The 288,358-nt window shown below is 39.7% G+C and overlaps 1 long non-coding RNA gene across 1 annotated transcript; it reads right to left on the reverse strand.

The window, feature by feature from the left end:
- Positions 1–13,221: 13,221 nt before the first annotated feature.
- LOC116965069 lies at positions 13,222–195,195 on the reverse strand. The gene is made up of 5 exons (XR_004409121.2): positions 195,102–195,195; positions 174,649–174,715; positions 82,012–82,106; positions 28,269–28,333; positions 13,222–13,233 (listed from the first exon to the last, which is right to left on the reverse strand). It is a non-coding gene; the product is annotated as an uncharacterized LOC116965069 (long non-coding RNA).
- Between the last annotated feature and the right edge of the window lie 93,163 nt (positions 195,196–288,358).

Consider the following 288,358-nt stretch of genomic DNA (forward strand, 5'->3'; position numbering starts at 1 on the left):
CTAGTCCATTTTCCTCCCTGCCTGCCTCTAATGAAATCGTGTTACTGGAGAATTGACTGGGGTGAATTGAGATTTTAATCCCATTGACGCTTCTCTATGGAAAGGCACACTGGTGGGAACTTTTAATGGAAGGTCTGTAATCAGAAGACACTTGTATTCAGTCCCCCACTATAATGACTCTCATCAAATGTTAAAGCCCAGGCAGTGTGCAGAAGGCTAGAATTTCAAGGTTTTTGACCAACCCCATTTGAGGCATTCCTCTGGGAGTGTGTGATTACTCAAGTTTAGCAGTTTATTGCCTCATCTTTCAATATCCAGTGAAGCACAAAATTCTCATCTAGGTTGCTCTTTTTACTTAAAGAACAGGCCAAAATAGACTGCAGAGCTACTAGCACTGTCATTGAGGTTAATTCTTGCTTCTCAGTTAACAGGAGATCAATGGAAAAGCTTTAAAATATTAGAACACAAATGCTGTTTAGTCTCTAAAAATGTTCAGCAGCCTTTGTAAAAATTCTGGTTCACACCACACTTTTCCAATACATGCAGGCTCACATTTATTTATTTATTACCAACTGCTTCTTTAAGTCTAAGAGTAACATTAATTGAGAGGTGGTGCTGTTCCGCAAAGAAGGATGTAAACATGTATTAAAATCCAGCAGAGCGAACAGTTTTCCTATTCCCCAAACTTTGCAGTCAAGAAAAGTACAGTCATTAAAAGAGAGGTGGTCAAAAAGCAAGCTGAATTGGGAGTTAATGGGACTCATTATGTCGGCTGCATGTTAGTAATGTCTCCTTCTCTACCAGAAAAACAAGCAGAAATAGACACAGAAAAGCAAAACCCACTTAAACAAATGCCTGTTAAAATCCCTGTGAGAAGAATGCATTTGCTCTGAGCAGACACAAACACATCAATTAATACAGTGGAAGCCACTTAAACAAATACATGTTAAAGAAATAAACTGAAAAAATGAAGGAACTTCTGACAAAAGATGTCAAATGCTGTTAAAAGGAAAAAATCTATTTAAAAGACATCATATTTTTCAAATGCAGCAAGTCAAAATAGAAGGAATAATAAGAATAATGTCTCTGAAGAATTAATGTTAAATAAAAAAGTCTTTCCCTTCCTTCTCCTTTTCCCTCCTCCCTAAAAAAGGAATCAAGATGAGGGTTTCTTTAATAAGCATTTCTCTGGCAACTTAATGAATACGTTTGAATGACTTTCCTTATTCCCTGTTCCTTTCTTATTGAATTGGTCAGACAAAGGTCTAATTTGGGAGTGTTTTTACTTAAAGGAGCTCTTTCTTTCTGACACTTCTTTTGGGCCAGCATGGGTTCAGGATTTTCCGCTCCTTATGCAATTCACTCTGCTCCCTTTCTTATTTCACTTATTTAAAAAAATGTTAGGATCCACTTGCTACTAGAGATTCCTTTTTTATGGCTTCCAATCTGAATAGGTACCTACATTCTCTGCAGAATTCATTGCAGTCATTGCATATGTACTATAATTCATCCAGGAAGGATTACAATGTAGCTTTTCATTGGATTATGTTTGTGTGCACTTTTCAGAGTGTATTTAATGTGGATATATGTGTATAGAATTTACTGTGTGCCTGAGTGATTTTCAGAAGGTCTTCCTTTAGACTCTTCCTATTCAACTTTGGTGGGATTATGTGAGAGCTCCATGTGTCCACATTTGAAGGGAACATCCAACCTTCAGATTTCTTTATATTTTCTGCAACAGGTCATGAATGCCTTTTGTTATAACAGCCCTAATTTCTCCAGGTTCTTTCCCGCTTCCTTTTACCAGCCTCTTACCCACTTCTTGGAGAGTTTTCTCACTCTCCAACCTAGCAAGTCAACCTCTGTTGCCAACAAGCTTTCTGCTGGTGTCTCTCAGAAGTACTGATCCGTACATCAATGATCTGCATGCTTCACAGACATCCATTAATTTATTTCCTCAGCACCTATATTAGGCATGTAATATTACATCAGTCTGGCAGAGAGAGAGCCGAAACAGAGACAAGCAACTGAGTCACCCAAGGGCACTCGGAAAATCTGCTCTAGAGACAGAAAGCTCATCCAGACTCCAACTTCCTAAACCCAGATATTATTGAATAAATTTAATGTGGTCCTAATCCAGCAAAAAGAGAACAATACTAAGTCAGACACTCTGAAATTGTGTCTATCCACATAATATGAACATCTTACTATGTGAGCTATCTTTTCTAGTTATCCGGAAGTGAACAGCTTAGCAACTAATAAATAAGGCCATTAAAAGCTGATTAAATTTAAGCAAATGTGATAGATTCCTTCTGTAAAGGGCAAGCAGGCTCCTGAGCACAGACTAGCATTCCACTGACTCTATATTCACCTTTCTGATTGATGTTGACCTAGTTATGAACTCTCCATTTTGAAGAGGACACACCAAAGAAAACATGGAGGCTGTTGTGAGATAAGAGTTGGTCAAAGGGAAAAGAAAATGATGCATCAACACAACAAAATAATTGTCTGGGCTGTAGCATTGCTGGAAAGGACCGAAAGGAGCCCTAGACCATGAATGGATCAAGGCAGAGAATCCTAGAATGGTTTGGGTTGGAAGGGACCTTAAAGATCACCTAGTCCCATCCCCCCCTGCCCCGGGCAGGGCCCCCTTCCCCCAGCCCAGGGTGCTCCCAGCCCCGTCCAACCTGGGCTTGAACCCTTCCAGGGAGGGGGCAGCCACAGCTGCTCTGGGCACCCTGGGCCAGCGCCTCACCAACCTCACAGGGAAGAATTTCTTTCTTATATCTAATCTAAATCTACCCTCTTTCAGTTTAAAACCATTAGCACTCATCCTACCACTACCCTCCTTGATAAAGAGTCCCTCCCCACCTTTCCTGTAGCCCCCTTTAAGTACTGGAAGGGGCTAAGGTCTCCCTGGAGCCTTCTCTTCTTCAGACTGAACATCACCAACTCTCTCAGCCTGCCCTCACAGAGGAGGTGCTTCTGCCCCCGGATCATCTTCGTGGCCTCCACTGGACCCACTCAAGTAGGTCCATGTCCTTCTTATGCTGGGGGCCTCAGAGCTAGACACAGTAAAGACAGAGTAGTTTGTAATGTGTAATAGAATTGTCATGGAAGAAAGGAAGGGGAGAAAGAAAATATATTCCAGTAAAAAACCCAGGGACGGAAAGTATACCCGATCTTTCACACCTTCCAGCACCATCTTTCTAGAATGCTTATTGCACCTTTTTGCCCTTGGGTATTCAAATAGCCATGTGTTCATTAGGGGCATTCTGTATCACCAGACTAAAACTACAGAAAGAGTAAAGAACTGTTTTCTGATTAGAATACAATTATAGGCATCTGCTGATTCCAGTATTTCTGTAGTGCCTTCTAAATAAGTCAGTCACAGATTAAACTGACCCTGTACTTACTCTAAAAGATCAAAAGCTATAGATCCAAATAATGAGTTTTGAAAATAAGACAAGCTCGTATTTTTGTTTTGATTTATTTAGGTTTCTTTGCTCTGTTTTCTTCAGATGGTTCTTCTTTGAAAATGTGGAGTGTGGTAGATTTCCCCTGCAGTAAAGACAGCAAAACTCCAAACATGGTGGAGACAGAAGATATAAAGAAGTACTCGTATGACAAAAATGTGTCTGTCTTTAAAGCTGGTTCTTCTGACTGCTACTAAGGCATAACTGCCCATGTGCTATTTGAGCTGTGAAATATGGCAAAGAGGGTCATAAGAATAGCAAGACACTCTACTTCTAACAAAAATAATGCTGTTTATAGGAGGGAAGCCCTCTTAAATACATTTGCACAGCACTTAGCACAACAAGCCCTGGTCTTCAGTGATACAACAAGTAATAACTGTCAATAATGCTGTTTATGGACATTTTCTTTTTTTTTTTTCCCAACAACATAAGGGTGCTTTTCTAATCCACAAAGGCTATAAATGTGAACTATTGCACTATTTCTAAGGGCAGAAGTGAGACCAGAGATCAGGCAGATGAAGCGTGTCTTTTGTGATTTATGTGCTCACTGCCACCACCTACTTTCTGCAATGAACATAAGAAGGTGATGATCAGTGCTTAACTCAAATGTAAATAAGTATAACATCTTCTGGAGGCCAAAGCAATAATCCCATTCAGACAGACATAAAAATTAATATGACTGGAAAGTATAGGCCACATACACTTCCTGTATAAGGCAGCTACAAGGTAATTTAACAGGAAAGGTACAACCTTTGTTCTGTGAAAAATCAACATAAGATAGACTAGACAAGAACACAGACATCTACTGTAGGAAATCCCATGAGTCCCAGGGGGGCAGACTAGCCAGCCTAATATGGCATAGGTCTTTCCCTTCCCCAGATTAGAGCTAGGTAGTCCATGGCATTCATTAATTCCTTGGCCTCTTAATTTCTAATAGTTTAACACACCATATGATTTTTCCTCAGCACAGACTGCCTTCCACAACATGGTCCTAAGAAGGAAAAAGAAAAAAATCTAAGCTTAGTACTGCCAGAGAGAAAAGTCAGAAAAAGAGATGTTGTCATTGAAATTTTGTTGTGTTGAATCACTTCAATGAGATCATAAGGTACTATAATATATTGGGTTTTTTTGCATTTCCTGGGAAGATGCCATTTGAAGGAGACAAGGTGCTTTATATTTGCTTTTAGGCATTATTTAACACCAAGTTTTACTCTTCAATGTAAAGATTCAGTTGTGTGCCAGTAACTTGATGAACATAATTTTGTCATATCCACAGGGGTATAACATGGTCATACAACTCAGAGCTCCATAATATGCAGCAAGTTCTCTTATAAATTCGTGTGACCTACAAAAACCACTTTTATATGTGAGTATCTTCAATAGATTGATCTAGCTTCCCTTAATATTTTATGACCATACATGTTTAACAGGGAAGATTCTTATAGTGACAGTATTTTATATCCTTTAATTATGTGGTAAATATTCAAAATGCAATTCCATGGTTTCTTACAGGAAATATTAATAGCAGTAGTAGTTACAAAAGTGAATGAAGCAAGAAATAGGTTATTCATGCCCTGCACAGAGCAGAAGACAGAGCACAGAAAGAAACTGTTGTCTTTGAACTTTCTATTAATAAAGATCTCCATGCAAGTCAAACACATAGCCTAGCAAGTTTCTACTATTCAGCCTATATCGGACTCTTTCCCAGGAGTTACAGTACCATGAATATCCCTTTTCTGCAATAGCATTAGTACAGACCTTCATGGTTTGGTTTGCTTTCAGCAAAGGGTAGTCATTTACCTGAGCAAGCCAGCCAAAAGAGGATGAAATGCATGTGTTGTCATTTTCCACATGAATCATTGATGTGGTGACTTAATTTTCAAAGAGGATGGAGAAACAACACTACAGGATTGATGTAAATCTAGCAAGATGAACAAAGGAATATGAATTTGCAAAGATTTGATGTAGGAAATATCTGGTGGCTAATGTTTTGGACCAAATGATCTACAATCATGAATTCACAATATGACGTTCTTTGGAGATTTTTGCAGCACTCAGCAGATTATAGGACAGATAACTTGCAGAAAGGTGTATTTGTCCCACAAATACTCAGTACTCCAAATTACATTAAATTTCTTGTTGCTTTTGGAAAAAGTAACTGAAATAGAGTGTTTATTTTGAAAGTTTCAGCCAAACTGTAAGCAGAACTAACTGTCTCAAAGATAAATGTAATGTAAGTAATAGAAAATGAAAAAAAAATTAAAAATACCCTGCACTTGTTAAAGCAAAGGTAATATATCGCATTTACTAAAAAAAAAAAAAAAAAAAAAAAAAAGTAGATATAAATTATGTAGCATGGACCAAATCACCACCTAGTGCAAAGAAGCCCCCTGTTTTTGAGGTACCTGGACTGATACCAGTGTCAGCTGGGGACTGATGCAGTTGCCAGAAGATTCTTCTGGGTTTCAGCCCCACAGCGCGGTGGCTGCTACAGCGGGACCCACTTGCAGGGTGACTGTGGCAGTGACCAGTAGGAAACCTGTGCCAGTGTCTCTGTAAATGCTCTCTGTGCCTCCCACAGCTGCCCAGCTGCTGCGCCGGGGGACTCTGAGCTGACAGACCAGAAGCACCAGCCTGCAGTTTCCATAGGAAGCTGGTTTTTGTGCCCAGAATGTTTCTGCTGAGCTCAGCCCTCTTGTAGCCTCCTCCAGCAGGCAATCAGCTAACGAAGCCAGCTGCTGGGAGAGGGACTAAGTGCAGACCCCTCTCTTAAAAGGGGAAGAAGCCACAGCACAAACAACTCCCAGCAAACACCCAAGAGTCACTGAATTTGCGTGCTATGAGCACACAGACTAAAGCATGTGCCTAGAAACAGGGCCATAACTGTGGTTCAGGAACCACGCTACTGTTACATGTTTACACTGAATAGAAAGTGGATCCACAAAGCAGTGCATATGTTTGTCTGATAGTCATTAAATAGGGATTTGACTGCAGATCTTCTGGGAAAAATCTAGCAGGAAAGAGCTGAGTATCTGCTTCAGTCTTGGCATGCAATAGTGCAGCTCCATTACCATTAGGGAATTGGCATATGTCTGGAATTAGGCACACTAGCAATCAAGCCACTTCTTTACAAATAACTAAAAAAAAGTGAACAAACTGTTTGTTATCAAATTGATTCAGGCATCTGGGACACAGTGGGTGAATACTATTGATTATTTTCATTCAGGTTTTAAAGTGAATTTACTTTGGCCGACTGCTCTCCTTTCATATTTACTTGCCTTGAACATTCGAGTGATCAAGTTTTACTAACACAGATGTGACCTTGACCAAGTCCCTTTACCCTTTTGTGCTTCCATTTCCTCCTTCTCTCTTATCTGTCTCAGATGCAAACTCAAATAGATTGCATCTATTAAGGTCTATACCTTAATTAAGTATACTGGGCCCTGTCTTCTCTGGGATCTCTCCACACCACTCCAACACAAATCAGAATAACAATAAATTGTGTAAAATGCATTTCAAAGTCTCATATATGGTGGGTGTTAGTGGGAAAGGAATTTGAAATTCAGAGGTGACATCTGAGCCAGATGCACTTGCTTTCCTGTTCATCCAAACACGTAACCCATCTGCCCAACTGCAGTGAGGCCATGCAACTGAAATCGTGAATACTGAGTGGGGGCTACTTGCATCAAATTGCTTCCCTGTGGGGTTGAAAAAAATAGGAAAACAACTTTTAAAAGGTTGTTGAACAAAAAGCTAACATAGAACCAAACTCTCATCTGCTCAGAGAAATTTCAAGAGCAGAAAGAAGTGACTACTTTTGTGATATATTACTTGCAAATTACATGTTCTGTTGCACCCTGGTGCTTTTTCAAAGCCCAGTAACCTGCTTGAGTTGCCTGGTAAGCAGACAGTTTATAAAAAGAAGCAAAAATTATAATAAAAAGGGTTTTTTCATTTCTCAAGGACCAGACATGTATGTTGCCTCTAGCTTCCTCAGCTATAGAGTTGTTGCTCAAACAACAAAACTCAGGTAAACACTGCATTCCTACAAACTTCTGTCATAGGTCTCTAATGTGTACCACTACGTTAACCCAAGCTCTTTTCCCTGGCCTCTGTAGTCCCAGAACACTCCAGCTATTCCCAGATACTCTCACTACTTTTTGTGGCTAGAGAGAAGACAGCACAATTGGTAGCTGGTTTAGTTATCTACCTGCTTACCTACCCATGCTGAACAGGCCATTATCAAGCAGAAGGAATAATGGTCCTGTTCCAAGTCTCAGTGTGTGAGCATATATCCAAATTTTGCCTCCTTTTTCCTTTGGCTCCATGTTTTTCCACACAACTGCAGGAGATCAGTAACTTTGAGACCTCTCTCTCATCCAATTGTGTTGAGGCTATATAACCGGTTCAAGAACGAGTAGAGAGTAACAGAGAGGGCAGAGCTGTATAATCCTTACCTCCATAGGAGCTCCGGCTCCGGCCTTGCAGAAGCTGTTTTGCCAAGGGTGCAGAGGCAGCACTGGCACCAAGCACAGGTCTGTTCCCATAGGTTTGGGATGTCAAGCCCAGAGAACATTTCATATAGCAAAGCCACCATCTGCAACATCTCTTCCTTACCCCAGGACAAGTAAGGGGCGGGCAGGGGCAGAAGAGAGGGGGACAGGTTAGAGAAAGACAATACCTTATACCTCTTATGGAATAACACCAAAAATATGCTTTTGGGTAGCCCAAAGGGTGGAAGACCTTCTCAGCTATAGCTGCTTAGCAGAGAAGTCCCTGAGCACTCACTCCTTGCAAATTACAATTTCTGATGGTCAGCCATTTCAGCCTTCCAGACCCCTAATCTCAGTTGCTGAGATAGAACACCGTCCTGAAGGCCAGCTGATCCTGTATTATTTAAATCCTTTACTAATGAGGGCCAGATTTTCAGCTGCTGTGAACTGAGACAATTTCACTAAACTCACTCAAACCAGGTAAACTTAAACCAGCTGATGGTCTGGTTTAACCAATATAACTTCTGAGTGCATTTACTGAATAATGAAAAAGAAAGAAGAGGTACTTTGTTCCTGGGGATATTTGGTTTGTATTTCTGGGTTTTGTGTTGGCTTTTTCTTGGGGTATTTTTCTTTTTTTTTTTTTGGAAAGGAGGAGTGAGGTGAGAGGAATTGTTTTTTTGGCCTGTTCAGGAGTTGCAGAGCTGAAGCTGGGAAGCAATGCAAAAGAACACTTTAATAAGTAGAGAGTGCCAAATGAAACACTGGCTTTTCTTCTGTGGATGGAGAAAGCTAAATACAATATTCATGTTACCTCAGTTTCTTCCATCGCTCCAGAAAAAAACATTGCCAAGACAAAATAACCCCCTCTGCTATTGCATAAACTCTTCATGTGCAGTTATTTGTACTAGCCAAACAGAAAGAAATTAATCCCATTTTGAGCACTGAATGTGTGGCCAAGGATTTCATTATATTGTTACCATTTGGGGCAAATATGCAGGAAGAAAATAAAACTGTGCCAGGATTTCAGACTGAAATGTACATTTAAAACTTAGCTTGTGACTTCCTAGTGCCATTGTGAGGGTTTTTTTTCTGATGTTTCACCCTGGAGGTATCATGTTGTGAGTTCAGCAGGCAAGATGTTGCCATGATATATACCTCATCAGATCAAAGGCATTGCACGGAGTGCCAGGGACGGATATGATTCTTTGGACTAATTTTATTATTGTAACTCCAATGTCTTCAGGGTGTTACACCAATGATGAATTTGGCTCATCATACACCAAATGAAGCTTAACATCTTTTGTTCCAAGCCTTCCTTTCTATCTACCTCCTCTGCTACCACCTGCTATTACTCTTTGGGTATGTTTACACCACATATTGCAAACAGCCATGAGCAAGCTCTGCCCACGCTCCAATCTGACAGAAGCCATGTGATTGCATTGGCACCAAGCCTGAGCTAATAATCCCTCCTGAGAAGGATTTTTTCAGTGAATAGCATGGGCAGGATGAGTGTACATCTACCCATACGGTATCAACATGCCCAAAGAGTAATCTATGCTGGGAATCTCTCTACAGGTCTGGAATCTTCTCCTTTCTTCTTGATTTTCACACGCAGACTTTTTCCCATGCCCTGTAAAGAGAGCTTGTACCTGCATTGATAATCCCCACAGTCAGCAAAATGCTCCTGAGTGGTACAGAGAATTGCTGTTTTCATAACAATCATTTGTTGGTACAGAGCGCTTCAGAAGTGTTCAATCCTAGATACCCAGCTTTCTTCTCTACCAGTTCAAACAAGTTTTTCACCCAAAGAGTAGACAAAACTATCCTATAATTCAAATCATGCCACACCTTCCCGCTCTTTCTTTCTACTGTTCCACTACTTTCCTTTGTCTTCTGCATCAACATCACTATGGTTTGTTGACGGTACCATTCCTGCATGTGGCTCATCACCTTTCTTTGCAGTAATACCGATTATATTCCCTGGGTTCTTACTTGGAAGCTTCATCTTTTGCTTTCGAAGACCTAACAGAGCATTCTCACGGGGTCTTGCTGTTCCACCATATCCTTGACCTGCACCAGGGTGAAGACAAACCTATAAATATTGCCGTGACTGCAATGGTAAATAAACTGGGCCTCCACACCAGGAAGGGAACAGTGAGATCCAAGGCCTTGTGGTGTCTGTGAGGAAGTATCACATATTTTTCACCTCTTGACATGTATTTTCTCTCATGTAGGGAGACGCTGGGGCTTTAATATCATATTTTCAAACAATTTAAAGCTACCTAAACTTAGTGGTTTTTACTTTACTTTTGTTACCAGTTTAAATAAATGACCACACACCAAGATAAGCCACGTAGCTATCCACTCCATGATGGTTTTCTACAAAATTTTCAGTCACGCGCTCTTCTACTCAGACACTTTGGGTGGCTCAGCAGGTACACAGAGGCAGAATCAGGGCATGCTTGTGGTTTCAGTACACTCAGTTATAAACTCAGGCTGTGGCTGAGCATTTACATTCCTATTTCTCTGCATGTGCTCAGTGAGGATGGAGGCCCCTTGCTCAGTAATATGAAGCTCCCTCCTCCACCCCAAATACAGGGTAGAACCAGGAACAGTCTCAGAGCAAGAGGTACTAACTTTAACATCAATTATTTGCATACCTACACAATATTTTTGTGTTAATGGAAGCTGAACAAGAAGCCATCACTGTTTTTCCAGACGCTTTACTAAAAGCTTTGCAAAAATTTAACCCATAAAGAAAAGATCCCCAGTTAAACATAAGAAGCAAAGGAACGTGGCTGAAGAAAGAAGAGACAAGTAAACAGTATGGAAGCACATCAAGAAGATAAAAATAAGGTAAACACCTTACCTTCCTCAAAATCAGCAATGAAAATACTCTGAAAATTAACATTATGTGTGTGCGTCCTCATGGCCACATTTACTATCCTTGTCAACACCTTCCACAACACTAAAAGGTTTTAAGTTCAGAAGATACAGTATCACTTCATCTTTCTTCAAAACTGAGGCTGCTAATGAAAGACCTTGTAAAAGTTATGCGGAGTTTGTATTGGCAAAGGATTATAGAGATACTTTTCCAGAGCTTAGCAGTAGCTCATGAATTGTCCATTGATGCAGGGAAAGGGAGACAGGGAATCCAAATATCACTATACACTCTGCAACTTCTTTTTTTTTTTTTTTTTTTTTTTTCCAGGGGCTGCTGTTTCAAGTGAACAGCTCTACTTCACAGTGATAAAGGAAAATGATTTAAAAGCCACTTGATCTGCGTTGTCTCCATTCAAAAAGAATCTAACCTGATTTATTGTTCCTCAAATGGCTGAAACACTACTCTGCTTAATGTCATTAAAAACCTGATATCGGCACCCAGCCCTAATAAAAGTATTGGGAACATGGTAGTAACCTACCCATAGAGGGAAAATGAAGCTGTCATTTTTCAATATAATTAAACCCGGTTTCAAAAATCCAAAGGTCTGTAATATGAATTACACTAATTACTTCTTGTGGTTTAAACATTGATTTCAATGTTAAATTTAATGGACTTAATGGATGTTGCTTTTCCCATCAGACTGGTGGCCGATGTTTTGTCTTGTTTCTTGACCACTTATAGATTTCTGTTGACCCTTTAAACATATTACAATCGGCAGCCTGCTCATTCTTCGTGCATGAGAGTACTACTATTACTTTCCATGGATAATCCCAGCTTCCGTGTAACCTGTCTCTTGGAGTTATTTTTGGCAGCCAAAAGCATATGTAGTCCAGGAAATAGAAAAGGAGATCATTGGACTAAATTTTCAGAAATGTGCAGGCAATTAATTTTGCCTGGGCAGTATGTGAAATCCAAACAAACATTAGGAAATAGAAAAACGTGCAAAAATTCACAAGCCAACAGTGCTGCTGTTTGCTGCACACCAGTCTCTTTCCTGCATTTATTCATTGCTGCGCAGGGTCAAAACACAGAAGCAAGGATGCTGAGCCTAGTTCTGAACTCCAACTGGTGTAAATCAGAAGCTGTTGGAATTACACCAATGAAAAAAACTTTGGGGACTGGAATCAGGTTCCATCTTGAACTTTCTGCTTATCTGGAAAAAACCAAAAGCAGTGCTCAGGTTGAACAAATAAATGCATTACAAACAATGAACTGTGGGCTTACTGTTGACTTAATGACAGAACCCCCATGGATTTCAAGGAGAGTCAGATGAGATACACTTCATGTGTGATTTATGGGAGAAAAGGTCCATCTCTGCATTTGGACTCACACCGAAAAGGCACCCTCTGAGGGTAATGGCTGATAATGCTTTGATTCTCTTCAGGAGTTAAAATCAGTCGATGCTGTGTCCAGGCTAGACAATGTGACTTGTTCCACTGTTAAGAACACAAAGAAAGCCCATGTTCTTCAGATCACAGAGTGTGCCTCCATATCAGTTTGCAAAGAACTACTTGGGAGAAGACGTCTAATCCCAAAGGTCCAGGTGAAAACAGTGAGGAATGCTGTTTGCTTCATATTCTGGGAAAAAAAGGCCATTTACAAATAAGTACATGCATAAAGAACTTAGGAGAGGATTTGTAAAGTACCTTGTGTAGAAAATCCTGTTCTCCTAATATATCACAGTTGCTGAAGGCATCCTAGGCTAAGGCTAAAACAACAGCAGAATGCCTGTTTTCCCACCAGACTGTTTTTACATTTGTTGTCCAGAGACAAGGGAACATTGATACCAAAAAAGAATCAATACCTTGAGGTATCTGTACCATTTATTTTTTTGCAGCAGAAATGCTAGATGCTAGATAAAAGACAGTTGGTAAGAATGGAAGAGAAGCCTACAGATATTTATTAATCCAGTCTATGAGGAAGCCTACAACTGCAGCTAAGTCAAGTGGAAGAGTTTGCTATGACCACAGAATTGCCAGTTGTGGCTCAGGACAACAGAATTATTATATATTTATCCATGGCAGGATTGTTACAGTGGCGATGCCAAGGAGGAATTATCATTCAGCAAAGTAGTTTTCCTCTTTTTCTCTGTTTGTGGTATGTTCCCGAACAAAGTTGCACTGCTGTATTTGTCACTGGCTGTGCCTGAAACCGTAACTGGTATGACTTTTGAAAGAATAACATTATCACAGAGGAATTCTGCCAGCACCCAAATGACTGTTTCTGTCCAGGGACTAAAACATCTGTGCATAAGTAAAATACATATATATTATCCAAATGTGGATTGAAAGATTTAACAGAGTCAAAACACACAGATCTGGGAAAATCTTGTTATGTTTAGGGCCAAGTAATCAGCATGTATAAACTAGAATAATTTCAGTGACACCAGTGAAGCTCTGTTGATTCACATCAGCTCAGGAGCCTCATCTCATTAGTGTGTTTTTCTTTCAGTATGGGAGTTCGCTTTGCCTGGAATTAAAGGGTATATCATAATCCTCAAAGAAAAGGGAGAAGGTTTTGGAAAGGTGATTTAAATCTTTCAATTTAGGAATTCAAGCCAAATTAGAACACACTGTGGATTTCTGAACTGGATCCTACTCAATAGGGAAAACTTTTCGAGAAATTTAGGGAAGTTTAGAAAAACTTAAAGGCCTTTGGACTGAACTGCCAGTACTGGCCTCCCTAGCCAGTGTCTAATGAGAGGTGAGAGAGCATGACCCATTAGGTCTCAGATTTTGACCAAATGGAGAGTTTTGGTGCATGCGTACTGGCATGTTCAGCTCCTGTGTAAACTTGGAAGTTTTATGATCACATAAAGCCTTTTTATAGCTAGAAGATATTTGAGTTCATAACGTGTGCCTTTCCAGACTAGGCAATAATGGCATTCTTGATTATTTTATATCTTAAGATCAAGCTGCAGAGGTGACAGATTAATAAATACTTCTCCCTCCAAAGGTAACTTTGTAAGAAAAATAATTAAGCAATGGAAGAAGTTGCACAAAATGGCTCTCCAGTCACCATTAATGGTCACAGTTCAAAGTCAAACATATCTAGGCATCAAAACTCACATCTGTTTTGACACTGGATGATGAAGATATGCTGGTCTCATTACTCACTCAACTTTCCTCCTTTCTAGCAAATACTGACTACAGACACCATATTACTTTTTAGAACTATTCAGCTATTTTTTCTAAGCAGACTTTATCCTTTCTCTACCTCACCTCTGAGCTATACATTTTAACCAGCCCATGGACTTGCCTCGGGCCTTGTCTGTGGGAAGATGGCAGCCCCTCGTTCCTGCAGGGTCTCACTGCTCAGGGCAGCAGTGCAGATGCTCATCACCATCTCTCCATGGGCGTATGCAATTTCCATATTACTTCTTCCCCACATTGAATACTACACTAAAGTGGAGACAGGTGCCGCAGGGAGAGATGTTCAAGCATTTACTTTAACCTGCCACTGAAGTAAAATACATCCTATGGAATGCTACTGGCTCTGAGAGTGCTTTGGACGACAGAAATTTTGTGTGCTTGTAACTAAGGAGTACAGTGCAAGCAGCTGAGCTGGGGACCAGGAGCTCTGGAATGCTGCAGCAGGACTCCTAGTCCTGTCATTAACCCAGGAACTACTTGGAGTCAGAGCTGTGCCACTTTCTCACTTTCGCCTTACTAAAATGAAGTAACTAATACCATGTTTTCTCATCTCCTTGGGCATGAGGGAGGACAGATTCTTTAAAATAATGATTTTAATTCACAGTACTTAAAAATAGGCTCTTAACTCTATATGCTGGCATCTAAATAAAAGCAGCCTGACTTTGAGAGGTGCTAAGCATTTGCACCTCCTAGCAATGTGTACACGAGCTGTTTTAAAGATCTCCAAAGATACAGATTTTCTTCCCTGCCAATACCATTTCTCTCTCCTTCAATATAATTTTACAGGCCATCCATTTTGACATTACATCAAATTAACACTAAAAACACACCTACCACTTTGGATAGAGATTTTAAGAACCCACTCCTCACAAAGCACAAGGCAGGGTGCCTATTTTGTGTTACAGACAAGTTCACATTTAACTTCGAACATGTGCATAAGTCATGGAGAATTCATTTTGACTTCTGTGTTGTCCTGAACAATGACATTTTCCTGAATCAGGGACAAAGAAAGTCATTGGAAAAGCAGTGACAGCAGAATAGATCATGTAATATGCAGCTTAGCAGGGGCATCTGTTTCTCTAAATGAGAGACCCCAACAGAAAAATAATAACCAAGAAGAAAATTTGTTCAGTAAGATTTGAAAAAAAAACAAACAGAAAAATTTCCCCCAGCTCCTCTGGAAGAATTAGCCTATGGAGTCAGAAATGCTCAAGAAAAGGGAGAGTGCATTGCTCTGAACTTATCTGAGCTTTTATATCTCTTCCATTAGGTAATTTTCAAGTAATGTTGATTTAGCAGTTTCACTTTCATTCAGAGGAGGCTAAACAATGTTCGATGTTAAAGTCTTCCTTTCAGGTTTGCTTTACAATTCACTATTGCTCTTTCTACTCCTAAGCCTGTGCTCCAATATATAGCCAGTTATATATTCCTTATTAAAAATGTACAATGTTTCAGAAAATTGAAATAGTTTTCAAAATTGTCCCCCACTGGTAATTCTGCATTTGATTGTCAAAAATGTTAATCTTTTCTCAGGCCTGAAATTATGAGCCAGCTTTATTGGTCAAAGGCCATAATAATTTGAGCTCTTATTTTATAAACTCATTTCTGCCGAGTGATATCCTGATAGGAGCAAGAATAATAAATCACAAACATGTCCCCCAAGATTGCATTGTAAATGTCAAACTAGACAGGAAATTGTAATTAAAGAAAGGAAATTGCTACAAAGAAGCACTTGATTTTAAAATGAGCTAAGCACAGAATTTTCTAAGCATTTAATTATAGACCAATTTCAACTGACTGCTTTGCTTTTGCAGTCATATTTCTTATTATAACTCTTCTACATAATAACCAAATCTCCGCGCTTACACTGGTCAGGAGTATTACTACATAACACTGCATGAGCATGAGGATTACTAACTTTACAGAAACTATTATCACATTTTAGTATGATGGACAGCAATATCAAAATTTCAAATCAGTGACAATCTGATTTTAACTCAGCAACCAAGTGGATATCTTTTCGTAACGGCAACTGCACCTCTTGGCACCTCACTCTTAAACAAGCAGCAGGACCAGTTCTGAAACACCTGGACTGACAAACGCCTGGATGAGTGAATAATGTGGTCAGGGACAGACACTCTGCCATCACAAAAAATCCCTGTTACCCATGAAGGCTGCTGCAGTTCCTATCAATCCAGACAAAGCCTTTCAGTGCCATAGAAAAGAGTGCTATTCACTTCCTCTCCAACACACGTAAGTCAGAAAAGAAAGGATTTAGGGAAGAAAACAATATGTTCTAGTAACACCAGACTAGCAAACCACTTAAATATACGGGTTGTTGTGTGTTAAGCAACTCAGGACAGCCTTTTGGAGCCCTAAAGTCTTTGGTTTTTACTGATCTGGTTCAAGAAAATTAGCAGGCCTTCAAAACCCCTCTTCCCATCTTCTCAGCCAGATTCGGGAGTAAGTCCTCAGTTGCCCAACCATCTTTTTTTACTTCTTGTCAATACCACAGTGGTGTACGTGGTAAGACTGGAGTGCACAGTTCTCTTTTTCTTTAGCATAGCCTAAAACTTTACTGGAAGTAAAACATACCGTATACTACCACACTGTATCTTTTTTGATTTGAAAAGACAGATATGCAGAAAAACTTTTCTACAAGACTGAAGCTGGAGAAAATCCTGTTACACTGAATCCTCATTAGGACCTAGCAAAATTCACTGAATACTTGACACTGCATATTTCCAACTAGTAAGGAATAAATCAAGATGCAGATGTGATCATTTGCACCCATAAGCTGACTGCAATGGAAATATTATGCTGCTCCAGGCGCAAGATGGAATTGGATAAAGCCTAGTCAACTGGCAGATACTTACCAACCAAGGAATTTACTTGTTGCCTTGTGAATCAATATAGTGACCTAAAATTTAACTACTCAAACATTTAGGACAACAAGGTTAATAGAAGCATTATGATCTTTTACTTTCCTAGGGAAGAAAAACCATTATAGTGGATGAAAACAGTGTCACAACAGAAGAGGCATTTTCTTCAAAGTGCAGATATGTAATTGTAATGTAATGTAGTCACTATTTGGCACAGTGTCTAAAGACCTCTTAAGCAGAATGGGGTTACATTTTTAAGTATAACATGCAAAGGAACACAATCTAATATGTGCATCTGATAACAGATGTCCTGTAGTCCAGCACAGTTTACTTGCAGATTCCTTCAGTAACCAGAGTTCAGGTGAAATGCGTGGACACAGAGAAATTGGTAATCTCAAGGGCAAAAAATGCACTAATTTGATTGGAAAGAGGTGTGATTGGAAAGCACGTGTGAATAGGTAAGTGCTAAAAGAACAGGAAAAAAGTAAGAGGAACAGGGAAATGAAGAGTAAGTCACTTGTGGGAATTCTACGTGGACAGGGATATAGATGGAGACCACCAGAGTCCCATAAGGAAGCAGAACCTTTGAAGAAAGGATTTCACCAAGAGATGGAAAACCAGGCACGGAGCCCAAAAGGAAGAACGAAGCAGTGGATGTAAGGAAAGAAAAAAGATAACAGGTCATGTTCTTTGGTAAGGTCTGTAGCAAAAAGGCCGTATTTGCCACTGTGGCAGCCAGCAGAGCACATGGCTGGGTCAGCATGAATGACAGATTTGTGACTGAACAAAACCACTATTTGCTGGAGTTGGTACACTGCTTGTTTGCTGAATCTGAATTTTGGTATAACACATTGAACAAGAACAAATCGATACAGATGACATAAAACTTACTTTTTGGGTCATAAATATGCATCTATTTCTATTGAGCATGATGTGAAATAACAGCGACTGCAGAGGAGCTGAGGAAAAGGAGGATGGAGATGATGCTGTGATGGAATAAACAGCACAGAAAATAATCATGTCTAATAAAACATGCTCTTACCAGTGCACCTGGAGAATTCGCCTGCTTTACACAGCATTTTCCTCATTATTTCCTATTTCTGTTTTCCTTCATGGTTATGGCTTTGCCACAGAAGTGGCATTACTAATACTCAGCTTAAATTCTCTCAAGTTAGTTTCAAACCCAGAAGAGAGTGGCAATTTTTGCAAAATCATAAATTAAGCTTCTCAGAATGACTGAATTACCTTGTAGAGCATTTTATTACTAGCAGAGAAGCTGCTCGGGCCAAGCTGTAGCCCATGTCCAACAAGGTTGAGTCGCGCTATGGGGATGATACCAGCATTAGGGTAAGGGTGTTGATGAGATTAGGGCCAATGCTTGGATGTTGCTTCAGATAAGGCTTCCTTCAGCCAAACCTGGCATTTTTGTCACTTCATCTAATTGTTATTACTTTATTTCTTGTGCATTTTTCATTTCCCCTCTATTTGCATTTCTTTTTTATTTCTTCCTGTAGAGAATTCAACCGAAGTCTGCTTTATATTATTTTTTTTCAGACAGATCATTAGCTGTGCTTAATGCAAGCAATGCTGTGAATACAACCACTTCCCCGCTTACCAGCAGTGACAGCATGGCTTAAACCAGGCGCGAGAGCAGCGCTGGGCAGGCAGGCGGGCGAGTTTTGGCCGGTGCTGGGGGGTGATGGCACCGGGGGTTCGCGGTGCCCTCCCAGGGGCCCTGCGCAGGGCAGGAGCTGCCGCCTGCCCACCCTCTCCTCTCGTACTCCGTCCCCAGCACCAGCCGCCCCACGCAGACATGCAGCACTGCCACCTGATAAGCATCTTGTCTCTTTGGAAAGCAATATTTCCTGATTACCGGTGAGCTTCTAGTGGCACGGACATATTTATTTTGGGAAAAAGAAATACAGTCTGGCATCCCACTCTTGAAAGGCTACTCACCTCACGCAAGGTTTCCATAACAGTAAGGTCAGGGAAGTAACACACCTCTTTGACAGGAAGATAGCACAATACATTTTCTGGCTCTATTACACCGTCTCCATGCAATCTGGACATGGCATTTCATGACTCGTTTGCCTCAGTTTCTCATTTGTAAAAATGAAGATAGAAATCCTTCTCATCTGTTTGGGCTCTAGGCTCCTGGGTATAGGCACGGTCTCAAATGAGGTTTTACAGCACACAGCCTAGCAGGAGCTATGTCTTACTAAGGGCCTTGTTTCCTTTTAATACAAACTTGAAACCTGTGTTACTGAAATGCTATTTACATTTGTCATAGTATTCATTAAGTTGTTAGAAATATCAGGTAAAACTACGGGTTACAGAATTTGCAACCAGCACCTTAATAATAATGTATATCACAAGGGGGAGATATTTAAAATGTTGTCTCTCAAGCACTTCAGAAGGAATGCTGTTCCCACCGCCTTCGTGTAGCGCTCTCACTCCCCCCGATTGTCAGCATATCAGAATATGCTGGGACCACCGCACAAACACATATTTATATTTCAGCTTAATAAACCAGCTTTTTTTATAACCTGCAGTCTTAGGTACTTGCCATCAGGTATGCGTGCTCACAGGGGAAGGATCCTGAATTACTTGGCAGGTATCGCTAACACAGCACAGGGAGTCATTAGTAGCAGCAGATTGTTGTGAATGTGCAGAATCAAGTCAGAGACACAGTTACATATAAAATGTATATGTACACACACACACAGAGAACGAGTGCATTTAAAAAGCCAATGCTACGGTAAAGCTTCTTCCAGTGCACAGGAAAGGGAATTTCTTTGTTTATTGCCATCAATGCTCCTGTGAATCACAACCCGTATCATTGGAGCAGATCAAAGGCCACAGCTTTAATTCCTCAGGAAAGTCCCACATCAGAACAGTCAAAATTTCAGGCGAAGCAAAAATTCCAACAAATGAAAATATCTATCTATATCAAAGCAACTCTTTAGGATATAGTCCCAGTGCTTCCTTTCAATCAAATTCTCTATAACCCATGAAAGCACTTCAACCTTATAAAAATGAAACATAATAATAATTTTTCAAACATCTCGATCAAAATCTGCTTGTTCCCACAAATTTTTTGAGACTGGAAAATTTCTATTTTCCATCATGAAGGCTGTAGTGCTCTGTCACTTGTCAAATGCTGCGTCACACAAATATTTTAAAACAAAAAACATGTTCTCTTTTCTGCACTCCTTTTCTTCCCTAATCAGTAACAGAAATAATCAAATTGGTGAGCAAGGCCTGGCCTTGTGTAATAGCTCCATTATGTCCATACCAGGGCTAAAAGAAATCAAGGTAAAAGTTTGTGTTAAAGCATCAGTTCAAACTGCAGAGAGGTAAGACCCAGGATAGACACTTGGGATAGACAGATCCATAGATTTTGTAGACTAAATGCTGAAATCACGCTGAACAAAATTCTGTCCTATGAGAGGCTTGTAGGATTTATCCAGGATCCCTGAGAAGGTAGTGAAGCTGGTAGAGAACCAGTAGGGTCATTAGTGCCAGCCTATATTACTCAATAGCCCTTGCCGGGGCGCTTTTCTGCTATTTTTTCCCAGTATGTGGCTTTATTCTGTGAGTTAAAGTCTCCAGATTCACAGGTTGGGAAGTCACATCACCGTGGTCATAGGGGCATGGGCATAATTATTATCTGGGCCATCAGTGGTGGGAGAGGTGTCTTGTGTGTCCGTTTGCTTAGGTGGGGGCTGGTTTTAGTTTTTCTGCTGTCCTATTTGAACATGAAATGACAAGAAATCCAGAGGATCCCAAGACTGTATGGGAAATTAACAGTCAGAATTAGGGTACAGGAAAGCTAGTTCAGGTCTTGCAAGTTCCTTTTCACAAAGCTACTGAGCTCAACTAGACATGAAAAAATATCTTGGAGATGATGCTGCCTACATATGCCATAAACAGATGTAGAGTTGGATTTTGTCCACATAGCATGAACATTTAAAACTCAGTACAGGCAGGATATGCAAACAAAGAGGGAAACTTTGTGTATTCACTCATACATTGACTTATAAAACTCAAGCTGATGGGTCATAAAAATATTTTAAGATATTTACATGAAAATTTCACTTTGCTTGAAGCAGTAGCTGTTCAAGCAGCTCTATTCTCCCAATAGACTGTATATATTAAGGCAACCTTATTTCACTACAAATTGAAGAATGATATTGCCTGGTTCTAGAAGATCTAGGCCAGTTATACAGTGTGTCGTGCGAGAAGGCTTCACACTTATTTCTCATTGGAGCTTTCTGCAAAGAGTAAAGAAGAACTTGGTACACTCTCCTGCCATGGAACTAAATAGGATGACCAAGACAAAGCTTCCCAGTGACATGACTACACCGCTGTGACAACCAAGCAGAAGATTAAGAATCCTTGCTACTGGTACAACCCTGCTTTCCTTCCAGTTCCCACCTTACGGACACCCAGTGCTACTCAACACAGCTGCACTCCACTTCATCTAAAAAAGTCAGTATTAGAAGGCAGCCATGCCACTGTCAGCCTCCTTGGCCATACCTGACAAGGCACAATGCTGTGTCCTGCAGAAATGCTCACACTAGCCTGCAAGGACTGCCCTGCAGTGACAGGGTATGGGCAGACAGTTGCTGTGACACTTACAGACAAGTGACACCATCACTCCTCAGCACACATAGGGATGCCCACGCCTGACTTACACAGTGGGAGGTGGTGCCCTGTGCTGAACTTCTCGTGGGTGCTGCCGTGCCACTGCATGGTGCAGAAATGTGCACCTTTGTGGCCGGTGTAAGTTCTGTACTACGTTGCTTTGCATCAGGACAAGGCTTTGGGTCCACATGAGGAAACCGTCGCAAGAGTGAGGCCTGGTGTGCTGGTGAGGTGTACAGCCTGGCTTTGGGGTTGCAGACAGAAGCAATGGGGACCCCACAGTTCAAACAGAGCCCATGGCGACCTCAGAAGTTACTGCAAAGGTACTTCAGTTTCTCAAAGATGACAAAAGTTGTTCATGAATCAAAATGACCATTTTGAGAACAATCTCAAATTCTCATTTTTTAATTCATTCCAAACATGAATGAAGAGTCAGACATGTAAATTTTCCTTAGGATGGGAATTTTGAGAAAATTTACCTTTGGAGAACCCCATGGGGAGCGTGTCACACATCAGCACATACACGTGAGCATGTGGAGATCATGGCAGAGACCCCTGCCCTCGTGTGGGCTAGGAAACCAAGGCAGCTCATAGCCCACCAGCCGGGCAGCTGGAGAGCTTGGCGAGCCCAAGGATACGTGCAGCTCCACAGCTCCAGCAGCAGGAAGGCAAAGTGCCAGCTGCTCAGGTAGCCTGGGGAGGTCAGCCAGCCTCCAGGCAGCCTTGTCAGTGATCCAGGGGCTTGCCAGGGGCAGCCCGCGAGGTCAGGCCTGGGCGAAGTGGAGGGGGGGGGGCATGTTTTCAATCCAGGGATTTTGTTTCCCAGAACCAGCCTTTCCTAAACAAACCCCCCCTCTCCATTAGCAAGAAAGCCTTCTCTGAGACCCCAGGGCCTGGAAACGCTCTGCTTGCAATCATCATTTTCTGACCATTCTGCATCAACTCCTGGCCTCTCCCTCGTGCTTGAAACGGGAGCTTTTCAGAGGGGCTGGGTGAGGGGACAGGCGTGTGCCGCACCAGCCGCGGCGCAGAGGCAGCACCTCTGGCCGCGCGCTGCCGGGGCTCCCGGCAGCACCGGGTGCTGGGCCCTCGCCTGCGCCCCGGCCTGCGCCACCGCCGCGCCGCGCGGGCCTCGTACCGCCCTGGGCGGTCCGGGCCTCACAGCCTGGCCCTCACCACACGGCACTACTTTCTGTCAGTTTAGCAACCTCCAGGAAATGCAAGCATTTCCCCAAACGCACCTCTGATTTACATATAAAAATCTAAAATGAAACCTCTACAGCACCAGTGCCAGCAGCATCCATATCACTAGATACAATCCAGACAATTCCTACAATTAATGAACTGGGAAAATTACAGGTAAAAGAAAAATGACTGTGTGAAAAAGACCTTGAAAGGCATGAAACAGACAATGATTTTTTTCTACTTTTTATTTCTCTTTCCCTCCCTTCCCTCACTACAGTTTTATGCATAATTGTTTGGTCAGTTTGTTCTTCCCTGAAACTTTTACTGAAATGGATTAAGTAAACCATGCTCTGAAACAGATTGAAAATGGAAAATATGTAAATATATAGCATATAACTTATAAAATTGTATATATATGTGTGTGGGTGGGTGCTGGAATAAAAAAGCTACTGTTACTTGCTGGTAGAACAACATATCAACAACTGTTGGAGCTGACTTGAAGGTTAAATATTAGGAAGGAATCCAATTTCTCTTGTCTATTCAGCTCAGCGGTGTGTTAGATTGCGGTTGGAGTGTGCTTATGGAGTGTGGGATATGAAGTAGGCTAATCAATCCCTGCTGCTTCATTCTCAGGTTCTTCTTATATCAGGTCCCTGCCCTCAGGCAGCCTTCAGCTTTCCAAAAGCCAATTCCATACAAATAAAAATTGCGACCTGCAGCTAGAGGGTGAAGCTGAGTTTTCCCCTCGTGATTAATCTCTTCTTGGGTGGCTTTCAGGAAAAAAAAAAAAAAAAAAAAAGAAAAGCAAAAAAAAAAAAAAAAAAAAAAGGAAAGCTAAAAAAAAAGGAAAGAGAAAAACCATGCTGCAGCCCTGTGAAAGAGTTTTCCTATTGAATGAGCCCAGTGCTCTGGAGCCAGCTTATCAAATGAAAGAATTCGTTTTTTTTAACAGTGCCTTGTGTTGACATTGAGAAAATGAGCTATCAAACACTATGATTAAACTTCAGCTGCCATAATTGTCGTCCGAACAACTGCATGGTGGAACTGAAAAGCATTTTTTTTTTAACCAGCTCTATATGGTTCACCAGTAATACTCAGTTTAAAAGGTTGTTGCTGCTAGCAAGAGAAACAAGGCTTGAAATTAACTTTTTCCAATCCATAGACAAAATTAAACATAGGTATTTGAGTCACACAAACAACAGGTAAATCAGATGTGCTTTAACTTTCATTTTAGTCATTTTATCTGCCAAGGGGTAGCTCCAGGGTATTAAAATATCTGAGCACTTTCTTGTTTCACTGCATTTGACTGGATGGGTCCTGCCTTTTATTTTGAGAGAGAGACAAGACAGACAAAAAGAAATGCAAGGAAAGGTGGCTTAAATACTCAATGTGGTGTGAGTGGGGGTAGACTGAGGGGAATCTAGGGATTTGTGGAGTATTTTCCCTGCAACTAAAATTAAAGATTTGATATGAGCAGGGGACAATCTAAAATACAATTGCCACACTTCATGAAATTATTGCTTAGTCTCATTTCAGGCCCGGACTACTGCATTCATTCAGTTGAGGCTTACAGGGATACTAAGTATTTTATATTACTAAGTATTTTATATTAATTCTCAGCAACCTTTTTACATACATCCTCAAGAGACTGTGGCTCATCAAGGAGGCTGGAGAAGTCCTTCAGGGAGGATGGTTAGAGGCATGATAGCTCAGGAAGGTGACACCCCTAGTGACAGCAGCCCTCCAGCCAAATGTAATACTTTGGGAAATGAGCTGTTGCACAATTAAATCTCTGCTTAAGATTGTTAAAAAAAAATTCAAATACTACAGGACAGATGACAGTGCAGTGAACATGAAGGAAATAATGATGGGGAATAACTGAGGACCAGATTAGGAGAATATAAACAGTTTAAATTGGAATATTTCCTTGCCACTTTCCTGAGCTTACCAGAAATGAGCGTCTGCTCTCCTTCCTGAAGGAGGGCTCCATAAGATGGGCTGTGTGTGCTGCAGCCAGGTCACAGGGCTGTAAATCAGGATGGGGATGAGGCTGTGCACATTCACCTCGGCTGAGGATCTGGCCTTTGCCTGGAAGGAAGCGCTTTCCCCAGAAGGAAGCGCTTTCCCCAGTGAGTCCTCAAACCTCTGTAACCAGCACTGCCCAGCACTAGGTGTCTGCCCCCCCAGTAGCCCACAGCACTGCACTGTCCGTCCAAACATCTCCCTTCAGAAGCTCTCATGGCTTTTGACAGTCCTTCCATCAAATTAACGGTGCATTATTTTTTGAACCTAAACGCTTTTTTTTTTTTTTTTTCCTGTTTCCACCCTACTCTACCTACTCAAGCAGGTGTTTTTGCAAAGTCAATTACATAACCTGATCATCGTTCTGTTTCCTGAACATATGGGAATAACATTTTGAAATAACAACAACATTTTAATCATTTTTAGAGTCTTTCACACTCTGAGCTTTACTTTACCCCTTTCCAAGAGTAAATCTGATAATGTGTAGGGCTTGTTCAGGATACACAGGGGTTGAGGCTATTGCTTGCAAACAGATTTCATGATTTGAGACGAGCAGCTGGAGAAGCAGTGAGGTGCAAGATGACTTAGGCATGGGTAAGAATTAGGAGCTGAGCTGGAGAGATAGGGACAGCTTCCAGAAAAACAAGTTTAGCAACAGATTGGATGCTGTTGATGAAAAATAACACAGGTCTGCAAATCTAGGGAATGGTATCTATTCAATAAAAAAAATAATAATTTGCACATGTAAAACTAAGAAAACTCTAAGTCACTCAGATCTGTTACTTCCATGACACTCTCAACAGCTTATTTAGCAATCTAGTTTTAGGATTGTTCCCACCTGCTGGACTGCACACACTAAGTTATTATTATAGGGTTGCTTATGCATGCTGAGCTGCATTCCCATGTTTGCTATTTGTAGGGTCACTCAGACATGCTGGCTGGATCATGACTATTTTCAAGCATCCTGAGCTGCTGGAAATTATTCATTTATCAGAAGCAACAGCAAATATATTTGTGTGAGAAACAAAGATATGAAAAAAGTACTCTTAAGCCAAATTTGGGGCCAAGCTGCAGAGACTCTGGGCAACATATTATTCATTCATCATAAGCTTTGCAATATGAGGATGGCAAAGTTATAATCGATTAAGAAAACACAGTCTGACATTGCAATACTCTTAGCTTAAGGAAACCAAATAAAATATCACAGCTTGTTCAAAAAGCTTATTTTGAAATCTCAGTATAAATAAGAGGTATAAACACACATTCTTCCTGCTAGCTTTTGGGTGAACTGTCTGATATATTTGCTGCTGTGCAGAAAGCTAAATTGGCTTTTAAGATGAGTCTTTCATAAAAGGCCTTGGAATTATCTCTTATTCCTCATCTCCTACATTTGAAATGTTTTGATTTAAAGAATCCAGTCTATTGTTCCTGTAATAAACTTAACATTTATGAAGAGATGAGCCTAATATGGTCACCTTTAGAGAAGGACACAATTTTGATTTTATCCTCAGGAAATCTTATGGAGCACCATTGCAAATGAATTCCAGGCAGTATTGGAGATGTGGGAAAGCACTGAGATGATACACCTGCAGGTTGCTTTGGCTTTAGGTTGTTCTTTGGCTAGAAAGAAAATGTAAAGTTTGGACTAGCTGGTAAGGAGAAAGGGAACTCCTGGCCTCTCTGCACTTGGAAACTGTTCCTGAGGACATCAGCCTGCCAGGCTTTTCTCTGGGTGACAGAAGTGCTGGGCTTTAACTTGCACACATTGTGCTAAAGCAGCAATAAAACTGTGACAAACTGACAAAAGCAGGTCAATTCACAGCTCAGGCTGACACCACTTTTTCAGCTCATATTGGTCGATTACCAGTCAAATTTCAGGTACAGGAGAGAGAGTGGAAGAAAACCGCAGCACTGAGACACATCAAGATACGGCAATCACGGCTCACTTAGGGACCCAAGCAGTTCCACCTCTTCTGCTCTGTTTTTCAGCAGCCCTCACCACTGCAGGTATGCCTCTGATAGCTTGTGGGAGAAGCCCCTGGAGACACCCACGAACCTGGCAACTTACTAACCTCCCAAACCAGACATAAGCAGGAGCCTGCAGAGGAGATGCCAGGCAGATCATGTGTGACTGGGACTCCCAGGACCAGGTTTCTGAGACAACTGGGCTGTGGAGGGCCCTCTACTCACAGCCCCCCACTGGCACTGGTTAGACTAAAGGCTAGTAACATATTCCCATGTATGTCAGTGCCTGAGGACCTCTTGCATGTGGGGTTTCTTTTCTTTTCCATCCTTTCTCCACAATCCCAAAGGCAGGCAACTGTTCATACAACACAGTATCTCTGCTTTTAAGCTGGCATGTTCATCCACTGATGCTTTGTTTCTCACTGTGTTCAAACTTTGGTTAAATTAATACTTTACAGTAAAAAACAGAGCTAATCTTATCACTGCTGCATGAGAATAGCTCTGACTGACAACCTTTCTAAAAACACAAGCCCATGACTCAGTGCACACAACACAATTTGTGAGGGGCAAAATGAAAACTGCCTGGAAAATAACTTCAAAGTAGAAGAGGAAAAATAATACATAGGATAACAGTATAACAGACAGGCAAAAAACTTGCTAAAACCCCAAATATCATTTACTTTCCTGCTACAGGTCATTCAGAGGAAAGAAGGATCCTGCATCCTCACATTCAGATTTAACTATATTCCTACCTATATTTTTACTTTTTTATGCAAATTTCTTTGCCCCACTTTTCCCAAGCTGCCTACAAAGAAATTACTTGTATTCATAAAGTAATTTTTCTCCTTTTGCATTATCAGAATTGACTGCCTGTCCCAGCCTTATGAGCTCCTCTTTCTCAAAACTGTAGGAGGGAGAGCTGGACTTTGGTGTTCAGGACCAGCCTTGGATCTTTCAGTCCACCCTGGGTATTGCAGGCTTAATGTCACATAATCCCTTTCATAAATTTACTTTTTGATTGGGAAACATCTCACACACTATGGCTGCTCCTATTAAAGTAATAGCAAGTAAATCCAAGGAGTCTCTTGCCTTTTTAAGGAAAAAAATATAACAAAAGTTAAACTCCCCTCAATTAAACAATGACTAAAACACATGGTAGCTTCCTTCAGACAAGCACAAGACAAAGTTCAGAAAAGTAGCTTGCTTCATCCAAGGGACAAGAAATACTTTCTCCTTCCCTGACTCATGCCATTAACAAAATTATCAAACCTCCTTCTTTCACAATGAACAGGAGTTCAGGAACGGTTATGGGAAATATACCTTTGTATTTTTTAACCTGATTTCTATACCAGATATCTGCACTAGGAGCAACAATACTAAGAGAAAGGGTTAACCCGCTTACCACCAAGCTTTCAGTGGTGTTTATGCTGATGTTTCTACCACAATACCAAGCAATATTCATCTCATCATTACAAAGAAAAGAGATAATCAGCACTTACATTGTCTTCTATTGCTTTCAGGAAAGCTGAAGCAGATCGGAGAGACCACGGTATCTTGGAAGCACCTGAAATAAAATAGATGGAAAGTTCTCACGAAGGCCATTCAGACTGCTTGCTGCCATCAGGGACTTCTGGAGCTCCAGAGGCTGGGCAGGGAGTGGATAACCAACGGGTGCCTCCTTTGAGAAAAAGTCCAGTGGTGGAGACATCAAGAGCTGGATGTACAATTGATTCAGTGATATTTACTCTCTGAGTTCTGGGGATGAACTGTGATTACAAATAGTCTTTTCAATCCTATTCAGCAGATACAAACGTGAGGTGAGTCAGTTTTTATCTTACAGCTGAACAAATAGCTGAAACAGAGAAAAATACTAAAGACACAAGTCCAAGTGCTCTGATGGTATATGTAATTGCAGCTATACTGGTTTTAACAGAATTCCACCTTTTTACATGAGCTGTTGTGAGTAGCTGTGCTTGTCCGAGTGGTTTTCCATGGTCAGGAGCCTATTAGGCATTCATAATAATTGCAGTTGGTAGCACTGCCAACTCTTAATGCTGCTTGACACTTCCTGGTGATTCCAGTTGCTCTTAATTTTGCCAGCTATTACTAATTCAGGCTGGAATTTGTATGCTGGCTATGTACCGCTTTGTTGAAATTGTCACCAAAACCAGATGCCCCTTCCAAAGATTAAATTATATAAAAATACACTATTTTGCCACTGTTCAATACATATATACACTTCCCCCACCACCACCCCCCCGTATATGTTTCTGTTCGGTTTCTACCATCTAATTGCAGTATTACACTATTTCCACTACAGAAATTTTGCAATTTAGCAGAAGGAGAAAAGGAGGGCATGTCCCACTGTTAATACTGCTGACTACTGAAGAGGATCATGTATCGATCTGCTCCTTATCAATTCTCCTCACACTGGAAGTAGTCTGTGTCTTATCTTTCCAGTTGGGCTGGGTTCCCTCTCATTTGATCACTGGAGAAAAACCTAAACTTGGCTAAGGGTTGGACAATAACATCTGGTGCAGGTTTGTTGAAGAGTGTGTAGTAAGGCACATCTCAACAGGAACAGGGTGTCAGGTTATGGCCCTTAGTAAATTATTCACCAATGACTCACTAAGCTGTGTTAATTAACATGAATGACAATATATATGTAAAAAGATCCTTGTGTTTGGTTATGTTATTATGTAGGAGCATTCCCGCAGCTTTATGAAAATGTTCTATAGTTTCTATATGTTTGACTTCGTATTCAAGAGGAGAAGGTAAAAATAGACAGTCTGCTAAAACAGATTTTATTGTAACTTATTATTCTATAAAGTAATTGGAGACATTATTAGAGATGATGATTACTTTGTGATTCTATCTAGAGAAACTGTACTCAAGGCCTGGCAGCCTGTTTGATGGGACTGCACTTATTCCCCTTTTTGGGAACCACCCATTATAGTGGCTGTTTTAAGTCCAGAGGAAGGTAATCAGACATGTACCCCACTAGCCACAAAAATAAGCTGTCCACCTTTTTATTTTGGACCTGATTGTCAATGGTATAAACTGACATAGCACCACTGATGCACAGTTTCAGGCAGATTTGAGAAAGTGCCAGTTCCTGCCCCTTCATTCCAGTGGGGCTGTGCTTACACCCACTGAAGACGTGGCAATTTTCTTTTAAACATGCATGAGGCATTAATTCCCGGAAACAGGTCCCTTTGAGTTTGGGCCTTTCAAAAAACATATCTAAAACCCTCAAAAGGTAAAAGAAAACAGAAGGGTTGAAGAAAAATTACTTAATTCAGTGACATTAGAGATAGATGTAGTGATAAAAGAAAACTTCAAAAAGGCTTGAGTGGAATTTAAGATAAATACATTAATTAAGATATAGTTAACACAGTAATCTAAAATTTCCTGGAGACTTAATGAGTTTGGAGCCACTAAAGCTGCACTAAGCACAGGAGACGTAATCAGAATCAGAACTGACACATAGCTCAAAATCATTTCAATTATCTCTTTCATTTACATTAGCCAGAAAAACAGTAAACAGTCAATGGGATATAAGAAGCATAGTCAGGCAACATCAGTGGGCAACAGACAAAGGCTAGGTCATACAGTATACTGAGAAGAGAGCTTGACCTTTGGAATTTAAATATAGGCATTTTAAGCTCCAGTGGAATGTATCAGAATGGCCTTTTTCAACTTAAATGCATAGAAGGTCAAGGGGAGGTCATATTTGGCTTTGGGTTCATCAGCACAGAGCATATCCCAGACCTTTCTTTATTCATTCTCATTTAAAAAAGGGTTTTCAAACCTCTCTGGCATGGCATGGCATAAATATTAACTCTCCAGGGCCAGATTTTCAGTTGGTGTAAAACAGGATAACTGCACTGAAATAAAGAATCTTTGCCAATGTATACGATCTCAGATTCCGGCCATCCTGTTCACATTCTTCTAAGATACAGAAATGGCAATTTTGAAACTTTTCCTGGAGTAAATACTCCCAACAATAATGATGCATGCTGAAATTTGAGACTTTAACATTTAAATTGTCTGAAGTTTTCTCTGAAAGGCATGGCAGGAGGTATCCTCCAGAAGAGCCAAGGGGAGAGTAAATACTGCAACAATCTAGTTTAATGCTTCTCTATGTGTTCACCCTTCAATAGTAGTTTTACGTCTTTTTCAATACTCCCACAATTCTTTTTAGACAGGAAAGAACTTCTCCGTTCCCTTATAAATTGCTCTGAAAATGGAGAAAGACAAAAATAAAAGGGCCACTCACAAATGACATCACTGCCACATTAACAGAGCAAGGAGAGACCCAGTAGCCTGCAACAGGACTAAGCGTCCATAACAGGGTGCCATTTTGCGTCTATACTGAATCAATTAATTACACAGAAACTGGATGAATGTGGGGTGATCATCCGCAGTCAAATGGCTAGCCACTCTAATGAAACAAGTATCCACAGTTACTTAATTTGCGTATCAGTTAGTCTCCTCTCTGAGAGAAAGGATGAAATCAAGTTTGTCACTGTTCAGTGACTATTTCCAAAGGATCGCAAATGTGCCTTACTGCCTGAACCCAGGTATTTCATATTCTACTTCCTTAGTGCACAAAGGTAATTTCTAAGATATTGGTAAAGAAATCTCTTTTTTACGATAGAGAGTCCATTTGAAGAAATAAAATAATATCAAACTTCTGCTGCCCTGGATAAATATTTTTATCCTAAAATGGATAATAAATAGGAGCTTTTCTTTCTTTTTCTTTCTGGAGAGTTTCAGATGACACTATTCAACAATTTTTAGAGCCTCTTGGGAAGAAGACAGCTCACCCCAGGTGGCATTCGTTTTCATGTGGCATTTCTTAGTCTTTATCCAATTTCAGTTCTGTCCCTCAGCATGCAGGACAATCAACACAAAACAGTCAATATTTCTCCATATTGAGAGTCAATTCCAAAGAATAGAATCTCATTTTATTTTTTATTTTATTTGTCTGTAATATGCTTATCCTTAAATGAACATTTTAGCCACAGATTCCAAATTATGCATTCATTGGAAAGATTAACTCTGATTAACAAATTCATGCTAAACAACTGTGTTTAATTGGATTTTTGTAAGTAGCTAAATGTGAATGCTTCTCAGTTCTTCTATGTAGAAAACAAAGCAAAAAGTAATTTTAAAATATTTAACAAGGAACAAACTCTGTGCTGCTGACCTATCTTCACTGGTGATATACCCTTCTTCCTTGCATTCCCCTGCATGCAAAGTTCTCCTAATCTAGTCCTAATAATGGTTAAAGTTATCTGTCTAATCAAACTAATTAGCACTGGTGAACGGAGACATAATCATAATAGAAAGCAAATGCCAGTTTTACAAAATGAAAACGCCATATGTGCAGTAATTAGCGAACCACAGGCACTTTTTATAAATCATATTTATTAGTTCGTAAACAAATCAAATCCTAAATGAAATGAAAGTTACCATTAACAAACACCAGTGAATAAACAGATACAATGAGTAGCCCTGCTGAGTGCATCACACAAGGAGTTGTGCAAGGGTACCCCCCTCTCCTGAAAGTTCCCTTAGATGTGTTCAAGGCTTTTTACAGAGTACTTCAGTGTCATCTTCTTTAAGTCACAGCATGGATGTATAGCTGATCTAGGGAAGCTGCAGTTTGATCATATGGGCTGCTCTTGTCTGGAGACCAGATGGTCATAAATTAGGATATTCAGGTTACATCCATGATGAAAAATGTAGTACTAATAAGTACCCTAATAGTGTTCTACAGCAGACCAGGTTTCACCAGAAATTTAATGTGGATTTTGTCACCTCACATAAATGATGATGTAGTATGAAATATATTTAACAGCAATCCCCACCACTCCACCCCCAAAAATGCCAAAATACATGAACCTCTGCTTGGCTTTAAAACCCAAATCTTCTTCCTTTTACTGATGGTGTTCAGGTCACTCCTTAAAGGCGATTATAAGAAAAGACAAGGATTTGTAATGAGAACATTTTTGCAGGCTATAAATTCTCCTAAAAACTCAGCTTAAAGGAGTTTCAATTACACATTGATCACTTCTTTCTCACTAAGAAGCTCAGTATCTGGCTGATAAAACCTAGCCAGCAGAGGCACACTTTCAGCTGGCTTTAGCCTGAACATACAAAGGGCTATTTTACACCTCAGACACGCAGCTTAAACATATAGTATTGGAGAGACACACAGCCCAGATATATAGTATTGGAGGCTCAGACTTAAAAACCTGACTCAATACTCACAGGAAGACTTAGTTAAAATTAAGAAGGTTTGTAATAAATAGCACATATCATTACATATCTGATCAAAATTTTCACAGCGTTCCTCTCCCACAGGAAATACTGGCAGCAGAAAAATGATGACTAGAGATATTTTTGGAGGTACAAAAACTATTTAATTCCTCTAGCTGTTAAAATAGTCCATAGGCTGAGACCTCATCTTTACATTAAGCACTGTTGGATTTAATTTATCCCGCCTATTTCCATGCTTTGGGCAGGGACCAGCCTTCCTTTCTACAATTTTGCTTAAAACACTGCAGAACTTGGTCTTTTGGGTTCTTCAACCCTTTTGCTCTTGACAAAATGAAGCCTTCGACTTCTGCAGCTTCTGCAGACCAGATCAGATCAGGAATTTTCCTCAGTCTGCAGATACTCAGATCTGAGTCTTAGCTTAGTCGCATCCTTCTTTCCAAGCTGATGGTATAATCTGCTGAAGCAGTGTTTAGGAACGGGCTGCACACATTTGTACTCTGAGGTCATGGCAGGATATGTGCTCAAATCCCCACCTTTTGAGGTGAGAACACAGCATGAACTCGGGAAGCAGAAGTATAAACCAACTTTTCTGTAAGTTATAAGTCATACTATTCCCCTTGGTGCTTATTTTGAAAACATTAATTAGAGTGGGTATTTAATGTGACTCTCCTGTAGTATGTACATGAATAGCTCAAACTAATCTCACCCTGCCCCAGCAATTCCAATGTATGCTGTAACAATGCCTGAAACATTAACAGTGAATTAATTATAATTGTGCAGTGGCGCCTGGCCACTTTTCTTTCTGTCTAGTTTATCTTTATTTTAGACTAAAAACAACAATAAAAGAACAAACACGCAATAAAATCTGTTGAAGAGATAGAAAGCAGAGTATCCCCATTTTGGTTCCCCTCTTGGCTATACCCCCCCATCTGAGTGGGAAGCATGTTTTTTACATTTAAAAGTGCAACACAAAGAAAACAGACCCAAAGCTGCAAGCATGCTGTGCATTTAAATTTGATCCCTTTTTTGTTTGTTTATTTTCCTGTACTTCTTTGGATTGGACAGGAAGCTTAAGCATTGCAATACAGAAACAAAGGCCATTTTCATTGTATATTTGGCCTGGCCAAGACTAAAAGGTAATACCAATATTGTGAAAAAGCCTGAGCAGGCAGGTTTTTTTCCCAAAATAGCTGAAATGGATCCACACAATTATCTGAATACTTGTGGATTTTCCAAAATGGAGCATTACCAACCACAGATGGTTCAAAATAGCCACTCAAGATTCCATAAAAAACATGAAATTGCCTTTGAAATTATTATATTTTAAAATAACAATAGCTTAACTGATTTCTTCCTTTATTTTTCTGTCTTCTGAGCTCCTTGGACACTTTTATCTATTTGCACATTCAAGCAAAGGCTTTCATGAAATCTCTTCTTTCCAAGACTTGGAGCTGTAGGACCCTTCCCAAGTCTCCTTTGCAGGCCCTGGGATAAAGTCGCAAAAGGCTGACCACTGCCAAGTGCACCAAAGCTTCCCAGCTCAGATGGACTCCTGTGGTTGGCAGAAGAGCCATGTGAGACAGCCCAAAGGGCCTCACGTGTTTTAACAATGCAGGGTGGGATTTTTACACTCACTCATACCAGCAGGAGCTAAGGTTAATCCTAGCTGTGTCACAAGAACACACTTTAAAAACCCTTGTTCTCTCTTAAACAGGTGAGCTGAATCTGTTTGCCATGGAGCAGAGAGGTAAGAGGAGGGAGAGGGAGGAAGACCTATGATATGACAGAGAAAAGGAAATGTGAGGAACCTTTGTGGAGAAAGCAGAAACAAAGGATAAGTCCCTCATACAAATAACCATGGCTTCCAACCAGTCAAGGCCCTCCACAGCACTCAGATGCTATCAGTCCTCTATTTTACTGTTTCTGGAGCATAGTTTTAGCCTCATCTCCATGCATAAGGTATAAAGCAACCTGAACTCCCACTGGAAGTGCAGTTTCAGAAAAAAATGACAGGATACCCACCCAGTTCTGCAATGCTTCAGGAGGACTAGCCCACTTCCTCCCAAAGACCAAGGGGCATTTGTTAGTGACTAATGGGAGCTGGAACAGGGGAGATACCCGACTCTGCAATAGCCTGATGAGTGACTACGAGAGGCAGTGAAAAGAGCCCTGTTGATTTAGATATCCATTAACTGTTTAACTAACTAAATGGGGTTTACGGCTGCTTCGCATTAAAGCTGTAGATATCAGTGATCTGACCCCAGCGTTGTAAACAGCAAGATAGAGCTTTAATTTGCTTATTCTTTGAAGACTGGCCTTTTAGCATTCTAATAAAGCAGGAGCCTAATCTACACAGGATGAACTACAGATTGTTTTAAATAATTATACTACATGGTTAAACAGTCATTACTATAGGAGGACAAAGACCAAAAAGATCAGTTCATACTAAATATTTCTCTTAAGCGATGTTGTTTTCCCCTCCTAATTTGGTTTCCTTACAACAAACTTTGCCTTCACAATTATTCCCTTGATTACTGTAAGAGTGCCAACATAATTTAGTATTTGGGGCTGGTACACAGAGCCTGGCAAAAACCTGACTCAAGCAAGTTTTGCTGCAGATTGGAGATTCGGCTTACTGCACAGAAAGCAGTTTTCTATATGAAAACTATTAAAGTATATGAAGAGTAATTAAAAGCATCAATTAAGAATGTGAAATACAAATAATTTTATATTAGCCAGAAAACTTATTCTGACACACTAAAACGGGTGCTTAAAAGAAACTGCAATGTGGGCCGCCACTTATTCAGAACTCTAAAATACTGCCAAGTGGTGTCTAAATGTATCATTTGGTATGGTATTTATAGGAAAATAATTTATTCTAACAATTTAAATTAGCATAATACACTGTCACTATGTTCATCTGTATGAAGATACCCAGAAGTGCCACTGCTATGCTGACAGTTAAACTTAATTCTGCAAACAAACTTGTCTTTTTATGTGTATAGAAAAGACACAATTTGACATACTCTACACTCCAGCTTTCCTGTGCCACAAAAAAAGAGCAACAGTGCTTTCAGTTGTCCCCATGCTTTGTCACATTTTCCTGAAATAATTAATTTTTACTGTGAAATAGTAACCATTTCACTGATAATTTCATCTTAAAGTCAATCTGTGAGAATTATTAATATATTTAATGGCTCTGTGGCAGGCATTTCCTGTTTTACACGCGGTTGTGTAGCTTTTCCTATGGAGAGTCACTGCAGCAGGTTGAACTCCTTGGTTCTGCAGTTACATTCAAAGAACAGCAGAGACGCTTTGCACAGGTCTTTGGCTGAATGCAACAAAGAAGACAAGTTACCCACCATCTCACATGCAATTGCTCAAAAAGGTTATGAATGAGATTTTTATGAAAACCGAGAGTTAGAACAAACTTCAGTCAAACTGCCCTTGCTATTGTTTGGGAAGTTGCTGCTATTAGTCTCTAAAACTTCATGTTGCATATCAAAATGTTATCTACTTTTCCCATTGCTGGCACCAGTACCCAATCCTGGGGTGGAGGATGCACAAAAGAAAATTCTGGATCACTTCATGCCAAAACAAGAATAACCTCCTCTAGCATGTGTGCACACACACACCTGCAGCATTGAGAGACAAAGAGAGATGCTGTTGGAAAAAGCAGGACACCAATCACCATCTGGCACTCACCTGTTGCTAAGGTTCTGCTCAACTAATTAAGTACTTTTCTGCTTGTCTTCAAAAACAAAGAATTCATGAAACCAAATAATTCTTTATGAAAATGAAGTAGAATTTTTTTTTTTTTTTTGTAACACCCTCCATCTGTACTAAAAGACAAAATGGCAGTAGACTGATATACACACCAAAAGGGGAAGGTTACGATACAAAAAATGGATGCACTGGAGGATTGGTCCTGCAATGTATGGCATCACATCCATGGAATCGTTTAAGGATTTATTATTGATCCATACATAAAAAGGACAGTGATGCTTTCCCAAAAGTTGTTAACAGATGATGTTTCCCAGGGTGAGCTTCCTGGGGCCTCATGAATTACGAAATTATTCAAGGAGGAAATACATACAAAATATTTCCTCATATTGATGTGGGAGAACAAACTTTTGGGACTGTGTACCTCATCTATGGATGCTTAATAGTATAGAAGAAAGGCAAAAGAAATATCATCTTGGTTTTTTAAGATAAATGTACAATTTTTCAAGAACAAGATGACATGTAGCCCTGAGGTCTGATCTAGTAACTGCATGATGACATCTTGTCCCAGGAAGACCTTGGGAACAGACTGAGCTTCAAAAGGCAAATTACTCTTCAGATCTTTTCAGGGAGACATCAACACATACAACCCCTTGCCATTTGCCTACATCCAGTCAACTCAGAAGCTCAGGCCACTGCAGGGGCTCTTACCTGGGAGTGCAACTTCTCAGATGCCAGATAAAACACAATAAGGAGGAGGAAACAGCTGGTATGTACTCATTGGTGTCACGTGCATCCAAGCAGGGGCATGAAAAGAGGAATCAGGGATAAGAATGGCCTGAGAAAATGACTGTCTTCAGCAACTCCAGCAGATCTGAGGAGTATGGCTGACTCAGAATATTATACTTTGAGCACCAATAGGTTTTGGGTCTTCACCAATCAAAATAAATATTCCATTACATTCAAACAGATGGACAATTTCAGGTGAGTTACAGCAAACACATCCTGCAAAGCCAGTTGGATAGTTTCAATTCCAATATACTGTAACATGCTCCTTTATAGTTCACTTTCCCTCTGCACCTACCTGTGCAGGTAGGCACCTACCTGTTCCTCAATTTTGACTATATGATCATGCTCACCTTGAAAAGCCTTTTTCTCAGCTATTGAATTTAACCGTTTACAACTCCTGCTGTAGCTATGTCACAAGATGATCTTGGAAGAAAACAGAGCTATATAAAGGGATGGTTTATCCCTCTGTCAGCTCATCAAGGGAATGATCCAAATTGTGAACCCAAGTCCTAACCTACCCTTACTCAAAGCATCGTAGCAGTGGGCAAAGTCCTCATCTACTTCCATTGCAAATCACAGTCAATTGTATTAAAACGATTTAGAAACACATATGCTGGATCACCTGAAGAACAGCAGTCTCATCTCATATTTTCAAGCAAGATATGATGGTAAATCTTCCATCCAGAAGAGTAATGTGTTAACCCACTATGCCATCTAATCCCTAAGAGTCTCATTTTGATTGTATGAAAATAATTTAGGGACCTAACAGTTTAAAACTGTCTTTTCTGGTGCCTAAGTGCTTCATTTTAATAGATATTAGATGTTAAAGATACTCATTTTAACAATGACATTTACAGCTTTAACCAGTCTATCATCGAGCACAAGTGCATCACTTAGCAGGATAGTACTGTTTAAAAAATAATCTACCTGCTCTAATGCATACTGGAGTGTATTAGTTGATATCGAATTAGGTCATTTTAACCCTTCAGCTTTTTCAGGAGCATGAATACATCTCAGACCCTTTTATTTCAACACTGAACTAAAAGATTCTTCCACACAATCATAATATTCACTTACATCTCCCCTTCTATTTAAATGCCCTTCCATTAATTCCATTCAATTAATTAAGCCACATAACATCACTACAAAGAGTTTAAGAGCTACCATTCCCCAATTTGGGGTTGCAGGCCTAATCCATTTGATCTGGACAGAATAACTCCCACTGTTTTGAAGTAGACCAAAGAACTACACTTTTTTCATATCACAGAAAAGACTCCCATCAGTTTACAAGGGAACTGGGTCAAGACACAGGTAACTGAACCAAAGCCACACACCACCACATGGCATCATAAACCTTCTGAGAGATCCCAGATGTATGGATTCCTGCGTATTTGTAAGCACAGCCTTACCCTTCTTTTGAAACAAAATCATGATACAGCGGAAGATGAAGAAAATGTCAATGGGCTGTATAAATATGCACTGGAAATCTAAGAAGCTGATTGTTGCTAAAGGCAGAAGTACTGCCATGCTAGATCAAACAGCAAATCCAGTTAACACAGTATCTCCTCTCTTACAGTGGCCAGCTCTTAGGAAAGAATACGAGAATTATGCTACTGCATCTCAGCTTCTCAAAACCAAAAATCTAAACACCTTCCCGAGACAGATCTTGTATCCAGACCAAGTACCTTTAAACAAGCCTGCAGCTTTTTCTGCTCTATCTCTACTACTACTTAAAATGGATGGTTAGGAAATGAAATGAGGGTATGGCTCCCTGAGTGAGATGGAGCCCTGGCCCTACACAGGAGTACTGTCTATCAGCTGACCAGAGGTCATCTGCTGGCTCTATAGAATCCATAGGGATTGACGCTATCTGTCTGGGAGCAACTGCTGGAAGGTATTGCACTTCTGTGAGGGGCAGTGCCTCTCCATTTCCCACTGAATTCTTGCAAGCAGGGGAAGAAGCAGCAGAGGTCCATCCCAGTGGGAGACTCTGTGGAAGCTGGAAGGCTGTCCTCACACAAAAGCCCAACGCCACCTACACACTAAGGTAGGTGTCTGTTGAGCTGCTGACCTGAGACATCTCACATGACTTCAAAGCAGCGGAGCTCATGGCTATTTGCAGACACTGCCAGGCAGCCGTTTGCCAATAATGTGTCCATATGGGCCTGTCTGAAATAAAGAAGAGGCAGCATGCAGGGCCGCACGCGCTCCACTGACTTCTGCTTGCATCCCTTTGAGATGGGCAATGAAAACTACAGAGGGCTCCTAAAACACGAGTATGCCACCAATTTATGCAGTGGAATAAATATTTTCTCTTCTGTTTTCTACTCTTTGCTTAATAATTCGTAAAATTCTCCCTGCTTTCCCAGCTGCTGCTGAGCAATAAGTAGCTATTTTTAGAGAGCTAATCACTCTGACTCCACAATATTTCTTCTGAGTTGTAAAACCTCATTTGCCCTTGCTTAATCTTACACAGTTTCATGTGTAGATATTTGTCAGGCCTCTTATTTTCCAGTGGGCATTACTTTGACCATATTGCCATTGAATTTCTCTGCTGTTTTAGTTATCCAGAAATAGGAATGCTGTAGTCATTAGATAATGGGCCATCCTTCCGCAGCTTCTTGTAGGCTATTTTATATTTGACTCTCTTTCTATATGATCATGTCCTAAAGATTTGAATGGCTGTGGTGTTCAGATTCCACTGCATTGCTTAGGACCTGGGAGAAAGACAGCTTTCTGGATGGGAGGTATTCTTTGTAGATATAAATTTTGATAAAGATTTCCATATTTTTTTAATATCGCATGTCATGTCTGAACTACCTTATGAGGAATGCAGCATAAGCAGATTTAAATACAGGTGTCTGAAAACTATTAGATTAATAGTTAAACTCAGTCTTCTATCGGTCTGTCTAGCACATTGAGTTTCTTCAGGGGTTATCATGCTTTTGCAGAAGAGCAACAGGAAGTAAGCAGGACCACAGAGCACATCAGATATATTATTGCTTAGTAACTAGAGGTTAATAAAGCCATTTTCCAGATACAGAATTAAAAAGAGATTAAAAAGTCATCTTCTTATCCTGAAAATGATGTAAAACTGTGTGCAAAATTCAAGGTTTGACACAAGGGTACAACAACAGATGAAAAGATAATTTGTCAGGCCCAGTTCAAGACAGAGTTTCTTGTTATAGGAGTACATGCTTCATTTTACCACTTACTAAAGCATCTCTGCTTTACTGAATAGCAATAGATTTAAGTGTCTGATGTAGTCTCCTAAATAGGCAGTTCTAATGCCAATTAAGTTCAATTCATTGGGTGTAAGGCTACTTACCTGAAACAAGATACCAATACATTTGCACACAATAAATGATAGCTTGAGCATCTGTAGAGTAAAATGCTGGCCTGCTGATAGGATGCAACTAAGACAAAAAGAACTTGGAGATGCTTCTTTCTTTCAGCAGATCATGCAAAACTAAACAGGAAATAGGCTCAGATTTCCCCCAGAAGGCTGAGGACAGCACCAGCTATCATAGCCATTAGTATTCACAGGGTTTGAGCAAGCTGAGAGTTCTCCGTAAGAGCTGCTGGGCAGCCGTGGGCGGAGCTGGGTAATAGAGGTAGTGTCCTCCTATGGAGCACTGAAGAGTTGCTCATAGGAGCCATCGTTCTCTTTGTGAACTGGAATAAATCACCCAAATGGGTCATGTAGGACAACAATGAAACTATGGACAAAAGAACATGCAAACAGATAGAAAATTAGAACACTCTATGCAATGTACTGTCACAGAGTTCTGTGCACGTGTGTCTGTGAATATGTTATGTATGAAGTTCTGATATAATAGATATAATAGATATAAAATTTGTTAGATAACTAATGTCAGGTTTTAATTATAAGAACTTTGTATTATCAAAAATAGCATGTGCTATAAAAATGCCTGGGAGATCAATCCAGGTATATGAAACTATTGACAAACTGCCCAAAGCACCAGCTTTTGGATTAATAACTTTGTGTAGGCTTCTTTTAGCTACAGGGTATGAAGTTTGGGTTGTTGTCCTAAGGAGCTGATATCAGGCAATACACTTTGAATTTCCCTGTACTTCATCAGGGCAAGATGTGGAAAACAAAGCACATACTAAGACTGACATCTCAAAGGGTTTCTGAAGTGTTTATGTTCAGGCAATGTGATTTCCACCCATGTATGAGAGGGAATGTCCAGGGTACACAGTTGACAGACCTAATCCTCTCAACAGCCTGTAACATGTCACAAAACAGAAGATATAAGGTGAACATGAAACTGTCCAACTTCTACTTTTATTTCCCATCTAGGTTTTTTGCAAGAGAAAGAAAAACAAAAGAGCTGGTGACTGACCACAAGGGATGTCCATATATCTCTACTAAGGGAGCAGAATGGTTTCAGGGACAGGTCATTTCACCCATGTAGCCAGCAGACTTGAAACCTCGACATTGCTAACAGTGATTTGCGGTCAATCACTATGCTGTATTTCTTCTTGTCCCTTCTTTACTTAAGTAAGAAGACATTAACACAGTGAGACCTCAAATTGCTGATTTTTTTTTTTTCAAACAGTATGAACAAAAGTAATCCATGTGATTCATCCCCCAAAATCAACTAATGTCTTAGTGATCTCACTTTCTTTCACAGGAACTTCTTGCACAGGAAGCGACAGTCACTTGAGATACTTAGCTATATGAATGTGTCTCACTATTGCTGGGACCACTTTCTACTGAAAACATGCCAAGCTCTGTTCTTTTTACAGTTCTCTGAAAGTGAGACCAAGTCTGCCTTCCACCATAGTCCCTCAGCTGGTAAACTTTTTGGTGCCAGGATATTGTAACAGACTTTCTGTGAGCAGAAGCTAGCATCAGCCAGGTATGTATGAATTTGAGGTTCAGATTTACAAATTCCTTGACATTAGCATCCACAGTGCTGTTGATTTGTGTCCCTCCAGTTATGACACTGAGGTTGCTAATGTGGTCATTCCTGTAGAACTCATATCCGATTAGCTGAAAGAACAGATGTGCTGCTTCTAAAATTTGCATTACCCATTTCCACCTGTGAGAATAATACCATCAGCTCGCCAATTACTCATGGAGATTTGAGTTTGAACTCCAGACCCAAATCTTTTTACAAGCAGTACATTTAACGAATCAGTAGTGCACTCTGCAAAAATGCAACTAAACTGGAGTTGGAGAAAACATCTGTCTCTGATGTGCGCCATTGTGATGCTTTATGTCAGTTTGCATCAGTCAAACTTGCAGTTCAACTCTGTTTCAGGGTTTTTTTAACATGTATCAAAAGGTTTGTCATTTTTCTGTGATTTAGGTAAAGGTAGGTTAGGTAATAAAATTCTGTGATCTGGCAAGCACTGAAGCAAACCTCAGCTTTTAACTTTATGTTCCCAGATGCCTACATTTCCAGTGGGTAGTGTGTCATATGTCTAAAGAAAATGAATGCTAATGAAATAGAAAGTGGTGAAAAGCTGCTGTAATAGTAGAAAGTTGCTCAGCTAATAGAACAGGTTTTGACAGAGGCAATTGATAAAGCTTTCCCAGAGCTCTAAACCATAATTATTTAAATATTTATAGGAGCAAAGAGTGAAGAACTGGGGGTAGAAAGGGGGGATCCATTTGCAAGTCTGCTGCATAAAGGATCTTCTGGAGGCTACCTAATGTGCGGTCTCACTGCCTTGTGGGTTCCAGGGGAAAACTCTTCCTCTATTGCCTAGCTCAGAAACCAGCTTGCTGCTGAGACACTTCTGTATTATGTTAGGGACAGGGTAATGGATTTTGAACTATGTCTCTTCAATGGAAATCCTTCTTTTCCCCCAGCTGGAAGGCAAAAGTATTATGTCTGCTTCAGCCCAGAACTGTCATCACATAGGAACTGACCCCAGACTTTTCAGAAAATTCATAGATTCTATCAGCTTTTTTATTAAAATGTCACATTCCTCCACTCTTAAACATTTCACTAAATGCAAAGCCACAGGGGGCAAAATATTGGCCTCAGCAAAGCCAAGACAGGATTAAAACCCTAGAGCCCGTTCAAATCGACAGAACTGTTTCCATTTCACTAAAGGGATGGCAATGGGGAGGGGAAATTGCAGCTATTTTGCCAATGCTTTTCCTAAAGATTTTTTTTTAATTGAAAATGAAAATCTGACTCATTTTCATAACTGACATACACATGAGCATATGGTTAAGAGAGAGTCAAATTTCCAATCAACCCTCTAGGTCTCCAGAGGTCTGCCACCTTCAGCCAGTAGTTTTTGGAGGATGATGTTTCATTAGTGGATCAAATCCAGACTTGAACTTGAATCCAGCTGGCACACATGAGGCCCTCAAGCTGACAAGCTGTTCCTTGGAGCGTTAGCAATTCTTTCCTCTCCTGCCCTAGCTTTAAAGCCAAACATTGGCAGTATGATGGACTATTTCATCATGGTATTTCACAACGATGTTATAACACCCGCATTTCTGAACGGGAGTGCGTGGAGCTTCAGGAAATTCTACATCAAAGCTCAGCCTGAGCAGTTGTTGATAAGCATCTTCTCAAATGAGTCAGGCCCTCCGAGAGCAAGGAGCTCAGGTAAACTGCCCAAGCTGCCCCCATCTCGCTACGGGGCCTGGCTGAGTCGCTCTCCCTTGCCCTGTGACCACCAGCTCAGACTCTTTTCTCGGCTCCTTGTCCATTTTCATACTGAAAAGCCACTGCAATCTGGTGCCAAAGTTCACATGCAGATACTGCCCCAGGCTGCTAAAAGTTCCTCTCTTCTCACACCCTTCTCAAGCTTTCATTTATGACTAAGCATATCTTATATTCAGGAGAGAGATGGTTACTTCATTGCTTGTGTAGCTCCCCACCACTACCTTCAGTGAAGTATACAACAGACTAAAGGAAAAAATTCAATTTTTTCCACGCGTTTGGTTTACAAACCACAAAAATCCTTGCTTTTAAGTACAATGTGTTATATAAAGAAGCAGGCAGTGATGGCTTGCCCTCAAAGCTGCAGTACTCTGTATGCATCAATTACAAAGAAGGGCTTATTCTAACAGAAAGTGACCCCTTGAATGCTTGTAACTTTTTTGTCTTAAAATGGTGGCACAGCACTTCCTGCACGCCGATAACTAAAATAATAGACTAGAGCTGAGATTCAGTTTCTGGTGATAATTGTCTAGTGCCAACTGCCTTCTAGGTCAGAATCTGCCTTCACACTCAAAAACCAATTCACACAAATACTGGATTGCTCACTGGTAGTGAAGAAGCATTTCATGAACTTTGAAAGTAAAGACAGAGCTTCAGGATTTCAGTCCAGGTCCAAAATTTATGATGTTTTCTGTGCATCACAGTGCAAGGGTGTGTAAGCCAGTCTTAATGGAAAAGCTTTGGTGGCATTCTAGTTAGCTTTGATTTAAAGCTTAATTTAGGTCCTGAAAAGGGTTAGTGCATCTTTACAGCCATCTTGTAATTCTCCAAGAGTCCTGCCATGAAGTTAGCCAAGTCCACATTTCAACACGGCAGGGTCACTTTCAGATCAAAGAGGTACTCAGACAACTACCAAAATCTGCTGAGAAAAGGCTTACACCTTGTCCAAAAATCTGCTAAGATAGGGGCAGGCAATTCACGTTACTATTCCAGTGCATTCAAAGGAGATGTAATGAAAATAATGTATGTCATATATACATACATATATATACTCATGATGTTAAACGAAAACTGAAATTCTAGGCTGAAAGTGGATCTAGCTAAATATTTAAAACTGAATATTAGAGCTGAGAGAATAATTGGCAGCAGATAATTCACCTGATGAATTTAGCTTCTTTTTCAGCTTGGAGCGTCTGCATACAGATTGCTATTTCCTCAGATTTGATCATTAATTCAAATGAATCTCAATCTTACAGCGTAATTCTTTCCCTGTATAGGTTGATGGTGAGGAGTCTCCAGCGCTTTCCTGACACTTCATATCTGAAGTTTGATCTGCGAATGTTAGCTGTGAGCAGCTGCACACATAACACAGTATTGCTCTGACCCACAGCTTGATGTGCATGTCCTGTTTGAAAATTTGAGCGTGCCAGCTCAGCACTTAGTTTTTACAAGCACTTGAGCTGGTAAAAGCTGACCACTAACGTATCAGGAAAAAGCAAATAATAAGCAGAAAGTATTGCAGAAACGCTCGCTTTTAAATATTAGCAAATCCTCAACAATAACACAAAGGGCTGAAGAAGGCTTTTCACCTCTCCTTAGTGTAAGCACCTCTAACAATTGCTCTTAATTAGTTTAAAGTAGAGGATACAGTGTTACTAGAATCAACACCAAAACCCCCAAGTATTTCTGCAGCTGGGATGGAGTAAGCCAACATACCAATACAGGCTGTGGGCCAACAGGATAGAAAGCAGTTTTGCAGAAAAAGCAGCTGAGGGCCTGGTGGACAACGTGCTGTGCACACGAGTGAGCAGTGTCCCTTGCAGCCCAGGCAGCCAGCCCACGCCGGGCTGCCTTTGCAGGGGGCAGCCAGTAGGACAAGGGAGGCGGTGAGTCCCCCCTCGTTCAGCACCGATCAGACTGTATCTGGAACGTGGCATCCAGTTCTGGGTTCCCCTGCACAGAAAACACACTGACGTACCGGAGCAAGTAAAGCAGAGGCCACCAATATGACTAGAGAGCTGGAAAAATGTAACGTGAGGAGCAGCTGAAGCAATTGGGTTTGTTCAGTCTAAAGAAGAGAGTAAAAGAGAGATGTCACTGCTATCTACTGCAACCTAATAAGAAGGTAGAAAGAAATGGAGTCAGACTTTTCTCGGAGGTGCACCACAATGAGGCAAGAGGCTCCAGACACAAGTTACAATTTGGGAAGATCCAATTGGATATCAGGAGAAGCTTTTTCACTGTAAGGGTGGAAAATACGGAGGAGGTTGCGCAAAGAGACTGTGGAGTGTACATCCTTGGAGACAGTGAAAAACTAACTGGGCACGGCTCTGAGCAGCCTGCTCTCACCAGACATGGTCAGAGTAGCAGGTAGGACTTTATGGCCTTTGGAAGTCCGTTCCAACCTACGCACTTCTATGATTCCCTAATATTTTAATAAATATTTTTCCGGTTCTTGGAGCAAGTCCAAAATATTTTTACATCCCCGACCTGTATTTCTGTAAGAATGTGAAGATTTTTATAGTAATTTCTCTCTATGGAGAGATTTTGAGTGTTAAAATCCACCCCACCAGAGCTAGATTAGTGGCAAAATGAAGGCAACAAAACCAAATGTACAAAATTCCTTAAGGGTCGAGTTCTCTATGAGCGTATCTCAGCTCAGCATGACTGACTTGTGGCCACCCTGATTTACACCAGCAGAGAGTTCTGCATTGAATCTTAAGACTGCATAAATGAATGTGTTTCACAGTTAACATAACCTCATATATAGTACAGCTATTTTGAAGACATCCAAAAAGTGCTGTCTTTCTCAGTGTTGTACCATAGTAGGAACATACGTGCACCTCCTGTGATCTCTGACTTGCAATATTATTGTCTGACACAGAATTATTAGGTACTGAAATAAACTTCATCTTTTAATGACTAAATGTCATGCAAGAGGACGCTAGACTTGAAAGCCAGCAGAAAAGCCCTAGGCTGTTTCAGAATTCAGATTCAAATTATTCAGTTATCTGTACTCCTCTTAGATATCTATAAATATCTACACTCCACGGGGTGCTCATGCAATTTCTGATGGTTTACCAGACTGAAGCCACCTCCTCAACTGTAGGTTAGAGTTGTAACTCCTTGATATCGATGAAAAGGCAAGGGACTTAGTTATGAAGGTCATTTTTCAACTGAACAGTTAACTGGAGGGCACCACAGAATGAGTTTAGCGCTCTCTTGTCTCACAAATTTTGCAATCAAAGAATATAAACATGAACAAAGCCGTTAAGGAGACCTCTTCTTGCCGAATGCGCTGGAAAAAAATTTAACTAACTTAATAAGGTAAAAAATTAGAACATTTTCATTAACACAAAATGTTCTTTTTAATTAGGATTTTGCAAGCTAAGTCTCCTAATGAATGAAGGAATGGAACTTCAAAATGATTTGAATTGCTTTTTTTTTTTTTTTCCTCTTGCTGTGAAGAACAAATGTAACTTTTTGCAAAATAAATTCAGTTGGTAATTGGAGACTTTCTAATTAACTATTTCATGGATTGAGTTTTCATAGGCCTATAAAAATGAATTGCGATGAGATGTCTCCTCTCCTAACTAATCCTCAAGAGCTCTGAGTGCTCTAAGAACACAGCCAGAGCAAACCATGCTGAGACACATGTGTTGGGTAGAGATGTAGGCAATTTGTTCCTGCACAAAGTGGGTGCCAAACAGGTCCAGGGGACAATTGTCCCCTTTTTAAGGAAGCAGTTAAAGGGCACAGACGCTAATGATTATAGGGACACATTTATTGGAGGGACCAAGGTAACTGTAGCACTCCGGTAGCACCACTGCATGTGCTGTGGCAGGAGGTACCTGATGTTGCTCTGGTGTGGCTGTTTTGCCAGCATTGGTGCTCGGCCCACACTGTATAAGGCACCAATGGGAGGAAAGATAGCTTTCATAGGGATGTGAAGGAAGGCTCCCGTGTGACAAGCTATCACAGCCACAGAGCCAACACACAGCGGCTACGCCACACGATAAAGCCCTGCCTGATATCACACAACCAGTACTACCACGGCAGACCGTCAGCAAACGTAAAGCAAAGGAACCCAGCTGAACTCTTCACATCTGGACACAGCTGGTAGGACCTGGCCACAAGAGAGGAAGTGTGGAGGGTGTCATCAGAGTTGGTGCCCGCCTCTCCACACACACAGAGCAACTGCAAAAATCTCTACGCTGGAGCCAGGACGAACTGGTCAGTGCACGGGTGTTGCACAGCACTGCACAAGCCAGTTCTGCAGACACCAGACACACGTGTTCAGTGCCACAAACTACCAAGGATGAGCTCAGGTGAGTGCAACAAACACCCTCCCCAGAACTTCCAGCTCTAATATTCATAGGCAAGTGTCTCAGTCCACAATACACCCATAAGCAGCAGACTGCTTCCCAAGGAAACACACGAGGGAACGGACACTGCTAGAAAACATCATCCTGAAATGCCAACAGAAAAAGCATAAGCTATGAGTCTTCAGTTAAAACACAGAAGTAGTCTAAAATTAGCAGACTTGGTAGACCCCTGCGCAACAGGGATGAGATGCTGCTTTTGACCTAAAGCTCTGTCTCCCTTGTTGCAGCAGCTTCAGAAACCTTTTATATGGGCTAATACGACCACACTACTACATGCTATGCCAGAACAGGATATAAAACCAATTGCCAGATGACATTATTAACCAGATGTCTTAGTTTGGGCTGAAATAGAGTTAATATTCCTTTTCAGGGACTAGATGAGTGCTGTGTTTTGGATTTAGCTTTGGGTTTGGTATGGGAAGAATGCTGATAGCACACTGATGTTTTCAGCTGCTGCCGAGACTTCAAGGACTCTCCGACTCTCCATGTCCTGCCCGTGCGCAAGGGCACAGGGAGCAGGGAGGGAGCATGGCCAGAGCACCTGACCCAAACTGGCCCGTGAAATATTCCATATCATGGAACGTCATGCTCACTATACAGAGGAGGGGTGGTTGGGAAGGGACTCTCGCTTCCGGGATTGCAATTGTGGGATCTTGGTATCTGGGGGTCGCTGGCCGGGAACGGGCTGGATATTGGTCAGCGGGTGGTGAGCAGTTACGCTGTACATTGCCTGTTTATATATTTCTTTTTGTTTTCCCCCTATCATCGTTATTGTTCTCGTTTTATTGCCATTATTAAACTGTTCTTATCTCAGCCTGCGAGTGTCCCTTCACCCCTCTAATCCCCTCCCCCATTCCCAGGTGGGGAGGGGGAAGGGAGGGTGATTAGCTGCGGGGGTTGGTTGCCGATCAGGCCCAAACCACAACACCAGAGAAATGCATTTGACCCACAGAGATTGGAAGCTTGAGCAGATGGGCTGAGACAGACAGAACATTGTGATATACCAGACAGGTCAAAGCAAAGTTGTGGGAATGGGCCTGGATATTTGCAGAATTAGTAAAATCTGTTTTTCCTAAAGTAAAGCATTAGCAAGCAGTAAGAGAAAGAGGCACAGATAATTATAAATTTCATACATGGGTAGCTGCTTGATACTGTTCACTGCTCATAGACTTCAGCCCAAATCTATGTTCTCAGGCTTCTAACTCTTACTGTGCTTTTAATATGCATTAAAATCTCAATGGTAGTCCTCTAGCTCAAAATATGGAGAAACGTGGACTTTGGGTTTGGAAGACTAAGGTAATATCTCCATTAATGCCCATCAAAACACAAATGAGGTCTGTTTAACCTTTTAGTTCTTCCATGAGAAATGATCAGGTTTGTTTGCAGTATGTGTGGAAGCACTCACACTCCTGTGTTTGGCAAAGAAGTGCAAGTGATAAGAAGGCAGTGGCCCTTTACTGAGTCATCCTAGGACAATATATGAGGGGGAGAAAAAAACCAAAATGTGTCCTAATAAACTGAATACTGGAAAGCAAAGGTATAGTGAAGGCAAAGGTTATGATAAAACAGAGATTTTGGTCAATTGTCTTAATCTATTTGCACAGCGGGAGGTTTTCAACAAATTGCATTGCAAGATTAGAAACAAATTAGCACGTTCTGAAAACAGACACTGAAGTCCTGGAACACAGAGCAAACACACACATCATTTGTATCAAGCAAAACCTAAGTGTTATTTGATGTCATGGTGGCCACACACTAATACAGAATAGAACAGAATAGTTCCAGTTGGAAGGGACCTACAATGATCATCTAGTACAACTGTCCCTATACAACACAGTAAAACGTGAAGCTGAGGGATGGGAAGGCCCGTATAGGGTCTTTTTGAAACAGAAAATACAGATGTCTTAAAATGGTGCAAAATTTATCAGATAAACACAGTGCAGTAGACATTAAAGAGCTTCACAAGATGTTTAACAGATTTGAATTATTTAAGGATGTATCGTACATATTCGTGTGGAGCCAAAAATACATGCGCATGTGTAAGACTTCATTAGACAATTAGAAAAGATATTAAATCTGAATTTCCCTGGAAGACAAAGTCAGATCCCGTTCAGTATTTGCAGATTTAAGTTAAGAGTGCAATCACTCACATAAGTGACTGAAGAAGTACAAGATTCAGATCTGGAAGACAGTAATGCTGAGTGCAGTCCCAGAAAAACACTCACTCTATTTTCCTGCAGACTTGAACACGGGGCAGATCCTAATGCTAGACTTATATTTTGAAAAAAATATTTGCAGGTATTTTTTCAGATAGCTTTTTCCCTGGATGACCACTGTTTTACACAGTCAGGTTCACACTAGAAGCAAATGAGGCACTGTCACACATGGGGCACTGTGGATGTGATCATGTTACCCCAAACAGACTTTTCTATTTGTCTTACGCCACTCTCGGGCCAGGGAAGGATACACAAGACTGAAACTCAGCAGAGGTTGGCCCAGTTCATTTTTGCACCACAAAGATATACACGAGCAGCTGAAACTGGCTTCAGTGGATCTTTTACATCAGCTGAAAATCTGCTCCAGGCACTCTGCAGGCGAGGAGAATCTGCCCCATGCGTGCAGGATTCACGCAGCTCTGGGGTTCTGGAAAGCCAGCTGCAGGAAACTGCACTGGCCTGATGCTGTGGGTGCTCCTGGGTGGCCAGAGGTATTTCTACTTGTTTTCTCTCATTCTGTCCTTTGTTTACTTTTGTGTGTAGGCTGATGGCTGGGTGCTTTTCAAAAATACAAACACCTCTCCCCAGAGAGCACACATCCTGTAGCACAGTACAGCACAGTGCTGGCTGCAGAACCCTTTTTGTATTCCTTGTGCACTGGGCAGGGATTTTTTCATTTCATGCATCATCCATAACTTGCTGCAGCAATTCCAAAAATCTCTACCATGCTCACATGAATACAAATAATTTAAATTCACATTTTTGCTTTTGGAAATTTATCATCATAGAGGTTGGCCTCATAAAGCAACTGTATTTCTGAAATTTCTCACAGAATAATCAAGTGATGGCACTGCCCAACAAAACAGCCTAATCGCATTGGTATCATACAGGCACTCTGAGCTGACTCTATCTCACAAGAAGGTCAGCTACTGACATAAATCTGTCACCAGTACTACTGTTCACTCTGCTATTTTTTCTTTGATGCTTCTTTATATAGACTAATTTAATAAGCAATTAAAGAACAAAGGGGCTGTTGCTTAGGGTGTAGGTAGGCCTCTTTTCTCTGCCAATGGCCGACAGCAAATGTTTTGGAGGAGCTTACATGAAATGTTGCGGTAGACAGTTATGGAAGAATTGGCTTGGAGCAGATGTTACACCTTAGCCCCCAGTAGTGTCAACTGGATTTTAGCCAAAGAACAAGATACTGCATTTCTTAAACATAATTGTGAATACAGGTGTTTAATGCTCCCTGACTTCAGATAAACTGTTAGCTTTCAGAAAAAGAAAAGCAAATTATAACTTTACCATAAGCAACGAGTTACACAGTTTCTCAATTTTAAATGCATCAGCCTTTGAGAACCAAATGTCACTCTCGACTCCTAAGACGGGGGCAAGGACAGCTGACAGGAATGCCCAAGCCACAAGCCACCTCTCACAAAAGCCACCTGGATGCTGCTGCTTCACAGGCTGGTGCTTCCCCAAATCCTGTGTGCCCCCCCGTAACTCTAGCTGTATGTGCATGTCAAGGCCCTGCGCCTGCCACTGCCTCTACAACTGCTCCATAGCACAGGGATTGTGCAAAGAAAATTAGGTCTATGTTCTGCAGTATAAACATTGTTTTTGTAGCTGAAATGACTCCATTTCCCAGCACATGTATCTGTATTACATTCAACTGAGTGCTTCCACACCCAGCAACGCTTACGGGAAAAAAGTGAGAAGCTAGAAAAGAGAGGAAGGGAAGAAATGAATTGCAGTGGCTTTCCCGTTGAGCTCACACCTGGCAGAGGGCCTGCTTGGGATTCCAGAAACTGAGCATGCCAACTCCTCAAGAGATGCTAAAGAAGTTTGCCCAAACAGTCAAACCAATCTTGCAATTACACACAGAGCATTTAAGACAACCATCCTAAGCTTGTCATTCAAGCAACAGTCTCCATCGGAAAAAAAGATATGTACTTAAAAGCTTTTCAGAAAGACAGGCAGCATTATTTAGCACCTACCCAGCTGAAAACTTAAATCAGATTTGAACACTGTTATTTCTTTCTTCATTAGTGGAATGAAAAAATCTTGGTTTTCCTGTTACCAACGTGCTGATGGAACCAGTGGGGTATCCCTGGGTACCATCCCAGCTGCCCGTGTGGTGTGCCCCAAAGGGGTTTGTCACAAAGCACACTCTATCCCCTGCCAGCCAGGCACCAATGCTGCCTGCTGCCTCAAGGAGTTTTATCTAAAAATAGAAACCGCTTAAGGAAAATGACCACTTCTTTAGAAGAACAGTCAGTTTCTCTCTGAATCAATTTAAGCCTGAGCACATCAATGAGATAGAGCTTGACCTAAAGAGCTCCACAGCAATCAAGACCTAAGGTAAAGGTGCGCCAGTAATATGGAAGAAGATAAGGAGACTATGGGCCTGATCCAAAGGCCATTAGGTCAGTGACAAGCTTTAATGTTGATGTAAATGGGCTTTTGAACAGGCCATGTTAGAGAAAAGAGGAGGACTTGTTATAAAAATAAGCAGCCGTTAGAAATGGACTAGAAGTAAAGGGTAATCTTTTGCAGGCAAAACTTCCATTTTTTTCCAGCATCTCAGCAAAGGATTGGGCCATTTGCCCCTGTAAATTAGCAGGCACCAGGTTTCTATCTCATCCCACGTGAGTGAGTGCCCAGAGGTCAGAAGACTCTGGTTCCTGCACCAGGTGCTGAAGTTCACAGTCGCACATGGGAACAGTTTGCACAAGCTGTTTCCACAGCTAAAATGTGGTCGGACTCTCTGGTCCAGCTGTGCTTGCTGCACCTTTAGGTGCTTCATTAGCACAGCTGAGCACCTAGTCAGTAACACTGCCCACCTGAAGTACTGCATACATCCATTTTGCATGAACGACTGCAGGAATCCATTCCAGCTCACCAAGAAGTGGTGATGGTTCGAATAATGAGAGAGCAGCTGGGTGGTGGTAGTGAATGCTAAACCTTCACCCACCCTACCTTGAGCTGCTGTTCACTAGTGGGTGCAAAGGCATTTTTTGACTCAGGCATAACAGTCACTAAGTTGAAGAAAGAATGCAAATGGTTACTCCTTATTGATGAGACAAAAAATACAATCATAATTCTCACTCTGGCCCATGCTGAATATTCCTTGCTGAGGCCGTTAAACTGACAAGGTTGTTCCACTGACAAGATATGAAAGAGCAAATGTTCTGTAATTGAATACCATATGCCTCACCACAAAGAAAAATAACAATTCTCTTAGAGGTAAAATAAAGGCTATGCTAAGAGAGTACTGTTAAACTAGCTTACTATGCTAAAACGATAAGAAGGGAGGGAATATTCAAGTCACCCTGTTGGCTACAATATAACTGTCTTGTTAGGGAAATGTGCACACATGGACAAGTGTGAAGGAAACAGGAGATCTCAAAACACTGCGACCAGACTTCAGCCACAGCTTACAGACACTGCTGCCTAAACACAGGAGTTGATGATTGGACAGAAAGTGTGCTTGTGAGCCTTGATATCTTGTGCACGTAGCTGTATCCAGCCAGCCCCGCAGTCTGCAATTCAGGTTCTTTTGTGCATGGTTTTCCCCGTGCCAGCCGAGGGGCTCTACTCCTCTGTGACCCTGGCAGGAATTGTGTCTAGCCGTGAGATAGCTGTACTGTGCTCTCTGGCCTGGGAGCTGCCAGTTTGCCTTAAAGTATTAGAGCAGCATTATATTGATTACTGCTTGATATTTGCAGGTCTACAAAATGTCCAAGGAGACAAGGGAAAGTTTAGAGACTTTTAATTTGTCGTACCAAAGCTTTTCTGATGGTCCCAGAAGATTACACATTTATGAAGAAGGGCAGCAACTATAAAAGCTTATTGTTTGCACTCAGCCAAACTTCATGGATTTTTTAAGTATGACAAAAGAGAAAATGAGTTACACAGATTTTCAATAACTTGAACACCAATCTCAGCTGTCCAAAGGGAATTACTCCAATGTTCTTTCTTTGTCTACCTTGGTCTGGCTTTAAGAGTTTATCCTTGTAAACGACATCAGTAGTTACAGTTAACAGGTCCAAATGAAGCTGTGGGGCTGGGATCCCTCTTGTCCTGATGTGCTAGATGCTCCAGGGAGAAGACTAAAGATAGCAAGAGAAACTTTGTCAAGGTAGACTCACCATGGAAGATAAGAGCAAGTAGTGCGCATAGCCCTTCCCTTTGATTCAATGACAAATCAGAGGTACCAAGAGGATTCTCTCATCAGAGGGCAATGGCACGAAGTGAGATTAAGGTAGCAAGCCATTTTGCTTTTATGTGTTCAGCTAAAGAACAAGGTCAAAGACATAAGGTCTTAAAACTTTTAATTAAGTGACAGTGGAATTATTCACTTGCTCCTGAACTACATTGATGCAATCCGGCATGAAAACTGTTATTTGACATTTCCCTTGATTTCTGCTCCTCTTTGATAGGGATACGCAGTAAATTGTTTTCAGGTACAAACTTGCCGTAGCTACTGACAGGGATGCAAGAAGCTTCTAAAATCTTGCCCACTTTCTCATTTCGGTAAATGGCTGAAAGGCACCAAAGCAAGAAAAAAGCAGCATTATTGCAATAGAAGCTAGTGTGGCTACAGAAAAGTGTGTTGCAAATTGTGTGTGAGGGATAAAGAGAAGGCAAGTACAGATATTTTCTTTGAGAGCCATGCATGAGAAGTCTCACATCCCTGGAAAACTGTGTCACAAAAGGACCCAGCACAGTCCCTGTTGATGGGACACTGAGTAACACCTTCTCTGGCAACACTAGTGCATGCACAAGCACATCAGGTGGCTCTGAAGGATTGGACTAGTCCCTGGGCATGCAGCCCTGGGAGCATCCAGCCTCCAAACCTATGTGGTGCAGCAGAAGAGGGCCCCACAGCCAGGAAAAAAGAGCTTAAAATGCATGGCTGTGGTAAGAATCAAACTAAAATGTGATTTTAAAAAAGAGTAGTGTTTTGGTTTCTGAGCCCTCTACTTTATTTTTATTTGTTTTTATGCTTCTGTAAGTAAAATCAACAACTTCTTTTTCCCCAATAAACTGAAATTTTGCAGACCATTAATCCATAATATGGACAAAAGCCTTCGGGTGCATGTGAAACAAAATGAAAAATGGTCAGTCTGGTTCTTCCAGGAAAGCTGATACTTCACATGAGCAGTAAAGATTTTCCAACAAGCAGCAGTACACACGTTTCAGTGCAGACCGACAGTGACTGCACTAGCATGGTAGAGGGTAATGGCTCTGAATATCATTTATGCACACTTAACTACCATTTAGTTAATGTTTATGCAGCATTTTGAAAATGTAAAGTGCTATAAAGATGCCAAATGTTATTATTATTAATAATCCAAGTGATAAATATTACTCAAAATTCTATACTCTATCCTTGTCCTTCATGTCAAAGGGATGTTTGCACATATAATAAGGACTGCAATTCAGCAAGACACTTACAGTGTATGCGTTACTTAGAGTTCATGAATTTTACACATAAGGGAATAAAGGAGTAACTGGTTTCTCCCCAAGTTTACTGAGTGTTACAAAAATACAAATTAAGATGGAAGATTATGTTAAAATCCTGCTTTTAAAAACGCTGGGTCAGAGCTCTGCTGTAACATTTAAAAGCCTATTTAGCAAGCCACACAGGTCAACATGTTTTAATAAAATGCGTTTTCTTTTCAATGAATGTAAAACAGGGCACGGAAAAGGACTTGGAGCCAGCAATATATGGCTGTCTGCTATGTCTCCACTGCACCCACCACTACAGCAGCTGGCTGTCCATACTTAGACCATCCAAGCCCCCAAAAACCTGTGCCTCCTTCACATCTGTACTTCATCTCTCAGAAGAACTCTACCAACCACGGAGACCACTGTCACAGAAAGAATTACTCCCTCAGTGATCTTCCTGTTTCTCTAAACCACTTCTCTTTTATTTGCAACTGCATGCCATGTCAAAAAGGCAGCGAGCAACTACAAGTCAGTAAGGCTCCAAGACACAGGTCCACTATGAGTGCTTGCCACCGCAGCAGATTACACTTATTGCATTAGATCTCACCAGGGAAAATAATCTGTGAGTCAAGGCCTTTGGTCTCTCCTTTTATAGTCACAAAGAAACCTTCTGGTGCTTTCAGAGAAGTGGCTGTTATTTCAAGGAGGCGATCAGCTTGTGAGGAAGTGCTAAGGACAGGGAATTTTTTTTCCATAGGTTTTTCTCAGGTTTGGAGCAGCCTTTGCGACTGCAGTGGCTGCACCACTGAGACTGAATGTGAAGTTACTTCTCCAAGAGAAACACCTGCCACTCCCCTTGCTGGGAAACCAAAAGTTAAAAACAGTTTTCTAAAATAAGACTTTTTAAATATCTTCACTCACTTCACCATACCGGATTTTTCCAGAGTTCAGCTCCCATTCTGGTGTTCTGTTGCAGTGGTTGGATGCTGAGCTCTTGGACTTTTGGTCCAGCCCTTGAGATTGGGGACACAGGTAGAGAACGTGTGGCTAAATCCCCCCCTTTGAAAACTTTCTCCAAGACTTAAAAAACTATCTTAGTTTAAAAAAGGAAAATGAGGAAAAAAAAATCCCACAGAGACAGCCTGATCTTCTACTTGCTCACACTGGTATAAATCAAGAATAACCCTGTGGACTTTGTAGGACTTACACAAGTATAAAACTGCTAGAAATGAAAGGTTCACATTTCCTAACTTCAGCAGTTGGCTCGGTTTTCTTTAAATAGCTTCATTAATAAATACTTTTTAAAAAGAAAAAAAAAAAAAAGCACTCTCCTTCCCCCAGTACTAATTGCTAGTGCTCAGATTTAATCTTCAGCATTTATTGTGCTTCACCAAATCCCTAATAATCACCCCAGAAGACTCCTTAACATTGTTGTATAATGGGAAACAAGGGCAGGGTATTACTTTTTCATGTACAAAGATGTTTCATCAGGAGGCCAGATTTCTTCTATGCAGCTAAAGTACATAGAGCCTGACACTTTTAATTTCTTCTGTAATTGTGTCACGAGAGGGGTTTATGTCACTGTGCTTCTTTGCTGAATTCCAAGAGGCTCAATGCTATTCCCATGGCCATCGCCTCCTGCCTCTACTTTAAAATAATGAAGATTTGGGCTGAAATAAATTTGAAGATATCAAATAAGGACCCCTTGAGTTCCAGGGAAAGAAAATAAAGCAGCTTTTATTAAACTTGTTATGAGACCTTTCATGACCACTATTCTCGCTGTTCTCTTTGCTCAAAGCCTTTAGAGAATGGTCTCACTTTAGCCTAAACTCAGCTCTTTCTCAGCTCTCTAAGCCTCTGTAAAATTGAAGGACATTCACTCCAACACACGTCTTTAATAACTCAGTATGATTTAAACTTTCAATCTGCATTCCTGATTTCTGCAATAATTGAAAGGAATGCATTAGCAGCAGAAAAAAAAACCCACTTTTGCTTCATAAACTTTACCTTCATTGCCTCAGATTTTCAGTAGTTCTCAATATGTAAGTTTAATGGCGTGACCCTAACAAGAAACGATCAGCAAATGAAACGAACCAGTGTGTAGCTGCTCCACACGGCTACAAGTGTCAGCTGTGGCCTGCCTGCCATTAATTTTATTGTAACTCATTTCTTCAGGTTGAGTACAGCACGATTTAATGTTCCCATTCTCCCATTCCTGTTCTGCATGACAAATTGTTTTAATAAACATAAACCGGGTAATAATAAAGTAATAATAAGCCTAGCACTCACCTTATATCACTGCAGTTAAATTCTCCCACAAGCCAGTGCTGGTTACAGTGACAATTACAGTTGGGCCAATCCGCAGCCAGGCAAGCACAATGGACAGATTTAATATCGTTTGTAAATATGATTAGTGTGCTGTCATGTTATTGCAGCCTGGTATTTACATTTCTCTCTGGGGTTATTCACTACACCAAATCAACATTAAATAGTGCTCCCTTCTCTTCCCCTTAAATCAAATATACCTTTCTTTGTGCTCCACTCAGAAGTTAATGAAGAAAATGGCATCGATTGTTAATATTCAGGGATCAATCAGTGCTTTACATACCTCTTTTTTTTTAAACAGATGTACGTCTGTCTGTATAACCCAGGAAGATTTCTCTCAAAATTCATAATCTCCCCCCTTCCTCCTCCCCCTCCACACACACCCTTTAACATCAACACTCGTCTGCTTACTCTCTTATGAAAAATGTTCAAATAATGAATGGCTGTTGTTTACAGAAGTAATTTCATGCTACATTTCCATTATTGCCTGGATTTGTTTAGCTTCTCAAGCTTCCCCATTTCCCCGCAATGAACTTTTAAGGAAATATAACCAGCTTTCACTGTTTATGCCATTATGTTTATAATAGAAGCCGCTCTCATTTGTGACATATTGCAACACTTCATAACTGTGTGCAAATAAGCATCCTTAAACTTGTTAAGGTCAATTAATCATTGTACAAAAGCTTTTTTAGCTAGGACTTCCACCAGCATAAATCCAGCTGCGCAGCAGGGTAATGAAAGGGCTCTAGCGTGGACTTGGGTCCTATATGGCACAATTGTGTGCTTCAGATGTTAATAAAACTGCCTACAGATGACACAGATCTTCTCCAAAGTTATTTGGTTCCCGTGGCCAGCCAGCACAGGTTGAACACCTGCAGCCCAAGTCAAGGAAATACTCGGGTGGACAACAATTTCTAATTACTTTAGTGATGAATTCCCACCAACCTAAGAATTTTTAAAGTAATTTTTTTCAATAACAAAAGCAAGGAATCGAGCCGGAGGACAGCCTGCTGAGTTTGGACACACGGCATTTCACTGGGCAGGAATCAACGCATGAAACACCATGCAACAAGTACGCATTTCACAGCATCACGGAGGACACCACCGAAGGAGAGCGCTGCTGTTGGCCGAGCGGAGCCACGGCCGTTCGGGCACGTGTATCATTTGACAGCGTGGAGCCCTGGCTTCCTCCTGCTGCTGTGCTAACTGCTCTGTGAGGAAGGGGTCTCTGGGGGGGTGGCAGTGACGGTACCGGCTGCCTGAGAGCTGCCAGGAACAAACACTGATGACAGAAAGGGCTCTTATTAATTAATATCAATATTCGCCTTACACAGCCATGGCACACACAAAGACTCACTCTTCATGCAGCTAAGAAAGAAGAAATATTCACGTGGTTTATATTTATGCATCCATTTTCAATGAACAGGTTCTTATCTCCTGTACTTTTGACTGAATCAAGACCTACGTCTGAAAATTAAGATATGCCTTAATCAGACTCAATAGGTTTTCTGGATGCCCCAGGGTTACCGGTCTCATGGTGCCTGGGTGCATGTAAAATAAGCCTGGTCTGTGTCACTGGACTTTGCCTGCTGTGTGAAAACAACAACAATAAACCTCCACTACCACCTCAAATAAACTGTAGTAGCAAAACTCAGGAAAATTTGTAATACTAATGGAAAATTAAAATATATAGGATACTGCAGCTTCTGAGGGTGCCCAACTGCACGAACATAGGAACATACTTCAAGCATTCACGAGCATTTTGCTTGCAATTCCTTTTTCATGCACGTTGGAGTATAAATGATGTCCCATGTTAGAAATCTAGCCCCTGATCAAGGCTAAAATGAATGGCAAAGAATGATAATCAGGTACTTGTAATAATTACAAAGATGATGTACGCCTTGTCAGTTACTGCAAGTTAACTTTCCCATACTATGAGTTTAAGTTAGGAGAAGACGAAAGAAACATGATTTAAAGAAAGCATTAACAGTCAGTCAGAGAGTGTAGCTATTTTGTGGGGGATGTAGATGATTTGGAGACAAAAGCAGGACATTTTAAAGACCTATCTCTAGATGTGGCTTTATTGAAAATGATAGATTTAAGAATGTGATTCATATGGTCACCCAGGGGGCATGGATCTGACTTACTGTGACTTGCTGATATTATTTATTTAGAAGAGTCAAATGTCACAGCAAAATATTTCTGCTAAAATGTGTATTTACTGAATTTTCCTTTCAGAGCTCAGCAAGGTGACAGCTGGAGAGGGGTGTCTGTGCATGTGTGGAAAAAAAAGAGGGGGAAAAACTGGGGTGTTACTAAACACAAGATCACAGTACTCGAAACATCCTACTGAGATCAGAAGAATTGTGAAGCATACTGAGGTGGTACTCTAGCTATTCATTAACTGCCTGTATCAGCCGGCCCGGAGATTAGAGCTTAATGCAATGGTGAAGTAAGTGTCCATATCACAGTAGCCATGGAGGAATAGCGAGATGTAATGAAACTGAATAGCTAGCCATTGAAAGTTGAAAAATATATTGATTTTTCAGTGCTTGATCACCCAGGAGGCTTTATCAGGTATGAATACTTGGGAACCATCTGCTAACTCTGTAATGGTATTTTAGGATTTGTGACAGACACAGCAAAAATAAAACTGCATGTTAGAAAATAACACAAAGTGAAGCCTGCTTCTCTGTAATACATTCCACTGCTCCACATCTGGTTTTCTCATTCCTGTCTTTTAACTGTTTTCAAATTAGCTATAGCTAATGTGTGAATACAAATTAAAATTAGTACATGGATTCAATTTCTCCCCACCTTTCATACCAAAGATAGCTCAGACATTTATAGCTGCATTTATCTCTACATCAGATTGCATTACTTATGTGGTAAAGATTTCTCTTCTCCCAAAAGGAAGTCAGCAGGACCCCGGTTATTGTATTTAGCTATTGAACCTCGTTGTCAACATTTCTTAACATTCATTTGTGTAAGTCAAAGAACAAAACCGAACAGGAACAGGCTTGGAGGCACAATATCTACATATTGTCTGATGTAAATAACACTCCTAGACATGATTGGCATTCTCCAAACAACAATCATTGTTATTGAAATGTGCCTCTATTCCCCTTGTTTTAATACTGAGAATGATTATGAAATCTCTTTGGGTATGATAAATCAGCTGAAAGATGTAATAACATGTTTCAGCTGTTGGAATGGATGTTTGATTACAGCTCTGAGGGTTTTTTCCTCATCTTGTTTCTAGTTTAATTCTTAAACCATTCTGTGATTTAACAAAAAATATATTCCACACATCAACAGAAAATACAGATTTTTGTTTACAGAGTGTGGATAGCTGAGCAGGAATCGAGTTGCATTTTAACAATGTAGGGAAAATATTTTTCTATTACAGTTTTGGTTGAAATAGTAAGTTAAACTGTCATTTGAAACTACATTCAGTAAACACTTAACTTTAGCACCTAAGTGAAAATAGAAAACATAAAAAAGGTTAAAAAAAAAAAAAAAAGCGAGAGAAAAGGAGACTTTGGTCAGATCATGTTTGATTTTCAGACACACAAAAAATATCCACCTCTCCTCCCCTGCCTCCCTCCCTGAGGCTGCAAACCTCTCTTCGAGTAAGTGGTAGAAGAATTAATTTGCCCCAAAATGGTCAAGTGTAAATGGAGGAAAATTATTTCCCCCTGATTTTACACTGTAACGGCAACACACAAAAGATGAAGGAAGTCAGACCGCACCACACAGCGGCAGCGAGAGCGAGACAGCTGGACAGAGGCTTTTGAAGGATCTGAGAATCTGTGTGCAGCAAAGGCAGCACAGCTTCTCCAGCTCACTCTCCCAGAAAAGATTCTGGCAAATAATGCCTTTCCCTTAAGCGTATTTTGTGAAGGAGAAAAAGTGAAGAAAAAATAACCACAGGAAACAAAAAGATTAGTAAGTGGGTGGTTTCTTTCTCCAATCAACTTCCCTTCCCTTCCCGAGGGGCTGCCCCTGTGCTGATGAGCACACCATGGCGGCTGCAAGCACATTCCTTGATGTTCTCCCAAAGTCTGCAAGGCCAAAGAGGCAACTACATTCAAGGCTGGTGGTGGGAAAATTCAGAGAAATTTGGGGCTTCCTGAGGTCTTTAGTACTGCTCAGTGATGTGTTGCCAACACTTCAACAAGAGGCTCCAAAGAGAATTCCCCCCTTGGCCTATGATAAACCCAGTGCCCCAGCAGTACATTTGCTTGCCAAGAGGAGGGGCAAGGGATGAGAAAACCATTCAAGCATTTTCCTCTTTAAATGAAAACACTTTCTCATCATCGTAATCAAGAAAAAAGGCTATTCTACTGGGAAAGCAGCCCTATACCACCCATTTGGGTAGAACTGCACATACTCTATCTCCCTGAAAGAAAGAGAGTATGCATTTGCATTGGAGAAGTCACATTCTGGATAGCAAGATGTCCACCCAGGAAGAAATACACAAGGTCCCTACCATTTTTCCCAGGGGCACAGAAACACTCATGGTAACCTAGAAAACAGTTAGAGATAGCTATTAAGGGCAACTCTAAGGTAACACTCACATGAGGAGAGCTTCCCAGGGCCTGATCCACAGTGTGCTACAATCGGACACATGCTGACAACCCAGCTCCCACCTAGACGGTGACAGAGGGAGGTTTCCTATTCCCCTTTTCTCCTTCATTTATTAGGTAGCCTGTGTCTACTCTTGAAATAGAGGGGCTTTTAAATTAGGACACAGAAGTTGCTCTTCCCTAGAGCCACTAGTGCAATGAAGAAAATATTTCTAACATTCAATGGAATTATAGAATACCTTTAAAAAGGTATTCATCAGTTAATTCACTCCCCTCTTTTTGACCTTTATTCAAGGGGAAAACTGCCAACTGCACAAAATCCTGCCAACTCCAAGAAGCTTAATTGTGCAGATTATGGTCTGTTTGTAACACAGATTATTAAAAGCACACTTGGACACTTCACATCCCTGTGTTTGATTCAGTAATAGGTTCTGCATTAGATAAAGGAGATTTGTTTTGATCCCCTCCTCACAGATGCAGAGTGCCCTACACCTTTTGTATTTCAGACTCCATCATCCGTGACCTCTTTGCATAAGTGATGGAGCCACAATAGGCTGCTTCATACTGTAACTCCCAGCTCCCCACTTTTGGGGGTGGAAGAAAGGCAGGAGTAGATTCACTTCATGGTTTATATGGTATTCTTAATATAAATAAAAAATACACTTCTCTTATTCTATAAAGAGCACACTTCTCTGCAAGACTCTCTGACTGCGTGGCACAAAAGCCAAGCACAGCCATGTTTGAAAGCATAGCACATCGTATTTTTAAAAAAGAAAAAAGTGAAAATTGCCTTTCAAATTTCAGAGAATGAGGTGAAACACAGAATCAGAATGGAAAACTTATCCTAGAAATAAGTGAAGTGAAATAATTTATTTCAGTTCAAATATTTTTCTTTCTTCCTTTTTCCCAGGGTACAAATTTAATGAGAAAGTAATCTCCTCACCTCCCCAAAAAATTTTAAAAAGTTAAAGCATTTACATTTGCAACCTGCTTACAAAAGCACAGAGATGACCTTTAATTTCTAGCTGTCATTAGGTAATTACAAATCAATCCTCTCTGCCACAGAACTAAGGCCTGATCCACAGACAGCTATCATCAATGCAGTGTCTGGGTGGAAAATTTCAGGCTTTTATTTTGCATCTTCATTTTTCAATTTCCTGCACCTCAACATTATCATAATTTAAAATCAAGGAGTTTTTCTTTAAACACTGTCAGATATGTATTTTGTGAGGCTACTGCATACACTTCACTGCCCTTATAAAAGAGGGGAAGATGCGCAGAGACACCAGAGCTTGGTCATTGTCAGCCAAGGATCCAGGACTGGCTGTTAAAGAAGTGAGGGAGAGTCACACCAAGCATGGCTCGTACTCCCCACAGCAACCCTGTCGTGGCTTCTCTCCTTGTTTACTGTCTTATAAAGAAGGTAGCAGGTGGCAAAAGCTTCCCTTGGTGTTAATGTGCTTTCGGTTGCTTGATAAAAATATTTTCCTTCCATAATCGCTGCACAACACATGAATAAAAGCACAGAATGCACTTTTAATTTGAAGACGCACTTGTAGCTGTGTGCCAATTCCTTGCTGCTGTACTGTTGATGAGCGGTTGTATGTGGAACAAATTGAAGAAAGCCACAAACTAATTTCCTAAATGTGTTTTTTTCTCCAATGGTAAGGAAGTGATGAGTTTTAGATGAGAAAGAACATCTATCTGCAGCTCAATGAACTGAAAATTCAGAAAGGAAGCTCCTACAGTCTTCAGAAGTACCCAGGAGTGACACAAAAGTACAACTCTCTTCAAATTTTATGATGAAACTAAATGGAGTCAGCAAATCCAGAGGATGACAAGGACGGAGGAAGACGGAGACACACCTGAACTACTGTGATAAATGAAATCAACAACTTCTTGTCTTTAACAAAATAGTGCTGGACCTGTGATATATACCATAAACTGTCATACTACTTTTATTATACTTCAGCAAAAATTGTGCATAACTGGCAGCTCCCTGCATGTCCAGTTCTTGGTATCAGATGCTACCTGTCACATTCAGTGCAGTTGTGCTTCACTTAGTGAAAAATCAAGAGGGCAGCAGAAGTGATTAATTCTTTTACTGCGTTGTACTTGAATCCCTTTCTGCTCTGAGACACAAACAAACTCACAATGGGCATGCATTTAAGAAAATTAACTCCTACAATTTTTATTTTCAGCCACAAAGAACGCTACAGTCAGCTGAAAGCCCACAAAACTCTGCTGCTATAGAGCCAGGAATGCCAACATTTATAAATTAGCTCCAGTGAAAGAAGCTCACTGCCATGCAGATGGGTGGAGGAGTTCTGTAAGGTTATCTCATTTCTGAAGCTCTGGGAAGCAACTTGATAGGATTGTTTTAACACTTAGGTTTTACTGCATACCTGTACATGTAGCTTTGGTATAGTAAAGTAGGTTTACTGAATGCATTTACTATCTGGGTAATTTTACAACAGTGGAGCTGTGTAACCACATACGCTCAGTGTTAAATGCAGGTGCAGTTTTGCAGAGGAATTCTCACCCTACTTCATTGTTTTACATTTCAGTAGAACCTCATCTTTGCTCCTTTTGGTCAGCAGGTACCACTAGAGCAGACTGCTTTGCCCATCATGCGACTAATAGCTTCCTTATGGGATTTTCTTGCTTTTAGCTACCCCTGATGATCTGTAGAACATTTCAGGCAGGTCTGTGCCTAGTGGTGCAGAGCACAGAGTACTGGTTTCTCCTCACTTCTGGCTGACAAGTTACTTCTAAACACAGATGCAATGGCTTCACCTGTTTTACTGGGTAGGTAACTGCCATCTCAGAGTCCTTACACCACTGTAATAGAAAAAATGGGGCTACTATGAATATAAATTAAGAGAGCAGGATGGGTAAATCCCATGAAGGTGAGGATGGGGTAATATTGTCCTTAAAATTAAGATCCAGTTGATTTTGTCTGTTAAACCATCTCTGGACATCAACAATATACAGACAAAGCTGCTTGGTGCCTGTCTTCTCTTACTGCCCATTGGTAAACCAATTGAGTTTTGGCCTCTAAATGAATGTTATGTATCACCCCTGACCAGAACCTGAAAGAGAAAGGAATTCCCTCGAAGGCAAGAAGTACCCACTGTGTCTGACACCATTATGGGAACTATTTCTGGTGAGGCAAGCAACTATCTTATTTGAAAGCACTGTTTCAAACAGGCACCATCTAAAGATATCAAAAGTTTTAGGCAATGATTATTTGTGATACTTACAGAGAGCAGAGCTTCACAAAGGTCCTGAAGCTCCAAACTTTGCTACTCTGAACTGGTGGTGATGTGATTATTAGCACAATGAGCTACCACAGGGATGGTGAAAAAGATCATAATCATTACACCATGAAATCAAAATCAAGAATTTTAAGATAAAGTGCCTTGAATTCAAAATTGCCATCTGCAATAGAATATTCTTCCAAGTTTTCTTGTAAGGTATCAACATTTGGTAAGATACTTCAAACAGAGTATTTCAAAGTGGAAGGAAGGAATGTTAATCCCTGCCGACAGCAGAACAGTAATTTTCACTGCATAAGTGATACACCAGTAGGCTCTAGAAGACAAACTTTCAATGTGCCTCTGTATTTCACATTTAAATAAACAATTTATTTTAAATGGGCAATAGTGCTAATTTTGATTTGTTGTGAGAATTCTGGGTTAATTGCCAGTTCTTAAAAGCAATTCAGAATTACTCCTTGTTTTTAAACAAGAATTTGAAGGACTCAGACATAAGAGAAAGTATTTTTTATGTGAAACTAGATGATCATATGACTCTTACTCAGTCTGATAAAACCAGAAGACTATCAAATATTGAAAAATACATAAAAGCATTCGTTTTCTTTTTCCTTATTCCCTCTGAAATCATTTGGGTCCCTATTCAACAAAACAGGTTCCACATTCTTATCTTTATTTATAAGGCTGTATTTGCCTTATTGCTATGCCAAGTAGGTGTAAAATGCTACAAATTAGAACAGTAATATTTTATAAGCACTTTGCAGTGGTATAAATAATGAGAACTCAGACAGAAACAGTTTTCTCTTCTTCAGCATTTTTTTGAGGTTCTATGTTTTTCCATCCCCAAATTTGGATACAAAGCACTTTCAAAATCTTGAAAGTGTTCGTAACTAAAAGTTAGAAGACTACTCAGTTTGATGATTTTGATCAAATATATTGTTTCAACTGCCTTGGGACATTTTACTTCCACTTGTCCACTTAATTTTAAGTGTTTTCTAATTTGTTTCTGAACCTAAAAATCAGAAATTTTTGTGCCAGAATATGTAAATTTATGCCTGACATTTTCGAGAGCTTGAAACCATTTAAGTATAATAATTTGTCAAAAACTGTTCAACCCCAGAAAAAAAAAAAAAAAAAACAAAACAACAAACAAACAAACAAAAAACAACCAAACCAAACCAAACAGGTTGATAAACCACAAGAGATGGGAAAGCACACCAGGTCAGCTATAAAAACAGGAGATCATGAAGCGTAATTAAGACTCAGGTTAGATTCCATGAAGCAATTTGGAAATAAATATCCATGTTCTCAGTTCTGGGCTCCTCACTACAAGAAAGACACTGAGGTGCTGGAGCATGTCCAAAGGGCAACAAAGATGGTAAAGGGTCTAGAGAACCTTCTGCTCCGTCTCTCCTATGACAAGCAGCTGAGGAAACTGGGGATGTTTAGCCTGGAGAAAAGGAGGCTGAGGGGACACCTTACCTCTCTCTACAGCTACCTGAAAGGAGGGTGTAGTGAGGCTGGGGTTGGTCTATTTTTCCCAAGTAACAAGCAATAGGACAAGAGGAAACGATCTCAACTGGTGCCAGGGGAAGTTTAGATTGGATATTAGGAAAAATCTCTTCACTGAAAGGGTTGTCAAGCACTGGAACAGGCTGCCCGGGGAAGTGGCTGAGTCACCATCCCTGGAGGTATTTAAAAGGTGTGTAGATGTGGTGCTTAGGGACATGGTTTAGCCATGGACTTGGCAGCATTAAGTTAACCATTGGACTCGATGATCTTAAGGGTCTTTTCCAACGTAAATGATTCTGTGATTCTATCCATTTGATGAACTATGGGAAAAACTGCCAGAGACACATCTTAAGCCAGCCTGCTGCCCATGCTGCTTTGCCAAATGGCACGCAGACTTCCAGCTTTGTGCGCTCTTGCCGTTGCCTGCTGCTCTGTAGCTCTAGCTGTGCTAGCCTGGCCCTTCCCAGGCACCTCCGTGGGCACTGGGAGCTCTGCCCTCTCTTGGTGTGTTTGTCCCAGCAAAGCTGCACCACGGAGCTAAAGATACAACCCCTGATTACTGGGACGAGTAGTCCTGAGAAGCTGGCTGGGAGCTGCCCATGCAGATAACATAAATAATTCAGGGAGCATGAGCGCTTCATGCAGAGCTATGCTCTCTCCAGCACTCCCACAGGAATGTTATCTGCAGGGTCCTGGGAGAGCTGGAGCTGACCGAACATACAGCAGCCTGCTGAGAAAGTGCCTTTGAACTTGCCTTTCTGAGACCCCTGAGGCCTGCCGCACCAGTGCTGGGTGATACACTGACACTCCAGGTGTTCATCACCACTGGCAAGTCCCTATACCAGGGAGAAAGGACCAAGACATATATATTTTCAATAATTCTCCAGTTATACAAAAACACTATTTAAATCCATTTAGGGAGATGAGGAAACCATGCTACAGCAACACCATAATCAGCTGGTAGACAGTCATGTAATAACCACAAAGAAAACCAATATAATACGATGCAGCTTCATCTTCCCACAAAGAAAGATCAATCCATCCCGGTGGTGATCATGTTTAAACTCTGCTTACAGCTAAGACACAGCAACAAAACATTAACAGTTTCTAAAAATGACAGGATTCGGAAGCTATGTTATATTCTAATGCCGAGTGCTTTCCCTTTTCTGATTATTGGCATCTCCATCGTCACAATCTTTAAGTGATTTGCTAACAGAAATGGCCTTCTGCTGAATAAAACTGACACTATTCTGCATAAACACAAACTGTAAGACTAAGTAATGAGCCTCTTGACATGCAGGTCAGCTATGTTAAAACTATTATGAGATCTCAAAATTCTTGCAGAAGCTGAAAAAAGTTATAGGAGAATTAACTCTATAAGCTAAACAGCTTCTGTAAAACTTGGAGCAGAGTGTACAATAAATGTACATATACACTTGTGCATACTGTGTGATTAGGTTTTCTTCTTACACTCAATGAAACATATTTAGAAAAAAAAAAAAAGAAAAATATATTCAGTGGTATTTTCTACCATTTTGGACCAGTTTCAATTGCATGTTCTTTATTGTAATTCAGAAAGAGAAACAAATTAATGTTGGCCCATGAACCCTTATATTGGTATTTCTCCCCCTCTCCTTCCCCTTCTATTCTATATTAAAATTACATCCTGTTTTTTTCTCATAAAATGCATTTCCTATTTGTACAGAGAAAGTCCATCTCCCCGAATTATTTATGTTATCTGCGAACAAAGATTTAATTATCTGTAGGTTTTCAAGAAAATCCATTACATGGCCCAAAAGTATATTTAAAAAGTATATTTGAAAATTTTCAGCATCTACCTCTTTTGGGGGGGGTTGTTATACACATGCACAGCACCTCTCCCTCATCCTGGTAGGCATGGCTCTGCAGTTAGTCACCACTGAGGCACGGGTTTAGCTCAGTTGGGAGAAGTCAGAGCTGCAGTACTGAGTGCCACCTTCAGTTGATGGCCCAGACAAGGATCATTTCCCTTCCTGGTCATGGCTATACCTCACTCAATGAGGGCAAGTGCTTATGAAAAAGATCTTGTTTCTAAAGATGACAGCACCTAACCTAACAACAGAGAGAATATCTAGAGACACAAGAAGTCACTGGCCCCCACTGCAGAGGCCAGGGTGGGACAAAAGAACAACCTCTTAACCTACCCCAGCTACAGGTACCCAATGTGCTACTCATTTCGATTAGCCATGTCCACACAAAGCTGAGAAAGTTGGAGTGTTATCGCTATAATTATTTTATTCCTTTTCTTTCCATTTTCCTGCCTTCCTCACCCCTGGGCTCTTTAAAGAAGGACTCCCAGGAGCTCCCATTCAAGTAGAGTGAAAACAGTGTCAGTGGGGGCTAACTTCTGCAGCACAGGTTGTTGTCACCGATGACCTATTCAACAGCAGCAGCACCAGCCTGGCTTTGTCTTCTGCTCCACTAAACAAACTGATGGCAGACTCAGTCCTGCTGCAGAAATACTGAGAATTAAAGAAAACACAAAGGGAGCAGGCAGCAGGGTTGAAACATTTAGTGGAAATAGGGGAGCTGGTCAATAAAAGGGGATGGAGACTGGATCAAAAGGGGCTGACTTACAATGGGACATGGGCTAAAAAGGGGTGTGCACTATCCCACAGGTCAAAAATGACAAAACATTGTGCTCCTGAAGCTGTCACCTTCTGCACAGTAGGGTGGGATCCAGGAGCAAGAAGAAATGCAAAGCTAGCAACTCAATATATAGGCAATGTACAAAGGGAAAAAAAACATAAAGGGTGAAATTCTGTGGAGCTTGCGACAAGCTGAGACCACTGACCTCAACAAACCAAACAAAAGAAATGTTTAGAGAAGATATTGGAAAGAAAGAGAAACAAAGTATGATAATGAAGAGCGAGATTTTGGTTAAGTTCATCTGGAACTTGGGAGAGCTGGGTGCATTTCAAGACACTGCCATGTATTTCCTGCGGGACCAGAAGTGAGGCATTTAACCTCTCTGCAGTCCAGTCCTCATCAGTAAATAAACACTCAGGGAGAGGATATGACATGCACTTTGTGTGTGGGGTCCCCTGAGCTCAGCCATACTTCACTCATGTAAAAGAAAAAAAGTCTGTTGTAGCAGACAGATGTGAAAAATTCCAAATTTTGACTTTTTCTATTTTGCAGGCATTTAAATGGATCACATTTATTCTTAAATAAGTTTTCAAAGCATTAAACTTCCAATCACACCTTTCTATCATTTTCTACCTTTGAGGCACTGAATACAAAGATCTGACTGGTGTCCAGTGAATACAGATATCTGAATGCTAGCCAGAGATTTTTCCCTTTTCTCTTTTTCTGTGTTTCCTTTTTTACCTTTTGCTCATATTGTGTTCCAAAACCCCTTTCCTTCTCTAGAGGTTAGAAGAGATGAGAAAGAGTGAAATCATAATGCCTGTGACTTTCCAAAACTGGGGGAAATACAAGCCAAAACATTAACCATATTTGAGAAAAGTAATTTCCTCACTTTAAAGGAGTTTGGCACATTCTCCACGGAAAGGGTGATCTTTTTCATCCTTTATTCTTTCATGTAATTTCATTTAATTTGTATATATTTCCCTCCTTAACTTTTTGCAGAAAGAAAGAAGCCCAGAAGAGTAAAACAGCTAGAGAAAACAAAATTTCTCTGGATATTAAAAGACCCCCACACATTTCAATAACACTTCTTTCCCTTGACAATTTGAAATAAAACCTTGGCCCCACACACACATCATGAGAAAACGCAACTGTTGAAACTCTGTTCTATATGATCATCCTTGATAATAATAACATTGCCTCCCGGATCATGCAAATGGACTCCTACACCATCACTGGGGTGACTGCAGCCAGAGGGGAACACGTCTTGTCTACTTTGAGGTAGTAAACTGTTTTCCTCTGTCATGGCAGAAATAAGGAAGGCAGGTTCTTATGCTGAGGCATGTAGCACCGTTATACACCCTGGACAGTATGGAAGTTCTGCCTGTATCCTTCAAACCTGTGCACAGATGGCATGAAGATCACTGCCCCACGATGAGCTGCTATTTGTCAGACAGAGCTGCCTAAGTGTGCCTAGAAAATGCCTGAGCTGCCTAATCATCAGCTGCTCTTAACTATGGTAGTTCCACAGAAATCAATTCCCAGATCTGTCCTCAGAGTTTAAATGCTGGCCACCTGGCTGATAGTCTCACAAGTAATAAAATAATTCAAACAGGTCAAGTTACCAACTCAGAAACAGTGAGGGGTTTTTTTGCTTCCTGCCATGGAGAGGAAAATTTCCACTCTCCGTTCAGAATTGGCCATCATTATTAAATGCACACATGGATGGGCTTTTTGGCCGTGATATAAATGACTTAAAGCTGTGATTCAAATAGGTCTATAAAGTGCTTCTATGATGTTCCTCTCTCCTCTTTTTTCCTTTTTTTGAAACTGTCTCTGCTCCACTGTTCTTTGTAGAGATAAGCCCTTGAAAATCACCCTTCTTAAGGTGTAAACTTGGTGACTGTACATTATAGTTAAACATTTGATTTGTTATAGGCTAGAAAAATAGGGAACTTGAAATCTCTTCATGGCTTATTAAAGGTCACACAATTATAATAAAATCTTGCTCCAGCAGCTCCAGTCACAGCCAAAATCAGTCTCAAATTTCCAGCGAACAATGAAGTCCCCACAGAGTTTCAGCTTCCCCGGGAAATCAGGGTATCTCAGGCTGTGTTGATTTTAAGGATGTCCTGAATGCCCATCATAAAAAACGTGTTACTCAACACAGTCACAGCTCTTGTGGGGTCCTCTGATTGAAAATATGCTTTTTATTTTACAGCCATTTGGGGCACAGCATTTTTCTGGTTTCAGAAACTTAAAAAGCAGCCAGCTCTACTCTGTTCGGGTGAGACGCTACCAGCTTGAATGTCATTTCGTAGTGTTCTGCACATCAAAATAAAATAATAGTAACACAGAACAAAAATCTACATCCTCACAATACAAACTAATCTTCCGGCTTCCCATCAAGCAAAACATATTGACAACTGACAATAGGCAATTAATAGATTAATGAGCATAGCCCTTATCTGTCTACATTATGAGTTTATCTGGTTGTAACAGGATGAACACAACACGGGCCTGTGCTCACAGGAGTGCTGTCCCAATAGAAATGAGATCATTGCAGCAAGATATGAATGCAGCATTTTGATTACCAGGTATTGCTCAATGGAACAGACACTCCCAGCCCACGCACACTTTAGTCTATACTTTTTTAAATTATTCAAGGGCAAAGAACAGAATATAATTTACTAGAGAGAAAACTAGAGGAAAAGGTTTTACGAAAGCAGGAGAGATTAGGATTTGATCCAGGGTTAAGAAGACTGTCTCTGGCACACACAGAATCTGTCAAGATAGGTGACGGAATGTAAAAATCCCCATCTTTCCACCTAAAACTGAGCCTAAGCCCAGTGATGTCTGCAGTGCTAAAGAACAGAATTAACTTTAAAAATCCTTTGATGGCCCTAATTAAAAAATCAGACATACAAACTAGTTTTTCACTGGGTCTAACTACAAAAAACGGGGCTGTTTTTTTTTGACAGTGGTAAACTCATTCACACCATGGATAAATTTGATGTGTGGAAGTACAGAGGTGCACTGCGAGACACTGTGCTTCACATGAGACCTGCGGAAAGGCAGTCTTTCCGAACGACCGAGGGAGGAAGGTGAACAAGGTATGAATTTGGGGAGCCAGTGTACCATTATCTCAATTGTATCCTGATGTTTCTCCCAGGTCCCTGGTGGTATGCTTGCCCGTAACATATCTCCCCAGCTCTGTGCTTACACGTTCCCTGTTTCCACCACAGGAGGAAGCCAGCTTTGCTTTTCTTGTGCCCAGAGCCAAGTCCTGCCTGCTCTTGCTCACATGCGTAATCTAAGTTGTCTCGACGGGGCTATTTCTACGGGTAAAGTGAAATTGCCCTTGATAGCATTATAAAGTTTCAAAATAAATATTGTGACATTTTGTGGGTTGGCAAACACAATCTGCAATTTGCTGTGTGGAAATTGTTGTTCTGCTCCAGAATTATGCAGGCTTTCATAATGACTAAAGACATGAGACAAATGCAGCATGACAGTTGCATGTTGATCATTCTATACAGCTTTGCTCATAGACTGTTTTTTGGGTTTCTCTCAGAGCCCAGTGCAGCTAAAAGAAAAACACCAGTGGACTGAACTTTGGATCAGGCTTAACATTATTCCATTTTAATACAGTACACAATAAGTGCAGAGGGATTTATTCTGATTTGCACCAAGCCTCTGTATGAAGACGAAGCCATAATCTTGATGATCACAGTCTCCTGGGAATGTGGCAGCAGTGGTCCCAGGCACTGCTGTCCCAGCTACTCACTGCCAGCCCACACAGAGCAACATGTGCCTCTGCCTCCCCACATCAGGGCAGAGCATCAGAGGTGCTGGGGGAGCATTGCCTAGGTCACTCTCTGGCCACTGGTAGTTAATTCCCGCAGTGAAGCAGGGGAACAGCTGCAGGCAGGAGCATTTAAGTCACAGAAGCAAAAATCACCAGAGAACATCTTAAAGCTTCCTAACACTCTTTACACCTGGCACTCTGCTGTTTTAAACAACTGTTGTGTTGAAACAGTGGGAAAGAGCTCAAAGGCTACTTCTGCATGTGTCTGTTTGGATGACAAAAGGAGCTATACAAGCCCAGAGAAATATGGTATTATTATATACTGCATTGAAAAGGGAATTCAGTTTGTGTCTCATTTTTAAGAGCTAATATTCTTTTATCTGATCAAATGGTAAACAGCATTGGTAAATCAAGTTTTGATGGCATATGTATTTGCAAACAAAACTTTATATTCAACCTTTTCTATGATGATCTCACAAATCTGTGTTGATATCCTCTGTTGTTACATTCTTTAAGAGCCTGGAAAATAGAACAGACTCCCATGCACTGCTTTAAACCATGTACATGCGCTTCTACATTTCCTAATTGAATGGGACCTTCTAGGCATGCAGTGAAAAACAGCTTTGGAAAATCAGTGTAGAGAGGGACAGAATGTTTTCCAAATGCTGATTTTATTCTGTTCTTGGGTATTCAATTCCACAGGAAACCAAACTAAAACTTCCCCACTGAGAACTGCATGTGTCATTCAAACATATCCCTCAGCAAGGCACTCTGCCTCAGGGATGACGTGTTCATGGATGCCTCCTGGAGCACCCTGCTACACTAAACTGAAGCTCCTGGGCCCCCCGAGGGGAAAGGTACAGACAGCATGGCACAAAGACTGTGAGATATTACAGTTCTCTTAAATACATTCCTTCTTTGGGCACTGCCAGCCATCATTTTAGCCTCAGGACTAGTCTGGTATAATGGCCTTGTCACCTTGCTTCGTTACTCCTCTCCCCAGGATTTGAGACACCAATACACTGGAAGGCACCACAAAACCACCTGTACTATCTCCTGGCAAAACCAAGCCATGAGCATTTAATGCAGCTCAGTACATTTGCTCCTTATCTCCACAGTAAAAGTAGGGGAGAAGTCCCAGGTGTTCATCCCCAGCATTTCTGGGAAAACCAACCTGGGATCTATCTCTTGCAGTTTCTGGGGAGAATCACTAACAGAACTGTCAAGAAACATCCCCTGCATGTTTTACTGGGAGATGCATCCAAGATTAGAGGATAGGAAACGATTTGAGCACAGTAGTTGTGACTCACTTGCTTTTTTGATACTATGAAATGTAGCATATTAAAGAGATTACCAATGAACTTTGGTTCTTACAGAGAGCAGGAGGAGAGCAGCCCTTTGGTCACAGAAAATTACCTCAGTTCTTTAAGCAGGTGATGTCCACTTGTTAAATTTTCTATATGGAGAATTAAAAAAAAAAAAAGTCCTCCTGGGCCTGTTTGAATGTGTGAATCAAAACTGCCTCAGTAGAGAACAAGGAGAAGAAAAACAATGATTGAGAGCCAACATCGCTGACTGGAGTAAAACTGATAATAGGCAACAGCTTCTGTTGACATAAAATGGTGCTGCTCTACTGAGGTCAGGGGAAGCAGCAACGTTTTATCTTAGCTAAGAATATCTGTACACAACTGTTTCTCATTTTTATATTATAATGAGTGCTTTAACATACTTAAACATTTTCCTGTGAAGGAGTTAATGAAGCTATGCTTAGATCTGTGGATACATTCACAGACCTTTATTTAGGGTATGGGAAAAAATTAGGTCCTTTAAGAAATCAGCTACATGAAGGAGCCATTATCCAAAACAGGGAGATAGCAAGGTGTTTTAAGAAGCAGTTGAACCAAATAGTTACCTTCAAAACTTGTACTGCAATGCTGAAACAGGTAGGACAAAGGATTTCAGACACACGCATGAGCTGGGCAGAAAAAATAAACCCCAAAATAACAGACAAGAGCAGACATGAGTGTGGGCTCAGGGATCCTTTAGCAAATACATTAACCATCGTAGAATCTTTCCTATGCTCAGGAAAGGGAATGGGACCTTGAACATTCTTTGCAAATAAACAGGATGGCAGCACAGGTAGAACCACATTTCGTATTAATTCCTCCTTTCACTATTGATCTCTGCTGATCCCCCCAATCTGAAAAAACAACTAGCAATTCAGCTCAAAAGCAGAGCACAACACAAAAGAATCAAAAGCCAGTTGAAGAGAGCTACATGCACATTCTCCTCTCTCACTATCAAACCATGGCTCTGTTCTCCCAACCCCTTTGGCCCTCTGTTTCAGTCTGCAAAATGGAAATAACATCACAGAAGAGAGTGAGAGTCACAGATCATGAGCCCACTCAGTGAACTCTGGAAGAGGGAGCTCCCCTTCTGGCCTTCAGCATTTTTATGTCTGCAGTACCTCCCATATAGCAAGCGCTACCCTACATGGGGAATATCTGTTTTAGTTCTATGCACAGAAGCTATTATAACTTAAAATATTTGTGGAAGAACACCAGTTTCAGATGCATGACTGACAAACCTCCATTAAAATCAAGAGGTTTTAATACAAATATAAAGCTCTTTACAAATCTCAGACTTTGTGACATAACATCACCTGTGGATGTAAAGCAGCAAATAGATGTGTTTTGTTGCAACAGCAACAATTTAAAGATCAAATACCTTTTTCTACCAGATCCCCCATACTGATTTCTGAGAATCTAATGAAATACAAAGGATGTTTGCAAAGCAGAATGATTGCATATGCTTTATTAATTAGTTTGGCAAAGCCTTCAATACCAAAGTTGCATGTAGTTTTCCATAGGCTTGGTCAACCTGGCTCAGATTTTTCATTATTCATGTTTCCACAATAATTGTGCTCTGTGCCATTTCACAAAAATATATATATATATATATTTCACTGATCTTGGAATTTGTCATTATGCTGAGACTTCTAAAAATATCCCCCCAGAAGAACTTCCATTGAACTTGACTGGAATGGGAGAGGTGGTACATATTTTTCTTTCTCTTGGAAATTCATCAAAGTCCTACAGTAATGCTGTTCTTGCAATCCTGGCATCACATTTCACACTCAGATCATGATGAGCTTTTTCAGTAGAACTGACTGTGAATTTTCAGATGAAATAACTTCTCATTGGAATACACTAGCTTGTTCAAACAGAATGTTTTGGGCTTTGACAATCGCACAGCTCAACACAGACAGGGGTGTCTTACAAAACCACTCCTAAATCCTAAATTTGTGGGGCTCCTAAATCAACATTCTTTAGCAAGGAGTTGATGGATTTCCTAGGTTGCCTGTGACATCTCAGGAGCTGCTTCTTCCCATTTTGAACAGAGACAGGAATAAGAAAGACTCATTTTTCTGAAGCCAATATTTCTGAATTTCCTTTCCATCATCAATCCTCCTGTTTTCATCTCATCCCACAGCCAAACATCCCAACAGAGGTCTTCCAGCATTACAGAAATGTTAAATACTATCTTCTCTGGCCTGGTTACGCAGAGGAGCAAGAGGGCGGCAAGGAGGCAAGGAGCAGCACTGAGAGAAGTAATACAGCAGCAGACTCTAGAGTCTTCACACAGATTCACCTAGCTGCTGAAGTACTGGACTGGCTTGATAGCTTTTTCCATGTAGGTCCAGCCCAGCTTCCACTTTGGGTTTTATTGCAGGAAAAAGCTGTTCAATGCCAGTCAACTTGTGGTTGGCAGTACTTAGCATTACCTAACAGGTCACAAGAGTACTCTAGAACACCCAAAAGAAACAGATGGGAAAACCGATATAAATGCAGCTAAAATGCAGTAAACTCCCAAAGCAAAAGGCACATCCTAATGCAGAGCCTGTCCTGTGTCTCCACAAATGATGACACTATGTGCTGAAGAATCTTCCTACCCTTTAGAGAAGTGGAACAAGGAATATTTTGTAAGGGAAGTGCAAAAGGTAGGAAAGTTGGGGCAGTGTCTTCCTTATTTTCACATGTTTATTTTCACCTTCTCACAAACGTAAGTATACATTCACGTGTGCAATTTCACTCCCTAGTAAATAACAAATACTCATGAAGAGTTTCCAAAATTAGGAGGAACTTGCTAATGGTTTATGTGCTCCCTCTGAGAACACCACATCATTTCAGTCAAGACGGATGCAGGGTCTGGACAATATTCTAAAATGTAACATGGTCTACCTCATCAAATGCATTGTTCCTACTGAACACCAAATACCCATTGGCCTCAGTGCTGCCAACCGTGCACTGTGTGCAGCCATTAAAGAAAGCCTCCAGCATTTTTCTGAGCTTGGGCAATCACACTGGAAAACATACCAGGATCTATGCGGGAGATGAGGATAAAGACCAAGCAGCTCTGGAGATCTCCTAGAGAAGACTAGTAAACAACAGGCCTCCATAGAGAAGGGCAACAGAAAAATCAAATCACACAGAAATTTACCGAAGCTTAAAGATGCTTACGAAAATGGCTCAAGGTGAACGATTAATTTCAAACCAGGCCAAATTGAAGAAAAGAACCTTGATGCACACACCAATTTTGTTCCTCAAAGTCAAGAATTGCCTAATCAATAGTAGTGCTAAAAGGAGATGGGCGCTCTCAGGGGTACCATTACAAAGAATTGCACTGGGTTTTAGCCACCTGGCTCCCAATTGCTTTAATAGATGTCACACGGCTAAAGCCTGGTCTAAAGCTTTAAAACCTTACCCCTCAGTCTTCCTGAGCATCCACTGCTGTCAGGTGGCAAATGCGAAACAGCAGGAGGGACTGTGAGATTTACTCCTGTATTGACCAGTACTAGAACATGCCCAGGAATTTGCAGTGCTGTTGCAAGTCTCAGTTACTGGGTGAAGAAAGGCAAAGCAGGAGAGGGTAAAAAGGGTGAGTGAGAGAGAGGGAAAGAAATTGTACTTAACCCTTCCTCTGTTGATGTGTTGATAGCAGTCTGCATCAGGTACTCACATTGCTGGGCTAAACCAATCAGCCCTCCTCTTACATTTGCTAAAAATAAACTAGGACTTTTTAGGTAATGCTCTGACTGCTCCCCCCATTCCAAATTGTGCTCAAAATCTTAATGGAAAACCTTCAAGAGGTTTAAGGTTTTAAATCAAATAAAAAGGCAGACAAAAGGAGAAAAATCCAATCAGAGCAGAAAGGGTTGGCTTATACAGGAACTGATTTTTGTTCCATTTTCACCAGCACCAAACTCAACAGGAGCAGTAGCTGGAGAGACAGAAGGAAGCAAACAAAATGGGAGAGGAAGGAAGAGTTTCTGTCATGCTCATATTATACATCATTTTACACAAGGAAGGGTGGCATCCAGTCAACAAGATCTGGGCTTGACTGGGTTCCTCAGCCTGTTAGTGGTCAGCTATGGGATGGTGAGCACTCTACTCCCTTTCTCAGGCAGCTTCCACAACTCCAGAGCCCTTCCAGGGCCAGGACTGCCCTGGTGTGCCTAGAGGAGAGCAATGGAATTGGCCTTGGTAGCAGCCTCATTGTGAGAGGTCACCTTGTGGTAAGGCTCTCACAGAACACATGACTGTCAAGTAGTAACAACCACTTTCCGCTTGGGGAAATACTGCCATGAGAAACAACAAACCAAAATGCTCCTAAGTGGAAGCGGGTGGGGAAAGGGAACAGAGAAAATAAGTGAACCAAGGAACTTTTTTAAAAAAAAAAAACAAAAAAACCCCCAAACAAATAAACTAAAAAACAAACAAAAAAAAACCAACCCAAACCAAACCCAAAACCTGAGCCTACCACTTATGATGAGTGGGGGGAAAAAAAAAATAAAAAAAAAAATAAAAATTGTGTACTATCTACCTTCCTGCCAGCCATTTAGAAGACTGTACATCTAAGATTTAGAAGGGTAATGATTAGACACTGGTTAGAAGAGAAGAAAGGGAATGGAAAATCTTCCCAAAATAGTAGATGTTATAAGCACAGAAAAACTAGGAAATTGTTTCTGCATATATGAGCCCTGAACATATTTCATAGTATGGCTCCTTTCCATTGAACCCTACATATGCTGTCTGTGCTTCAGAATAATAATTATTTTAAAAACCCAGAATGCCCTGAGCCAAAGCAAGACTGTACACTGTAAGAAACTGAGTGTATTGAGATTTCTATTGAAATAAAGGACAGAAGTCTGATAAGAAGATGGTACTTGCAGGTCTGATCCAGATCCCATTAATTTTATAAGATCTGAATCCAACTATTAGTGTAGGCCTGGCTCATGAGCCACAGAATATCTGTGAGTGCTACTGTTGTGCTGGCTTTAGCAGTATCTCTCTTCATAGACATTAGAGCCAAACCACATCAGTTCTCCTTAGTTGAGCTGGATTGGCACTTTGGAAATCCTAGTGCACAGGAAAGGTTTAAATCCTCACAGTTGAGGAGTAAGAGCAACATAGAGCTCAGCTACTGGCTAAAAATGGCTCAAGAAAAATAAAGGTAGAAGAACTGGCAGAAAAAGGAAAACCAGTGAGCAATAAAAGGGAGAGAGAAATTAAATAGAAAAAAGGTACAGAAGGGAAAGGAGAATAGGAGACAACAGAGGAAACAGTGGGGGGAAATTAAATTAATCAAAAATAAGGAAAATAATTAAGGAAACAAACAATGAGAAAGAGAGGAGGGCAGTAGAACTCACAAAGGAAAAGCAAACAAGAGACAAGAAGTATATTGGAGGCAACAGAGGGAAACAGTGAGGCAATGAGAGAGAAAGAAAAGGGAGGGGGAAAGGTGTGAGGAGCTGAAAATGGCAAGATATAGGAGAGAAAATGGGAGAGAGTAAAAGGGAGGTAAAGAGAAGGAATTGTACAGAGGAAGGACGAGAAAGAGGAGAACAATCCTAGGGAGCCTGCTGTGGTGGGTCGCAGAGGAGTTCACAAGCCCATGCACTCCAACTATTTCTTTTTGATTCTGTGTCATTGTCAGGCTTCAGACTGCAGCTGCAAATTGTTTGTCTGGCAGTTCTGGTAGGTTTGATTCAATAACTCCTATAAGAGGGCAGGCAGGATATCAATGCTGCTTTATTGCCTTTTTCTCTGCCTACAATAGCAATCCTCCAGTTATACAGTATTATAAAGTGCCATCACTGGGGGTTGTATCTCAGCATAGTCACATCTCATCTTCCTAGACTATAATAAGCTGGCAAAGGTAAAAGTCTGAAACTACGTGAGCTTCATGAAATGATTAACATTGAGGCCTAAAGACTGGTGTCAGGAACGGGCACTGAGCAAACAGACCCTCTCTTCCCAAGTACCACAGTGAGGGGTAGCTACATCCTACAGGATCAGCTCCCCCAAAATGTACTTGGTAATCTGTGTCAGGTCTCACTCCAGCCACAAGTGGACAAAGCATTAACCATCCAGAAAGCTGCAACCACTGCTGGGGAACACAAAAAATAACCCACGCAGTCCTGTCAGTTGGATAACTTCTCATGTCTTTCTCCAAACACTTTGGATGTGAGCTCTTTGAAAATAAACGTGCAGCGACATTTAACATAAGATTGGACTGACTGACGTGGACTTACCATTTTTCCTCCTGGAAGTTGGTTCCTTCGGGCTGTGGGGGTGTCCCTCACCAGACTGACATAGAGAAATTTCCCCAGCCTTGAGTGTGCATGATCTGTCAATAAAAAGAGGCTTTCAGTTACACAACGCTGTCAAATAGCACCTTTTACAAACACTAAATTCAAGTTAAAAATGTCACAGCAAAACAGGAAAATCACCAAAGAGAAAACTGCCTGTGAGGCATTTTATTGGTGTGCCTTTTGAAAAATAAAAATTCCTGGCACATTGCTCTGGTTAAAGCCACAGAAATCAGAACAGAACTTCTCATTCAGGCCCAGTCATTACAGATATTGGGAGCAGCCGAATAGAAAGAGACCCATTTTCTCCACTTAAACTTTGTCTTTCATATATACATACATACATAAAAATCCCTGTTTCATTGTAAAAATCATAGGTGGATGTCCTTAAGGCTGTGTTTAGAATCACTGTGACTTTACACTGCAGTTTATTCCATATATTTCCATCATTTTGAGTCACACTGTTCAACTTCCTCCTTATTCTTAATAGATTAATTTGCGATTGCTCCCTCGACATTTCAGCCTTTCATGATGGAGAGCAATTCCTCTCATTTCACTCATCAAGGCTCCATATAATAATGAAAGTTCCCATAGGTCACCTCTGTTGCGCCTTATTTCCTTAACCCCTTTAGCCTTTCCCCCTGATGAGTGTTCTTAAACCTGGAGCTGTCTGGGCTAAGGCAAAAATAAAATTTCTCCTGCAAGGCAACTGCAACTGAATCCATATTGCATCAGTTCTATAGAAAATGTGACTATAGCCATGAGATTTCAATTCTCTGACACCTTTACATTGTCATACTATCCTATCTGTTTTTTCTAAGCAGTCATACACACAGAACTGCTGGGATTTTTCTCTAATAACCTCAGGTCTCTTTTTTCTCTGGTACACTGAATAATATGAACTCTGCTGTGGTTCACTAGCTCTAGACTTACTGTTATAGCCACTAACAGATCCAAATCCTCCTCAGCTTGGTAAGCACTGCTTCTTACTGTCTGCTTAATCTTTATATTTGGCAGAATAATCAATGTCTGCTATTTTACTTGTTATAATCTTTCAGAATAAAATTGTTAGGCAAGATTTTGAGCTTCTGTAAGTTGGTATGTCCCTAGAATCACTTCACTGGTCCAGCTTCACACATTAAATAGATGCTTCAAAACAAACCTGGAGGGCAAGCTGCCAATCTGAATTTTCCAGTTGTTACTTATGACCAATAGCTGTTTCCTAAATTGTGGCCCTGCTTCATGATTTACATTTATGTAGGGGATAGTCCCAACACAGCCTGCAGGCAGGCAGACATGCTCATGCACATTGGAAGAGCTGCGGCTCTGGGTGTGAGAGGTAGATGAAGGTGTCTAAAAGTAGCCCTGTTCTCCCAAGAAATCCACATTAAAAGAACAAATTGTGTATTTTTTTTTTAAGGAACAATTTGTCATTGCACCATACTCCAGGATCTCTCTTCTTTTGTGCAATCTGCCTGTTCCACAGAAAACAAAATATTTCTGACCAGTGATAAAGCACTAAATAAAACAACTGTCATTCACACGCACAGCCTTGAAGGCTGTGCATCTTTAGGGGGAGGAGACAATAGTTAGTTCAAAGTAATTCCGTCCTGATTGGGTTGGGGATAATTTTCTGGCAACTAAGGATGAGACTGAAACTAAAAAAATAATTTCAAATAACCATGAAAGAGTCACAGGACAGCAACACCTTCTGGTCTCTAGAGAGCTGGAATTGATTTCAACTGGTCTACCACTTAAATGGAGAAAAGCTATTATCCCATCACTAAGGCTCTTGAGCCATTCAGTCCCAACTTGAACCAATTTTTTCTTCAACAAGCTCTTTTACATATCTCACTTAGCCCACAATCTTTATGGGAGAAGCTTATCACACAATTTGTGTAAAAAGATAAGTGCCTCTCCCCTTTCAATTTCTGTTTATTCTTGGGTTTGTTGCTAACATGACAGAACTATTAATCATGTTCCTCCTCTCCTTATGGAACCCCATTTTTCTTGCTACTATTCACAAAATAAGACAATTTCTTAGTATTTTTTGGAAGAAGACCCTGCCTAGAAGCATATGTTCTAGAGACTTTTTTCCACATAAATGTAAATTTATTGCCCTCAAATGTTGTAGCACTCATTGGTATAATGCTGATACTTCATCAATAACTCTGCAGGCCAACAGGGGTCAAATCTGGGATTTGCAGATTAAGAACTGAGTATGGCATTGCTAAGGATCAAATTTGCAAAAGTAGTCTTCATTTTTAGGTGCATTCATGGGCACCAAAAGGTGGACACAGTGCCCACAAGTATATGAAGAAGCTATAATTAACAATTAAGAATGTCTTAAAATTTAGGTCTTTGGTGTCTGATACTGGAGTTGCAAAAAATTAAGACATCCATACTGGAAAGCCATTTTTGAAAAGGGGACTGCAAATGAGGCCATCACATCTGTGGCAGAGCAAAGCTGAGGGCCAGCAGGTCAGAGCTGCAGTTCGATAATGGGGCCACACCAGCCCAGCAGAAGAATTCTTTCTGGTGAGAATGCAAACATGTTCACGCTCAGAACTCTCAACTTCTCTAACTGTTTTTCCACTATTCCATGAACTCAGAGGAGCCTGTTTTGTCTACTTCGTGGTTTCGCTTCCTTAAGCATTTTCCCTGTAGTTTCTCTCACCACTGAATTTACTCAACATCCTCCATCACTCCCAGAATTAGGATCCACGCCTTTGAAAAACCTGTGCTTTCTTCATTTCGGGCAGTTAATCCCCCTCCCGCTCACCCTCCCAGTTACACTGCCAGAGCAACACTACTTTGATACTGTTCCTCTGGCAGCAATTAGAATCAAATCAGCACCAGGCTGTTTATAAAAAGGGATGTTGCTATAATGACACTATCAATTCTTCCAAACAGTGTAGCTATTTATCAAGTGATTAAAGTAGAGTAACTTACTCCAGTTTTACTAGCCTGTTTTCCATTGGAACTTAAAAGGTTTTACTGCCTCAAGTATGGCACTTGGACTGCTAATAATTTCGATTTTATTACATTATCATATTTTTTAGATTTATTTCTAGGTTTTGCATAAGATTCAAATTGTTATCCAGTTTATAAAATAAGATAAATTTATCTTGGTCAAAAATCACATTAAGATAATTATCTTCCCCTTTTGGCAGATAATTTTGTTTGCAATATATGGAGAATGCTTATTTTGGGGGGTTTGGTTTGTTTTTTTTTTTTTTTCTAACCACTCATTCTTGCAAAAGTGACTATTTTTTTCCTGACACAGGCAACTCTATCTCCCTCTCACTGTCAAGAGCTGTCATGTCTCCTTCCGTTTCCCCCTTTCCATTAGGGGAAAACCAAACACAATGTGCCTGCTCTTGGCTTGCCCGCAGGCTACCATGGTCACCTGTATTCCGGGCAGGCACAGCAGGGCTGACCCGTCCGCTGGTCGTGCTGTGCCGTGGTGTCGGGGGCTGGTGGGGTGCGCTTACTCAGGCAGCCCCACACTGCGGTGCAGGTAACGCTTATCGGAGCGGGGTGTTGGCCATACGCACACCAACAGGAGCCGGGACAGCCTCTTCCCCTACCAACGTGCTGCGGTATGCATGTAGCTTCATTGCGCTCCTCAACAACTCCCTGCTTCTCTCTGTTAATGGAAATGTTAATTGCTGATAGCCTACAGAAGGGACCACTTCTTAAAGAATGAACGGAGGTCACTGGCTGATTCCTCCTCCCTCCGCCCTCTCCACCAAGCCCCGGTATCCCTGGAACTGCTGCACTGCCTCCCCTCAGAAGACCACACTTCTCCTTCCAGGCTGCAGCTAACAATTGCCTGACAAGGCAATTCAGAGCCAATGAAGCCAGATACTGAGTATCTGCTAAAACTCCCAAATTATCAGAAAGATACTACTTATCAGATATCAGAAGAAAGTTGCAGCAACTAAGCCTCGAGTAAGCAAATCACGCCTGCCCTCTGCCCTGCCCACAGGGTCTCTGGGGAAGGTTATTTATCTGAGCTTTATCTTCAAATACTTGGATGTCTGTCTTGAACAGCCACAGCACCTTGGCCCTAGGATATCTGAAAAGCCACCTGTGATCTCCATTATTAGCACTTTGATTAACTGAAATTAGATTTTTCGCTTTATGGGAAATTTTGATACTTAAAAAGCACAAATTCACTATTAGATCAAATCCGTAAGAGATTTTTTGGTGAAAAAAACCCCAAATAGTGTTTGCTTAGGAGAAAAAAAATCAGCTTCAGGAAAGTTAAAGTTTCAAATTTTATTTAGAATGCATGGGGTTTTCTTTGTGCCTATACAGCATTATTATAAAATTTATACCATCCTGCTTTAACTTGACATCAATAATTAGTTAAAATAAAATAGCTCCCCCTACTTAAAAAATTATTAAGGGCATGTGTTGCTTAGTACAGATGGAAACCCTGTTACGCAATAATGTAAGTGGCACTCTGGTATAGAAAAAGGATAGTGATACCCTGAAATTTTAATAGGATAATCAAGGATTTTTCAATTATTCTAATTCGCCAGTGTATCAAGCACTCATGACAGAAGTACCAACAAACAGACACTAGGTAATATCCAAAAGGTTTTGAGGTGTGATGCTGAAATATGAACTTTTTTTGAGTTATATTATTCACATTTCTCAATATCTAATGTAGCCTAGGAGCTTTACAAAAGCAATTCTCTTCCTCTATTTTTCCCCAATTCTTGCTTAAGGGCCCAGGATCGTACAGGGTGCATCCCGTCTTTTTTCTGCTTTAATGCAGGCAGAGAAAAAGAAGCAATTCAAAATTGGAGAACACCTAGGAAAAGTCCCAAAACAGAACTAAAACAAATTTTCTTTAAAACATTCAGGCTCCATTTCAGTTTGGGATTAAAGTGAAGATCAGTTTACATATTTGTGTTATTTCTGATGACAATTGTATGGAATATATACAGACAGAAATTGATCCATTTCTAGTGAGTAAACATCTACCTTTCTCCTCACTCTTGCTCAGAACCCAGGTGACATTAAACCCCCTTTGTGCCACCCTCCATGGCCACGCGGCCATCAACATGGGGACAACACACACAAGACAGAAGCCAAGTGCGAGGGAGGCAGCTAAGACTCCCTGCAGTGAGAATGGGTTCAGTTCTGTGGATTTCAGTGCAGTCATAGAGAAATCACACCAACGATTTGTATAAATCAAAATCCAGACTGGCTGGCAACAAAGTTTGACTGCTTTGCATATACTGTATCTCTGAACATTTTTTTCTCTTGTAATGACATGGTGAAGAAACTGATGATCATAAATATGGAGTGTATCACCCTGTCCTTTAACTCCCTCCTTATTGCTTTTGCAACATAATACATGCATCTCAAATAAATTAAACGTGTGACATATAAAATCAGTTCATGTTTTTGGGGGGTTGTCAAAATCCTGGGAAACCAAAACGTTGAAAATCACTTGTCAAAACGTTCTGGAATGAAGTAGTTAAGCTGTCATCGACAGCTTAAACACTGTTTATTTGAATATGTAAAGCAACTTTTTGAAAAAAACAAAAGTACAGAGTCTGTTGATCAGAGTTCTTTCTCCAGACATCTTAATTCTGCTTCCCTGATCTCCCAGGAAAGAACATTTCACGTGAAGTGCAAGGCCATATACACCAGCAGTGAAGTACATTGCTCTGCTCTACTGACACAACTGATTTGACAAAGTATGGCAATGGTATTACCATGGTACTATAGGATTATTACTCTGCAGTGCCCATTATTTGAAATAGAGTTACTCTGTGCTTACCACAAAACAGCAAGTACCATTTTGCTGTAACACAATAAATAACCCATGTCATCTCTGTATCTACACCTTTTGCAGGAACAGATACAGAGCCAATCTAAAAACAAATCTAAAAGTGCTATAATAATGCCGGAATGACATGCCTCTTAAGCTGTTTACAGCTGACAGACTAAGTGAAATGGTTTGACAAGGAAGAGCACAGTATGTGTTGACAGCCCTGCTTAGTTCATATTTGAAAGGCAAAATTAAAGTCATACTTTTACAAGGTGCAGAATTCTGCTCACTTGAAGGACATTCTCTTAAGCAAGGCATGGTATTAAGTCTCTGCCATCCTCCTCCTCCTGTCTCCCATTTTTATGTGTAGGCCACTAAGTGGCCTACCTCAAAAACCAGTCCTGACTCCCTATCTCAGTAATTGCTTGTGAAAACGTATCATTTAGAAAAGTATGGAGAAAGCAACAGCGAGAGCAGCCATAAATGTTCACCCTCCGTAATTTAAAGGAGCATGGCAACATATGGGCAGCATTTGGCTTTTCTTACAGCAGGCAGCACCGTTAGGAAAGAGCAAACATCAAACAAAGGCTAAGTACAAATCTCCTCTATCCACAGAGACACCTTTCATTTGATTACAGGATATGAGAGAAAAACATAAAAACATGGTGAAACCTAAAAAAAAGTAAATAAGAGCTAAGATAGGTCAGAGGAAAGGGCTGGAGGTAGGCGCTAGGCAAAGCAGACCACTTTGGCAGTACTTGCTCAGCTCTAAGGGAAAGGGAGCGGGAAGGCTCAAAGGACAAATGGTGGCATATAGATGGCTTCTCATTTTTCCCTTGCCCTTGCTTATCCTATGGGCTAGCAGTAACCAGAGGCTGTCGGCAATTCACACAGTGGCCAGCTTGAGAGTAATTTGATGGGCTCAGTCCATCTGCTATTGAAGAGGTTTCTTCACTTTAAAAGTTCTTGTTAATACTTGGCCCCTCACTGTTAGAGGCCATGGTAAACCATGAACATTTCACCTTCCCTCCCACTTTGAGCGACAGTGACTCTGTTATCACAGGGCAGATGCCCTGAAAAGGGAAAAGCCAGTGCCTGCTATTCCTTTTCTGTGGATAAGCCCAGAGGTTCAGCTGCTAGCAACGCCAGTCAGTCCAGCTCTTTTAATGAGCCCTGTAATTGATGAAAATGAGCTCAAAGTTGCCAAATGAAATCATCTCACTGAGGGGAACTACCAGGAAAGCATTAGGAATATTCTGCACTTGGAGGCACAGGATGCAGTTACCATTGCATTTACACTGGACTGACTCTACCAGCTCAGCTGACCAGGACCAAGGAGCTGCGCTGTCAGTGTTCAAGAGCAGCTCAGCTGCTGGCAGCACCTTCCTTACAGGTAAGTGGAGAGCTGGATCCAACTGTAACCTTAGTCCAGGCTTAGTATGCAGTGGCTCCCAATAGTTTCAGTTGCAGGTTCATGCCTGGAGCCCACTGGCAGATCACAAACAGACTGTTCAAAACTTCTGGTTGAGCTGTGGTTCAGGAATCAGAACGGTGCTGAGTGGAAGCGTTTTTTCAAACTAATGGAAGTTTTGCCTACATATTTCTTCCCACACATGAAGGTCATCAAATGTTTGTGTGCCAAATGTTAGAATTGATGCTATCCTAATGAACTCTGAAAACATTTTCCTGTCAAAGCAAATAGAACAAGTTGACATCACTGATCCCAGCATCGACCAGAGAGGAAAAACAAACAAACCATCAGTTAAAAAACCAGAGGGGTTTTTTATGCTTTAAGTTCAAGGATGTGAGTCCAGTAGTGCAATGACAAACGGGAGCATGATGCAGATGACAAAGGGGTTATTCTCACAGCAAAGGAAGTCGGTCCTGAGGAAAAGAGATTGCCTCAGCATCAAGGTCAGCAATGCCTGGGCACTGCCTCCTCCTACCATGTGGCACACATGACAACCCTTATGTCTGAGCTGTGCTGGGTTATTAGTGTGCCACAGGCTAGGAGAGTCAAACCTACTACAAAACCCTGTCAGAAGTTGCAACCTGATTACACTCCTAAAAAGCAAGCCAGCAGCTCTCAGCTTGTCTACCAAGTAAGTTTTTCTTTCTTATTGGAGCTGCCTATCCTTGTGGCCTCCTCCTCCATCTCCCTGGGGATCTCCCAAATCATACATACAAGTATAACCCATGGAGTGGCAACCTTGCTACAATTGGATGCAAGTACAAATGAAGCGTATCTTACAGTTATGCTGCTAAATTGGGTTTGGGGGGACTCAAACTCACTTCTTCCTTCTAACACATGATTCCTGTGTATCCCTTGGCAAATCTGTAAAACCATTCCACATGGGAAATAATCATACCTTCTCGTTTGTCTTCCCTGCTCGGTCAGAAATTTGGGACAGGGTTCATCTTGCTGTGCACAGTTTCTAGCACAGAAGTGCCTGGTCACAATCTCTCTAGGTAGCTCTGTGGTTCAGTATACAACTTATTAAAGCTGATTTTACTATTCACATGGTACAGAGGAAAATATAGAGACTTTCTGCAGAGTACAACTGCAAGCCTAGTGAAAGCAGCTAGGTACCAAGCACTGATGAAGTTTCCAAATGAATGTTGCTCCTCACCTGCTTTGGTCATTTTGTGAAGGAGATTTTTTTACTAAAATTGCTACAGGATGGAGGTCCTGTTGAAAAGTACAGTGTTAAATTTGGGAATAATGCCAGAGGAACCAGAGCAGAATTAAAAAGATGAAACATATTTTCTTGTTCCCTACATCAAACACATTTCCATTGTATTTGCTGTTTTAATTTGCAGTTCTCCCATGCTCACCCTGTACCATCACCCATGTTTTTTGAATTGAAAGGTATTATCTCAGCTTCCATTTCTCCAAAAGTCAGTTCTAATCTCAGTCATTCTCCAGCCCTGCAGTTTTCCTTCTCCTTGACAAGCCTGACCACTTAAATTTCTATCAGCTCAGACAACGTTTACCCACACCCCTTTGTGTTCCTATCTCATTTCTTCCCCTTCCAGTTTTTGTGATGCCATCATACATCTATGCCAGCACACAAACATGCAGCAACAGACATATAGATCCTGACTGTATTCAGGAAAGGGGAAAGGTTGAAGTGAATAACATCCTGCGTATGAATGATTCCCTTGCTTGCTATACTACAGTGAGCTGTGCTTTCATATACTGTGATGGATGTGAGTTATGGGTCACTCCCTCACTTGTGAAAATAAATGTACAACACTTGCCAATTGTTATACTGTATATTACAAAATTCTACCACTTAAGATTTATACACTTAGTAAACCAATCACACAAACAATACAGGTGCAGCACAATGGCTCTACTACTGGTCTTTTCTTATTGAGACAGACAGATGCAGAAGCACCCTTAGCAATAAAGTGGTGCTACATTATCCAGAGGGGGACATTTTATGGACAAATAGTTTATCATATCCAGAGTTTGCCTTGGGTGCAGTGGACTTAGCATGTGTTAAGTAATGCTTAAGTGATTCGCTGAACTGGCCTAATAGCACAAAACACTCCTGGCTCTATTTGCTTATAAATATATTTCAAGGCACTGATTGAAGTCTGTAGTGCCCTAAATGGTCTGGGACCCGGTTACTTAAGAGATATCATCTCTCCTTATAAATCTTATGTGGTAATTCAGAACCACCAGTTGTTCTTGCTTTCTCTACCTAGGTGGACAGTGGGGTGTCTTTAATGGGAGATGCATGAGCCTGGAACCTGTCCTCATCAGCCTTCATACACAACAATGCTTCAGAGGACTATTTCAAGGAGAAATATGAAGCTGGTCTATTCTGTGTGACAAACATCCGTTATTCTCAAGTGATCTTTTACATCGTGTTAGCGACAGAGGGCCTGGCTATGACTGGCCATGTGTTCAGGAAAGCTATTCCAGAAACCTTTTTCTCTTCCTCCTATAACCACAGAACAGTTCAAGGGCTTAAAAATCACACTCTCACATGTGGACTCTCACTGTCTGCAAAGTCTGAGCTGTCCTGGCATCCAGGTAATGTCACCAGAGAAACTGGAAACCCTTGCTGATCCCAGCTCCAGTAAGACCCCCTTGAAATACTCACAGTGCCACTGGCACGTCTTAGCTAATGAGAGTGGGTCCTGGCCACTTGTATTTTATTTACAGCCATGTGCTCCATTTCAGGTTCATTTTAACTGGCGTCAGCTGCTGAAGCACTGGATGCCCTTATCTGCTTTCCTCAAGGGAAACAGATACATAAAGTACATAAGGTTGCAGGTTTTTAAGATTAAATGCTATAAACACAGATCAAATTATATGCTTTTTATCCCTTTAAGGAACTCTAGTTCATGGCATTTTGTTCCAAGTTTCCAAAATAATTTCTACTTACATTCGCATTTAGCATTTAAAGTATAGCAAAGAGGGAATGCATTTGCAGACATAACTGGCAACAGAGAGCTCAGGTCTGCCTCCAGCTACCCCCAAACCTCAGAAGGCAACAGAGGAAACAGCCAGGGCAGCTGATCCCACCCAGGGCAGGGCTGCACAGGCCTCAAGGTGGGGTGCCAGAGGGTTCCCCAGCAGTGAGGAAAGGTGATGTCACACAACCTCTTCTCAGAACCAAAAAACTGACACTTAGGAAAAACAACAAGGAAACCATTGCCTTAATCTCTGTTTCCATGATGCCTTCAAAGACTGACTGGTCACCTTCTTGAGAGGAAGCTTGATTACTTGTCTTTTCAGTAAGGCTGCCCTGATGAAAAGGGACTGAGAGAGTCAAATAGCCACCCACAGGATAACAGCCTCAGTGGGTTGTTTTGCTGTTTTGCTTTAGTTCACTGGCTTAAAAGGGTCAACAACCTTCATCCCAAGGACCCTATTAGAGAAGTAGGTTTGAGTAAAACATATAATTAACCTTTGGAACTCACTGTAGCAGGATATTGAGGAAGCATATGAGAGAGATTTTCATTTTTTAAAAAGGATTGTATATAAGCAAATCCAAGGATACAATCAAATATTATCAGTATTTTCACTACAGAGAATTCACTGGTAACAGCCACTAAGCACTGTGCTGGGAATCAAGAACAAACAAAACCAGAGTCTAATAATAAATTCTTCATTCATCAAATGGTAGGTGAACACGATGGGCAAAACCAGTAAGATGAATCCAGACTGCTTAAAATCTTCAGAACAGCTGCTCACAGAGGCAGGAATAGAAACTAAAGTTAGAAAAAGAATATTTGACCTATTCCATTACGGTGATTTTTGTGTCCAGCTCTTTGCTTCATGTCTACTCACTTGCTAGCTCCCAAGCGATGGCCCTTCACATCTTTAGAAAGATTAACCAAAACTACATAAACCCCAGGCTGACCACAAAGGCTTAACAGGCAAGTTGAAAGCAGTATATGTATAGAGAAGACTTCAAATGGAAAGAATTGGGAACCAACTGAAAACATTTTATTTTACTATGCAGGAGACTCAGATGGCTGAGGTGAAGAAGAACCAGCCAACTGACAAACCTATCCGAGAATGACATCCTTTAAGTGACTTTTGTCATATTTAGAAAAAAAATGCAACATCCTTGGGTTAGAGGGACAGGGCAGCAGACATGAGACGTGAAATACTTGTAATGTGCTGACATTTGGAGTACTCTGAAGCAGCAAGACTCACAACTCTCCTTCAAGACAGAGAAGGTCTGAAATGTGCAGCACATGCTGAACCATCAGGGTTATGGCAGCAAGAGGGTGTGGTAAGGATCTGTGCAAACGGGATGCCACAAGTTCTCCCATTTTATTACAATTACCATCAAAAACAAGCAAAGCAAGAAAACACAGCTTTAGCCCCACTGGGTGAACTTATCAGAGAGGCAGAAATTGTGTGCAATTGTATTTCTAGCGCCATGTAACTACCTGGCATTCACAGGGCCCTATTGCCACCAGTGTAACTCATCCTGGATCCCTCCACATCCATCAATCTATTCCAGTTTTGAACAAGTAAGCCTTTAGATTTGATCCAAAGGATCTTCACAAGCTAACAAAAAAAAAAAAAAAACAATTGTAGTTTTGGCTTTAACACTTCTCTATACAAAGCCAAAATGTCGTCATGTGTAGTGGTGTGGAAAAAAAAAACAACTAACAAAAGCCCCTACAGCCTTGTGAAACACAGAAAGGGAAACTATGCTGTGAGCTCTGACAGTAATAAAAACATAACTGGATTGATTCTAGAGAATTTATTGAACAAAATTTAGTTAGGGTCTTTTTGTTTTGTTTTGTTTTGTTTTAATGATTGTACACCACTTAATTTTTATGAGCTCGATTATGCCTTTAAGGCACATTCCAGCAGAGGGTTGAGGTGAAAAAGCCTCTCCAGGGAGGATGCAGCAGAAGAAAAAGCCTCTGGGATGTGCAGGAGTTGAGCTAATCCTTTCTAGGCATGTGTTAGGCATTACCTACTTGCAGCTCTCTCACTTCCCAGTGGAAAAGCAAATCTGTGGGCCCATGGCTAGGAATTTTCTGCCTCCTCTGGCACACTGCGCCCAGGTGCGAGAGAGCTGATCCAAACCCTCCTTCAGGCATAACAGCTGCAGACTTTTGTTGTGAAAAAGTTATTCAACTTGGAGACCTGGTCCCTTCACCACCACTCCATCACCAAAACCTGGGCTTTCTTAGGAAGGATAGAGATCATGTGCCTCCTGTAGCCCAAGGCAGCCAGTGCTGGCAAGTTTGTTTTTAAAAACTCTAAATTGCTCACTCTAGAGAATGTATCATGACTTAAAACATTGAAAATACTGAACTCAGACCTAAGAATTAACTGCTTCTCTTACCTGCCCAACAGACCAAGCCATAACTAACACTGAAGGTCATGAAGTCCTTTGACCCCTCTCCTTCCCCAGTGACAGGAACAAGAACAAGGGCTGGTGCAAGCTTAATTGGGTAGGGGGATGATTGAGCAATATTATGCAGCCCTATTACACTAACCTCTTTACCCCACTTCAGCTTAACTCTTTCCTGAAGCAGAGACCAGAGCTCTGCCTTTTCAGAAGGCACTATGCAGCACTAAGCCCAAGGCCTACTGTACCTCAGCCTCCTGATAAGCAGGTGCTGCTCCATCCACTTGACTTGCCAAATGAGAGGACTGTACACTTCCTTAGCAGAACAAGCTTTTAGTGCCTGAAGAAAACACTAAAAATGGCATAAAACATTGCTCATAGTATTTGGGATTCTTGGAACAACTTCAAAGCAAATTCTACCAGGTGCTAAAACTATTCCGATTTCTCAAATGCAGCTTCCCTTTCCTCAGAGTTGCTGCATATTGAAACGTGCACACATGTTTCCAGCAAATAGGTCCAAGTCCTTGCTTTAGTACATGAATGCAAAAACATTACCTTCAGACTTCTTTTTAGAAAGAATTTAGCAGTTCTAAAATGCAGTGTGCAACGCCTGGGCTTCCCAGAGTCCCTGCAGCAAACAACCAACCCCACCAAGGTCCGTGCAGCAACTAGGGCCCCAGCCCTTCTGGGGCGAGGGGCTGGCCCTGCTACCCAAGAGGTGCCACAAGCCGCAGCCTGTTTCTGAAGTGGCCCGGGAGTCTGCACGGCAGCTCCAGAGCAGAGGCAGGCCTCTTCCAGGACAGGCCCCTCGGCTGCTGCAGGCTGCCTGACCTCCCTAGTCAGGGCACAGCCCCATAACTTCACTCTCACCTTGACTCAGATTTTCGGGGTGACCACGCGTAGCCTGTGGTGCAGGGACAGCAGAGGGACAGACCTGCTGCTCATGTTCCTGGACTACGCCAGATGAGCTGCCCTGCATCCGCCCCTGCCACTTATCCCTGTACACAGAAGTTGCGTGTGTTGGACATTCAGCCCATGTTTTCCTTCCTTTTGCTCCTGCCTTCCCTCTGGTTTGAGTCCCAGTCAAACACCGCACTATAAGGAGTGTTTGGAAAGGTAAAAAATGTGAACTCTGGGCAGGTCAGTGGGGAAATTCAAACTGAATTTAGAAACAAAAAATACTCCCCCCACCTCAAGAACCAGAATAAATAAGAAATGTCCATATTTACTATTAACTTTTACAAATCACACTACCAAATGGATAAGCAAAATGACCAGGGCAGCTGGCAGTCCCACACTTCCTCTCCTGCTGATACTGAATTAGCAGCACCCTATATCACACCGCTCTCACGCAGCCCCTGGTGAAAAGCTGTCCCCACCGGTCCCAAGCATTGCTGCGTGCAGTCTCGCAGCGTTGCCACCCAGGAGGGCTCCTTCAAGGTGAGGGATAAAGGAACAGCAGGACTTATACTGTGTCTAATGTGGCACAAGGTTCCCTCAGCACAACGTGCCCCAGCTAATGAACGGCACTGCCCCAAGTGCAAACAAGCCAGGAAAGGTTCTGTTTTCAAAGCAAGCGTATTGCACTTCAATGAAGATTTTTTTTCCCCTAAAAAGTTTTAATATACACACTAAATTAAGCTTCAGAAAAGGGGACATTTCATCTTTAATCTATTTACTTCTGAATATTTAACATACAATTCTGGCACCAATCACCAGATTTAACTGGAAAATTACTCACTAATCTGTTTGCTTATTTGGAATAATTGGGTAGGCTGCCAGGGAAGAGGATTTCCTACCCTGTTTAATATCTCAGTTAGTAGTCCAATTTCAGCTTGGCGGCATAATTACTCTGACAGAGCTGTAGCCACAGGGCCTGTGAGTGGGGCTGCTTTTTAAACCGTAAATTATGGAGGATTAGCATTTATGAATTTTAAATCAGGGCTGTGGTAGGAGACACTAAAGCTGCTTAGAGCTTGCAAACCACTGCATTCAATCACCAGTCATTAACACATTCCTTCCCAGGACTTTCTGCAATCATATTTAAAAAAAAAGGTATTTCTAATTTGCTTTAGAATACTGTGGCTCTGTGTCTCCAGCATAACACCAGGAATAAGGAGATCCACTTTCCAGGAAAAAATCATCACAATTTAATCTGACCCTAATTTATCTCCCACATGAGATGTTAAAGGGCTGTCTCCTCTGTCTGATTCCTACTGTTTTTTTCTGCCAGATGGAAAACACGTGGTTTGATCCCTACTATACTTAAACAGTTACAAAAATTAAAAACTGATGAAAATCAGAGCTGAAGTGTGGCTGATCATCAGAGATCTGAACTCTGCCATGCCCCTAGCTCAGGAGCTTTGGCTTGTGAGCTCTCCACTGTTGTGTTTGCCTGTCGGGCTCACGATGAATCATTATGGGGTAAATCCTTCCTTTGATGTAGACATGTAACTTCTTTTAAGGCCAATGAGCGTTATGTACATGCACTGAGGGCAGAATATTTTATACCCTGAAGAAGTCATCTTAGGAAAAAAACTGCCAAAAATCACACTGCTTTGAACTTCGGAATTGCTCCACTCAGGAGTGTAAAAAGCTCTGAAGCCGTAAAACATGCATCCAAACGCAAATGCTGAGCCCTTCCTCCTCCTAAACACGTGCATTTCTCCTTCTGTGAGCCTACAATTCAGCAAGGTATATAAGCCAGTGCTTCACAGGTCTGTTTCAAAGACCAGACACACACATAGGAAACCCACAATTTTTACACTGAGAGTTTTCATATATTAAATTATATCTATGTATCTTAATAAAAATAGATAGATGATGGAGCCTCCTATTAAAAAACTGAACAAAGACATGAGTGAATGTTATATACAGCAAAATAAGAAAAGTTTAAAAAGGTGCCAAATTTATCAGAGTAAAACTTGATACAGCACCTGTCATTACAACCTGAAGAAAATACAGGCAATTTAAAAAGAAGCCTGACTGAACTCCTCCCACAGTATCCCTGTGTAATTATCTCAGAAACTCAGAAGAGCTCTGAGCTCCCAAAGCCACCTCCAGGAAGGGACATGAAGAATTTCCCTGCCATTGCGCAGTGATGGGGATTTGTACACCCTCCTCAGAGTCACTCAGCATTGACCTCTGACATAAGCAGGATACCAACCGATGATGCATTACGCTGCAATCAACAGTGCTATTCACTGAAGCAACTAGATGATTTAAGATTCCCAAACCTCATTGAAAGTCGCTGGAAATTAGGCACTTTGAAAAGTCGACACTTTTGAAAATGCCTTTTAATCTCCTAAATTACTCATGCTTTTGAAAACTTTACTCATGCTAAGTACTTTGGGGGCCTCAGTCAGTGAAAGCTAAACTAAAAGACGCTAAGGAAGGACCATTTACACAGAACCCTGCTCAGCTCTTATCTCTCCTCTATCCTCCTAGCAACAATAGACAGAAGGAAAGCAGAGCTCTTGGCAACACCAGCCCTATGCCAAGAATTTGTCTGACAGAGTGGTGGGTCCCTGGACCCTATTAAGGCTACTCAGACAGATGGATTTTCTTCCTTACTGCACCCAGAGTAGACTTTTTCTAGCTGACCTCCTCCCTCTGAAGACTGAGTATGGCACCATTTCTCCCCAAACTACGAGAAAGATGCAGTCCTTACTGCCACAGGAGGAACATTTTGATCACTCCTCAAACAGTGCAAACTGTCCATGCCTTAGGCACTAGCTCCATGCATTGCTCTTCCTTCTATCTCTTCTTGCCTGCACATGGCTGAAAAACAATTCTTCTTGTTGGTTTCCCCACAGTATTCTCAGTGACAATAACTGTGCGTGCACTCCATGTATATGCATACAACAGGGGGACACGTGTTATAAGTGCTGGGGGAAAAAAAGCATCTGTTTGGCACTCAGAGGCTGAGAGGTGCTTCTAAGTGTTTTCTGTCCCTTTGTGGAGCAGTGAGGGGGCAAGGGATGGACACGCACAGGTGACCAGGATGAAATGCTCCCCAGAGTATATATGCGACTTATTTAGTGCTGCTTGTCTAGATCATTAATTGAGATTTGGGTAGGTGGCAAGGCCTTGATGTAGAGCTAAGACTGAGCCTGGTGCGTGTCAGGGAAGGACTCACCTAGCCCCTAACAAACCAGATCAGTGCCCGACTTCTAAAAATAAGGGCTACTCTTTGCATGTAAGAACAGAGTGCAGCGAGCCACCTGCACCTTATCTAAAACACCTCTTCAAACACTCATCCATATCATTTATCATATTGTGGGAGGGGAAAGGGGCACAATACAAGGAAATGAAAAAAATCCTCTTCAGTAGCTGTGCATTATTTGAAAAAGCATCAAAAAGCAGGACATTTCCCAAAGGGCTGTTCAAGTTGGCTTTGGGAATGTTGCTGTGATCTCTGCAGAGACAACATAAGAGCTGCAACAGAGACTGGATCCAAAACTCTGACAATCAAAGTCTGAGAGGAAATAACAAAACAATTTGGACCCAACTTCTACAGAGCATCTCTAAGCAGCTTCAATTCCTTAGCATTTGGGCAATGAACTAGGTCATTTTCTTATTGCTCTCTATACTATGTAATTACCTCAAAATGTTTGCTGCAACAAGAAGTTACATTTTAGTCCTCATAAATCATAAAAAGAAGAGGAATATCCTCTACATTTAATGTTTATATTGTAATATTTCTAAATACATCCAAATCCTTTATCATCCCAGAGGGTTTTTCTCTGTGCCTCTGAAAGTATCTCAAAACTTGCAGAAGAAAACTCTTCTTCCACCACGGCAAGTATGAGGGAGGAGAGGTTGCACTGTATATATAAGCAACAGATATAACTTTGACTTGGAAGTCTCTCTTCAGTAGGCTTAATATGATTCCTCTGCCTGAGAAATGTATAATGTATAAAGCAATCCTGCCTGCCTCCTCCTCAAAGCCACCTGAACAATCTCCTTTCATTGGCCATGGGGCTTTACAAGGAACTCCTCCGTATAACCAGGTGGCTCGGCATATGGCCTTGCTTTTCTGCCATTGCAGCTAGAAGTATTTTAGCCTTATATAACTTTGCCTCTAAAAGGTTGGTTGCTGGCAAACAGAGTCATCACCATTTCCTCTGACACAGAAGATAATCCAGTATTGCTCTGGGTCCCTTCCAACACTGTACCCAGATTGAATCTTTCTTGCCTTATGCCTTTGTTGGGAAAACGGTCAATGAGGTGCAATGGACAAGAGAGTCCCTGAAATGACTCACTAAAGAGCTGCATTCAATCACAGGTGGTTATACTGAGCGTGGCATTGGTAGCGAAAGTGCAAAAATACTCCAGCGTACATTATTTAATTGAAGGGAAAGATGGAAGGTAAATAATATGGTGATGGCCACCAGCAACTAAATGGTTTTTTTCCTGACAGAAAAGTAAAAATCTTTGCAGATGCTGCTGCTGCATGAAGACTAGTAGCATGAGCTACATAGACCTCAATACTTGACAGGCTCAAAACCTGTATAATTTTACAGTTCTGCAAACCGTAGCCTCTTGGCAGTGAGATGGGAGCAGAGATCTCAGGTTACTGCTCTAAGGGAAGAAGAATCAGTTTAACTCATCTTACCCATCCAGAGCAGGAGTCCTTAATGGTTATGGAAGACAGGTTATATCCTTCTGCAGAAAACAGTTCCCAACACAACCTCATTCAGAGCATTTTACTGCCACTACACTACAGGCCACAGAGTACTCGCTTCTCAAGTCCTACTTCATGATACTTTGAAATCAAGTGTTTCACACTGGTTTTTATTGTACTTTTGGTCTTATGGCACAGGGTGAAACTGCTGTCTCAAAATGATGCAACATGCTGAATACTTTGCCATAACCTTTCATGTTCATGTGTGATTACCTTATTCCTATGGAGGCAGCTGAGACTATTTTCATTAGTGTTAAGGGGATAGCTAAAGAGTCAAATCACGTGAGTCACTTCTCATATACTATAGAGAGCATAATCCCATAAAGCCCAGGTTTAAAAATAATTCTCTCATTGGAAAACACAAGGGACTCATCACTGAAAAATATACTGGTCAGGACTGTAGATCTGTAGAAATTCTGTGAGACAGGAGATCAATGAGCATGCTACCTAATCACACTGCAGGCAGGAAAAGCCTCAGCACTGTCCTAGAAGCACTGGAGTCGCAGAAGAAATTTTGCAATGGTTTGTCCGTGCCTGTTGCATTAAGGAAGAGCAAAGGCAATGTGAATCCTGGGAAGACACCCAAGCTAGGTCAGAAGTACTCCATCCAGATACCACTACACAGGGTCAAATCTCAGATGTGCCTTATTTAAATGATAGAACTCTTCAGAACACATCTGTCTTGCTATAAGAAGTTGAATGCCTCCCTCTGCTTCTTGGTTTAACTTGAGGAAAAACAACTGAGGCAGGGAGAAGAGGCATCATCTCAGAGAATGTCATATGGAGAGATACTGATGTAAAAGTCTTTGAGCCTCATTTTCTATACAGGGCTTAGTGCACACACTTAGTACAGTGGACTCTGTACGAAATTGGGAAGTTTTTACTATGTTCAGATGGAAAAACACTTCGGCTGCAAAACCAGTATGTCCCTCATGTATCTTCTTGTACATAACAAAGATAATTTCTCCCACAGGTAAGCTGAGAGAACTAAAAGATCTTTTCCCTTTTGTCAATATCTGCCAGATGGTAGCAAGGTCAGATACTCCTAGGCATTGGAAATACACTACTGAAGGAAATGGCCCTGGAGAAAGGAGAGTGTAGTGTATGTAAATAGGGTCCTCTGGAGGGATCCTGCCCCAGCACCATTTCCTGAGCATCAAGAGAAGGCGGGGTGCTCTCTCTGCTCCTCCTAAAGCTCCTGCTGCTAGTGGACTCAACTCTTGTTTCTACATTGTGAAGCTCCAAAAAGTCTCCCTTAGTCTTCCAGACTTCAAAACACAGGAATTTTTAAGAGCGAGACTACTGGACTGCAGATTAAAACTGATCATTCACACCGAATGGATCCCAAGTCCAATTCACAACTGGCGTGACTGACTTCAGTGCAGCTAAACTGATTTATGCTGCCTGAGGATCTGCTCTTCCACAGTTAGTGACATCTCAATTTCCTTTTTAATAAGCAACAGGCCCTGTTATAATGGGATATATGGAAGGAAAGATGTAAAAGCTTATAATGTGAAAATTGATTATCATGTACTTTAGACTATTTCCTGCTGTGTCTTTTGTTTTGGTATGTATGTTTCATTTCATTACTTTGAGCTGTTTCACCGTCTCTGAACTACACTATGAAATACATTAATTATCTCATTATCTTTGGGGCAGAACCTTCAGTCCTTCTTAAAAACCATACTCACTCAAAACCTTCTTTGGACTTCATTAGAGATTCTAAGTGTTATGAGAGAGACAGGACTGCGGCTACATCACAACACACACTAGTTAAAATTTTGGTTCTGTTTGCGCTTCTACAACTTAAAAAACAAACAAAAAACAAAACCAAAAAAAACAGCTCAATATGTGTTTGCCTTTTTTTTTTAATGTTCAAAATAAAATTGCTCTCAGGTTTCCAAATCATATGTCAAAGTGTGAACCCACAAGAACTTTTCAAGGTTTAGACATAAACTCCCAAAATAGAAGAGAAGAGAATGGAAACGACAGGTGACTTTACTTATAGCCCTATGAGAAGGTGCCACAGAAATATGGCAATGTCGGCATCCTGAATTAGCCTCTATATCAGATAAAAATGATCTAATACTTTTATTTTCATAAATAAATCTTAATTAAGATAACCTCTTCTCAAAGCATAAAGTAGAGGAAGGTAGAAAAAAACCTACAGAAAAATCTTTGTCACACACTCTCCCACTTTGAATTTAGGATCGGGTTGGGGTCATTTTGTAAAGAAAATAATGTTCCAGGCCTATCACAATTTGTGAAAGTCAGGTTAGAGTAAAAGCAAAATTCCCCACCGTCCTCACAAGATTTCTTGCCCTGTTCTTTTGTGAATACGCTAGAATGGGTGATGGATGGGAGGCTGCCCCTTTCTAGAGTTCTTGCTGTGTTTTGTGATAACTCATTATATTTCTTTCTTTACAAATAGCCCCATTAACGCTCCAGAATTGAACAGAATCATAAAGCTTGAAACATCCCACTCCTATTCCAGTAGAGCTTGAGGTATTGTTTCATGAATTACAGAGCTGCCAAAACCTGATTTATCCAAGCGAAGCCTTCAAAGCCGAGTCACAGATATTTATTTATTTATTTAGGATTGTAAAAGAAAATATTTTTTACTGAGATAAGGATGATATAACCTAGCTACAGCTTTATTTAAATTGAATTATGTGTCTTTTATATTTCTTCAACAATATGGTTGATGGAAATGTTTTAGTCCTTGTTTTTTTGGGGCTGAACTAAAAACCTTATTAAACCATTTATAAAAAATTTACAAAACAGAAGAGAGTCAAGCTCTTTCAAAGTCTCTGTGGCCTCAATAAAACCTTATATATTCTGAGATTAGATGTCACCCTTAGTCAGATGATTCTAAACAAGACTACTATAATCGTCTCTGTTATGGAGATATTTATTTTTTGTCTGAAAAACTTCAAAGCAGGCCGTGACAGATAATCAAAATCAAAATTTGCATTCCAATGAGAGTTTCTTTTTAATAAAGAAGAAGAATTTTCACAGTTCTTCTGTAAAGGAGAACTGAGCTCACTTACTTTAAGGTTTGGGATGGGGGGGTTGATTTTCTGGGTTTTTTGTTTGTTTGTTTTTTAATATCTGCCATTCATCAATATTCAGTAAAGTTTTTGCTACTTTTGGGCAGAAATGATGCATCAAATCAAGAAACACATCAATGAAACATAACAATTTAATTTTTCTTCGGAATTTTCCCCAGAATAAATGAAACAGTCGGGGATCACCATCAATACCTTCCTGGGTGAGTGCTCCATGGAGACAATGTTTTCCTCTGGGAACTGGAGCTAGTTTTCTGTGGCAGCTGAGACTGCATGGGCAGTGAATGAACCTGCTTTCCTAAAGTGCATGCTTTTTGGAATATTTTTCCTTTTTGCATTGGTGGTGGCAGTGGGGAGCCCTGTCTGTAGACCAGGACGTCAGCATGGCAAACCCTGCATCACACCAAAATATCTATCTGGTGCTCTAAAGACATTTGTGACACCTCTGTATGGGCAGTTGAAGACACCGTGAGCTTGCAGGCACACACAAACACTCTCCCCCTTACAGGCCTGTATACACACAGCCAGGGCTGGCAGCTCACCTGGGGGGGCCTGGAACACTCATTTTGTCAACCTATCCCATTCCCACTGATAAATTGCTTTTGGAAAGGAGAGCCATTAGGTAAAAAATGCAGCACACCTCAGAGTGCCAAGACCACTGCTGGCCAGCTCTTTACAGTGGCTGCGCACAGATGAGGGAAGGTGCTTTGGCATTTCCAAGTAAAGCACCAGCCTGGCCCTTGGCCTTGCTGTAGCACGGATCTCTTTGTCCTTACAGAGTACAGTTGTTTCTTTCCTTTCAGTAGTATTAACAAAAAATGAGATACCCAGAAATAAAAACGCACTTAACACTGTTCATAAAACCATACTGGGGCTTCCACCAATGAATTAATGCTGAAATGGCGGCATCGTTCCCCTTTCTGATACAAACCTCCTCTAACACCACCTTCAGGAGTCCTCCCATCCTCCCAGGGACACACACAGATAAAAATGGCTGCATGTCTCACAGATGAGACTGCTGAGATCTTGCCTACCTGTTAATAGCTGACAGAAATGGAGAATTTGTAGACCCTGAACCATCAGTTTCTTCAGTTACTTATTTAAACCACAATTTACAAAACTCTTTGTAAAGAAGAGCTATGTGGAAATCAAGGACAGCTGCGGGAGGAAGGGTGAAAAGCAGCACAGTAGCGAGGGTGGTCTAGCAACTCTGCATCACTTTTGCCAAGAACTGAACAGCCAAAGGCTGAACAGAAACACCCATCAATAGAAATAACCTCAGGCTCACACTTACTGTCACTGTGGCTTTGTATGAGAGGAATCCACTTCATCCCCCGGGGGATGAAAGGCTGTGTAGGACAAGGTGCCAAGAAACTAGGTTCTTGCTGGTGGGACTTGCTGGAGAAGCAGGACAGCTATTTACATTTGTTTGGTATAAGCCAGAAGCAACAGCCACTGGAGAATATCATCTCACCAGCCCTAAACGGCCATGAAATACCTCTATCAGATATGGTGTTTGCTGGCAACTTTTGCCAGGGGCCTGGCAAGCAGTCATTGCTCTCAATGCCTCTCCTTCTCTGCACAACTCAGATGCAGACTTGTGTAGTCCCCTGTATGCAAAGCTGATTTTGTACCTCCTTTGTTATGTAAATGAGATACTAAAACACTTCTCAGATCCTCTAAGGCAAAAGGGCTGCCTGTGAACTGCAAAATCTCACTTCTGTGTGGCAGGCGGGTTAGCTGGTCCATCCAATCCCGTTCCAATTTGCTGGGATTTATTTTTACATTTCCTTTCCAGGCAATGCAGCCTGGCCCACGTTGGTTTTTATCCACTGTTGCACAATTGCTTTGTTAGCACCTCTTCTTATATACTAATTGTTTTAATAGTAGTCATTCCACAACAGCACTGTGTTGAAACACATATGAAGGAAACCTTAAAAAAAAAATTTGCAACTGCACAGAGTGCTTTGATATTCTGATCTCACCCCACTTAAGTACAGTTCTTGAAAGTGAAGGACACTGGTGTAAATCAATCCCAGTTAAATACTAGCTTTGCTCATTTGACAATGCAATGGGCACACTTGGCTGTGTTCACTAAAATCTTGTTTGATACCAATTAAGCCGTAAAAAAAATCCATTAATAGTCTGAATGCTTCTCAAACTCACTTTGCAATTTATTTTGAAAAGATTCAAATATGGATGAAACTGCAAAAATCTGCCAAAGATTCAGTGAAAAGGGGCTGATTTGGAACAAATGGTAGTTTTAATAACGATAAACCTCTGCATACCTTTAAAGTGGGCTCTAAATCTGTCTCTATCCTCTTTACACCTTTAACTTTATCCTGCATAAAGCACTACGCGCAATTTTCTTCTTGGAAATATCTCTTATAATTGAAACTTTCTTAAAGAGCTACTTAGCAAGAACAGTCAGATTTCAGAATATTAAATTCCTTTTCCTCAGGTACACCATCTCGGTTTCAGATGTTTCATCTGGAGTTTGTTCACTATCAGCCTTCATTTTGACAGGAATGTATAGCCAAAATCTTTGGAAGAGAAGAAAAAGAAAGAATATCTCCTCCTCAACCACACTATCATAGTACCTCATTGATCAGCAAGCTTCTATTTCATGCCTTGCTGAAACATAATTTTTGAGGCCATTACTCCTTTCGTAAGAAGCGTTGCTTTCATTTTTGTCTTTTATGACAAAACAACATTGCAATAACTAGACCCACGCGTGCAGCCTGTCTTGGTTTATTTTATTTTAAGTTTTGGGGGTTTTGTTTCTGAAACTCCCACAGGTCCTAATTCCTGCTGAATAAGAGTATGCTTACATCTCGCTTGCAAAAGTACACCACAAGATTGGCTTGAAAAAACAACATACGCTAAAGCAGAGACAGCAATTTTGCTGAGGGCTGACAGAGTACACCCCTGGGACAGCAGGACCCTGGTGGCTAACATGGCAGACATCAAGCAGAACAACAACCACTTTTGGGGAGCTGCCCTGACAAAGATTCAAGTGGCACCAGGGTACCTATTATGACTGCTCCTCTATTTCTAAGCAAAATGATATCAAACACACAGAAAAGACAGCCAATAATGAGAAACTTGCAGCTGTTCTCGAAGAAAGACTTTTTTTTTTTTATTGTACCCCAATCCAAAATACTTTAAACCAGTTTTATCAATAGCGATAAATCAGTATGATGATATGATGTCTCTTTAATCTTTTCTAAAACAAAATTTTTTGAACTTTTGAGCATGGCCTTCCCAAATGGGTTAGGTCTTCTAAGACAGCATCAAACCTTCTTTTCCTTGCTTCCCATGTCAGCCCGAATCCCAATAGTTATGAAGCATAAAAAAAAGTTCAAAGTAAAATATAAATTACCATCCCCTTCAAACACAAGTAGAAGTCTTATTAAGTCTCTAGTGCTTGAATCACGTCCCATGTCTGTTCTTTAGACCTTTCTTCCTTTGTGAGGCATAAATGGACACATCTTATTGATTTTCTTTCAACCTGGATCACCTCGATTGCTGTGAATATGGCAGACAAATCCAACTCATTCTCCCGCAGGGAACGAGGAAGAATGCAGACGAGAAGCTGGGGAAAGTCTTCTCACAGTGGGATACCAGGAGTCATTACGCAAAAACCCAAGTCTAACTGCTTGTAATTCCAAGACCTTTTTCTTTTCAGCTCCTTCAAAAAAAAAATTTTTTTTTTTAAAGCTGAGAGCCCTTTCTTAAATTTTTTATGAATATCATTTTGGCTACCTTATCAATTTCTGAGGGTGTTTTTGTTTAAAAAGAGAAGTATGAAATAGGCCAGCAATGGCTGCAAAACCTGATAAATACACATAGTTAATGATGAGTGACTGTAAACAGACACTGGTCAGAAAGAGGAAGTCAGAATCAGAGAAAGCATTGTTTGAAGCTTGACAAAAAAGCTAGTTAAAACTTTTTCCTTCTAACTTGGCTCCACTTTGTATTTTTTTTTTTTATCATTTATAGACTTACTTTTCTAAGGACAATTGTATGAAATGAAAGGAAGTGTAAAAGTAGAAAGATTTTTGTGCCTTACACCAAACCACTTACTGTACATGAAAAAGGGATTTACTGAATCAATTTAGTTGTGTAGAGTTTTTTAAATCAAGTGAATTATTTCAGTGAAGTGGAAAAAGGTGGCAAGAATGTGCAGCACCCCAAGCTTTGCTCCTAAAAGCAATAGAAAAGGCACAATTGAAATGCAGTGGGATCTCTGTGGATGAATTAGACAGACTGTGTACAGACACTTTGCAGTGACAATCTGCTTCTGAAAGGGATATATTAAGTGCTAACTGCACTGAGGACGTAAATTGAAGACATGATATCCAAGGACTAATTTCAAAGCACTCCTCCTTGTTAAGTGAATTGTCGAAAGAGCAGGGTTTAAAAGACTTTGTTTTTCGTTAAAGGATTTGAACTACACCTATCAGCAGACTGCACCAGTGAACTAATGCTAACATAATAAACCCACCACTGTCTTATTACCATCACATCTGTAATGAGTTGAATTTCTCCAGTGGTTCTCAACACCCAATGCAAAGTGCTATGCCCCAGTGTTCAGTCTCTACCACATAAAATTAACATCACTTTTATAGTGTAAAGGGAAAGGTCTAGGTCATTAGTAGTTTAACTACATAAAATTCCAGAAAATTAGATCATCAGCAGCGGACTTTTAATGCTTTTTAATGACACGTTTAGACATCAGTAACTGTATTTTCAGTTATTTAAAATGAGTTTTGAACAACATAAAATGTGATCTTGACATACAGGTTTTATATTGGTTTCTAGTTACGTCATTTCACAAAGTAATTCTGATATTAACATGGATAAAGCTTGGGGGATATCTCAGAATAATTCTTCCCACAAATATCCATCCAAGTAAATGATGCTCTTAGCCAGAATTTTCCCATCAGGCTAGCACCAAGCCTTGCACCACCTATGTGCTCTCCATTTCTATGAACATTCTATATGGCCATTGATCAGAAGCTTCACAAGAATACTGAGGGAAGCCAAACCACTGCAAACAGCACATGCAAATATTTCAATGACAGATACCATGTTGTTCACAGCATAGTACTTGAAAAAAGGAACAAGGTATAGGTGTGAAGAACAGGAGGAGTGTAGTTAGGCAGGAAGTCATGTCTTCTGGATGTATAAAAATGTCAACCTGTGCTATAACTGAGAAATCTCCTCAAGAATCAAAATCATAGATGATTCCATAAGAAGACTCAAGTGACCCATAACTGAGGTTGCAATAGCATCCTTTCCAGGAAGATGGCATCCTTTCTTAATAGCCCAGTAGACAAAGTACTAGTCATATATGGTTAGAAACATATTCAGGCTTTCTTTCACCTCAGATTTCTTGTATAACCTTGAACACATCCTTTATCTCTTCAGTACATCAGTTCCTCTAAGTACACATGAATATTGTAGGGCATTATTCAAATACACAGTAGTGAGAATTATACAATAATCTAAGATAGTAATTTTGAGATTGGTTGTTCAGAAGAATTTAAGCATATTTTTCCCTGTTTTAATTTTTAATAGAGACAGTAAAAGCAATGCATACAACTTGTAAGATCCAGCTACAGCACCTGGTAGAAGAATCCAGATGTTCCCCCTTCCAACAGCATCATTAAACATGAGGCTGATGTGAAATATTTATAATGAAGGTGAATCATAGCCCACAGAGGAGGAATCTAAGGCTGTATCTTCTACTAGCATCAAGCACAAAAATGCAAATACACTGAACAAATACTGCATTAACTTTCAAATCACACGTTCTATGTCTCACAAAGTAAGATAAAATTTAGTCCTGTTGCAGGTGACAGATGGTAGCAAGAGACCACCAGGTTGGAACAAAGTGCAAAGAACAGATTTTGAAGGAAACGTACCCAACAACCCAGGATGTAGGAACCTGGGACTGCGAGTAACCTCCTGGGCCAGGGAGACTCCTTCCCCCTTTACTATAAAAGGGCATCATAGAATCCCTTTCTTAAATTTACCAGTTCCATCTTCAGGTTACTTTGGTCATTTGTGCCAAGTTACTTTCACTAAGGCTGTTCTCGGGATTAAAAATCTCCTTATTTACAGGACATTTTTTTCATGCTTAATTCATACTCATTCATTCCTGTCAGCACTGACCTCTAACTTAAACTGCTCTTACCAGCTCTCAGCTTTTGCCCTTGGTATTTTATAAAAAATATTATCTCCTCCAAGCTTTTGTTTTGCAAAGTTTAACAAGGCAAGGTGTATGGTTTCTTCCTTAAGGTCAAACTGTCTCTGCATCTCTTCCAAACCCAATTAATCCTTAAACACGGGAAGCCACAACTGTATTGTTGCTCCACGCCTTACAAGGCATTCAATAGTTTCTCAATCTCTACTGGCAAGACTTCATCTTATGCATCCTAGAGCCATTTCAACCATTTCCACTGCCATATCATGTTGACAGTTCTTAACCATTAACATCTCTGTCTCTCATTTCCAGCCCATGAGTTTACACCAGACATCTTGTTATTAGTGCCAGATTGATAGCAGAGCAAGGCAGAGAATTTACAGGTGCTGACTGTCTCGAGTGCTGCATTTGGCTGGCTCATTTCACTTCCCAAACCATTCAACAAGCTGAATTACCATCATATTCATATACTATGCAAGTCTTTCAACTTTTTTTAAAGAACAGTAACCCACAGTTTTTGCTGCCTCAGTGAAGTATAACTCTCTCAGAAGCATCTTTGTGAGAAAGTAGTTAATACTGTTATGGTACATGATTCATAAATCTTCCATAAACTAAAATTAAATGAGACCAATGGCTTCCACCTTCATAGGTAAATCTAAGAAGCACACCCATCCAATAGTAGAAATCCATATAAAACACTGACCTCTTTACCATGCTCTCATCACCCATACTTAAAAAACAACACACTGTTTTAGACAATTGACCACTGACTTGCACATTTCTTCTGTAAACAGATAACATAAATCATGTTACCTTGGAAGGAAGAAAATGCATACAGCCACCCACATACCCAGCAGCACATTCACGACAAGGAAACAAATGAAGTCAAATACCCAGCAGGTCCCCTGGAAGCTCTGAGAGTTGTTTAAGACAATCTTTGTCCTCAAAAAAATGCTTACGAACTGTGATTAGATTTAAGCACCAGGTCAAAATTTGTTGTCCTCAGTTTTAAAAAGTGTCTGCAGCCAAGAATGAGTTAAATGGTAAATACATATTCAGCTGCTTTGTTGAATATAGTATAAGTTTGAATAAAAGAAGAAATTCAGCTCCCTTCTTTATGTTAGCTGTAATTTAAGAACTTAAAATGGAGACGGGACTGGAAACCTAGCAGCTATTAAAAGCATACTATCAGACATACTTGTTGCCCAGGAAATTTCTTTAAGCCACCCACTTTTTAAAAATTCATGCACTTGATCAGCTGTAAAGTAGAAGTGCTGTTTAGCACAAAAGCTGCTATTGAAAAGACCTAGGAGGCCAAGGAAACTGAATGAGTAGAGACCTAGAATCCACTCCTTCTGTTACAAGAGATGCACTGTGAGCAGAAATGTTAGTACTGCTCTCCTGTGCCACCTCTTCCAATACCTGTTTCTGGACCTTTCTGCATTGTATCTTTTTAGCAGCTTTTCATTTGCTCGTATTGGTACCTTTAATTCTTCTGCTCCCAGATCCAGTTCTAGATCTCATCTCAGTTTTTGTCTCCACCAATACTATTTTTCCTCTCATGCTTGACCTGAACCATGCTCGCTGAAGCTGATGGAAAGACGCCAATCAGCTTTAGTTAGTACCAAATCACACATTAGAAACTTGGCCTTGGATAGAAAACAGAATCACAGGACTGTTGAGGTTGGAAGTCACCACTAGAGATTGACTAGTCTGCTCCTGCTCTGCTCGAAGCAGAGCCAACAATAGCACATTACTCAGGGCTGCGTCCAGCTGTGGTTTTAATATCTCCAAGGATGGAGATTCAGCAACCTGTCTGGGTAACCTGTGCAAATCTTTGACCACCATCACAGTAAAAAAATTTTCTTCTTACGTGAAAATGGATTTTCCTGTATTTCTATTTGTGCACATTGTTTCTTGTCCTATCATTTGGCACCATTGAGAAGAGTCTCTCTCATCTTTTTTATGACCTCATATCAGGTATTTATACACATTGATAATGATACCCTTGAGCCTTCTCTTCTCTAGGCTGGGCAGTCCCAACTCTTCCGCACATCAGATGCTCCAATCCCTTAATCACCCATGTGTCCCTCTGCTGTGCAATCTGCTGCATCTGTTGCCTGCTAATCATTGTCTATGCTTGAACTTAAAATTTTTATAAAACCATTTGATTTATAATCAAGCCTAGCATTATATCAGTACCTTGTATAAATGGATCTAAACACAAGAGAGCTTTTGTCTCTATTCATTTATCCATTAAGCTATCCTAGACTGCCTCAGACTCTGATAATTTGGAAACTGAAAAATTTTAAAAGTTGTCAACTGGCCCAGTCATTAAAAAATAACAATTATCATCACACACAACCTCAGCATTTCAAGCACTGGTCTTGTCTACAGTAACAAACTGCTTCTCTGTTTGTCACAACAGCGGTTCTGAAGAGCTGATACACAGTGAAACAAAATGTACTTTGAGAGAAGTGGTGCATTAAACCAGACTCTAATTCCTTTCTTCCTGGCACTGATAAAAGTTCTGTTAGGCATTATTAGTTCCCACACACCTCTGCAATACCCCACACACTGATGGACAGTGAAGATCTACAGCCTGTAATAGCAAATTACGCTTGCCTAACCTCCAACCCTGCAAAAATCCATTCTAGGAATCTGCTCCCACTCTTCAGGCAGTACTTAGTGCATCCTACTGACATGAAACACTGGCAAGTTCTTACTGCTCCAAGTAAGAAACTTGCTGCTCGGTTCAGAGAAGTACCGTCAGAATCCACCTAAATTTACTTGGAAAAGCTTATTATTGTAAGAACAGCTCATGTGGGACTTTTTCAACATAAACAGAGATATGATGTCTTGCTTATGTACTCTTGCAAACCTCAGACTATCATCACTTAGCTAAGTATCTGTGAAGTAGATGCTTATGTAGAAGACGGAGAAGAAAGGCAGGTTTTAGTGGTTAACTGAGTAACCATGTCATGAACTGAGCAATGCATTCTGTAAAGTTGCTCATGAGAGAGAGCAAATAAGAGCTGGCTGGAAAATATTGATAAAAAATGGTCTGAATTTTCCTATTTATCACCACAGTACTATTTCACAAAATGGCACAATTTCAACAACTTCTGGTTTCCACTTTTTCCCCAGCAGACAACCAGGTCTTTGGGATGTGGGGCACTGCAGGGAGGTATGAAAACACTGCAGGTGCTGTTTGATATGTATGTTTTTAAAGGGTGCCGTTGCTCCTCATGTCTGTCAGGCAGACAGCTAAGGAGCCAAGAAAGCATTTTGTTCCAAAAGTACCATTCTCCCATCTTTCCAAAATGAATCAGGATATTGTTTAAGCCAATCCTTCCACCCGATTTGGGGGGATTTATGTTTGGCTTGCTTTCTCCTGAATCAGCATAAAAAAATTATTTCTGGAAAATGGAACAACTCTTGCAGAAGTAAGAGTATACTTAGTGGCTAGCATCACTGCAAGTGCAGTTAATGCAATCAATACATCATTCCAAAGCAGAATACAGATGATTGGGGTTCTGTATAGGTAAGCACGCAGCAAAAGAGGTGAAATAAGTGTATCTAGCCCTTTTCTCTCTGTATCATTAAAAAAAAAAAAAAAAAAAAAAAAAAGGTAAAAATTCTAGCATCCTTACTCTTGATTTTGAGATTGTTTTACTTCTCTGCCATTTCTCCTCATTTTAAGATTCTTCTCAAACAGGTATTTTTCAAAATCTACTCTTTACCCTATTGCCCATCCCTGAAACTGAAACAGCACATGGCTCTGTACTACTTGGATAAAAGCAGCCTCTAATTACTGGCCCCTTGTCCCAGAACAAGGCATTCATTATATTTTGTCATGATGTTCAGTAAAGATCAGGTTTTTCAACTATAGAACACCACAGACAATTTGGGCCTGCATGGGTTGTGAAAGGGAGAAAAAGGTATATAATGGGACTTTTCAGGCAAGGATCTTGCCTCATTTGAAGCTTTCTGTTGCTTTCCTCTGGCCTCCTGCTATCCCAAATCCTCCTAATTCTGTGATGCAACCAAGCTATTTTTTCTACAAGGACTCTTTCCTGAAGAATTATGTTATCAAACCCCTGGATAACAAAAATCCACTTCTATTTCTCTTCTATTCCAGTCAATCTTCAATGAAGTTAAGCAGCTCCCTATCTCAGCTGGAACTGAATGTTGTACTTCAGATCTCTACAGTCACTTTTATTTATTATTTTATTATAATACATAATATATATTATAATAATACTATTATAATATATATAATGGGATATATATTATATAGAATAATATATATAATCTATTATAATAGGTAATATATGTATATTATATCTATTATAATAGATAATATATGTATATAGCTGTATATATTTATTTATTATTATATGCAGTTATATGCACCCTCCTGACCATGGATGGTGATACATTGAAGAGGGCAGTAGTGATTCACATCTGTTTTATTTTAGATAATACTTGGCTGGTGTTTATGCTTGTGTATGGATGGTTGTTGGATCTTAAGTCTTCAGGAACAGCAACTTGCATTGCTGATCTCAATATTAATTAGGTGTTTGTGCATTGATAGACTAGGAAAGGCAAATAAGCTTTCCATCTCCTTATGTTTCACTAGAGGGTGAAGGAAGCCAGACTATAAAGGACTGAGTAGGCAGCTAATTTCAATCTTAATGTCAATTTAACAACGTCTGTTCCTATCGATATCAAAACAAAAAGATACGTGTAACTACAACAGCATAAAATATTTTTTGGAATTCATTTTATGGCAGTTTTTGCTACTCATTTTTAATACATCAATGAGATGAAATTTCCCTCATATGTTTTGTTATTTCCCCAGTTCTAAAAAACTTTATTAATTACATTGATTAGCTAATCAATACTCATTATATTCTTATTAGGAATAAAAGTTTTATATCTACAGGAGAAAATTAGTTGAAGTGACTTAGATCCTCATAGATAAAGAAACATCAGTGCTCTTTGTGTCTGAGTCAAAGTGAGAGGTCCTGTTGCCAGCCTCATGCTCAGACTGCTGGGCTGTGCATGACTATAGGTCTATAGAACAGGTTACATCAGGCAACATAATTTTTCTTTGTCCTTCTACATATCTCTTGTTGACCAATTCCATCTTGGATTTCTAGAACTTCATCTAATTGCTACATTTAATTACTTTTCTTTATCCTTTTTGCTGACTTGTTAGTTCTCCAGCATACAAACTGACCTGTTTGGAAAAATGAATTGTTGGCAATCCTGATCTTCTAGGAAACAAAAAAAAAATAAGGAAAAAGAAAGAAAAGGTCTACATTAAGTATCTGTTCGGTAAAAGTAATTTCAACTTTTCTTTTCCTAGTTATAAGGAGCCTACAGTTCTAAATTCACTTAACTTCATATTATTTCCCCCTTGCAAAGTAGGAATAGAAATCCCTAGACAATAAAAAAAAAAAAAATAAAAATAATAGAATGTGTAGTTTTAGACTGCAAAATATGTTCCAAACTTAAACAACAGGATAAAAATAATAATAATAAAAAAAAATAAGCTAACTTACAATAAATGATAAAAATGTTTTCTACAGAATTTGAAAGAACGAACTGTATAAATTATTTGTGTGAAAACAGCAGCATTTCCAAATGTAAGGCTTAGAGGACTGTTAAAAAATTCTAAAAATTAAACAAAAGAAGCCATTTTTTAAAAGAGATAGGGCTCAGTGGGATTTATTAATGCACATCTTTCAGAGATATTCTTACTTGTACAATGCAAGCAGTAGGTTAGCATGGACTTCCAAATTATATTTAATTGGACAATTATTCAAAGTGAAAAACCCAACATAGTAAACTAAGGAGGTCTTTAATAAACACCTTGTCTCTTCAAGAAAAAACAGGGAAGTCATTTACTGACCCAAGAGGCACAATTTTGTCTTTGGTGAATTTATTTTAAAGTAATTGCCGACTCCAGGAGTAACAATTTTTAAAAGAGGAACATGACGCTCTCAGGCAGAATAATAAATTGATCTGTGCCCTGTATGACGGCCTAATCACATTAGAAAGATGTACATGTAGTTGTCTGAGGCAAATAGAGGATGTACATCACCTGGTCTATGAACCCACTAAGACTCATTTAATGACATATAGCTTTCCCCTCTCTCCAGATCAGGACTGAATTAGAGGGAAAAGATAAATGATAATTTACACGTGGGCTTTTTAACTCTGTCTTCCTGTTCCGACTTTCTAGTCCAACAGAAGTGTTCTCCTATAGAAGTCCTCTGCAGTCTCCAGAAGATTTTCACCAATCTCCCCTCTACCAGCCAGTACTCCAACACCAAGAACAAGTTCCATGTTAATAGCATCATCCTTGAAAAGTCAAAGCCTCCCCATGAAACCCAAATGCTATAAAATCCACTGTGATTAATAGTGAATTAAAAGTACAAATCACTATTTTAAATGTTAATGTTCCTTCACCTCAGCTGGAGAAGAGCTCTACTAGAACTACTGCTCTGTCTTCCACCTGGCAGGGTATGCCTTTCAGATACAATGGTCTTTGACACCAAGACTATAAGGCCTGGCCATATAAATGTTAAGGGCACACCATACTTCTGTGAGTAGTTTGCATTCCTTCAGTACTGACACAGAAATAGCAGAAAGCCCTGATGAAATAGCTCCAAAGAATAACCCCTGAACTCCACAAGTGAGTGTAATACTTTCTTGCATGCTTTATTTTGCCAGGAGATTTCCAACTCCAAAGTCTTTTTCCCTCGTCAAGGTCATCCTGGGCATTGGGACAGCAATGCTAAATAAGCACGCCCCTGAATTCCCCCCTATTTCTGACTAAAAAGCTGGGACTCCTGCAGTGAAGATTATGATAAAAGATTTATTTGTGGGGAGTGGAAGATGATGTCTTTAGTGAAGTTAATAAGTTGTTTTCATTTTAGATGCTTTCATTACAAACACTGATAAATCTTAAGGCTAAGAGAGTACCTAAGAGTAATGAGTTGAAGGGCTCCTCAGCTCTTTGGTGATTATCTCTCTCTTTTAGAGCATTACCATGGGACATCTGGCTTCCAAATTTGTGCCTCTCCTCTGCAGATCTGAGGACCAGCCTACCAATTATACATTCGCATAGGTTGTAATAAATCAACAGCAGCCAAACTCTGACAAGGTGATGGCTGTTGACAGATAAAAACGATACACATTGTCGTTCCATTCTCCAAAAACAAACACTTGCTTTTATCAGATTTTTTTCTTTTAATCAAAAAATTGCCTCTTTCAACATAGAGTCACCTAATTTCACAGAGGACTTGCACTACATAAGGTTCCCCTATCTAAACCTGAGCTGCATGTAAAGCCAGGTTCTCAAACAGGCCCTGAATTCACCTCCCACTGAAGTCGAGGAAAAAACTGCTGCTCTGATCCTGGGTCAGCCCAGGCCCAAAGATCATTAACCTTTTACTCTGAGAAGCACATTCTGTGCAGAATAAAGGAGTGAGCCAAAAAAATCCAAGGATATAGAAGACCTGAATTTATTCATGAGCCAAGCAGAGTCTGAATCATGTATTTTCTTCAATAAAGCACAGATACAGTAAGGATCTAACCAGCAAGCAGATATATGTGGTGAGTGCTGTCCAGTTCTCATCCCCTGGGACTCAGAGGAATCAGTTGGCAGTGCTGAATTCTTCTTGCCTAACTCCAGCCCTCTGGAAGTTAGTTATCTCATCTAAGTTAATTTTCTAAACAGCACCAAAGGCTATTCATCTCAAAAGCAGTACTTACATAGGCAATGTGAGTTCTGCTCTCAAAGTGCCTTGGGCTCTGCAGCAATGACAGGGGTCCTCCAGTAGTTCGATTCCACAGACAGCTCAAATTCAGTGGGAAGAATTCCACTGCTGTTTGTAAAACTGGTCACCCTCTTTGAAAATCCAGAACAAAGCTGTTGTACTGTTTTGACCTGAAAATGCTATCAGATGATATCACAAAATGTGATTTATTTGACAAACGTTTTACGATAGGCCTTTTTGAACACTTGTAGACTACATGAACTACCACAAAGACTTGATCACCCCAAAAAATGTGGGAAGCAAAGTGCTGTACTAATCCTACTAGAATCTCTGTTAGTAATTCTCATTCGGGGAATAGTGTTTCATCCCAAAGCTTCTTAGCACATGGTGGTAATTTATCCCCTATCTTATCCTCCCTTGAAGAGACCAGGATTATTTTCACACCAAATGATGTGAAGTACCTTAATCTCCAGAAAAGTCAAAGACTGAGAGACCATCATATTCTGCCAGTCCCCTTGTTAATGAAAAGAATGCACCATAATTTAGCTCACTGAAGGTATTTTAATTCCTTCAGAATTTCTTGCACATCATGGAAAATGGCATCTCTCAGAAGTCTCTACAGAGCTTTGAATCAAATATAGTCTTTTCTAGTGAACTGCTTGAACAGAAAGGTAACATGTTACCCTCCAGCTCAGTTTTATTCTTTGACAATGTTATCTACTAGAAAGACCTGATCAGATATATGTTTTGAACCCTTTCTTATTGATGTCATCTCTTTCTTTCATTTCTACTTTCCTTCTCCATTCCATTCCCACTAGTTAGCATGCTGCTTTGGCCCTAGAACTGGCAAATCCCACTGCAAAAAAACCACTTCCCTGGAAGGGTTCAAGCCCAGGTTGGATGGGGCTTTGAGCAACCTGGTCTGGTGGAAGGTGTCCCTGCCCATGGCAGGGGGGTTGGAACTAGGTGATCTTTAAGGTCCCTTCCAACCCAAACCATTCTGTGATTTTACAAAAATAGGGATATGCAAACTTACAGGTTAGGCAACTGTTCCCTTTCTGCTAAGGGAATATGATTCCCTTGACATACACACTTCCTATTTTCACCTATAATGTTGAAGAAACCATTAACTGGGGACAACCCAGACAGAAAATTAGTCTGCTTTATGATAAATGCTATTCACCTTTATTTGACCAATTTACAGAATCAGGCACTGAAACTTCAAAGCATGCCCTTTGTCACAACTTGTTTGTCTTCTCTCATTTAAAGTTCAGTACTATGGAAATTACAGCTGTTGTATCATCTGTAGCTGCTATGTAAACCACTATGTCCAACTTCTTAGCATTCAGTCTTACTTTTTTAAAAATGATACAGCCTAATACAGGTATGAGTTTTGTTTATAAATTACTCTGTAAGTAAATATTCTGGTAATTAATATGATTCCAGGAACTGATTATTTCAGATTTTTAGCTATGAAAACACATGCAGTAGTATGAATAATATTAGAATAACAATCTGAGATTTTCAAACAAGTCTAATGAAATTATTCATCCAACTCACATTGTAATTCAATAAGAATTAGGTAACTAATTCCCTCAGGTATTATCAAATTTTTAAAAATGTAAACTGAAAAACAGATTGCAGCTGAATTCAGCTAGATGGGGTACAAGAGGTCCCTGTGGGAAACTACACTATCAGTGAGTATTCAGGCTTTGGTACAGAATTTAGTACTCCTGATGTGAAAACTAGAGCAGAATATGAAACAAAATCAAACTGCTCATTCGGCTACTGCTGGTAAATTGGGGAACCTCAGAAAGGACAAGTTAGCTTGAAAACTCTTAAATTGACATTAAAATTTAAGATTATTATTCAGTCCACAAAAAGACACTAGAAAATAAAAAGTGCTGGAATATTATGGATTCCTTAAATGAAGCTAAAACTGTTTATGGCACTAGAATGCTGAAATGAATGGCTTCTCCTAAAATGCTGGGTTTAGGTTCCAGTAGCAGCAGCAGACTCATATAACCACTTCATAGCATTCAGAACTGGCTCACTGTCTGCCACTACCACCTTCTTGGGGAAAACACAATCTTTGGGTAAGATATTCAAGAAATGTGGTCCTCTAATGACCGAGTGGTCTTCTAATTTGGGTCCACATTTACACATAGCCACTGTTGTTACTAGCTATTTTTCTGCTTCCTTGATTTTAGTCACTAAAATCTTTATTGGTTTCATTTTGCTAAGCTAAGCAAATTGGATTCCATTATTTCCTCCACTAAGAAAGGTTTCCCATTCTCCTGATCAAAATCAAGTTCCTCTTTGCATCTCTACTTCCTGTTTTAAACACAAATGCCAAGTCATACACCTGGAACTTGTACAATTACACTCACACTTTCTTATCATCAACAGAAATATTTAATCTGAAACATCTTAAAATCACATCTGCCTTTCACATGACCACTTCACAAGGGTGCATCCTGTGAAATACCTATGCATTTCTTTTTTCTTTGGAATTGCCACTTAATGAGCCTACATAGAAAATTTTGTCATTTGACCTTGTGTACTTCTGTGCTGGGTTTGAGTAGCAGGGTTTTTTGGTAACAGGGGAGGGGGCTACAGCAGTGGCCCCTGTGAGAAGCTTCTCGAAGCTCCCCCACCTCCAAGTCAGACCCACCTCTGGCCAAGGCTGAGCCAATTAGTGATGGTGGCTGCGCCTCTGTGATAATATCTTTAAGAAGGGGAACCTGAGAAGGGGTTGGGACTTGAGAGGAAGAGTTACAAGAAGGACACCTATGCAAAGACCCAGGTCAGTGGAAGGAAGGAGGAGGAAGGAGCAGGAATGTGTGCCAAAGCAGAGAGCCCCATGTATCCCATAGTGAGACAGCAGAGCCACTGCTCCCCCACCACCCATGGAGGTCCGTGGTGGAGTAGAGGTCAACCTGCAGCTTGTGGAGGAGTCCACACCAGAGCAGGTAGCTGCTCTTAAAGGAGACCGGGACTCTGAGGGGAGAAGCAGACCCTGCTGTTGTAGTTCGGCGCTGGGAGGACTGCAACATGTGGGGGGTGACCCACACAGATCAGCACAGCAACAGCTGCATCCAGCGGAGAGGACTCATGCCAGAGAAGGTTCATGGAGGACTCTCTGCAGTGAGAGGGGAGCCACATGGAGCAGGGGAGGAATGTGCAGTGTTCAACCCACCTCCTGAGAAGGGAGAAGCAACAAATTGACTGTAACCCCTATCCCGTGCCCCTGCGCTGCTGGGGGAGGAGGTAGAGAGATGAGGAACAGAGTTGAGCCCAGGAAGAAGGGAGGGGTGGGGGAAGGTGATTTTGGATATGGTGGTGGTTCTTACTGTCCCACCTTGTCTGTTGAGTGTTGTTTTTATTAGTACTTGAATTAAAGTGATGTTCTTTTTTTTCTTTCCCTAATGAATCTGTCTTTTGCCCCTGACCATAATGGGTGAGCCACCCCTACCTGTCCTTATCTCAGTTCCCAAGCCTTTGACTTTATTTTCTCCTTCCCATTTCTGAGGGGGAAGGGGTGAGTGAACGGCTGCATGGTGCTTGGTTGCCCTCTGGGCTCAAATTACAGCAACTTCATACAAATTTAATACCAGTTCCAGTTCTCCAGTCCTAAAGATGGTCCAGTTCTTCCCATATGATGTACCAGTCTTTCTGTGTGTGAATGATGGTTCTCAAATATGTGACCTCAGCAGATTTTAGTTTAGTTTCACACACAGACCTTTTGTGCCGATCAAACATATCCCAATGACCGGGCAAGCCTCCTAAACTCTCAGCCTAGAACAGTTATTCCCACAAGAACCTGCACTGAATGAAACTAAGATTCAATACCACTCTCTAGGATAAGGTCTGATTACAAATTATCTCCTCCCCCTCCTCCTCTTTGGTAGATCACATAAGAGCATTCAATTTCCTACAGCACAACTGAAGAGGTATAGGACTATCCAAATGATACATCTCACTCTCATGTGGTAAACATGGAAATGACCAGCCATGACTTGTTCACTTGACTCTTCTACTCAGTGGCATATGGTATTAAAAGCTCATGAGCACACATGGACATTACTAACACCCAGACAGTATTTTTAAGAGTGGGGTGTGAACCCCACAATCCTGTCTTCTCACTGGGGGAATCAGATTCCCCACTGGCCACTACTTTTCTTGTGTTCCTAGTGAGCTATTGGTGCTCTTCCTTTCTTGTCCTAGACCACTCTTTGTAAAATGGTTTTAGAGCATTCAGGATGTAAGACCCTATATAACAGTCACTAATGTATTAGCAATTAATTAACATGAGCAGAAAGGATGACACTATGCTAAGTATTCCATGACTCTGTCTGAGGAATACTGTGAATGCTCTGGTAATGTTATCTTCTAGTTTAGTTGCAAAGGAAAAAAGTAAAGATATCCATGACAGTCACTGTGAGCTCTTTGCCATTACCTTTAAACAATCCCTCTGTAGTTTCTCTGAAAAAAAAAAAAAAAACAAAAAACAAAAAAACCAACAAAACAAAACAAAACAAGCAAAAAAACAAAAAACAAAACAAAAAAAAAAAACTTCTCCAAAAAAATCCTCAAAAAGCCCTATGAAATATGTAATACATTCAGCAATATTTCCATCCCATGGATTTAAAGAAAGATCACTTCAGGATTGTAACAGCTATAAAAGGTAAATGTCAAGAATCCAAGTATAAGGTAAAACTTTTACTATTACCTAAGGAATACACAGTCTCACCTACAGAATAATTTAAGCTCTATAGCCATGTATATGTGGTGCTAGGCAGAGCTCTAGAACCAAGGGGGGTACAGTTGTTTGGAGCTAGCTTGGATATCCATACACAGCAGATGTATACAGCACAGAAACCACACAGGAACAGGAAGACAGCTACTGCAGACACCTTCAGTTCAGGATCACATATGGGGACCTGGACCTGTGACCAAGAAAACTGCTGTTTGACTCGAGACAAGTAAACAGGATTAGAACAAACATGCAGAACCTCAGATGTTGAGCTTCTCACTTGATAAGTGAATGACACAAACAGTGACTACATTTTGAGACAGTTCAGAAAAAGACGTTTGAAAAATCAACGCAAGAGCATAAAGGAAAGGGAAAGTAAATGGGATCTGAGAAGAGAGAAAACAAGTTTATGACACCAGTTATGAGAAAAAGTCAGTATTACTAAGGCTGGTAAGAGAAAGAAGAAGGAAAAAGTAAGAATCTCAAGGATTAGGGAGGGATTGAAGAATTGGAAGAAATGAGGTGAGAAAGCTAAAAGGGGAAATGGGAGGAGCTGACAAAACCTCAAAAATTACTATGGATCTAGATTTTCATGTGCTCAGGAGTCCGGATAGATTCACAAGACTGAGGAAATTGTACTACAGTTTTAGAACAGTGACAAATTGCTTGAGCTGGAATATAACAGTTCTGGAGGATTCTAAAGAAACCAAACCAACAGAATAGGCTTGGTAAAAAAACAAAAAAATAAAATGGGAAAACATAAATGAGCGTGCCATTAAGGCTGCTGTATTTGGCTCTTCCAAGAGCTTGATTAATTCATTGCTCTGTCACAGATCCCTTGTGTGACCTTCTTTGGCAATTTACTTAACCTCACCTCTTCGTCACATCCATTTTCCATTTGCAAAATGGAAGCAATATTTTCCTCTCTTCTTTTAAGGGCAAAAGCTTGTCAGAGCAAGACTACGTCCCTAATTACATGTGTGTACAACTCTCAAAACAATGGGGTGCTCATCTTGGAAACAAGCAATGAAGTAACTTGCCAAACCAAAGAAATATTGTGGTAAAAAGTATTTCCTTAGGGACAGTAGCTATTTAGATGGCATGCTATATATGACTGTGGCATAATGATTGGTGGTCAAAAGTAAGTAACACATTCTCTGTCAAGCATAACCTGTTAGAAAGTCATGTACAAGAGAGAAAATTCAACGAGATGAACCATGCCCTGCCTTGCCTACTATGTTATCAAAGGTTATGTTACACACAGTATGAAGGACAGTAGGAATTCCTTCGATCTACAGTCAAATGGAACAACTCTGGCTCCTGCTGCGAGCTCTGAGGTCTCCTCTGTAGGTGTCACTCTAGCCGCTGATGGCCATAGATAATAACAAGTTAGGGTACCGACTAACCAGGAAATGATACCACCTGCTACCCAACATAAATTACCAACTCCTCTGGGTATAATTACTCTTGTCAACATGTCACATGGCTATTATATTCACTCTTATGCAGAAATGCAGAGCAGCAGCAGATTCTGCAGAAAGAATGAGGTTTATGGCATTTCTATGTAATCACTGGAAAAACAAATTAATTTGTTCTTGAGATGGAAAAGAAATGGGAAAAATCCTGTGACACAGACAGCAGAATTAGTCCCTCTGCTAGCAGTCTTAGCAACTGCACAGCTGGTCAGAGAGGGAAAAAAGTGAAATGAAGGGCACCCTTCAGCAGGTTTCTTTCCCCACTCCCCCAACACACAGGTCTCTTCTCATTTCCAAAGAGCAGGGGCTCCCAAGTTGCAATTCCCAAGTGACAGTAACATGCACATTATTACTTGACACTATACCATTACATGAAAAGCCAGTAGACTTTTGCTCAGTCTGCAGCTGAAGTGACTTTCACAGCAGTTTTAGACACCTGTTTGTGAAACAAGCAGCTGTATCAGAAAGAGCTGAAGCATGAAAGTTCAGTGTTATTGCTGAAACAGCTCAGGTGTCTCTGAACTACCTCATGTTGTTTCTAGACTAACGCTACACTTCTTGAACAAGATTGCATGCTATGCTGTCAGCAATTCAGTCACTGCCATTCTATTGTAAGTGCTTTAAAACAGAGTCTGACCCTCAAGACATTCAGAAAGACTCAAATAGAGAAGAAACTGAGCAAGCCTTTTCACATGCTTCTGCTTAACTGGCTATGGCTGACCAAACTGACCACTTGGTTACAATGCCCTTCTGGGTCCATTGACTGAGAAACTATCAGATTTTCTCCAAGTCCTAAGACTCTGCGTAAGGCTGACAACTGTTTGCTCTGGTGAGAAGAGTCCGATTCCTTCAGTCACTCTTGAGTAGAGGCTGCGTCAGAACCATTAGGCCGTTTATCCAACAGGCCTGTATCAGCAACTAGGACAGCCTGTGATTTTATGCAAACAACTCATATATAAACATTTGAGATAATTTGCCTTGATTTAAGTTTTAATTCATATTATTTCAGCACAGAGCAACATACAAGGCCTGGAAAGCATACCTGAACCAGAGGAAGGCTATTTACTGAATGATATGAACAATACAATATGCCAGCACCTGCCAAGGGTCTTTCTTGATGATTGCTTATGATTATAAGGGTAAATTATTTGCTTGTGTAAAATAATAATTAGAAAAAGTAAAGGTCATTCATCCAGATATAAACCTGGCTGCAAAAAATCATCAGCACACAGAGTTAGCAGGCATATTCATTGCTTTATAAACAGCAGGCCAGGATAACATTATATAGTTTGCAATCTGTATTTGTTCTATGTGAATCATAGCTTTGCATAATTTTATCACATTCCTGCCAGGCAAAAGCAAACATTAAAAGAAATATTAGAAGCCAGGCAGTTAAATATCCTAGAACAAGAAGAAAACCCTGCAACTATCTCCACTGCAATGAGCAATGCGCGTTATTTTATCTGTGTGATTTGGTAGCTTGCGTGTACTTTTCTTTTTTTTTTTTGCAGTATCACTTTAAAATAATTCCTACTATGTGATTAGTTTATTTTGATTGGTCTAATATTGTTACATTGTACCAAAGCACCGATACAACTGCTTGGACTTTTTATATATGACATGATTGATTAGGTGCAGATAAGAAAGAAAATATTACTTCAAGAGACCTGACCTTCAGTGAATCATCTGAGATGAAGAGAATTTAAATGCTGGATTACTTGCACTTAGCACCAGAAAATGTAACAGAAAAAAAAAATTGAAAAAAACACTTACTGAAAATTTCTGCTATGATTAAGAACATTTTCCAGTAAGATTATTCCTCTCTATTTCCCCTGCTGGAAACATTCCTCATCCCTAAACTCTGCTGAAAGAGCAAATATGTGCTATGAAAGCGACGCACCCCTTCACCAGACCTGTAGACAAGTATGTTCTACACCTTTACATGTCTCCTACAATACACAATAGCACTTTTCTGGAACTTTAGGACTTGCATCTCTTGGAAGACATACTTCCTCTTCCCCCAGCCTGGCAGTGAGTGTTCAGGCCAGACAGAGCAATCACTGGCCTGGTCTTTGGCCCCTATCCCAGCTCAGCACAGGCTCAGCTCTGGTCTCCCTGCCATCTCTGGTGCCACACAGACCAGTGGTGGAGAAGGGGTGACCTCAGGTCTTCTCACTACATGACATAGGCAGTGTGTGAGAAACTGCTATGACTTGGGACTATGTCTCTGAATCTGGGATGATGAAAAGTTGGTTTAAATTGATGTTTCTCCTCTATATCACCGCAGCACGTCTTGCATGCTGTGGCTCCCCGTGGAAGTCCTTCCTCACACACAACGAGACACACGCTGCCAGTCCCTCTGTCACATCCCTCCCACCCCCTGACCAGTCTGTACCATAACCTGATCCATCCCCACGGCTTCCTGGGGCTCTACCCCTGCTCCCTGCCCACCTCCCGCTGCTGGGCACCCCAGCCGGAGCCCGCGGCACCCAGCCCTCAGGGAGCTCCATACCCAAAGGAAACCCCCTACAAAGCCCCACCACAGCCAAGCACTGACGTTTCTTCCCTGCTTACAGTCCATAAGGCTCATCTCCCCCATCTCATCACCCAAAGGACAGAGTGAGAGAAGAAATTAGAGAGATATAATCATGTGGTTTACTCAGCTCTGCAGGTTTCTTTTGCCACTAACTGTCTCCCACATACTGAAAAATCCCAAACTCCCACTCAAGCCTCTATAATATCCATGAGAGGGAAACTGGGCATAGAGATGGGAGCAGGGAGCTTAGACATATTTCCTCACACCCACTCCTTTGCTCTAAATATACAGGAATTTAAGCCTGTCCCCAGTAAAAAAATATTCATCCTAGGAAACGGCTGCTCAACTCTCCCCCAATTTAATCCCTGTTATATTTTCCTTCTAAAAGAAAAAAGTATGGGGAAAAAAAGAACTATACAGAGCTAACCATTTGGCAAAAGTAGTTTGCTACTGTAAAGAATTTTTCTCTGAACTATTTATCTTAAAGCATGTCAGAACAGGCATCAAAGGCAGCCATGGCATTGGCGGAGTGCACACTGTGCACACTGTCACTTACTGTGATTGAAAGGACAGTGTGTTTTCAAACAACTATACTTGTGTGAAGTGTCATCAGATCTGGCTGCTTAATCCCGATTTAAAAAAAAAAAAAAAAAAAAAAGAGAGAAAGAAAAAAGGCTGTTCCATTCAGAGGTGAGACTACACTGATGACATTGTCCAAGAGTAATTTGATAGAGACAGTGGATAATCACAGCAGCCACAAGTGACTAGATTAGTGACAGGGTGCATCTCGGAGTCATCACCATATTGAACATACAGTACACAATGCAGCCATCAGGCAAGAATGAAAACCAAGGAGAAATGGTTTAGAAGTTTCATATAGCAACAAGCAAGATTTGCCAGGAGAATTTGGACTTTGCAGATTGCCTTCCCTTTTCCACAGGATGTTACAAAAATTCAAGAATCAGCACTGTCAGAGGAGCCCGAATCAAAAAGAAAATGGGAGTTCTACAAAGCAGCTTTAGAAAATGCCCTTGTACTTCAGGAGAATCTTACTAAATTCCAGTAAAAAAAGCAAACTCAAAAGAAAAAAGCATGAAGTCATAGAAGCTATTGCTTAGGAAATTTAACGTGATACAGGAAAAAAGTTAGAATATATACAGCTAGGAATACTTTAGAGTTGTCAGGGCAGTGAACTAAAATATTAGATGATCTATTTTTCTGTTTATGATTTAAATCTGAGGCTCTTACTACTTTTATTAATTAGGGCCAAAGTACTGTTCACTGCACAAAGTCACTTAAAAGTAACATCAGACTCTTAGTAACACCATGAAAACAGCATTCTGCCTATGTGTGATAAGAAGGCATTTAAATTTGCTCATTTACAAAAGTTCATCTGTTTGGGACCTAACCAGGAAACGTACGGCATCTTGATAATTCATCACGTTAAGGAGAGTGTGACTCCAGCAGACTTTGTTCTATTCTGCTACATGTTATCTCCCTGCACATTCCCAGGGTTATGCTATAAAAGATTGCAAGGTGACAGAATATGTTCATACAGCCTCTAAGTGCTACTTTGCAGGATGCATTGTAGTCTGTTACCCTGAGGCACTAAAGTGTTTAATGATGTTGCTGTATGCCATTAGTTAGTATTCTCTAAGTGGATCTTACAGGAAAGTATTCTAAATTATAAACTGAGAAGTTAACATTAGTGAAAAGAAAACATTAAGAGGTAGAGCTTGCTTTGGCAGGTATCTATACAGGTGGGTACATTTTCAAAGTTTGCCAGAACTCCTTGTTCCTGGAACCCAGCCAGCCTGTAATCCCTAAAATGATCTGGTCTAGCACTGCCTCTGCCCAATTCAGATCCGCAAGAGTGGAAGAGTATCTTATCTGCTGGTGTTTGCCTCCTGCTCTTACTTGTAGCCATATACAAATGGACAAAAGAAAGCTTAGCTTTTTTTTTTTTTTTATGATTTGCTTTCCAGGGCTTCATATAAGTGAGATATCAGACAACATAACTATTCAGTTAACCAGCATTTATTATTAAGTGTCTATTAACTTATATCAATGCTGCGTTCTCTAATAGTCACAGTAATTTTCTTGCTTCCAGCTATTATTTGTCATACACTTCTCTGCATGAACGTGTGTGTGTCAGAGAGAGAACTGGAATGAGAGAAAGAGATGGGGGGAAACAGAGAGGAAGAAGAAGGCTGGAAAGTGGGGGTCACTGAATAAAAGTGGAAATGAAGCTGCAGAATTACAGGCACAGCTCACAGTGACACCTAGAGTCAATCCTGCCTAATACTTCCCCATTGTAAATCCTTGCTCTCTGGCCTGCTGTCCTTCCTGTGTTCTCTAAAAACTTTGTTTATAGCTGTAACTGATGTTTACATGCTCCAGCTCTACCTCTGACTTAAGAAAAAAAAAAAACAAAACAAAACAAAACAAAAAAAAACCCTCACACAAAATCAAAGACATTCCACTTCAGCAAAAATGTCACAGCTGTTTTCAATAAGGCCAGAAAAATCTGTAGAGATTGCCAGCAAAAACCCACTTTTTTAAAAACAAAATGGAACATTGAAGATTTGGAGAAGAAACACGAGAATTCAGCATAGAGATAACCAGACATTTATTAATTTCCTTATTTAAAAATCCTCTTAATTTAGCCATATGTGAAGTTTCTTAAAAATGCCATCTGCATATGCTAAACGGGAGTCCTTGGGAGTCAGTTGCTCAAGTCTGAAGGCCTCCACATGCACTGTGCAAGCTCAGGTGCCCAACAGGTCTGAGTGTGGAACAACACGCAGTGGGTGCAGTGCACCTCTCCAAGCCCAGAGGACACCCTGTGTCCTCACCTCTGTCCTTCTTACTGCTACTGGTGATTCCTATCAGAATCACAAAAGTGGGTTATGTGGATAATCTTGATTCTGCTATTTCCCATCTTGAAGTTCAGCTTGTGAACTTACCATTCCTTAAATATTTGTGTGTAGATGTACGTGATGCCAAATCCATGTGTGGCAGCAAGAAGCCCAGAAATAAAGCTGTTGGGAATATTTTTGATTGTGACTGATAAAAAAAATGGAAACACTGATGTTCAAGTTATTATTCAGAAAAAGAGTACAATCAAATATAAACATGAATGACAGCAAGCAATTTGATCAACTATTCTGACCACTGAGACATTATTCAGACCTCAGTGTCTAAAAAAGGCAGTGTCTTTTGTCCCTTTGACTTTGAATGTCTGATTAAGTGAAAGAAATGCATCTAATTAAGACATCCAGAGGATCATATTCAGCTTTTTGTGATTTATTGCAGAATTTTAAAAGTTAACTTTGTTTTACTGTGACTTTTATATATTAAAATTCAGGACCATCTGCACAGACTTTATCCATGCATATTTCAAACTCTGGAAGAGCTCAAGTTTGAATTAGTGCTGATGTGTGGACATTGTTCATCATTAACACACTCTACGTGTGCCCAGAAGAAAGGTCAAGGAATCCTGAAATATAAAAATATCCCCATTGACACCTGATACAGAATAATGATATTGTGCCAAGCCAGGTTTAAATACCTGTTTGTGAAATGGGTAGCTAGTAGAAAGGTGGGGTGCAAAAGAGGGTAACTTTATATAACACACTATCCACCCCGTGGTTGGTTAGATTTTGGAAAGCTATAGCAAGTATCACAGTTATAACTTGAAAAGGACCAAGTGTTGGGTACAAACTTGAAAAATAAGTAAGTAAAGGAATATCCAGCACCTGTTAATGCATAACACCTTAGATTTTGCATGAATAGTCTGAACAAGGAGTAAAGGAGAAGAGACTATAAACCCAAGTAGAAAATAGGAATTCTTCAAATCAACATGTTTTTCCTATAAATGAGTGATATTTAAAAGAACATAATTTTTTATTTGAATGAAATCTTGGAAAGCTCACATGCTAAGCTTATTTCTCTAAGAACCTCCCACAATGTGCCTTGTCTCAACCCCATAGCCTGCAAGTTGGACTTTCTAAACCCATTTGTCTTTAATTATATGCTGTTCCTCTTAATTCAGTCAAATGGTATTTAAGACCTTACTAGTTAGTTGATGTTAGGAAAAGTGCATGCTAACAGACATTGTTCAGTGCAAACTTGCATATTTAAATAAAATTTATAAAATATCTGTCTCCCTGAATATCACAGACACAAGAACAGGTCACATCCTACTCAGCAGTTCAAGATCTTCAAAAGAGCTCTGTGCCTCTGCTTCCCCCAGGCCATACATACAACTACCCTGCACTTCTCTATAGGCACACTCCTTCCTTTCCTCCTCTCAGGCACCGGCAGGTATAGCTGCAAACAGCACATGCCTCGGCTCCTGCATTTTCAGTCTGCTTCAAAGAATGCGCAGTCAAAGCACCAGAGGCCAGCTCCATTTACGCAGTCTGTCTTGAGTGGCCAATTCCTGTGACACATACTCCAAAAACATACTCCAGTATGTTACTGCTTTTAGTATGAGCAATGTTTAACAGTCTTAAGCATTTATATTTTCTAGTATAACCACACTTTTCTTATTACATAGATGAATCTCCTCTTTTTTAATTTTTTTCTTTTTTTTTCTTTCTTTTTTTTTTTTTTTTCAAAAAGGGAAGCAAATGATCCCTATGAGAACACAAGTGATTTTAAAAGCAGGCATTTGCATATGAACAGTGTTACCAACAGCCTAAATCAGTTCTGTGATGGAAACACACAGTTTGAAAATTCCTGCACCTTACCTGCCCTGCCAAGTTGAAAGGTATTGGACTATCTCTAATCAGATAAACAATGACAATATTACTTGCACATGACATTGAGGTCCCCAAAGAATGCTGCTATCAGTTGTGACACAGCCCCAAACAATGTGAGTTTTGAGGGAGAGAAATTTAAAAAAATGTAAAAATGAATAGCTTTTGGGTCCACATACAGATTCAATTTATATAGCCATTATATACATTTCCCACAGCAATATAGCATCTCCCCTTCTATGAGCTGCACACTATATGTGTTGACACAAATACTGCATGAACTGAAGACAGGCCAACACCATCCTTCAAAATGGGACGTTTGGTAAAAGAGCAGTACACAGCCAACACTGCAAAGTTTCACAGTTTTAAATTTTCCTGCCAGTTCACTGTTTAGAAATCACACACACCATAACTCTGACACCATGGCCCCATACAGCACAGCCTCGGTTACGATGTCACCACCAGCAAAAAATCTCCTGCTGCACTCCCTCTCGGTAGAGAGGACCAGTAAAGGCAGTGGGCAGGTGGGGTAGAGCTCAGTGTTCCTCTGAACCTCAGCATGGCTCCATGACTGCCTTCTGCTCACTTTAGGCCAGGCTGTGGCCTCCCACTGCCCAAGGGAGTAAGCATGGAAACAGAGGAGAGCAAGGAAGAGAGAATTTGGAGCCCCTGTCTTCAGCAACACCAGCTGCACTTTGCCCAAGGATCCATGAGCAGGATATACCCAAAAGATGCTTCTGTTTTAAAAGATGGAACTTAAAGTGAACTGCCCAGAATAATTAGGTAGTAAACCTCATGGCAGCAACGAACCTTAATTTTCCATTCAGATTCATACCAATTCTATTTTCAGTTTTCTTTCAAACACTTCCTACCTTCCCTCTCTGAGAATTTCCTTCAACAATCTCAATATAACAAAAAAAAAAAAAAAAAAAAAAAAAATCAAAGGAAGTACCCTGGGAACTTTGCCCACAGAGGTGTGTTTATCAAGGAACATAACCAGTCCTCCTACACTGGACACAGAAAAGTTTAGGGTCACATAGATCCTGCCACTGGAGTCTGAAATATTTGTATGTTTACCATGTTATATTCCATGACAAAGTCCTACTGGACACTCTGAGACCATTCAACAGGGCTGAATGAGGATCTGAGTACTTGGGTTGATATTACAGACTATGAGAAAGTACAGATTAGCATCTTATTTTCACTTCTTGTACTGTAGCCTTTAGTAGGCACACAAGTAGAGCTCTAAAACTGTCTCTCTTCCATATAAACTTCATGTTCACAAGTTTTGAACACTTGGGGTTAATACTTCTAGCCTGGGAAGCTCATTCAAACATCCTTCCCACTTTTGTGCAACAGTGAAATGTCAGGAAAGGTGGAGCATCAAACATTATCCCCCCAATCTCTGACCTCGGTATAAGGGGGTATAGTTCAACTGGACATCCTTTGATTTTTGACCAATTAAATTGTAAACCTGCAGGAATTCAAAATCTGTGCAACTGCCAGATGTGGGATCTAGGGAGAGCATGCTGTTCAGGTGAACACTCTGACCACAGGTTTGCTTCTTTCCCTTTGAAGTAGGCTGTCATCCATTTGGATAGAAAATGAAGTGTGAAATGTAGAGGCTTTACAACATGTAATGACTGCGACAATTTAGTTAAAGCTGATTTTCAGAAGCCAAGAGATGAGTTTCAAATTAAATTCCTTATCAGTGGCCACCATGACAGAGTGTATATTTAGGAAATTATTTATTCCAACATGATGCAATTAACGGTAATATGTTCTTTAAGTTCTGTGTGGCATTCTAGGCACCGAACAAATAACATATCAAGTTGGAACTCAAATAGTATGGAAACCTATTATTCATGTATGTTGTTCTGGGTGTTCACTTAGCATATTCCTGATGAGAAAAAACCAAATAGACTTGATCAAATATTTTGAATTTTCTAAATTTTTGTAACAAAATCATTTATTGCTCTTTGACTAGTTTAGAGAATGACAGAAACTTTTTTTTTTCCAAGTCTCTTTCCTCCCAAAATAAAACTACATTATTGTAATGTCTGTCCAGTTCTGCTCGTTGGCTGCAGTGCATTATGCTGGCTTTTTGACATCCTTGCTAAAGCTCCATGGACTTGCCAAAGAACTAATCAATTGTGCGCATGTGTATCTACACATACACTTTAATATTGCCCTCTAATATCTGCCCAGAGAGGCTGAGAACTTACAAGAATTTCTGTGAGAAGGAAAATGTCTTTAGCTCCACTTATCAAGTATTGCACCTTTTGAAGCTGAAAGACAGGGGTGGAAAGACCCGATTCCACATGAGATATTCACCGGGTAGTTGCTCATCTCAGCTGCAAAAAGAGACCAGAATTTCTGTAACAACCATGCCACAGCTGGTGGCACCATCAAGAAAGGTACCCGCTCTCCCAACTTGGTACAGTGGTGAGAAGCTGAGAAAGACTGGAATCCTTCAGCACAGGCACTAGGTCTTCCAACTCCGTTAGACTGAATGAAGGCTGATCTGCAAGTCTGCTGCAGGTAAGGATGGGAGGTGTTACTGCCAGTTAAATGAGAGCTTCTCCAGCTCAGCTACAGCATCCGTGTTTATCCACAATTACAGTTAATCTTGAGAATGACGAGATGAACCTGAAGCTTTTTGGCAACAAACCCTCAATTTGAGGAAAGGCTGAGACCCTCCTTGCAGCAAGTGGACAGCTTCTGTGCAGTAACAGCATGCCTGTCTGCCACGTTGCTTTCCATTTCCCAAAGGATCCCACAGGACTTCACTCATGTGAGAGAATCGTAAAAAACAATGTTTCTATTGCAGCTGGCCAATGTAGAAAACTTTGGGCAGAAAGGAAGAGTACAACTGAAATTGCCAATGTAAGTCACCCATGTCAGAATATTACAAGGACACCTAAGCTCAGCGTCTAAAAAACAGTTATATAAATATAAAAATTTAGTATGGTGAAGAAGTTTCTTTCTCTCTCACCACCCATCTAAAAGATTAATCAGCTCGATCATGTCACATTTCTTTACAGAATTCTATGACTTAAGTGCTACAGACATTAGCAACATTTCAATCTCCTGTCTCTGATCCTGAAAACATCATCTGTTAGTTTTTTGGCAATGCTATGAGGAAAATCAAGCTGCTTAAAGAAAAAAAAAAACAACGAACATTTCAGGAGATACCAGTGTCAATCTTTCATTTGCTCTCCCTACCTCTGCAAAAATTTTCATAGTGTCAAAAACATGGAAAACTGGCATGGTTGGTGGCACTTTATACAATCTCATTCAACACTAAAAAGAAAGCAGGGAAAGAAGGCTACTGAGCACAATATAGTGAAAAACTTACCTCCTCCTTTCAGTAAATATACATGAAGAAGCTACATGTTAAACCACTACTGTACTACCACAGAATATGTATATGGAATTAAAGGGGAGAAGAAAAGCCCACAATTTTATTACAAAGTGTAGAGACAGTGGCCTCACCCTTGTCTGAGCACTATTGGTCCTGAAAAAAATGCTCTTTAAATTCAGATTATTTCTCATTTGCATTTGCCATTACTGGGATTTTTCCTACAAGGTCCAATTAAGAAAAATATTTATTTTCTACAAGGCAAATTTATCAAAAATTCAAATAAACTCTTTGATGCATTTTCTGCATAAACTAATCATGAATAAACATAATCCTGTTGCTCTAAGAACAGATGCCATCCTGTAACTCCCTGCCCCCGACAGCTCTGCTCTCCAATCATAAAGGAGAAGGAAATTGTTTGGCCAAGTTTACAGAATGAACCATAAATCATAGGCATCTTTGCCAAAGCAAACTCATGTTTCTTTTATGAAACAATTGCTCCTAAAAGAATTTATATTCATTTTTTTATATATGCATTTTTTATAAAATACATAAGGAAAGTAGAACATACTGTTCTGTTTCTCCTTTAGAAACGCTTGATATTTTTCAGTTCTGGTTGAGAAAGCAAACATTTGCATTTTCACGTGGCTTTCTGAAGCAAGCTGCATGGACCTAGCTGCAGTATTTTGAAGGATTTGGAGAGCATTAAAATTGCTTTGGAATATTTGAGTCACCATTATTCACAAAAGTACAATTTGAAACTAGAAAACCTTAGGGATTTTTGTTGAAGTCAGATGCTGGAAATATGAATGAGGGAAGACTTGTGCATCTTCATAATTTTAAAGCTGGATGCTTTCTCACAAGTTTTAAAAAAACAATCCAAACTCTGTGAAGAATATAAGGAGAACCTAGACATTCCAGAAGTACATGTGCAGCAATGCCATTCTGACAGTTTGGGGCGCTTTCCTCGCTTCCCAAAGACTGTCCCAGCTTTCAGAGAAAAATCTGACCTGAAAGGGTCGTTATGAGCCAGAGCTGCCCACAGAAAGGTGCGGGGAGCACAGCAGGGCACGGGTGGCTCCGCTGCAGCACAGAGAAGGCTCCACACGCGTCTGCATTTCTCCATCTCATCTCCCGCCTACCTAGCAGGGCACACTGCTCCTCAGGCTGCTCTGAGCAGCAACACTGGAGAAAACTGTTCACTGTCCTCAGGCTTCAAGTAGAGGAAAAGAAGAGGCGCATCATCCCTGATACATGTGACAGCCAGTCACTTCAGTGCAGCTTTCTAGCCTTCCAGATGAGCACAAGTGCTCAGCGATGCTCTGGCTATGCTATTCACATCTAGAACACGTCATTCAAATTGTCTCAGTTTATAGAAGGCTGCGTGCCTAGTTATATCCATGGCTCTTGAGCGTGATTAGCCCTCAAGGGTCCACAAGACTACTCTTCTAGGGTACATGGAAGGGGCCAAGCCTCTGATACTGCTTTATTTCCTTTGGGGACACCTTCTTTGACACAACGCCTCTGCTTTTACTCTTAAAGGACTTCTTGTCATCCTGGCTGATCTGATCTGTGGCTTTAGTTGCTGGGATGGACACTGACATGTAATAAGTGGGATAAGACGCTGCTCCTTCACGTCCAACACTCTTATGTCAAAAAACAGTGCCTTTCGTAGTAGACTCAGAGCTCATCTTCCCTTTCCGCTCCTCACTTTGTCCCAAACAATTTTGAAGATTAGAGCTTTTCCCCAACTGTAAAAAGTTCAAAGTTCTTCCTCACATCACATCTCTTTTCTGAGACTTGCTTTGCTTCCCTCATCAGCACCTTACCTCTGTTCCTCTCTAATTGGTTCCTTTGTTTTCCTATCATGCTTATCACTCTTTTTCTTCCTTTTCTTGTCCTTTCATTTTTATATAACAAAAAAATCCCAATAAAGAATAAGAGCCCTAGTGTGCTAAATGCTGTGCCAGCACTGTGAAAAAGCCATCTCTGTTGTCAACAGTACAATGCTTTTCCTTGATTGTCCTTACCCTTTATATCCTATGCTGCAACACATTGTTACAGCTATCTACCACCTCCCACTCATTAGGATTAAAATCTTTTCTACAGTAAGAACACACTTCATTTCCAGCAGGTATTAAAACCAAGTGCCTTGTTGCAGGCTGTGCCCTTTCTGCAAAGCAACAAAATTTATGACAATGACAACACGAGAGCCTAATGCCAGAGATCTGAGATCACCCTATTTTGCTTTCTACTGGCTTAACACACCCCAAGTGAAAGACGCTATTTATTACACATTTTTGCTTAATTGATGTTTTCAGATGAGACAACGGCCACTGGAAACGACAACTTTTGGCTGGAAAAAGTCATATTATTTTCTGATAACACAGCACCTAATGCATGTCATTCAGGGGATGAACAATTTCTTCCAGAGTTTTCATCTGCTTGCTTGTCGTACAAAGTATATGCATTACCCGATTAAATAACTCATGGCCCCATAAATCGTTAACCATGTGTACAGTACATAATTCAGTGATCTGCAAACTGTGTTACAATACACTATTTCAAAGATTTTCACAAGTTAAAAAAAAAAAAAAAAAAAAAAAAAAGAACAAAAACCTGTAAAGCTTTGTTCACCAAACACTATGCCAGTGACCTTTCTCTCTAGTTTCCATGGCATGTTTGTTCAGTTAACTGCTCAAAACATTTTAATGCTATATTCAACCCCTGCAAAGTCAAACCGATGCATGACAATCCATCAAAATCAGCCAGATAACAGAAAGCACATTCCGATTCCAGAATTATTGTTGTCTGATTCTAAATGACAGGGTATGAAACAAAAAGAGCACAGAGCTTGATTTTCCAAAGCAAAATTAAGCCCGAAGAATGATAAGAGAAAAAATCCTTTAGACTGAGATTCCAGAGAAACAATACGAAATTTAACAGGATGAGAAGCCATGCAACAAGACAATTGCACTGTCACACATACAAACTTTGGTCAAATAAAAGGTTTCTAAATGTATATATAACTGAAGACTCCCTAAAACAGAAAGTATGAAATTGTTTTCTGACAATTAAAGCAAGGATGTGTTTATGCCATTAGGTCTAGATGCAAACTCTTTCCCCAGGGTCCATCTCAAATCTAAGGATTAAGGATGTAGTGATGAAATGTTTCAATTATCTTCATTCGTAACACTTAATACTAATTAAAATGTATAATTCAAAAGGAAAAAATCAAGTTGTAAGACAGCCTGCTTTATGTAAAAAGCTTTGTTTGCATTGTTAGTCAGCATAAGAATTAGTGAAAAAGGCAAACTAAAAATAGGTACTGATGAATTAAAAAGAAGAAATCCTTCGAGTTCCTTGATATTAGTGAAATAGAAGTATTGCTATTTAGGTACATCACTGTTGTTGCATTTTGCTAACTCAAGTAGGTAAACACATCGACAACACACTTCACATCTCTCTTCATCTCCCTTTTCCCAACAAGGACCAGAACTAGCATTTTGGTGAGCCATCTTGTGGAAGGGACAATGCCATCTCAGCCAAGTGTTCTGCAGTTCTCACCAGGCTCTTATGAAGCTTTTGCCTCCTAGAGACACAGGTCTCCCAGTGTGATTCCTACCTCCTGGTGACAGTGGAGAAGGCAAGATCACACTAACACAGGAAGATGTAGTCCCAAAGTAGCAGACACTTGTCCACAGGAAGGTCTAAAAATCTTGGCAGAGACTTTCAACCATATTCTATCTTTAACAAGGAGTGAGTTATCAGTGGGTAATGCAGTAAGAAGTGTCCCAGTTGCTAGCTGCTAAACACCTGAGACCCTTTGAACACACCTGGTATCCTGGACATGAGGCTTCCTTCCTCAGAAAGACCCATGATAGCACAGCCTGTGTGCAAACACAACCAAGAATTTAACTCAGCAGGACTGGGCAAAATCTCCCTGCCAGCCACAGATAAAAACAAGTAGTTTTTCACACTTTGATCCTTTAGGTACCTGGACTCAGTAGGGATGGAGTCAACTTTGAGAAGGGACGTGTTTGGGGAGTCTGGCAGAACTCTTCTCTTGTGATATGAGGGCAAGGCAGTATTCACAAAAAGCTGTTGAAAAAGCAATAGGACACGGTACAAAACGTTCTTTAAAAATAGGTGTAAGCACAGTGAGTAATTGTGATTCCATCATTTGTGTCTTGATGGGTGAATGTTTCAAAATTAAAGACATCTAAAGATACTTGATTCTGAACAATTGTGCTGCAATCCTCACGAGGACTTGACACATACGCAAATATTCTCCAGTTTAAGCTAGGTTGGAAGTAGTACAATACAAGAACCTGTTCTCTGATTTCTGAACTTTCTTCTGTGATTCAAGCTGGAAAAGAAGTTGCAGGGGATGCAAGCTTGAGATGTGTTACTTTCCAAACTACTTCCTTGTAAACTTTAGAAAAAAGTTTGGTTCCACCCACCCTCACTGATCAAACCACTAACTCAGCCGCTCACTTGTCACTTCAGATACGTCAACTCCCTGCCACCGAGACACATTCCTTTCTACTTGCCTTTTCCTTTACCCCTACAGCAAAGTTCAGGCAGCTCCTCTTCAGCATCACAGAAATTTTAAACACTTCTCATGTTTGTCTGACCTCTGTGTTACAGCACTACCTGTGGCATTTTCTCTCTGCCAACAGTAGCAATATGAAGGTCCCTCTACTTGTCTCTCTTCCTTCTTCCTCTCCTTCCCCACATCTCCCTTTGGGATCCTGTCTTGCCACAAGAGCTGTAAGGAATTATGCAGTTGTTATTGGCGGATGGGGAACAGTGGGACTTGTACGTAGCCATAGATATGAACTAAGGTATTATTCTCAATTCTCATGTTGTTTAGCCAGAGGGCCTTATCCTGACAAACACACATGCAGAGCAATAGAACAAATGCTGCTTATGCATGAACACCTTTTAATGCACCTAAGTGACAACAGAGTAAACAAGCAACAACAATATGCAAAAGGAACTCCTGCATTAACTTCAGCAGTAGCAGCTTCTTAGGTGAAAGCACTGTCAATGTGTGCGGACAACTGTGCCTAGCAGGTGTGAAATACAAGCAAATAACAACATAATTGACAAAGTCAATCAGAACTTGGAAAAGGCACATGCCAGAACTCCTCCATGAAGGCCTGTTTTAATGTCTAGACCCCAATGCACTCATGCACTGTAGCGAATTTCCTACAGGCAATGCTCTTCTACATGCTGAGATAGACATCAGCTCATTTCTGAAAAGGGCTAAACCAGCAGTCCTTCTGGCAATGGAATTAGCTAATGCCCAAGGCGGGCTCTGGCACCTTCAGAGCTATTGTTCAGTATCAAAATGCTACTGTGCTTCTACCCATAGGAAAGTCTGTCCTGTGCAAAAACTTTACACATTTTGAATTTAGAAGTCAGCATCTAAATCCAGAGCTTATTCTATAAAGGAAAATAAAGGAGAATCGACATGAAATGCCCAATTCTGACATTTGTTCCTTGGGATAAACAAAAAATTTTGATTTCAAAAATCTCTACTTTCCCTTTAGATTGGAGTTGTAGCACTTATCCAAAGTAATAAAGGAAAACACACCACGATAAAAAGTCTGCAAACTGCTCCTACACACAGATCTTATTCCTTTGCATATTTTTCAGGCTAAATGCTTTTCTAAAATTATATATCCTAAAGGCTCTCTTTTTTAATTAAAATTAGAAACCAGTCAACCAATATCATATATACACACACATATAGTTAAATCACCAAGGAAAATTATCACAGTACCTGGATGCATTTTACATAATGTACCTATAATCTAAATCACCACAAAAACTGCTCCATGCCCCTCCTAGCTATTGAAACAGCTATAGAAGTACCCTGAAAAGGGTAGCCAGGATACCGATTGCCAAGTGAAATTCCTGTGCCTGCCGTTAGTGGAAGCCATGAACAAAGAGGTGCATTTAACACTGCTCCCTAAACTTTGCCAGATTCAGGCTCAGACAGATTTCTGGCAGGAGCGAGATCCCGAGCCAGGGGCCTGTCGCTGAGAATGACCTGCCCCCTCGTTCCCACGAGCTCCTCCCTTGGGACAGATGCAAGAGACGTGAAAACCCCGTCATTAACGGGGGAACAGAGCGTGGGGCGAGAGCAACCCTCGCGCTCAGGGCGAACAACAACCGGGCTCTTTGCACTGAACAACAAACTTCAGGGAAAATCCTACGGGATTTAAAGAGCAACACCACAAATTGGGTTCCACACAATACAACTGGCTTCTACAAAACATCTTCCAAGATCTGTGTAATTTAATAAAGAAGGATGACCTTTCTCTTGGAATTTTTTATCCTGTTCTGTGGAGCTCTAACAGACATGCAGTTCTAGTTTAAATTTTTAGGAAGATTTCAAAACCTTATACAAAAGCTATCACTGTGTTTTTCAACTGTATGTGACTTTGCCAGGGAAACTGAGTTTCATTTTACACAGTCAAAAGAAAAAAAAAAAAAAATGCCATTGGCAAAAGAATGTTGCCTGTTCCCAGAGCGGATAAGGTAGAGCTGACCCTTAACATAGGTGGCCCCAAGAGTTGGTGTGGTACCTGCTGGAACTCTGATGGGTCGTATCTGGCAGTGTACAGTTGCAGCTTTATCTTACAAGTGTTGAACTTTCAACGTAAATTAAAACACAGGAGAAGCATGTTTTCTGTCTCTTCTTAACAACTCCTCGGTACCATATTTCACTGCACTTCTAGTTCTAAATCTGTATGTCTTGCTCCACATGGATAAGTTTCTGTACATTAGTTACACTGAAAAACATAAAAGTCAAATTTTTTCCTGATTTCTGAACAAACATTTGAATTCCTGAAATTTCAGCCACAGATTCAAATAAAATCACTGCAAGCAAAAAGAAATCCTAAAACAGACAGAAAAAACACAGTTGTTGGTTCATCCATAGACAGCACATACCCTGTAACAGATACTGTGAGGCAGAGTACATTGTATACATCTGATGTAGAGCTATTTCATCTCTGTATGCAATTGATAAGAAATGAATGATGCAATCCTAAATTACATTGCATGAATGTGGTTCAAATATTAGTTATACTAATATTCCAGAACTTGCAGCCAAAACAAACTTACACTGCCATTAAAACACAGAACTACATTCTGGTGGGCATTTTCCAATGACAAATGTTTTAAAAGATCATTAAGATAAAAATATGGTATATCTTAATTTTTAATAAATATGCACAATGTTTAGATACATCACTGCTAGTTCTAATTTCTGAATAAAATTTTAAAATGTAAATATATCTCAGGCCTTTAACGCCAATGATTATAATATATGATATGTAATTTCTGATAACATATTTTGTAGTGAGTTTTCTTTTCTTTTATACAACAAAAAAAATCTAAATGGATACAGGGAGAAAAAAAAAATCACTATAGCATTCTATAAACATCTTGAAATAGAAATGTCTCTTCTGTAAGCAAAACCAGAACTGACATATAATACAACAGATTTATATAAAAAGATATTCCTACCTGGCATTTTGACTCTGTTTACAGAGGAACAAAACCAAGGAAATTTGAGTAAAATCTTCTAATCCATAGGACTGACATGAATACTACATGACGCAACTAAAATTTTACTAGAGGGTAAGTAATGATACTCTAGCATGTCTATGATCGTCCTAATAGGTGACTGGTGCATTATGAATGTGAAGTGTCTGTGGTGTGCTGCGACTACAGATTGACTATTATCTGTTGTGATTCTGATGTGACTGCAAAGGTACCACAAAGCTCCGAGTCTTTGATGTGACTTTATTGCCGTAGCTGTGGCACTGCTACTATGTCACACACAGTCTTTGCATTATTTTGGCATTTATATATACGTGCACAGTGTGAAGGCAGAGTTTCAGAGTTTAAGGAATCCTAGTGAATTCTGGAGGTTTGGTAACCATATAAAACTATTACACCCCTTTTGTTCTGTAAATATTTTATGAAGGATTTTCAAAGACAGTGTAAGAAATTACTATGGGTAAAAGGGCTGGTTTTCATCGCCCAGATTTTTCAAATATTTAAATGTGCAAAAATGCTAACACAGGGTTATCTTTTAAAATATAAAAAAAAAAGATCTTTAATTTAGCAGCAGTGCAAGCTGTGGTTAGTAAAATAAGTATACCCTCTAATTTAGTGTGTGTTTGTTCTCTGAGCATGCAAGCTATCACCATCACATTTGCAGGGACAAGTACTTCTAAAGAAGGTTAGATCACCTGTAAGTATGATGTATGTTAAAATACAATATTTTTAAAAATATGATAATATTTAGTTTAGCTCAGTTCTAGCATTTGGAGGGGAAGGAGGGAGCTGAGCAAACCCTAAAGCATCTAATAATGTTACTAAAAAAAAACAAAGGCTAAATACTTGTGTATAACTGTATCACCTTTTGATATTAAAATATATCCTCATGGCTTCTTCTGCAAATTCTGTAAGGTTTTCAAATTTTTTACTGGCAAAAGCCCATGAAACTAGAGGTCAGGAGTGACCTTACTGAATACAAATATTTGCAGGATTAATCTTCAGGAAATAATTATTCACTTTCGCAAAAATGCGAGACAGACGTTTTAAAAAAGAAACAAGTTTTTACCAGGGAAAAATTTCCAACTGGCATAGCAAAAAACATGACAAGAGATAAGCTAAACTAACTATTTTGCAACTCTCGATAAACAAAATTCTACACAAATATATCTTGTAGGATCTGTGATTCTCAATTGTAGTGCAGCATGAGAAATATCCTGGTAATTGTCAACTTGAGAAGCTTCAGTACATTACACATAAACACTCTGAGGTCACATTTACAGCTAATGTAAACTAGCACAAATGTAAAACCACAGTATACCAAATTCAGTGCATACATAAACCATGAAATAAAATAAATTGTGCCAATGTACAATGCCTGAAATCTGTTCCTTGAACTTCATGTATACTCCATAAAATACAGATTAAATCTAATTTTTTTTTTTAATGATGTTGTAGTTTATACCTTAAAAGCAATGCAGAGAAAGCATTGGCAGGCTGGGATCTCTGTTACAGCCTGCTGGACTCTACTCAAGGCAGGACTGAAGGACACCAGTATCATGAAATGCCAAACCTGAGCTGGCTGCTATCAGCCCAGCTCTCAGCTCTTTGCATGTGCTTTAGGCCAGACAGCTCCTAACTAAACTATGCCATGCTCTCTTTCAATACCGCACTAATATGCTATTTTAAAAAACTTATTCCATACCAGATAGGTCTTGGCTGCTATAAATACTGTTCTACCAAAAAACAACTCCTAAAAAACAAAGCATCAAACCAATCAACCCACTCACCCAAAAACCCACTACAACAACTCTCGTTTCACAAGAATTAACCATGAAAACTATTCGGCCTAATTTTGTAGAGAAATCCCAGTTCAAACAGCAGTAAACACCTGCATTCAGAAGTATGGAGCCATGAAAACACTGCCCTGATATACACAAAACCTCTGCTTATAGCTGTACATTATAATCAGGTATTTGGAAACAAGTGTTTTGAGAAGTAGTAGAACTAGTCTGGTAGCAAAATGAGAATATTAAGGAATATGAACTATAAGAACTTGTCAAACATTGCACATACCCCCTAGAAGCATACAGAACATTTCTTATTTACTTCAATGAGATACATTTCTAGGGTGTTAGAAAGAAAACTCTGAGAACTAACTTTAAAGAGACCCACTGCCAATTCTTCACTGGTTGCCTTTTTTCTTTTTCTGAAAATATCCATCTTTATAAAACTGAACATTAAATATTTAACTTCAAGTCCTTTGTCTGAAATAAAAAGAACGGTCTTGATAGTCTCTCAGGTCATCCTGTTGGCATTGTCCTACTGCACAGACACAGGTGAACACTCACTGCAGAAGGGGCCAGGGTACCTTAGGTTCCCATAAGCGCACTCCCCAGCGGGTTACAGTCATCCAGCCCATGCACACGCTCTCCTGTTGCTGCCACCTAACACAGGAGTTTGGCAGTGGATGGCCTTGTCCGGGATGGCCAGCACAGCAGGCTGGTGAGGGCATTTGCCTTGCAGGTGGGTGCCCTGGAGGTGAGGACCCTGCTCCAATCAACCTGAGGGAAAGACCTCCTCCTCTACTGCAAACTCCCAAGCCAGCAGGTTTTCAGCTGCCCTAGCACAAGTGTCTCTGCTGGACAGATAGGAGGTATATGTTGGAAGAGTTTGGTTTTGTCACAACACAGAAAGGGAAAAGACCTGAGATCCTGGAAACTTTGCAGTGTTGGAAAAGTTTTCCCCCCAGAAGACATACAACTATACTACCAAATGCAAAACTGCGGCTCACGATACATAAGGGAAGGGCAAGCTTGTACCACCCTTTCTTTTGATTTTATTATTCCACATCAAAGGAAATATTTTGGCATATCTAGTTTACATATTTACATTCCTGAAATAAAACATCTACTTAACACATTCCAATTCTGTTGGGGACAAATAAAACTTTCAGAGACATTCACACAACTAGGGAGAAGTTAGTGATTAAAAACGTTAGAAAAAGTGGATACACTTCCCAGGATTATTTTTCTGATCTGGTTCTCTTCTGTTTTCTCACTCTCTCAGATGCTTTCCTCCCCACAACCCATTATATACCCCTGTGTCCCAATTTAGAATTCCATTTGATGCATTTATTGAGACAGTTTCTACCTTTGATAAAAGGTATCACCTGGCTTTGCCTGGTCCCTAACCCTCCTTCCCAAGCTCATCTGGATTTTGGATGTAGCATGCAGAAGTGTGGTTGGATTCACAGAGAATAAGTGAATCCTCCGTACTTACAGTTCTGTGCCCATGACTTTGTATAATGGTACTTTACCTTACCTGGGATAACAACTCTACTAAATGTGTTTCTTTTTTTATCAAACTTGGGCTTTTTTAATATGAGATATAAAACATTGATATTCCTATTACATCCTGTGAGGGAAAAGAAACACCATTTGCTATAATCAGGGGAAATGTTTTATTGCCTAAGACATGCATTTATCTCCCTCACAAACATAAGTCATAAAAAGAACATACAACTGGTTAAATGTTACTTGATGTACCTTAGGTCCCAATTGGTTTGCTTTAGGTCCTGCAGTGTCTTGTGGAATTAAATCCAAGCATGAACACAGGTTAATGCTTTTTCATTCCTTTTAGCAGAACTCTGTCAGTCTGGCCCACACCCCAAGAGCTTTCACTTCAGACTAACCTGCAAGCAGCACTGTGGGTCTCTCCTTTACTTCTCCTTCCCAATGCTCCACCGATTCACTGCTGACCAATTAATTATAAACCTCTGTTCTTAAAGCTCTTATATAAATCTCTGTCCTTGTTGCCATCCTGCAGACCTATTCAGTGATCACACTCTTACTTAAATCATGTAAGAAAGACTGGTCTGTCCCTTTTATCTGAAAGGCTGTTAAGGAGGTCCAAATTCTAAAGCTTTTTGTAATGAACTGTTCTTTCTTGAAGACAGTTTACCATCAAGCATCCTTCCAGGTCTCATGAAGGGCTACACTGCACAAACCAAGATGACAGTTGTCAGAAGGGAAGGCCAGTCCTTTCCTGAATAGAAAGAAGAACAGACTTGTCTTTTCACTTCTGTCCTTTTTCCATTGTACTTTCAAGGCACAACTGGAGCTCCTACAGCAATAGGTATTTTTCTTTGCTAAGATTCATTGTTGGACGCTCACTGGTATTCTGAGTTCCTAATTCTAAAAACACTTCTCTCTCTTATAAACCTTTACATTATTTGTATCTAAAGGACCTTCTCTGTAAAGGCTGCAGCTTTCAGAAACTTGATTCCACTTTCTTCTAGGGTTTTCTGCCTTTCTCTCCTCCTCCTCTCTGCTGCAATGCTCTCTTAAATAAATCTGTCATGTGTGCTGCTATTCAAAAATAAAATCAGGTATTTGATCTTTTCTGTCCAGACTCCATTTCCCTGTATTCTGTCACGTTGCATTGTGTGTCATATGGTTAGCTGAACAGCCACTGTTTAACAGCATATATTGAAAATACCAGAACAAATAAACATATTCAACATGAGGTTCCATCATGATATTTGACATGAAACATAAGCGATTTGTGAGAGAATATTTCCAAGCTTTTCAAGTATTACTTGGAAATTCCACAATGAAAAAGACAGACTGAAATTGGAATGACAATTTTCTAAAAAGCTCTAAATTTAAAATGTAAAAAAGTTCTCCTACAGTAGACATTGTGTATCAGTTAGGAATTGCAGAGTTTCCAGTCTCAGATTTTAATTCTGTCCTCTGTGCCAAAGACTGCTTTTTTAGAGATTTAAACATAGGCATTGATGCTTGTCCCTCTGAAGCTAAGGGCTCATGTCCCTTTTAGCTAAAATACATGCTTGTCCAGAATTTTTCATGCTCAAGTTTTATGATTCAAACTCTACTACAGATCATCTAATATCCATGTTATATCAATGTAAGCCCTAGCTCATGAAGAGTGTAATTAATGGACAACATAAGACAATTTTCATCTTGATCTTAGAATTCAAAAAAGGAAGTTTAATTGCAAGTATTTCTTGGAATATATGATGTAATAAATTGATTTTGTCTTAGCTGACAAAAAAAAATTATTTGTGATTCACTATTTTTTAAATGATCTTCCCAAGGTAGGGTGCTTTTGTTGTTTTGGGAGAATTTTTTTAAAGGAGAACTTTACCTGAGATTTTTGAGGGTAGTGAATAACAAGCAGAGTGTACCAGCCTCTGCTCAGATGCAGCTAAGTGGTCTGGATTTCCAATTGCAAACCCATTCAACAGATTTATGAATTCCCTAATGCACTTTTGTCATTGCCATATCCTCAGGCTTGTGACATTTTTGACGCGTGGGAATGCCACAAAAATTCACACAACTTATTCACACAACAATAACAGTTGACATTTTCAGTGGTATGTGATCGAGTTTAACCATGATTTAAGGTTGAAATTCCGCAAATTATCACACTTCATCACTTTCTTCTTGTCTTCTCCCTATGTTAATGCAAGGCTATTTTTATTTTTTTTTTTAACTTATAGATCTATATTTAAAGTTTAACTGAAGAATATCAAGATGCATCTTCAGATATCTGGACCTAAGCATATCCAGCATCTGCTCTATAACCGCTACTAAAGGCTTGTGCACAATTTTTAGATCAGATTTCTACTTCTCCAATTCCAAAGAGAATTCATGAAGGAACTCATAATGTGGCAAAGAGACAAGTTAGGAAGTCTAAAGAAACAGTTTAGAAAAATAATTTTTTTTTTTAAGTATCACTCATTTCTCTTCAACCATATAAGACACTGGCCTGTAGAGAGCCCTGAAGGATGTCCTCTACAAAGCGCTTTTTGCTACTCACCCTCTTATGATTTTGTAAAATCTAACCTCTATTCATCTGTCACCATTTTGCCAATGTTCCTGTTACGGGGGAGTACTGAGAACATTTAAGTCACCTACTAGAGTTCTGACACTTCGTCAGCGTTTAAAATGTCATTTGAACAACACTAAAATGTATTTGCACAAACATACCAAGAGATTCAGGCAGTGGAAAAGTTGAACAGATACCAAGTTATTTCCTACCTCTGCCTTTGAAAATTCTATTTCTGGGAAGGACACTTTAAAAAAAAATAGCTACAGCTTCTATCCCCTGCCCTCCTAATTAGGAGAATGAACAAGATTTCACGGCTCTATAGTATGCTGCCTGGGCTTCCTATGCACGAGATCCATTAGTTGTTTGCTGGGGGAAATAAAATTAGAAATGTTTTATTATGATTTCCAAATTACTGTGTAACAAATGCTTCAATAATCCTTACAGCGCAAAAAAGTCTGTTTTGCCCAACAAGCAACTGACAGCTTTCTAATGCAGTTACATTAAAGTGCTTTCCTGAGTGTGCGAGGCACTTTTTAACTAGCTCCTTGGGGCATTGTTAGATATCATTGCTTACAGCCACTGTGAGCCACTGTGCTGTAATAGCACTTCCCACTTCCTCCTGATCAGTCAAATACAAGAGGTGACTTTAAGCACAAGAAAAAGTCTCAATCAGAGAAGATACCAGATATAAGGCTGTTTCTTTATATACAACAGGAGTCCAGAATGAAAGCACAGCCTTCTGGAGAAAGATGGCTCTCAGAGAACTAGAAGGAAATAAAGAACAACTTCTACCTTTTCTTAGGTTAGTAATTTACAGGTGCTTGGAGTAATTCTAAAATGTGAAAATACTGGTTTCTTATTTTCTGCTTTAAGCATACAGTATACTCGTAAGTAAGTAAACGTGAAGTAAATCTCAAAGTCATATTCACTACAGGAATGAACCCATTTAATTTAAACATGAAAAATTAGGAATAGGAAAGGCAACAGAATGCATATTTTTGAAGTAGAGATTACTAAAAATACTTTATTAGGTATTTAAGAAGCTAACTGTCATGAATTTTACAGCTCTTCCAAGTCAGAATTTGTGGCAATCAGATTCAGAAGGTATTAAGTTACCTTCTACAGTCAAAGGCACAGAGACAGTTCTTGTTGAGTAAATCCTTGATAGCTATCAAAAACTGCATCCAAAGTTCAGATGCTTCTTTGCAACAAATCATCTTCTCGACACTGTCAGCTCTTATTGCCCAGATATACCGGGAGACTGCTAATAAAGCAAACATGGAAGCAAACTCTTCAGGAAGGACAGGCAGAGGAGATGAGGAGGGGGTGTTGCCCTCTATGCCAGTGACCTGCTGGAGTGCAGGGAGCTCTGCCTGGGGATGGATGAGGAGCCAACTTAGGGCTTATAGGTCAGGCTTAAAAGGGAAGGAAGGAACAGGAGATGTTATAATGGGCGTCTGCTACAGGACACCCCACCAGGAATACCAAGTGGATGAGGCCCTCTATAGACAGATAGGAGCAGCCTCAAGTTCACAATCCCTGGTCCTCATGGGGGACTCCAGCCACCCTGATATCTGTTGGAGGGACAATGCAGCAGTGCATAAGCAATCCAGGAGGTTCCTGGACTGCGTTGGTGATAACTTCCTTCTCCGAGTGATAGAGGAGCCAATGAGAAGAGGTGCTATGCCGGACCTCATTCTCACCAACAAGGAGGGGCTGTTGGTGAGTGTGAAGCTCAAGGGCAGTCTTGGCTACAGTGACCATGAAATGGTAGAGTTCAAGATCCTTAAGGAGGGTGCACAGCCAGCTCGCTATCCTGGAGTTCAGGGGAGAAGATTTTGGCATCTTCAGGGATTTGCTTGGCAGAGTAGCATGAGATAAAGCCCTGGAGGAAAGAGGGGCTCAAAGAAAGCCAACACAGTGAGCTCACAGTCCAGAAACCCAACTGTACCCTGGGCTATATCAAGAGAAGTGTGGTCAGCTGGTCAAGGAAGGTGACTTTCCTCCTCTACTCCACTCTTGTGAGACCCCACTTGGAGTACTGTGTCCAGCTTTGGGGCCCCCAGCGTAAGAAGAACATAGACCTGCTTGAGCAGGTCCAGAAGAAGCCACAAAAATGACTGGGTGCTGGAGCACCTTCCTTACAAGGACAGGCTGAGAGAGTTGCGGCTGTTCAGCCTGGAGAAAAGATGGGTCCTGGGAGAACTTATAGCAGACTTCCAGTATCTAAAGGTGGCCTGCAAGAAAGCTAGAGAAGGACTGTTTACCAGGGCATGTAATGATAGGACCAGCAGTAATGGCTTTAAACTGAGAGAGGGTATATTTGGATTAGACGTAAAGAAGTTCTTTCCTGTGAGGGTGATGAGGCGCTGGCACAGGGTGCCCAGAGCAGCTGTGGCTGCCCCCTCCCTGGGAGGGTTCAAGGCCAGGTTGGATGGGGATTTGAACAATTTGGTCTGGTGGGAGGTGTCCCTGCCCATGGTAAGGGGGTTGGAACTAGATGATCTATAATCTCCCTTCCCACCCAGACCAATCTATGAAACCTCAGCCAGTGTCAGACTGTCTTCAGGACAGATCACACACACACAGAGCTTTCCAGATCCAGGTAAGACATAAGAGCAATTAGCAAAATCATTCCAAAGCTATGTGACTACCCATGCAAAATTTCAGAAAAGGAGCAAGGGGGGTAAGTCACCCTATTCTTCTTGAACAGATCCTGAAGTTTCCCATCCTGTGTGTTACCTCCTGCTGGGGAGGGCATCAGCCAAGAAACCCTGGGCAGCCTCTACCCAAGTGCTGTTTGATACCCAAGCCTGAAGGCTGCCTTCTACCACAGTGATACAAGGAATTGATGCTGTTGATCCTAGTTTTGTCTGCTGGATTTCGTTCTGTTGTTTTTTCTTTAATTTCTCAAAGTCATGAGACTTGATCTACATTAAGGCAAAACAATAAAGATGAGTATGAACTCTTCCCCAGTACTCAGCCATCATAAGAATACAGGACAAGAGAAGATATTGCAGATACCAACCAGAGTTAGAGGATCATGTGGTAGCAGAAAAGCAAAATATCAGGCAGTTTTGGAGAATAAGACTGATATGATTACAATGTGATTGAGTTCTCCACAATGGAGATAGATGACCATTTACTTTCTTCATTTATCTACCCACTTCTGCACTTTACATTTCAAAAAGCTGAAACTCTTGCATCATCTCATTTATCTAAGGGACCAAAGGCAGAACACAACCCACATGGAAAAAAAAAAAAAAAAAAAAAGCGGCCCTGGGATATATGTTGAGCAGTTTTTCAGTAAATCTTATTTATTTCCTCTGAGTCCTCAATATCTAAAGCTTTTATGTATTCATTATCAGCAACATGTCGAGTAATGTGATAACTTGACAAGGTTCTATTGAAGCAGCTTAGTGGGACATACAGTACTTATGCTGCCTGATAAGAAAACATTCAGAAAGGTCATATCCTCTGTTGTATTCCCTATCTCTCTGGGCAGCAGCAGTTCAGGTTTTTCTGAAAACTAAAGTTTGAAAATATTCCTGGTAAAAGTGACTGAAAAGCAGTTTGGCTGCATTAGCACAATGACGATCAGCTGCTCTTAATGTTCATGTTACTTTCTCAAAACTGAATATTAAAATAAAAATCCTTGCCAAAATGTTAACTGTGTTGACTAGGCATGATTATGAAATGAGTAGCTGGTCAGCTCAGTATAACTGTTAGACCTGGGATATAATGGTAATATCCCACTGACTCCTGGAACAGCAGAATAGGCCCCACCTTGCCTGCTCACCTTGCTCCTGCGCATCAGTTGCTAAGTGGTGTAGAAAGACAAATCCAATTTAGAACAACACAGACCAAAACATGCACCCTGATTATTTCTGACTTGCATTTATACAAGTAGCAAGGAGTAACTCTATTTTGAAAGTCTTATGATGTTGGAGACCTACGGAGCTTGTTCTGTGCCACTTATTTTGCAGAACAAGGACAGAAATCAGGAAAAGGGTGTGGTCAGATTTCACTGGGATCCAGAGATCATCCACTGTCTGAGCAGATAGTGCTTGAGGCCATCTCAAGACAAAGATGAGCAGAAATGCTTAAGGCCTCGATATGCCTCACAACTGGAGGTTTACAAAAAGATACTCTGGAGCCATATTTGTCACATGTTCTCCTTAGCTTCAGTTTCTGTGACTCCAAGGCAAGCTTGACCAGACCAAAGAAATTCTTGCTATTCAAATAAATGAACACAAGATGACAGCCCAGATACCTCTGTTATAACACCACCACCAGTTACAAATAAGCTGCCTCAGACCTATTACTCTATTATGGGTGCATACTGTTTATGTGATATCATACATGATATTATTGGGGATATGGGGACATATTCAGTTTGCTGTAAATTAAAAGCACACGTACTTAGTCAAAAAATCCTTATATATAGGCCCACTACAAGTATTAAAAAGAACTATGAAAGGCAATTTCTCTAAGCAGTGGTTTCTAGTAGTTAAGAGTCTTCTATATTTTTCCAACATGTCATGCTGCTTATTTCATTGAGCAAATCGAGCTGATTGGGTCATCTTTATCATTACCTTCCTCGGTCGTTTATTTTACCTTGTGCATGCAGAGCTCTTTCAAGTTAGTTTTACATACAGAAAAATACAAATGCAATTATTGGACTTTATTAGATATGATGTTTTGCATCTAATTGCCTTTTGAAGAACTTGACTAAAAACAGTGGTCTGATTGTAGATCTGGATCACAGCTGGATGCCACAAGCAAAATAGTGAAATGAATAATAGGAGGAAGGGAAAGAAACAACACTATTAGACAAATTAAAGAATCATCATTTACATAAACACCTGCTCATACTTACATCTTTTGAAAGACAATCATTTTAAATTCTGGTAAATACTACAACTCAGTTTGTTAAGGGACAAATGCGCTTGTGCTTTTCCCCTCACTGAGAATGCTGTTGGGATCAGAATCAGCAGATTAAAGAGTTGCTGTCAGTTGTTCTACACGAGGGAGGATTTTCCTTGTGATGAGATGAGGGGCTGCACCTGAAAAAATGAGTGGAGGGATGAACACCCGTAACAATCATTTCTCTAATTCTGATTGAAATCCAGCTTCACCACCAGTTCTTGGTGTATTTATTATGTCTCACTTGATGACAGAAGCCTAGTTATTCTTCCTATTGACAACTCCTATAAGTAAAATGAAAGTTTAATTATTGGATGCAGTCAGCAAATGGCAGCAGATTTAAAGATGGAGATTGAAACACTTCTCCCTTAATCTGTGATGTCAAGCCCTCCATGGCCACAACTATGAGACAGTTAATCAGAGGTATTATCTTGGGTAACATGGCAGCTTCTGCTTACAATCAAAAGCTGCTTTCACACCAAGGTACAACTCCACATGACGCTGTAACTCAAGACAGAGTGCCACTGTGCACAGCAAGGGGTGGGGGAGCAAGTAAGAGAATTGTCCCATATTTTATTGGCAAATAATGATTTTATCAGATCTGAGGACAAATTTTAGCTCAAGGTGAAGTTGATATCATGCTTCTTTTGAAGATGAAAGGAAACAACTCTGACTTTGACACTGTACCTGGCCCTCTTTACAGCATCTCATCAGGATGTCTGGGACTTTAAGAATTTGTAGATTCTGACTTGGCCCGAAATCTTGTGCTAGGGCTCACCATTGATCTTAAGACTTAAACTATCTGGCTTTTCAGCAACTTCAGCTGTCATCCTGTTGTGATAGTTACCTATGGCCTTTTTTGGAAACAAACAAAACCTTAATAATAGACAATTAAATCCTCATAAGAAGGGTCTTATAAGAGTAGACACAGTTCTTATGTGATTAACAGTTTCTGTATGTTCCAGCATTCATACCATGGAAAAGGAAAAAACAAACTACCCTTCCATTGATAACACATAATTTTATCATTTGCAGAATTCTTGCATGCAACGAAGGACAGATCTTAACCCTTAGGGTCTGCACAGCTATTCTGCAAGACACAGGTGCTTAGTTCATCCTGAATTCTCTCTTGTTTAGAAAGATGCAGACTAAACCTCCCCTAACAAAAAAAGGGGAGGTCAGAGACCATTGTCTAAATTTATACTGGTAAAATGTTAATTTGGGATTTAAACTGTTAATAAACCCTACCAAATGCAGTTTTAATCACATGAGGAAGTCTAATTAAATGAAAAGGTTTTCACAGGGAACGTCTTTGACCTGTTTGTTCAAAGTTGAGACTGGTGATTGAAGTCTCACAGCGGGGAGTCCAGGATGTGAAAGCTTTGGGATTCCCCTTTGGCCACTTCTGATTCTTACTAGATTCCCTACCTCATGCAAAAACATCACAGAGGAGATCTCCAACCTCCAGGCCTGACCACAGCTTTACTGCGAAGCTGCTCTGCTGTGCTGCCCACTTAGAAAAAGCAGCCTGGAGCAGAGGACCCAGGGTACAGTGGCAGGCAACTCCCACCATGGACAAAGCCTCTAAGGACCAACTCCCAAGCACCTATGCCTCTTCCCTGCTAAGGCTTCTTTCTGACTTCTGCTTGCATTGGGAGATGCTTGCTGTCAGCCCATGCTTCTGCTGTGGTGCAGAAAGCTCTCAGAGAAGAGTTACCTTTTTGTTCTCAAGCAGAGTAATTTCCAGCATCTTTTGCTTCATACAGGGCTCTCCACCAAAGCATTTCCCATTCAGAGCAATAACCCTTAACGTCCCCCCCAGAGCACAGGTCCTCCATAATGAGGTAACGGTGAGGAGACAGGGGAGAGATACTTGTCCTGAGCAGTACTCAGTTTGGATACACTCTTGAGATGCAAGAGCAGGACACTGAAAGCTAGACTGGAAAGGAGATTCTGTGGAGACAAAGGAAGACTGTAACATTAAGTCTGCCATGCATAGTAATTTCTTGAAGCAGAAACGTGTACCTGGTTCCATTTCCCAAAACGATGTCAGAAAAAACAGTATTTGTTTATCCTAGAAGTCTTCCCTCCCTCTTGCCCTCACCCCATGCCTTATAATGTTTTAAATATATGGCAGGCTTCACCTATGTAAAAGGATCTTTTTGAATTTGTTCAGCTCAAGAAAAATATAAGTTGACAGAAATGGACTCAATTTCCCTTCAAGAAACTTTACAAACAGTGCAAATCACCTGAAAGATCTTGAAGATTTTTTGTTGCTTCAAACAACTAAATATCAATTTGAGAGAGTCTCAAATTTAACTGAGTTCTTGAGCAAAGTCTCAGCAGGTACAAATCAGCCCTGCTTCACCAATCCCAGCATTTGCATTGAAACTTGACATTAAGGGACAGAAACCCTAAAGTATAGTCAACCATCTTCTTAGGAGTTATAGCTCCTTCTCTGGAGAGAAACTGTCATAATATGTTTGTACAGCAGCTAGCATATCCAGGCTATGACCTTGACTAGGAACCATACACCATTAGAAATAAAAATTATGTTAGGAAGCTCTGGAAATAACATTATTCTACTTAAGGTTAGGAATAATTTAACCTCCTAGAAATTAGTTCAGATACGCAATTCTTAAACAGCAGAATAGGAAGAAGTCAGGCACTGCAGTCATGCATGCACTGTAAAACATGCTGTAGATAAAACCTGTCTCCTGAGCTCCAGCAGGAGAAAGAGTCCCGAGACAGAGTTAGCCTGGGAGGAGAGTGCCTATGCACAAAGGTTCAAGTTGTAAAGCAAACCTCACTCAGTCATTCTTGGTGATAAGCTCATACAGATGGGGTGTGAGCAGGGGGCCATTCTGTGCATTTCTGTGTGTATTTGAGGTTTTGTAGGGTGTAACTCAAAGAATACAAAACGTGAAGTTTTCTGAACATGTGAATTAAGAACCTCAGGGAGCAGAAGAAATATCGATTCAACACAGTATGTTGTTCAGTACAGGAAAGTTCAGGAGATAATCATCAAGGGTAGCTGCTTTCAAATGTGCATGAAACCCCAGGGTAGGACTTTCAGCATCTATTAGTAAAGCTTGTAGTGCTCAAACAATCGTCTCATTTTAAAATGGCTTCATAATATTTAATTATGAGAAAAGTAGAAAGGTCCAAACACCTTCATCTTGACCAAGCGCAAGATGATAGAATCAGGTCAATTCTCAGTTTATAAAAACAGTAGAAGAGCTACAAGATTTTTTGTTTGTTTTGAAATGAGCAAGGGCTGTTTGGTTTGTAGTAAGGAGGAAAGGTTTCCTTTATTATTTGTTTCTAAAGCAAGAACTAAATTAGAGACAAAAATCTTAATCGGAATTTAAAAAAATGAGTCCAGCTCAACCTTATCTGACCTATGTTATAAACCAGTTTGTTCTTTCCCTTCAGAAATTGAGGAGATTATTTCTGATGACTAGCCTCAAGTTCAACAGATTTCTAATAGCATGTGACTGTCAGGCCATTTCACATGTATGTTTTTACATGTAAGCATTTGGACAGGAAAAGTGAAATGAGGGAGTGATGGAAACCTGTAGAAAGGGAGGAGGTTAATGATGGGCTAAACAGAGGAAATAAGGCAAGTTATTCAATTTTCATCTTTAAATTATTTTTTCAGCAGGATCAAAACAATATTTTTTAGATTTTTCATTTTGTGCATTATTCAGAAATAAGTAGACACGAAAACTGGTTGGGAATTATATACAGAAAACTTCATTTTAAAATAGTTCATAAGAAGTCACAAGCATCTGAAAACAGGAGCTTGGCAGAGTAGCCCAGAAAATCTCAATCACAGTAATCATCTTCCAGGAAAGCCAAAATAACAGACTTAATTCCATACACTCCATATAAACCACACAAAAGCCTGGATCTCTTTGAAAGAATAATCACCATTAACATGAAACTTTAAAAAATACTCTCCTTCCTCTCAGTAGTTAGTGTAGAAATCAGTGTGAAGTTAGGATTTCTAAATTCATTTTTAAAACTTCAGAGACAGAAAAGATGAGGAAAACACATCGATGTAGTCACATGACTCTCCAAGGTCCACACCAACGGGAAATTGCAGTCAATTTTCAAGCAGAATCCTATAAGGATTTCTAACAATTACTAAACAAGCTCTGAGTGCCCGATCTACTTTTAAAAACTGAATTAGATATGCCAAAAAGCTGTGAGAAAAATTCCAAGCCTCCGTATCCCCTCACTTATGGATCGATAGAGCATTCATGAATCCAACCCTGTGCAATGGCAAGGATCTGAGCATTCTACATTATTACTGAACTGTAGTTCATTTAATGCTGCAACTATAGTTCATTTAATGCTGTGCTGGCTTCTCTTGCATTTTCCTCATATAAAAGTTAAGTATCCACTACAAAAATGAATCATCTAAACTCCAGGTAAAAGCTATCACAGTATGAAAGTAGAGATCATGCTGTGAAAATGATATCAAATGTTATATAAAAAGAGCTATCCTATTGAAAGTGTTTGTGGTTTGTAGTTTACCTCCTGTTAGCGGCTCTCTCTGTATTGATTTCAAAAACCTGTTCAGAAAGCTAAATTCAGAATTTTTATAAAAGTATTTGAAGAGTATAGCCTGTTAACATCTTTTCATAAGTGAAAAAACCATATATATTAAACACAGATACACACAAACTACCTCAGAAGAACATTAAGGTTGCAAAGCAAAGCACTCAGAAGTTTTAAGATGCCATAATTAAGATCCTCTGCACAATCTTAATTCAGCTCCCACCCTGTGCATGTCCACAAAGATACACTGTTTGACTGCACAATGACCTCTTCCCCAGATGATCCTGGTATCATTCACCCCAAACCAACAGTTTGAATTTGTCCTAAGCAGTGGAGGAGACTACCTGCATACACATCTTAATTCTTTCATTGCAGAGACCAGGAAATGAGAGATAAATAAGGTAAGGGACTAAGCCAGGGACTGAATGGTCACAGGAACTTGCAGATTACAGCTAGTCTTCACCACAGGTTCCCACAAAATCTTAGGCAAGTTATTTGCACTCACCTTCTCACAGCATTCGTTATTTTTAGTATCTTCACTTTCTGTGTCCTGAGAAAGAGTACCCAAGAAAGAGGTCCATATCATAGAAGACTCTGCACTCATCAGCTGCAAACCAGAGTCGGTGGGCAGGCTGGTTTGAACACATAGCACGACTTACACTGTGGAGAGCTGGGAAAACATCAGGCCCTGCTATCTCAGATTCAATCACCCTGCATCCCTTTTTTCCACATGCAGGAGCGGGAGAGCCTTACCACTCATCTCAGAGCAAGTACATTTCAAAAATAAACGTTATTGTTTGCAAAACAGGTAGCAATGAAAAACCCACAAGGAAATTAATAATTCTGTGTTCAGTCTTGGTCTTGAACAGTATACAGTAAGGCAAGCCAGGGACTACCCATGCCACAGTGAGAATAGAACAACATAAAGCTGCACTCATTCAGCAAACACCTTCTACTTAGTGCACAGAACGATGCGGGGGTCCATGGGAAAAAGCAGTGTGTGACCATGTAATTAGAGACAGTATCAAAATGTATACACACAAGGGGGCCCAATTAAGGCTTCATAGACAGCATTATTCTTTTTTTTTTTCTTTTTTTTTTTTTTTTCCTAGTGCTTGGTTTTATTGCAACATTCATGGTTTTGTGCCCTTTTATCTATAATTTCATAGGTTGTTAAAAAAAAATACAGAAGAGGAAAGAAAAAGAAAGCCTGAAAAAAATCTATTGTATGGAATGGCACTGATACTGAAGTACAGGGCTGGTGCCTCATGGTCCATAACAGAGGCTTTTGCCACGTGAATGGTAAGAGCAACAGTAGCCTGCACACAGAGCAGGCTGAAGGGGCGGCCGAGAGGCACACAGGTTTCCCAGGGACCTGCTGCAGCACAGGAATGCAGAGCACCATGTATCTTGGCTTTCCCTCTCTGGTCTAGAGATGCATGACCTTTGGTACTTTTCATTGCAAATGCTTTTCTCTCATGTTCTTCTCCACTCCCAGTACTTGCCTCATGACAATATTTTAGCAAGCACAACCCTAAACTCCTCCAGTCCAAGTTTCCCATCCCAGCCTTCTATTTCGCACTATACTCTATGGCTTGTTCAGATTCACCCTAGTAGTATTTACTCCTCTTCCTTCTCCTATTTGCTAGTTCTGGTCTCTCTCCTACACATTACTCTCAGTTTCCCAATCCTAACTCTTTTCTTGCTGTCTCCTACCCCAACCCACAACCACACTCCTCTGATTTTCCTGCCATCTCTTATGTCAATAGCAGCATTTCCCATCCTTTCTCCCACATGAGTTATTTCTTGCTTACTTTTAGGTCCCAGTCCTAGCCAAGTCCTTTTACAGATCCTCAGCTCTGCAGTTAAGTAGATTCTCCTCTTCCTCAGTCTGATCAACAGTAGAGAGAACCTCGAAACTCCAAGAGCACCTCCTTGCTTTCAGCCTTGCTGGCCTGCACTGCACTCAGAGCAGGGAACTGACTTCCTCGCCTCAGCATGCTGCACTGCTCCAGGTAGGCATACACTTGAACTTCCAGCGCTTGATTGCACAGTAGCCTAAAAATCTAGGCAAAGTATTCCCCAACAAGATTTTACTCAACACCTGCAATATGATTCTTAGCATGTGCTGTGCAGGCAATAATTTCAGGAAATTCAGACACTACCAAATCTCTACTGATCAAGTGAAAAATTAAGACTTTTCATTGGTTTTCCTAATGGATTTTCACTGGAATAGCAAAAGATAATGATCCCACAAAATTTTTAGATTAAGGCTGAAGAACAGTTTGATGGAGTTTATCAAATATATACAAGAACAGAGAAAATGTACTTTGCCTTTGCTTTTCTGGAAAGAATAGGATTTTTTTTAAAAAAAAAAATTTCAAACAGACAAAAGTGGGCTGATGCAGGCATCCAGAAGAGAAAATTTCAGCACACAGTGCTGAAATAAGAAACTCTAAGTAATGTTTTAAAATAGGTCACTTATGACAACTTTAACTGTTACACCATTAGCTTCTTTTATTGAACATATAAACACGGTGTGGGAGGGGAAGAGCTTGTATATGCATTTATAGACTTAAATAAGAAAAAAATTAAGTACCTAAGCTAGGTACCAAAACTTATATTCAACAAGACTTAGACCTGGCCCAAGTTCCATATGGTTCATCATATCAATTCAATATGCAAGTCAGTGCTCAATATACCAACTTAAAGGAACCCCAAACACCACCTTTGCATTACACTGAAAAAAATTTTGTTGGACTTCTAAGTACTAACAAACACGGGACATGGATCCTTGGGAACTCACATCATAAATACTTCAGTTATTTAAAATGTAAAGAACCAAGAAAACAGGTTACTTCTCTGGATACAGACCCAGAATATGCATGTCCTTAGTCTGCAGTCAGATGATCTTAGAATGGTTTGGGTTGGAAGGGACCTTGAAGATCACCTAGTCCCATGCCCCCTGCCACAGGCAGGGACACCTTCCCCCAGCCCAGGGTGCTCCCAGCCCCGTCCAACCTGGCCTTGAACCCTTCCAGGGAGGGGGCAGCCACAGCTGCTCTGGGCACCCTGGGCCAGTGCCTCACCACCCTCACAGGAAAGAATTTCTTCCTTACATTGAATCTAAATCTACCCTCTGTCAGTTTAAAACTGCTACCTCTCATCCTATCACTGCACCCTCTGATAAAGAGTCCCTCCCCACCTTCCCTGTAGCCCCCTTTAAGCACTGGAAGGCCACTATAAGGTCTCCCCGGAGACTTCTCTTCTCCAGGCTGAACATCCCAACTCTCTCAGCCTGACCTCACAGGGGCGGTGCTCCAGCCCCCAATCATCTTCATGGCCTCCTCTGGACCCTCTTCAGCAGGTCTGTGTCCTTCTTACACTAGGAGCCCCAGAGCTGGATACAGCACTGCAGGGGGGTCTCACAAGAGCAGAGTAGAGGGGGAGAATCACCTCCCTCAACCTGCTGGCCACACTTCTCTTGATGCAGCACAGAATACAGTTGGCTTTCTGGGCTGCAGGTGCACATTGCCAGGTCATGTTGAGCTTCTCGTCAACTAGCACCTCACCAAAAGTCCTTCTATGCAGGGCTGCTCTCAATCCACTCTTCACCCAGCCATCTCATGAGGTCCCATGGACTTGAGCACCTTCAGGTTCCTTAGATGTTTTCAAACCTGATCTTCTCTTACAGTGGGCAATTCTTCCTTCTCCCAGTCCCTGCCTTGGCCTTCTGTGACTTGGGTAGTGTGGCTGGAGCACTTGCCAGTGAAGACTGAGGCAAAAAAAGTTGTTGAGTACCTCAGCCTTCTCTATGTTTCAGTAACCAGGTCTCCCATTTCCTTCCGCAGAGAGCCCACACTGTTCCTAGTCTTCCTGGTATCAGTGACGTACCTATAGAAGATCATCTTGATGCCCTTGATGTCCCTGGCCAGATTTAGTACTATCAGGGCTTTGGCCTTCCTGACATGATCCCTGACTGCTTGGACAATTTCTCTATATTCCTCCCAGGCTACTTGTGCTTGCTTCCACCCTCTGGAGGCTTCCTTTCTGTCTTTGACCTTGTCCAGGAGCCTCCTTGTTCATCCGTGCAGGCCTCCTGGCCTTTCTGCCAGACTTTCTCTTTGCCGAGACGCATTGCTCCTGAGCTTAGAGGAGGTGATGCTTAAATACTAACCAACTTTCTTTGGGCCCCTCTTTCCTCCAGGGCTTTATCTCATGCTACTCTGCCAAGCAAATCCCTGAAGATGCCAAAGTCTTCTCCCCTGAACTCCAGGATAGCGAGCTGGCTGTGCACCCTCCTTAAGGATCTTGAACTCTACCATTTCATGGTCACTGTAGCCAAGACTGCCCTTGAGCTTCACACTCACCAACAGCCCCTCCTTGTTGGTGAGAATGAGGTCCGGCATAGCACCTCTTCTCATTGGCTCCTCTATCACTCGGAGAAGGAAGTTATCACCAACGCAGTCCAGGAACCTCCTGGATTGCTTATTCACTGCTGCATTGTCCCTCCAACAGATATCAGGGTGGCTGGAGTCCCCCATGAGGACCAGGGATTGTGAACTTGGGGCTGCTCCTATCTGTCTATAGAGGGCCTCATCCACTTGGTATTCCTGGTGGGGTGTCCTGTAGCAGACGCCCATTATAACATCTCCTGTTCCTTCCTTCCCTTTTAAGCCTGACCTATAAGCCCTAAGTTGGCTCCTCATCCATCCCCAGGCAGAGCTCCCTGCACTCCAGCAGGTCACTGGCATAGAGGGCAACACCCCCTCCTCATCTCCCCTGCCTGTCCTTCCTGAAGAGCCTGCATCTTTGCATTCCAACACTCCGCTCATAGGAGCCATCCCACAATATCTCCATGATGCCAATAAGATCATAGCCTTGCAAGGCATGTGCATGTCTCTAGCCCCTCTTGTTTATTCCTCATGCTCTTGCATTTGCATAGAGGCATTTAAGTTGGGCCCCTGCTGAAGCTGCCTTACTGGCTGGAACTATTTTGTGCTGCTCTTCAGGTGCTCTCCTGATGACCTGCGATCCCTCTCCAGGCTCTGGGCATCTATTGCTGGCACTGGTATCAAACTGGGAGGAATGGAATGGATTGAGGCTCCCCTTCCCCAGCAACTTTAAAGCCCTCTTCACCAGCTTGGCAAGCCTATGACCAAAGATGCTCTTCCCCTTCTCTGACAAAGGGACCCCTCATCCCCCAGTAGACCGGGTTTCTCAGAGTGAGTCCCATGGTCTAAGTAACCAATCTCTTGGCTGTGGCACCAGTCCTGTAATCTTCTGTTGATTCGCCAGATTCAACTGGCCCTTTCAAACCCCGTCCCTTTGACTGGAAGGACTAATGAAAAATCCGCCTGAGCTCAAGAGTCCCTTACTGCCACTGCCAGGGCTCTGAAGTCCTTCTTGATACTCCCCAGGCTGCTCCTGGTTGTATCACTGCTGTCCACATGAAACAACAGCAGTAAATAATAATCAGTGGACTGTATAAGTCTTGGTAGTCTCTCAGTGATATCCCTGATATGAGCCCCCAGGAACCAGTACACCACTCTAGAGTGTGTCAGGTCAGCAAATGGGTGCCTCTGTACTTCTCAGAAGAGAGTCCCCTACTCACTTGTATTTAGACAATGTAAATGTTCGAGAGACCCACAAGAGAGACCCCATGTGGCTCCACTTCTGAGCATAAAAATAACAGCTGCTGTAGTGACAGACAAATGCATACAGCAAGTATGAGCTATTCAACCTTTGAGCAAGGCCACAGCGGCAACAGCTGCCTGGGCCATGAGAAGCCTGGAGACATCAGCTGCTCAGATGGGATGATCAGAGTAGCTGCATATTGGTGGGACAGTGCTGAGTGGAGCAAAAAGTAAAACCTGCAGAAAATAAGATGTGAATTCACAAGAGAATGCTCTTGTCTAGGTCACTGCTCATGGTGAAAGAGCTGTGCTAAATCAAGACTACTTGCACAACTGCTGGAATATGCTAGAGTGATAGGACAGCAAAATTAACAATGTTGATTCATATAAGGAGCTAAACCAAATGAAGTAGTGGAGCTTCTGTGTGGAAACAAAGCACACCGATGTGGTCTTCACCAAATAAGACAGACAAAAAAGCTGCAGTTAAATACTGGAAATTTACTGTGTGTCAAATGCATGCCCCAAAAATAGGCTCCACTTCACTCCCTCAATCTGCCTACAAGAACTGTACGTGCCTTTTCCCAGTGTATCTATTCCTTATACCTCTCTTCTATCCAGTAAGGTACCATATCTAGCCAGGGAAGGTACCTCCAGTGAGCCCTCTGCTCCTCTGAGGCACTGATCCAGACAGCAGCTGGCATGGTTACACAACTGGACCTGGGAGCCACTAGTGTGCTGCTTCATCACACTACAAGACAGCCAAGTGCTTAAATACAAAGGAAAAGGTAATTTGTTTTCATTACAGTAACTTACAGAGCCTCCATAATGCCCAAATATTTTATATATTATGTAATCAGTATTCTTGGCATTTCCTGTATTAGAAAGCAAGCCACGTGTAGCTACGCTTAGAGAATAGGCAGAGTATACATACAAATGCCAAATGTACACCTACAACACTAACGCCATTCTCCAAAACAACCACTTCTAAGGAAAGCTATTAGGAGTTTGCCTGCTTGGAGAAATTACGTATCACATCTTGAAGGACCAGTATTTACTTATGTCCGCATCTATGCACGTCTCCTTCCACACACTGGAAACACCAAAATTCTCCAGCTGCTTCAGTTTCTACTTTCAGCTTTGTAGTAATACTTCAGGCTTTTATAGAAGATGAACAAATTGGAACCTCATCTTACTGAAGCCAGAAATTCTCTGCTCTCCTGAAGAATCTGGCCCCCAAAGTATTCTTCAATCATGCCTAAATTCTCCTAAAAATCAAATTCCCCAGTAAATGCAGTATACAGGGAGACAAAGTCATCCCCGGAAGCCAGAAATCAAATGAAGCACAATGATGATTCAAATAGCAGAAAGTCTGCAGAAGAGGTGTCGTCCATGAAGGTGGAAGGCTGCGTGCTGAGCTGCTATGATTCAGTGCTCCATATGACCTATGAATTTGCAAAGGAAACTAGAACTACACAAGAACTCGATACAGATACATTCATAGACGTTGATACAAGGATAACTCAGTTCAGCAGAGCATCAGCAGGGATTTTTTTTTTTGGCTCTGCAGTTAGTGCACTTCTCAGTCTTCGACAGTATTGCAGTGTTCAGCAGTGCCGTGTGGCTGGAGAAGACAGGAGGCTTGAGGGAAAGAGCAATGTGCACCATAGCATCAGGTAACACACATGCTAAAGGAACTGGTGTTTTATCCGATTAGCCACTAAGTGGAGCTACTAAGTAAGAAAGGTAAAGGAAACTTGTTTTGACTCTTAAATCACCTTTGATGCTATCCAAAACGCTGTTTAAATCCCCACTCAAAACGTCTGAAGTGTCAAAGTAATAGCTCTAGTTGTCCTGGTCACTCACTTCTATACTGGATTACCTGCAGCATCTTGCTGTAGTTAATAAATGGTTGAATGATTTTATCTTACAAAGAATTATTTTGTTCCAGTTAATTCCCAATTCTTCTTTCAGTAACGGAGTTGTGTCACACCCTGCCGTGTGTCCCTACAATTGCATGACCATTGACTATCACCATTATAAGAACTTTACTACAGCTGAAGCTCTTGAGAAGTCTCTGGAAAGCACCTGGGATTGTTCACTGGAAGGTCAGGAGATGAAGTGTTCACTCAAAAAGTGGGACTGCTCAGCCACTGAGGTGTTGAAAATGCCACAATGCTTTCTGACCAGAACTAGGAACTCTGCTACATCCAGGGCATAAGGCTGAGGTTTTCCCTGGGTGTCACTGTGAAATTACCAAATGGAGCTTCAGAAGAATCCATTTTGTTCATCTGTCTTCCAAGCTGATAAGAGAGGCAGAGAGATGGTATCAGTGTATTACATATGGTGATACCACACAGACTTCTCTCTGTCACTCCCAATGCAGAAAGCACTGTCACCCAAGCCCAGTGCCAAGGGGAGAGCCCTGGTAGACATGGTGGAAGCTCAGACCTAGAAACGACAGGGTGAAACAACCTAGAAGCTGTACCCAAATCCAGCTGCTGTGAGAGTGGGCTCTCACAGTTCCTCTAGCAGCAGCATGGAGATTCCTTCACCTCGCTCCCTACACAGCCAGTGGACTGAAATAATTTACTTCATGTATGGTACTCACTTGTACTCATAAATTTGGCAGAGGTTTTTTGAAATGTCATCTACGTGGGGCTGCATTTTAGGGCCATCTTGAAAACCCTACTTTTTCAGAAAATATCTATCAAGTGCCATTTCTCAGACTCAGCATGATTCAGTGAACCTATGATCTACTGTAGTGGTTCCACACTACCATAAGAAACTTGATGTTTTTGCCTAAACACCAAAGAACTGGGAAACCTGAAGCTGTTCCCTCCATTTCCCACAGCCATCACTGAAGTCACGCTAGTTGCATCTCTCACCACAGCCATGAGTAGCCCTCGGTGCTATAGCAGACCCTGTCTCTCGTCTAGAATGGGAAAAATCTGATGACATTCATGAAAACTACAAGTCTTGTATTTACAGAGAAGGAAGGTCTTAAGGGAAATTGTATTTATGTAGTGGAGGGGATGCAGTACTCAGGGAGAGGCTTACTTTCATGGATAACGAGGACATTTAGAAGCATCTGATTCATATACATTGAAAGGAAAGAGTAATAAGCAAAGAGTCACACGTAGGCCTAGTTCAAAGCACAATGAAATCAGCCAGCACTGCAAACTCATTGCACAGTTAAGACAACATCAGGGATTGGTGTCATTACCTCTTCTCAGGAATGAGCTGAAAGAATATTATCTTCTACCACTGTCAGTAGGAAGAAGATATAAGAACTGAGCCTGACTCAGTGTAAAGTACCAAATTAAGGTGGCCTATTTCAATAGAAACTCAGTTCTCTGTGTACACTTCTAAACAGAATATTTAGGGATGTGAATCTAACTATTTATCATGGAATCTGTGATTACTCATGCAATAAGCTAGCTTAATACTTTGTGATTTCCATATGCACTAGCCCATGACAAGGCATTCAAGTCATGGCTCCACTTAACCAAAGAACATCTGCAGTGCATGTGAATGGAGAGAAATGCAAAATACACGCCTTCTCCTTATTCCCACTTACGGGGGAACATGAGGAGACTTCATGAAATACTTTGCTGAACATATTCCCAAGTTTTGGGATTGTAATTGGCTGCACTACACAAAAAAAAAAAAAAAAAGTATGTTTTCCTGTAATTATGCAGTGCTCCAATAATGCCAGATCATTTATAAAAGCCCTGACTGGAATTACTAGATAGCTCATTGAATCTATTGTCTCTTCAAAGCTATTGTAGCACAATCTTCAACTGATTAATTGCACAGAGCAAGACTTTTGACTTTTAAGATCTTTTCCGAACATTCCCCTACAATATTGCCATCAGTTCCATGAGATGCTAACAATTTGATCCATGAAAGATGGTGAAGTTAAAAGCTTCTTTCGTCAAGACAGTTCTGTTTAAATTAAGTCGTGTGGTTCCCAAACATTACAAAAAAGAAAAAAAAATATTCTCAATAGAGCTTTGTAATCTTTTCAAATTCTAGAAGGTCACTTATGTTTTCAAGGCCGTTTAGCAAGGTCAGGTTGTAATGAGCTGCAACTACTTTATTTGTGATTTGTGGCTCTGAGGGATTAATTGTCCCCACTCTGTCTCATCCACAATCTAAGGCCGAATTGTCAAAATGATCCATGGCTTTCGTCCCCAGGCCCATGGTTTCATTATTAAGGTGCGTTCTAATCGATAGTAGCATTTTTAACATTTTGCCCCTTACGTTTTATCAATCCTTATTATCTAATGACCAATACTGAACTGGCACAAGGTTTTTCAGAAACACACTGACAGATTACAACAGGCAGTCACATGCATTTGTAATTAGACTTCATTACCATTATAAGTGCTGAATGGGAGCAGAATAGAAAGGCAGAAGGAATGCACCCAGTTCACAGAGCTTGCCCCGTTTCTTAGAGCCCCTGCATGAGTCTCTCCTAACAAAAAAACCAAAAAAACAAAAAAAAAAAACCCACACACAAAACACCATGTACACACAAAAAAAACCCCTCAACAACAAAAATTTGGAATCTTTTTCAGGTTAATATGTCCAGTTTATTCCACTTCACTGGGCTTTCTCTGGACATCCAGAAATTATGAAATTCTGTTTTCACGATGAAAACTCCCACTGCAAAACAAAGCAAGTCTGTTGAATTTAGCATTCTTTAAACTTGATTATTTGAATTACTTTTATTCTTTTTCACAGTTTAATCTGTTCTCACATTGATGAGGTAAATATAAACATTAATTTTCTTTTTCTCCTCTGCTAGTAACTGGAACTATAACATATAATACTGAGTTTTTTTATGTAAAATCACTACAGGTTTAGAAAGAAAGCTGAGGGGACAGATCCTCAGATGGCGTAAGCTGGCCTAGTTCCACTGAAGTCAATAGAAATACACTAATTTACATGTGCAGAACATCTGGCCCAATAGTGGTCATTAACATAATATTGCCCAAGAGTAACATTTTCTAGGCTACAGAAGAGCTGAAATAGTTATTTTAAATTCCATAGCATTCATTCTCCCCCCTTTTCTGTGAGAAGGGAGTCCTGAGCTGTCTAATGAAATGGCATGTTATGGCCTTCTGGCTTTCTTATTCAGGGAATGTGGCCACCTTTCCAACCTGACCTTGTCAAAGCAAGCAGCTTCCATCTCTGGACAGCATGTTAAACTGCAGGCTACACACAAACACATACAAGGGTTTCACTAGGAACAAAACGTGACACTTAGCATTTCACTGACAAACCCAGAGCATGCAGTGACTTAGAACTGCAGCTTAATAGGGTAACATTAAATATAAAAATTAAAAAAGCAATAACAACAAAAAACAACATCAATATTGGGTCCAAACTGAGTTTTCAAACCCAAATCTGAATAAAGGACTAGTCTGTCAATTCTGACAATATAAAATTATTGCTGGCTTCAATAAGCCTAGAATATTATTTATCAAGTCTTCACATTTGGTGTTTTTGTGAGAGTCTGGTCTGTATGCCTTCAATCCTTATGATTGTTTTTAGAGTCTATTTCATTGTATTTCCCTTTTCCAAAGAACTTCTAGAGCTGGTTAGGAAGAAAATCTCTTCAACTCAGTCTGGACACAGCTGAAATACAGGAATGGCTGGCATGACTCCTTGATCTCAGCAGAGACTTAGCCATGAATTCTAATACTTGTAACTTAAATGCCAGTGCAGTCAGTTCATTGCTCATCAATGCAGGCAAGAAAGAAGTGTTATAAAGACTTGAATGACGTAGCTTGACTGGCATCTCATTTCCTATCACAAATCAGCACTACCTAAAAAAATATCACCAACACTATTTTTCAGCTATCCTAACATAACACATTAGGGGATAAATAACTGGTTCAGACAGACTATTTCCAAGGTGCAGCAGTGTTTAAGATGATGGACCGCAAAGGCCTCAGCTAAAGCAAAGGGAGACATTTCTGCCTGTGGCAATTCTGACTTCAAAAGGATACTGCAATTTTATGAAGTTTTTCTCCTAAGATCTGTCCTGTTTGTACTATATGTGGCTATGGGCTCATTTTTTCCAGTCCAAAGTGAAGCATTATGTATATAGAATAGTATATACGACTATATGAATACATACTTAAACCTTTTGAAATATGTAGTGAGGTCCCACAAAAAGTTTATATATTAAAGGACTGATAGCTTGGGCTTCTGTGTTTGATGAAGACCGCTCCAGTAAGAAGCACCTAACTTCTCACCCTTTGGCCTTGCTGGATGAGAAAAAGAGACTGACTATTTTCCTAGAGAACACAGCGATTCTGCTTACCTCTCACTGTTGTTCTCAGAAAACTCCAACAAATTGGAAATATTCTTATTACTCATGTAATGTAAGCCAACTTTTCTGCTTTGCAGAAAAGGCCATAGACACGTTTCAGTTCTAAAATCCTCTATGCCCCACTCTGCCAGTTACTAGCCAAAGCGCTTATTGCCAGCACTTCCTGAATGATACCAACATGCCTCACAACTCACATCGTGCCTATGGCTGAGGGAATTGATCCTCCCTTATTACAAGCAGCAAAGGTGGTCAAGATCTCTAGCCATCACCAGATTATATTTGTCAGGCAGACAGCAGTTAGAGGTCATTAAATGCCTAAAACATCTATTTTAAAGAATTTACTGCTCTTCCCAGCCAAAAACTTGTTTCTGTTCTGTATCATCAGTGTTTGCCCATTTCCATTTCTCTCATTATAAGCAGTGATATTCCATTTCAGCTACTGAGTTCTTCATTTAACATCACAGCAATGTACAGCAAAATTCTGTAGTACCTGCAGCCGCCACCTTATACAGAAGTTAGGCAATTATGTTCAATAAAAAAGTTGCAATAAATTAACTTTTTAGTTTTACCCACAATATGTTGTTTGTTTTTTCAAAGCTCACTTGGAAATTCATTTTAGACACATGTTAATGAAAGACAAATCTGATAAGATGGGGAGAAGAAAAAAAAAGAAATTAAAAACAAGGTAGGTGGTGTTTGAAGCAAAACAAAACGTTTGGTAAGTTAATAACACTAGAACCTCACTTCATACCCTTTCTGGTGCACAAAAGGTAATACTATAGAGAACATCAAGCCATCACAGCTAGCAATGTGAGTTTTGAAGAGCATTTTGGGTAAAGACAATCAAGAGTACTGACAAAGATGTCCATCTTTCAAAGTGGTTATTTGCTAATCGCTGAGAGAATGAGATATGACAGTTAATACACATGCAGTAAGGTGACTTTTATTAATCCTTATAAATACACCTCAGCCTCCTAGGCTTTGTACCCACATGGATGTGTTAGACTTTTCACTTCCAGGACTTCCTTACTACTCCCGAAGCAGGGCAAGTGAGAACAAAGTACACTTTTCACCTGCAGTAGAACACTAATGTAAATGTACTCTTAAAGAAAGTTATGAGACATAGAAAGAAGACCGACGTCATTTAAATACTGTCTTCACTAGAAGAACTAACATAAGCAGCTGTATGTCCTTCCATTTCACTTCTTGTTTCTTCAAGAAAGATTTTGCTTGCTTAAGTCACTGTCTGTTACTAAAAATAGAATTTGAATTCAACAAGAATAAGGTAATTAGGCCAGCAGCCATGCCATATCCAGTTTTTCTAGGGTAACCTTGTCAAGTCTGAGCATTCAATTTCTACACCCAGAATACTCTTACTTCTAAACATAAGGCATTATTCTTTGCTATAACTGATAGAGATAAATCCACTTACACAAGGAAATAATTTTAAAAGGAATTTATGAAAAAATAATCACATGAAGTCACTGAGTCAACACAGAAGAATTAGCAAAATTTTCCATGAACAGAACATTGGGATAACACCAAAAAAGACCAAACTTTCTGGTTAATCCAACAGCAATGAGTATATACTCAAAATTATGAATATTCTAGCTCTTGGAGGGTCCACAACAATACCTGCCTATTGATGTCACAGTCTTCTTAACAGGTTAATCATGTCATCTTTCCTGCGAGGGCAAAAATTACCATGCTATCACATTAAGTGATCTTCTAAAAAGCGTTACTCAAACTATCCTTTCATCAGCCTGAGAAATTTCACTGGATGTCAGGCCCTGAAACACCTCTTAACCCCATGCAAATATATACTATTTGCAAAGCATAATAGTACTGTGATTATTCTGGAACTGAATTCAGGAAGATGTTCAGTAAAACTTGGAATATAGGCCTTTTCTGATCATGGAAGTCCTGGAAGAAGGCCATCAAGACTGCCACTGTGTTGAAATTCAGCGTAGCTAGAAAGGCTCCACTATATGTTTACATATAAACAATTTCCAAGGAAATATGTTACACTCAAAGTGATCCAAGTCAAAAACAGGTATATGAAATTATTTGTCAGCCATCCAAATCTAGGGAGGACAATCCCTGATTTTTAGTTAAGGTAAAATGCTTTTCTGTACTTTCTAAAGAATTATCCCACTCCCCCAGTTTTCACTTGCATTAAAAGTAGATTCCAATTTCAACAGTCTTACCTGCCTCCAGACTGCAAATAGTAATGACCAAAGAAGTACAGAGAAATTTGCCGTTTCACAAGATTAATATACTCAATTTTATTCAGCTTTGTCCATCCTTTTGATGAAGGATTTTCCCCGTTAATTAAGAAGGCCTTGCATAAGAAATAGATTCAATAATAGAAATAAGAAAGCCAGATTACACTTCAGCTGTTTTTCTATGTCGTCAAAAGGTGCCTTATAAACAGCAATATTATCACTTACCTGTTTTAAGTCAAGCTTTTATCAGTTCTTAAAGCTCTTACACAGATGAGACTGAATTCTATTCTAGTTCTCTCTGTGGCCACTCATTTTCAACAAAGAGAGAAGATAGGATTGAAAACAGCCTTCAAAGATTATTTTTGAGAATTTAACACAGAGCTAATCGGAAAGTAAATGTAGGTGAAGCAGACCACTGTACAGAGATGATTCTGTCGGGTATTTTTATTCCTGCTAGATTTCCTCACTTAAGTCCAGAACCTTCTCTGTCAACATGGTTGTACACACAAGATCAGTTAGCAACATGCATGCAACTCCTGGCATGTGCTCAAAACTGCCTCATTTCTGAATTGTTCAAAGAGGGTTACAGAGTGTTGTTATAACACAGTTAAATTTAAATTATACAAAGGTTTATTGATGTTGTATCTTTAGAGGACCTACCACTATTACTGAAGTCAGCACACAAATCCAATTCAAAGCATGAAGCCTGCCTTATATGCATTTTCCTCATTTCCTTGGTAAATTGCAAGCAGCTAAACTCACACACATACTTTTTCCATAAAAGAGTATTTGGCATGGTAGGTAATATTGGGCAATGTTTAAATAAGAAGGGACTTAATTTGTGGACATATAAGCAAGAAAAAGGTGCAAATTTGTATCTTCCAGGGTGGTAAAAGTTCAAGCTTTCTTCCTGTATGTCTGCTTGGACTTTTTTTTTAAGATAAAATTAAAAAAATCCTCTGGTACATTCAAGATACTGGGACAATCTATGTTCTGTTTTTAGAATTTGCCAAAACATGAAAGAATAATTAAAAAATGGATGAAGAAAGGTTACAAGTATGTTGAATCATTGAGCCACTGTGCTCCATCTATGACTGTCAGAAAATTCAGAACAGTCTGTAACTGAAAACATCAGCTCAGGTATAAATTCACTGAACTAGTATGACCTCAAGCACAAAGTTCTAATTATTTTATGCTTGGCAGGTTCTTTGAACAACAGAAAATATAAAAGAAGTTGTAGATGCTACTAGGACTTTTTCCATCCTCCCACATCTGGGGATTTCTGGCAGAAGCAAAATGCCCTCTTATTCCTGTTATGTTCAAATTGGTTTGTATTTACAGTAGTTCAGCATGAAAAGTATCCTGTGACCTAAAAGGTTGAAAATATTCTATCACAGTGCAGCTGAATGCTCCGGCCCTTTCCTTTTTAAGCAAAGGTCTTCTGATCATTCTTGCTTTTCTAATTTGTAAACTACACACAACCACAACTTTTCCCTAAATATTTTCATAACATTATATCTTTCCTGCATTAACTCAGTCAATAGCAAAAGTTATATAAAACAGTACCGCCATTCATTCTTATACCCTTCTCTTTTTTTTTTTTTTTCCAAACAGATGTGTTTTCTGAAATACAGCAAGGATTTTGATTACATATGTAGCTAGGTGTTCAGTTTCACAGACATTCTCCAAGACCAGCATACTTTGCCAGCCTTTAAAAAACTCTCTCTTCTCCCACTCTGTTCTGCTATGCTTACCAGCCTAACAGGGTAGCCACTATCTATCTACGCTGCAACAAAACAAATGTGGAAAGCAAAATTGGGCAACACATAATAGGCAGTCATCTGCTTTTGAAAAAGTCCCACAGAAACTTTTAACACTCAACAGAATAAAATAAGCCTTAATTTTTAAGATTCCACAGGGGGGAAAAAAACAGGATTTTCTTTTTCCAATTAAAATAAAAACACCTACTACCAGTGAATCTAAAAAGGAAACGAAACCATCATTGGGATCATTCTGCTTGGAGACCCTCAGCATTTCTTAGTCAGACCTTCTCAATTCCCTCCAGAAACACCCCCACTGGAATACCTGAGGGAGCTGTTATTCAACTCTAGTATGGCTGGCGGAGCCTGTCCTTATTAACACATGGTGAGATTCATCTAACCTAGCTTTAGACATCAAAAGGTTAGACATTTAATTCTGAGTTTGTCACTGTAGGCTTTTCTACAGTCAGTGGAGAGAAACAGGCATCTCCAGGGGGCAAGTCGTCTGACCTGCCTATTTTAAGCTGAGATGAATCACTCTCTGAAGGTGCCCATTTTCCTGCAATTGACTGTAAAGTAAATCTAGGGTGTCTTACCCAGACTTCGATATTTACATTTCTGGTATCTTGAAGATGACATCTGAATTTCACCAACAATTTTCAGCACTCAAACTCTGCATCTCCGACAAATTAGCAGTGCTAAGTATCTGTTCCTTGAAACTGAAATTTTCACACCAAACTCCCTGATTATATTTCAGTTGACTTTCACAATCCTGTCCCTTATAAAAACACTGCCTTTCATTAAATTAGTTGTAGTTTCAAGCCAATAACTGACACAATAAAAAAATTAAAAGGCAAAAATTAGTTTGATTCTGCTACAGTAATAATGCTCTGGTTTCTTCCATCCTATTCAGAGCTGACTTCCACAACATAACTTTTCTGAATTACTTGAAGCACTTTCAGAATAAATACTTTTGTTATTATAAACCAAAATGCAATAAGCATCTTTCAGCAGTAACTACATTTTTCTGCCCAACAGTCTGACATGAAATTTCAATTTTTAGTTTTAAGCCTTCATAAATTCAAAGCAACATACAAATTAAGTACAGCATACCACCAGAAGAGAGAGAATTTGTTCTGTACATCTCCCTTTTATAACAGAGGTCTTCCAGCTATGCATTTTTCCCATGGGATAAACTAATGTTACAAATTCAGAAAGGTCCTTTCAATTATTATTTTTGGACAGATGATCCATTAGAGCAATACTCACCATTAGCACTGTACTCATGGATATACTCTATACCTTAAGGCTAAATGAGCCTTCAGATAGAATCTAATCCATGATCCATCAGCATTTAACTTAAATGACAGTCCTATATGTTTTTCCTTTAATGACAAATTCTTACCATATGTCTTCTTCCACAGATGTATTCCCATCTCTCTCTCACCAGATCTCAAACAGCAACATTGTTTCTGCAATACATAAACATAAAATGTCCCTTTAAGCACTATGTTACCACCTTGTTTATTTAACATGTTTTAGAAGTTTTTCTTGTTTTTTAAAAAAAAGTTGTAGCTAATAAAATAAATGTTACAATAGCTGTTAAAATTATATAAATGAAAAACAAAAGAAAAACGAAGATTAAATACTCTATTTACTACTAATGAGAGCTCCTTCATAATCTTGTTCACTTTTGATATACCATAACTATTATCATTAAATAAAAGAAAATAAGTTTTGGACATGACCAGCTAAAACAATCAAAAAGTTAATCAGTTTCATTCAAGTCTATCCATTTATTTCAGTCTGCCTAACCTACAATATTGTTCTATACTGTGTTGCTACAGTGCAATCTATTTGCCCCAAAATGCGCCTACAGCAGTCAGTCAAGTTATTAGGTACCTGATTACTGATCTCCTCGCAGTTACCCTGTGGCAGATTCTCCTCTCCCGCTCACATAAAGGCAGAATCCAGACCCCAGCGTATAAAAAGCTGTGAGTAATGCTAGCTCTAGATGTCTAACTGAAATTGGAGTTGTCACCTACCAATTCCTACTCACGTCCTGAATTTTAGCACATTTTAAACACTGTTGTGCTTAACTACCTGCAATCAGACGCTACACTTAAAAGTACTTTTAGGGAAGCACTCCGCAATTTTTTTGCCATGATTCATAACAACAGTCCCACAAAGGAATGTAGTTAGAGCATAGGCTTAGCTGAAAGCTCATGCCTGATCTCACCTGGGAATGGCATAGTGTTTTTCCTCAACAAATACAGCAAATACTCTACAGACAGATCTAAAATATAAATCACTAACAATTTATTTTTGAAGTAAATGTTTTATTTACCTGGCTGCATAGTTATTATGGGGAATCATTACCACTACATGCTGAAGCTACGATACCGGACAGAACAAAAATCAACTCTTCATTTACCTGGACAGTGAAATCATCCCGTTACATAGAAGGCAGCACACTGTCAAGCACCGTTCCACAGCGCAGCTTTCAAAGCAGTCAGAAACCTCCCTGAGGAGCAGGTACAGCAATATCTAATTGTCAAGGTGGTACCTGAACTAACTCTGAGCATCAGGTTCTGGCCAGTCTCAAAAGCAGTTAGGCACTGTATCACCTATTTAGCGGATCCTGTATAATAATCTCTGTGGTCCTTAACAGACCTACCAGACAAATTCAACATACACAAAACTTCAGATAACCAAACCTGTAAGGGCTTCTGTTCACATCAGAGCAAGGTCTGAAGAACCCATGCCTGAAGTCTTAAAATGGTGTGAGCATTCATAGCTCTTTAAAAAACACGTCAACAGAAAGTTTGATTCCTCACCGTATCTTAAAGAGTCATCCCAATTTGGAGATCCCAAGTCTGAAAGAAACAACAAGAACAGAGGCAAAAGCACACAGCTTTTCCCCAGCAAGGATCCTATAGACTATGCCTTCCAGTGGTCAGCACAAGCAGACAGGTAACAGTTACTAGGTTGTAACTGTACAGCCCACAATAAGCTATAATAGAACGGAAGCGTACACTGCTTAAGACTGCTTAATTAAAAGTTAACAACTGAACTTGACAAAATTGCTCCTTTGTCTGAAGGGGTCTCATTCCTACACATTCCCAAATCCCTCAGCTCTGTTCTGTCTCTTGAAGAAGGTGTTATATTCTCTGAGCATTAATGCACCATCAAATATTTTTCTTAAGAAAAGCAGTGACTACTTTGTTCATAGCTTTATTTTTATAGATGAGTTTAGGTTTGATTCCCCTTCACACTCTCAATACAATAGTAGTTAATGGCCTACAAATTTCAATTAGAAACTCCACAAAAGTTTTGTGTTTGTATCATATACAGGGAAAAAAAAAAAATAAAGACTATGTTTCTGGAGGATGGGGGCAAGATGAAAAAATTGCTTTTCAAATGCAATGAAAATAATAACATTTATGTCATTATGCGTAAACCTTTCACAGCAGGACAAGTTTTTATTATGAAGATATAAAGTCCTCAAAGTAGATTTATAGGTGCCATGGTGACACTATTTAGAAATCCTTAATGAGTGTTCATAGAGCACAACACAAAGGCATTGAATGAGTCCACAAAATTAATCGCAGGCATTCAGAAATGTTTACCTACATGCTACTGGTTTGGTTAAAGTCAATCAAATTTTAGGAGCAGGTACCTAGTTTTTAATATATCCCTTTAAAGATCTTTGTTTTTACTAAGGAGAGAAAACAAGGAGGCAGTATCTGCCCAGGTATATATGTCATATAAATCATACTACTTGGAACCCTGGCTCTCATAATAAAATAAAATGCCTTGATATAAATTTAATAGTGACTCAGATAAAATACTTTTTCTGATGGGTATTGGGAGGTTCTGGCACAAACAAGCTAACGGTCTCTCTTAAATTTATAAAAGAAGGTCAAAAGCAATTTGTCCCCAGTCTTCACCTGCTCTCCCAGTCCAAACAGCTTTCATGTTGGCAATACCTCAACAGAAGTAAAGATGTGAAATAAGATTTGGCCACACTGAGATCAACAAAGAAGTTTCCACTGAACTTGCTGGAGACAGGATTTCACTTGTGGAGAGTAAAATATCATCTTAAATCAAAGTTTGGTCCCCCCTGTTCAAGTCTGAGATCAAGCATGTCTATAAAGTGATACCTGCAGGATATCTGGAACTGACATGTTCCATGCTATGATTTTCCTGTGAGTGCTCTGGAAAGCAAGGTGTCTGGTTTAGGTTGTTTGCAATCTAAAATTAAGATCTGCAAAAAATTTGTGACTGAACTGTGCTATTAAAAAAAAAAAAGGCACCTCTCAAAGGAGTAAATATTGCACTTGGTGGGTGGAAGCTGTTCCCAAACAAAGATGACCAGACCAGCTATGTTGTTCTGCTGCCTAGAGCTCATAAGAACCCTCCATTATAAAATGTTTCTATGTGTATCACTGAATAATTTTCAGCCCTATGAAATGTTATTAGAGTAAGACTTCCACTTAATATGAATATATGCAAAATACAACAAGTTTTCATGCAAAATATATTCACTTATATTGCTTAGGAGAATGACAATATATTATTCTGGACTAGCAAGCCTAGAATTCTGCTCCACAGAGTATACGAAACACTTAACAGCAGAGAAAGAAAACACACATAGACTTCATACATCACCAGTGTTAATTACGCAGTGTTGCACAAGAAGGTAAAAAAAAAAAACAAAAAACTTTCTGTCCCTTAAGATTTCAATTTGCTTTCTTAAGCATTATTTCGCCCTATTTTTCAGCTGCACAACTAGAAAAAATTTTACAATGTTTTCACGTATGTTCAACAAAAACACAAAAATATAAAATCCCTATAACTGAACGATAACTTAGGTTGATGTTTACCGAATAATACTTGGAATAGACTGCAAACAGGAAATATATGAAGTATGTTTATTTAAAACTATTTCAAGAAAACACTATATTCTGCAGCTGTTGAATTAAAGTGGACAAGAGACTGACAGTTTTCTCTGTCAATATGTAATTCTAACATCTAGGTAGAAGATAACTGTGATAGCTGCTTCCCTCTTTCTTAATAAGCAAACCCAGCAACTTCAGGACCTGACCAAACAGGCACCAGTGACTATCAGCAGATGAAAGAAATGGCCATAGCCTTTTTCAAAGATCGGTTGTTAACCTGCTTCAATGACTTTCCAGGCAGCCTACCTGGTTTGTTTGCAGCTTTAATACACTAGTGGCTACTTATGCAAAAAAGGCGAAAACTAATTAAATTTGTTTATGTATGTTATCGTGTGGAGCACTCATTTCCAGACATCAAGCTATGAATCATTAAATAACTGCTAAATTGGTCTCCTGGGATAGATCATGCCTCAGAGTTGGGCAGGCCCCCATCCCACCAAAGCCAGGTGTGCTCTGCAGCGAGCAGGCATTAAAACTGCTTTAAAGGCCATGATTTGGGTACGCAGCCAGGTCTCACACTGTGAGGTGAGTGGTAGGAAATCATGAAAACAGTGACAGCCCTCCTGTCAGAGTTACTCCTCTGTTTGATTAATGAGGGCATTTGAAAGACAATTAGCCAGAGCAGGTTTGGCTGCAACTAGCTTATCAATCAGGCACCCTCTATTCAAAGCACCAGTGCCTTCTTTTGTTTTTTGTTGAAAAAGAATTGTATCAGTGATACACAAACAACAACAGACCTTTGCATGTTCTTTAAAAAGAGGAGAGCAGAATGTAGCAAATCACAACTGAAATAGTAAAAAAATGTTTTGTAAGCCATAAACCACTGGTTACTGGCAAATCATCACTGCAACTTTCACATCACTGGATTTTTAGCTTGAGCATGGTGAATTCAAGGCTGCACGACTACATCAAACACTTCCCAGTTTCACAAGGGCAACTTTGAGCTAAGTTTTCAACAACAACAAAACCCAGCTACAAATGATCACATCTATAACAACAACAAAAAAATAATTCCTTAATTGGAAAGCCTACTGTGAACCCTACTCTCTGAGCTTCAACATGTTTCAAATATTACCCATTTCAATTTTTAAAAAATTAATTTGTTGCAATAATTCATCAGTTTTATTTATCCACTAGTAATGTAGCCTTATTCTTTTCCAACTACCAGTGTAGGTAGAATTTAATATAATTCTGACTTTTCTTAGCTGCTCACCCAGGAGCATGTTTCATGTTTTGGTTTAACTGAGAGCTTTGCTTCAACTGGGATAGTCCTTGGCCCCATGTAAGTAATCAGAAATACGCAATGGACTATTTAAACCATGTCAGTACTTCTAATGAAGATCTGCATTTCTACCAGGCCAGTTTTTAATCAAACTATTTTTTATCAAACTACTTTAAGAAAACTATGATTTTTGCCTGTGAATAAAAACCAAATTACTGACTAAGGTATTTAAATTACTGGGCCACTAGATCTGAATAAATCCAAGACTGAAAGAGTAGGATTGAGGCTGAAGTATGATGCGTCACTTTTCCTTTCAGTTTACAGTTAATTTTCCCTGGTAATACCAGATCAGAAGTATTTTTAATGCATGACTAGTGCAGTACTAAGTGAATATATATGCAATGCTAGGAGGGCCATTTTTTTTTTTAACCTTGATATAATCTATTTCATAAGCCCACAAAATAGCTACACTGTGTGGGTTTGAATATGGAGCTAATAAAAGGAGGAGGCAAATTAATCTCTGATTAGATTAGCTAGAGTACAAAGACAGAGGGAGCTTCAGCATAGCCAAAAAAAATCCTCTCTCAAGTTTCCCTGTGCTGGAAGTGTACAATAGTCCAGCAGACATGGATAAGGAACCAGAATTGTTTTTAAAAATTGGGAATAGTTCCCACTGAGAACACACAGCTTGTCACAGGGTTAATCTGCAGAATCACTTTTGTTAATGTCTTCAGACACCTCAGTAAGCCCCAGCAATGGCACCCACAATGGGAGCACTGTTGTAAACTTGCTACGAGCAGTTTATACCCCCTGGCCCTGATCCAGGAGCCACTACAAAAAGCTGAAGGCTCTTTCAATGGATTTTAAATTGGTCCCCACACTCCTCTAAGTTACAAAGGTGGTAATGAAGTATTGGGAGATGCTAATAGAAAAAGAAAATAAAGTGGATCTAAGTAGGTGGTGGATAACCAGTGATTCCCCATGTTCTTACTTGAGAAAGAGAGTGAACAGTTTCTCATTTGTCTATGGCTGTAATTGTAAACAAAAAGGGACAAAGGACTAAGTGGTGTGGCATGGCTCCCGTTTGCGGGCCAAATTCTTCCCACCCCCATCATGGGGGAAGCCCTCATTCATCCCGCTTATTAGAAACAGTCTCTGGCCTACACAAATGCCTGACCCACACCCAGGCATCATCAAGGAGAGCGCTAGTTGGCATGAACAAAAACTGTGCCATAAATGTGGCAGCAGTGAAGCCCTATGAACACTTGTGGTGCCGTATTCGAGTCCATGTCTGGTCTTGCTTAGTTTACTAGTGTGGACATAGCTACTCTATGCTACTTCAACTGGATTCAGGACACACTAATTGGCTCCTTGCAAGAGAGTGGTAAATGCTATGCCTGTGCTTCAGCAAGAAAGTGGGAGTGCTGGGATAAATGCAGGCTATAACCTGCACTACTAGCTTGTGATCATTTGAGGGTAGGGGAGATCAAGTGGACAGAAATAGGTCCACTATTTTTATACAGATTAATACAGACTGCCAGCTTCCTCCAAATAACAAAAGGTTAAAAGAACTCCGAGCAAGTGACAGAGACTTTGGGTTTTGTCATCACCTCTAGAACAATTGCCTCTTCCTCCTCTTATTCCTCAGAGTCAGAAAGCATCCAGACACTTTGCTTTCTCAGCAGTTTGAGGAAACAATGGCATGAACACGAACAAATATTCTGCAACATATCCCAGATATTTAAAATTTGAGGTTGATAGATGGTAAAAAAAAAAAAAAAAACAAACGACTTACAGCACTTCACAAAAGATAGATTCTTCTGTTTCCCATCAGTGACCCACAATCCAGCCACTGCCATTTGCTTAGCTGGAGAGAACAGCCAGAGATATCTTTTGTAGAAAACAAGAAGAAATATTTATTAAGCAGATGATTAGACTACGGGTTTGACTGTTACACGGATTTAGATGTGCTATCTACTTTTCTATGATGTCCATGGAGGATTTTTGTAATGTATTCTGTCTCAATGGCTGAAACTTCAGAAAGACTTTAAAGAAAATGTCAACAGTTACAGTAAAGAAACATGTCTTTCCCTTATCTTCCAAAGGCATCAGATTGCTTTCCAGACACAACTGCGGACATTTTATTTCCCCTACAAGCCACTACATGTCTCCCCTATTGGTTTATTCTTCTGGAACACACTTAGGGAAACTTCAGTTTCAAATCCAGGGACAATGAAATCTTTGGTGATGAGCATTGCATTTCAAAATGCACTCTGCTATCCGATTCAAAGAACCTGGGTAATCAGAAGCAGCAGAGAAATTCTGCCTCTCCAAATATGCTGAACAAGATCCGGATGAACATGTAGGCTTTTCCCAGGGAAAAAAAAGAAAAGGCTTGTAGCCATGATTAAAGAAATGTATTCTTTCACTGTCTATTTATTTAAACCTATGGCTCAGGCCATTTGAATTGACTTCCATAAATCAAAAAATAAATATATAAAGTCAATTCTGATCACAAGGTGCATAAAAATGTCCTTGTATCCCCCTTCCTTGTGAAAAAGTTGAAGTAATGCTATCTATCTAGGACAGATGGTTTTCACCTGGGCAAAAATGACAGAATATGCATCTTGGTTGACATTCCATTAAATACAATTTAGAAATTCTTCCTTAGCCTTACACATTCTATAATGCAAGTAAAGTTTACCTTGCTAATTGGTTCACTAAGTAACACATCATTGTTATTAAAAGGAGAAATGAAAGCTTGCTGACCTAACATCCACAGTTATGATTATTCTTGTCAATTATTTTACATTGGGAAAACCAAACAAATGTTGTATATGAAAACTAAATACTGCATTTGGCATAACTTCAAATTAGGTGTCTCACTGTGCTTACAGCATGCAAATTATATGTCCTGAATAAGCATTAATCATCATAACAGGCTAATTATTGTCAGTTAGCTATCAAATAACTTAGCTACTACACCTTGCAAAGAATTTGGGAAAAATGTTAATAAGAAGATTTTGGCTACCTAAAAGTAAGAAATGAACATCAGAATTTTTGCTGGTAAACAATTTTTAAGACAAATATATACCTTGTTTGGCTCAGTTTGACCATTATTCTGTTTCTTCCACATATGTAAGGTTACTATCTTCCAGTAAACTACATTTAGTCCAGAAAACATTTTTGTGTGAAGATGTCTTTGTATCCATGTCACTTAAAAGGACTTGCTGAGTTTTAAAACATTAATTAACATGTGAATAAACAGCTAATCTTTGTCTTTCTGGCCATGCACATGGCTACCACAGTACTTATAGATAGCAAGGGACTTGGAAGGTTTTACACAGAACTAAATGTTTTAGAAGAGATAAAATATACATGAATGTAGAACTGCTACTTGGAGCCAGTATGCTAGGACCTCAGAGTATATATTTAATAAAGGAATAATACATTCTTGAATGTAAATGGATATCCAATGCTTAAACAGAACTGAAGCAATTCTGTGAATACACAAATGCTAATGCATTCAAAATTAAGTCTTAATACCTTTAAAACATTTTAAAATACCTTTAAAACAAACTTGCAGTCAGGTTACAGGGAGACTGGCTGCTATTTGTCTGCAGGGTTTGTAAGGAAGAAGTTCCTCTTGGCAGATTCATTTATATCCTCCTACATAACACATTTGTCTCATTTACTCAAAAGGTTTCCCCAAGGACCTCACTGCTGCAGTATTCTTACCCTGTCATTAACATGTTCACCTTCAGACTGCCTCCAGGACTGGGAGGAGGCATTGGCCTTACCTTGCAAATAGGAAACCAATGCACCAAGTATGATTTCTACAACATCCCAGAGGAAACCCACCTCTACTCTCCCTTACCACCACTGCACCTTCCAGGATGTTAAAAATGGTTCAGTCACGCAGAAAAGCTGCATGAAACCAGTAAGAGCTCCAGGACATGTGAGTCTTACTTTACTGCCTTGATCACAGACCATCTCAGGGGAATGCTTCTGTACTTATTTTCTTCCAATAAATCACTTGTGTGCCTTAGTTTTTCTGCTTTATAACATTCTGCCTATAACACTGAGCTAAAGAAGAATGAAAGACAATGACAAAGACAAGATGCCTCCACAGATAATACATAGGGTCTCTAAGAGAACAGCTACCAAAGTAAATATCACTTCCCAGCCCACTAACTACTGCCACATCCATGGATCCCACGGGCTTTTCTGAGCACATTTCCCTAGGAGCTCCAGTTCAGCACTCTTGCCACTGTGACCTCAAAATCTTTTGAGACAACTGTTTCACAGCATGCAGTTGCCATTTCTGTTGATGCTTGTCTCTTTTGTATAACCTTATACTTGGGTGTGTCAAAATGCATTTCATTCTAAGACAGGAGTCTCTATGTGATGTGAAGTGATAAAAACCTGAGGATGCTCTCCCTCACAATTTGCCACCAATCTTTGTCCAAAAATGTTCTTGGCCAAGTTGTGACTTGGTGTCCAGTCACTGCAGATGAAAGCAAGCACTGCCAGAATCAGTCCTAGCAGAATGCCATCAGAAATGTCCCATGCAGCAAGGGCACTTCACCAAGAACTACTCTTTGGCATCTGACAGTGAGGCCATTTTCTGTTTGTTTATTAGATACTGCAGTGACAGTGTGAAGTGCTCCTGTTCCTCTTAATTCCAACATGGTATCAAGAGGTTTTTGAAGTCTGAATACTCTACATCTACACAGTTCATTCATTAGACTTCTTACATGAGAAAACTGAAAGCTTCTTTGACAAGGTCTTTTCATCATAAAACTATGTTGACAGCCATTAACTAGGCTTCCATTCTGTAATTCTTTGTCCATTGAATTCACTATCAGCTTTTCCATTAGTTTACCTGCAATCAGTAGCAAGCTGACTAATCTATACAAATCAAACCCATTCTGCTAGTAGTTCTAAACACTAACACAATGTTATCACTTGTGTTTTAAAATATGCACAAAATCACATGCTTTAATAAACAGATTGACCAGAAATCATCTCATTAAAGTCCTTCAGGACTCTTGCACTGAGGTCACTTAAGCCAGCTTGAACTGAAAAAAAAAAAAAAAAAAAAAAAGTTTATTTTAAAAAGACCTTCTCTAACTAAGTTAATAATGGGTTTTAAAGTTGTTCATTGCATTGACTGTATTTGGACACAATACTGTGTTTCTTTCTAAATGCAGCATAAGTATTTATTTAACTGTATCTGTTTGGTTTGTTTTCTGCAGTATTAAGAATTTGAAAGTTTCCATCTAGTAAATTATCTATACCATTCTTTAGGTTCATGGATAGTTTGGGGATTTTTTTTTTTTTCCCCTAAATATGCTACAAAGCCCATTGTCCTTGATCCTGTCAGCAGGATCCCTCATGTCTTAGCTTCCCTTTTCAATTTTTATACTTCATTACTTCTAGTTTGCAAGAACTTTATAGACATATCAACTGATATATAAGTGTATATATAGCATAATAGTAATTTATTACAAGTGTGGCTTCTATTTTTCTCTGATACAGAACAGAACTTCTGGCTTTTTCAGTCTCTGGCACTCTTAAAATAACTCTCAATTTTCATTCCCATTTTTCTGCCTGCATTTTTCAATTTCCATTGCATCTCAATGTAGCTTCACTATTCTCCCCAGATTAAGATATTCCAGTTTAGAGTATCCTGACAAGGAAGTAAGATTTAAGTCTAAGACACATCTAATTTGTCCCTCTGTGGGAAGACAACATTTCAACTTGTAGCTCTGCTACGCACCACCCACTAACAAATGCATTCTTTGGCATTAACTATGAGATTTAGGACAACTCTGAGGTATCCCTTTTCATCTGTGATCTGTTACATCCCAGCTTCAGCCAGGATGACGTGCAGAGAACAGCAACACTCAAACACTAAGTCCCATTGGCTGCTGAATTATCTAATCACTTAGGCTGATAAGGCCAAGGAGGTATTCTTCCATAATAATTTCATTCTTTCTTGCCTTGCAATCTGCTACTAATAGCAAGAGATTGCCTAGTGCTAATGGACTAAAAAGTAAAGAGATGCAACTGAAAAGAAAAATAAGAAAATTCGTATTTAGGAAGAAAAAAAATAGGAAAGAAATTCACACACCTAATGGCCTTACAGCGTAAACTTCTAAACGAGAATCCTAGTTTTCTTTGTTAATATAACTATATTTGAGTGTAAATTATTCTCTTTTGAAGAAGTTAATGTCAAAAGACACTGAAACAAAACACAGCTGAGGGCTAACCTTCCTCCTTCATTCACATACACACACAATTTTTGATAATAAAGTATTTTTAGTTAATTTTAGGTCAAAAGTCGGTCATTGCTGAAAGTCTGTGCTAAAATACATATTGCAAAAGCCCTGTAGGAAACGAGCACATTTACAGTGTCACTGCTGCTGAAATTAATGGGAAATTGAATGTAGTCTGAAGTTTCATAGACTTTCTGTAGTGAAAAGAAATAGTACCAAGAGGATTGTGCAATATTTTTTTCATAAAGAAGTCATCCCTTTGTCTTGTGTAGCTGTGTGTACTCATAAAATCCACTAGAAACAGCAGAAACTAGTACCTGAAAAGATCAAGGACTTCTATTTTAAAGTCAGGGCTTTCCTACTGAAAATTATGTTGAACTACAGAGAACCCATTAGATAGACAATAACAGCTGAGCAGATCCTAAATCTATCCCGCTCGCACAACTCTGTGTGATCTGATTAACGCTACTTTATCTTTTCACAAGAAAGAAATCTCAAGTCATTATATAAAGTCATCCATCTATTTTGGTGATTTTTTTCATAAACTATCATAAAGAAAATCCATTCTAAATGCACAGAAACAATTTGTGAAGGGATAAGGCCTATTTTGAAACAGCTGTTAAAAAAATTACAGTAAGAGCATAATCTTCTTGCTGTTCCAGTAGAATGTGACATCAGTAGAAGGAATTACATGGTTGGAAAAGTATGAAAAACAGTATCAACAAAGCAGCACCATAATAAAAACTCCAGAATAAATTTTCATCATCTTGATCATCAGAAATCTCAATAGTTGTTTTCCCACTTGTTAAATTGGTCAGCAAGAATCATGTAAGACCTGAGTTTCTGAAATGTCAGTACAACCACAAAATTATAGGCAGTACCTAAAATAGAACTGTAACAACTAGACATTTAGTAAGAACTTTCTTTTTAAAAAAAATCCCACAGTCTATTATTCAATGCACACTAGAAGAATTGCTACATACTTGGGCAGACAAAGTACTTTGATAAGATGGACATATCCACTGATCGACAATTTGTCGAGTATTATATGTGTTCAAGTAGTGAAATAGACTCCAGCTGTGCTTAGTACCTCCTGGGTGATATAAAATAGTAAGTATTCATTATGACCTTTAGTCAGCTGCTTAAATGGTAATACTAATGGACCTGCAATAAAATTTAGCTGACATACTGCTTAAGAATATTCTTAGGCTATTTTGTGGCATTAAGTTGGCATATGTAACTACATTTAAACTCTAGATTAAATAACAAATTTTCAATTATTAATAAATCTTACAGTTAACGGAATTTTGGTAGGTTTTGATGTGACAAAAAATACCTGGTCACAAAGAACGTTTTCTAAGCTAAATGCTGGCATTTAAAGGCTAGCAAGCAAGGCTAGCACTTTTGGACACCAAAGCTTAACATGAATATTACTGTTTATGTAAATGGTAGCCCATGAAAAAGCTTGGTTTACAGTCACAGTCTGATTCAACAAACAATGTGAACACTTATCATCACAACAGAGGAGAAGTGGTCAGGCTGATGTGTTCAATCTTACTAAATAATCCTCCAGAAGAACCAAAGTTTTTGTAACAGGGAGATTTCTGCATTGTGATTGCCCACAGCTGAGGTGCAATTCAGCAGACACTGTTATCCACAGACCTTGCAGTCTTGTCCTGAGCCATTCATCTCTGCCATCTTTGCATTTGGATTCTAGCAGACAACAGACTGGGAGGTCTTCCCAAAATACCTCATGTATACATCACAGACCAATAAAAGAACTCACTACAATTTTACTTAAAGTGCAAGGAAGTATTATAGGCCTGGTCTTCTTCAACTCCTACCTTTCCTTGTCAATGAACTACAAAATTTTTAGATTTTTCTCATTATTTGTTCTGATCTCTCGCTCTTTTTCAAATATGTTCTTCATATGCCTTGGTAATTTATGTTACATATTCTTGGGTTTGGATCACCTCCAACTTTGTCTCCCTGCTTAGCCATACGGTTTAAAAAAAAAAAAATCTCACAGAAGCAATCTTCTAAAGATGTTTAGTTCTCTGTCCCAGCTCCTGGTAGTATATGAAAGAGCTTTCCTTCTGTTATGTCGAAGTTCAGAGACTTCCTGTTCTGAGATGGATATTTCTGTACAATGACGGAAGTGGACTGATCTGGTATGGATGCACTACCCACCTAAAGACTGCAGTTAAAGATATTTTATTTTTTTTTACAGTTTGAGGATAGCTTTCTCCAGAGAAGCTGAATAAATTACTGAAATGGTAGTCTCTACATAACCATAGATATGAAAGCAATAATAATTTACTTTTAGAAGGCTGAGTAGAAAAATACATTTTCTTCCAACTTCTTAATTTTACCCTAGGATTTTATGTGTATTAATATGGTACAAACCCCTATTCATTCTCTCCAGATGTTCACATATGCCTTTCTCCCAATATTTTATCTGCATAATATTATTTTAGGGACACAAGTCTCTTTCAGAATAACACTGTGTGTCTATTATCCTTCTAGCAGCATCCTCCATTCTCCCTTTTGATATCCCACAGCCTACATCAGTGCTATATTAAATCTAAACAAACACAAGACCCCAGGAAATGTTGCTTTGCTGCATTTTTAAACTACATGATACAAATATATCTTTTTCTCCTACAAAATACAATAAGAGGTGTTTGGAAAGACCTGAAAAATCTAATTTGTATACTACTTACAATTTTACACTCCTGCATTTGCCCTCCTGAGCATTCAGCAGTACACCTGCCTTCTGTGGTTCTGGTTTCCCCTTTTACATCCATTTGTACCAATAAAAATGTAATTTTTAAAGGGCTTTTATTCACAAAACCCTTGATAAAGCCACTGACACAGAGTTTATCCTTTAAATTTCTAATCTTACTGTTTGTTCATGTACAGGACAAATGTAATTGAGGGCATAAATTCATTTTATTTGCACATATTCAAATGCTAAAGCAGACCTTATCAGAGCAGATTTAAACAACCGGGGAGTCTCAGAAATCTTGATTTTGGATCTGCAGAGAGCAATGCTGAAAGACAATCTTTTTGCTACAGCATTGTCTAGGAAGCCAGGCCAAGCAAATATGTACAACAAATGAAAGAAGAAGAGAATAAAGAATTTTACAGGAAGGTTTCTGAAGTGCCAGAAACAGACCTAACTTTGTTCCCACACAAGTCTTACCACTGATTTCAATAGCAGTAAAGCTAGACTAATACCAAGTCATTTTAAAAATTGTACTATGTATCCCAGCTTTAACCATAAAAACCACAACAGAAACTATGGGTTGTTGAGGAAATACCACAACTCCTGGGATATGCAGTTGAATATTATTTACCCTTGGAGATTGATGGTGTCCTGAATTTGAGTGAGCGGTGGGCTTTCTGAGTAGCAAGGGAAGGGGCTACAGCAGTGGCCTCTGTGAGAAGCTTCTCAAAGTTCCCCTGGCTCCAAGTCAGCCCCACCTCTGCACCAAGGCTGCGCCTCTGCGATAACGTATTTAAGAAGTGACCTGGGAGGAGGAGTTGTGACATCTATGTGAACACAAAGGTCAGGGGAGGAACGGAGAAAGAAAGGATGGGGGAGGTGTGCCAGAGCAGAGACCCCCCTGTATCCTGTGGTGAGACTGCAGGGCATCCCCCCCACCCCCCCATGGATGTCTACGGTGGAACAGACACTGACATATGACCTGTGGGGGTCCCCACAAGCAAATTAAGGTGTCTGTGCCTGAAGTAGGCTGGGATCCTGTGGGAAGAAACAGCCCCCACTGTTGTAGTTCAGTGCTGGGAAGATTGCAACATGCAGGGGTGTCTCATGGTAGAGCAGCTCGGGAAGGGCTGCATCCTGTGGGAGGGACTCACGTAGGAGGAAGTTGGTATCTGTCCCATGCTGGAGCAGATAAGGAAATGTTGCGGCCCATGGGAGGGACTGAAGTTGGAGAAAAGTTGTGGAGGACTGTCTCCTGTGAGAAGAGAACCACGCTGGAGCAAGGGGAGAAAGTTCCAGAAGTTCCCCACTGCCCAAGATGGAAGAAGTGACAGTACTGACTGCACCCCCCATTCCCTGCCCCTGCACTGCTGGGGGAAGGAGGCAGAGAAATCAGGAGCAGAGCTGAGCCCAGGAAGAAGGGAGGGGTGGGGGGAGGTGCTTTCAAGATGCGGCAATGCTTCTCACTGTCCTACCCTATCTGTTAAGTGTTGTTGTTGTTAGTGTCTGTAATAAATTTATGTTATTTTTTTTTCTTCCCCTAACCAGTCTGTCTTTTGCCTGTGACCATAATGGGCGATTCATCCCTCCCTGTCCTATCTCAAATCCCAAGCCTTTTGCTTTTTCTCCTTCACAGCACTTTTTCTCCTTTCCCGGGCGAAGTTTCTCAGTTGCTCCTGAGCTCAAACAATGACAGAGATGGAAGAAGTAGGCAACTTGCAGAATTGAGGTTGCAGGAGTACTAACAGAACTCAGGTGAGCCAGGAGCCAGTTAAACACAACCGCAATACTAATCCCCTCCTTACATGCCATTTTTCTTTCCCTGGAACAACAGACACTGAAGCAGACCCATAACAGTCATCCACTTACCAACAGAGAATCAGGCTCATACTACAAATATGTTTTCTCTTTGTGAACACAAGACATGCTACACATACTACTATATGCAACAACAGTTGAGAAATAATCATTTTATCCCATTCACTTCTATAACATAATCTATTTTGCGCCATGTAACAGACAGTGCTAACCAACATTATTTTCATAGTTGTCATAGGGTGTGATGACTGTAGTTCCGAAATCCCAGACTACAAAATAAAGGTTGCATCTACTCTGCAATTCTCAGAAACAACTGTGGTGTAACACAGATTAACAAACCAGCTGTAGAAGAAGCAAGCTCATGCCAGCAGCATGAACCTCAACTATCTTTGGTGGGAAATAACTGCAGTATACACACATCCGAACAACAGTCTATGTGGAGTGTATGTGTTTCTATTAACCACACAGAGATCCATCTTATTCAAGATACACACAATGGGAATTGTGGTAGGAAGAAATATTTGCAGACTTCATTGATGCTAGAAAAGCTTCATCTCCAGGTAGTGTCCCACAGGCTGTATCTCATAGGCACCACAATACTTTAGATTACATGTGCTGCTGCTCAATAAACTGATACAGATTATTGCTATTCTTTACTTCTTCCCCAAATAATGTATTTCAGAACGCACATTGTTTTTACAGGTGACTGGTTAGGCAGCAACCTGCAAAAAGGCTAGAGAGCAAACCTTATTGTAACCTTGCTCCTCTGTGCAATTTTCTCTGCACAAGCCAGATGGGTTCTCGCCTTCCCTAGTGGATGCAAAGCTGGGAAGGAAACCATAAGCATCTATGTCTCTGATAAGCACCTGTAATAATACAGATGCATTTCAGTGAAAACAAGGCTATATGCACGGTCTCTGTTAAACACAATAGTGCCTACTGTCTCTGCTAAGAGTAAATTACTCAGATCACACACTTCCCACCACAGTCTCTTTTGAGAAACACCCACGTACAGTATTGCTTTGAATTGTTTTCTCCTTTTCCAGATCGGCAGCTAGAAACTCACCCATTTTCCATGCTTTCAAAGTTTTCTTTTTTTGCAAAGAGAAGGCATTACCACCTATTCTTTAAACTAATTAACTATCCCTTTTAGCTATAATTTCTCTTCATATAAAACATTTGTAAAAGGTCTGTTTTTCCCCATGCCCTCTTTTCTCTCTTCTGGCTCTTCATTATGACCATGCCTAATTGTGATGAGCTGTCCACCATTTACTCTACAGGATTGTATAGAGCTTTGTAATGTGCCTGCCACTGATGTATTTACAATTGGAAGCAGTTAACTCTTTAGTCCTGCTTCCTTGTTCAAAACAATGAACTGCATGAAGAACTATGCTTAGGCCCAATTAAAGATTTTTAAAAGTCTCCATTTTAAGCCTGAGTACTCCAAATTGAGCATTTGTAAAAGGCCCAGTCACAGCTCCAAATGGAGAGAGGGAAATCCTACTGAGGAGAAGAATAGGACTATCCCATCAGTTAGGGTGAAAGTTCCTCCTAATCAGCATCTCAAACATGGAATCACTACGGGATCTATTAGGTCTGCCTTGTCCACACAAACCTGCTGATCTCTATCAGGGTTGTTATCAAACAATGAATTTGGTGATATTCATACTTTCAATATTTTTTACCTGAATAAAATCTAACATTTAACTGTCAAAATGGAGGGGAGGAATTTTTTTTTTTTTTTGGTAAGGATATAATATGAAAGCAGCTCTTCTTTCTGCATTAGAAATTCTAGCATTTTTGCATCACGAAAGTTTCTCAGAGCTGCTCTTGACATAAACCTAGCAAAATACATTAAAATAACAGGAGAAATATCTCTCCCTCTTTCTATTTCCCTTTCCAGCTAAAAGGCCACACTCAAGAATTTGCAGTTTCTGCAGTTTCAAGATTATTTTCCCCAGCATGTAGTAATTCTAAACTCTGGCTCCTTCACATTCCCATTTCAGGGTAAATTCCCTCAAATTTACATAAGGGTGGTTCTAAAGACTCTCGTATTCAACTATTTGAATATTTTTATTATTTGCATACAAACTACACGCATCTTTAGAGTTGACATCTATGGACAGATATGAATTAATGGATATGCCTCTTGACCAGCTTTGCACTGGACAGTGACTGAAACATGATGAATGATTCTTTTTCCTATAGAAAACACAGCGTAACAGTTGACAAATGTGCACGGACAGCTACCTTTCTGAGCAAAAATATTCATATTTTGGTATCTTGATATTGACAATCTGTCTAAAATGGATCCACTTAAAACTTCAGGGCAGTGCTGATAAACCACTTCTTTGTATGTCTTGCCTTACACATTTTCTTTCTGCTAAGGATCTCTACATGACGAAAGAACGTAGCCTCAGAACACACTTACAGAATGGGCAAATAATATCTGTACTAAACAAAGGCAGAAAGAAGAAAAAGACCCAGTTTACACCTATATAGAAAAGAAATTGTAATGAGATCTGATGTATAGAAGAACTTCTGAAACACTGGCATTTTATTTCTGATCTAAGTCATAACTGCTAAACTGACACAGCAGGGTCACACGCCTTTGCCACAAATCGTATTTCCTAAAAAAGTTAAACATAAGTGTGCAATGTTTGTCCTGTATTACTTTTTGAGACTAAGACACTAAAGTAATATTTATAGTAGTACTTATTTTAAAAGTAGACTGCGTATATTTTTATGCAAAAAGAAATACCTTACTTTCAGCTACGTTCCTGGATTCTGAGCTTTAAGCTCTGCAGAACTGCTAAATCATGCGCGTTTAAAAGTCATGTGCCATAAAATAACTTTTTTTTTTTTAATCAATACAGTGTGATTGAACTGGGGAGAGTACTGTTTGTGTGCTGCATGTCCAAGATCAGACTTGAAGTAGGTATGAGCAACAGCCAGAAAAATAACAGCACATGAAGCGAGCATCAGACTACACTTATTCCCATTCCCCCAACGGATCCAGGAGAGAACAGCAGCACAGTGTACCTGAAGCTTAAGTGCTTTTCAAAATTTCAAAAGGAATTGTTTTAGAAGAAAATACTATATGGGGCTTTCCTCTCCCCTTTTTCTGTTCACATTTTCTCCCTCACCTATTTCTTTATTCTGTTGTAACTGCTGTCAGAAACATTAGGAACTAAGGTGACAGAATTATTCCTACATGTCAGTTTAGCCTGCTTTCCTGGGAATTAAAACAAAACCAAAAAGCAACAATGAAGAAAAAGCTCTTCTGTCAGTACATTTTGTTACTCTAGCTGCTCTCACAAATGGCTGAGGGAACCACAGTGGGCAGAATGACTTCCTAATAGAAACACTCAGCGATGTTTATTGCACTCAGACCTCTGTTTATTCATGTGGGGAAAGTCCACACCAAATGAAAGCTTGTCTACAACCACAGACTGCAGCAGTTTCTCTTCAGCAATGCCTTTCCTCTACAGCAGATAAAACATGCAGTAAACATATCAAAGGCAAGCAGAAGATTTGTTCAAGACCAAGCTTGAACCTTTGTCTCATACCAATTTTCTGAGCAGATATATCTTTCTTCTCTAATTTCTTTCTGCAACTCTGAACACCAGTCCACCACTTGCTCACTGATCATACTTAGCCCTCAATTATCCCAAGTTACATTTTCACCTGTCCCTTTGCAACTTCCCTTGAACTTCTTGCATGTTCAATTGCCAAGTTCAAGACCATCTCCCCACCAGCAGCGAGTATAGTCCCTTGGCTATAAAATTTGTTCTTGAATACTAAAGTTTTAATTAGCATTTAACATATGAGTAATAGTTGTACAGGGTTTGCACCAAATCTACTGAAAAACAAGCCCTTGCTTAGAACCTAGGTTTTAAGTATATAAGCCCATGGTAAAAAGCTACCAGCTTTCTCCTTATCAGGAACTGACCCCCAGACAAGTCGCAGTCCCCTCCTAAAAAAAAAAAAAAAAAAAAAAAAAAAAGGAAGGAGATTCAACATGTATCTTCACAGAATATTTCCAACATACTGCAGGTGTACTACACAGTGGTTTCCCCTACTTTGACTGCATAGACATCCAAGGCCAACATACCTTTTGCAGCAAACAGCAAACACCTCCTCTCCTTCATACCTGGTCACCCTGGTTTCTGCCCAAAGGAAATCAGCTTTTCATCCAGCACACAGACAGGATGTGCCCCTTGTGCTCAATTACAAACAAGCTTGCTAAGATTCCTCAGCTGCAATGACTAGAGTAGCACATCAGCTGTTTTCAATTTTCAAGGGGAAAGAGAGCTGTATATTTTCTATCTTCTTCTCTTGCAAGGTGGGAGAGCACAGTTTCCTAATTCAAATCCTGAAGCTCTCTACTTTCTCCTTCTCCTTAGCAATTTCAGTCTCTTCCTTATTCCACCTAAGAGAAAGGGATCCTGGAAATTGTTCTATCCTAAATTGTGTCCTGGGAGGAACCACACAACACAGCCATGCTATTTAAGCACTTACAAAGCAAACAAAAAACAAACCCATAATTTTCAGCCAGCAAAATGGATTTTCTTCTAGCCTACAAGAAAGCAACATACTTCCAGTTTTTAGGTTTTTGGAGACAGTCTGCTGCACCAAACAAAAGGGGGGATTTTGTTTTGAAAATAGCCATTGTTCTTCATTTGTGTAAAAGTATCCACCTCTTAAGCTATGTGAGCATTTTGAGGTGTAGGACACAGCTCAATACTCCCTAGCAAAGCAGTACTCACAGAAAAGAGGAACAGAATGCACATTGATAGGAAATCTTCTGCATCAAATCCATTTCACAATAAAGTTTATTATTAATACCTTTATAGCCCCCTCAGATTCCAATATGCTTCAATCACAGTTGTGACAGCCCAAGAAAACTGAACTTTTCTACACAATTCTCACTAATATGGCCTGCTACTTGGTCTTATTGTTATTAGAATAATTTGCTCCCGAGTTCTGAAATGAACTCTGTGCCCAAGTAATTAAAGCTCTTAAAGTTTCTAGTCCTTTGTTTAAAGAATTCGTCCTTGTGCTCTCTATGCCCCATCAGCTACCTAATTAGCAGAGCCTTTGCGTGATTAAAAATTCTCACAGAGATTCTGCTGGATATTTGCCTCTCTTAATGAGTGTTTGTGGACAGCTGGGAGCGGGAGCTGGTTCCCTCCTCCCAGGACCTCCAATGAATTCTGCAGACCTCTGTCAGGGCCCAGGAGTGAAAGCTGTCATTTTAGTAATGTGGATGAAAATTGGTCAAAAGCACTGTGGTCCTTGAGGAATGAAAGGCCTTGAAATATAAATGAAGATGAATATTCATATTTGGTTCAATAAGTGCCAACTATTAATATACATGTCTGTCAGTAAGAAAAGTCAGAACTTATTCAATTGTGCCTGGCATAATTTGGCTCCTAATTCACAATTATCCTCCTATTCTTTGCATTACTTTTCAGTTAATTTTTTCAGTTAAAAACTTGCTGGAAAATGAAAGCATTGCTATTGCCACAAAAATAAGTATTCGTCTCTATCCTTCAGCTAATTTGCTGCCTATTAAGAATCACCTGTGGCTTTTACACACAGGATTCTAACTATCTTGTTCTCTCTCTCAATGTCAGCTTTTAAGAGTGTCCACTGTATGCCTCTGAAAGTACACCAACTTACTTTATGGAAAATCTCATTCTATTCCATACCCCTCTCTGCTGTGACCCTCCACTTACTTTATTTCCAACCCAACTCTATTTGCATATCTGTTGTGGGTTTTAAGGATCTTCCAATTTTTAAGGACTGCAGCATTAGGTTGAAATATTACATAGGGTAGTTTTGTGGGGTGTTGTTTATTTTTTGGTTTTTTTTTTGTTTGTTTTGGTTTGGTTTGGGTTTTTTGATGTTTGTTTTTCAAGTATGATACATGTTTGGTTTTGGGAGGGATGTCTGAAGACAATGAAGAGATACTACCCTGCTCTATTATCAGAAACAGACTACTAATTTCTGAAAGGGAAGACAGGGATTACAGAAGAACCCTAAAAGTATTCTAACTAGATAATCCTGCTTCACATGAGAGTAATCTCTTATTCAGTGGCATCTGAGAAATTAGAGCTAAGTGATTTTCCTAATCAATATATTCCCATTTATCACTGTCCCAAACAGCATGTGCACTGTGACCAATATACATACTAGACAGTTCTTAGGAGAATAAAAAGCTCTAGAGAACACATTGCAAAGTGGGATTAATACTTGATTTACAAAGTTAAGGCGATCAGAGAAAACCAAAATTTTGTGTATATAAGGAGCTATATAGATCATATGCAAATGAACCGGAATGTATTTTGGATTTCTGGACTAGGATCAGGGGAAGGCAGTGAGGAAGTATTTGTTTCCTTTAACCACAATATTATAGATCACCATATCTAAAAATAAACTGAGATATGACTACTATGAAACCTGCTGCATCACCAAAAGGTTACACACAGGCCACACAGTGATTTAATTCAGCTTTACTCAGGAAATCTAACAGGACCAGATCCTGCAGAGACATGCTTTGCTAAATGACAGAGGAACATTTATTGTTTCAAATTTTACTTGGTCAGGTTCCTGCTGACTTATAATGTGAGCTTCTCTGACTAAGGCATAGGTAAGAATCAGACAGGCTGTAGTCTAACCAAACAGTAACTTGAGAGAAGGATGTGAAGCACCAGAGTCATTGTGGAATGAAACCAGCACACAGAAGAAAAGAGATCCTGGGCATTTTGACACAAGTGACCAGATTCTTCTCTCATTTATACCGGTCCCGGTCCATTAGCTTTAAGGTGGTACATCTGTGAAGCCTGTAAGTTAAGCAGCTTTCTGTTCAAAGCTTTCAGGTTAAACAACTTTTCTCCCAAACCATTTCTGTCTACATTTCATATGGCACTTTTTTTTGTTTCTGTGAGACTGTTTTTCACTCTGCCTACTAGATGTAGATTTGTTTCAGCAGAGAATGGTGATCAGCTGCTTTCACTGGCAGTTTGAAAAATGGAAGAAGTAAGTTAGGACAGGTGTGGGTGCACATTAGTGAGGCAATTAGGTTTGGAAATATTAATTTATCACTCGTAATAAGGTCATGGATTATAGATCTATATCCATGATGCACCTATTACCTCAGAGGTTCCAGTTCAAAGAATCCAAAACAAATCAGGGGATGGCGGGTTGAATCTTTTTTCTTGAAAGAGTGTTTGGTTTCCATGTTTTCAGACAACCTGCCAAAAGCTAACTTCTTTCAGATTGGAATTGAAAATCCATGACTCCACCTCTGTTGCACATTCCAAGCAGAAGGTACAGGAAAGGGACGAGTCCAAAATTCAACAAGAGTGAACTGAAATACAGTAAGCATTTTAGGCTTATGACTAAAAATTACCACAGTTCCACAAAGTCTATACTTACGTGTGCTTGTACATACTTGCACAGTGGTCACAAATCACAAACCCACATGCAACATCATGCCATTTTAAAGAACTCTTTTGAGTTTATTTGGCTCCTGGGCATTTAATATCCATCCAGTTTATGTTAGGAGAAGGTGCCATTTGCATCATTACTATTATTGGTCAATTTTTTTCCCCTAATGTAATGAACATTTAAAAAAAAAGTGAGTCAGTTTAGAAGCTAACAGAATAAGAACATTTGCAAGTATTTTCCTCCCGCCTCATTTTCTGTGATTTCATGTAGCATGTTACCAGAAAGTACCTTCAACATAGCAATTTCCATGCCAGAGCAGCCCAAAGGTCAACTGATTCTGTCTCATTTGTGGAAATTAGCAGCATACAGATGCTTTAGGAGACTGTTCAATACAGTCATATGTGCAACTACCAAATAATCCACCCCTTAATTTTCACAATTTATTTTGCACCTACACCCGCAAAAGGGGAGCAGTCCATATTACTTTAAATAAAAAAAAAAATATTAAAAATCCATCTGTGATAATACAGAAGTCAGTAGGGTAGGGAAAGAAGAAATTAATCAGCTAAGTAAAAAGTAAGAAAGGAAAGTAATATTTTAATTTAATGTTTGGCAAAGGCTCAGCTGAAACGGTAGTTCTGGCACCACACTCTAGGATACTAAACCCTGGCTTTAAAAACTTGAGCAAAAGCAAACTCCAAAGTCAGGAACCTCCCACAGAAGACAGACTCCCCCTGTTCTTCATGATGTAGACACTGGCTGCAAAAGCACCCCAGCTCTGTACTCAGCCCTGAACACACCCCCCCTCACCCCTGGATCTTAGAGGGATATATGCTGCAAAAGCAGGAAAAGAAAGTTCAAGAAGGCTAAAAGAGTCAGCAAAATGCCAGTTTATGGAGTCATTTGGTTTCACTGCAGTTCTACATGCACTTGGATGTGGAAGGAGCTACAAGACTTTAATAAAGAAAGATGCTCATAGTTAACTTATTTGTGAACTAATTATCATTTACTCTGCATATTTAGAGGCTGATCTGTTCATTTAACATGCTTTTAAAATAAGCTTTTTGTTACAGAGGCATGGTGAAAAAAGACAAGCAAAAGGAAAAAATTGTTTGATTTTTTCTTAAAGATCTTTTCAAAGCTGTTCTGAACACAGCAGTATTAGGTTCAGACATTGTCATCAACCACATGTGCTATAATAGATGAAAGTCCTGTCTCAAATCAGTATGAATATCTTGGGGGAATCATTATAGGAAATCTGCACAGAAGTCATCTCTTAAGGAGGGATCTGAATTGAGACAGGGAGATCATTTGACATACAAAGCATCTGGGGAACATGGGAGACTGAGGATGAGAACAAGGGAAGGATAAACAGTAGGTAGGCTTCTTTCACATAATAAAACCATCACACGTAGGAAAGAGACTATCTGTGACTAGATACTGTCACAAAATGCACTGAAATTGACCATAACTGCAAAGTCAATAAAATGCTCTTAATCTTTCAATAAACAATTTATTTTTAAAAGTTATTTTGGAGCTATTGAAGCTCCTGGGGTGGGGAAGTAAATGCATTTTAAATGTGCTGTACAGTATGCAGTATCACAGGTTTAAGTTTCATTTTATCAGATGTATGGTTTAGTCATTTGAACGCTGGATTAGAAGCCAAAATTCCTCCACTCTAACACTGACTCCTTTTCTGGCTTTCAACAAATCATATAAGGTCAGACTCGAATAGCTCTCCTCATGAAGGAGGGCAGGTACTATGCACTACAAGAGAGGAAAGCAGAATTTGCCCTTCAAATCAGTCGGCTTCTGTGAAACTAGTGTAAAATATTCACCTATTTTCTTACAAGGTGGTTGTCAAAATGAATTACTGTAGATAACATTTGGAAAGAATGAAGAATACTAAATTGAGCTGGACAAAGGTTTTGGCTGAAAAAAAAAAAAAAAAAAAGACGATTTTGCAAGTTTTAAGATAAAAAGGCTTTTGGAAACCAGTGCAATAAAAATAGTTTTGCAAACATGTTACTTCTCTAAATTTTCCTATTGTTTTCTCCATTTTATCCATATAGAAAGAACAGATTGACAGATGAACAAAGAGGGTAAGAATAATGGCAAACTAATAAAATTTTTAGGTGAAAAATCCCCCCTAAACAGTCATGGCACTTAAATACAATTTTTCATTAGGCATTTGCTTTCAAACTTATTGCATAATCTGGTGAGCTCAAAATAGTTGCCCAGACTGGAAATCACTCAGAGGACAGCATTGCACATTCTTATTTGCTGGCTTGATCCCATCTCTGTCACTTTAATGTCTCAGTAACCGCTAGGAGGGTTTGGGGAGGTCATTCTAGCAATTGACTGTTTCATCAATTATTACTTACCCATTTAAAAGTTGCTAGGACACTTGCATATATTTTCATTACACAACTGGCTTAAAACAAACCTCACTGCCTAGCTTCGAGGTAGCATGTAGAAATCTTTGCTCAAGATTTAACATCAGTCTCTTGCTTTGGAGGTGACTTCAGACTAATTTAATACAGACTACACACTTCATTAAGAGATTTCACTTCCTTCTCATTGCATTCTGTACTAAACCCTTCCGACAGGCTTTGTAAAGTATATGCAACTAACATCAGTTCAAAATAGATTTATTCAAGATGCTTTAAGAAAAGTGAAGATGCATTATCAGGATTACCACTGTAAACCACTTCCATGAGAGAGGTGAACTAATCTAGATTTGTATTTATTTGCAAAAACCACTCATTCTGCTACAACATTCTGCAACTATTTGATTGAATGCTGTGAAGTTGTCTAAGTCCTGAGGAGGTGCCAAAAACCACCAAGCTGCTAGGAAGTCTCTTCCCCAGGTGACAAAAGGACCACCATTGAACATAAAAATATGAAGAAAAACAGATTTGCAGTTCATGAGGCCAAAGTGGCAGATACAGGGTGGCTATCAAGAAGCAAAGCCAAGAGAACAGCTACTGCTCTGAAAGGAAGTCAGTTAAGAGCAGCAGCCAGAGGATATTTACTCTCATGCATACATAACAAGTATCTGAAAAAAAACACTAATGGCACCAATGAAACACATTAGAGAGCTTATCTTTCACTGCACATTTAAATAGACTTCTTGGTAGCTTCAAAGAGAGACAAGGGTAAACCTGTGATCTATATCCTGAAATTAGGAACTCATTCAATTTATGTGGTGATTAAAAATAAAGGCCAAATCATAAATGTGCTCAGAAAACACCCACCCAACAGCCCGGCTCAGTTGCCTTTGAAAATATGGCCACAGTTTGTTGCCTTGTCTGTGTAAACTGCAGTAACACTGTGGTAATGCTGAAAGTACCAGGACAGTCCCTAGATGACTTCGTAACTTGCAAGAACAAGCTCAGGTACTGAGGGAATATTGTAAAAGGTAACACTGGAAACATTAGGGAAGATTAAAACTCTAATGCTCACTGACATTACCAGGGGGCTCTTCAAGTACTTCCTTCTGTCTTGAATCACAGCTTCTGCCTTTAACTATCCAGACAGGGAACAAGTGGTGACCTAATTACTATGAATCCTTCCAGAATGGCCCTGCTAGTGTCCCAAACCTTGGAAAGAAAATACTACATTTCTTATCCTATTCCTTCACTTGCTCCACTTGGTGATCCCTGAAATGTTCATTTCTGAAAATTGCTATAATTTATAGTGGTGGGTAATAGGCATTATTTTAAGGTTTAATAGATGACCTTTGAAGTTGCCATCCCACTTACAGCCTAGAAAAGTTCCATGGAAGACTTTGTTTCCTTCCTCATGTCCTGCATAGAAACTGAGCTACCTTTGCAGCCTATGCTGGTCTAGAATCCTAGTACATCCATCCAGATACACACCAACAAGTATTTCCCAGCACAACCCTAATTTTCTCAGCAGATGCCCAGAAACCTTACATGAGGAGTAGGACTCCAACTTTATACTTGATCTATGCTATTTCTATATTGCCATTTCTCAGTTTCGTATTTCCTTAGTAACTTTGTTATGTAGATAGGAGATTGGAATACGCTGTACCATTTTTCTTTGTTTCTTGTGTTATCTCAGACAACATCTCATTGCTTCATTTTTCATTTAACTTGACTCTGAACATTTAATTTGCCTTGTTTCTTTGGATGTGGTAGTAGAGAAACAGTTCACTAACATCTAAGCCAACATTAAAATACAGAACTAATGCAAACAGTGTGTTTGATTCTTGGAAAAAGGTCACACCAAAATCCTCCCCCATTCCTTCAATGGAGTAAAAACTTTGCAAAGCAAACTGGTTTCTTCCACTCTTCTCCAGGCAATGGCAAGATGAGATGACCCTTGGTCAGACGACTGCGCCTTTAAAACTCTACAGTAACCTCAGTCTTCGCTGCAGGTCAATGCAGTAGGGTGTGTTCCTAGCTGTAGGAATGGGATCTGTTTTAGACACTGCTTCAGGGAATGGATTCTGGTTTAGACACCACTTCAGCGTTTCCCAACAAATTCTAATCAAAAGAAGTTCACGTCAAATCTAAGATCTGTAGCTTGACAAACATTTTAATGAGGGTGGAGGGATGAAGTAAAGAGAAACAGTTAGGAAAAGCATGTAAAATGATCAAATTTGTGTCTCTTACATTCCAAAAGCTCATATCTTTTCAACTTTCATAAACAGGCAAGCAGCTCTCCAAAACTACTTTTCCAGAGACAGATACTAAAATGATACATCTGTAAATATATCAAACTTAGTACTGTGCATCTTTCCCTAAATATACTTACACTAAAAATCACCTTAAATATCCTGTCCTCCTTAAAAACATGCCATGAAACAAGAAGTGTAAAGGGCGAGTAAAAAGGAAACTGGCTCCCAGTATTTTTTTTTATACTTATTTTTTTTTAAGAACAAGGTCACATCTCAGCAACTGAAAAGTAGCAGAGCTCCTTTCATCAAGTTTTTAACTAGAAAAATAGTATGCCCATTTCTTTGTAATACACCTCTGGGCTTTTTTATTATGACTTCATTTCCCCTTGTAATATTGGAACGTCTCTATAATTGTAAAAGTGTAATAGAATCTAATAGAATTTCATTTGGAACTCTGAATGGTCTATGCCATCTCTGCTCATTTTGAGTAAAATAATGATTTTTAATGTCCACACATGGCTTCCCATGACCTTATTCAATCTTTGGGTTGATCAGGAAATATATTGATTCAATTACATACTGATGACAAATGAACTAAAAGAAAGAGGAAAAAAAGGTCAGCATATATTTGAAAATGTAAATCTTAGCAATGTCTTTTGGGTTTGCCCAAAAAAAAAGTCATTTCAAAATGCCATTTGTAGCTAATAGTGTGGAGTTCCAGTTCCTATCTGTGAGCAGCAAAGAAATCATTAAAGTGTAAGAAGCATACTCTCCCCTCCTTCTATCGTTACAAAATCCTCTTTCCTTTAGAGGTTTGCATGGAATGACCTCCTTTGGCTAAAAGACCCTTTTCCCCCTTACTTTAAGGAGAGAAGGCTTCAGTTCATAAATACACCATCCACTACACTAATTTTTCTTTTCTTCCTTCTCCCCTTCTTTTTTTTTTGTTTTCTTCATAAGACAATTACCAGTGCAAACATTTCATCATCGCCGCTTCCCCACCTCCACTGCCTTCATTATTATCACACCTTTATCCCCTCATCTTCAATCACAGCCATATAAAATGCCAAATGGGATGGTGGGCAACAGTGGAGTTGTTTCCAGTTTAATAAGCTGTAAGTGTCCATTTGTAGTGTTGCAGTACTTTATGGCACCTCACAGTAAAAACCTTTTTAATCTAGGCTGAAACTTCACCTCTGGTCTGTGAAGCTGGGCTTTGAACTTTAGAAACAAAACATTTAATTGCTAAGAAGCAGTAACACATGAATAGAAATAAAGAGCAGGCCACAGCTAAAGCAGTCACTGTGTTGTTAGTTTATTTGGTAATGTGGATTTCACAAGGTACCGACACATCCCTGGCTTTGGACTAACTGTTTGGCTGGTTTCATTACCTTCAGTTTTTTTCTTTCAAGAATGAGCTACAGGTCTGTGAAAAAGCACCCAGCAGACAGCTACCCAGTCTGACTTCCCAGTATTAACCAAAGCTGACACACCTGACAGGTTTGTTTTTCTCAACATGAAAAGCTATTCAACAGGGGGATGTGATCAAGCCCACAAGCCAACTCTATGGGTCCCCTCCACATCTGACAACTTTGCAGAGCTTTGACATTTCTGCAATTAAAAAAAAAATAATTCACTGGGAACAGCAATAGGACCATCACCTATCTGTGCACTTCACTGAAGAGCGTTTTGGGGAGAACTTGCAGTAACTTTCATCCTATCCTGTGACTAGCACAAGGCTATGCCCCTCACATGTGAGCCCCCTCAGATCAGCCTCAAGCCTTTAATGAAGGCAATGGCAGAATCGGGAATTGACCCATCATCTCATCCATGAAGGAATTATAGCCATACTATCTCCTTCTGCAGACAGAACTTGTTTTTTTTAAATATTCAGGTCTGTCATCAGGATACAAGTGAATGCTTTCAGACATAAAAGCACATAGCTGAGCATCTAAAATACAGGATACGGGGACTCTACTAAAATCACAACATCAGAAACATGATTGTGTCCAAAGAAGTACATTTTATTAATGCAAATTTTGTAGAAAACTGTGTGTGCAATGGAAAAGATCAATCAGGTATTGATTTTGCAAAGGAAAACAAGTACATGGGGAAAAGTGGCTGCTTTCTAGAGATTAGTGTTGCAAAATAAATTCAAATGTGTCATAACAAGATTTCTCAGCAATTATTTTCAGACTTGGTCTAAACCAAAAACAGATACAGTTTTCAGGATCTAATCAGCTTGAGAACTGAGCAGCACCACATAATATAAAATGAATTTAACTTCAGAAGTTTAAGAAACAGGTTTTTTTTTTCACAACAGCTTTTATTTTCATAGTCAAGGTTAAGACAAAAAAGTTACTTGTTTCCCAATCTTTGCTCATTTAGGGCAAAATTATCATGGGAAACATTTAGAGGGGCAGGCTGTTTTGCTGTTACTAGTCAGTGAAAAATACGGTTCATTCACAATAATGTCTTGAAAACACAGGCATGCAGTAACACCTTCAATCTGCAGCATTTTTTGATTGAATTAAACATTGTTGGAGGATTAGTTTGTCTGCAGTGGAGTGCTGCTTTATGTTACTAGCCTTTCCAGTGCTGACTTCTGAGTACTAAAGTCCCTAGAGGCTTTTAGGACAAAATTGACAACCTCCTGGGAAATGAACATTAATTATGTATCTTATTTTCTGCAAGGAACAAGGATGGCACAGTACAAAAAAAAAAAAAAGAAAAAAATTTACCCTTTGCTTCAGTGTCATAGAGTGAAATATTGGATAGTTGCATGGAAGCACTGAAAAATACAGTTAAGGATTTAATCCCAGACCTCCAAATCAAGTGAAATTCAGAACAAGTCCATCCTTCTGGGCTAGGTATGGCAGCAAGACATGGTATGGCATGAGACATATAGTGAAATTCCTTCAGCTGTTCTATGAAACAGACAAGCAAACACGGCAACACATCATACTTGTACATGCTCTTCTTCTCGTTTACTAATTCTTCTGCTTTCCAAAACAATTTTAACACTAATATAACCGTAACATTCCAATCATGACAAAGAAAAGCCAGATTTAAACATTTCGTACGCAACTTTGTAGTATTCAACATGAGACAGCAAATACTCAGTTACATTGAAGTCTGGCAGAATCATGCAGATTCCTAGCAGACAAACCAGACCTCTTCACACGTCAGCCACCATAAAGAACTGTGCCCTGTCCTACTTCTCAGCAAACATTTAATGGCAAAGTGTGGTAGTGAGGTCTCGCATTACCACAACCTCATTAATTTCACAAAATATACTGCAGAACATTTGCTAGCATACCCTGAAAGTATTATTGTAAATTATTTAAGCTACACTACACTTGTCAAACAAATTACTAGACTACATTTTGTGATTCAGAATCCTAGATTTTTCACTCTGATGATGTTTCTCAGCTTCCTAATTGCCCAAACTAAAAATTAGTCTGGACTGATTTTATACCTACCCCTGTGAGAGCAGTACAGCCCTGAGCTGATGCCTGGTTGCTCTGTAGTAGCCTTGTATATACAACAACGTCCAGGTGAAAACTGCATTAAAGCATAGGTTGTTCAGCTCAACTAATGCTTGCCCAGTCTGATGCCTGGAGAAAGTCAGCTTTCCACAGGTGAAGAGGCCATTGGAGCTCTCAGTAGCGAGCTCTGAGGTCAACACAGAGAGAACAAGGAGCTCCTTTTCCTGCAATACCAATACATCTAACAAATATTTACACAATATATCTTGGTTTCATCAGTGACCCTCCAGAGCTGTGCCTCACCAGCTCTGCAAGATCAGTCTGCTGTGACATTAAGGAAAGGCCATGCTGTCCCTTCTTTGTAAAGGTGATGGGAGGCCTGCACTAAGCAGTTCCAGCGCAGCACACTGGTGCTGTGTAAAGCCTGCTCCACAACACTGTTACTGTGGTGCTAAAACATAACCACAACTGACAAGCAAGACAACTGGAGCTGCCAGTATCATAGTTTCTAAACGATGACTGCAGCCAAAGCACTTAACACTGCCACATTCTTACCTGCCATATTAAATCGTAACAAAAATATTTACAGTAAGCTCCACTGGTCTTGAACTATCTTTAATAACTTGATCATTCAGTTGAGGCACACAGGAACCCACACATACAATATAGTTATATCTTAGTAATGAAGGGTGAATGAAAGAATTTGTTTGCTATGTCACTCGGGGTACAGATTGAAAATGTCTTAAATTAACATAATTTAGAAGAATTGAGGCTATAGGTTATTAAATATCAACTTTATGCCAGCAAAATTAAAGACACTAATTTATTTTATAACACTTTGAAGTATTATATGGCATTTTATTTCTTTATAACCTTTCAATGTCTAACCCCATTTAATTTACATACATAGTTAGCAGCTCATTAACAGCTCATTAGAAACACCAGGAAAAACATGGGACAATAACAAATTCAGTGCAGCAGAGGGGACCAAAATTCTATTTGGGAAATTATACAGAAATTTCTGCTTCTAAATGACAAATCTATGGTATTTTGCCAGCATTAGGCCTGCAGGGCTCATGGTTATTACATGAAAACAGTAAAAATAACTCAATTTCTATAGCTGACTCTTCATGTATTTATTTAGACAATACTAGAGGGCAATGTGCTGTGAGGTGATCACCACGGCACAAGGCAGAGAAGATGCAACATAATGTAAATATTGCCACACATGCGGTCTAGTAGTGCATTTAGGATGATATACAGTACCCCAAAATTATGCTTAAGTATTATTCCTTTTTAATTTTAAAATCATCCACTTAATTGTAAAAAGCAAATGTGCATAATGTAAAGGCACAAAAATCACAAAAATGGATGTGCCAGGTCAGATCATAGCCTATATAACCCAGTTAGCTGTTTTCATCAGTGGAGAAGAACAGACTTTTAAGAGAGTGTAGATAGCACTGACATCTCTCCTTGGGTGTACCTTCCGGAAAATATCAAGTCAGAAATTTTTCCAGGTGGGATTACTGTATATCCAGACTGTCATGCTGAATAGTGACTAAATGGACCTATCTTTCAGGACTCTCTTTTAATTCTTGGCACCAAGTCTTCTGTTTATACAGTGAGAATAAGGATGCTGATTACTATCATAAAGCACTATTAGATCCATGGAGAGAAACTCATAAAATATTGTCATCACCTTCTCAGAGGACTTTGGAGGGATCATAGGAATTAGTATTGCCGGGAAACACAGTGCACATTTGAACTGCAATATGGCAGCACAGCACAAATCTCATCAATAAATCTCAGATAAACTATCAGACCAGTGATACCCAAAGAGTTGATTTAAGGGAAACTGAAGGTAAATGAGCCACAGAGCCCACATGAGAAAGTTTCCACATTAGAAAATAAAACTCATGTTTCCAACATGGATCTCAGTTTCCAAATACCAAACTCTGTCAGGTTCTCTGAGCTCTGCAACTCACCTGCTAACATACTTTCGAGTATACTTCAGATTTGAGAGTGGCCCTCTCCAGTTCTTCCTGCCTCTCTTCTAGTTCTCCTGAAAGAGATCTCAGTTGTCTCTTGGTCCTTCCTCATTCTGAGCATAATCCTTCAACTCTCCTTTCCATATGATCTCCAGGCTTTTCTTTCTGTTATACCAAAATCTTTACTATACTCCATAAAGTTTTGCTCCTGCCTCCCAGCCCTCTTCCTCCCACTACTCCCAAATCTTGGAAAATAGCTCTTATTCACATATTTTATCATTCCTGAATCTTTTCTTCTACGCTATTTTAAACAGTCATTTCCTCAAATCTAGATTGTCTCAAATTCTGTCGATAAGATACTTGAAGATAGTCTCACATCTCTCTACCTTCCTTGGTATAATTTCCCTGTTTTTCCCTTGATTACATTTAAAGTTTAAAAAACCTTCTCGCTATCGCTGCCTTCTCCAGTGGGCATCCAACCACTGTGCCCTCTTACCACTTTGGCAAATAAACACATCTTTTATTTCCTTCCTGTCTTCCTGATATCTCTGTATGGTTTCTACTCTACCAGTTTGGCTTGTTCCTCAGTTCTCAAGTATATTTTTCAAGTTAATTAAAACTATTTCTAAAAACTAAACCCAGTAGACTCACCTATAGAAAATAAATACGTATCAACTTTACAGGTAAGTCACAGCACCAGCATATTTAGATACCTGAGTTACCACAATTACATGTAAATGTGTGCATGTGTATGATTATCTGTAAGTTATGGGCAACTTCCATCTTTCCATGCTCAAGTCTTTCTTGATTTTTTTCTTTCAATCGCCTAGCAACACAGTAGCTGCTTTAGCTATAAGCAGCACCTTAGCAAGGCCATTAGACATAGACATTACTCAGCTGCTGAGACATCAATCCATTCACTTGTTTGCCACCCTGTCCTGCATCACAGCCTTCCCGCCCCAACAAGACAACTCCAACCACCCTCAGCAGCGGCACCTCCCGGAGGCGCCCTCCCACCCTTGAGAGCTCAGCCCGCGCCCCTGTGCCCATTTTGACCTTTCCAACGGAGGCGCTCCCGGCCGGGCGCCCGGGCCCCACTCGCGGGGCGGCCCGCCGGCCCCATCCCCGGTGCGCTGCTGCCACCTGCTGCCGCGCCCCGAGCGCCGACCGGGCCCCCCCAGCGCCGACCGGCCCCGACCGGGCCCCCCGAGCGCCGACCGGGCCCCCCGAGCGCCGACCGGCCCCGACCGGGCCCCCCGAGCGCCGACCGGTCCCGACCGGGCCCCCCCAGCGCCGACCGGCCCCGACCGGGCCCCCCGAGCGCCGACCGGGCCCCCCCAGCGCCGACCGGCCCCGACCGGGCCCCCCGAGCGCCGACCGGTCCCGACCGGGCCCCCCCAGCGCCGACCGGCCCCGACCGGGCCCCCCGAGCGCCGACCGGGCCCCCCCAGCGCCGACCGGCCCCGACCGGGCCCCCCGAGCGCCGACCGGTCCCGACCGGGCCCCCCCAGCGCCGACCGGCCCCGACCGGGCCCCCCGAGCGCCGACCGGTCCCGACCGGGCCCCCCCAGCGCCGACCGGCCCCGACCGGGCCCCCCGAGCGCCGACCGGGCCCCCCCAGCGCCGACCGGCCCCGACCGGGCCCCCCGAGCGCCGACCGGCCCGGGCCCCGCCCCGCTCTGGGCACAGCGGCACGTCCGGGCGCTCGGGGCCTGGCTCCCGCCGGGTACACGCGTTTGGGCGGCATAACGGGGCGGCGGGCTGCGGGCAGCCGAGTCGTCCTTGAGTGGAGTTCCACGGAAATTGCAGCTGCACGCGCCGGGCAGCCCGCGTGGGAGCCGTGCCCGGGCCAGCCTGCGCGCTGCCCCGCGGGGGACTCGCTCAAGGTGCGCGGTGGGCCAGCCTCAAAAACACGCTGCAGAGCGGGATGTGTGCACCTACGGGCAGTAATTCAAGTGCCGAACTACACTAGCTACTGTAATGATGAAAATAAAAGAGTTAATGAATCTTCAGTGAGATTACTAGCCAAAGGGATAGTGTTAACTTAAAAGTACTAAGTTTCAAAGAAAAATATAGTTAAACCTACTGAATGTAGGGGGTTTGGTTTGTTTTTTTGTTTGTTTGGTTTTGTGGTGTTTTTTTTTTTTGTGTGTGTGTGTGTGTTTTTTAATCTTTATAATCTATGTATTAATTTTCCTTCCAGAGTATCAATAAGTATCCCTGGCCAGTAACATCACATTTATTAAGTGCAGCTGTTCATTCATTGATAACTCCTAATTTCAAATTAGTCTAAGAGTCTATACCTACTTTTAAAATTATTGCAGATCCAAGCTTAAATCTGCAATAAAACTTCACAGGAGAGCAGGAGTTTTTAATGATAGGTGACTTGCTTTTAAGCAATAAAGAATAAATCAAAGTATATGATAACCACCTCTCTTGAATTCTCCCACTACCTTAGCAATTAAGGACATGTTTCCTGCAAATTTGGGTAGCTAAAGTGGCATCTTAACCCACTGTAAAGGCTGGAAACTAAAGTTTTAATATAATCTGTGTTTTGTTATTAGCCAGTTGCTACACTACTGCTCATTGATTACCACTCTAAATCCTCCTCCTCTACATGTTAAAATGCTTCTCATCCTAAAAAACCTGATAGTATCTAAGTGTAACTGCTTTTTAGGGAGCTCCCTGTGGATCATATGCAAAGCCTTTGTGACATGCCTACTCTTTTGCTCCAGTCTCTCGTCAAATGATGATTTTTTTTTTTTTTAAATTGGCAAACAATTGTAAGTTTTCTGCTTCAATCTTACATTGATGACATTTCTTTTTTACAGCAGAAAAAAGTGGCTTCTGTGGCCAATATATGAAAGAGCAATTTCAGGTTCTGGTAAACAGAATAAATCTATGCTGTATCAGAGGAAGACAACATTTTGTGATAAAGAGAAAGAAACTGAATTAACTGAAAAGTTAAGCACATGCTATAATATAATAAAGCAGATTGATGACTACAGTGACCTTGCGGTTCCTGCACAGTGGAAATCATGAGTGCGTGGAAGTGTCTAAGATACCCCTGTGTGTGGCATTTCACTGCAGTATGCTCACACACGGTACCGTGTGAGCATCCATGACCACACACAAAATACTGTGGGCAAATGTAACTCTTTGTATGGAAGTTTCCTCTGTGGTTTGGCACAGCTAACCTCATCTGTACGCTTAAATATACTTGATATTCTTGTAAGCCCCTAGACATCACAGTTTTAGCCAAGAATACAGAAGCTTTGTTGCTTTTATTCCACCAACCCAAATTTTCCTTCAGTTTCAGCAACTGTTTTGGTTTAGGTGTTTAAATCAGGAGTTTAAGTGAAGCACTCTCTCAGCTACCAAGCAGGACACTTCTGACACCTTGAAACATAACGTCAGGGAGAAGTCTAACCTAGCCAGTATTCTTTCCTTGGATCAGAATGGCCCCAAACTATTATTGTGGAGCTTTTCTAGACTTTCACCAACTTAAATCACACCTGAACTCAAAACAGACTGAAAGAAAAGCTAGTGACAGTGAGTTACACCTCCAAAATTATAATGTACCCATCAGAGTCAGAATGTGACTGTCCTCTAAGCAAATTTAGCAGAATTTCTCCTGTGTGTCACCTTCAAGTACAATGTGAACAGGAATAAAAAAAAAAAAAAAAAAAGTGATTTCAGACATAACACAGAGGGGAATCATTTAAACTGGGCTGGGTACAGATTCACACTCACTATATGTCCATTAGAAGTGACACTGGATGGCTACATTCCCATTAAAAAATATATGCAGGGACCATTGCTCTCTGATATCCAGCAAAATGCAGCTAAAAACATGCCATACCATACAAGAAAATACAGCACAAAAGTGGCTAGGATAAGACGTCAAGAATCCTGAGGAACAGAGAGATTTAGCACAACAGAGATAAGAAAGGACTAAACTAATCATCTAGGCATATGAGATCATCATAATTTTAATCTTCTGTACAAAGGCACTTGAAAATTTGGAGTATGCAGATGTCAGTGCTTGGAAAATAGAAGCCTCCTTTATAAAATCATCGATCTGAAATTCATACAGAAATAAGATATACAGTGGGGATCAGATATGTACCAAGTTTGGTCCTTGTTCCCTGTTGCATATTTGTTAAGAGATTTTTTTTTTATTACTTTTTAATTCATTATTGTAAGTGTAATCTCAGTCAAGTCAAATCACTTCATTAATTAAAAGGGATTGAAAAGGTCCTTAGCTACCGGATTCCACAAAGGCCCAAAAGCTCAGGCCTGTTTACAGGAGGTCGTATTTCATTTGCTGCCTATGTCAAACCAGTACCCGTCAGGCCTCTGCCAGGCCCCAGAGACGAGCCAATCAATGTCTGCTCACTAAAGCCCCTCGCATGAATCCATTTAAGCAATGTGGATGCTTCCTGTCGAAAAAAGAAATGGTCTCTTGGTATCTCTGATAGAAATTAGCCATGAATTAAGAGAAGCACAGTTGTTTTGGAAGAAAGCCAGAACCAGAATTAATAGGCCATCTGAGCCTCTTGAGTGTTGAATCCCATTTGTTAGCAATTCTTTATGAAAGGCTTCCCCTCCCTACACCAATTCTGACCAAACCCTGTATGCTGTCTCCTGAAACTAAAATCATTCAGTTAAATTTTAACCAGCTGGGAAAATATGAAAAATACTGACTCTTGTCAAACAACTTTAGAAGCCTGCTTCATATTTCTACTACTATAACCCATTTGCCCTCTGTTTCCTTTAAAATACACATTTCCTCATGACTCATCATCTCTCTGTGCTTAGATGTAGCAGAACCACTGACACAGATGGAGTTGCACTAGACACGAGTTTGGCTCAAAATAATTTCAGTAATTTTTGCAGAATCTTGTAAAGGCTTTCACTGTACATTTAATTACTATTATCCTGTGTGAATGGAACAATCTATCTTGTTGCCAATCCTCCTAGCCTCAAAAGCTTTGCATGTAAGTATAGTGGCAATAAAATTAAAGAGCTTTTAGAGATCTCACCTTAAAATGTTCTAGACTCCCATTTTTACAATAGATAATTTGATTCAAGTCTGGTTTTCCAAAGTTAATTGAATTTTCTCCAATTTTTGGTGTCTAAGCATAGGAATTAGGTTGGAGGGGAGTGGGGGGCAGGGGTATGGGACAGAACTTGTTTGTTTTCTTTCCATGACATCAAATTCTGGTCTAATTACTACAACCTTTAGGTTTTCCAGAAAACTGAGTAGCCATTTTTCTCAGAAAAGCTTGTGAGGAGTTCTTGAGTGGGATATCTCAGAAATCTTCTACTGACTGCTACAATGCTCAGTCCCTAAGTGAAGCTGTATGATCTGGAAGCAGACAGTGATGTAATAGGTGGACCTCAGTATCCAATTACACACAAAAAAAACCAAAAAGAAAAAAAGAAAAGACATACAACCACCCATCTATGTTCTCCTCAGCCTCCTTATTTCTTTCAGAGTTTTGCTATACTTACCTGAGGTATCCTATTTCTCTTTTCAGACTGTAATATTTACTATGCTCTGCCTTTTTCATTATATTCATATAATCCCTGGAACAATAAGACATTAATCCAGGTTGATGCTTTGTAGGCTCAGGCTATGCAAATCAATAATTTGTTAATAATATTTACAAGCATATAATTGGGAATGTGATTTGGTTTAGAATCATCAGCTAGCTCAAAGGATCTCGCTTGGTGACAGTGAATACTTGGAGCAGTAAATAGGTTTTTTAATCATTTGTTCAGAACATGTTGATTTTGGTTATAGGGAAGGTTAAACCTGATCTTTATTGACTTCTGTCCTGCAGACAAGTAGTCAGTTTTACAGCTTTTTCTCTTTTGAAGATACATACACCCCACAAACTTGCAGGACAGAGGACATAATTTGTGTAATTTAATTTTCAATTGTGGCTGGGAAGAATTTTCTGGTTTCTCTAAACAGAAGCAGTCAAATGATTATTTGGCTACTTCCTGACTTCTCATTTGTTCTCATTATTTTCAGAGGTCCTTTTTTAATTGATTGTGTGTTGAAGAACAAATAGCAGAATTTTAACAAACGTCTTTGCCAGTCTTAATTCTAATTGCAATATCATTTCATCATTTAGTAAGTCTTGGCAAAAATACCCTACACAATAGAGCACACAGAAGAATCTTGTAAACAGATAGTCTGCCAGGCATCAGCTCTAATTTATTTTCACTTGATTTGTATTGTCTGATTTCATTAACAATCAGAAGATCTCCATTTCTAAACAGTCCACCATATAAATGTTCTTCTCTTTCTCTGAAGGAGACATTACTATTTAATCATCTGTGATATGTTCATATATTTGTCACAAAAAGAGAAGCACATGACAATTTACTAACCACTTAATGAAAAAAAATATGTATTGTCTGTCTGTTTGTTGTTTTTTTAAGTAATATATTTCAAAGCTTTAATTGTGACTGTAGAACAAAGCAATGGACACAATCCCATGGAAAGCTTCAAGTACTAACCATCATTTCAAAGCACCTTTTCCTAGCAGAGATGGAGCATCATGAAGACAACCATCCCACATACCTTTAGCTAATGACAGAGACTGACATGTGTCTTCATTACATGGTCAAAGTGGCAAACATTTAGAAAGTCCTAAGTTTTGCTTTAGCTGCCTGACCTCATTCTATACCACATGAGGTGTAAACAAACCCCAGCCTTCCTCAAATCTCTTCTTCAGGTCACTGAAGTCTCTTCAAAGTTGCACTGACTACTCTTACTTTGAGGAGAGAGGACTGGGTCTGAGTTTTTTAAACATCAGGTTGACACAAGATAGGCAATGAACTTGGGTAGAGGCAGGAGGAAAACAGCACAGCAGCAGGACTCCAACTGAGTATTGCAAGTATAAGCTCAGTCAAATGTCTATTCTCATCCTCACTCAGAAAAGAAAGAACAGAAAAAAGTACTTGGTCCAGCTGTACCAGACTGGACACTTGGCAGACTGGTGCAAGGAGGAGTGCTTAGATACAAATGGAGGCACAGGCTTACCGTGGGATAAAAGTGGTTTAATCTCAGTTATTTCCCAGAGCTCAGCTAGAGGCAAATAAAAGAACCTACAGTAGAACAAAGTGAACTGTGAAGGTTTCACAGCTATTATTCCAATTTAAGGCCAAGGAACAAAAAAATCCCAAAGATTTACCTGGTTACAAGTTATAAGGAATCCAGAAGCCAGATCAGCTTTTAGGATTCCCAAATGCCATCTCTCCCACATGTTTGTCTCCACTGCAGTGCCTGGTGGCCCCTCTCATCTGTGCAGCTCAGTAAGACAATGGTTCACACGCATGCATAATCTCTATAAAACACCTTGTTCTGGCCAACTGCTTTGGTTTGCTTCTATGAACCCTGTGCCAGGTCACAAGAAACATCTATTCTGTCTACTAAATGTACCCTCACAATTCTAGCTTCTGCACCATAAGCACCATGTTCCAGCCTGACAGCTCTCTATAGGCTGCAAGGTACTGTACATTTGTACTTGCTCAGTACAGTTTGTCAGGTTTATCTTTTAATTTATCTTATGGTCTCAAGCCAATTCTTTTCAAAGGGATATTGTTGGGTTTGCTGTTCTTCTCCTCATTCTTCCCTCCCCTCAAGAGAATTCAAAGGGATTAATTGATTTGAAAAGGTGTTGATGCTATTAATGTGGCTATTATTTCTAGTGTGGCTCTGACAATAGCACAGGTCATTGTTGCAGAAATAAATATGAACAAAGCAACATTGTTTTAAAGACATCAAAAGTACTAAAGTGTCTAAGAAGCCGCACTCCCAGTCCTGCCTTTCAGAAGTGTTTACAGAATACTTACGACATGCTTCTACAGTAGAAGTCAAGCAGGAGGCATGCCAGAAACAAATGTCACTCGTCAATAGTCAAAAGCGTTACACAAAGTAAAGATATTTCATGACACAAGCCAGCGGAAACAACAGTCTGCCTTCATATGACTATAATCATCTGGAAGGTAAGTAGCACACAAGATGCACGCAGCAAGTTACTGAGATGGAGTACTGAAAGTAATTTGATTTTAAGCCACTTTTATTTCAGCCAAATACAAAGCAAGTCTGAAAGCGAATAAGAGGCTAAGCCAGTAAATGGACTGACGAATACTCCTGAGTCTATAGGGACTCCTTATATTTCAGTTTTGTATCTTTTGCAGGTACAAAAGGTAGAAATATTTTATCTCATCTTTTTCAGAAGTAGAATTCAGGTAGATAAAGAGCAGTTTCTACTTCGTTAGCCAAATCAAAGGCATCCCCAGAAAAGGCTTTTTGTACTTTCCCTTTCAACAAAGCTGAAACATTGGAGCCTTCGGTTGGATCCCATCCTTCCTGACAATTTATGCTGTGCTGAGGACAAGGCAGAAGAGCCCCTTGAGCAACCAAATTTTTGTATGCATACTTCAGAGCCTGTAAATTTTGCTATTAGTCAAATCTTTCTTATACCATAAGTGCAGACAGAACTTTAGAACTTTTATAACCATCAGGCAAGGCTACAGTATGATAGCAAACATCATAGATACATATGTGAAGGACCTTTATAACACTAGGAAGCCAGAAAATTAATTTATTCTACCTGCAGTAAGCAGCACAACATTTCCTCTGTCTCCAGACAAGCAGTTGTGGAAGCAGGAGGTCAAATAAAGTTCCTAAACACTTACATCCAGCACACCTAGTAGATCCTGTGCCAGACAAATTTCTCCTGTGGTTCATAAGGACTCTTGGCTACAAGGAATCTTCAGTATGTGATGAGTGTTGCACAGCAGCCTGTATGTATGTTAGGGCACTAGCAATGTTTGTTTTCATAAAATATCTAATAACTTAATATTTTGAGACCACTGTGCTTCTAACTAACTACTTAATTCAAAATTTAGTGGCAGGAGATGAGGTATAAGGGGACAGATGCATAGAAAAGGCCCAGTCTACACATATGAATGGTAAGAGCATTACCAATTGCAAACAAGAGAGGAACTCTTCAGAGAGAGAGTCACTGTCTGCTGTTCCAAGTGATACAGTGAAAGCAGTATCAGATGAAGGTAAACCCAAGCAGGACTCTTCTCAAATTTCCTTTGAATGTCTCATCTCTCTGGGTAACTGCCTGCTATGCTGTCTTATGCCAAAAAAAAACCCAAACAAACAAAACAAAACAAAACAAAAAAAAAAAAAAAAAAAAAAAAACAAACAAACCCAAACCACTATAGAAACAGAATTACCTATTGTTTAATTGTCATTTAAGAAAAAAAGTCTTGTACCATGTGGCATTTACAGCCACTTCAAGGTCCATTTATACTTCCAGGGCAGTTAAACAGACATTTATGTACACACAAAGCATGAGCCCTTCATTAATAAGGGAGTGTGGTCCATGATGGTTCAAGTCTACGACCCATTTGTTTTGGTCACTTTTACCACTGGAGCCAAACTAAGGTCCCAATTCAGCAAGACACAAAATGTACAAAAACTTCATCCTATCACTGTTCAGCAAATCACTTAAACTAGCTCTTTCTATCCCTTCAGCGTGCCCAAACTGCAAATGTTTCCTACTCAGGTGCCAAAAATGCTAACTTCCCCACATTATCACCTAAGATGCTTTTCAGGTTCACTGGGAAATCAAAATAGTTCCAATGAACAGCTAAAAAGCAATTTTTCTTCTCATTAGCTTCCTTTCCCCCCCCCCCTTCTCCTTATGTTTCTTTGTTTCTTTCTCCTTCATGCTATAGCAAACTTTGGCAGCACTGCAGAATGCTGATGAGACACTGGGTGAAATCCCAACAGCTATTTTTGGCCAATACCTGGCATGAACTACTGCCTCTTTGAGGACTAAAGGAGTTTGCTTATCAGGCTGTCTTGGAAAGTTTAATGCTTCATTATGACTCGCCAAAAGGCTTGCAAGTTTTGCAAAACTAACATCATATTAGCGACAAACTCCAGCAACCCTTTAAGCATTCCTATCAGTAAGGCACTAAGGTGGCTTTTCCTTTGAGAATACAACTGGAACAAAAGCGATTTTATTCCATCTCTAAAAACAAGATCAACCCTGTATATGCAAAGTCCTTGCTCATTTACTTTGTCACTGTTCTCAGTTTTTGAAAAGTATTGGTCAAGTGTAGGGTTATCACAAAAGGCAATGATTCACATCGTATTTCCAACATCTGTCAATCCTGACTTGTCACAGTCCTCAGACTGCCTTGAGGAAGGCCTGTCACTCATGGTCTCCTGTCCACTGTGAGAAGATACCCACCAGCACCCAAACTGAAAGCCTGAAATATATTTAATAGAATCATAGAATCATTTAGGCAACCATAAATGCATGCTGATCTCTAATTGCAAAGGACTAATTCTGTGACATTTGAGGCCTCCTTATGTCTGAAGATTTACAAACCACTATTCCAAACCCACTCCCACTACTTCTGAACATTGAGGCTCAAAACAAAAGATTTTTTTATTCCACCATATACCTAAATAGATGACTCAGGAAGAATTTTGATTTAAGTTTAGCAGTGATTGCATTTTTATGCTGTACAATCTCCAATTCTTATTTGAAAGAGAAAAAATTAGGAACCACTTAAAATAAGGTTTGCTAAAGTTACCATTTAACCACATGAAGTTGAAGGTTGGAGTGTGGGAAAACTGGCAGCTTCTATCTAACCTTTTCTGATCACTAACCTACTCATTCTAAATACAAGTTCAGAATGAAAAAGAATGGAGGAACAATTTGAAGGTGATTTCCAGAGACAGAGAAAGAAGTCACACCCCATTCATTCATCTAAAAAGAGGCTTCTAACCCTTTCCCCCTGGCCATGAAAGCTTCTTGATATCCCATTCAATTCCTTGACATCTGAACCAAGTCCCAGGCTACTTCTGCCATAGGAAGGGGTCTCACCTGATGTGAGCTTGAATCAGGCCAGTTTCTCTGTTTTGTTTACCTGATGAAACACAGTGGTTTAACAGAGGCAACTGCCATCAGAGCAATGTGCTTCATCCTCCAGACACCTCATTTTATGAAGTTTAGTCAGCAGCTGTATCAGAGCAATTTTAATTGAATAGGTCACTAAAGGATCTTTTTACCTTGAAAAAGATGTGGTCAGGACTTCACCTGAGCAAAACCATTTGAATTTCATTAGAGCTTTAAAGTGTTTTTTTTCTCCCCTCATCCAAATACCACTAGCACCCTTTGTTCAACACATCAATACAGCTATTTGCGTAAAGTATTGATTAGAAGTCATTATAATTACAAAATGTTAATTATACCAATTAATTCCCAATCTGTTTGTACCTTAAGCTTGTTTGCTTTCAACACAGAAGGTTAAAGCAAGAGAGAATCAGTCTTGGCTTTCTCTCTGGGGACAACTTTTTATACATTGAGGACTCTCATCCTGTAAATAGCAATTTTTTCTGCATGACCAGGCTTTTTCCCAAAATTGTTTCATCGCTCCCCATACTATTTTCAAGTACCACACAGGTATACCAAACCCTTGGTCTCATCACCAAGCAGGTTCCTTACAGTCATCATAATTACTATGTGGTTTTGTAAATAATAGAGGATGAGAAAATGTTCTAATGTGCTTCAACTACCAGATGGAGGAAGTGATTCTGTGGGCCTGGTACAAACTCAAAGATAGATCCTGCAGCGTTACTGATCTGATCCTGCTCCCCACTCTCCCTCCAACAGAAAATTTCATTTAATCAATTTGCCGAGACACCTTGATTCCTGCAACATCAGAGCTTCTTCTCCCAAGATGGTTGTATCATATTCACTCTAAACACTTCAACTCAATCCCATCATGTAATTTTTTAAGGGTGTTAAGCAGCCCTCTTCATTTTATTTCCCAAGAAAACCAAAATGACTCTCATGTCCCTATTTTCACCTGTGCCTCCTCATCTTCCTCTGACTGTCCTGGCACTTGAGTTTCCCTCTTAACCATTTAAGAACAATAAAACCAAACAGAAAAAAAAAAAAAAAAAACCAAAAAAAAAAACAAAACAACCAACAAAACACTTCGCTAGTCACTGGCATATACACTTCATTAAAGCTGCCTTTGGCTTGAGGTCTTTTAAGGGAAAGACAATATAAGCTGTCTGTGTATAACCTAGCCATTGCTCACAGTTGACTATATTGACCAGGACAAGTACAAAGAGGGAATTTTGCATTTTCTTTGCACTGTTAGGTACAAAGAAAGTAGCATTAATTAAATATCAGATCTACAGAGTGCATGGAAAGAAGCAAAAGATACATAAAAAACCCTATTCAATCCCTAGGGGGAAAAAAAAATTACTTTGCACTATACAGACATATCCAGGGGCAGCATGCAAAGAATGTGCATTTACTGGAGGCAGATTTTAACTTACAATGGTACTTCTTATGACATGAAAGTTGGTGCCATGTGGGCACAGACAATGAGTCCACTTTCCCATCCCTCTTCTTAAGCTGCCAGTAAAGAATGATTATCTTTTTACAGAATATTTCTTGGAACAAAATACTTGGTGAGCAGTATTTAAGGAAGTATTATAAATCTCTGTTTAAAGTGATGTTATTGCCTCAAAATAAAACAATAGGCTGATTCCTGAATCATTCAGTCCTGAATCATTCAGTCCTGACTGCTGCAGTGCTTGGTTTGGAATGATGGTATGTCTGTGTGTTTAAAGACTTTGCCGCTACCTGAATAGGAAAATCACTTCAATGTAATGTGGCAGTCACCTGTAAACCCCATTATCAAATGCACCCAGAGATGATCTCATGGAGGATAACTTTCTGTATCAGGATTGCAGAATTCAGAATGCAAAACTTTATAGTTTCACTAAGCACACTATTTCTCCACCAAAAACTAAGATAGTATTTGTGAGCTCCGTGCAGCTTATCCACTCTTTTAGCAAGACTCATTACTGATCCCTCAAGCCTTTTTCACATTTACCCCATATATTAGATGTCTGCACAGGTAAGTCTCCTCTGTTGGATGGTATAAGCAGCTGTAAAGTTCAGAGAAAACCACTGCAATGAAAGGCAGACACTGAAAATATTCTGAGATAGACAGATAATTTACCTATACTCAGACTGAGCTACTCTGATTTCACATATATTGGTCAAATAAAGAAAATGCCAATGTGAAAGACAGTTCAGGAGTTTAATATGCCTTTCTGAGATTATCAGAGCATTATAATATTAACCCTACTGAGGAATAGCTTGGATTTTGTGTTTGCATAAGTCAAAGAAGTCATAGATCAATTGTCTGACAAAGTTATGTAATGACAGGATACATGTAAAAGTTCATGCAACAAAGAAATATTTAGAATGAATTAGCTAAGACATTAGAACATCCTCTAGTTAACATGGCTGATACAACAGGAAAAAAAAAATTTATCTAAGTTGCAAGTTCAAAGAATTTTTTATTTTTGTTTTTAAAAACAGAAAGAGATTAACAAGGTTTTTTGCATAAAATCACAGGTTTCTGTGCTAAAGTTTGGAAGGATGGCTCTCCTAAACTAACCAGCATTTCCAAATAAAATCAGCTAGAAAGGTGAAGGTATAATTAAAAAAAAAAAAAAAAAAAATCTCTTTGGAGACCACTGTATTATATATTGACAGATATAAGGCAATGATCTTTGATATTAAAAGGCATTTTAAAAAAAACCCACACCCATCTTTCTCTCCATCCCTTTGGAAGGGATTTTGTGGCTCACAGAAACCATCTGGCTAAAAGTAATTGAGTGCATAATCCTTTGCACTCGCATCCATGCCCTTCCAGCACCATTTCTTTAAAGATGAAAGTCTGGGGATCTGGCTGTAGGCCCAGTCAGAAGCGGAAAAGCAAGTGAATAGAGCTGACAACCACAGAGCCTAAGCCTGAGGCGGCTGCATTTACTACTCTATACCTCCTCTTATATTTCCTTGAAGAGCAATGGCAGCAGCTGATGAGAACCTCAGAGCCACAACTCCAATGGCATTGGAGAACAGTGAGAACTCAGGCTTGAAAGCCATCTCTGGCCTTCCACACATCCCCAAGGGCTAGAAGATTTGGGCAGGAGTCAAACATATTCACTGAATGGTTTTGTCTTGCTACACTCCCTTGTTTCTGTGCAAAGAGATTATCTGCATGAGGAGCACCCCAAAACACCAGGCTATTAATGTCTTCTCAGCACTGGAAATCATGACCATCCATCAGAGGATTACCAAAGACTGGTTTATGAATGAGGCAGACTACAGACCTAATATCATTTATGAGTTAGGGCAGACATGGATATTTCATGCAGGTCAGACAAAAAGAGCATACGATTTTCTGTCATGATCATTTATGAGGTCCTGACCTTAATGTAACCTCTCTTCAAAGTGCCTATGACTTGTTTTCTTTGGTAATTCCTGTGAATTAGCTTTTTTGCTTAGCTGTCTAAACTAATTTTTGTCACATGTAAAAGCCTTTTCATGAAGCAACAGAACAGCTTTGCTTCTTACCTTTAAAAATCTCTCGCTTTTTCCTGTGTATTGATACAATTTCATAGTGAGGACAATTTTACATAAACTATTTTCCACTCCACTGAATGTTATGTCGCTCTACATGAATATATTTCTTGGTTGATGCTAAGGCAAAATATTGCTGTAAATGCTGTATTTTCATAAATGCTATTATTTGACTTTTTAATAGATTCATTCCATGCATACTATCAATACCAAGTCTTACTGATGGACCTGTATTAAGCTGCCAGCATAATTTCCTCCGTTGTCCCCAGAGACTTCACCTATGAGTCAAAGGGAAAAAGAGATCACTAGCTCTTCTGTATTTCAAGACAACGAAGTGATCAAGATGGAGGGAGAAGCTCCAATGATTTGAAAAACTCCAGTCAGTAACACAGAAACAGAAAAAGGGAATTTGAGACTTAAAAGTAGTAAGTGGGAAGCAGGGAATTTTTTGGTCTCTCTCTTTTATTTTATTTTTTTTTTTTAAACAAACAAACAAACCAAAAAAACCCCAAAAAACAAAAACCAAAACATTGAAATGACAACAATAAAATGGCCAAATTCAGTAGCAATGGGTGAATTAGACAGTGGTAAATTAATTCCAGATCCAGCAAAAGTATAGCAGCTGTAAGTTTCTGATAGCATATAGCATATGAGAAATCCCAATGATCGTAATGCTAATAATGCAAGAGATGAAAGACAGCATGACTTTACCAAATTTAGACTCCTTTTAAGTATCATTTGGCTCACATTGGGATACACATTTTGTTCTCTTCTACATTAGTTTAAATCTAAATTTTGAGTAATTGACTCCAGGGTTATATTCTTCTGAAGGAGACTATCAGTGCTGCCTAGACTTTTTTCTGGAAAAGGCCCAAGAATACTAGCAATAGCCACTTATTTTATTCTAGTTTTTCAGCATGTTGGGAGCAATTAAACAAAGTACATTAAATCCAAATGCAGTCACTCCGATTCTTCATTAACATATATCTAAACCAATTTTTTCTTTGGCTGTTTAGAATTGTGATTACCAATATATTGTCATTTAACTTTGTCTATTTTGTAACTGATTAGTTATATACCTTGTAAGTATACCCTTTATGCCTTATCAGTCCTCTCAGCCTTTTTAGAGTTTCTGAAACATTGTACAATGTTCTCCCTATTTTTATAAAGGGGTCCATTATTACAGAGACTGGACTTCTGAGATGCAAGTTTTGTTGCTTTCTGGAAATAACAAACTCATAAAACTGTATTTTCAAGCGATGCTATATTTGTTCTGAGCACCAGCCAAATATGAAATAGCAAATAACACATATTGCCCTTAATTATCTAGCTTGTATGATTACATAATAAAGTAACACAGAGGACAGGTTCACAGACAGCTCCATTCAACTTCCTATTTACCCATGAAAATGGTCACATTTTAAAAGCAGTACCAAAGTGGATCTGCTAATAGAACCTGATAGCAGGAACAAAGACCTTGGGAAAATCTTTTGGCCAATTCTTGTTCCATTTTCCTAGAAAGATATAGCTGCTAATTTAGTTCAGGACAAGAAGGGTATAAGGCATGGCTGCTTGCAGGAGAGTTCTACAACAAGACTTCATATCCACGGAGACAAAGACAATAGACTCTTGCATTCTTATTTGAGTTACTATTAAAGTCAAATCTCACAAAAGGCATGGGCTAAATATCAAGGAGTTCAGATCTCCAGCTGCTTTTAGTCTGTGTTGCTCAATGGTTTAGACAGGCCAACTGAAAATATGGCCCTCTGTGGGGCTGGAAGCCTATCATGTACAAACAGGGAGGAAGAAAGATGAAGTTGCCACAAAACAGTCCAAATGCATTTGATCACATCATACCTATTCCAGAACTTGCAGTCTTCTGTAGTTTATTTTTGCAGTCCATCACTGCAGAAAACACACGACCTTTTGTTATCCCGAAAGAAGGGTTCTTTCACCCGGTATGCAAGCCAATACACACAGGGTCAAAGTATTTCTTTTATTTCATGTCTGCACAGAGATGGGTGCTAAGTGGTAATTCTACAAATCAAGCACACCAATGGGACTTTCCATGCTATATTATACACTAAATTTGCAGAGTGAGTAATTTTCCAAGTCTATCCTCTCTACAGTGATTGGTCAGTAATTTACATACAATCATAATACTGCTGACACAATACTTCTACTACTACACATGCTCAGGGGAAGGGTCTTCACTTGGGAAAGGGCCTTCTTGACCTGTAGGTGTGATTTTTAGTATTATAATAAGGGTAGTTCAGCTAAGGATACGTGGACCTTGAGTTTGTTTGCCTGGTTGGCAATGTACCCTCTTCAAGGTCTAACTGCTCTGGAATGTCCTTGCTCAAAGAAGGCTGTCTACTTTTCTGCTGATTATGGATGCCTTATGGCTTTAACATATACAAAGAACATCTTTCTTGACCTAAGCATAATGCTACTACATTGTTCTAAAAGATTAACCTTTAACACTTCCAGGAAAGTCTTTAGTCTCCATCTTTAAAGACTTTCAAGACATGGGGTGCAGGAGACACGTTACAGTAACAACAGTCAGTCAGAGTGTGAGACATTTCATAAGAATCAGTATGTATCTTACTAAAGCCTCACACACACGTGAAGGTTGAGACACAGTTGTTTATCATCCTTATTTTGCTTTTTAAAGCTGAGATTCCACCTCTCAAAAAACAAGGAAGGGAAACACATTCACAAGAAGCATCTGCTTCAGCATTGGAAGACCAACCAGGAAATCCTTAGGAGTGGATGCAGCTTGGAGGGCTGCCTAAAAAGGCTTCAGTCAATTTGCATAACATTACTTGTAACCTTGTGTTATTTTATTTCTTAAGCAACATTTGATTCCTCCATTTATAAACAGATGGCAGCTCAGAGGTGTTTGCTGAGGGGACGTTCAGTTTGAAAGTTCCCTCATGGTGTTGTGTGGTACCAGTAGGGCTGCTGAATGGGCCTGAAATGGAGGAGAAGGGGAGTCATTAGCAGTAGCTATGTATACTAATTAGGCAGTTACTGGCACGGAGGCAATGTATCAGCACCTTGACTTAGTGCACAGAAAAAATCAGCTTTTACAGTTTAAGGTCTCCATCACCTCACTTTATATTACCTAGTACTGAAATCTTTACCCCTAATTAATACTGGAGCTGCAGAGAATCTGAAAAACTTGCTGCCCTGTGAGCATATTTTTATGTCGCTATTTAAACTATTAATCTGGAAGAGTGTGTAGATGTGCAGGCTGTAGGCTTCTCTGCTGTGGGGCAAAAATTGGGACTAGGGCTTCAGAGACACTGTCAATAATCAGCTGAGTATGGATTCTAAACAGTGCTGCTGCCAAAGGGCTAATCTGATCCTAAAATGCTTGAAAAGAGCAAATAGCAAGATTTAATCAAGAAGTTTTATTTCCCTTAGTTTGGCATTAGGGTAATTAGTATTGGAATACAGACTTCAGTTTTAATATCCATGGTCCAGAAATGCTATTAATAAATTAGGGATGAGAAAAGCCTCAAGAATAATGAAAATTTGGAAGATAGTCCATCATCACTAATGCACAGCTGAATCTGCACCTGAACAAGAGAAGGCTGAGATGTAAACTGTGATCACAGTCTGTAAGTACATAAGTAAGGAGCAAATGTCTTGAGTCAAAAACCAAGAAGTCTTAGTGTCAGGAAGCCAAAATTAAACATAAGTAAACAATTATTAGAAATTAATCCTATTTGAGAGCTAGTTTTTATTTTAATAATATTGCTAATAACCAGATATTGGACCTGACCAGCAACTTTGGGGGTTTCTTCCTCACTAGTTATTCTAAAATATCTTTTCTAATACTTTTCCTGTACAACAGGGTTCTAGATTAGTTCCAACATGTACCTTGAATACAGGCATATTTGAATCTTTCTATTGTCCTATTCATGTAATGCCTGCTGGCATCCATTTGCCTTAGTTTTGCTGCAGCCATATAGTGGGCTGATATGTTCAAGGCCTTTTTTTTTTTTCTTTTCTAAAAAACATCTTCAATCATTCTATAGACAGGACTGCTGCAAAACTGCTCTGACTAATGCATATTCCCATCTTTGGTTTATCACTCCTTAAACATTTTTTCCCCCAGCTGTTTTTAATACATTTAACATGTTTACAGAGGTAAACACAGTAACTTCAAATGCTATTTTGCATTGAGTAGTCTCTTCACTGAGAAGTGGCCAAGCTCAATGTTTTCTAAGATCAGTTTTTTTCTCTTTCTCTCTCATGTCACTGATTTGTAGTTCTTGAGCATTGGTACCTTCAGCAAAACAGAGATGTTTTGTCAAAAAAATTGTTACCACAGACTTTATCTTGCTACTATGCTATTATATAACACAAAGGGAAAATGACTTCAGAATAAGAGAGAGCTAGCTTTTCAAACATTAGCTTTCATATTTTGCACATGCAATTATTTGCTGGCACAATATAGCACGCACAGATAGCTAAATATATGATTGCACCTCACTGTTATTTACAGAGACACATTAAAGGCTAGGCTGAAATTGTAGTCCTAAAGGTCTAACTTGAGCCTCAAAACCCCTGGATATTTAGAATTAGTACACTTATTTTGGCCTATTATGACTAAGTGGTACAGGACAATCAATCTGCAATATTACCAAAGTTCATCATTCTCAAGGTCATAAAAGTATGCATTACCAATGTAATGTCAGTCTTCATTGCAGAACATTCTTTGTCAAGATTTCCTCATTTTCCCTATTTGATGCTCTTGAACATTAAAAAGCCTTATAAACTAAGAGTTCCAGTTAATCAGAGGAAAAAATCAGGATATATGTTTGCTCATTCATTCTCTCTCCCCACCCTACACACCCTCCCTCATCTTTGGTGATGCAAAGAAATAACACTATTGTTGTTTTGTTCATGTTTTCCCCCAGTTTGTTTCCTGGCAATTTTATGTGATTCCTCTTAATTTTTGCACTGGGAGAGACAGGTGGGAGAGACTCATAAAGGAGATCTTTACAATCCAATCATTGTTATTATGTTCTCTCAACTTCTCCCCTTTTAATTATTGACAAAAAGATCAGGGTCAAAATATAACAACTTTTAATTGAGTAAGCACAAAATACCTCCAACCTTCCTTAGCCATAAGAGAGAGACTGTCTTTTGATGCAGCTGTATGTGGGGCAAAAGGGTACTCCTAGGGCCCAGGTTTGGCACTTCATGTTCCTACACTGAAAAAATACAACTTAAATATTATGAACATGTGTAAACAACTATCCTCGCCACATGTGCCATAAGCAATATTACCTACAGTATTTATCTGCTTTGTAAGGAAGTCTGCAATGTAAGTAATCATAAAGCAAGCTGGAAATATGACCTCTATCAATCTACAGTACATGCAAATGCTTAATTTAATTTTCCAATCAATTTCCAAATGAATGAGGCTCATTGTATTGAAAAATAAAAACAGCTTGGCCTTTGACTTCATTTGAGATTACTCTTCCACATTAATGTTCTCAACAGTGTTTCTTGCAGACTTTGGAAGAATTAGATGAAGTGTTCAGATGATACACAGACAATATCCATTTGATCTTTACACATTTCCACCCACACTTAAGGCCAACAAGGCAGAGAAGCATTTAAAGGAAGTGCACAATCAAACATCAGCACAATATGCCTCAAGAAGAACTGAAGGCATTGACGGTGAAACCTTATTGAGATATATTGTGAAACAAAAAGAATATACACAGAGATCAGAACCTCATTTCCAGTGTGCACAGCTTACATATGTTGGTAGCCTTGTCTCTTCTGCTAAGAAGTTTTTCATATTTAGTGTTCCTAAAGAGAACCATTTAATTAAACACAGAGATTGAGAGAGACTGTTCACTGCAATCTGAATTTCATTTTGTTTTGCATCCATTGTCAATGAACATAAATTGCAGAGCTATTAAAGACAGAACTATGTCAAAGTTTTACACTGCTTAAGCAAAGCAAAAGAGAGTTTAACTACACACATATTGACACTGCAATCAGCCAGGATATATGGCTGGAACATACAGTCATATATGTGCTAGGCTTAATCAAACTAATTTAATCAACAGAAGGGGAGACACAGTAGAACAGTTTAATGCAAGCTTAGGGTAAGCAGTAAGCTGGCAGGGTATCCAGTAAGCCTGTAGAGTCTGTGCTGCTGGCATCCATGCCTCTCATGCATACTGGTTGTCAGAGAGATGGCTGCAACTCCTCAGTCCTTAGGGAGGGTCTGTGCCCTACATGGGCAGTCGGGGGTGGGGGCAGGGAGGAAGAGGGGTAACTGATATCAGCTGGCAAGATGTGCTTGCTGATCAGGTTGGGAAGACAGTGTCCAACACTGACCTGCTAACATACGCCTTACATCAGCGCAAACAGGAGGTGATGCAAGAGTCAGGTGTTTGGCTCACTGTTAGAGCTTCTCACACTGGGAATTTCCACCTAGCCAGGCAACAGATTTAATTCCTTTGTGTTCATCAGATTGTGCAAAGCATGTCATTATGTTCCCTTTTTATTCCATGCAGACAAAATGCACCACATTTACTCAAGAGAGACGGGATTAAAAAAGGCCCCATGTTAAGGGGCTGGTAAATGAATGGATGCATTTGTCAGTGCCAGCATCTGGAGGCATTACTATTTTAATATTTTCTTTTTCTAAAGTGTTTTTCTTTAAAAATGTAATTCTTTCTCACCTCTATAAAAAAGCAACATGATGTAGCAAATAATTTTTACAGATTCACTGCTAAGCATGTATTTCAGAATAGTAAAAGATATTAAGAAATGTGCCGGGCTGCAGTAGTGGTCAACAGCAGACGGGAGGGTAACAGATTCTACACAAAATGTCTCAGCATAAAATGGGAAAATGAATACAAATGAAAAACTGAAAGGTAGCAGTGACAGCATCCAGAGCCTTCCATCATTATCATGTTGTGAAAGAAATAATTATGGGCCACAATCTCTTGAAGTTTCAGTTCCAAAGTTAAATTCAAAGTTTGACCAAAAGTTTATAGAGCCTAATTTAAAGGCTCTATATTCACTTCCTCTCATGGGAAGTGAGCCAAATTCCAGCACAAAGAAACAAAAAAAAGTCAGCTTTCCCAAATGAATGCATCTTGCTCAGCCGAAGGAATTTGGCAGGCAAAGCCTCAGGTATAGTCAATTTATGCAGCTCTGACTTTTTACTCCTTAGAAGACTTTTACTGTCCTTCATTGCCCATGATTTCTTTGTTTTAACATCAGTAACACCATTCAAATAACTTACAGAAAGCAGTAAATTGAGGACAATGTCTATGGGCAATGTCCTTCTAACCTTTCCAGTACATATTAGGTAGCTGTATGACAAGTTGTGACCACAGAGAATAAAAATGAAAGAGATTCCACAAAGCCTTCCCATCAAAATTATTTCTTTAAGAGCATCAGTAGAGCTAGAAACTGCCTCAGATTTTGTTGAGAAATAGTTATTTTCCATCATTTTCTTTAGAAGAAAAAAAAAAAAAAAGTGAATGTTTTCATCTCTTTTTTGCATAAGTCATTAAGTTTTATCTGCCTGCCTAGCTCCAAGCAAAAGCATCCCCTTCTGTATATCCTTGAGTTATATATAAGCCTGCATAACTTTACCCATTTTTGCTACTCAGACTCTTTCCTCTGCTGTGTCTCACTGTCCTCAGTAAAATTTCACTTTCTGATGAGTGGTACAGCCCTACTCAGCATCAACACAGGATAGCATGTTTTTCACCAAACAGTTATACCGTGAAATATCTTATTTGAATCTGAAACAACACTAGGATGAAAACAAAAACTCCTTTCAATTTAGTTTAATCAATTTAGGCCCTTCAAATACAAAAGCTTAAAAAACCTCCTTTTAGCAATCCCTCTGCCTTTCTGGTCTCTAAATGTTCTGTACTCACCCCAGCTTAGGAAGATGCCCAAGGAAGCCTTCCTTAACCTGCTGGCTATGAACTGGCTGCTTTGCTGTAGTCATGGTTAACCAGTTTGTCTCACATTGCCGTTCTCACTGCTTCCTGCAAAAGAGTTTTAGATCTATAAAGCACAACTGCTGCTTACTAGACCTTCCCAGTCTCTCACCCTCACTCTTTCCTTTTCCCTCTGCAAAGGAAGAATATATTTCAGAAAAAGGATACCCTTTATCTGAGAACTTGGAAAACACCCTACATAAACCTGTTCGGTGTAAGAAAACAAATGAAGAAAACAGAAACAAACGGTTGCCACTTCCACCAGCACAAGGTATTAATGACCTCCAGAGCAACTCAACATCAGAACGGAAAGCAGCTTTTGTCTGAAGGTCAAGGGACATCATATGCTGTCAAATAACCTCTGATCTGTGTAATTCATTGCAGCAGAATATTAATAAGAGTTTATTACACTTTGAAGACCACTATACAGGAATCAAAACCAGGCTGCTTGTGGCCATTTTAAATACTTAAGCTAGTCACTATCCAGTATCAATTCAGATACTTAGATTAAAGACTGATGGCATTTTTGTAATATACCAATGAGTCAAACACATTGTAGGTAGTAAAGATTGAGACACTGTTTCCAAAACAGATGTTTTATTTCTTCTACAGATAAGAGGAAAGAAACATGGTAGCATTCTCTTTGCACTAGGAATAGGTATTACTACACATGGCAAGGAGAGAAATCCAGATTATAACGTACCTTTTGGTCTGGAGATGTTCCCAATGACATCACACCCCAGTGTTTTAGAATCCAACACTGGAGACAAGTGATAGCAGCAGCTACAAATGCACTGAAAGGATACTGAGATGCTATTTCTTTTATTAACAGTATGGGTTAATAAACAATGTCAGGATGACCAGCAAGAAACCTGACAGGGCTTGCAACATGAAGGTGATTAATCTCTAATTTTCACTATTCTGCTCCACTGGCAATGACACACAACACTAAGTACATGATAATAACAAGGGAAGTGGAGATGATTTACAACTTCTTTACCAAAAATATTATTCCATCTTTAGTTAATGTAGCCCTTTATTACATTAAGTTATCACATACCCTTAATAAGAATAACTGTATATTGTCTCAAGAAACTTGGTTTCATGTTACACCCAAATTTTCATGTGTAGAGAGACATAACAATTATTCCATCACCCAGGCTCCATTCTCTTCCCCAGGAAATAAAAAGCCCTAAAACATATTTCTGTTCCCAAGAAATGGGGAATATCCAGCAACACCCTCTCTTTCTTTATTCCAAGCATCTCCCAGACAACTTCCAAGTACAGCCTCTTTTCAGCACTGGCAGCAATTGGCCTTCTCACATTAGACAGTTTTTAAAATAAAATTGTTCCACAAAAAAAACTTGGCAGAGAGGTTTGCAAAGGTGTTCTCCACTGTTTTCTTTTTCACGGCTGTTTTCTTTTTCACTGCAAACTGCAAAATTCTTCACTTAGAAATTTAAAGCAGAAAGTACAGAGCCCTGAGTCAAATCAAATATGTTTTAAATATTCTTCTCCCTAAGATTTAATAATATGGAACTTCTAACATCATTTTGCAAAATGTAATTCATTTCTTAGTTAGGCAAACTGAATACTCCTAGTTTGGAAGCACCCATGAGTGTACAGTTAATCTCAGCCCCACTTGCTTTTATTTAGTGTCTTTTATCTGTACCTTTGCTTTGGCTAGGTAATCTCCAAAGGTTTTATACTGTTTTTTTTTCCTCATTTTGTCACTCCCACTAAAGTAAAAGATGACAGGTAATAATATAATGTGTGGTAGAAGGAGAAATGCTGACAGACATTGTGTTACTTTGCTTCAATTAGGCTCTAATTACTTCTCTTCAATTAGAAAAATCACATGAACCAATTATGCCAGATAATATGTGCTTATCCTATTCAAACTGCACAATGAGTAAGGTCTATTCACATTGATTATCTTCAATTTATGCTTTTAGCCTTCTTTTCCCTTCTGTCTGTATGGCCCATTACAGTTTTATAGTGGAAGCTCTTAAGCAGTTCACAGTATTATGATATCATTCATAACAATTGTTATGTTTTGATGGAAGAATAATTTTGATGTCTTGAATGCAGAGGGGAAAAATCTCTTTGGATTGAATGTATTCCAATTTTGCTATTTTGGTTAACAATATCCCCATGTTTTTTTAAGTAAATATGATACAGTCTGGTCTACTGTTAATGGACAGAGCTGAGTGATACAGTTGGTTCCATGGGAACAAAGACAGATTTCAAAACCAAACACAGGATATTGAACACAAGAACTGCTCACTCATTGTCAGCACAGAGGTATCAGTCCTAAAAGCCCTATCAGGCCACATTCATGAACGATCTGCAGAGTGGAAGGCAATCAGCAAAAGCAAAGTGACAAGCGTAAAACCTAGAAGTGGAGAAACCGTAAGAATGTTTTATTGTGAAATGAATGGGGGAAAAAACATGATGTAAATTCTCACCAGTCACAGAACAGTTGAATAGATCTGGATGACCAGAAAATGCTGAGAAACAACTGAATACTACAGGCAACGTAAAGAATTCCACCTCTTCTTTTATAAGGATTTAAGGGATTCTGCTGATACAGGGTTTTATCTATCCTTGGCTCAACTGAGGAATTGACTCCTTTTAATTCTCCAAGTATTAAATACAGAATACAGCCTTTGCTGTCCAGCAGTCTCCAGACATGGCCAAACATCAGGTAAGGTATCATCTGAAATCAGCTGAAGCTCAGTCAATGTGTATCTTTCTTGCTTAAAACACATAAACTCCACTCATACTGTCTTGCTTGACTAGAATTTATATGCAAAAAGGAGGACTTTATTTCCTGGGGAACTGAGTAGATACAGCAAGACAACAAAACCCAAACAAAATCAGCAAGTGGTTCTCGAATCTAATATTCTCCTTTCTTTCACCAGGAGAGGAGGAAGGGGGAGAAAAAAAAAAAAAAGAAGAAAATGAAAGAAAAAAGAAAAAGAGATGACTTGAGTGCTCAGTCATCCCAGATAAGACTTCCAGACACCACTAAAAGCATAGTGATTCCTCCACAGCACAAGACAAACCAATCCTTCTCCTGAAGGAACAAAATCATCTTAATCCATTTCATATTTAAAATAGTATGTTGTATTTTCCCCTGTGTACCTCATCTGCTATATATCATGTGCCATTTCATTGCCCAGTCACTCAGACTCATAATATCTTCTTACTGCAGTTCCTTATACTTTGCTCTTGTCCATACAACTCTGAACAGCTTTGTGTCATCAGCATACATTCCCCTTCAGAATGTTTGGAGGACACATCTGTTTAAGGTCTTTTTCAGTTTACCTCATTCTCTTTTGAAATTCACTATACCTTATAATGTTTTCTATTTTCTTCATTTAAACTCAATTTCAATTTTTAAAGGATAATTTTTTCCTACTATCAACCTTTCTTGCCCTAATGTTTAGCTACCCTCAGCACTTCTTATCCTTTCTCAAGCCTTTCCACACAGACACTATGCATCGGCCCTGTGCTTCCAGTAACACATTGTCATTGAGTGTCATGCAGGCTACCTGCAAGGATTTAATTCTTTTAGATGTCCCTTTTAGCTTCTTTTAGAATAGACTATTTCAGTTGGAAAGGACCTACAATGATCATTTAGTCCAACTGCTGGACCAATTCAGGGCTGACCAGAAGTTAAAGCATGTTGTTAAGGGCATTGTCCAAATGCCTCTTAAACACTGGCAGGAGTTGGGCATCAACCACCACTCCAGGAAGCCTGTTCCATTGTTTGACCACCCTCTCAGTAAAGAAATGCTTCCTAATGTCGAGCCTAAACCTCCCCAGTGCAGCTTTGAACAGTTCCCATGTGTCCTATCACTGGATCTCAGGGAGAATAGCTCAGCACCTCTCTCTTCATGTCCCCTCCTCAGGAAGCTGCAGCCAGCAATGACGTCGCCCTTCAGCCTGTTTTTCTTCAAACTAGGCAAACCCAAAGTCCTCAGCCACTCCTCACAGACATGCCTTCCAGCCCTGCCACCAGATTTGTTGCCCTTCTCTGTATGCATTCAAGGACCTTCACCTCCTTCATAAAATGTGGGGCCCAGAACTGCACACAGTTCTTTTCCACTAATATCATCATCATCATTCAGTGAGCACAGGATCAGTAGGGTAAGGTTTCTAAGGTAAGTGGGACAAATCCAGAGGCATTTTTTGATATTCACAGTGTGAGCCCAGGAGAGTAGCTTAACCTGGCACTTAACTTCTTGATGAGTATGTTAAATGAGATTAATTCCATTCTAAAAGTTTCCCAATATTAAAAATAAACTGGGAATTAAAGACCCAAAGACTTTGTTAAATAAACCAACTTGGCATGACACAACTATTGAGATTTTTTTTTCTAACTTTCCATCGAGTACATAAGCAGATAAGGCTCTGATCTGTGACTATGACAAATATCAACATACGCAAGGTACAAAATTGCACTCCTTTTACACGTATCATGCACACATTCCCTAAAAAGAAGGCTGCCCAAGAACAGTAAAATCATACTGCATAGTGAAATAAAAATAGGGTAGAATCTAAAGAGATAAACAAAGGTAAGTTATTTTCTGTAGTGTTATGAACACAAAATATGTATTCATCAAAATGTAATTAAAAAGAACTCTTTGTATTACATGATATAATGAATGGAAGTTCAAACATCACAGGGAAAACAGTTACCTACAGGCAAAATAATTTTTCATTGAATTGTAACTAAGAGATGTAAACAGCTGAAGTATTTGTGAGACCCTGCTACTCTAAGACCTTACTACAGAACTATACACAGTTTAGGTAAGACAAGTCTGTATCAAAAAAACTCTGGTTTGGCTATGGAGATTCTCTGTGACTAAAACACTCTGGAGAACTCAGCTTTGAAAGTTCCCTTCCCTCCAACCTACATCTTTTTGATGTCCAGATCTAGGTCCCACTAAAGTCAAGATCTCTCAATCACCTACTTCCTCTGACAGCAGAAGAGAAAGCAGCCAAGTGAAACAGAGTTTTCTCACAAAATATTTACAGTGGCAGAAATTAAAAAAAAATAAAATATCAGATGCCAGGAGACTTACAGTCCATTTGCCGGATCAAAGACTGGAACAAGTTTAAATGAGGATCTAAACTTTTGGAAGCTGATATGAGCAGAAGTATTTATCTTCAGAATCTTTCTGCCACCACTCAAAATTCAGTAAAATTCACAAAGTTTTGCTGAAGTTCAAGAACACTTGTCTACCATTTCTGAGTTATAAAAGTGACAAAGAAATAGAAATTAAATTTTTTAAGATGCTTTTTGCACTCAAAGGAATTGAACAGATTTGGTTTTGAAGACTAGACTTTAATTTCTCAATGGCTCACACCTCTTCTTCATTTGGTGGACATCAAACATGGCAGCTTTTGCCAACTTGATTGGAGTGACTACAAAAGCTTTAGAAATGTTTTCACAAACTCGAACTGAATCGATAGAACTGCCTCATCTCTTTTTAATAAAAAGAGTAAATTTCTGTGAATTATCTTAAAATGAGTCAGCTGGACAAGCCAATTGGTTTTGTCTGAGCTTGGACACTGGTTGGGAGAAAGGTAAGGAAGGTCATTATCTGTTTTAAATATGAAGGATACTAGACCACATAGAACTGGTAAGCTTATTTTTCTCATCTAATAGAAATAAACCACTAAAAGTAACAACTTACAGTTTCTATCATTATACTGGCTTCTATCCAGAAGAAGAAATAGCAGTACCAACAGTTTTGTGAGTAGGTTACTTTATTGCTAAGGAAAAAGATATCCTTCTCTCTAATCCAAAGGGCTGCATTAATAGAGGGGTCATACAAAAAGGGCTTCTATTGAGTTCAGACATGCTCTTAATAGAACTGAAACTTCTGTTTATGTCTCTTCAGCAATATTATGTGCTCTCCAACTGGTAAGAATAAGGAGGAATAAAATTAGACCTTGCCTATACTTGCAATTATTTGGGGGCAGGTATGCTACAGCAATAAAAACAAGGCCAGAGATATGAGGTAGTAATTCAACAAGGAGGAAGTTTCCATGAACCCAAAAAATGAAAGAAAATCCAGGTTTTAAAATGTATGTGTGCAAATTCATTGTCTCTTGGGTATTCATAACAGTTTAGAAGTGAAATGCAGTTTATGAGCATGAAGTATTCTCGTGGTTCTTTTAAACTATTGTAAATTGCACTGAATTTACCCCTTATAAATACTACTTAAAAACAATTATGACCTATAAGTAAATGCTTTTACTTGAAATGTTACTTTTTATGGCAGGCACTACACTTACCATTCACCTTAAAGTTTCAGAAGTAGATTACAAGAAAGACAGAACTGAAATATTTTGCCCATGAAAAGAGTTCAAGTATGTAAGTCCCTTTCCAGAGATTACCTGTTCTTGATAATGGTACAAGAAGAACTTTTGAATAGAAATGGAAACAAACATTCACACGGAAGTCAACAGGGATCAAGCAGCACAGCAGGGCAGCAGACACCCAGGAGAAGCAGAAGACAAGATCTGACAGTTTTACAGCATGCAAGTTTCCTAGTTTTAATTATGAAAAATAATTTTAAAGACTTAGGGTTTAAAATCGCAACTTAACTGAAAACTTAGTTATGCTAAAAAGGCAGCTTTGAAATTGATTACTTGAAATTAGTTTTAGCACTAGAACATGTTGGTGCAACCCAGTGCAAAAAAAAAAATATGGGATTTTTCTAGGTAGACAAATTCTACAGTGATCATTCAATTTAATAAAGTAGCAGATTTGGTTTGGGGGACTTCTGTTTAACAGTAATAATTATGGAACTGTATCAGTGATGAATACTCTGTGTCGTGAGTACAATAGTATTGTATTTTTTAACTACTGTATAATTCTTGGGCATACTTTGATGATTTTTCTGGCTACATACCTATTTTATAAATCAGCAGGAGGCTTGACAAGATGAGGAAAAAAAAGGTTTCCTCCTCTCTAGATTTATATATGCTCAGTTATATTCATTGTTAGTGCTGTTCTGAACAACTTAATCATTGATTTATGGTATGTGCTCTGTAAAACCGTTTTAATGTTTCTATGTGTCCTGCATGTATCTCTTCCTTTGAAAAAAAAAAAAATGAATAACTGTTTCAGCCCCAAAAAAGTAATATAAATTGCCTCTTTTTTCATAAATTTGAAACACCTGTATATTCTTATTCCTCACCCTCAGGCAGGTAAAGGAAATGCCAATGCTTTACATCATGGGTCAACAAAACAAAACCAAAAAAAATTTTTAAAAAGCAAGTGAGAAAGTGACTCATGCATTCAGTGGGCCAAAAATTTTCAGTACCTCTCATAATTCTGCATGTTTCCCCTCAGTCTCTCTCACTGAAGACATCTCAGGTTGTCCATTACATCTGCTTTCACAGGGACAAAAGATGAAAAAGGAGGCATGCACATCACTTCATCAAACAGGCTTTGGCTACTAAGCCAAATTAAATATATGTTCACATGCTCTGAGACTGTTTGGATCTCTGCTCTTCACTGATGGAAAGGTTAAGGTTCCCCCTCTTCTAGCATTCTTCTCAGAAAAGGGGACACTGGAAATAAGCCAGTATAATCCTCCCTCTCCCCAAGGATAAGGTCAAATTTTTCCCTCTTCCCCAACAGCAAGGCAGAGGGAACAGAATCTAAAGGCCTTACCGGTGGTACTTTCCTTCCTTTCCATGCCCCTCAGCAACAGATGGGTTGCTTAGCTGGGTTACTGTCCTTTGCCTCTGTTATTTTCCTTTCTTACCCCTGAAAAGCAGCTGAAAGTTAAGTATAGGGAAGAAGAAATGCACCATTGGAAAAGTTGAAAGAAAATAACACTCCCTCTTTCTTTCATAATTATACCCATTCTAATGGATTAAAGCAGGTGCCGCTGCAATATACCACTCATTCCCCTGTAGGGCTTCTATCTAAAGTATTATCAATGCTTTTCAAAAAAAAAAAAAATACACTTAATTCTTTAAATAACTTTTTCAATTTCTGGGCATTTAGCCCAACCAGTCCTTAGTGCTATTGTAATGCAAGTAATAAATAATTATTCCCTCTCCACTGACTAAGAAAATGATTGTTCCCATTTCACAGTTGAAAAACAATAAATGACTTCCCATGTTTCCCAGAAAGTCTCCTTGAGCCTGTCAAGTGCCACAGCCACAAGATCTCTTCTTTTTAAGGCATCAGGTGTCTTTCCCAATTGCTTCAGAAATAGGGCATGCTACTGAAGGAAGCCACTGGAAAAAGTAGGGTGAGTTTCTGGAAGAGACTGTTCCTAGGTGCTCTCTGGCTGGGCTAGCAAGTATAGGGAGGGATTGCAAGTTTGCACATCTGATATCTGGAGCAGGGACACCTCAGACCAGAAGGCCAGAATCTCTCTTGTAGTGGTCCATGATTGGGAATTTGAAACACATGGGAGTAGGAGCACTGAGGAACACACCATAACACACACACAAAGTAACACTACATGCCCAAGGTTTTTCACTGTAATAGCAGAGACAGGTTTGGAGCAATCTAAACCTTCTTCCCTGTAAAATCACAGTCTAAAGTCAACAGCTAACCCAGATTCAAAGAACTGTGGGTATTGTAGCAGCTGGGAAGCAGCATGGAGTGGGTAAACCACATCCAGAAGATAATGCTGAGAAGCAGCCGTTATGCTGGAAGCAGGGTTAAAATACCCTTAAATAACACCTTTCAAATGCACTTAGTATATAGAAACTCAAAGTGAGGTTGAAAAAAATTTAAATGCATCAGATTTAGCACATAATGATTTTTTTTTTTTTTTTTTTTTTTTGAAAGTGCAATTTAGGTCCACCTCCTCAGTGGAAAATAAGAGACTAACAATACTGCCAACGTGACATATCCCACCGTGACTGAAAAGAACATGCTGGGAACAGCTTGTCTCAGCACATCATGTACAGTAGACAAGGCAATGTCATACACCATGTCCATGGCTTTGGCCACGTCCCCAGGAACCAGCATGCTCCACAGGCTCTGTACTCTTCGCTGTTCGGCATTCACCGTCCCTTACCTATTTCAACCTGTTGCCTTCAATGCAAGCAACAACACACTGTCTCATTGAAATGCCACTGTCAACCTCAGGATGGCAGAAAGCAACAGCACCCTCCCAACCTGATCCTACCCACCATGCCCGCTGCATTAAGTGTCCCAATGCAGTACTATTCCCAGCACCATCACTGAACCTGGCAAGCAACAGAGCACACCACCACAACCCCGACCCACTTGCCCACTGCCTTCACAAGCCAGAGCCAAAGAATACAAAATTGTAGACACAGAGTGTTCTGAGAAACAGCTTAATGGAAGTTACCAAGGGATGTGAATCAGACTTTATAAGAGACATGTACCAATTTGAGTTCAAGTCCAATTCCCAGAATAACATTATCTGTGTAGTGTTAATTCTTTATTATTCAAAAGATCGCTAACTGTTCATATCTGCACAAATGTGTTCATGCTTCATTCATTTCAAGTCAATAATAATGGATTCTTACTATTGATTATACATGAGCCTTTTTGTCCCATCATAATGAAATTTTAATGTTGATGGTCCCCAAACTATTATTTCAACCTAATAACAGTGAGACTTGACAATTACCTCGCTCTGCGAATTGCAGATAGAACTAATAAGGTCATCCTTAATAACTTTTTGTTTACCTGACATTTGGTAATTTTATAGTTATTATGTATTATTTTAAAGTCAGAGGAGTGTTTTGCAAAGAAATGTTGTCTCCCCCTGGAATAAAATATGATTCTGCCAGGAGGAAGCCTTTCCCTTGTCTGCTCCCTGACCCACGCTGCAGCGCTTGCTGCCATTACCTGAGCCCCTCAGCCCAGGGGGAGAGAAGCACAGCTCCACAGCTGCAGCTCAAAAACATAATTACAAAACGGGGAGGGAGGGGGCGAATAAGGCAAGAATCTTTAAATCTTAAAAAAATCTGTAAGCAAAAATTTAATTTAAGAATCAGCAAGGATAGGATAAGCTAGTGACATGGTATTAGCCTGGTTCAGTGAACTTCAATGTGTTTTTATCTCGCTGTGCATGCAGCATTGTTGTGGGACTGTCCTCAGGAGGTTTTTCCCCTTTCTGGCCGTCAGCAGCCCCACAGTCCTGGGATAACCGAGTGCCCCACAGCACCCCCAACACCGCCAGACCATAGCAAGGGAGCAGTGGTTTTGGTTCCCAAACCAATCTCTCCTCATTACCTGGCACTGCTTGCTGCTCGGCCTGCCATCTTGCTCCATTCCCGCCATGTTAGCAGGCAGTCCACACTACTGCGGTCCACTGCCATGAGATTCCCTCTCTCAGTGGTAGGGCCCAGAGACCAAACCGCCACTTAAGCAAAGAGCACACTTTTCCCTCCAAAACTGGGTTGTTTCCAACACTTTTCATCCTTTTTTGAAACGCTGCAGAACCATCATCAGTCACAGGCTGTAAGCAAGGTGCTCTCCGCTAAGCGCTGACAGGCAGCACCTCTCCACAGAACCTTCCAGAGCCAGCAGCAGTCAGAGCAGGGCAGGCTCCCCTCAGGCACCTGAGGAAATCACTGCCCAGCACCAAAAACTGGGTTTCCCCCTCCAGAGGCAAACAGTGACAAACAGTGGCCTTGGGGGTACACATGATGAGGGAGAAACTGGGAGGAACCAGCAGCAAGAAGACTACCGCAAGGTTTCAGCGGCAACACCAAGCTGTCCAAATGGCCACCAGCCTCTGGGGGAGAAAGCAGGAAGAGAAGCAGCAGCTGCAGGAAGGCTCCCAGTCCAGCCAGGCAAGTAGAGAGCAAGCAAACAAACGGATTTAAACTGATGTTATTAAATATGTGTGTAAGCACTCTCAATGTCGTTAGGCTAACTATGCACATAATCACTGTGACAATCTGAGCTTAAGTACATTTCCAGGTCTGGGTTTCCACACACCACCTTGCTGCTCAGACTTGACTACGACATGTGGTTTTGCTACAAAAGAAACACTTGTGGGTATGGTCCTGCCATCAAGGAAAAACAAAGTCCTTAAGGTTCTTACAATTCAGGAAAGAAGGTTTATATGGAAAGCACTTTTCTGCTTGTTCTGGTCCCTGTACTGATGGCAGGTTGAGGAATGTGACTATAAAATAATTTCAGGAATGATGAGGGATCCTGGTGAAAAAGCTGGCAAGTCTTGCAAAGTACTTGTGTGGGATTTCCTGATTCCAGACATTTTCTAAGCAAATGGCCACACTTCTTGGAGGAGACAACCATGCCTACTATCTTCACCATGGCACTGGCACTATTGGTGGGGCAGAAGGAATCATTAATAAACACTTTGAATAAATAGCATTTCTGAAGAAAATAATAAGCTGTAGTAATCAAAAAGACATCCCAGGGCTAAAACCAATTTTTGTCATTCGATCTCATTTCTTGGTTAACTAGATTTTTTTAGTACTATGAACATCCTAAATACAACAGGGATACAAATGCTGGGAATAGCTATTTGCAGTTGTTACAATCTGCTTCAATTACTGCATTCCACAGACATACTGAAATAGTCAGGGTTTGGTTTAACATAACATTCAGTCCAAGGCAGGCAATTTTGCATCGTTAAAGAATGCATCAGAAGCCCAAAACCAAGTACAGAGTCTGTAGCCAGGATTACCAAGCAGCAGCACCCATGTCCACTGCCTCAATATATGGCACTGGTTATGGAAATAGCAAGGCAAGGTTTACATTTCCCTAATTTTTTTTTTCACTGCTTTATTTTCTAATTCCTCTTGCACACTGTTTCTTTCATGACACTGTTTGAAACCTAGGCAGTAACCCATGTGACAAAACTGTACCCATTCATTATACCAAAGAAGTTTTAGGGTCCTCAGCTAAAAGTTTGCAGGAACTACTTAGAACAGAGAAAGAATATCCACCCATATCAATACCTCTAGTGGAAATCTACTTTTTCTACTAATTAAAATGTTCTTGTCCTTCAAAAAAATAATTCTTTGCCACACACTGGAGAGCCAAAAAAATGTGTTCAGCTTTCTACTAGAGAAACTTGAAGGCTTTTCCATAAGAATAACCCTGATTTTATGATCAGCCTTGATTTTGTGACAAGCCCCAGTCCTACTACAGCAGTTGTGAAGTCACAGCTGTTTATGTACTGGCAGTTGCCCTGCTGAGAAGGCAGCACAGAACCTTTGCACCCAATTTTTCAGGCATGTGAAGGGAAGATAAAATTACACAGGTAACTTCCAGGACAGAAATCCACAGACATCTTCCAAACAAAGGATTGGAAAGGAAATTTGACTTAGATTTCAATTATTTCTTTTATTTTCTAAGTCAGAGGAAGCTGTCCAAAGCTCTTATTTTCAGGCTTTCTAGAGGCTAATATTTTAATTTTTTTTTGTTTACAAGCTTACCCACAGCTCTAGCATTCCTAAGACTGACAAGAATTTAAAAGCACTGTGATAGGATGCCATACTTCTCAAAATCTCCCAGACTTGTCTCAAAAATAAGGTGAAACTCTTGAAGACGAGAGACATAGCCTTTACCTCCCTCAGTCTCTGATGTTGCTGCTGCAGATCAGTACAAAGAAATTGAAATAAGCTTCCTAGGTATGTAAATCAGTGTTACATTTCTGATTTTCTCCACCTCTCCAACGCATATCTTTCCATGCTTGTGTGCAGCCTAGGCTTTGCCACTGCTGCTTGTGCTGCATTCTGGGCAAGAAGGAAGAAGAAGCAGAAGTCTCCCAGAAATGAACTCAAATTCCCCTGTCTTCCAAAGATAAAAATGTGAACTTTTTTTGTTTTAAAAACACAACACAAAACAAACACACACATGCTGAAATACCATACCCAAAGAAAAAGAAAAACCCCACATCACACAGCAGAAATGTTATATTTGTTATAAGGCAGCAAATCAATGTTTCCCATACAGGGAATACATCAGTTTTCATGAAAAAAGTTTCATTCATATGTATTATATGCAGAACCTTGGATTAAAAGACTGGTAGCAAGGGGTCTAAATAGTGAAACACACAATTAGAAATCTGCAGGTGATGCTGCACTGAACCTGGAGTAGCGTATGGGGTAAAAGAAGAGCTAGGAGCTGAAAAAAACCAAACAAACAAACAAACAAAAAAAACCAAAAACCAAACAAAACAAAACAAAACAAAACAAAAAAACAACAAAAAAAAAAACCAACCAAAACAAAGACTGTTTCAACTTCCTCAAGAAAAATAAGTTTTGCTGAGAGGGAAAATATCTGGATGGAGATTTTCCAAAGTCTTGCTAAAATTAAAATCAAAGTTAATATACAACCAAAAGTCTCAAACAGAAACAGAAAAATACTGAAAAGACAATAAGCTAGTTTTCCAGCATATTTTCCCTTGTCAGAGTAGCTGTGGCTGCCCCCTCCCTGGAAGGGTTCAAGGCCAGGTTGGACGTGGCTGGGAGCACCCTGGGCTGGGGGAAGGAGGCCCTGCCCATGGCAGGGGGTTGGAACTAGGTGGTCTTTAAGGTCCCTTCCAACCCAAACCATTTTATGATCTGAAAAATATCAACAAAATTAATAAAAATAAATGAGCTTGCTCAACCCTACTCTCACTGCAATCTGTGGAAGCTATAATGTACACAAATCATAGCCAGGCCTCTATATATGTTTTCAGCATCACAGGTAAAAGAATTACAAAAATCCCTGTAGTCATGTATTGGTGGCCAGATTTCTGAACCCTCTTTTCCTAAATAATTTTATAACACTTGTGCTGCAAGGTTCTTTTTTTTTGTTGTTTTTAAAAGCTATTTGGGATAAATATTAGAGCTACCGGGAGTATTATTTCATGCAGAAGTACATATACTGAGACCCCATTTACGATACTTGAGTGATCAATATATTAGTAAAAATGAAAGCAGAGAGCTGGTTAATTATTACTATTAACAGAGCAAATGGAAAGGAGAAGGAAACACCACCATTCAAACAATACCAATGCCATTTAAGACAGAAAATCACTTCTAACAGCAACCATTAAACATCCAGCAGACAAAACACGCATGCATAGTAACCTCTTATAGAAACCAGAGTACACCACACCAAATCTACTCCAACTATAATGAGAGTAAACTGCCTCAGAAGCAGTCTAATCAATAGCTCTGCTTTTCTACAAGCACACACTCTGCTAAAGCAGACTTCTCAGTAATAAATAGATGCTTAATGTATTGCATTAAGGGTAAATACAACCACCTTACTAAACACACTTATTCCCTCTTTGAAGATAGAATGCAATAATAAAAAAATGCACCCATCTAAAACTCAGGAGAACAAGTTTCCACTGCAGCAATTACACAAGGGAAAGGCTGCTGCTGCTCTTATGAGAGTAACTAATTAAAGGCTCACACATTCCTGTGTCGAATTAATGAGATACATTTTGCTTCTCCAAAAAACTGCCCAAAGTTTCAGCAGTGTGAAAAATTTTTGCTTTACTGATTACATAAGGTTTGCAAAAGTTACAAAATTATCTTACACTTTGATAGAAGTCCAATAGACCAGAGACGTACACCACCCACTGCCTGCCCTGTGTCTACTCACACTGCATCCTCTCACTGCTTTGCAACATCTCCCCTAACAAGCTCCGAACACTGGGAGAACTTAATTTGCGTTTTAACAGCCACATTCACAGCTCCTGTAAAGAAGCAAAATTGATGCCACCTCCTGCTTTTTTAGGGTAATGTACATGCTCATATGCCTCCTATGAGCCCGATTACTTGTGCCAAGTTTTAAAATTCCCCTACAGCATCTGGACGTCCCAGCACCACTTGTACTGGTAAGTTTGAGAAATGGATTTGGGTCTCTCTCAGAGTTTCTGGACATTTCTTTGCACTGCTGACCATTCAGGACACCTCTCCCTCTGATTGTCCATCAGTGGGAAGTCAGCTCTAGCAATTCTCCTGTGCCCTTCCAAAACACTGCGCTATCCTATCACAGCCCCCTCTCGTATCTTATCAACAGCTCTAGCACTATTGACATGCCTCAGAAGGAATAGCATCACAGCTATTATCAAATATATCAATATTACGATATATAATAAATCCTGAGTTCCACAGAAGCACTATTTGTGCACAACAATTCTCTTTCCAACTGCACTTGAAAAAACCTCTCCTTGACCTTGAAATCAGAAGCACAAACAGTTCCACCTCAAACTGTTCCTGTACGCATGTTTCTTGTATCAGCACTTGCCTCACGCAGCAGAACAAGCTTTTTATCTCCCCTGGCATACTCCCATGGTACGCCAGAAACAATAGCAGAATAATTTTTTTTTCTCCCTGTAATTTATTCTATTCTCTGCATTTTCAATTTTTAGGCAATATTAAAAAAATAATGCTTTTGTCCAATAGATGATGCTGAGTTTTTAAACCATAAAAACCAAAACCATAAGCTGTGCTGGGCAAATTAATTTATAAGACATTATATTGAATTCAAAGAAATAAACTCTCACCCCACTCAATCCTTAATCATTTAAGCTCAAATTTGTGCTACGGTTGCATATTATATTTCTTGATGTGCCAAAGATCTTTTAGAACCTGTCACATATATGGTATCACCCAGTTGCTTCATTCTGATTACTTTTGCTCTGAAAAAAGTAGCTCCAACCATACCACACTGACCTCTGAAACACAACAAAAATGCTAAAAAGTCCCATCAGTTACTGAAATCCTTACTTCACCTGCTGGCCTACATGAACATGCCAACATCTGTAGGAGACTCCCAACCACAGCCGCCTTGATGGTGGGTTTAGAGACAAACCTGGTCAGCCCTTGGCAAGAGTTAAGCCAAACACTCCACAGCAATTGCCTGTCAAAAGTAAGGCATGTGCTTATGACAGTTGATGCATGAGCTTGAAATGGGACTAAAGTGACTTTACTATATACACTGCCTGAACGTAGCTTCCTCAGACAACTATTTCCTTAAATACCTGAAGTGATAATTAGTCACTCAAAAACCTCTTAGATTTGGTCCTCAGCATTCCTAGGACTTGGTTTCGTTTTTAGGAGCATATCAAGACAAGCCAAGTGCTACAATCTAACTACTGCACCTCCTTTCTATCAGATCTTCCAATTAACCTCTGTTAGAGAACAAATAGAAAAATGTTAATATTAGGGATTAACAACACTGAGAAATTCTGAGTAGCGGTGCTAAGAGAAAACAGCACTCAACTTCCGGCTAGCCTTCTGCAGCATAGTTCTAGGGGACCCCAGGTTTTGGCCTCACAGCAAGGTTGTCCATTGATTTAATTTACAGTTGGCCCATTACACTATATTTTAGTTATTTATATAGCACTTTTGAACAAAGTATTGGGAAAGGATAACAGAAGGACACAGCAATAAAACAAACTATAACAATTAGCAATGACAAAAACTGTGAGCCAACAACTGGTGGCCCTGAGGGAGGACAAAATATTAAGCTGACATGAAAAGGCATCAAATCTATGGATGAAATGCTTTTAAGAAGTTGGGATAAAAGAGGCATTAAAACAAGACATTAAGCTGCAAATAGCAATAGACTGACAAAAGAAAGATCCAACCTATTGGTTTGAAAAGTACGGTAGGCAATTTATGAGTAGCATTTAGAGGTGTTACAGAGGTATGCCAAAGCAGCTTCACGCAGATAATAAACTTAAATGAACTTTAATTTGTAACCAAATCAAAACAGTTGAAAGACTTGAAAAAAATCAAGAGGAATAAAAGAAACAGAAAAATGGGGAAAATAAGAATCTGTTTCAGTCTGGGATCACACAGCAGACTGGGATGTTCAGTTTCTAGACCTTCCACAGACCTGCACGACCTTGGTCAAACCACACATTCAGCTCTTATCTTGCAAAATGGAGATGCTAATGCTTCCTTTCTAATTTACACATTACGTCCACATACTATCACAGCAGCAGCTGTTGCACAGGCCTCATTTTAGCTGGGACATTTTCGGAGCAAACACTTAGTGACTATCTAGACAGGGAGAAGAGATTCAAAACGTGCCCAGGTAGAAAGAACACTAGATACATAGCCTAGTTTAAAGATGGCTGGGGAAAAGAAAAAAAGAAAAAAAAAAAAAAAAAAAAAAAAAAAAAAAGCAAGGGGAGGGCGGGGGGATGCAGGAAGATGTGGGATGTGCATGACACAGTGGAAATAATGTTAATTTAACAGAATAAAACAGGCACTGACCTCCCAAAAGCAAGCAACAGACCCATGTACCAACTAATAGAGTTGTTATATGATATTCCCTCCAAGTGAACTTCTACCAGACTTTAGTTTCTTTGGAAGCTACTTTTAGATGAGGCAAGGATTGATGTTTGACTGCAGTGTTTTATTTATACTGAGACATAACCTTAACAGGAACTGACAGGTAACAGATGCACATATTCAGCTCTTTACTCCTATCTGAGCACCAACTCCACTAGCCTCCAGAGTTTAAGAATCCTCCTTCCCCTCTCACAGGTATATCTCTCCATTCAGCAACAAGCAGGTTTTATGTTTTATTACATTTTATGAACTTGCTAAAGCACATTCTTTAAATCTGGACAAATCCTCCTCCATTCAGCACACCATTAACGTAGCCCCACTTGCTGTAAAGCCTTGCTAGCTACTAAAGAAGATCCTGAGAAAAAGAAATCACTAAGGTGGCTCAGGAAGAAGAGGTATCAAGCTGCGTGTATTACTCCCAGACTGGCTGACAGTGTTATTTGCCAGCACAAATTATCTCTGAGTAGTTCTGCACATCTGCAATTTTTAGTACCCACTTCTCCCCCCACCCCCTTCATCCTTATTCCCATTAGGAATAGCCCAGATTCTTTAATTGACAAGAGACTGCCCACAGTTTGACATTTTTATGTTAAACTAACAGTCACATCACTTTTTCATTTTTAAAAGGTACTATTCTTGATCAGCGCCAACACAGATATTATTGAGTGCCTTTCAAAGATAGCATTTAAATATTGCTAATGGAATTTCTTTGTAATCAGTCCCAGAGAGTTTAACTCTATCACACAGCAAAGCCTTCCTAGCATCTGCCATCAACTCAAATAACAGAAGATTCATAACTAACTTACTTCAGTTTTTGTAAACATGATAAAACAAGAAAGTGACTTTTCAAAAGAAAGCTTGTGAGTAGTGCACTGGTAAATCTCATCTGGAGATGAGCGGTGTTTGGGGAACCTCTGAAGCCTTTTCTGAACATGGCAATTAAAATAACAATTATGCAAGGAACTCAAACCCATTTGGATTTCTTCTCTGTTGTCAGGCTCTTTCCTTTGTTGGCAGAGATAACTCTATTATTAACCTTGCAACAGATGCATACTGCAGCACTAACAAAAGTGGTTTTCAAGCTTATATTCTTTCCCCCTTTCTTTTCAAAAATAATCTGCTTATTACCCACTAGTAAAGTAAACATGTTATTGAAATAAATTCTGGACAAGAAGAGGTTGGTGCGGTTATTGTAGAAAACAGCCAACCAGCTTCTTTTAATCTGCTTTTACTCAAGAAGAAATTAATATTTTTGTAACACTTCAAGAATCTGTTGACCTAGTTTGCATAAAGTAGGAAAACGTTGGCTTCATTTGGGGTAACTACTCCAGGGGTCACAGACAAGTGTCACACATTTGGCTGTACCTTCTGCAAGGCAGGGACTTCTGCATTTCCCTAGTTAATTCTTTCATACATTTCTCAGCCTAGCACAGCTATCTTTATAAATTCTGATTAATTGAACCCTCTCTCCACCTGTATAACAGAGAATAAATCTGATGTCAATGCAAAATGCAAGTTTTAAATCCAGGGCCAATTTATACATTGATTTTTTTCAATAATTTTGTATGAAAGTCCAACTGCCTTACAAAGAAGCTCCCATGCTGAAGTTACTAAAACTATCTTTGTGTAACTGAAAGCTGAACCTCACCCTGCATAGAGTGTGTCCTGACAAACCAGATGAACAGTCCCTGTCCATGGCCCACACCAACTACACTAAGGAAAGGAGAGGAAACTCCTTTTTACTTACCTATTAGGAAATTTTCTTACAGTGCTTTGCAAGCTCTGTTGTCCAGCCCTTTGGAAAAGGTATCCCATCCAACCCAACTGGGGAGATTTTTTTTCATCTATCTCAATGTCTAATCCACTTTATTTAACAGCATGGACTCAGTAGTATGCTATGCCAATGGGGTCCAGAGGCCAAAACATCCTTTAAAAGTTTATTGCCTCTTTACTTTGTAAAAAATGATAATTAAAGAATGATTTAGGTTAGAAGGCACCTTAGAAAATCATCTGGTCAAAATCACCCCACTTCCCAAAACAAAGCCAATTTTGATGTTCATTCAATGATCACTATAAAGGTAAGTAAGTGTTCCTAATTTTCTATATTCCTCTCATGACCCCTTAAGGAAACCAAGTAATCTATTTTCAGTTTCATGTGATTAAGATATTTATCCTCTATGCTTTTTTCATGCCTCTGACTACTTCCACTTTTCTGACTTACGTGATACTTAGAGTGGGAACTGATCACTAGGAATAATCCCTTCCTAAATGCACACATGACAGCATGCAGTGCCTGATGAGCCAAAGTGCCTCCGTGACGCTTTTACAACTATCATTTTTCTCCTCATCACTACAGCCACATCTCACTGCTTTCAATATTGTCCCATTTTGTTCTACAGGATCCTGCAGGTTATGCTTTACAAAGATAACATGAGCCAGTGGCAACGCTGCCTATAATCTCCTCGTACATGACAGCAGCGCTTACCGAGTCACAATCCCAGACAGCCAAACAGGCCAGACACCACAGGCAGGGGGAGGCAGGCAGCCAGCGGACACATAACACTTGATTTCACAAAGGTGGTTTTACCTCTGTATCACATGCACTTTGAACTCACTGCAGTCCTGTTCTCATGTATCAGCAACTCAGTCCGCTGACCGTGTCTTCTAAGGATTTCACAAGCACCAATTGAAGTCAGCCTCTTCCTTTAGCCAGTTGCTTTTGGTGTGGCACGTCCCAGATAAGAAAATTTGCAGGAGTAGCTATAAAATGAACCATTAGTCATCACAAATCCATCTCCAGATGAACCCAGTCCTCTCAGGGATCATCTCATGCTGGAAGCATAAACACTTCCTGAGACTTAAAGGACATCTTCCAAATTTCAGTGAAGCATTCTGTCCTAAAGCAAGTGTCTTTCACAGTAATTTCTCCCGTTTTGGTTCATTTTTATTGTGTGTCTCCCTATGCAGAAGTGGTTTTGCAGTAAAGTAAGAGTTATGCAAAACTAAAAGAATATGAAAGAACATTTAAGTAATTAAGTAGTAACCAGGATTAGAGTTTTGATATACCAGTTTATCTAAAAATTCAGTAGCAGAGAACATGCAACCACTCCCTGAGAAAGAGGCAAAGGAATTCAGAGAATGCAGGGAGCTGACAAATGGTTTTACGATGCATATCGAATTACAGACAGATGAAAATTATACAGTGAATTCAAAAAAACAGTTAAATCGCTTTCCACCATAAATTATCATTTTCAAGTTCGTAAAGTTTTCCTAAAAACAGTAGCTATATGACTTCAAATAATCAGAATTTCCAATTCTTGTAAGTGTTCCTACTAAATGGTTTATCTGAGGTTATTCCTCAGATACAAATACATTTGTTTTATGGAATTTCAAACATATCTGAATATTTTTGGTCAGATGAAAACACAACCATTGTTAGCTTTATGTTCCACCTGAGGGAGAACAGGGAATTAACGAACAACAAAAATCACAACTCAGTTGCACAGAAATGCACCCCTTGCTAAAACATAGGCATGACAATTCTTTTGCCACATGGAATTACCTCAATCACAGAAGGACGAAAAATTATCCCAGCAGACAGAAGATGGTCAGAACTTGACTAAAAACACACAGAGCCCCTAGTGACCACAGAAGTGTTAAGGACCTAAACTGCTCCCTGGCTAGCGCTGTCATATTACTTCCAGAAATACTGCCAATATTGTGTCATTCCCACAGGAAAACTAATGGAAAACTATTCAAAATGAGAATCCTTCCTGCAGGTGAGAAGGTATTTCTTCAATCTCAGGGTTAATTGCATCTTGGCTGTGACCTGGAGCACCCCTGTTATTTAAGTCTACAGCCTCCCAGGAGCATAGAAATCATGCTAAGTTATGGGGCATTTATGCTGTGGAAAATGACTGCTAGATGCTACTGTTGAAACTACTGCGCTCTTCTTTGTGACATAAAGAGCACTTGAAAACAGGTTTTTCTCTTTTTCTAAGCACAAAAAGCTTGCTCACTGACTCACTTCAGCCCTTTTCCTCCCCCCACAATTTTCCCTGAGTTACACGGCATTTCAACCACTTAGAACCAGAAGTCATGATTTCCTGCTTTTAACAATAATTTAAAAGAATAGCTCCTAGAGCAGGGGCCACATCCTGCTCTCAGTTACATCGAGAGAGCACTGAAGTTGCACCAAATCTCTTCAACTGCACTTGTAAAACTGAGTGCAGAATCTATACTTGGAGGGACTAAGCCCACTCAATATAATAATTAAAGCATGGGCAGCCCATTATTAATAATTCTTTATTGATTCCTTTACTGATATTAGCTGTCGGCAGGGACATCACAGCATGAATAGAGAAGGAGAAATGTAATGGAAATTAAATGATAGCCTGCAACAAGGAAAAGAGAGGCCTGTGCTGACATTACACTTTGGAGTCCATGAAAGCTTGTGGCCAAAGACATGAAATGTCTTTCAACTTACACAAGATATAACTTAATGAAAAAAAAGAAAAACAAACACAAAACCCAAGGTGAAGCTTTTACCTTCTCTGTTTCTATTGAGGTAACCATTCTCCACTTTTTACAGTTTACAGGTCTGAGTCAATAACCTAAACTCAGATATTTCCTCACTTCTATTCAGATTTCACTGTATTCTTCAGCATTTTAATATTTAGTTTCAAAAATGTTTCTAGCCCATCTGATTGCAAAGCTAACCTCCCATCTTTAAATCAATACTCTTCTGTCTCACTGAGCCTGGCTGGCAGAGCCCAGGAAAACAATCTTATCTAGCAAGTTGCTCTGCTCTCCCAGTCGGCCTGACGCAGGGTAGGATGTTAATGTCAAAACCTAGTTGCAACCACTTACAGCAGCCACCACGGAAAAGCACCGAGTGTCTTGAGTGTACTGGCGAGGCAGGGGGCTCCCGCGGTACCGAACACCACGCTGAAACGGACCTTCCCTGCCTCACTGGCAGGTCACAGGGACACAGGGCCTGGAGGAACGAGCCCCGCACTCTGCAATGATATCTACTTTATATGCTAATGCTGTCCAAACAGCAGATTAGGAGAGAAATTGTGGTCTGGGTTCTAACTCCAGCCACCTTCCAGAAAGACAATTTAAGCAAGAACAAAAAGACACGATACTGTAAACTGTGCTGGTTGCCAGCTCAGTGAACCAAAGCAAATCTATGTCACAGTAATTATATTTAACACTGTAAACCTAGGCAATAGCTCTTCAGGTGGTATAAATTGGCATTAGTTCATTACAATCAAGGAAGCCTTATTGATTTACGTGAGCCAAAGCTCTTATATGAATTTTCTATCAGTTACCAACCTAAAGCTACCACCAGATCTAAATCGACCCATAAACAGTACACTTCTGGAATGTCTATAATTTCTCTTCACTGTGTAATTTTTATTACCAATAGCTGAAAGTTTGGCCCATGGCATTCAATTTCTGATGACTAAAATCTATTCTAGGAACAGGTGGCCATAACTTCAGGTCTCTTCACAACACCAGCCTTAATTATAACAGCAAATTACATTATTTTGGACAAAGCTGTATTGATGCTTCTTATTTAAATGTTGAATTTTCAGGAATCTGAAACATGTCCATAAGTTTTCCTTGACAGTGGAGCTCTGTTTACAAGCCCAAAGCTGGCATTTTGCTTACTTGTTTTGATGAAACAATGGCTTTCACATGCTCTCACCCAAATAGGCAGTAGCCCATTAGAAACTTTTTTGCAGCTGAGGCCTGGAAAAAAGTCATATGGACATTGGGTATTCCATATTCCAAATCTGAACTATTAAACTACTGGAATTGAAAACATGCCAATGACATCTGAACAATAAGTCTTCTCAGTCAAAATTTCACTAGGCTAAGCTCATGAGCCAGAGGTAGTTTTCCAATAGTTCAAGTAGCAAGTTAGACATGAAACTTTCCTGGGTAATTCATTTACTGCATACACAGAACTTTTGCATGTATCAACAGATTATTTTCTCTCCTAAAAATACATCCTGAAATATTCACTTTAAATGCATACACTACCAGACTGTGTACATGTACCCAGGGCAGAAGACATCTTTCTACTTTAGTGTACCCTGCTAATCACATACCATCTGGTAATATATTATGTATTCAAAGATACACATATTATATCAAAACACATACTGTAGGCATATTATGGTGTGAGGAAAGAAGGAATATATCAGATGCATTCACACAAGTGTAAATAAGTTCTCATCCAAGAGAGCAGAACAGCTTTAAAGTACAATGACATTTTGAAAGATCTGCATTATATCTAGAAATTAGAATTTTTTAAATGAGTCTGAGCACTCAGTGATGCATTAATTAAAGACTTCATCTGATACCCATAAAAGTAATTGGAAAGACCTGCTGACTTCACCCATCTCTGAATCGGGCCCAGTAGCACATTAATTGAGGGCGAGTTTACATCTGCAGCAAGCAGAAATTAGTTCTCAGGACAGTGGATCATTGTTTCATGCATTAAATACTGATATGCAATTAATTTTACTTCCTGAAAGATCTGTTAAAAAGCACACATTCCAAAGCTACTCAATACTTAATGTTTTAACACTTAGAAACAGAAAAGCTTTATTATATTGGTAGATTTCAAATACAAGCACAAGCAGGCAGTGGTCTCTTGACAGACAAATGTAGATGTTAAATTATTTCTGTCCATAGCTAAAAAATGAAAAGTAGTACCAGTCACTCTATTTCTCTCAAAAACAAACAAACAACAACAACAAAAAAAAAACCCTAACAGCTGTGATATTTTAAATCTGAGGCATTTAAACTGGTCTACAGTAAACATGTTTAACTCCTGTCCCCTTTGATAGTCTCACAGTGGGGTTGGACAGACACACTCAAACACTTCTCTGCTGTACCTTCTGCTGATCCCATCAGATCTTCATTAATATGCAAAGGACAGTATTTATTCAGCTGTGTAGGATTTTGCTTTCAATTGCATTTTCATTACCACTTGTTTCATCTCTTATTCAGAGAAGAGTGTTTCATGCTTACATATAAATACAGTATAACAATTTACAAAAGTCACGTAGGACTTCATTAGCATAAAGCAGAAAGGAAGCTATTTGAAGATCCTTTGAAGACAAATAGAGCAACTGATACTGGGGTGAGCAACTCCAGGGGCACCTGCAGGACGAGGAAATGGGCAATTTCCCACTGAAATCTCAGACTTTAGGTTTGCTCTGACATCTCAGACTCAGTTTTCTCTGACACTGCAGATTGCTCTGGAGTTCACTGGCACAGATAACAACGAAATGAGATCCCCAAAGAAACCACATTTACTTCTGTAAGAGAGAGAAAAATATTGTCGAGAACTGAGAGAAGCATCAGTAAGTTCCAGACACAGAAATCAGTATGAAAGAAAACACATACAGCACACTGGAAAACTATTTCCCAGGCTTTCACTTCTAACTGTTTTGCTGGTTTTAGAACAAACCAGGGCACAGTTGCAGATGAGATTACTGGTGCCTAATCTAGTTTTTAAGTGATCTCATTGGGACTGTGTAGAAAGGGCTGATTTTTAGCAGTGTCTGAGCCATCCCCAGATTTCAGTCCTTCTTTGAGTTTCTCATGCTAGGCTTCAAGCATCTTAAATTACAGTCACTTGAAACAATATATGCCTATTCCTTTTACATTGCAGCTTATTACTTACAGCAGTGTTAACCCATTTCATCTTCACACCAATAATCCATGCAAATGCTGTCTACAGTTCCAACATCAAGGGTTAGAGATCTCTGACTAAACCACCACAATATTGTTGTAAAGGAGATGGGGGAAGAACAGAGATCAAAGAGCACAACCACGATGTTTTATTTGGGTGACATAGTGGACTGCTCCAACTGCATCCATTTATACTTGGACTATTCCTTTTCACGGGTTCAATTTTAGATAAAGTCTGGGTTAGAGAGATGCAGTTTCATTAAAAGCTGAACCTTTGGAAGGATGTAACTAGTGCGTACATCTTTGAGGAAGGCACTGTATTGCAGTGTTCATTTCCTTCTTCTTCCTCTTCCCCACCCCATCTGCCTTCTTACCTGTCCACCATCTGCAGATTCAATCGTTCAGAGATCAAATTTTAATTCCTACATATGCCAGATTTCAGCACCTCTAAGTACAAGCGAGACACTCCTACACTCTGCAGGTTGCTGACTTTCTCAGTAATTACTGTTCCACCATTGTCCCTAAGGGGGGGGGGGGGGGGGGGGGGGGGCAGAATATCTGCTGTTGTCCCATTACCAGCTGTCTTCTGATATTACTGTAACTCTTGTCTCCCTTGAGGTATTCTTGCTACTGTTGACCCTGTATTTTCTGATACAATTTGTGATATTTTTCAAATAAAAAAGATCACAGACATGTATTTGTGTATACAGCTCACTCATCTCTAACCCAGGTCTCTATCTTGTGTTCAGTCTGCCAGAGTCTGAAGTCTGCTTCTAATTTCCAGACGTCTCTATATGCTGCATTTCTTCCATAAATATTTGCTAAAATACATTTCTTGCAACTTTAACCTTATTGTCACAGCTTAAAATCTTGAATGTAATGAGCTCAGAGCACGCAACTTCCTCCCTGGAGCACAGGGGAACTCAGATTCTCTTTTAATTCTGTTTCTTCCCTCAGTTCTATTCCCGATTCTCCACCCTTGGAAAAAAAACTTTTGCTACATTTGATCTGAGGTAAGAAATACAATCCGTTTCTTTTTTCACTTAAAAGTGCTGTTTCCTTACTTCCAGTTTTCTATTATCCCTACAGCTCATTCTTAGAAGACTGCCATGATGCCAGGGATGGTGGAGTCTGAAACCTGAAAATGGGCCTGTCTTGGTAGCACTGCAAGACAGCAAGCTTCAGTGCAGGAATGCCAATCATGCAGGCTATTTTGCATAGGGGGATTCATAAAAAGCTAGATTTTTTCTTTTTTCTGTTTTCTACTTGTGGAACAGATCAGACACAGGTATATTCAATATCCTAGATGAAATCTACCCTTAGTTAAGGTCAACCAGTCTTTCAATCTCCTCTCTATACTGAGAATCAACACAGGCATAGAGTCCAACTTAAACATTCTGCATCAATGAATTTCAGTAGCGCACAGGCCCTTGGCACAAAGGCAAGTTTTTATCATTAACAAAGTTCGAGCAAATTGCATTAGGTATTTCAAGAGACCATTTTTCTTTGGATTATCCTGGTGCGTAAATTTTAATGATCCTGGCTTGTGCTAATTATCTCCAGTCATCTCTCACGTGCTTCATCTCAATACTAGCCATCTATTTTCACAATCACAAACAGTCTTTCAAACTGTGCTTGCTGACATACAGAGGTGAAGAAAAGGGGAAGGAAATGAAATAAGGTTGTCTTTCACTAAGCATGTTGCACCAGGCACTTCACCTTGTCATCTCTTCATATTTATACATATATATGAGAAAGAGTCTCTTTTAAGCATGATCCAGCAGGAAGAAGTCTGTTGACTGGCCAAAAGGCCCTGTTTATTTTACTGTTACTTCTACTGCTGGACGCAAATGCAGAGTCTCAATTAACATTGCATTTAGGTCAACAGATATTATAAGGCATTAAATGTGTTATGAAATATATTATTTTCTACCACAAGGGGTTGAGAGTATAGCTAAAGAAAGAGGGGAATGCAGTGGTTTATCTTCAAGCTAGTTTTTCCTTACTTTTCTTGAAGCAATTTATTCTTTGTGATTATTTAAATTTCCGGCCTCTGAAAATGAAGCATTAGTCATGTGCTGTTCACATGCATGTGATTTGGTGACCTATGCCGTACAGAATTGTTCTTGCAGCTTTTTTGATCGAGTTGAACATCTTAAGTAGACTATTACAAATTATTTAAGACTGGGTTTTCGAAAGGGTTTGAAGGGAGTGAAGAGCCAGGTATCAACTGACCTCCCACATTTTTCCCGTCCCTTTGGAAATGAAAGTGAGCTGGGCCATAGTAAGCTGATGGACAGACATTCATAGAACCCTTCTGTTTCCAAGCATTTATCAAGCAGCTTTGCTCTACTATTCACAACACAGGGCTCCCAAATCTTATTGGGAAATGCAGTACTTTTATTCATGAGTATATTCTAAAATATGTTATTTAAAACTCATCCAGATCCTACAGAGATGACAAATTGCACACAGTGGTGCAAAACTGATTAGAGACAGCAGCCCAATTCATGAATAGGTCAGTATTCAAAACAGCTCCAATAAGAGATTTACACTAGCGAGCTGTTTTTCAAGACTGAAGTTAAATACACTGTAGGGATGAAGCTAAAAAAGTGTTACTAAAAACTGAAAAGAACAAAGCTGGTGGAGGTCCTGCATGTGGAAGAGTCTGTAAATACCTCTGCATATGAGAAAAGGAAGCAACCTGCCTTCACAGAGAGGGTAACAGCACTCTGTCTGCTGGCCAATACTGCATGACATGAAGAAATTGGCTGTCTGTATGTTTATGTGGAATGCCTTGCATGGTGAAACCCTCATCTTGACCACAGCCTTTAGACGCTGCTAAGATAATGGCTAATATGTCTGAAAGGATTAGCAGCAGGCTCATGATTTCTCCAGTATAAAGAAAATGCAGCATTCTATTCTAAGCTACGCAGCCTTATTTCCTACAAATCCTACTTTAGAGGCTAGAAATATTTCCCAACTACAAGCCCCACTTTCTAAGAGCTAATTAAACTGCTCCAGGACTGCAGAATGTCTAATGCCAGAAAACAGGGAAGTGGCAACCATGGTGGTACAAAGATCATGCCAAATGCTGATGTAGTAAGATTCATACATGTCTACCCAATTTTTCAGCTGCAATACACAATCACTGCATATAAATTCTTCACTCAGTGCAGGCAGTATGCATTTAGTCCAGTTCTTTGGGAACTCAGACCCTTATCTGTATGCAGACTGCTTTTGTTCCGAGCCTTTCTTCATGTTCTCCCTCTCTTCTTAATTAACAGAAAACAGTTATGAATATTAAAGAAGAAATTAACAACAGTGTAAATAATTTCTGGGTGTTTGTAGATTCCAAATTTAGTTTTTAATTAACCCCCACTGGTTTCAAAAAGCTGTTTAAGAAAAAGATATCCTTTCAAAAATTCCCTTGTGTTTAAAAAAGGAAAAATAAATAAGGTAAGACTGTAAAATGGCAGTTTGGCATTGCAGACACCAGCATCACATGAGGATGTTATTCTGACATTATTTCTCCTCCATTTACCTTGGTTTAGGACCTGGTTTCAACAGAACAATTCACATACTGTCTCCTTCATTAAACAAGCAAAATGCAGGAGGTCTGGCCAAACACTGTGTAACTATAACACGAGTCCATCTTCTACAGAGTTAGAAGTATCCAACTCTACAGTTCCTACGGGATAAAACCAGAACATGGGAACCAGTCAACTTCAGAGGTCAGCTGAATCCCACATTGTAATCACTGACCACAGCTAATACCAAATGCTTTTGAGGAAGGTGCTAAAAGCCCTGATGTAGCCGTTACAGAACCTATCATTTTATGGGTACATCCCTCTGTCACCCAAGTCCTGTGGCCTTGGAAATTTTGTTTGGGTTTGTATAGTTCTCACAGTGAATCTGTATGTCCACAGTAGCCATTTAAACATCCAGTCTTTACAGTTGATCTGACCACTCTATCCTTCAACTCTTGTCAGCACTCAAGCTCACAGAGTAGGCTCTTATGGATTGAAGGAAAGGAAATTCCTTACCAGCTTTTTAATGGTCTTATTTTTCCAGTGTTTTAGTATTCATGTAACCTGAAAGGGCATGCCTTGAAGTGAATTTCTACCACATACACAGGCAAGTGTCTGTATATCATACCCATAAAGCAATTTACCTCTGTCTATTTTACACCTCTTGAAAAAATACAACAAAGGAGACATCCCCTACCATTGATCTGTGTGCAGCAAGCTCTGTTGAGTCAGTGGGAGTTCTGCATGTGAGACAACCCAATGCTCCAAGAAATCTAATTTAAAGATGCCTCAGGAAAGCTTTAAATTGTACTTCCCAGTGCATGCAATGGGATAGATCATCCTCTCCCTTGTGCATAACACCTATTAGCGTTAATTTGAGTTATCCATGTTCACTGGGAGGAGAACACGGCCTGGTGCTGCTAAAGGAATTTCACAGTTTCTCACCAACACCACTTATCCCTTCTGCTTCCTCACACAGCCGTTGTGCACACACGTACTAGAGAAATATTCCATGTTCTGCACTCAGCCTGAAAGCTGGACAACAGGTGGAAATTTAGAATATAGCAATGAAAAAGGTACCTCCAGACTGACTGACAGATATTGATGGGTCTTGCTGCCTCTGCAGCAGCTGAGTGACACTATACTCACATAAAGATGACGCATAGAAAAAGATATTACATTTTAAATACTACTTTTAGATACAAATATTGAGGTCTTATTTGGAAAAATTATTTTTGAGAAAAAACCAAACAAACAAACAACACAACACTGCTGAGGCTACAGAAGCATTTCCTCCATCAGAAATTAAATTACTGCATTCTTTGAGCCACAATTAACACATTTTATAAAAAGGAGGAAAATATATTTATTTTAACCAATCTCTTGCTTTTAATCTCTTTTTGATTGAGATTCCATTTTATCCTAAAAGTGTAGTTATATAGCATTTTATATATATTATTATATTATATATATCTAAAAATATATATCAATATATATATGATTTTATATATATATATATAAAAACAGCATGCACTTTAATAATAAAGTGGATTAACTGTACAACTGCCAACACAAGAGATATAAATCAACAGAAACTAGTGCTAAGTAGAATGGTGGAAGCTGTCATTCATGAAGCTGGGATACACACGGGTGCTTTGCCCCCACACCAGGAGAAGCAAAATGCTTTAGGTGACAAAACATCCAGGAGCTGAAGAGGTAGTGTCTTATGCACAGCTGAGCACGCTGAAGTAGTTTTCCAGAGAAGGAACCGGGAGCAAAGTAAGAGCCCAGTAGCACATTTGGGGAAGAAATACAACCAAGACTCCCTATAAAGACAGCATCCAATGAGCAACACAAAACACCGTGGCAAGTGTTCCCAGAGATCTGCCACCCACACTGAATCTACCTCCCTGCTTGTGTGAGGCCATGCTGCGAGCCCATTTCTTCACACCCAAACTGGAGAGGGGCACAGGGGAATTAGGCTTCCATGGGAATCTACCTCCCCCCAGTATTTGGGGTGCACCAGAGAGACCCCAGTCACCCAACCACAACCGAGAGAGGACCAGGCCTGGAAGAGGGCATCCTCTTATCTCCATCCATTGTGACATTTACCACCCTGACAAATGCCCTCTATCAATGCAAGAACACACCTTCTCTCGTACTGAAAAGCCTCAGCACAGTGAAGTGGATCTCTCACACAGAAGGACCGCATCCCAGGTAGGTGCAAATCTTTGCCGTTTTCATTGGGATTCACTGACTAGCTACAGGTCTGGTCCAAGAAAGTAGCACAAGCTCTTTTGTGCCAGAAGCTCAAGAAGAGTGAGAGATCCAGAAGGCAATCAGTCATACACATTGCTTTGGCCTCATACACAAACGTCAGATCTCTGCCCTGCCTTGGACAGGTCCTGTGACAGGCCTCGTGCCCGCTCAGGAGCTGGCCAGGCGGCGAGAGGTTGGTGGCAGGTGCCCGGTGTAACAAGCCTAGCAATGGCCAGGTAACAGGTGCAAGTGTGGTAAGTCACCTTCCTGCAGAAGCTGGTTTTCATGCTAGGTAGACCATTAGCAATCTTCAATCCCTACACATTAGAAGTTAATCCTGCCTCAGGCAGCATTAACTTACACATTAGCTTTTTAATGTAACATCCGCACTGCTGGAAAAGAGTCATCTGGCATAAATATTTTCCCACATGACTCCGCTCACTTTGCCAATTACTACATTGCCTATTCTCTTTTGAAGAGATCTTTTATATGTAGCTTTACCCTGTGAGGCTAAAATTATCATGGCAATATCCCACAAAGGTGTTTTTATCCTGTGCATGGTAACTTTGAGCCTGGTTTTGTGGTATCTCAAACAACACTCACTCGGTGGTGCATGGGGAGAGAGTGATGTGGCATACAGCCAAGGCTGCTGCTGACCAAATGGCAAAAACTTTTAATATTCTTATGAAAAGCCCTCCATGCAGTTTGCTATTAGCAACAGAGTCATCATAAAGGTGCTATGTATTTGCGAAAACATGCACAAATCAAAGCAACCTGAATTTCAAGACAAGTGATGATTTATTAAAAAATGCATACTAAATGCCTAATTTATAAACTATTTATAACCCAGCAAGGGAGCAGAAGCTCTACTGTTTTACTTACAGACTATCCATTCAAAAACTGCAAAACAAGTATTTTAAGAACAAGCTGGATTGATTTCCAACTTGTGTAAATCAAGTAACTTCACTGGCTCTAGTTTTACATGCACAAATTCTTCTGTGTTTATGAATAATAAATACTTTTTTCCCCAGATAATCAGAATGATACTACATATCCTTTGCTGTCCTAAAAAAAAATGTCTTCTTCATAAAGCTATTGTCTTAAAATAGTTAAACCAATGGTCCTTTAAATTGCACATTTAGATAACACTTACAGAAATATCACAGGAAAAAAAAAAAGCATTTATAGAAATTAATGCAAGACATTCACTAGAATAAGATGACCAAAACTGTTGTCAATTGGCTTCTGAAACAGTTTCACTGGAAAGTCACTAATGAAATCCTTGGAGAGACTAGCCAATCTTTAGTTCAACAATTCAACTTCAGGTTTTGTTGTTTGGTTTGTTTTTTTTTTTTCCCCTCCACATTTTCAGATGTTCCCCAAGGTGCCCGTGCTCTGAAAATATCTTTATGGTAAGACAAGTTCAAACACAACATAAAAGAAAATGTATTTTATGTCATTTTGATAGGGTGAGGTTGTCACCTCATTGATCAGCAACATCCCCAGAAGATCAACCCTAAAGAACCAAGTTGGTGTTAAGCTGAAACAAAGCTATCTAAGTCAAGGTGATAAAACCTCCTCTGGTTAAAACACTGGACCCTTCTTTTCCCGTAAATGGCTCCTGACCTGGCCCTCCAGTTGCTGGAGGCTTGTAAAATCTTTTTTGCATGCCACCTAATCCCACAAACAGGGTGCCCCTGTCCAAGGTTTATTCCTGTAAAAAACCTGGCTCCCCTCCCTCAAGGCCATTCCCTGAGCCGCTCCCCGTACTTCGAAGCAAACAAACCCGGCACTGGAGACACGCGAGGAGAACACGGCCCCTCGACCACAGCGCCAGGGCAGGGCCGAAGGGCCACTGCTCCATCAGCCCGGCTCTCGGTTACCTCAGCTGCGAGACTGCCACCCCCCCAGCAGATCACTGCACATCCTGATCGACCTAAAGGACATGATTTCCCCTGTGCCTCCGTAATTTATTTTTTTTTAAACTGTCTCATTATGAGCAGATAGGTTGATATTTCAACAGAGAATAACAGAATTAAGCACCTAGCGTAACTCTCAGCTGTGATCTATGCACTGCTGAAAGGCAACAGTATACCATGGCTAGACAAGTACAGTCCATCCATCGTACAAAGTGCTCACAGCCTCCATTATCACTGGGATAATCTACTGCGCTTTTAGTTTAAGAGTAATGTCATGTGTTGATGCCTTGCAATTTGATGGGATTTCCATTCATTAGTAGTAATAAAAGGACAGCTTTTTATTCATTAAATTATTCTAAGTGACAGAACAAACCCCTTTCTTAAGACAAGCATATGCACAGCTGCATTTTTTCTCATGCAGTTGGGATCGGCCCTCTCAGCACATTAATATTGTATTAGAGGATGTAGATCGCTTTTTCATTCTTAATTGGTACTTAAAAATTTCTCTCTAGTGAAAATACTGATTGATTTGGTGTTTAAATGAACTTGTTCATTGCAACTGCAAATATCCTGAATACTAAGTAGTTTAAAATAACTTGTCATAATAAAAAGATAGATTGACCATACCTAGAAAAAAATGCTATTAGAATTAAAATTCTAACTTCACAGCTATTTTATGTTATCACTGAATAACTAATATTATGAAGGAAATTTGGAAAAAGCCTGCTGTAATTGTGCTCCATTTTTGTGCACTGCCAGCTTTGAGGGGTCAAAAATTATGAAACTGCTAGAGAAAATGATCAGACTATTAATGATAATAAAATCATACTCATTATATTTGCTTTTAAATTTCTGAGTCTTTTCAGATTTCACATTTGCAGTATTTTCTCTGCATCCACAAGGCCTAGTATTTGGTTTTCCTTTGGTGTGGGTTTTCTAAATTGTGTCAAAAGGAAAATGCAGTCAATTCTCACCTGATCACATTAGCTAAGATAAAAAGTAAGAAAAAGGTTTTGTAAGAGTTGAGAGACGGTTGCATTTCTAGGTTTTTTTTTTCCCCTCCGCTGACAGCATCTGTTCATCAGTCATTACAGGTGGGCAGGGTGGGTGCTCCCGGGTGCTGCTGCAGCCAGAGTTACACACACATGAAAGGTTCTAAGAGCAAGATTCTCTTTCCCTCTTTAACGTGCCTCAGCAATCTTCGAAACAGAAAAGGGAGAGCACACCTCTCTCAGAGGCAGCTAACATTTCTACACGCGGTAACATGCGTAAAGCTTAACAGTGGTGGCAACACAGAAAAGCTGCAGAGAAACGGGAAAACCCCAGAGTCAGCGTCGGGTTTGGATGCCGCGCACTGAGGGGCAGCGGCGGCAGCGCCGCAGAACGGCCCGTGGGGCCCGCAGCCACTCCCGGGGCCGCTGCCACCCCCGGGGCCGCTGCCACCCCCGGCCCGCAACCCCCGCCCCGGGCCCGCTCCCCCCCCGCCGTGCTCCGCCCTGCGGACCAGGCCCGGCCGCGGGGAAGGCCGGAGGCCTGGCAGCCTGGGGCAGAGGGGAGCCTGCTCGCACCTGCTCCTGCGCCGGGCGGGGAACCCAGGCCAACATTTTGTTTCCTCAGTGCAGAGTGCCTTTAAAAAATCTCTGATTTTCTCGCAATGGCGAGCCTGAAAACCCAGATTTTTAAGTGATCGCCCAAACCTGAAGATTCTACCTCTGAAAGCATAGGTTATATGTCAGGTTTTTTCTTCCATTTTTTATCTTCATTTTGCAGAAATGAATTTATTCTTAACATGGCTCAATGTTATGCTTTGTTTTTCATTCCCTACTCTGCTCAGCAGCACTGTTGATTGTTTCATCAGGAGTGGTCACAACTCTGGAGAAGAGGGTTTTGGCAAGTCAATTAACTTTGCTGTAGAGCAGAACCCAGGAGAGAAACAGACATATGGCATGTGATGACGTGCAATTTGCTATTTTTTAATTTCTTAGTAAATAGAGCAAGCTAAAGGACATTTTTGGTCACATCAAGATGAAAGACCAACTGTACAGCTTTACTGATCTGGTCTCACTTAAAATTCATAGATGTTTTACATGTCAATTAACTTAACCTCTTGAAAATATACAGGAATGAGATTTAAAAGATGGGATTCTTTTGCTATACCAAGTATTTGCATTCATTAGACTGGAGAAAGTGCTGGAGGGCAGAATTGGGGCTAAGTGTTTAATGTTTATTAAAAAAGTCATTTGTTAGACACAGAAATGTCCTAATAGGTCATCAAATTCATATAATTGTGCCACCACAGCCTGACCCATGTTTATTTTCTCATATGCATCTAATCAATTTTTATAGCTGCTCTAGACTAGTCAATTAAGAGTTCTATTAATAGTAATGAAACCACAGCTCACGCAGGCAGAAAATATCTGCCAGTATTTCCTTGTTGAATGTTTTTTTTCACTGTGAAAAGGAGAAGTGCAGTCACAAACACAGGCTTTACGGGGCACTGGCACAGGTCAGCATCTGCCCTGTGAGCTGGCGCGCTGCCCGTCTGGCCATTCACGGCCGGGTGTAACAGGGCTCCCATGGCTCCATCTTGCCAAGAGGAGTCAAAGCTAAGCACCCAGACACTTACCAATTTCCCCTAGGTCCTGGGCAGAGAGAACGGGATAAACTGCAAGAGCAGTCAACCTCCATTTAAACACCCTTATCGCTTTATGTCACTCACCAGTAAAACCAGAATCCAGGAAGGGAACGAGTACAGACAAAGCCAAATGCATGCAGGTTCAGCTAAGAGCAGCATGAGGACCTTCCACCTTTTAACAAGCCTAGTAAAAAGGTTTCCACAACTTCCTTAGCAGGTGCACCCAGTGAGTGAAAGTACAGCAAAGAGCAAGCAGGGCCTATACATGGTGGGTACCTGTAGCTATAAAGCAATGCTGTTTGCAGTATAGAATATTTCTTCTCCATTTTTCCACAGATGTAAGCTCCCCTGATTTGAACTGCATTATTTCCATGCAGTGCCTTTTTAGGTCCATATAGGCAGTATTGTGCTTTTTCTTCCAATGAAGCTTTTTAATCAGCCAGCCAATCTTACTGTTTACATGCACTCTCTTCCTCAAAATTCTAACAAAGACAGAAAAAAACCCCAGGTTTTGGCCTTTCTGGCTTTCTTATGATCCCTTTCTCTTTATGAAATTGTCTCTTTTCAGGAGTTAGCAAGGAAGGCCACCCATTGATCAACAAGCCACAACAGCAACAGCAAGATAGGACGTGACAGTGGTTCTGGCAGCTGGAATGAAAAATGAATCTATCTGTCTCTAGCTGGCCAATTCAAAACCAGGTTAACAGTACCTGAAATTCATCACTATCTAATGCCTTTGTGAGATGAGACTGATGTCAGTTTAATTTAATAGGCCAGGCTGAAAAATGCGACAGTTCAATAATTGATTCATGAGTGGATTAGACATCACTGCCTCAGGAGTGGCAACATCCACGCAAGGGTGGGGACAATGGCTGAGGCAGTAACAGCATTAGCTGCCTCATTTTAGTCCAGCCTCTACGTCTGCCAGACACCCCAGCCTGTACATACACTGCTGCAGAAGTGGGCAGTATACACCTTGGAAATAAAAGCATACCCTACATTACCTGTTAGGAGAGCAAAGAGGGAAAACTGGTGCTGTAGATGTCTGTACTATATGTCCTGCTGGGAATAAACCAAGGGCAAGAAAGTACGGAGCTGTCAACCAGGTGCTTCTGCAAGGGCTGAAATTCACTGAATAAATAAAGGGAGAAAAGGGAGATGAGAGTCCTTTTATCTCTTTCAAGGATGTTCCTGCTGACTTCCCTCATTGCAGCTAGGTGGTCTTTCCTTTTGGATACCTGTAATAGCAGTCACTCAAGTGCTGCTGTTTTCTCTTTCTGCTCTTCCTCCCCACAGTCTGATTTTATTTGATGGTGCATCACTACATACTATATTTTCCAAAACATTTCCTAGTTAATACTAAGAAGCTTCCGACAGCTCTGTAACGCTTCCTTCAACAGATAGTCACACTTAGATTATGACTGCCCTATCCTTGTATCTTTATAGATAACTAGCAAACCACTTACATATGGGGAGGGTGTAACTGTTTTTTTAATCACTGTCTTTTATTTTCAGACTCTGAACTGGGATATAGTAATGTTTGCACAATACTTTTCTGTTTTTCATGCAAATTGTAAGCAAAGGCATGATAAGCTGTGCTGCACTTCTTCACAGTATCGGCATAAAAGATAAATTCACTTTTAGCACATATTTTAATTAAACCTTAATTCTACACTAAATTAAAATTTTGCCAGAAAACAGTAGTTACTCAGATGAACACTGCAGCATTTATAGTGCTCCTTAAAATGTTTAATTGGAACAGAAATGCAAAGTCACTCCAACAGCTAAAACTCCTCTCTGGACATGAGACAGTAGCTCAAGCTATGTGCTGTAGAGCTCTTAGTAATCTAGGAGATACCACAACAAACTTCCACCTTTGGAAAGCATGTATTTTAGATGGAAAAGGGGCAGAAGCTTCAGAAATCTTACAGTACTAGCTGTTTTTAAAAAGTCCTTTCCAAGGCCTCAGTTACACCAAATAGGGGACAAACGCAGGAGAGGGAGCTACCTTGCGTTCACGTCCAGCAAAGGCATACTCTGATGCAAATTCCAGTCCTCTTCCAAGAAAGTCTTTCCTGCCACACTGGTTGCTCCAGCCCTCCTTACCAAACAGCAGCTGCTAGCACAGGTTTGGTTACAAGCATCTGCCTTGTCCAGAGCAGCTTGGAGCATCCTGTTCAGATGTCAGGGATCCCACCTTAAATTATCATCACTATTGCCATCAGAAAAAGTAAAATGGCATTTTTTAATTTAATCTTCAGAAGACATAAATATTTCTTATATTATGAATATGAACCTAATATAAGTGTATGTGAGAGAGCAGAAACGGAAGAAATTCATGAGCTTATTCTGCTTTTTATCAAAGTAAGAGAGCAAAGGTAATCAAACTTGGACACTCCTGAAGCATATAGGTCCAATATATTCAAGATAACATAAGTATAAAAATGATCCATAACCATTATAAAAAAACTTTCTTTTTAAATATGCCTGCACATTACCTCAGTTGCTTTCTGCCTGGAAACAAAGGTAGGGTTAGACTCAAATATGGATTAAGCTTTAATATCCAGACAATGTATAAACAATAGTCATTCATTAACTGCTCTGACTGTAATGAACCAGAGTGTACCAGGTATGGTTTACAAAACAGAAACTTCTAAATATACAAACCCAGAATCCATGCTGGAAACAACACAGAAACCATGCAGTAGGTGTAGCCACAAAAAATTAACTAGTTTGCTTCACAAAGCAGGAGTTAAACAGTGTTGCCCTTTTCATTTCCATCATACTATATTAGGATAGACGATTGGGACATACCTGCATGCCCATAAATGTAGAGCTGCTATGTCTAGACTTGGATTTACTGGCACAATAGAGACATAGAATTTTAAAGCCATTGCTGGTCGCCACAACTGTTACTGTGGTTTTACTGACCTTGCTGCCTACATTACATCAGTGCCCTCGTCTCAAGCCAGCTCAAGTTGCAAGAAGTGCTCAGTAAACCCTTAGAAAATGACAATCCCTGCTCCCCAGAGCACACAGTGTTTAGGCTAGCTAGGCAACACCATGAATTTTTATGGCTTTTAAGCTCCAGTGATCTTCTGTTCCTTTTAAACTTGCTGGCTGATGCCTTGATGCCCTCCCCTACCTCTTTTTTTTTTTTTTTTTTTTTTCTTTTCTTTTTTTTTTTTTTTTTCCCCCTTAAAGCACCTTTGGAGCACTTTTTTTTTCAAGGAACATGTTGGGTTCTTCTTGCTGAACATATTGCTCAAAGGAAACCAGCCTGTTGCCTAAAAACTGCAAAAGCAAACCCAGGCAAACCCAGGGTTTCGTTTGAGAAGCGAACCCTTAAATTCATCTCTTGTGGTGATCCACCCTCTATTTAAACTATAAGGGACAGATACTCACCTCATGTAAACTGTCAGCATTTCCCTGAAGTCCTTGATGTAAACTGTCAGCGCATCAAAGTCAGGATTTGCCTCGAGTCATCTTGTCTCTCAGATTAAACACTGCTCAGGTAAGGACATTTTTATACCTGTGATGGTAAATAAATATTAATGCTTGACAATACTCTATCAAGAGCAGTAAGAGACTAATCTGCCCTCTTACATGTATGCACTGCTTATCCTCTGAGCAAAGTAACAATCCAGCAATTGTTTGTGGTTACAGAAGATCTCCAGTGCCAAGTAGAAAGTGCATATTGAGAGACTTTTCAGGGTAGTTCTCTTCCTCCTTTATGAGTACTCATATACCACCTGGCACTGCTCAGGACTAAGAAAATCAAACACTTGTAGCAACTTTTAAATTTCAACTTATCTACAAGGCCAGTTCTTTCTTATATCAACTATATGGTGCATATGATGTCACGTGCCTCCACTTTCATATGAAATTATACACTAAAATTAATTTCAATAATACTTCTGCTGACACTGACAGTACAGGAAATACACTTCAGACAGGAAGAGGACTAAAAAAAAAAATCCAAATGAAAAACACTGCAGAGAAGTTTAAAAAATTGCAATTATTTTACAAAGCCAAAGAAATAAAATATGCTCAGTATAGTCACACAGACATTCTGTAAAGGAAATATTTCCTGGTGCCTTGGCCCCATGTCAATGGTCCCATCTTGTGTCCCAGTTATTTTTAAAGCAGGCTTTACACAGTAAATAAGGATGGAGGTGGGGAAGAGAATGGAATAAAACCCCACCAGTCTTCTCTTAGGAAAATAAGACTTAATTAAAAAGTCTGCCATTGCTCTTCACTTAATTAGGACTAACACAGCTGTTAATAAGTTTCTGATTGATAGTAAACCTGATGTCTGCACAGAAAACTACTTACTTGATTCAAAGATGCTGATAGTTTCATACAGAAAAAAGATTCTGTTTTGTAATTGTGCATGTTAATATTTGAAACATCCTTAAGGGTGATTGTACCTATTAAAATTTCATATGTGAAATGAGAAATAAATGAATTGGTGTTGCATTTTTAAAGGATCAGATTACTGTTGATTAAAGCTTTGTCTACACTTGAAATTTCCCAGTAGAACAGCTCTACTGGTGGTTGTAATAATAGGAGGACAAGCAGAGATAGGCTGCCAGCAACCACTATTTAAATTACAATGTCGTACAGACCTGATCTGTAATGGATTATACAAGACTGTGTTTATAATGTGGCTGTAACAGTTAATACTGCCAACGTAGCTACTGTCACTGAGTGTGTAATAGGAAAAAATGGAACAAAAAGCCAATATAGATGCGGTTGGAAATGTAGCATTTGTCAGTAAAGCTGAGATACAGATTGGAGTATTTATCCACAACATGGTAATCTGAATGCTATCATGAATTCTCACCCTACCCAAGAAGATAAATATCCAGCAACAGTAAGTGAAGGGGAAGATGAAATGGAAGGACAGAGCAAGAGAGGGAGAGATGAGTAAAATGATTTGGAAGTAGAGGAAGGAAGCATTTGAGGTTGGTAAACTTCATAGAAATAGGAGAGAAGAGAAATAGGCCTCTAGAGAAAAAGGAGAAATAAGAAATTCCCATGCAATTTACTTTTAATTTTTCAATAGCGGTCCTCCATGTAGCAAATATAGTGAAGAGACTAAAGTAAGCTCTGATGGTTTAAAGGGAAACACAGAGAAAAGCCACATCAAAAGGAGAAACAAGAAAGAGATTTGTGGAAGAAGAAAAGAAATCTTTCGACAAATGAAAAAAATCAACAGTGAAAATGTAGGTATTGAAAAGGAGTGAAAAAAGGCATAAAGACAACGATAAGGAAGAAAAAAGGAAAAATACATGGAGCTTATTGTAAGGGCTCTGTTTTGTTTAACAAGAGGTTTAACACTAGGAGTCACTGACATGAAAGCTTCTTCTCCAGCCTTTGGGAAGATGATGTTCTACTCTTCCTCAATTCCAACACAGGCTTGACTGCTTGGCACCTCCCAATCACTCCTGTCCACAAACAGTTTGGCAACATCACCTTTGAGATACATCCAGCCTGTATCCTAATTCCTCACCCTCTTCTTTCCCTGACACAGCTCAACTTTGGGCAGGAGGCAGGTTACAAGCCATGGAGCCCCATAACCCTTCACTGTGGATCAAGAAAATGTGCTGATATGTCAGGGCAAAACTGGACATACGTGAGACTTACATGGAGCAACACAGGGCATACCTCTGGTCTGTGGCAACAAGCATGGGGAGTTGTAGAAACAGAAATGTACCTAGGCAAAACAAAACAACACAACTTACAAAATAAATCCAGGAGTGCAGAGGAAAGGAGAATGAAGTCAGAACAGGTGAGATCAAAGTCAAGTCTGTTGAGGAGCCAGCCACAAAAGGAGTGCTCTAACCAAGACATGTTAAGATCTACTGAGCTGGGAAATGATTTCATACCTCAGGATAGGAGAATGCACCCATGACAAGTAAATAGCTTGCTCTCTAAAGGTAAATTATACTTACTGTGTTCTGCTAGTGCTGTAAAAATGACATAACCCTTTAATGTGAAGTAGTGCATTTTCAAGCTTCCTTGGTTCAAAAGAGCAGCAGTGGTAGAAAATGTCAGCATGTCTGCTGGTCTTCTGAAAATTTTATGTATCTTACAAATTATATCTATCTAAATTTTACTTATCTTAACAAAAAAATGTGTCTGATAACAGAATACCAGCACCCTCAATACTGTGCCCTCTCAGGGAAAGTTTACCGCTATGCAACTACGATGATCAGGTAGGACTGCCACAAGGTTGGCTAATGATGCAGCCACTGTTTTAATAGTGAGTCCAGACATGCCCTTCAAACGACTGTCTCACTAAATGAAAAGAATGAGCAGTGCCAGTTAGTAACTGGGGAGATAGTTATTCAGGCCACAATCTGACCTAACATTTTGGTGTCATGAGAACCAAAAAGCAGTCTGGACTTTGTAAAAGATTTCAACCACATCAAATAAAACCAGTGTGACTATTAGAGCTCACATGTGAAGTAGACTTCGCCACTGTGTGAGTGCACAACAAAAAGAGAAAGAAAGGACAACTTTCTGCTTAAAGTGAAATTCTTACTGAATTCTGTCAGAAAAGCGTAGAAATCTGTGTCTTAGACTCACTGCATTTTGTAGAATATACCTTTTGTGCCCAGCTCCTCAACAGACTTGACTTTGATCTGAAAAACAGAAACTAGAAGATTAATACTCCCAAAAAGGTGCCTGATTATACAGGCAGCTATGTTCTTCAGTGAGAATGAGAGTGATATATTCACCTTTTAATAATATTTGTCAAAAAACTCTTACTTATTTTACCGTAAATAAGATCTCGCTGCGTTTTCACATATGTACAGAGAAGGATTTTGACTCTGTAATAGAAATACTTCACACCTAAATAAAATTAAGCCTGTAATGACTGTAAGAAGAATTTCAAGATTATTGTGGAGATCAGAAGATATTTGAGTAGGTAGTGTCTCCTCAGACTGATACTCTCAGCAGAATTGCTCGAATAAGCCATAACACAGAATATACATATATTTAAGGAAATGTTTTCAGCCAACCAGGAGTGTGTATATTTTGCTCACATCATGTACCACAATGACAGTCTACTGGAAAGACCTGTCCTTAGAGATGGCTTTGTCTTTGGAGCAGTAAATCACATTGCAATTTACACAGATGTATAATAAACCTAAGCTTAATGGTAGCTCATCCTTTTGAAAATGAAGATTAATTAACTTGTAAAGGCCATTATTCTAACACCTGTTTTATTTAAAGAATTTAATCAACACACCAGAAATTCAGTAGCAAGAACCACAGCAATTCCATTGTACTTAAAAATACATTTCCTATTTGTCAAGCTTTAAATAAGTTCTGCTTAAAAATAAGCAATTGACAGCAACCTAAAATAGCAGTAACAAATTCCATAGACTGAAGCACTTGTGCTATAATGCCTCAAGCAAATTTATAAGCAATTTCCTAGAATATTTTCAGAGTGTAAAGCATGCAGTTATCAGGAATCCCTATTACAGATTCTGGCCTCATTTTTTCCCCCTAAATGTTTGTGACAAAAGTAAAGAAAGTAAATGCAAGTAAAACACAGCAAAATGGATTTGTGAAAGCAGACTGCCTACTTGGCATGGTACCTATTAGTATAGAACAAATAAATTACATACATTTTTAGACAATTCTGTATTTTGTACTCTGACAGAAATACTATCAGTGGATGTCCTCTTACAGGTTAGCAGTTCACACTGCTGTTAGATTTTCTTCAGTACTAAAGGAAAGCTAAAGCTTTCTGATTAAAGGGTTCAGGAGAGTAAAGAGGCAAACGCTTCAGGATATATTTGTCCATCTTTATATAGTCTGCTCATTTTGTCACAAGTAATAGTTGTTTACTCTTAAGTTGTTCAGAGTTGATGGATGTCCTATGATTTCTTTCTGGTTCTGAGAGAGACAGCAGACTTCAGTAAGCTTTTATTTCCCAGTTCCTGGGTGGAAGGCACCAAGGACTTGTCTAATTCTCCCTTCTTTTCCTGGCAATCCTGACTCCTCTTTGAATTTGATACTGGAGTTACTGACCTACCTGCAGGGGACTACAATTCTGATAAAAGAAAAATAAAGACTACAACTTTATAAGCACACTAAAAAGGTGGGAAGAACACAGATATGAACAAAGTAGCGCAACAGACAACAATTACAAAACACTGTTGTAGTGTAACTCTATGGTAGTATATATCATAAAATACATAAAAATATTATCATACAGAAATAAGAATTGCATTATAACAGATAGTTTTCAATCTCTCCTACAGTACACAGAGACAAGCTTCTTACCTTTGAATTTTATTTTAAATCTTTTTGAGACAGAACTTTCTTGCTTTAACAACTGTGTATAACTATTTTCTTGATTTTAATATTCACTAACTAGTCTTCTGAATCAAAATCACAGATATTAACTCATCACAATATTCAAACGCAGTTTAAAACGTTATCTTCCTATTATAAAAATGAGAGATGAAGAATTTTGTCTTCATCTCTCATAAAAATGATGCTCTTTGGTATCTCTTTCTTTGGTCTGCTTCATAGTTAAAATTCAGCCAAGACAGGATCAGTGGTCTTCACTGGACAAAAATCCAACTTTTACTGTAAGATTTATCCCTTTAGAAAAAGAGACAAAGCTAGCAAAACAGCGGAATATTCCTTGGTATGGATCTTTAATTACTAAAATCACTGATTCTTATCAGTGATCATAATAACAGTTTTTACCTACTGAAAAGCTAAGCCTTTTGCTTCAGTATCTTGCCAATTTCTTGACTTTTAAAAATACCATTCTCTAAGTGCTCCTGCCAACACAAGTAATATTCATTACTAACAGATGAAGTAGTTTGATTTTTTTAAAGCTTAAAATAATACTCCTGACTATACAGCTATAATTCCAAATGTCTAAGACCCTGGTCATCGCAAAGGGAAATACTGGTTCCTCTGCATTGTGTTTCCTACCTGAATGTAAAATAGTATTTTGCCAGGGAAATATGTAACAGCTGGTCTTTACTTACACATTACTTTATCCCTCAATTTAAACAAACTTTCAATAAAATGTTAGCAAGGGCACTTGATAAGGTACTCACAACATTGTAAGTCTTGAGGGTTGTGTTCTTCTCTCTAAGTGTTGCATTTGGTAAAGAAGGTGTGCCACTTTTTTTCTTGCCAATCTGTGAAACAAGACTGAAGGGGCTGAAGCAATCAGCAGAAACACTTCGGAGGATTAAAAAGGCCCTAGAGAACTACCATCAATGAAGTAATTCTAAACATGGCTCTATCTGGTGGAAAAGAACAGTCCAGATAAGTGACAACATCTATATGTTTATCACTAGTAAAATTCTTACACAGCTAAACTCCTGGAAATGTTCTACACATACTTTTACCCTTGGGCAAAGCCATATTTATTTTCCCTTGCAGAACACAGAGAAACAGACTTCAGAAAAGGAAGAAAAATAAAAAAGGAAAAAAGGGGCGGGGGGAGAGGGAGGGAAGTAAAATTATACACTTATGGAAAAATAATCCAAAGCAGGTCTATGTGATGCTCAACTCAAACTGGCAGTTACAGTCACAACTCAGGAAAGCAATCTTAGAGCCATCTCTGAGGGCTGTCTGCCATCAGTGGCTGGACAAACAATTGTACCCAGAAAGCCAAATGCATTTGACCTTGCTGAGATGGTATTGAGAAGATGACAATACATACCACGTTCCTAATATACAAAACTTCTGCATCATTAGCACTGTACAGAGTTATGGTCTCCACATCTCCAGAAGGACATAGTAGAGTTAGGAAAGGTTAAGAGAATGACAATTAAAATAATCAAAGTAATAGAGCATCCGTACATGAGACAAGATTAAAAAGTCTGTGACCCTTCAGTTTGGTGAGAAAGTGACTGAGGAGGGATATGACTGAGATTTTACTTAATAATGAATGTGATCTATTTGCCACATCCTGTGCTTTTAGAAATAATGGCCATTTGATGAACCGAGTAGGAGATCAGTTTAAAACAGGAAAAAAATTATTTATTTACTCAGTAAAGAATGCATTGCTGGATCTTGCAGCCATGGGCAGCTGCAGAGGCAGATGATATGAGCATATTCAAAAAGGAATCAGACATATTCACTGACAACAGGTCCATAATGAATACTAAAAGGATTATGTTGGGATGCATCTTCTAACAACTCTAAGGACAATTCTGGATGCCAGGGTACTACATGGGAGAAAATAGCCAGGCTTGTACATTCTCCCTAAATAACATTTCCAGTTGTCACTGTCGGAGAGAGTACTGAGCTAGATGATCTCACCCAGTAAGTAATTTCTTCCATTCTAGGGTTTTGTCTGTTTGGCTGTGACTTCCAAGTTAGTTGATCTGGAAGGAAAGAAGTCCTTTGGAGAAGCATCTCTTGTAAGTCTGCTAGGCATGGTAATCAGCTGCCAGGTTAGGAGCAGGAGCAATCATCTACATATAGCAGTGCTGCACTTTGGGTAAGGGCAGGTTGTTGTTTTTTTTTTTTTTTTTCCCCTATAACTTTAAAATATTTGTGCCAAGTCCTGTCTTTTATCTTGTGTGGGAAAGAAGGAGGAAGAGAAGGAAAATTATAAGCAAATTCCAACACAGGCATTGCCACAAGTAATTTGTGCATACATGGTCCATATAGTAGAATCCAAAATGCAGCACTTGTCCTCTATCTGTGGAAGAAGCACTAGGGTTCTCTGAGTGATAGTGATGAATGATGTGAAAAGAGATATGAAATAAGAAGTTAAAGAAAAGTCCTCCCTGAGAAAGGAACTGCCTACAGGCAGTGTGCTCAGAAAGAAGGGGAAACTGAATTCTCCTGCAGCTCATACTCCATGCCTAGGCTAGCATAAAAAAGAGGAGGAACACTGCCATCACCACCTCTGCTTCCACTAGGGCTCATTTCTAAGAAAGAGTAGTTTTCAATGTTTTTTATACATCCTATCCCATGACACTCCGGAAACACTGCCTGACCTAGCCCTTCAAAAGAGCCTAAGCCAAAGATCAAGACCAGACATTTCTGGGGATGCTCAGCAGACAAAGTCATTTGTGTCTACAGAGCCTGGAAGTAAGAATGGCAGTTTCCATTTCTTCAGTTAGGGTGGCATGGAGCAGAAGTTCTAGAATTTTGATTTTGGCATATAAAGTGTATTTAAATCCTTTTTTTTTTTGCATATAGACCGCTCACTTTTAATTCATACAAGAATATTCAGCTGTAATAAATATACATTATTACTCCTTATCAAGAGCTCATTCTTTGCTAAGTAGCCTCTTTGAAAGCAGAAGCCATCCAATGTAACAATGATGCTTTCAGACTACCGCGCAGCAAGCTACCTTGTGACTGATAAATCTGAGAGCTTTAGAGGTCACAGCTAATGCAGAATCCTTAGTGTTTGCATTATGGCTTTTCTTTGCTTCAGCTGAAGGATCAAGAGAGGCACTATGAAATAAAATTCTGTAACTTGGGCAATCATCTGAAGAAATCATATTACTATCCTAAATGTTAAACTGTGGACTTCAGTTTTAATTGGGGGCTTATACATTTGTTGTTTATGAACAATTATTTCCATTTTTTTTTTCTTTCCCCCATCCCAAGATAGCATCACAAGATGGCTACTTACATTATTTAGAAAGCATATGTGCAAAAAAAAAAATGGCTGTCTTGTGAAAGATTCCTCTTTAATGTCCCTAAATATTGCTGTTTTAAGATCCTACATTTTTCTGCCACATTCCTCCTCCCCCCTCCCATCCTATATATACACATACCCCCTACACCTGAAGAGAATGAACAGGAGACGTTACTTGTTATGGACTTGGTATCTAAGTCAGAATGGTTTCTCACAGTGCACAGTACTTACATGACAACTGTGCAGTGGAGAGTTAACCTTATGTGCTAGTATTTATTTCTATTCTTACACTACATTAGAATGTTTTAACAGACATCAGCAATTTTTCTCTGCACTAGGTCACACTCAACATTTACTCTCAATTCTACTTATCATTTCCTTTGTTGTAAAATACCTGTTTTGCTGGTATGGAGGATTTGTTGCCCCCATTCTCAGTTTCGATTTCTGCACCAAGTTCTATGTTACCATCGTTACTGGCATAGCTTTCTTGTGCTTCACTGGTTTCATCCTGTTTCCATGTAGTAGCAGGGTTACTTGATTCTTCTTCTATACTGCATTCTTCACCAATGTCTAGATTATTATTCCATTCATTCATTAACTCCAAGACATGATCTCTGGACGACGTGTTTCACGTTAGAAGTAACAGTAAAATTTATTAAAGTTTGACTTCAACAATTATAGGAAATATTATTAAAAACATAACATCATAGTAATAGCCCTATTTGTTTTAAGCCCTGCACTTTAATTCACAGTAAAATAATAATAAAAAAAAATGTTTTCCAAATGCTGGTTATCTCTTTTGCAAGCACAACCCTGCAAGCAGTACTACTACTATTCTCCTTACTACAGTCAGAAAGGAAGCAGATGATCTTTTCCCCAGAAATCCTTCAACTGTGGATCTTAATTTCAAAGGAATTTTAGGTCTTTCTACAAAAGTAACAACAAGAAAACCCGAAGAGTTAGAGAATGGCTCTGAGATTTTCCACTGCCCCTGGTTTGACCTGTTTCTGTATCCATCAGTATTTCTTTATGTTACTGAGCAAATGAATGTGCCTAGACAAAACTCCCATCTTACTTAACCTAATCCAGAATGGGTAGTGCAACAATCTATGGGTCCAGAAGGAACAATTTTCCCTAAACTGCTCAGGCTACTGTCTTCTCAGCTCACACTGAATAATCTGAAGTAATTTTGGTTTGACTCCTTTGGCCATTCAGTAAAGCTGGCAATTATGTATCTGAAAGTTTGGAGAGAAAGGCAAAATTTATACACAACTCTGAAAACTAGAGTTGTCCTGTTACTTGCTTTTAAGGAAGAATATTTTTCATTAATACTACCAATCTTCTGATCATCTTGGAGCCCTTCACAAACAACAGAGATAATTTTTTTCTAATATTAATGAATGATATATGGCTACTAGGTAGTTTTTTATCTGCTCTGTACAGACTAGTAAACTGCAAGACAGAAAATAAAATTACGATGGCTTTTTCTGAGGTCATACAGCAGATCCAACAGAGGAAAGAGGTCACAGATGAGACGTTTTTAGAACCCTTTTTCTCACCTTATAAGACTAGCAATTCTTATTTCAAACTCCATTTGTTTTCTTTTACACGAGAACTGCTATTTAGAAAGTATTTCCTTTGTTTGAAATAGATAGCTATGTACACATATGTACCAAATGATCGAGGCATAAGCACTCATATCCATTAGAAAGGTAAATTTTGATTTTGCAAAAAAACTCATCTGTTTCAGATGCAGATTTACATCTGCAGTTATGACAACTGTGGGCATAATTGATGACACACATTTTAACTACCTTTTTTGCATGAACAATTATGTAGTTAAATATGTAGCGTGCAGTGAATTGCACCCACAAAATCAGAGGCTGAGTTTATATCTTTTTAAAATATCTAGGCATTACAGAGTGCCAGATAATTGTATACCACATAAAAGAGAAGGGGAAGTTTATTGCCTGACAGTTTTTATGAAAACAGGACCATTTAAGTTTATTATCTGTGTTGGCTCATTGGAACACCTGTTGGGCTTAATTCACTAGCACCTGGTACCAACTGAGGGTAGAAGGAGTAGTGGTTTACTAATTGACAGACTATGTTTCCATTTCATTTCAACTTTTTTTTCTGCTCATTTTTTAGGAAGCAAACTTTAATAGGATTCAAGACAAAAATCCAGAGATATTAAACTACTTATGGAAAATAAAGCATTTTCTCCATGAAAACATCTAACATACAAAGTTTCAAGACTGATGAGCACCTTTATTCTGTTAATCACAGTGGTGCATACACCAATTTAAAACACCAATGAGAAGAACAGATTGAAGTGATAATTTTCAAGAGCAATTTCAAAGCCTTAGTCTAGAGTATTTTAGATTTCTATTTTAGGGGACAAAAATTCAGTTACTGTATTGGGGGAAAACACTCATAAACTGAGAGCAGGAAACAGAATGATTAAGTTTTTGATTCATTATCAGACATTCAGAATCCAATAAGCATTCCACTGAAACAATTAAAATGTTGTGGAGGTAAACAGAAAAACCTTCAAATTAGGTATGATACAGAATAAATGGAAGAACAAGATGTCTGGAAATACTAAACATGCTTCTGATACCATGGGGGAAGTTGATAGAGCCAGAGAGAAGCTTTGATGCATACAGAAAGGTCTTAGAGTTTAAAAACAAAACCAACATAACTACAGACAAGGCAAAAAGAAGCAACTGTCTTGCCTGGTTTCTTGAGTTTTCCATACAGAAGAAAGCTAGAGACAATGCTTTTGATTTAGTTCAGAGAAATCTTGAGTATGACCATCAATTAAGAAGGGAGACAGATCCATAGAAATGGAAAACCTAAACATAAAATAATTAAGATAGAGTAAACATACAAGGATAGTGATAAACCCACAAGTAACTACAGATAAAATAAAGACAGCAGAACTTCTCTGTTAGAAAAATGTCATGGAGTGCAACTGCTATTTATTTTATTGAGATATAATAGCAGAATGCATTATTTTGTCGGTAGCAAAAATGTTGAAGTGGTTTCAAGATCTATATTTTGTGCAGAGCGAAAGTGTATGTGTATTAAATGCATGTGTGTAGTCGACATTTTAGCCCTTATCATTCTTGTCAGATGCCTGCTCTACAGAATCACAGAAAGTGACCCTATCCCAAGCCATCCAACCTGAATGTCATCACTTCAGTCAAGGAAAGAAAAAGCAATGCCTTGCTCTTAGCCAGCACAAGCCTTTGCCTCTAGGTAGGTTCACACTGTATGTTGAGCTTGGGCCTCCTGCATCTTCAGCAAGTAGTCTGACCACTGACTGCCACACAAAAAGGTTGTATCTCTGCCAGCTACTAGAAGAAAGCTGTGATTTTTCCTGCATTCTGTCAGGAAGCTGGTTTGGCTGTAACTCTGCTCCTAACTGCCCAGCACTGCCAAGGGAGGGAGGTTTAGGTGCACAAAAAGATCCTGCTCCAGATAGCTGGGAAAATTTGAGATGGGAAAGTGAGACACTACTTTGTTAAAACAAGAGCTCTAAGCAGATTTCTTCTCAGAATCACTAGGCATCCTTAGGCATCTCAGTTCTTCACTGGATCAAATATTTCAAGTCCTCACCTAACTTTGGAAACATGCCTAAATAATTTGTAGAACAGGGATGCATATATATGGGTTTTGCTGAACGGGGCTTGTAAGTTAAGCATGAGAAGATTTGGGATTTAGGCATTTCATTTGCTTGTAAAAGTCATTTTGCCCCCAAAAGAAATGAGAAATCTCACACTCTGTACACATACATTTTATATTTAGTCTTGCTTCTACTCTTCAGTCAAGCATATTCACGTACCTGTAAATTTCACCAAAAATCACAGCAATAACACAGAATTCTAAACCAGAGCTCACCTTCAGTGTGCTCAAAAGCTCTTTCAAGAAAACAAGAAATCGGTAGAGGAGAGAAAAGAAGAAAAGAACAACCTCACTATCTGACAGGAAATACCACCTTCCATTAAATCAGACCTAAGAACATATCAGATTCTTCTAGTGGGAAGTGAAGAAAATGAGGTATTGTTATAGTTAAAATATACCACAATCCATACAAAATATAATATTAGGTAGGAAAAAATAGAAGAGAGCATATTTTTAAAATCTAGCTTAAAGAAATTGGAAATTACAGTATCAAACAAAAGATCTGTATCCATAAAAATACTTATTGAAAAATAAGGTTTACCCTATATTTCATTAGTATCATACTCAGTATGTAAGTAGTATACTCCTGCAGATTATGCAGAAACAACAAATAGTGCTAATACAATCTTTGTGTTTATTAGAAACTTAAAAATATTCTGCCATCCTGTCATCTTTTTTGATCCTACTTTTTAGCAGATGTAAAAAGTTAAATGTGTCTGGAAAAGTTTTAACTGATATAAAGATTGGAATCATCAAAACTAGTAACAGAGCTGCATTAACTAGTATTTCTGGTAAATAATTAATCATCAACCCTTTGCATAGCCCCTGGCCAAGACTATATATGGTCTCAGACTGACAACACATAAACCTCCAGAGGGAGGTATTCACTGTCTTGAATTGAGCTTGAGGTCATTTATTTAGCTATAAGTACATGATAACTTTTAAATTAAACCTTTTATTGTTAAAGTATTGTTCTAGAATATGAGATTGCTGCACCTATGCTTGAAATGCCAGTTTCAATCACACAGAATGACTTGTGACTTCATAAATTTTTGGTACAGATGGTAGGGATTTCCTGGTGGGAGACTGTGGTGCCAAATGCATTTACTCCTACGCAGAAGTTCATGTGTCACACGGCACCAAGGGGTTAATTTTTTTACACACAGAATTCTCTACATGATAATGCACTTTCATGTTCCCCATCTGGCTATTGTAAAATCGCAAAGGCTGTGAAGGCACAAGGATGAAGAAGAAACTGGTGTCCTGATTTTCAGTGGTGCTGAGTATCTGCAACTCCCACTGAAGTAAGATGGAGCCACAGGTGCTCAGGAATTCTGAAAACCAGGCCATAGTAGGACATATTCATGAGCATTTGTTAAAGAATTCTGCATAGTGTCACTTATTACTTTAAGTCCCTGTTTCTTCTCTTCATACTCTAAAAGCCTACGTTTTTTACTGGAAATTGAAAAACTTTTAACTACCGCTTCAAACACTGCAATATGTAATACCTATGAAAACAGTAGGCAGCATAGGAGACTGCAAATAAGACAACTGGGGGCTTCAAATGAAACATACAGATGGAAGGTAGAAGGTACAGAACAACCAGGGAGACTCTGCTTCACAGTCTGCCTACTGAAGCTGGGGAATTCTTTGACACAAGTAAATTTTTATGAGAGTTTAAAAATATTTGGACAAATCAGTGGAAAAAAAAAAAAAAAAATCACCTGAGCTTTATTACCACTACTGCCTTTTGGTTCAGGAAACCCTGAGCAACAAGTGACTAAAAGATGGTATAATATTCCAGTACTGAATGCTTTTCCTGTTCTTATTCTCTAAGCATCTATCCTTGGCCACTGAAGAATATGTGAGAAAGACCTTTGACGTTACCTTGTATTACCAATCTTGTGTTCTAAGATTCTTATACAAATCATTTCTGTCAATGAAACAAAAATGTTATTAAATAAATAAATTTGAAGTGTCAGTACTGAACAGAGAGGGGTATGTATTTAGTAGTAAAAATGCTAAACAGGTCCAACAGTACTCAAGAAAACAGGCATATTAGTTGAAACCATTTTTCAAGAAATTCAGCAGAACCACACCAGGACACTGAGCACTGCACATGCACGGTACTGAGCCCATGGAGCAAGATCAATGAAGTACCAACTGTGAGTAGGGCAGTTGCACACTGTGTTCACACACAGCAGATCCAAAGCATCTAATGTTGGAGCTACTGCTTACAGGCAGATGGCTGCCAAAGTCTCCTTTAGAACTGAAGACACAGCAACCCAAGCCTTAACATGGCACTGAAAGGCAGCTCATGCTAACATAGAAATGTTTAAGAGACCAAAATGCCTCTTTGCAATTCTACTGTAATAGAAAACACTGTCTGGTCACATACAGGAAGGCAAGATCACTGTCTGAAGAACTGTCTCATCCAGAAAGTTCTCCCTTAAGGAAGCAGCTTAAAACTGCTAGGAGTAGTTCAGCTGGAGGAACAAATGTATTCCGTGTATTTCCAGAGCTCATTTCTGACAGTATTTATTTCTGACCAAATAATGTCTGCAGAAGCTGTCCATAACAGCAGGCTATAGAGTGAGTTCCCTGGCATGAGGGAATTCTGTCATCAGTCTACAATGACCAACTCTCAACATTTAGAAACATTCAAACTTGATGAAAAAATCTAAAGTATAGTTCTGCATTGAAACTAATCATTAAAGGTGTTGCACAGTTACTGTGGAAGTACAAATGGAAGACAACTAATATGGGGTTGTATTTGTAGATATTTTATAGTTAAGGTAACCAGCCTGTTACCTACTTCTTAAATGAAGAAAAACATTGTAAATTAAAATCTACTGTGCCTGAAATGTTATATAGTACAGAGAGAAGGAATAGTTTATTATGATCTATAGGAAGATCTTGTTACATGCAATTACGTTATCATATGGAATTTAGTCTCAAACTTCATGGATATACATCGTGGAAAGTCATAAAATCACATGGATGGTAGTTTTCTGTTTAATGAAGCAAGGACAGTATGATACTCATAGTATGACAGGGCAGAAATGGATGAAAACTGTCTCGGTTTTCAGGCCATTGTAGAGTTACACATTTGCTTGTGGCTATTCTCTCCCACACAAGAATGTAATGAAACTTTGAAAAAAAGGTTCTTGTTCAGATCTACTCAATTATCAGGAAAGAAAAAAAAATGTATGCTAGTCCAGAATGGTTCTTTTGTAGTTGAAGGTGTGAGACAAAACCAGTGGTCCATTTTGAATACAGATTGCTATTTATCCTCCCACATACCAGAATATTTTTCAGTGATTCCCTGGCATTTCTCTTGCTACATGGCATTGAAGCCAGCTATGGAAGAAATTAGGGTTTGCTATCATCCGTGTTATCTTTAAGTAGCAGATATATCCATTCCTTCTGCTTTAATTTCAACTACAGAATAGTGCAACTGTTTCATCAGACAGCTGAAAGTTCAGTATTCTCACAGTGGCACGGTCTGCAGCCCAGCCAGGAAGCTGGGAGCTCACAGCTTCCCTTTCTAGCACTACAATTCACTTGCCTTCAGAATAGCCAGATTTCCCTGTAGTTCAATCTTCTGTTTTTAAATTATATATGAAAAAAAAAAAAAAAAAAAAAAACCAAAACAAAACACAGACTTTTATTCTAATCACAGTATTATGAGAATTACTTAAACCTAACCTGAACCTGTATTTCCATATTATGTCAAAACATATGGGAAATTGGGTAAAGTTTGTTTGGGTAAGGAACACAGTGTAAGCTGCTCCTAGTTAACGGGCTTATCAGAAGCCCATATGATACAAGCATAACATGTTAATAGATTTGGGAGCTTAGGATAAGGCCCCTACAAGTGTTCTGCTGCTTAGATTGTGGGGGTTTTTAATTTTCCACCCTACTGGCTTCCACTGAGGCAATACAGCATCTTTATGTACCAAATAAGTAAGAGGTAGAACACAAGGTGAAGAAATGATACCTCCTCAAAACTCACCATTATTCACTGGTTATGAAGTAATTCATTAGCTGTGATTTGGTGAGCAGCATCCACTTTCAGAAGTAGTCTCAATAATTGTTCTGCTAGGAAAAAAGCTCCACAACTTGATACATCTAATTTCTGCTAACAACAACTCAACACATTTTCAACTGAGTGCTTTAATTCAACAGAAAATATTTTACTTACAATGCTATTAATTTAGTTCATTATATCATTTATGTCAATTTACTTTTTAACATCAATTTTGCTTTTCAGAAAATGCATACTACTTAAAGAAAAAAAAAAGATCAAAACTACTGCATTTATGGAATTCATTGCAATATGGTCAGCATTTATTTTGTGAGGGCATTGTGTACTTATCAGTCTCACTAACTGTTTCCCAAACTAAATTTTTAAAGCACAGGTCTCCCTTTATTATTAATTCAAAAAGCTTTCCTTCTAAGCTTGCTATAAAAAATGTAAGAAAATTAGGCTCAGTGAACAGATACCCAGTATTTTTCACTGATGAGGTAAAAACTATGTATTATGGGATCACTGTGAAATCAAATAGTTCGCAAGACTGGGAAAGCTTCAGAAGAACTCTACAGAAGTGACTCAAGTTCTGAAAAATGTGTCTCAGAGAGATTTAAAGTAAAAAGGTTATGAGGTTAAAAGGTGATTTTGATACCTAGTGATCTACCTCGGTCACTAGGTATCCACATAAGGAAAAGATAATTGATATTATATGGACTTTTAAAGTAGCAGCCAAAGGTTTAACAAGATACAACTGAAGTAGAAGCTAGAAAAAATTAAACTGAAAACATAGTATTTTGCTATTCTGTAACTCACTCATCCAAATCAGGTGGCTAACAGAAAGCTAACCTGTTGCCACCATGTGCAGTATTTCTACCACAGGAGTTTTGTTTACTGCAAACACTTTATACTTACCATTTCTTTTGATTTCACATCAAAGTAACATTTTCCATTAAACAATTCAACAATTCTGTCCTAGCAACCACTACATTTCAGTAATAAGAATCATCATTAATTCATGTCCCACTGGTTTTAGACCAGTGAGCTAAAACTCCACTGAGTTAATAACAATCACAAGAACTGAAATAACAGCAACAAGACAATACAGACCACTCTCAGTTTAGGCACTGAAGTCCCAATCAGCTGTCTGTCTGAAAAATGGGGTCTGGGTCTAACACACGTCATTGACTCAGTATAAGAATTACTAGATACATTTTATTCTGTACCCTTATTTCATATAAGAAGTCAGTTTATTCATGCATAGTGGTTGCTTGTGTCCCTAAAGATGCGTACTCTTCAAAATGTGATATACTCAGTTCCAAATTCTTACAGTCTATGAAATATGCTAAATTCTGAGTCTAAGGTGCTATTCCTTCATTGAATAACAGTAAATTAAAGCATGTGTGGTTCACAGAAAAATATAGAAGTATGTTAATATCTTTACTGCTACAAAACATGTAATTTTCAGAACAAAAACGTAAAACAGAAAATACTATGACAAAACAAAACATAATTTTTAATTTTTCACTTTTTGTTCTGGTGTCAAGCTTTATCTCTTTTAGCTACATAGTGTGAACACTGCTTTATTTGGCCTCATCTAAACTAAGGTATCAGTAGATATAGGATAATAAAAAAGCAAATATATGAGAAGCCTCAGAAAAAATTTAAGACATATCCATAGGTGTACATATCAACAATACAGAGGTTCATAAAAATACGCATTGGCTGCATTCTTGTCCTGCATTCTATTTCTTGTTATTTTGAGTAAAATATTTGAGTAAATGTGGTATCTGAATGTCTGTAAATTCAGTTTACTCTTTCTGTATCATCTGCTTCCTTTACGCGAGTTGTATTCTTAACGATGTGGTAACAATAAAAAAAGGTAATACATATGAAACTAAACCAAATACATTCCTAAAAAAAAATGTGTTAATATCAAACCCACTGTTTAAACTTGCTTTGTATTTGGTTTCTTTGACTACTACTGTTTGCCAACAGAAGTATTAACTGGAATTATCAACTGTAAATGTTTATTAGAGAATATACTTTGAAAGTAAATATTGATCTGTGTTCTAATCACATAACGAATGAAAAACCATATCATGTGATCTGTGTTTTCAATCAAAACTAATAAAGACAGATTAAATTTCTAATAGATTTTACATCATACTAGTCATGCACAACTGACATGCAAAAATTATAGCAAATACTTTCAATAAATTAATACACATATTTGTGGCTTTTTAAAACAAAAAAGAAGCTAACTTCATCAAATAAATTATTTGCATTAAGTTATGTTTTTTGTTCTACTCCCAAAACACAGAAGTAGTGACTGAAAATGTAATTGTCACATCCTAGTGAGGGATGCCTGTCACTTTATATCAAAGCAAAATACTCTGGAGTTTCATTCACATGGCTTTAATTTTTAATTTTAAGGTAAAATTAATATTTTAGTACATTTTCCCCAAAACTTTTAATCTCAAAATGTCTTCAACAAAAATTGTTGTTTTCTTTTATCCTCCAGTTCTCCTTCCCAGTCTCCCTCGGGACTTAAATCCACATGGAGCTCAATTTAAAAGACAGAAAATGGGAAGAATGCATTCATTTCAGGACATGATACTGTAAGTATTGGCTGGTAACAATGCCTATTATTCTGTTATGCACAGGTAGGACTAAATTCTCTCCAGAGTAAGGCAGTGGCAGACAACAGATAACTTCAGCTAAAGAAATTAAGTTAAATAGGTGAAACGTATCGCATGGAACCTTGAAAATCTGTGAAGAAATTTTCTGTGCCTTTAGAAAGGAGCAAAAAGTACCACATTTTTCTTAATAGGTTTCTTACTGCTGGAATGTGGGAAGTAATGTATTAGGCATCCTAGAGTTCTTTAGTTGCACAAAGGTTCCTGAGAACTATTGCAGAGACCAGAGTCTCTGAGCACACTTGGAAGAATGAGCAAGAAATCCAATAGCATAGATTGCACAGGAAAGAGAAGCCCCCGACCCTTTCCTATAAGGGAGCAGCGTATGGGCCATACTCTGCGTGTGACAGGCGGCACTACTCTTTCAATGTGCTGACATACTTCTGTATTTTAATGGATTTTCTTTTTGTTGGTTACTATCGTGTATGCTTCTATTAGTGTATGTTAAAATAGAAATGAAATGGAAAGTATAAAGTACACCTCAGTGTAAATTACATATAGAAATCCATCACACCGGCATTGCCCCATTATGCAGAGGCAACCCTGTGCATTAACATTCATGAAAACAGAGTTCATGAGTC

Source organism: Tyto alba, unplaced genomic scaffold (assembly GCF_018691265.1).
Source record: "Tyto alba isolate M040663 unplaced genomic scaffold, T.alba_DEE_v4.0 Super-Scaffold_8, whole genome shotgun sequence".
NCBI classification, from domain to species: domain Eukaryota; kingdom Metazoa; phylum Chordata; class Aves; order Strigiformes; family Tytonidae; genus Tyto; species Tyto alba.